Below are 288,358 nucleotides of genomic sequence, written 5' to 3'. Positions count from 1 at the left end.
CTAAACCCACTCCAGCACCTCAATGTCTTTCTTGTAGTGAGGGGCCCAAAACTAGACACAGTATTGGAGGTGCAGCCTCTGTTATTATGTTGTATATGTTGATTGTGCACTCATACAGACACATTTATGTATGTGTATAAATATTAGATGAAAGACCACTGCACTTATAAAATATTTTTAAAAATAATTTTTGTGAACAGATTTAGATATTCATTCTCAGCCAGAATGATAAAAAAATAGACTCAATATATTTGAAAATGTAGTGAACCATGTTCTGTTCTTGCTAACAATGATGCATTTTCATTTAGATAAATCTGAAGAGAATTTCATCCCACTAATATGTCTTTAAAGGCTAATCAAGTAAATCTCTTTAATAGCATTAAGACTCATTTGGAAAGTTTACAATCCATAATTAGCTGTTTCTTTGAAACCGGTTGATAAAAATTTATTTTCAGAATAGATTATAGTTCAAATCATACATGTGCATGGCAAATTGATTTGTCCAAATATGCCAATTTTAAGCATTACTCACAAATGAACCTTAAAATCCACATGATTTAAGCACTAACTATTAAATAGTAGCCTGACACAAAAATTAAAGAACAGGTTTTAAGATTCAGTCACTAATCTTTATAAAAGGGCAGAAAGAAAGCAAAACAAAACAAAATCCCTTGCAGTCACATTCTGTCATTCTCTTTCAACTACTCTTCTGGGTTTCTTTTCCTTACATTTAATTTTATTTCATTATATGTAGCAAGCCTAATTTTTCAAAAAAACATTTTGATCCTGCTCATTTATTTTGGCACACTTTGACCATTAGCTTTTTTCTACCCTGAAGTGTTTTGTAACAGAATTCATTTTAACTTAATTTGTTTTATTAAGCTAAGGTTTTGGATGTTTTAAATCTAAGAGATTAGATGAATCTAAGAGATTCATCTTGTGAGGTCCAGAGATACTGCAGAATACCTAGATTTTACTAGTGATTTGTGAATTTTATTTTTTTTCCCCCATGGAACAATATGAATTGATTTTTTGCATTAAGTTTTCTTTTTTCTAACAATATTTATTTTTAAGAAATTTTACAATTAATGTAATTTTTGCCTTCTCTCCATAGGAGGGTAATCATAACAATTTTCAGGGAAAAAACCCCACTTCTTTCACCCAAATATTCTCATAATGAAAATATCAGACTAGAGCAAAGTTCTGAATCAAAAGATAGGGGTGGTAGTTTGCGATTTTGTTTATTTGTTTGTTTTGGTTTGAGTGTTTTTTTAGTTGGTAAATTATGCAAACAATGATATAGAGGCAAACGGAGAATGTATTAGTCCTAGACTCCTATATTACTTGGATTATGTGTCCCCAGTTTTGTTTGCTTTGTTTTGTGGGTTTTTTTAATGTTGCCTGTTATATGATACGTGTCAATTTATCACCATCTTCATTTTTCTAGGAAGAGCAGAGGAAGGGAATAGGAGAGCTCTCATGTCTCTTCACCACATTCTCTGCAGATTCACTCAGTATTCTAGTAAAGAGGAGTTTATCTTTGCATCTGGTGACTGCTGGCAAAAGGCCCTAGGGAAGCATGTACAACAGTCACCCAAATTCAAAAATAACCAAACAATTTGGGCAATAAGATCATAGAAAGAACAAAAAGGAAGATTAGGATTAGCGACAGCTCTGGCTATCTGCCTACTATGTATATTGGTGCCTTGTATGTCTAATAAAAAGAAAGTGTCAAAAATTTCAATACAGAATAAGAGTATGATTTAATAAGCATAACAGATGCTTAGAAAAATTATTCAAATGAAAGTGATTTCATATTAAATGCTGTGAACTATTTGGGAAGGATACTGTTAAAAAAGATAACCTCTTCCTTTGTATATCCTGGATGTGACTGCTCTGAAGTCCAATATGCAGAGGAAGTTTGAAGTGAAGAAAGTCTGGCTAATACCAGACAGGAGGCTTTAATACAGCTGGCAATATGCTGGGGATCTACTATAAACCTTCCAACCGGAATGAGCTGAACAAGGCTTACCAGTGATTCCCAGCACAGGATAAGAGTGTTAATTAAGAGGCAGAATCTACAGGATTTGTAACTACAGAACAACCTTAAAAGAAATAAATACCTTATTTATTCTGCTCCCTATATTATTACATCATTTGTGTTAGATGAATATGGAGTAAGATATATTTTATGCTTCTTGTGACTTCATAAATATGTTGTATATTAAGTAATTCATCTGAAGTATTGCTTCCTTCAGGTCAGCAGATCCCTGTATTGAGATGTCTGACTTGCTTTTATTTACCAAATTTACCAGACAGGGATTTGCCTAGCCTGCATACTAAAGCACACAACTCATATTTCCCTAACAAGCAGTCTCAGTTCAAAAAGCTTAAAACTACCTAACTTATTCTCCTCTTGTTAAGGAGATTTAGCTATGGAGGCATCTGCTGAAAACCAAAATGCAGGAGGACAAATTATATCTATCAAGTTCAGTAAACCTTTTGATATAAAAACCAGAGAACCCAATCTAGGTTTGATAGTCACCAATCAGTTGGCAGGAGGTAGTTAGGAAGTCGAAGATGAGGGACAATATGGACAGGGGTAAAAGCATAACAGTAAACCAAAAGCAGACACCTTCAATGAATGCTCAGAGAACACAGGTAGAAACAATAATCTGCAAATATTCAGGAGGTGGGACAGCTGGTCATACTGTTGAAGAGGAACTGGATGTTACGGTATGTCACAAAGCTGAGCATGCATCAAGAAGGTGATGCTATTACAAAAAAGGCAGATTTTGGATTGACAGATGTTCCAAATGGAAAAAAACCTCTTATATACAGCAAATATTAACGGATACGAGATAAGTAAAAAATGCCCACAAATACCACTGAACAAAATTCTGTAGTGTCATTTTCCAAATGATTGCATCACCATTACAGATCTACATGCTGCATGTATAGAGCCCACATAGTTTACCTGAATCAAAAGTAAACCAAGAAATAATAGAAATTTAGAGATATGCAAGCAATTAATGTTTAGATCATAGACTTACCTAATGGACTACTGAGCCAGAGTCTCATCCAGGATAATGCAAGCCATACCTGCACACAAAGGAAAACATGCTACCGATGTTACTGAGTTACACACAGGCCTCTGCAGTTTGCTGAAACAAGTTTCAAGACACAAATGCTCTTTGGAAGCTTTTCTAACATCTATATGTCCCACCCTGGACCAACTTGTTTGTTGTGACTGAATCTACATTTTGCTTCAGGGGAAAGTATAATTTGCTATCACTATGTGCAGTCACTGGTTCCTTGCATCAGTGAACAAGAGAGCAGACAGGGAAGAAAATGTGACTTCAAAAACACTAAGGTGTTTGAAGTGCCCTGACTTCCTCTACTGTTTGTTCTGATGATGTGTTGCCTTGGGAAAGCACAAAAGCAATATTTCTCTCCTACACCTGTGATCTGCTTGACACAAGGAGCACTGATTAGCTATCAGGGAACTATGAATCATTTCCCAGTTCTGTTGACCAGTTAATATTCACCTCAGGGGGAGGTAACATAGCACTGAAGTGCTAATGTGCACCAGCATCCTCTGACCTGCTCATTCAGACTGCAGTACCCCATCCCTCTCCCATATCCTGCTTTTGAAATATTCTCGGTGCAGGAGCCAGGGAGTTGGTTCCATCAGCTGTAGAAGTGATGACTTTTCCACTGGGAGGATGCTTTGGTTTTGCTCGTTTCTGACCCAATTACGCTGCCTGAAGGCAGCCGATACGGCTCTGTGTGTCTAAAAGGTACTCACTGAGCTTCTAACAGACCGTCAAGGGCTCTGAGCAGTCAAGGTCTACTGCTAATGGTTACAATAGGTAACAGGTCCTCTCTTTGGCCTGCCACTTAAAGAAGGGAAAAGAAAAGCAGGTGACATTGAAAAGGGATGCTTGCTGGTGCAGAAAAAAAAGTAGAACCACTGCTCTTAAATGGGAAGACACAGACTGCTGCTACAGGGGAAATCTGTAAAGGGGTCCTGAACCTGGATCCAGCTGCTGCAACTGGCAATATGGGACCACCATGGTCCAGAGGCAGCTTTGCTGAAAAATAAAGGAAAATGATTGTTTAGGGATAGGACCTCATGGCTACATAGTATAGTTAGCTGCCTAGCAGCTAACAGTGTTAAAAGTGTTAATAACAGGGTTACCTGTTACCACTGTTTCTTACGTTATATGTCTCTGAAAATCTAACCCTTATTCAGTATTGGTACACGGTTGAGTAACACCAAATGTATGAAATAAAGCAGCTGGAGCACTATAGTTGTTATCTTTAAATTCACAAGTATTCTAATAATTTACTAATTAAGTCTTATTAAATTGAGGAATAATTAAGAAGAGCAGGGGCTCAATGACATTTTGCATATAATGCTCAAGTCCTTTGTACTTAATACTTTGGTTTGTTCTAACTTTTCCTTTATCCCTGCTGTCACCAACATGCATTTTAAAAGCCTGCATGGGATTTATTCTTTTTGTTTCCATGGCAGCAATAAGACTGATCCCTCAGATATGGAAATCTCCATTTATTCTGAAAATTGTTTCCTGGCAAAATTGCCTTGGATCAGAATCCTGCAACTGAATATACAGGAATTTTATCTTTACATATATTATGTATAGATTTCTTTTTATATGCAGTCAAGGACAAATTGGTTCGGCCTGCTTCATGAACTATCACTTGTACGAGCTGATGCTTTTCTTGTGCTTCAATTTCAATCCAGAATTAGGAGTAAACTATTTAGTTGACCTTTGGACTAGTATAACCACATTTTTGGCTGTGCAGCTTGTGGCATTTGTGTTTCTAGCAAAATGAATGCAAATTTTGTTACTTCAACAGAGGAAAGCAAGAGCACATCTGCTATTTAGTGGTTTTGATCGTTTTAGTTGAATGATGATAGACTTTGCAGAGAATTATTTATCTGTTTTTGTGGATTCATCTTCCAATCAGTTATTCAAAAAGTTACAGATGATATTTTTGTTGTATTTATGTTGGGCCCCATTTTATTTTACAAAGCTCTTAATTAATCCTGCAAATGAATAGGAAAAAAAAAATTACTTTGCCTTGCTTCTTAAGCCTTCTATTTTATTAATAATTCCTTCTTATCCTTGATTAAAATTGAGAATCTGATAGATCTGCCTGCAAGCATGAGGGAAATCAAGCTCAGACACCTTAGTAGAAGTGGAATTGGACCCGGGCTAAATGCTTCAAGGCTAGCGACTGCAGTGAGTTAAATGAGGTGGGGGTGAAGAAAGAGAAGTTCTGTGACGATGTCCTCCACGTTTCCCATGGTCAGCAGCACTGGCTTTTTGCCATTCACTCTGTACCCTTTCAACCTCTGACATAGTAATAGGTTAAGCTATGAAATGCCACTCATTTACATGGGGGTAATATATTCAAATGACCTGCTAAAGGAGCTTAAAGCACTATAATTAACCCATCACAAAATACAATATACCACAAATGCTTTTTAAAGTTTAATCTACTAATGATGCTCAGCATGCATTAACATTTTCCCCATTTTTTATGTGTCATCCATCAGTGGTTAGATAAACACTCTGATTATCATCAGTTTTATGTCACTTTGAGAGCCCAAGTTGATAACTGCCATTAATCACAATCTCAGCGGCACGGCACTTTGAACATATCTACCACAGAGCTCTGACAGCAGTGACCAATAAGGGATGTAACTTGTTCTGGGGAATACGAAAGGATGCGCTTCATTGCTTTATATCTTCATACCATTTCAGCCACAGAGAAGCTCCAAGAACCATGAATATTAGGGAGTCTGTTTCTACTCAAGATAAGTTTTTTTTCCTTTGGGAACTAAAATACAAACTTGTAGTGATTAAACTCAGAGTAGCTTTGTTCGTGTTCACTCATATTTTATCAACTACGATAAAAGACCTCTGGCCTGTGAAGCCATGTATTTTTCTAATGGAGATTCAGAGAGAGATAAGCTGTTGCAAGAAAAGCAAGCTATGCCCTAACAGATAGTTAGGAAAAATACTGGGAATATCACTATCAGGAATTTCTCCTAACAGAGTTTCAGTCTTGTTTCAGCAATTTTCTTATTTTCAGTTTAACAATGAATCAACAACTGAGCTTCTGAACAAAAGACAAAATTCAACATGAAATATTTCAAGATTCATGATTTTGATAGTTTGTCTGTGATTTTTTATTTTTTTGAAGGGGAAAGGGAGGAACTAGTTTATGCCTTTTTGAACATTGAGCTGATATTACTCACTCTACACACAACACATACAGATGTTCTGAGCTATCAGACCTGCCGTGAGAAAATGTGAGTTCATTCACATGCATTTTTGTGACTACCTGAATGTCTATATAATATTGCAGTACCCTTAACATATGTCAAATCCATTATCTATTTAAAAGATATTTTTTTCTTGTTCTCTAGACACTTCAACAGTTCAAATGGAATATTGCCCATTAATAGGTCACTGAAGAAGTTACAAACTGAAGTGGTTAGACTGATGTTTTCCTGTAAACCAGTTATACTAACATCAGTCAATAGAGTAAAGTCAATCATTATTAATGTAATGCCGTTATACATGCCACATTAAAGAGATTCCATAAGTAATATACGTAAAAATTATTCTTCCTAAAGTGGAAAATTTTTATTTTATAGACATAAACCGTGATTCCTTACTTTGAACATTACAGTTCATGTAAGATTAATGTTGCTGCATACACTGGGAGCGCTAATCACAAAAAGTATAAGACAAACTTGCAGATTTCAGAGCCTTATGGAATAAATTTATGGGATGTATAAAAAGGCTGAAGAAGTAAGTGAAATTGAAGTTCGTTGTCCTTGAAGTGGGATATATGTCACTATGAATAGAAGCTGACTTAGCCTATAGTCAGTCTTCTTATTTTTAGACAGGATGTTCATTTTTTAATTTTTAATATCTACAGCCATTCTTCTCCAATTTAAGTGACTGACCTTCTTCATAGTTCATTAATGCAGAACTTTTTATTGTCTTTTGAACTGACCACACTTTTGCCCTGACATAAAACAATAACAATTTGCATGGCCTATGATACTGAGGAGGTCAGACCAGATTAGCTAAAGGTCTCTCTTGGTCTTAAAAACCTCTTATGTAACAGGTTTTTGCTGGAAATGTCATAACAGTTTGACTACATGTTATTAAATTAAATTATATACTTATTGAAAGATAAGTTGCTTTTTAAAAAGTACAGCTAAATCAAAAATATTTTTCTTTAAGCATATACGGCAAATTCTGAGCCCTCTATCTTATTCTTTTCTGACTAGGTTTTTACCTGCTATCCACAGTGACTGTTTCTTGCAAGCATATGCTAAGGGATACATTTCATGCGTGAATCATCTCCCCAGGCAAAGATATGTGCTTTCTTTACTAAAGTAGTTTCTTGGTAAACATTTCTGCTCTTTTTCATTATTATTATTTGGAGCTTTTAGGGTTTTATAATGCAGTGTTTTGTTTCAAGTTCATTTATAGCTATCCATTTGTTTAGCTGGAGAGGTAAAGTTAGAGAAAAACCACAGCCATACCTCACATTTGAGTAGAAAGTGCTAAGATACTCGACAATCCTTAGCTCCTAGGAAAATTTGGCTATTGGTAAGTTTCATCTCCTTCATAAGATGGTTACTTCCTCCTTGAATAAAAGGAGGTCATGCTGGTCATGACTTCTGGAGGGAATGTTTTTCACTGTCCTGGGCTTCAGATGTGTCATTTTGGTGGTGATAAAGGCAAGGCCATAACTTCAATTCCAAAACCACTACAGAGTAGCAGTCACTTTTTAGAGCCCTGTCCTCCCCTTCTGTCTTACCTTGCACAGATTTCTTTTATTCATGAGCAGATCTCATGAAAACATTGGGTCAACCTTGAAGTTAATCATGTGGCTGCACATTGCAGTAGGCAGGCAGGCTTACATGGCACATCCCCAGGTGTCCTGAAGGTTACATGTAAATTTTAAAAATATATCAATATTTGATACCTGTGAGGAGCCTAGTAATAGGACATAGAGGATTCTGTTACAGCACAGAGGATAGACCTTTATGGGGTGATCAAAACCATTTTTAACTTATTTTTCCTCGGTGGAAAAGAGGTGTTATGATCTGCTAATCAGTCAGATCAAACAGGTAAAGAGGATCAGGAAACAAGAACAGATGTTTGCCTTTTTCTGCTCACTGGATGGATCACCCAACCATGCCATTCTGCTTCATTTCTTTGTCCTGGAACGAATCCCAGTTGTGCCAGATGCTGATAATTAGGTGAATACATGCAAAATATATATGACATCATATCTTATAACATATATAACTTTTATACAATATGAAAGGCAGACATTTGTTTAGCTTCTGTGTGGGTATGCTCATTCTGCAGCTGAAATCTGCTCTGTGTACATCAAACTTACTTTTCAAGGATCCTACAACTGAAGACAGTGACACGGTACAGGTTTAGAATTAGGAATGATTAGTGTCTTTTTTCGCTGTACCACAAAGTATGCTCTTGAAAAGTAAAGATATGTAAAATAGAAGGTATTTTAAATGCATTCACTCCTGTTTTCTCCTACATTCAAAACATTATTAAATTTTCAATTTTAGTTTTGCAGTATTCTGAATCATCAGGCAGAAAACATGATACAAAAAGCTAGATAAAAATAAAAGGGCATTGCTCTATTCATACTAGAGTGCCTATTCAGTCTAGAGTGCCTCCTGCTTATATTTTTCCAAAAAATTCCTTTTACAAATTAGAGTTGAAGAATTCTTATGTTCTTTTAAATTAAAGTTCAGACTCTCACAAATGAGTATTTAAAGTACTAAGTGGGGAAAAAAAATTCAACAAAAAAAATCCTCCAAAACAACAAAAACCCCTTAGATATTGACAGTTTGATTCAGTGTGAAAATATAGTAATTTTTTCTGGAAGTTCTCAACAAAATATAGGCTAAGGAACAATGAGATTGCCTCACACAAAATCATAAGAACTATACTATTTCAAAATTTTACCAAAACATAAAGATTTTTGGAAAGCTTTGTACTTACATTTATTTTGACAGTTTTTGAAATGTCATATTATTGTAACTGTGACAGTATTGCTATGTGGTTATTTTTTTGTCCTAACACAGATGTTTACTATAAGCACTAATAATTTTAATTTTATTTTTTCTGTATTCAAAACCTTTAGGTGCCTCAGGTAAGACTATTTATAACCTTACTAAAGATACGCAATCACACTTGAATCCATTCTGTTATGGTAATTAAGCACAAACATTTGACACCATTTTTATTTTAATCCAAATCACTTTTTGTGTCTGAATTATCAACCCCAAAAAGTTAAAAATATCCTCAGGTCATCATTCCCATTCTGCCTAACCTGAGTGCTGGAGGATTTACTGAAATCCCCAATTAGCAAATTCTTGAATTATATACCTGTGCCTCAGGTACTTCAGTGCTATTCAGTTTTCTGCATCTGTGGGCACTCTCTTAGGAAAAACATCCAAGTTCAAATTTGTGTCTTATGATGCTTTAGCTTGTGTTAGTTGTCTGGAACAGTTAAGTATTTTACAGAGATCGAATTAAAGGGTGATATTTTCTAGCTTTTTCACTAGCTGTGCTAATGATTGCTTGAATGCATCTTTGCCAAAGCAGAGTTATTTGGCTCATGGATTTTGAATGGTGTGAGCATTTTGGTTCAAGTTTTATTGATTGGAAAGATAAGTTTTCAACATGCGATAGTGTTTTCTAGGTGGATGTGATCACCAGCTCTGTGCCATTAAGCTTCATTTGACTTTATCTGTGCTGTGCATTCAGCTGGCTACTATTCCTTCATTGATAAGAGAAACCCTAAATTAAGATTTGTGTGGAATTTAAGACCACACACATGTACTGTTGGAAATGCTATCTATCAAGTGATACATACCTTACACTTCAGCTGCCTTCTCTCAACTACCGTTCTAAATACCTGAGATCTTCTGCAGCATAATTTATGGTTTTCCCGTCAAAGGACATTCCTTTATGGTCATTTTTCCCTAATCCCGGTAACTTGCTTCTCACACTTGGTAAAGCATTTTACCTTTGAAATAACACATGCTGCAAAGGAACCGAAAAGAACACGTTTTCGTGTTTCAGCTGCTGCCAACCAACTGCTCATTTTTGATTCTATAGACTATGTAGATAAAAAAGATCATATACCGTGTTTTCATGTCTTCCCCTTGGGGTAATCACCATCTGGTAAAAAGTGATAGAAAAACTGCTGTTTTAAGCTCAGTAGAATACTAGTTTTACCTGAGCTTATTTTAAGATCCAGTGTTTGTTAACACCTGATAGTGCTGTAGCAAGTTGTCAAAGATTAAAAAGAAAAATCACTAACTCTTCAATTTGCCATGTATAGTAGAAAATATTAAATGAATGAACCTCAATGGCCAGTTTACTTCTTGGGGCACACTCAAGTATTCCTATATTTTCCAGGTCTCCCTCATTTCTGGGTGTCTAAGGAGTAAATTGTAATCTCCCTTACTAATAACACAGCCAATAGAAAAGATAACATGCAAACAAAAGATTTGGTTATGTCTTTCGTAAGTCTTTTAGTATATCATAACAACATACATTAATACATACATTTTCTTTATATATGTATAGAAAAATAGACAATGGATTTCAGATGCCATGTTTTCATAAGATAAAAATAGAAAACAGTGAATTTATGCATTTGCAGCTCTTCACATTCACAAGTAATATAATTGCATGTACCTTGAGAGCTGAACAATACTATACATTATGTCTGAAAGACACTATGAGCTATTCCTCTACGTATACATTTCTCCACACAAGTTATCGGTGCAAAAAGAAATCAAATAGCTTTCCTCTTAACAATTGCAGAGGAGAAAGCCTATGGTATCAGCTTAGTCAAGTGATAATAAGTTAAAACACATTATTACTTTACTGAGAGATAAAGTTATCACTGTAGTGCTTTCAGTCAAAGTAAGACGATTCATCCTGGGTGTATCTGGGAGCATTAGTAGTGAACATCACACCAACACTTCTAGTGCTTGAACTTTTACAACTTATGTTCAAAACTGTTGGAAGTTTAGCAAAAAATATCAGCAATCTTTCTTGAACACCCTTCTATTCTGGGCAGTTATACCCTCAGATGAGGAGTGATTGACTCTAAGCAATATATAATTGCATTAAATACAAATACAAATGTAGAGATTAAAGTAGGCATATGTAAAGCCTCACTTTATAATGCATTGTCCCATCACATACTTTATAAAATGTCAATATAGCTTATCTTTGTTATCCTGATACTACCTGGTCTTGTAGTTCTTTATTGTGCAAAAACCCCCCTACTGAAGTCATTAAATTCACATGAGATTTCACCTCCAGAAATAAAGGCCAATAATTTTCTCTTGCATGGGTAATGAACATGTACTTACAACCCCTACAAACCAATATTAACACAATCACTTCACTGTATTCATTCTTCCAAAATGAGCCTACTGCAAAACTCCATTACTCTTTCCTTCTCTGAAGTACTGAGATCACACCGAGGCCGTGTTAAAGCAACTGTATGAAGCGAAGTCACTTCTCCTACCCAGAAACAAAGATAATTGAGCAAAGGTGCACTTATAGAAGACTGGCAGGAAAGATTGCAGTGTGAGAGACTCATTTCCTCTTTTAACCATTTTTTTCCCTGTCGTATCTTACTTTAGCTGACTAAAGAATGATTTGATTCAACTACATTTTCTAAGTTACTGTAATTATCTGTCTTTAAAGACTTTTGGAAAACACTGGGTTTGTGTTCATCCATAGCTGATGAAATGAAATGCCAGAAGCCAGAGAAAAGTAGTATTTCCCCCCCTCACACCCCTCCACCATGACTGTGTTCAGTGCAGTGCAGAGTAACAGCAAAAGCTGTCACCATGGGGCCAAGGCATAGCTTTACTACTCACTCCCTCTCCATTTAAAAAAAAACCCAAAAACCACACACCAGAAAAAAAATCAAAACAAAACCATTAAACCACAAAAACACTCAAAGAGAGCAAGGGATTAGAATGGACAAATGACTTCCCAGCAGTCTCAGAAGGGAAGGTCAAAACAGATATTTGAGTGCAGGTCTGCCAGGCCCTGGGGTTAGCAGCAACACTGCAGGAGAGACAGTGTAATGTTGATTGAACATCCACTCTGTGGAAGACCTATATTTTATAGTGTGCCATGACAGATTTTTTCACCTGGCTTTTATCAGGAAAGCTTGATTTTGAAGCCTTTGTTCCCTTCGTTATTTGCTTTTTGATTAAACACCACCCATTGTTATATATTCTGAGAAACGGTGGCCCTGCAGCAGTTGTAAATCAATAGCTAGATGTGGAGGAATAAGAATGGGAAGAAAAAAAAAGGAAGAAAGTTGCTTACAGTTAAGTGAGAATGAAAGTTAATAAAAATAGGTCAGGCAATCGCAGCCCTTTCTCACATGAAACAAATGGGCTAATCCTAAGTAGGAGTCACACATCAGGATCTTCAGCGTATCTGGGGCTCATCAGGAACTGGCATATAAGTAGCAATATCAAAATCCTTTTTCACCGGTACCAGGAAGAGTTTGCAGGGTAATAGATTATCCTGCAAAGGATTTGTATTACATCTGGCTTTTTACCTAGGATTGAATAAATGTTGCAGAAATTAAACTGATCTGTTATCCAGTTCATGTTCTTGGTAATTATTAAGCTGAAGAACTATATATGAAGATATCAGATTTTTTAAAAAAGATCTGTAAAACTGTAATCTAAATAGATGAAAAAAAGAAAACAGAAGGTGACAGGTTTTCTTCACCTCCAAGGACAAACACTTTAGTTGCATAGTTCCTGGAAACAGAACCTTCCATAGTATAATGAAACAATGTCCAGAGTAACTCACTTTAAAATTCTACAAATTGAAATCCTACTGAAACTCCTACTTAACTGCCTGCTGTAATTAAACTCATCATGCAATCGTTAAAAAAAGAAAGAAAGAAAAAAAAGAAAGTATTTAAAACACAGAACTTTCAGATTCAGGCAGATAAATAGAAGACAGTCAAGCAGAACAAAGTTATTATTCAGGAAAGATTTTGCTAGTTGTATTTGGATTGCAAGCTATAGCAACTGTTAGCATGTGTCACTGCCTCTAATGGTATATGGGTTCAATCAGAGCACATAGAATGCCAGATGGGACTGGAGGAAGCTGTCAGCAGAAAGAAACTATGCTTTCTGATTTTTGCATTCCTGTGCAAAAAGCCACTATTGTCAATTGTTTTTATCTGTAAAGCCAATGCTTTTGTTATAAATCTTGGCATGATCTGGGATTACAAAGCCAGCAAGCACCAGATGGCTGAAGAGATTCAGGCCAGGTCTACAGCCTCCTGCCAGCCTTGTTTCAGCAATCAGGAGTATGCAGAAATATGATGCCCGTTCAACACGTCTGGGTGAGCAGATGCTCCTCACGTGTAGACACAGTACATACACTGGCAAAACTGTAGCATGACTGGTAGTACAGGTGCTAAAGGAAGGTAAGGAAGAAGATTATTTAGACAAGTGCAAAGCACAGAATTGGAGAAACAAAGAATACCTGCAATCTACAATCACAAATTAGCCCTAGTGTAGGCATCGTTTTAGATGGTAATGAATATCAGCACCATGTCAAGATTACTTTGCCATTCATTAGGCAGCTGCTAATATGAAATTATGTCTTTGCTTAAGCAGAAAAAGGAATTATCTTGACCACTGAGAAATATGGCCTTTCCCCAAAACTTCGAAACCTAAATTTCTAAGAGCCAGAAAAAAGACTAAAAACACTCCATGGTGAGCACACCCACAATCTTGTGAGTTTCTTCAAGAACATGGAACTGAACTAAGGTTGCCTAAATCCTGTTTTAATGTCCCAACACAAGGCTGTTTTGCCTCATCTACTGACATGCATATAAGTTGAAATGAAATGTTTCCTTCACCCTTTTTGTGTTCATGTGGATCTTAAGTCCATGATCTCTGAAGATATCAGACCGTTTCTCTTTAATAGAAAACAAAAATAAAACCTCTTGCTTCTCCGAGAGACAAGGCAGGTTGTGCTATGAAACCACATACCTCTTGTCCAGCGATGAACGCCAGCAGAGTGAGCTTTCATTTGTCTGTGGTATCTCATGCAGTCCATGCTGTCACTGAAAACCTCTGATGAACTTTAGCTTTTCCTTGCTCTTCTCTGGTCTTCTTCGTAGAGCCTTACTCATGCCCTGTTGTAGATTGCTGTTAGGAGATATTGTGGCAAACATTATGAGGATGCAGAAGATGAAGGGGGTAAAGTATTGAATGCCTAATAAAAGCATCAGCTGTAAGGTTTGAAATTATTCTTTAGCTTTTGTTTTTGTTTACTAGAACCACAGAAATATATAAAACTTCAAGTTGGAAAGGAGCCATAAGGATTGTTGAGTTCAACTCCCTGTTCCTCACAGGACTACTTAAAACTAAACCATACGACTAAGAGCATCTTCTAGATGTCCCTTGAACTCTGACAGGCTTGGTGCCATGACCAGTTCCCTTGGGAGCCTGTTCCAGTCACCGACAACCCTCTCAGTGGAGAACCTTTTCCTTATGTCCAATCTGAACTTCCCCAGCTGCAACTTCGTTCCATTCCCTTATGTCCTATCACTGGTGACCAGAGAGAGATCAGTCCCTCCACCTCCAGTGCACCCCTTGAGCAAATTATAGACTGCAATGAGGTCATGCCTCAGCCTTCTCTTCTCCAAGCTGAACAAGCCAAGTTACCTAGGCCTGTCTTCGCAAGTCTTGCTCTTAGGACTTTTCTCCATCTTGGTTGCCCTCCTCTGGACACACTCTGATAATTTTATGTCCTTCTTATATTGAGGGACCCAAAACTACACACAGCACTCGGGATGGGGCTGGACCACTGCACTGTAGAATAGGACAGTCACCTCTCTAAATCAGCTGGCTATGCTCTATTTGAGGCACAGCAAAACATGGTTGGCTCTTTTGGCTGCCAGGGCACACTATTGACTCATATTCAATTTGCCATCAACCCAAACCCCTAGATCTCTTTTCACAGGGCTGCTCTCCAGCCTCTTGTCCCTGATTTGTATGTATAACCAGGATTACTCCATCAAAGGTGGAGAATCTGGCACTTGCTCTTGTTAAATATAATGGTGGGTGATTTCCCAGCTCTCTAGTGTATCCAGGTCCTTCTATAAAACCTCCTTACACTCAAGGGAGTCTACAGCTCTTCTTAATTTAGTACCATCAGCAAACTTAATTAATGTGCATTAGATTTCTGTGTCCAGATCATTTATAAAAACTTTAAGGAACACTGGCCCTAAAACTGAGCCCCGAAGAACCCCACCAGTGACGGGCTGCCAGCCTTGTGTAACCCCATTTACTGTAACTCTTTGAGCATGACCTGTCAGCTATTTGCTCACCCAACATATTACAGATATCAAATGCATTTAAATGACCCATCTAGCTAATGTCAAGCTATTTTTTTTGAGGAGTTTCTGATTCCAGTACACAGAAAGAGGTGAGGCCGCTGCAGCTCCGTGTCCCCAAGTCCAGTCAGTAGTGAGGCTGAACATGAATCCCAACAGGCACAGTCCCACTGTAGGCAATGTACACATATATACACAGCTGGCTACACAAACTAAGACAGATAAAACCCCTTATACAAACACAAGTGGCAAAAATGGACTAATCTTGTCACCCTGTACGGCAATTCAGGATGAAGGCCCGATAGTAAGAAACACATACACCTGTAATGTGGGAGTATCCACATTATGTATGTATATATGTCCTACTACTAAGGGCAGTAGCTGTCCCTAGGCACTCAGCCTGTCTAGCAGTTGTTCCCTCCAGCAGCTGACTCAAACTACATCAGTCTCCCTGTTATTCAGCCCAGATTTATGGCCACTCCAAAACTGGCTTCTAAGCCACTTATCCTACTCGCTGGGTATCCCAGCTTGATGCTGACTAGTGATCATGCCAGCATCCATACCCATATACCCACACAATCTGCACACACTCTGGTCTCTCCAGCCACTGGCATCACAGACACATAGACATTCTGACCCCTGATTCCCCACTAGTTCCCAGCACTCTACACACAGCTAGAGTTCCTCACCCGAAAAAAACAGCTAGAAATGGCATTTAATAAAAAACAAGACAGACTACATTGATCAGGCATAGAGCATGGCCAGACCAAGACATTGCCCAGCCACCTGTTTGGATGTGCCCCTTTTATCCCTTTATCCCTTTGTCCCATGCTTGTTCCTCCCCAAAACACCTTGACCTTTCCTGCCTGTGATTCTTCCCAGTGTGACATCTGGATACTGGCACTGAGGCTCTTCTGGGATGACCCTAACAAGAGCTGGGGCTTATGTTTCTGATGGGGTTATTGGGGATCCCCCACTTGTCACTGTGACTGTGGCAGGATGAGCCTTAAATATCATAAACACACTTATTAAACTTAAAAATATAGGTTTATGACTGTAATGATTGTTTGCCCCAGTCCAGACTAAGACACACACTAATTCTATAATTGTCTTACAGAACTTACCAGGATGCCTCTCTCTCCAAGCAGTATTTAACAAAACTGTTATCTTTTGTTACAACTAGCTCCAGCCACACTAGGTAGGAGTTGCAAATCACCTGGAAATAATCTTTACTGAAACCCAGCAGACTGTATCGAATTTCATATAGAAACACACTTGTGCATGCAGATGCTAATCTCATTCAATCAGTAGCTGGAATGTTTTAGACAGTGTTTCTCCTGTACATTACATATTAATAGATGGCATAGTACTATCTTAGTAACAGGTTCAGAAGGCAGAAAAGGCAGAAAATATTGAGTTGTCTTTGTAAATCAGAATTATGCTGTGGGGGTCTCCACCCATTCTTATCTTCTGTAAAAAAGTGGCGATGATGGACTATCCTAGCTATGTATTAATAACAGAGGTAGCAAGTATGCATATATTCCATTTAATTCATCATCTTCTTTCCAACAGAATATAATTCAGGAGGATGAATGTCCTGTCCTAGTCAAATGAAATATCATTTACAAAGCTTCTTATGTATCCTATCTCAAGGGACAGGGCTGTTGTAAGAAGAGGCCTACCATTGATTAAGCTTTAGAGTATTTCAGTAAAAAGACAAATGTATTTCATATATAATTTGCATTACCAAGACTCAAAGAAAATCCAGAGTCCTGTGTAGCTTAGCTAGTACCCAGTGCAGACAAATTTTTAAAAGTTCATTTAATTATGTGAAGATTCCTTAGTAGAAAAAATAAATTAAAATAAAATAAAACCAAAACAAAACCAAAACCAAACAAACCCCAAACATTTATATAAGTTCATATCAAACCAAAAGAGGTCATCAGTGTCTTGTTTTGATACAATCCGTGTATATTCCCACATGTCATACTATAAAATATCAAAACATATTTAAGGCAACAGCACTGCAAAATGTAGGTGACACATAAACCAGAGAATGAAATCCTGCCTCTGCTGACATGTGCAGGGAAACCCTTCTAGGTCCATACAAGGTGAGGCTTCACCCAAACCATTCAAGAGCAACAGAAGCTCTTCAGTGCAGTACTTTTCAAACTAACATATGCAAGTCATCAGTACACTACATATCCTCTGCTACTTTGTATTTTTTTTTAAACAGATCCCACTTATGAAGAGTACCAGAAGGAAACTGGGAGAAAGCGGTGCCCAAATGGTTTGTGAAATCTGTCTTCAATGGCTCTGGATCTCTCTAGCGACTCCACTGAGGCAGAAGAGGGCAACAGTACACTTCAGAGAATGTATGGACCCTGCTATGTTGAGCTAGCTCAACAGTAGTTAAGTTTTGCTACATAAACAAGTACCATCATTTTATAAAAAAAACAGATCTCCAAAGGATGGGCTCAATCAAAATTCTTTATGGCTTAAACATCACAGAAGCCAACATATATATACCTTAGCCAAAATTTGACACCTGGAAAAGACACATTCCATGTCCTGACAATCCCAGTGAATGAGACAAATTTCAGCTGAACTAATATTTGCTTATATATAAGGAAATGTTTCAAATGCAGAGCATCAACAACGTGAATTGGAGAAGACACTGACAATCACAGATTTCACTATGCAGTTTCACGCAGGAGGCACCACTAGCTCCATCATCAGCAAGCTGAGAAAATTAAAAAGACAGCATGAAGAACTGTGAACTTATATACATCCTACAAATTTTACAGTGGAATAAGTTGTATGAGACAGTAGGAGAGCTTTGTAGTAAGTAAAATTTTTCAAAGGAATTATTGCTTTAGATTTAGAAAAAGGTTGGACATGTGTATGAGGGAAACACTGTCTACATCTTCACTAACAAATGAAATTATGTCAAGGCTATTTCTATACACAGGAACTCAGTCATCTAAGTTGTTAAAATAGTTCCTGCCATTGCTTTGGCCTTCAGTCTCCCAAGCAACACTCACATATGTTAAGGGAATTATCACACATTTTCTGGCACTTGTGGATATATCTTACCTATGAGCACCTTCTTTTGGATAGTTTATTAGCATGGATGTGGGCCATTATGTGTCAGGTTCTCTCAGAAAATGGTCTTTGGCATATTTCATTTAATTATATAGCCATACACTCTATAATTCCTACTGTGTCCTTTATTGTCATGCCCAATTCATCAGGGAGCAATCATGTGATTAGGGTCTGTGTGTGTCTGCTTGTTACATCCTACAGATTTCAGCTAAATTCCAAAACTCTGAATGATAAGTAAATCCCTGCAAGTTTAATGAAAACAGATAAATGAGTAGAGAAGTCAGAGCTTGAAGTGCCCCCTTTTATGGAAAGGTTGCAATACAAGTGCACTGACACTGGAGAATCTGCATAACAGATCAACTTTGAGAAACAAACCCATAAGAAGTTTGGCTTCATTTATATTTCTGCTTACTGAAATGTTCATTGATTATTTGTTCAGTATCTTTGCCAGAAGTAGATTTAGACTCTCCGATTTTTAATTCCCTGTTTGATTCTATGCCTCTATCCTTACCACCTTCAGGCGTTTCCATCTCATTCTGTTTGGGATTATTTCCAAATCAAGACATTCTTTGAGATTCTGAGGGGATAGTATTTTAGGGAGCTATAGGCTAATAACTAAGCTCTTGGGTAGAGAGTCTTGTGGTAATTTAAGGGAAACTGTGACGATAGTTTGAGTGGTGATGTGTCTTAAAGATGAATGGCACTAATAATCCCTGTGCTGGTCCAAGCATAGGGACTCAAATCTGACAGTCTGGGACTCTATCTCTGTTCAACTATGATTCTTTGTGGATTTTTTTCTCCCCTCCATATCAAGGTCTATGAGTCATATAATGTTTAATCATGTATAGCATGGAAAAATAAGTTTAGAAAAGATAGCAAGACACAATCTACTTCTTTTTCCTGTCCTAACTTCACCTATGTTGATCCTGAGAGACATTTATCTGATCTATTCTTAGAGATCTTCAGCAGTAGAGATTGTACAACCTGCTGTTCACCTTTCTATCACCCGTGCTGAGTAACTTATGAAATGCTTTCTAAAGTGAATATACACATAGCACTGTGTATACTGGAAAGTCTTACTATTTCTGTCTTTTAATTATTGTCTCCTCAGAGCCGAGTTATTGATTTTGCTGAATATATTATGTCTGTTGGGGAAAAAGAAAACGTATCCCTTAATGCTAACAATAATGGGACAGCTATTGTAAGTCCTGGCTAACTCCTGTAAATTTACAATGGTAGAATTGATATAATGGTTTATAAAGATATATATGAGAAAATATTGTGGCCCAGAGATCTTGAATGCCTAATTTCTTTTGTATGCAGCTATTTGAATGCATGTTAAAAAAATCACATCAAGAAGTTGTTATAATTGCTATCAAAGTGCTGTTCTTCACTGATTTTACCTCACTTTTGCTATTTATTATATATGTCTTACATATGGGTCCTTAAATTTAGAAAAAGAAATTAGAAATGTGGATACAAAGCTGCACAGCACTCACATTTTGGGAAAAAGATACATTCAACCTGCATTTGCTTTAGCCTCTGTGGGACACTGAAACACTTGTCAAAGCCCAACAGGAGTACTGAGCTTCAAGGATTCATAGGATTTAAGTGACTTGCTCTGGGGGAAATCAAGTGTGCAGGATACCCCCCAGGGTCCCACCATCTAATTAAAGGGAGTTTTCTTTTTGATCATCCTCGTGTAAATATATAATAAGCCATCAGACTAAAATCATTCTGTTTACATATCATCTGTCAGTCAGGAAGATCAATGATGAGAACAAACACTTTATGTTTATCTGCAGAATATGTTGCAGATCATCTAACAGATTTCTTTATGAGGAGTTAGATCTCCATATACAGGCTGGGAAGCCTGGAACAATTCTGAATTCTCTTAACATGTCATTTTCAACAAGGAGATAGATGCTGAAGTTAAAAACCTCTAGGAAACTTAATTTTTGGACATAATAACCTATTTTATTCTGCACGTAGGATTCTTATTGTTGTAGTCATGCTTCTTTCCAGAATCGGAGATATCATAAAAAGTATTCATTTATGCACAGCCATACACATGATAAAGACTTTATTTTTAGCACTATATTTTTAAACATGATGCTATCAGCATCATCCATTGAGCTAAATGAAAGCAGACCACTCTCCAGTCTAATAAGATAAAGGAAAATTATTTTACTGTGTCAGGATAGTAGGATATTTTCTGAAACAGCACTGCAGTAAAAAAAACATAAACCAAACCCATTAATTTCATAAGTCACCAAAAGTGTATATGTTGGCACATTTGCCTATGTTTGGAAATAGTGCCTTCAAACCATTTAGAAAAGAGATAAAAAACTTTTGGGGTAGGTCAAGAAGACAATAAATCTAATGTAGAATTTTATAAATTGTCATATCATAGTTTTTTGGAGGATACCCTCTACAGAGAGCTACAAACAGCAAATATTCATTTACTTCTGATTGCTTCTCCAGCTGCCTTCCTATTTCACTTTATTAGTTCAACTTTATTTCTGATTTTATCATCATCATCAGACTTCAAGCTGGTTCATGATACTCTTCCTTGCTTTTTATATTCCCTTTTTCATATAAACAGGAGCTTTTTTTCTTTCCCAGAGCAGCCAGACTTTTCTCAAAGGCATGGAAATCCAACAAGTGAGGCATCTTTTGAAGAAGCTACAAAGGATTATATGAAGTATGAATGATACTAATTAGATCCTGTAACTTTAAAACAGTTTGAAAATTTGGGAACTTCTAAAGGCAAGATAATCTTCTTTCTTCCTTGTTTGCCTTTTAACCTTCAGTGATTACTCTTTATTCTCTTTCTGTAACCAAAGAAATAAGCCCAGATGAATATACACAGTATTTAGCATTTTTATTGGGGAGAACTGACAGTTCTTTGATGTACATTATTGTTAAATTCTTTGCTTTGGTATTAGAAAATGTGATTCTTACACCAAACCTCTACTCCTGCTCCATACATCTTGCTTTGTGTTAACAAGGAGGCTCAGCTTCATTAGTGAGGAAATTTGCTTAAAGGGTATGATCGCTTATATTAATATCATCCAATAAAACAGGAGGTATACTTGCACATTTTTCAATCTGAAACCAAAGGATGCGTCTTCTCATCTTCCACTGGAAAGTGGAATTCTCTAACCTACACTAGACAGACCATACTGGATGATCACAGTATTCCTTCCCCCTTTAAACACCTTTGCTTTTGAGAAGACAGCTTAGCCCAAGGCACAAAAAGAAGCAACCATGAAGAAACAATACTTACATTCAAAATAAGAGCACATTAAATCAATGCCAGTCTATTCTATTATGTCCCCTTATCCTCACCTCCATCTACATCTGCAGTCCTCTGTTATACTTACAAACTTAGCAGGCCTTCACTTGATAGGTAGATAACTAAGTAACTAAAGCTTCCTTATTACTGGTGATTTAGTATTTAACTTTTGATGCTGGCCTTCGTGCCTCTGCCACATAGTGTGAGGACATGTCCAACTTGAGCAGCCTGGTGTTGGAGAGATTGCTTATTCCTTCATGGCAGCTTCAATTTGCTCTAGGCCATTGGACCAGCTGCAACTTCTTTGTCCCATAAAGTGAAACTTCTGGGAGAAAACCATCCATTCTTTTCAATTTATTGCCACTTCCTTGAATGTCTCTACACAGTTCTGCAACTGCATCCTTTTCCTTTGTTTTCTTAATCCTTTTGTCCACAGTAATGCTCAATTGTAAATATTCACCAGCCCTCCATGTCCTTGTTATCTGTGTGAAGCAAATCAGTGCCATTACTTCAATTCCTTTTTTTTCTTTTTTTCTTTTTTTTAAATTTTTTTCCCCCCTCAGATCTCCTTACTCTGTATTTTCCCCCTTGCCATTAAGCTGGATTGGTCTCGCAAGACACACAGAGCGGCACCAAGAACCCTTGCTTCATGCTGACTGCTGACAATGATTGAATGTAATCACTTTGCTCCTTGATGTTAGGCTGCTGACATCTTCCTAACATTTTACTTAATTTCATACCACTTCAGAACAACCTGTAGCTCACAAACACACGAGTGCAAATACCTTCCAAAGTGTGTTCCTACTTCATGCTACAGGCAGAAGTGGGTGAACAACAAAAGAAAGAGCAGCATTACCACAGCACTTATCACATCATATCTGAGCTGATAAAATCTGGTGAAAAGATGTTACAGCCTTCACACACTATCACACCGGATTATTTTTTCCAACTCAGATATGACTAAGTGCATCTCCTACTTATATATATTGTAAATCATACTCTTGGAAGACAATGTGGAAAAGGTTCTTCGTAGATCTCTGGATTTCAGGCACAGAGTCTTCTACTATACCATTCACTTTCTGACTCTCTTACCTCTAGTGCCCCTCTCAATTGGTCCTCCTTTAGTGAATTCTGGCTGCTGTGACATGTTGAGGCGAATTTAACTCACTCTACACCCACCTCTTTTGATTTGGGATCTTCTTCTCATATCACCTACAGATTTGATTGATTGGGTCAAAGTACCATCTTTTTCATTTGCTGGTCTGAAGGAGTCTTCTGAAATTCCTATTTTCCTAGCAGCAGTACTTGTGCATGAACAGTACTGGAGAAAGCTTTACTTCTTCAAACGGTTCCTCAGAGCATTGACCTGTGCTGAGTCCGATGAACTTCTGATTAACCTTCCCTTCAGATTTCATTTTACTGTAGGCTTTTCTGTTACCTCCATATTGAATCTGGTCTTTCGCGCTTACAGATTTGATTCCAGCAAGCCTGATGTTACAACATGAGCCCCACAAAGGGCAACATTTAACAGCAGTATTGATTTATACCAAAGATTTTCATTCACTTTCTTGAATAACTTACACAAGCTAGCAAAAGTCACCACAAATATTTCTGTTTTTCTTTATTCACCACTTCCTTTGAGTACAGTAGCAATATATAGACCATCACGATCAGTCTGAAGTGAGCCACACGTTCCATTTCCTTGTACCTAGGCTAGCAACGACAAAAGAAACAGCGGCTTATCCCACCTCTTCATGTTCATGATAAAGATGAACACGATGAAGGGAAAGAAAGGGGGACCCTGCTTATGACACACAGACTAAGTTCAGCTTAGCAAGTATTCATGGGACGGCAGGCATTTGTCTCTCTTTCCTGAGCTGTGACTCAGATTTAAGGCCTAACAGGAGCCAGCCAGCAACACGATAAAAAAGCATGTCCTGAAGCAACCTTGAAATGGAGTTCAATAAATTGGAATGTTGCAAATGAAACAGTTAAAGCAATTGAAAACTGTCATCAAACCATAAAACAATTGACACTAGGCTTAGAACATCTTATTATGTGCGATCATATCCCAAATAACAAAATTAATTTTACATGTCATGCTACTGGGTTTAACTTACTGACTGCTAGGTATGAGGAACTGATTTAATGTGCACAGATTATTCCAAAGCTGTTTACTAAAGGGTGTTTTGCATACTCCTGTAACCAGATACTGTCAGACACAACACTGGCTGTGGGTCAGATCCAGTAGTGCAATTTTTATATGCCTAATTTAACAAAAATTAATTTATGCATGCGCCATATTTCTATTTACAGAACACAAGATTAAATATTTATTTTGAATTTTTACAATAACTTTTCCATGGAGAAAAGTGAGGAATAATGAGTAATGGTATAGAGCATGAAACTTTTAATTGATAGCTCCAATCTAACTTATTACTACTTTTTCTTCACCTACTTTCAGAAGTCTGTGATGATAAAAAATCAACTTTGAGCTAACACAGTTGATTACAGAAAGGGAAAATATATGTCTAGAGAACTCGCTGCAATGGCATCTCATTGAGTAGGCACTCTACAAGCACAGAGGACAGTCTCTGACCCAGAGAGAAATATGCACTACAGTTGCAGGAGAAAATATGACTGCAAGTTATTTAGTATTACTATTTAATTAAAAGGCCTGCCAACACACTGCTAATCTTCCTTCAATAAATTTGTCTAATACTCATATTACTAGAGGGAATTAATTATACACTATATGCCTCTATAAAATGATGTTGTAGACTTTCTTTATTCAGATAGCTTCCAGCTCCCTGTTACAGCACAAAGGCATGCATAAAAGGATCCCAATTACACAGGTGCCACAGCTATAGGAGTAATTGCCTCTTTGCCCTATGCTGATGCCCAACTAAGGAGATAGACATTGGAGAAATACTCTATGGTGTATCTTAGGGTCATCAAACTGGTCAGAGTTTGTCATGGTCACTTCCAGCTCCTGAGGGCAGGCTTCCTTCCCAAAGGAACTATACCTGTGCAACCCTGAGTATCTGTGAGACAAGATGCGATTGGGTTTGTACCTTTATATTCAGGAACCAGATGAGGTCTCACATTCACTGGTCCAGATATAGGATCCATCTGTAGGCTCTGGGAGGTCGCTTGGTCACCTGCATTTTCAAGTCTGTCATAACATTCCCAGAGATTGTGCTATAAGATATTGAGTTTCAGTAACCATTATCAGAATGGTTGTGATTCTTTGGGAAAGCAGAATCAAGAATCAGTGTACAAAAAGGGAGAGGAGAGAAATTCCAAGGTGATTCCTTACATTTGTATAGCTGAAGTTTCTCATTGTGATGTAACGTCAGCTATATAAATTAAAATATTTAAATACTAAATAAAACTAAATTATAATAGATTATCTACATTACAATAATAGGTACAGCCTTTTATTACCGATAGGGTTGTCACAATTCTTTATGTGTATTTTGAGTATGTACAAAGAGAATAAAATACAGTTCTTATCTGTATGTGTTTTCCTATCTAAGGTGAAGGATAATCTAAGTTTGCTTTCTATAGTACATAGAATTTTGCTTGGTGTGTGACTAAAGTTATGCATAATCACACAATCTCAGTTTTTAGACTATTTGAAGGTTCTGTTATACTATTTTGGTATTAATGAACTTTGATATTGAAGCACAAAAAGTTGATATAATTTGGTGTTACTGATCTGGTCATTTTATTACTGGTTTTAATCATTGTCACACCACCACTGCTTTTATCACTTTCAATGCAGGGAATAAACAGCTGTAATAGACCAGGAGTCAGAGTGCACATCTGCACACAGCTAGAAAATTGTCTCATATTTTGACCAGCAATACATAATTCTTAGTAAAAATGAACACTCAGAATTATTATCACTCTCTTAAGTGCTTACATATGTTTGGATATATAAAACACATAAACATATATTTGTATGTATGTCTACTTACATATGCAAAAAACATATATATGTGTTTATATTTATATATATATATCAAGTATGATGCTTTATTTGAAGATTTCATTTGGGAAATTACCAGCAAATATCCAGATGTCACCTTCAATAAGCATTCAGATGTTAGTGGCAATGCCTGGCAAGTTTACAAACTTCAGAGATACTGTGGTTTCAGCGGAAAAAAGAAGACACATCAAGCAACTTTGTCCTAGCATAATCTACTTTTTTGATTGTTTCTTTCATTTAGCCCAGCTGTTGCACTATATCTAACCCATAAAACCAAAAATAAATAAATCCTAACTTAAACTTTGCTGAATTTAGAAAGATTTTTCATCATTCTACCTGCCTGGTAAATGCTTTCTGTCATAAGAATTTGGATTGTGGAAATGCCTAGTTAAAGGCACATTAAAAACTTTAAGAAAAAAAATGTGTTTGCAGTGTGTATAGAGGATAAACATCATCTGAACCCTCTTATGCCAGCTGGAGGGAATCTCACATCTTTGCTCCATGTGGGAAATGGTGGTGAGACTAGCCATGCCTTTATCCGAAAATTCCTCTCTCACATCTCTCAAGGGAAAGGAGACTGACAGGACCTTAAGCTCCCCTTCCTACCCCCTCTAGCACCCACTGCTGCAGCATAAACATGTCTGCATCAAGGACTGTACTGGCACATAGGTGCTGTGCCAAAGCACCTCCAGGGCCATGGCGAGAAACGAGGTGTATGGCAAGGGATGCTAGCGTGCAATTTCGGGCCATTATACAGTTCCCAGGGCACACTACAGAAAAGTTGTCTTAACTATAACAGCTCATGAGCTTGCTCAAGGTTGGGAGGACACAAAAGTTATTTAGTTATTCTCATTTGGCAACCTGCAACACTCAGTGAGGACTTCAGTCTTTTACAGTTGTTTCATTTTGAAGTATCTGTGCCAACATACTCAATAAAACTTAAGAAGCACTGTACAAACATACTGCACTCTAAAAGAAAAAAAAAAAGAAAGTGGCCAGTTAAACAGAATGGGATTGAAAAGAAACAACATGGACATTATTGTACATTTTGTTTCAGATTTTTACAACACTAAACTTAGCAAAATTATTATCCACTTGAAAACCAGTAAGTATGCTTAGTAAAAATGCTACTTTACCTTAAACTTGTGACAATGGGCCCAGCCTGCAAAGTCTTGATTCAGAACCCTAAGATGCTCATGGAGTTGAAGCAGGAGCTGCCCCAAGAGTGAGTTATGGGTCATTAGTTGTTGCTGTTAAAAATAGTCTTTGTGAGGGTGCTTTCTTTTTTTTTTAAAAAAAAAAAACACAACTGATAAATGGTCATTTTAAAATTGCAATATGTCTCTTAGGAAATTCAGTTATATAGTTAGTATAGCTTGTTGATAGTTTTGGTTTTACACACTGAAACTGGTAGATGAGTGTAGAATTAACTCTTATGCAATCAAAACTCACCATCTTACAGAAACCTGAACATTTGTGTAAGTTTCCCAAGGCAAGTAGTATCAGCAACCTCAGTAGGAGTAATGAGAAGGTAAAAGTTATATGATATGGATATGAGAATGCTTGCTGCTCTGTGACCAAAAGTACTTCACAGGTTTGGGAATCTCATAATTGGCCTAATGCATGGATCTCAAAATCAATTTCAGACCAACATTTTTCATTCTTGTGTTCCAAATCTCACATTTGGAAGAGAAAAAAAATACTTAAAAGGTTTGATTGTCATACATTCTGCAAATCCTAAGGCTTTCTGCCTAGTGATGGATGTTCAGCCTTTCTGAAAATCAGAAAATAAGTGATCCCTGGTAAGTCCTTTTTTTATAGTGTGCTTTTGAAACAATACACAACATACTTTGAATTTTCAGAAGTCAGCTAAAAAAATCCACTGCCCTTTCTCTCGGTCTTTCCTCCCTCTCATTCTAATGCTTTAATAAATCAGACTCATTTACAGACCAGTGAGGAAAGTGGAATTCACGAGGGCTTCTCTGTATTTACAGTAGCACATCTTCATGCCCTGGCAGCTCAGTGCCATTCTTCAGAAATCAGACAGCAAAGCACAGATTGATTTTCTTTTTTTAATTGCATCCCTGCCAAGACCCTATTGGGAAGAAAACAGAGGTATGGAATCAGGTTTTTTTAGACGCACTGACACAAGCTTATTTGTCAGAGATCAAATCTCCAGTGAACAGCTTGCTGCAGCTTTTATTTCCAAGACTTTGATAATAACATCAGATTGATGTTGCATTGGTGTGCACTGAGACAGCAAAGAAAACTGCAAAGATATTTGGAAATGTACAGCAAAAGACAGAAAGGGAAGAGGAAAGAAAGCTGATGTTTTTTAACAGCTTAAAGACAAATGTGTAATACTTTTCAAGATATACTGCTGAGCAATATGCTTTATCAGACATAATGCAGCAAAACTAATTTGCGAACAGTTACACTGTTGATTTGTTTCTTCTAAAAGTTTAACTTTCTGTCTGTAGAACGGAATTTCAAGTTTTTAATGAAACTCTTGACACTTAGGAACGTGGTTAATAAAATCGCACATTTGCCTGGATTTCAGGCAAGATGTTATCATCTTTACACAGGCAAAAAAAACCCGTCAGCAAGAGTTGCTTTGGCAGGGATGAACGACTAAGGCCACAAATTCTTGATAGTGTCTTGAATCAGAGAGGTATATTTTTATATCTTGCCAAACTTGAGAGCACTAGAAAGCCAAATGCATGTCCGCTAGCTGCTAGCATTTATGAAATATATAATTCCTTTCAAATATCTTTTGCCTTCGTCCTCTCCCTAGCATCCTCTGCCCTTTTAGAAAATGGGGACTCCTACCTAGGAGAACGGAAACTCTCCTCTCTGCACTTTCAAAAGTATGCTATAACCACTAGACCACTAGACTTTTCCCTTTCCTCTGCTTTGAAATTGTGCTGCTGCTAGTTAGCAATACCAATCTCAATGAGTCAGAGAAAAGCAAGCCTGGGAAACTATCATTACTGATGCCAACTTCAACTAAAGACTGCAACTGCAATTATGACTCTCCAGCCACATTATTGCATCCAGTATCTGTGACAGGTTTCTATGCCTCACTAATCCCTATAGCATTTACTAATGAACAAAGGAGAAGCAGCGGGACTGAAGCCCAGATGTGGAAGAATCAAAAGCAATAAGGAGTCTCATACTTCACCCCTTTTTTCTGCCTACTCCTCACTCCTCCTTTTGTCCAGCTTTCATTCTCTGAGTACCCAGACAATGCTTATTTCAGTATCTGTAGTTTCAGTCAACAATAATGTGCCCATCCTCTAACTGAGGGACTCACTGTTTCTATGAAGAAAATATTTTTATATTGCAAAAGTAAAATTTCCTACTGATTGTATGCACTAATTCCAACCAAGTGTGTACACACGCATACAAATGCACACAAACAACACACTCTCGTAACTGGTGGCTTAATTGAGGCAGATATATTTTCTCAGCCCCCTTGTATAGACATGAAAACTACTGAAACAAAGAGAAGGAAAGGGACAAGCTCACACAAATAAATATTCAGGAACTGTCATTTAGCACCTTGAGAGTTTTCACATGCTTACACAAGCAATTCAAACATGCAACAGTATTGCAGATATGATCCCTTCCACCTTTAAAAATAAATCAGACGGCAGATGAGTAGTTGACCTCAAATACTTCAAAGATCCATTAAAAAAAAATCAAATTAATGATAAATACTTAAAAACCATAACAAATGCCATTAGAAAGGGGATTGTGTGACCTCAAGATTTTTGAAGATGCCTCTAATTAATTTTGTTCAAAAGTCTCTCAAATTTTGTTTCCACTTCTTTTTTTTGGTGAAAGTGTAATGGGTCCTTGCCATTTTTTTTACAACAGTGTCATTAAAATTCATGAAAATGCAGACAGCATCTGTCAAATGTGATCCACATTTTTTCCCAATCTCTTTACTTCAATGTGATACAAAGTCAAAATCATAGTATACATGATCCAGTTAATAGAGGTCCTGCATAACAAAGCTGACAACTTACCAGTAGATCACCAGTCCTGGGGTGGAAACACAATCCTCCATGAGTTTTCTGGCTACAGTAAAAGAGCACTTGAAAAATCTCAGTGTGTGCTTTAGTATTTGCCCACTTACTTGCTTCTTTTTGTTCTGGAACCAGTTTTTTGTGGTTGCATAAACTTTTTTCTTTTTTTTTTTAATGTAGTTCTTCCTCTCCCTGATTTAGGGAATCAGATCTAAATATAAGTATCTACAATAACCCAAATTGGTTAAATCTGATTAAATAAAGATTTTATTTGACTCTGCTTACTTATCTATTTTGATGGGCAATTAAGTAGAGACACCCCAATGAAGAGAAACAAGGACAAGAATATGGTTACCTAATGATTAAGAACATAGATTTCCATATATTGGAAAGTCAGCTTGATTTTGACATGAAACTAGATTTTCTGAAATGAGAACTACACTCATATTTCAATCCTTATTAAAAACTTGGCTTCCAGAAGTGTTTGCATTAAATTCAGTCACAGTGCATCAAGGAGATCTATGAAAAAAAAGATGCTTTGTTAAAGTAACCAAAAAAGATTCTTACCATCTTTAGCCTTATCTCATTTGGTGGAATACCTTAAGACTCTCCTTAAAAATGGTATCTGGAAACTACTTTACCTTCAAACTAAAAGTAATGTTAAATTCCACAGAGAACAGGAAGTAATACTTTCTTCTACCTGTCTACTTAGCTTTTCAGCACAAATAAAAAGGAAAACAAAACTCAATCTCAGCTGGAGCATCTCCAAATACTACATTGCTTAGTTCAGATGAGAAATTGTTTTGATTTCATTATATTCTCTGACAGATTTTGAGTAGGCCAGAGCAATGTTCTACAAATCAGTAGAACATAAAAGAGATCCAGAAACTTTTTAAAGTAGAGAATAGAGAAAAATATAATCTTATCTTCATAATCCGGATTTGTTTCCTTAGATTTCAAGAGATTTCATGAAGTGGAACCTCTTGAGCCACATTCAGAGACATCTATGAGCTGGACAGCCATGGAGGTTCTCTTTTTCTCTTATTTCTAACAAATGATCACCTAGTTACCACATATTGTTGCTTTATAGCAACACAAAGTGTGCTTTGTAGACAAGCACTCTTCACTGCAGGATCTTAGTGTTTGTGAAAATTGTTTCTTGTCACCTGGGCATATTGCAGTATCTTTCTCTTTCAAAGGATGCTCATCCAGTACCATTAATCCATGACCCCAAACCAAATTTGAGTTGAAAAAACCATCCTTGCCTACAACCATTTTCTCTGTCAGTCCACAGAGCCAACCTGAGGCAAACTGTGATTAATTGGCACAAAAAGCGATAAATAATTGGCATTCAAAGTTTGGTGTTCATCATATTTGTTCCTGTGAAGTATAAATGTTCTATTTAAACTATTACTTTCTATCATTGTAAGCCTGCCTAGGGATTTCTGAAACTATTTAAGTGTCCCAGCTGTTGCCGCAGGACTCTGGCACCCATCTTCACAGACATTAACTGACAGTCTCGTCTCCAACATCATTAGCAAAACCTTATTGTTTCAGCTCTGTAGACCTCATCATTCAACAAAGGAAATTATAAGCTAACAGATACATTTCATATTGATTTTGATGAGAATTGGATCAGACCTTGATTGTCTGGTAGTTAAACTCTCATTCTCATTACATACTTTGTACCGGGAGCTCAGTCAGTTTCCTTCCTTTATTGACTTACAGGGGCTGTTGCAGACTATCAAAACATGAGTCAGCAAAGATGTCACGGTAAGGTACATTTCACAATGCATCTTGCATATTTTTTTTAAGATATAAGCCACCCTAATGTTCCATAACTTTTTTTTTTTTTTTTAATTGCATATCACAATTACATTAGGGAACAATGCAAAGTCTGCTGTGGTCACTAAGATGCTTTTCATTGACTTCATTAGGGTCTGAAATAGGTTTATAATCTCATTCAGGCTCCGTGTCATCTCCTTTTTGGTGACCCGGCTTTTGACATCTTGCTTACAGGAACTTTTAAGAATATGAGGTAAATGCATAAAAAAGTAGATGGTAGTACACTGATACAAACTAGACATAAAATTATGTCTAAAGACCATGGATCCATCTCATCTGTTGCTGGGGAAAAAACACAAACTGCAATCTGCATCTGTTTGGAAATATATTAATCTACTTTTTTTTTTTTTTTGAAAGCATAGTAATTCTTATCTTTATTTTAGAAAAGGGATTTAATCAGTTAAAAGGTCTAAGTAGCATAATTATTAGAGTGGAAAGTGTGTTTAATCACTTTTTGAAGAGTGAAGTGGGCTTGATGGATTTCCTTTAATTAAGCTTTCCAGATGACTCAGACAATATAAATATTTTTGAAACTTTCCTCTATTACGTTCTGCAGCAGGTAAGTTAGGTCAGTAAACATTTCCAGAGTTTGAATTAAGAGGGCAATATATCACTCTATACACCATAAAAGGGAAAGATTTATTACACAGGGAAACAGATTTGTGCAGCCAGTTTATTATCTCTTTATATTAGATTATATTTCCACCTCCACCAAGACAAGCTAACCTCAAGGATCCTTCTTATTAACAAAAAAACACAAAGATAATGAGAAATGTTATAACGATGACATAACCTGAAAAAAGAAAAAGAAAAAAATCCAAATATAGTTCTAAAAGTGGAATAGCCAACCTAACAATCATTTTAAAAAATTCAAAATTATTTTGTATTTTTTGAACAACGCTTATTTTTATCAGTGAAAATGAGAATGGGCATTATTTTGCAAGAATCCAATCTATCTGGTCTGGTGGAATTTCATGACAGGAGGTGTACAGATACTGTTATGTGAATATTTTGTACCAGCTGTCTACTCAATAAGTGGCCAACACAAAATTTTACACTCTGATTTATCATTTGCTCTGAAAGATCTGTGACTACAGCCAAAGTTCTTTCCCTGATTTTTTATCCTTTGTTTTAATGTGAGGTATTTTATTTTTAGACTGTAACACTGGTATTGTACTCCACTAACTGGCTCAGGGTTAAAATGTATTACCACAACTGAGGTTTTGGAAAAAAAAAGGAACACACAACACAAGTACATACAGTAAGTACTAAAACTGATCATTAAATGATAAATGCATATATTTGAATAGAATATATTCACAACAAAGAAACATAGCATCAACTTATTTATTTAGATGGAAAATATTTTAATAATAAACTGTATACATGCAAAGTATATGTCACAACTAAATTTTAAAACCACTTACAAAATCAGTATAGTGTGTACCATCATGGGACTAGTAATTATGTGGGAATGAGTTAACAAAAATAATTTTAAAAAAAATCTTAGATTGTAATATACAAGAAGGAATAATTTCTTGTAAATTATTTATTAGATAATTAAATCTCTTTTTCTGCTTTGTAGAATTTGTGAGTTGACCATAGTTTTACCTAATGGTTTATTTAAATATATTCAACAAATGTCTTTCAAAAAATTTTGCTTTATAGATTTTACATCTTCAAGATGCATCCCTTGATTGTGATTGACTCAATAAGTCAAAGTAAATTGCTTCTTTTCCCTGATTGAATGTCCACACAAGACATTTTCTCTGAGAGAATAAAATTCTGGGAAAATCTTCAAATAAATATAAGCTCTTAGAGTTGCATTTCAATGAATAGCACCAGAATGGTTTATGTGTGTGTATATATATATATTTATATGTATATAAAGCATCTGGCATTTGACTTTCGAAGGCACTTGTATGATTTTGGAAACCTTACTTGCTGATATGTTCCTGGAAATTAAACACAAAGATAAAACTAAGCATGGTAAAATTACTTCATTATAATATTTAATTAATATTTGATTTTTTTTTTTCCTGCTTTTTAATGAGTATTGCAGAATTTTCTCTTTTTCAAGATCATCTTTACAATTTTATCTTGAACATCAGTAGGAAGAAAATAATGTCAAGAACTCATCACATTTAATGTGTGACTTACCTTTTATTAATGGCACCGGAACAGCAAAAACACTGGGAAAAGAGAATGAAGGAAGGATCGCACCTATACTCCTGTGATCCAGCCGTCACAGATAACCTGTAGTTTAATAAACAATTCAGTTATATTTTTATAAAATGTTTTAGAAAAACGAGAAAAAATTTTTAAAGATAGTTAAAATGGACATATGGTTGTTCACGAGGAGGTATTGTCATCTTGCAAAAGTTGGCTCAAAAGTTCTTTAGTCAATCAACAAATGACACATATAAAATGGAGTAGCAGCCTGTACAAAGGTATCTACTGTCATGCAGATAAATGCATTACAAATAACCATTTTGTTAGATTCTTCTCATGTACTGTTGCATTTAGAGTAACTCACTGATCTTAGTTTTGATAGAGGCTGTGTCCTGATTTATTTAATTTGTTAAAGACTGCCGTTTGATGTGCAATCTACATCTACTGAACATGGCTTAAAAGTACAAGCCCATGTCTTGGAGTATGTGTAGAGCAAATGTTTCTTAAAGCAGAAAAGGGTTGTAAGGGACAGATGAAGAAATTACAGGTAAACATTATGAATTTAGCCTTTAATAACTTTTCCTCTTTATACATTTTCAGTTCTTTTTTATCAAGATCAATACAGTTATATAAGAATATGGAAAACCATGCAGAACAGCATTTGTGTCAAATACATTTCCCCCTAATATTTTAAGGTAATCTTCAGTTGGTTTTAATCAAATTTGTAGGCGTATCTTCAACCGACTTCATTTTCTGTATTGTTTTCAATAGAAAAAGCTTTATTATGACTTTTTCTCAAGCAATTACTACAAAAGAAGCTGTGCTTTTCTTTATGAAGAAGCTGCTATCCATCCACCCTGGGAGTCCTAGATTGGTTGGTCAGTTTTTCTAACTAGTTATATACTTTGTAATAAATTGAACATCTGACAGACATCTCATAGAACTAAACCCACAACATAGGTAAGTTTTTAACCAATATCTAACTGACACAAAAGAAGACTCTCACTATTTTCATGTAGATATAGAACCTATATGAAGTGATCTTCTAATGGCAAAGGAATTTTTACTAGTCTCTAGGAAAAGAGACGGAATGAAGAAGCACAGAATTTCATCCATGAATTTGTGCCTTCCAAAACTAAGAGCAAGAAAGCCTAACTGCTTTTATACATTTATCCTTTAGTTCCCTAAAACAATATTGCACTTGTCTGATGTAAAGAATTTTGCTTTTAATATCTAAGAGAAATTGCAAATTGTTCATATAAAAAGCTTCTATTTGACAAATTCAAACAGAAACTGCCTTTTTTATTTTGGTTTGGTCTTACACATCTATTCATATAAGAGTTTGTTGTTTGCTTTAACATTCAAACAGTGATTTGTCATTTAAAACCTTATACTATTAATTCATAAATTCAGTAAATTTCCCTTAAGATCTGTGCTGTTTAGTCATTCTATGAATAGTGCAGTAACAAACTTATTGATTCAAGTTTAGCAGTTAGCTAAAAGGTTTGTTATAGTGCCGACAATATTTCAATAGGTCAATAAAATAAGGAAATACTGGGTAAGTCAGTCAATAACTTTAACAATGTCAATTTGTTTGCATGCCAAACCTCCAAATCAATCAAATGTGCATGCAAATAGCTCTATTAAATTTAATCGGGATTGAGAAGAGAAGATACTTAAGCGTATAATGAAAATTGTAGCTCTTCTTTAATTATCTGCATAAAGTGCATCGCCATCAGCATAACAAATACAGTTAATGCTTGTTGGGTAACAATCAACTGCTTAACCAATGACAATGATACAAACTTTCTTTTAAGATTTATGGTCCTCACTCATCCAAGCACCTAATTTCTTGTCCAACTTCAAGTAAAAGCATAGCCCGTTTAAAGATAATGGAGCAAGCTATGTAGCTGTTACAAAAGATGAATGCTTAAGAAGTTCACTGAAAAGCACCTCATATCATGGAGGAATATGCATTGTTTCCTTTTGATTTTGTATCTTGTCAATAAGTGAACTTTAGAAGTCAACATTGGTAAGCATTGCACCACTACCTAAACATAACCCTCAGTCCTTCAGGTGAACCCATTAATGTCAAAAACTGCATCTTTGGAAATCTAGCAGAGAAGATCATTGAAACAGGCATTTGGGTGTGGGTGAGCAGGGAAGGTGAAAGAGAGAAAGATAAAGGAAGATAAAGGAAGATTTTATGTTTATACTCTTTATTAAGTTGTGTGAAGGCATCCTGACAGGCTTTTGAGTTTAATACCTCTTTAATTCACATTTATGAAGTACAGTTCCCTGTGTTTCTACCAACAAACAAGCTGATTATGTAAATCTGGAGTGGCTACATACTTCATACCTCACTGACAACTATTAATTAACTCTTGTAGTTAGATGGACTTCATGGTACTTTGCTTGGCATATACACTGTAGCAATACAGGATCAGAATGAAAAAAACTGAGCAAGAAGATCTATTGAGCTATAGCTTAATCCAGGATTTCAGTCCCCAGGAGGTGTGGAAACCAGCTCAAATATTTTATCTGCATGACTCACCTGAAGCTCTAATGTATACGTGCTCACCAACAAACTATAGAGTATTTCAAAGATGGGAAATGGGCTTTCTAATTTTGCCTTATTGAAATTTTTCAGTATGCATATATAATTAAATATTTATTGGATCGGAAATGGACTGATGTAATGAGAATTATTCTAGCCTTATAATGAAAGGAGAGACATGAGCCACAGTTCCTTTTCCAATGAATGCTTATGGGTTTCATATTAAAGAATTTCATATTAAGGTATTATTGAAGCAAAGGACTAGAGCGCAATTCTTATTATTCCTCCCTAACCAGTAGGCAATAAATTCATTCTTATTCTCTTTCCGATTAAATGAATATTTGATTATTTCATGCAAAGCTGAATACTTCAACAAGAATATGCCTTCTCCCATTGTATTCCAAAACTATAAGTATATGACTTTTCAAGTCAACCATTACGTAGGAGGAAAAGAAGTCCATGGAAGACATGACTTGTGCTTCAGTCTAGTGTCCCTGGAGAAGGTGGAAGGGATATTGTTTCCTCTAGGCACCATGAGATCCAAACTTTGCAGAAAAGTGTTTCATTACCTGACTTTAGCCATCCATGTTCTCTTCCTTCTACCACATAAAACATTTCTTTAAATAACATTAATATGGAACACTTACTGTCCTCATAAGTTCCACATACGACTTCTCAGTAGCCGAGCTTACACTGCAGGAGTGCACTCTGCAATGTACCTCAAGACCCTGCATCCCTGGTGCATATACATGCATCTACCTACATATGGCCCTGCTTCTCCTGTTCCTGTGGAGGGATGTCTAGATTCAGAGAAGAGAGAGTGCTGATATGTAGTTCTGACTTGTATCTGTAATAATGCCCAGTGACTACTAATGAAGTTACCTAAGTAAAAAGGGACCTAGAAATGGAAAGAAAGAAAAAAAAAGGGATAAGTAAAAGAAGCACAAATGCTAAGAATTATGGAACAGATTAAATTCTTCAGAGGTGCAGCAGGTGACTGGAAAAGATTCACAACAAAAATTACATCTATCCTTAGGATGAACAGCACTATTCAAAAAGGCAGTGAACAGAAGGGATCTCTTTGACCTATGTACTTTTGGGCAGCAGCAGTAGATTTATCATTATACAACTGAGAAAAATATGCGAAGTAGTTTTAAGACTGCAGTACATGAAAAATGTGCTTCATGAAGTTACACTAAATGTGCTTAAAGATAATCATGTTCACATTACTGTTTCTATGAAGTAAAATGGAGGGAAGCTACTACCCCAGGCAGTCTCAATGAAAAGAGCAAAGCTAAACAACGCATGTAATGCTTCAGAAACTACAAAGCAATGGGCTTCAGCTAGAATGATGTTCATAACAATTGACATAATGGGTTGGACTATCAGCACAGTGCATGTCTTCCTAGAAATTGAGAGACATATGGGTAACTGGCCTTTAAGACACTTGTGTTGAACCATAATACTCCCTATTGAATTGTGTAGAACATTCTAACTGGTCTCAGCTTTAGCAGTGTGATGGATTAATAAAAAAGAAATTTCATTGTGCGAAGATCACCATTTCATGAGGATAAAAGCTGTGACCTTACCAATTTTTACATAAAAACAGTGCCTACACTTACAACTCCACAATTTTTCCTTCTCGTTATGAAAATATGGAGAAATATTGCCCAGAATCAAGTCCCAAGTACATGTCAACAGCATCACCAGCAAATCTCTCTAATTTGGAAAAAAAAAGGTGGAGCATTTCATGTGTTTCCTGTTCAAGTTTTATTTGATTATTTTTTTTATTCTGGATACCAATGTTCTATAGTTAGAATAAACAGCACTACACTTTAATAGAAAAGCAAAAGGAACTTAAGTCTTTGAATTAGACCTCAGAAAACATTAAATGGTTTGTAAGTCAGAGAGATAATTGCATTTATTACAACTTCATCACATTTTTTATTCATACAAATTGGAAAACCTATTATAATTTGTGAGATGTTAGGTTAGCTGTACTCAGTTCTCTTGCTGCTAAAATGATATAGTGTGAAATGAAATGTCTCCTAAAGCTTTTTTTCAGTACACAGACTAAATGAAGTGTAATTTTCTGATAATTACCTTCAGCAATACGAGCTACGTAAATTTTCAATATCAGTACACTGTACTTTGGTATCTGAGCCTTTGATGACAAATTACATTTACTCTTAATATGTTTTATTCTGTCAGATCATAAAAGAGCTATCTGGTATATCTGAAAGTTCAGGCTTCTATGCTTAACTTATGTATGAACATCTTCAAGACTGATTGCAGCAGTAGAAAAAAATCAGACATAATGACAGCGCATCTGGTGAATTAAATTTAATCTTTACATCAAGATATGCCCTACCTGATTATTCCTAAACTACATCTAATAGCTAGTGTCTGTCTTCCATCCCACAATAATGTCAACATTTAACATTGCCTAGATGTTCTTACATGGGCAAGATTTCATCAAATGTTTACTTAAATTGTTTTCCTCTGCATTTTAAATTTTTGTTGATGTTGCATTTTTGGCTCAGAATCTATCTCCTAATAGAAATAAAAGGTCTTCAAACTCATGTGTCTTCACAGTTCAACAATTGTCCACCACTGAACAACTCCTGCTTAGAGAGAAGTATTTTTAATGACATGTTGGTAAAACTTATTTATGTTAATGGACTAAAAAACTAGGAGACTTAGCAAATACTATTACAGAAGAGAACTAACTAGTGGCTCAGGTGAAAGAAATGTGATGCGCATGTATAAGGGACCACTTGTAATTTCTCCTAAACAAGGTAGCCTGAAGAGACTTAACATCTCAGGTACACTCAGTACCAGACCTTCTGCCCAAGGAACTGATAAGACTAACAGCTGCTTGTCTCCTGTGGGAAAGAGAAGTAGTGCCTGGCTTAAAGAAAAAGAACAACCCTGTTTTGATTCCCATGAAGGACGAGCTGTTTCTCTGAAGAAGACCAGTGTTGACCCTTGACTCATTATCCATGAAATACATATTAAATTTAACATTCTTGCATATGCTAATGAAGATTATCAAAATAACGCTAAACATATATGACTGTTTCCCCACACATATATGTTTCCCCACCCAAAATCATGCTGCACACCAGGTCGAGGAGGGGGGAGAAACTTGAAATGAAACTTCTATACCTGTTGCTAATTAACACAATGCATACCCTACTACTTGCCATAATTTGTTATATACCTAACTACTGTGGACTTAGTTAAGACTTGGTTACTAACCTAAGAAATGTTTGCATATGGACCTTGAGATTTGTTTCACACATTAGTCCACACTGCTGGGGATTTACGAATCTGAGTCACTTACCTCCTCTCCTTTCTGAGTGGGACATGACAGCACATTCATTGCTCAGTGGTTCATCTTTCTAGGTTCACCCTTCACAGGTATAGGGGCTGAGGATTGTTTTTGTTCTCTCTTGTTTATATCAGAAGCTAGTCCTCATTCACCTTCAGGGAAGTAACATTAAACATATGTCAGCCTAGGAGACTTTCCAGAATACAGACCATAATCTCATGGCTAGTTGATAAGAATATATATTGAAAACTTCTGTATTGTAAGGAGACTGAGCAGTGCCATTAGCAAAAGCTTAAACAATGATGCTTTCTTTTACATTTACTCACTTACTAGAATATCTGATTTTTAGACACGGCCACCTTTCCGGGGACATTTGCACATTTAACATTTAAAAAAACAATTTCATTTTGAACATATAATCTCTATTAAATTAAAACCAAGATTATATTATAGTTTTCTTTATGAGTGTCAGAAAAAGCCAAATTATCTAAGGTGTAGTTTAGCTCCATCTCAAATAAACCTGTTGGATGCCTGATTTGCATGAAGTTTCCTAGTGATGGCAAAAAAGGCCAACTGACTAGTTAACTGACATTAAAGAAAAAGCAGATAATTCAAGTTACAATTTAACAGGTGTGACCTAGAAACCACAGTAAGTGGAAGGCAATAAACTTAGAGCTATTAAGGCAATTCTTTTTTTCCAAATGAAATTGATTTTCATAAAATGGGAATTTTGGATAGTATTTTAAACACACCTCAGGGACGTAGGGATCTAGATCCCAGTGAAATTCTTCAACCTGAATATAATGAGATTAAACCCCTTAGGCTGTTTTGAAGAGCTTAATCTTGATGTTTTAGTTTAAACTACAGTCATTGAATATATAATACAAGTTGCCTGAAGACATGATGGTGTTCTGTTCAGCTAATAAAGGGCTCCAGTCTGAAAAGAAATGTACATGGATTATTTAAGAACCTGAGGAATATTACCTTTCCTTACCATATGTTAGAAATAGGCATTAAACCTCAAATAGTTCTGTGCTTAAAGTATAAAATTTTAAGAGCTTTAGCCTATGTTTCCTCCAAATATTGACAAAGCACTTAAATATAAACTGAAATGAACTGCAGGATGGGTGCAGACTATTCACAAACACAGGGAAAGTAACATGCAAAAGAACATAGCAGGATATGGGCACAGTAAGATTCAGAGAATAGTTATTCTGTCCATATTAACTTGGTCCATTAGTACAAGAAGCTTTATTGTCCTGTTCTGTATGAACTATGCTGTCTTTTTTGTTATTCTTTTACCTAGACAAGCATGTTGAAAAAGACTAGCCAATAATAAAGTTGCTAGGTTGCTTTCCCCCTCCTAGAGTGGTGTTGCATAATAGATACCTTGGGGACTGATTCCCCTTTATGTGGCTTTTGATACAATCCCACACTGACAACAGGAGTTTCATGGATAGCGAACTCCGATCTGGTTTTTTAATCTGATAGCGAAACATGGTCATTACAGTGTTTTGATTTTGTTTTTTACTTTTGCCAAGTGGCTGCATCTAAATTAGTGTTTTAGTCAGGGTTTGAAGTGTGCTTTTGAAATGAATCCATTAATAATACCTACTGTGCTTTATATCATTTTAGGGAGAAGTCTCTGACCACAAAAACTCTTGGATGTATCATTCATTCATCTTTCTGGATTAAAAAAACCCAACACAACAAGGTTCAGGAGGTACCGTAATGCAATTCATCTATTAATGAGCATTTATCCAGTGGTGCCAGACCAGAGCTAGAAGAAAGAAAAAACCCCATGAAACCTAGAGACAGTCAGTCTCAGCAGCAGCTGGGTTGCTCTATAGACTTTTTGTGTCATACTCCTCAACCACTGCTTCACTTAGATCTATTGCTTCCATAAATGATCTATCACATTGAGTTATGTTCACATAACATGCTACAGAAAAGGAAGCAAACAAACAAAATACCTATTCTAGAAAAATTGTTAAGTTCACGATTAGAAAAAGTCAGAATCATTGCTGCAAAAGAAAAGCATCAAATATGAAGAAATAATTAAGATAGATGTGAAATTACTCTCTCATGTATACTTTATATAAGTATCTTAACAGAAGAAAAAGTCTCCTTATAATAGCAGTCTCTGTCATTCCTCGGTGTATAGAAAATTCTGGCTTGGAACTAAAGGTAATTCTGTAGATCAAAATCCCCTAACTTTGGTTCACTCTTTTATCCATTTTCCTGCCTACTCAAAGACCTAAAAACTTTCTTTGCAAATTGCTCTTATTTCAATTTTCTGTATTCAAATAACAATTATGGCAAGTTGGGGTGTGACAAGAGACTAGAAATATTACAGAACAGCAGCAAATCTTAAAGAGTCTGAGCATAGCAGAGACTGGTCTTGAAAACTGCATTTACCTGTATGGAACCTGGATGAGGAGGACATGCGATCAGATCAGTCTGCATGCACATGCATATACCATCTGCATGTGCATGGTCAAAGTTCTGTCATATTTAGCAATAAATTTGTGAATATTGTGCCCTCTAAGAGCAAGGCCAGGCCAAGGAATGTACAGGCTTCCCAAGGATTTCCAAGAACTGTGTATTCTCTTTTCAGCTTTGCTCCTACCCTGTTGAGGTCTGTGAGTCTTTGATAGAATGTGTGCACACCGAAGCAGCATGGAAAATGATCAAAAACCCACAAGAAGGCATTTGTCAGAGTGAAGAGAACTGTTAACCAAAGCTGTACTACAGGAAAACTGCTTTAATAAGAATGTGAGAATGCTTCAGTAGAGTACTGAAGCGCAGCTAGAAGCCCAAGCTGCTTAGACCCTTGACAGCTAAAGAGGAGAAAACACTCAGCTGTTAGAGGAGTTCTGGCTGTGGATTTTTTGGAATGGAATGATTCCACAATTAAAGGGGACGGATAAGCACTCTGATAATGAGGCATTAGAAAACCTCTAATGACACTTCTTAAAAAGTGCTGCTGATGACTGTACACTTCTGCTATGACTCGTGGCACTGCAAGGTGAGAATAAGACAACTAAACACTCAGAAAGGATGCTACGTACAACAAGCAAGACGCAGCCTGCCAAGTAGCATACACATGCTTACCAACGTGTATAAAAGTCTTTGCATCAAAGTCTCCAGACAATTCGACAGTATTCAGAAGTGGAATAGTGTGGGCTGGGAAAAAAAAAAAATTCAAAATTGCATTTCAGGATTTATTGGATCACAAGAAGGAAGTGACACAAGCGATCATTTTCCTATTAATGTGTGATGGGAAGAAATATTGTTTAAATGAACATTGAACTGAATTTTGTTTAAATGAACATTGAACAGCAATCCCAGAAGATTTTAAGGCTAGTCTCACAAGCTGGATAAAGTCTATATCCCTGGGGACAGAAGGTCAGCTGAAACCTAAATATGGAGTATGCAACTACTGGTGAGGTTTGGCAGCTGAGTTACAATATATATGGACTATAATAAGGAGCACAAAATGGAAAGCGACTGGTGAAAGAGCAAGGCTCTACAACCCACTGAAATTCCAGACCTGATACTGACAAAAGGCAACATCGTACTGAGTGACAACTATTGCGTAGCTATGGTAGATTACTGCTGCATTTCTTGAGCTGGTGAGCATTTGGAAATGAAAGGAAATGAGGAATGAAGGAAATGAGGAAATGAAAGGCACATTTTCCAAGTATCCAGCATAACAGAAAAGAGGCACACAGCACACCACAGCAGAAGGTGAGAGTATTGAGTACCAAGTGCTTTCTACTGGTCACTCAGAGTGAAACAGGAAGGGCAGTCAGCAGAAAAGGTGCCTGATACTGATGGCAAAAGCAAAATGAGAGACAGTAATAACAAGCTGGTGATATTTAATCACTGTACATCATTCCAGAGTCCAGATAGTGGATAAGAAGGAAAGAAATAGGATGAAAACACTGTTTCCTGATTAGAAGAAATTCTGTCAGGCTAAAAGAATTTTATAGGTTTCTAATTTTACAGTTCTTGTACCGCATTGACAATTTTTAAGGCTCTTTAAAAGGTGAACCTTTGCACATCACATTGTCAGGCAGTTATTGATGTCATTTGTGCAGTCCCATTTACAAGCACTTTCCTTCCTCCAGTTTTTGCATTTTTATCCTGTTCAATAGGTCTGTCAGTCATCAAATGTGTTAAGGCTGAAACTATCTTTTGAATGGTATGGTCGCTCTATCATTGGAGCACCTGGCAGAGTGCTTGCTTGTACTTAAGCGAAGCTCAGAACTTCCCTGCTATGCATCACAAGTACAACTTACCCTTCATTTTACTTATATCAATTTGAGTAATAAATCATAGTTCCTTTACTGAGACAGAACTCAAGACCATTTTCTCATTTAATAGCTTTCATCTTTATGATGTTCCATATAATGGATATCACAGTACATTAATGAGTTTGCCAGCATTATCAGAAGATGTATCACCATCTACATAGTTCCTTTTTATCTCTGGAAAGGCTGCATGAATTTATCAGTTCTATAATTTCTCTTCACTTATATGGATTATATAGATAAAAATATCATGGTGGTTAAGAAATACTTTGAAACATCCTTCTTAGTTAGCAATGTTCTTAGTGTACAGTTACCGTTATGTTTTCTCATTAGCAATGATATACTATGCCTCAGTCAATAGTCAGAATTTGTCTAAGGAGAGTGTGACTACACAGAAAATGATTTAATTTTAAAAACAGAATTAAGAACTGATCTACAGAATATGGGATTTCATTTATTTCATTAACAGGATAATAATGCCCATGAATGAAATACAGTATTAAAAATAATAGATTGAATTTCTAGTATCCCTGTTTGGGAATCATCCAATGTTTCTGTAAGGATACAGGATAAGCTTCTTTTTAATGAAAAGGTGTGAAATACATCACATTTGAAATACAGAGTAACAAAGAAAGAAGATGGCTTTTCTACAACAGACCTTTAAACAAGAATTTTTGGTTTTTTGAAGTAAAAAAAATGCTCAAAAGATTATGTGGATTTCCAACTTTTTTCCTTTTCTTATTGTAAATCTTGTGATTAAAATTGTTATCAAAACTAGCATTCAATATTTTCTATTGTGGCATAACCTGAGGGAAGACTACAACTACATGAACAGGAGCCAAAAGTTGTCCAATATTTGCTGACATCTTGTAAGAGCTCCAAGACAAATAGTTTCTAGCACTGGTGCTCTTGGGAGGTACCTTGATAATGTTTTGAGTTTTTGCATAAAACTTTGATTTCCACATCAGAGACAGAGACAGGAGAAAAAAGAACAAAGTATGATGCCTCTGAAAAAAATAAAATAAGCCACAAACCATATAGGACACAAAAAGTTTTGGAAAATATTTTCAAGTTTGTTTACTAACTTTGTTTTCTACCAGTCACAGAGGTTGATGTACTTTCAGCACAGCAGTTCACTCAGGCCTCCATTCTGCACAGACTTCATGTATTGTCAACTTTATGCACTGTGAATGACTCTGTTGCTGTGTTCCCTTATGTAAAGTTTTGTACAAACACCTTTGAACAATTGTGGCTTTAGGAAATACTGTTGCATAAGGGGTAATCTACAGCTATGAGGATTCAACTATTATTTCTCACTTCCTGCAGCTATCAGCCAGGAAGTTCCTATCTGGGCAAGTAGATTTGGTAAGCTTTTTTTCAAGTGTAGACTGTGAGATAAGAGACTGGGTCCCCTTACTCTGAGTCTCTCAGAGTCAAAAATGTGCTTAGGTGTTTATGTTAAACCTAAGCTGGAATTTCAGTGGTTAATGCTAATAGAACAATTTCCTTAATTTACCTACCCACATTACTAGGTACCTGGTTATCCTCCAATAATGTACTTCAAGAAACTGAACTTCACACATGTCCACAGTGCATGGACCATTATGCAAAAAATAATTCATGGAGTAAGAGTTAACACGCAATAGAGGGAGTCCAACTCTGCAGCTTAGGGTACCCCAACACCTATACCCATTCAAAAGAGTACTTCTCTAAACTACAAAGCCATTTCCATTCCTTTCTCTTCCTTGTTCAGTTGAATCTGAGATACATGCTTCTCTTCAGCATTTCCTGATTACTGCCTTAAGCAGCGGAATTTGTCATATATCAGGTTTGTCAGGTTGATTTTTTGAGTCAGCAATCTACTTGCTAGCAACGGCATGGCTAAAACTCTATGTTTTCAATGTAGAATAGAACTTTGATTACTATTCTAGGGACTCTTACAGTAGAAATAAGGCAACAAAAGAAGACAAGGAAAAGGTTTCTCCTTTGCAATGAACTTTACAAAGAACACTAAAGGACAGGGCAATCAAATTTGGAAAAAGAACACACAGTCACAATGTACCTTACATGGACTACATCATGGTTTCCCAAGAGAACTCATATTAAGCAACAGCTGCCTTCTGGCTTTTCAAAGACAAGGGAGGTAGGTAACGCAATGATGACTCAAAGATAGTCTTTCCTCTCTATATTAACTAGCAGTATTCCACAAAGGTTTAGGAAGACACATTTACAATGACACAAAGGTAGTTACTGATTACTTTGCAATGCAAAATATATATGGAAAATAGTCCTCATGCCTGACTTTTCAAGAGTGTTCCAGGATAAGGATATCTTTGTATTGACACAACATTTCATTCTATTAATTAAGCAGTTGAATTACAGTTGAAAAGTCACCAAGAAATATCTAGAGAACCAAATTCTAAGACAACAAAACTGATACCAATCACAGTCAAATCCTACCAATAAGACCAAACGAAGGCTTACATCTCTGTCTTAATGACGGTTGCTCCCTGATGATTGAGAAAAAGTACTCAGGACACTTCAATTATAAAATGCAATAGTAGTTAGATTGATAAAAAAACCTCCACACTAGTTATGATGATGTTAGTCGGATAAAAGCACAGAAAATCGATCATAAACCTGTATTCTTACTCACAAAAATTCTTTCATAAAGATGTGGCCATTCCTCTGCTGAAATACATCTGTGCAGCGTGAGTAGAAAGAGTGAGTGGAGTGGATAAGGAATTCTGGATGTTTTCTCCTTGTGGTAGCAAAATTCTCTATTTTCTTTGAAATTTTGGAATTTTGGAGATAAAACTAGGATTGTCAATATTATAAATATATGGTTTTGAATTATTGTTTTTTAAGTTTTGTCTCATGTTAAAATATGGCTAATAACATTCAGATACTTATAATACAAATCTTTAAATGCAGCACCATTTCCTCCATATTTTTCCAGGCTATCCTGCTTATGTAACTCATGGGATTTTTTATAGCATAGTATCTTGGGATTCCAAGGGAAATGGCAGGCTTATAGATGACTGGAAATGAAAAAAATATATATGTAGAGTGATTAAAATGAACGTATCTAGAATTGGACATCTACCTTGTTGATTTCATTGCAAATACTCTTGTTTCAACCAGGTACCTCTCAGCTTAACTGCATCCTTCTTCCTTTCCAGTCTCTCCATTTGCATCTTTTTCAAGGCTGGAACAGCACATGAGGTTGAGTAAATATACCGGCTATTTCTTCGTACATTATAATTTCACCTTCCTTCAGAGACTTCGAGTGTATAACCCCGCTTTAGTGTCACTGAAAATTAACTAATTTGAAGAAAACAAGAGCAAAAATTTTCTTTAAAACCACTCAGTTTCCTCATTCACTCATTCTGCTGTCAGTGGAGGGAGCAGTCAGAGAAAAAAGGGCCTAGTTTCACCAAGCACTTATGAATCTGGGGAAATGCAATTATTTGCAGTCAGGATCTTAATTTTCCTTTTTATGCCCAAAGACACTCCCTGAGCTGAGTGCTTATTGAAGGCACTTTCCACATCACAGTTAAATAAATAAATGCTCTAGCAAAGGTCTTACAATCTAGGTAGAGAAAACAAAAAAATGGTGGGAGGACAAATTGGCACAGAGCAATGAAATTATTTTTTCAAGATTCTCTGGCTAATTAGATTTACAGTAGTGCACAGAAACTAGTACTCTGAAATTGGTGAGCGAGTTACTAGATATCTTCTCTCAGGATACTCTTACATATATCATAAGACAAGCTCACTCACAGCAATTCAAGATATGGAGAACAATGCTAAGATAAATTTTATGTTACCTCTGAAAAAGCTAACTATTCCTCCACTATCACTTAAGATCTATTCACAAAACCCCACATCTGAAATACAGTTCTTTGTTGTCATTTGCATAACATTTATCTAGCTATTTATCTCCTGCATGAGTTTTCCCTTACCAAGAGCAGACAGCTTGAAAGAAAGTATTTTAAATGAAAGTGATATACATTTAACTAAAACAATTTTCTGAGAAGTAATTTACACTTCCTGCTTTACTAGCCATAGAATTCAGTAGTTCTGAAGTGCTGTGCATAATGAATGTTAACCCCACAGGGCTAAGCAATAATTGTCATTTTTCTGTCTTAAAGGTTGCAGCTATTATTTATTTATAGTATAATACACTCAAGTTGTCATTCAGCCTATGACCGTGCCACTAACCACCTTTATTCTAGAGTATAAAAGAAAAACTGCTCAAGGGATAAATTTCTATATGCAAATTACATAAAAGCTATTAAAGCAACAATTGCTCATAATGCCAAAATATTGAGGATGGTGAGGCAAAGGCCATGGAGGACGATGACAGAACCTCAGCTCACTTCAGTGGGCTCCGTCTCAGATTTTATAGTGTCTCAAATTCACACTGTAAAAAAGCAATGATACTCTTCATTTAAATGTGCTGGTTAACTTTCAGCATCTTACTTATAGTGTCTTTTCACCAGCTTCATTTATCTCTGGTTTATTTGATGAACTGAAAAAAACAGCTTAAACTCATCTCTGCAGGAGGCAACAGCCTTAACTCCTGATACTGCAGTGGATTTCCAGGACACACAGAAGTGGGGCAGGAGCTCTTGTTCCTCTGGGAGATAATAAAATCAACAAGTTAGATTCTGATGTTTAAAGCCTTCCCCCCATCCATAAAACACACAAACATACACATGCACAGAACTGCATGTGATAACTGAGTTTTGTTTTATATTATATCAGAGTCCTCACACGGGGAACTCGTGAAGTGATTGCTTTCATCTTTTTCTGTAAATAGGAGGAGCATCTTCATCTGTATTTTAGTATTTCCATAAATAATAAAAATAGTTACTTGCTATATTTAGCATAGATGGAGAAGCTATCAGTGTGCCATTTTGATGAAGAACTGAAAGAAAAAAATGAAAAAGGAAAAAAGCAACAACTATCTCAGATTCTTCACAGGGACTGCACAGCCAATTCAAAAGCATCCTGAGGGGTTTTAGTACATTTTCTGAACTTCAGGGCTGTATTTAATTTGACTATTTCTATTTTTCAAATGAAGATAATTGAAAGAAGCAGGCCAATTGTAAATTCTTAATGCTAATAGACCTTTAATTCCTATCCAACATAATTTGTACAAGTTTATATGAATATATGCATTTTACATCTATTGTTGCTTAGAACATAATAATTTAATATTAAAAATATTACCTTTGGATGTTAAAATTTAACTGCATTGATCCTGACTTTGCAAGTTATCTAAATACTGACCTCATAATTAGATAATGAGATACCTAAATAATCTTCAAAGCCTGCAACTTCTAGACAGATTTTCATCAGCACTGAGCATTCCCAGCTGGATCCAATAATATCCAATCCCTTATAAGATCATGTCTTTATATCTGAGATTTAGGTACTCAGGAAAATTTCATTAAGAAAAATATGTATTAATTTACATTAATGAAATAATCTTGCTTAGGAAATCATTAATTCATCACACAGAGCATAAGACCTTTACTTAGTATTTTCTTAGTCACGTGTCAGGAAACTCACTCATCTACTGAAGTAAGCATATGATTCGTGTAGGCCAATTCCAAACAGAAGGACAATGAGTCCCTTTCTCCTCTGGGTGGAAGAAGGCTTCCCAATGGGAAAAAAGCAAGGATCAATGAGATCCACTGCTGAATGAATGGTAGATTTCTCTGAATCTGCTCTCCCAAGCTGAAAGTAAATCCCCGCATCCGTGCATGGCGCACTCAGCCCTCCCGGTTCCATCATCTACCTATGCTCTAGCTTCAGATTGGTTTTAGATCTCCTGGCTGTGCACACACACTGAAGACCAGCTCCCAAGAAGGTTAGTTCTCGTTATAGTATCTTACTCAAAGAGCCTTTGAGAAGATCAAAGAAGAGGCCATTCTTAGGCTTTAATGTCCTCAATACCGTAAACTCCAAGACAGATAAGCAGTAGTGCATGGTTCTTTGCTTCCTACTTACTATTCCTGCTTTGAAGATGTGGGTCCCTACAGGGAGCTCTTGCAGGAAGAAAGAAATGAAGACATTTGTCTCATGGCTAAATGACACAGACCTTTTTTCAAAGACTTACAGATTTTGCTGCCGTGTTGCATTTTAACTGCAGATGTATTGTTCTTACAGACACATACAGATCATTAGCAACACTAAGGTCACAGACCAAATTCCATTATTAAATTACAAATCCAAAGCATTTTAGCCCTCTATAGCAATGTGACCTTCCAGTATCTGAGACTATGAGAAAAGTTCACTCCCTAGCATTCACACTTTCAATCACAACGAGCAGCCTACACATGATGATTATCCAGGTACTGACAAATGATAAAAAGACTGATTATTTCTCTTCCTTTTTCTTCTTTTCTTACTGATTTGGTAATGATGACTGCTCAAATGTCTTTGCATGTTTCATTGTCATCATTTTTAGCTTTTCCTTATCCTCTTTTTTGGATAAGACTGGCCTAATTATCTAGTGATGATGATACATGTTCTGAGACTGAAGAGAGCGAGATCTGAGAGCTAAATAAATCAAGCCTCCTTTAACAGTGACTAGTACTGATACGGGCTGTGAATCTCTTATTTTGCTTCAACAACCAGCACTGTGTTTCACCTCAGTCTCTGTTTAAGGTAATCCTCTTACAGTTTGAGCGAACCATGCAGTGGTCAGCAGCATGCACAGACATTTCAATATCACAATATATTAAGAATTTAAAATGATCTTGCCCAGATTTAGTCTTTTATTAAAAAAAGTTCACAAACTATTCTGTTCTTTAACTTCTTGGCAATCTTAAATTATTTTATTATTTGACTTTTCCTAGCGACTGGCTCTGTGAAAGTTACTTGAAGCATCCTAGCTGTATATTAAGGACAGATGTTTTGGTTTTGCACCCCCTTGGGCAGGGGGAAAAAAATTAAAATAAAAATTAAAAAAAATAATGTCTTCCTAATTTAGAAAATGAGCTTTAGTCCACTAATATGTATTTAGTTATCAGTAAGTTTAAAATTCAGAAACGTGGGGAGTGCTCACCTGGTCCATCCTTGGCAAATGGCCTGGATAAAAACACTTGTTAAAATACAAATGTGAGTGTAAGTGGTACAGGTGAATCAAACACAAAGCCATCCGAGCAGGCATTTACCTAGACCTAATCCTGTGAAAGAGAAATACTAGACAGATCAAACAGTAACCTGAGAATTAGGAAGAGACTTCTGAAACAAAGATGGAGTTAGATTGAAAAGACACGTGTGTGTGTATATATATATATATATTTACAAGCAGCATGGAAATTGTAACATGGGGGGGAGACTTTTGACTGAAAACAGCAGCAGTCAGCTCCTGTTTTGAAAGTGCTAGCAGTCACCCCACAAGGATCACAGTCTCTGCTTGGGGCTGATGGAGCAGCTTCCCTATGGGGTGCTGGGAGCAGCCTGCACCCAGCTAGGGCAGTGTGTGCAGGACACAGCAAGCAGGTGTTCCCTCTCCAGGATGTGCATCACCAGGTGGCAGGAAGCAGCAGGGATTTACACAGAGCTGGAGCATCCACATTTCCCACAGGAGAGGTGTGCAGCTGGGGAATCTGCTCGATCCTCTCAAAAAGAGGGTGTGATGGTAACACCTGCCTGGAGGCAGGCAGAGAACATGCATTCAATTGTGTGCATGTGTACGATTACAATGTTTTGAGATTATTTATAATTTATCTTAATGTTCAGAAAGATGCTTAAAAATCTGTAGGTGTTCATTAACATTTTGTTAGTTTCTAGTATCATGGTTTATCTGTTGTGTTACTGATACCGGCCCTGAATGCAGTTCACTGATTGCCAGTTAATTACATTTTGTTAATACGTCAGCAAACTGCCTCAATCCTAATTTTGTTTTAATTACATGAGCAGAGCTGTTTTTCCATGAAACACCCGTGAATTAGCTAAGATAGTAAAATGGGGGTTAAGTGATGCATAAGTTTCATGCTGTCTGCTAGCACTGAGGTGAATTTCATTCATTTTCAGAGCTTAATCCTGCAGGTATACTTTACATTATTGATAACTACCAAAATATTTCTTTTATGGTTGTGAAGGTAAGCATTTAAAGTCAGGCACAGCCCAAATTAAGTTGGTTTGTACAATTTCTCCCCTTTGATCAAGTGAAGATTAAGTGAGGAAAGGCCAAAGAGAAAAGCAAGCTGATGAGAGATCAAAAGAAACCCACAAGACAAGCCTACAAGAAAAGATTGAATAAACCAGGCTATGTAAACTAAGGAAGAGAAGAATAACAGAGGAGATGATACTATTTCCAAATATATAAAGGCAGCTATTAAGATGTAGACAGAATTATATTGCTGGTGGTGTGGGCAAATAGGGCAGTAAGCAAACTGCAGACTGTACCAGATTAGGCATGAGAGAAAACACTCCTCTTAACTTCTAAATAATAACGTACTGGAATGGGTTCCTGCAGAGTTTGTAGTTTCTCTGTCTTTGAATGCCTGCAAGAACAGCCCTCTCCTTGGAGCAGGAGGATGATTAGGTATCGTTCCAAGGTCCCATCATCCTCCATAATTTTATGCTACTATGTAATAACAGGTTGCCTCATAAAACACATACTCTGAACGTGGACCCATAATCAGGTAGAATGAGACTATGTCCTGAAGGATGCTTGCCCAGAGCATTTCACCTCCCGAGCTGAAGCTAAAGTATATGCAGTGGAGAAGGTGGAAGACTGCAAGGTGGTCTTACATCAACGAAGCCCTGAACAGCTGGCTTCTTCCTCTTTCTGTGGCACAGAGACCTTCTCTAACAACAGGCAAAATGCAAGGCTTGCTGAACTGTCGTCACCGAGTAAAGCACTACGGCTTCTGCCTGCCTTCCTGCCCTACTGAGCTGCTTGTTGTTTTGACTTTCTGTAAGTTACCTTCCTCAAAACAGAGTTGGCAGAACTGAGCGTCTGGCAGTATCTCAGCAGCCCGGGCACACTGATGACAATGGTAACACAAGCCCACCTTCCTGAACGATTTGATTGAAATCACTGCACTGTGAATGGCAATGGCTGAGGCAGTAGCAGATGTTTTATTCTGCTGACTCTTCTCTGAGGGAGGGACATTTTGGGTGGACAGCTTGGTGCAGTAACATTTTACTGCTCATCTCCCACAGTGAGCAAAAATCAGCTCAGTTTATCCTTCAAGAATCCTGACACTACAGTTTCCACTTGCTAGTAACTGTATAGTCTTTATCTTCCATGTACTTAATCTGAGGTTCAGTTTTGAAACCAGTGGACACTCTATATAAATCAATTGGTGACTTTTCTTATGCCCTGTGAAGTGGGGCTAATACCAGTTCCTTTCCTGTGATCAGACTGTATACCATGCTCTAAATGAGGCAGAAACAAATAGTGTGTTATCATGCACTGACACTTGCATAGAAGCAGGTAATGTGAAACTGTGTTTAATATGGCATTTTTAAATATTGAGTGCAAGACATCCCCTCTGAGCATTAGGAGAAAACAGGTCATTTATGTATTTATTTGCTACAGGGCTTCACAATTATATTTTTTGTGAGGGCAGGGGATCTCTCTAAAAACAGATGAGACCAGGAGGAGGCAAATAATTTTTTCTTTTCCTAACTGAAGAACAATACTTTTTAGTTGGTGGTTAAATGGAGATTCACTCATTTCAATGCAGATGTTCCAAACTAGGACCAGACAGACAAGCCACAGATCTGTACAGTTATAGTTTCAATGGAAATCTTTTTGACTACTAGGCTTAAACACATGCACATTAAGCACAACCTTTAAAGTCAGGTTAGATTTTCATGGGACAAAAACATGCTCATTTCTGATTTAACACCACTTCTCTAGCTCAGATGATTTGATCCTTAAAACATTTCAAAGAAAAGGGCAGGATTTGTGCTTTAAATGACCAATATATAAAAATACAAGAAAGTATTTCTTATAATGTTGCTTCCCTGTCAAGCCTATTTTCTAAAAGGTTGAAACATTTCAATGAATATTTACCCAAAGTTCAGCCAAACCCATACCAAGGAAGGCCAATTGCATGTGAAATGCTTACAAGAACTCTAGCTTGTCCAGTCTATATGAAACACCATTTTCTATGGGACTATTTGTGTCCCTGATATGGGACTATTTATCTAAGTAAGGATATCAAGATCAGGTAGTAGCAGTCCATGACTCTCATATTCCAGAATTAAGATGGGCAAAGGAAACTTCAGATTTTCCATGATATTACAAAGGACCTGACTCATTTTAAGAGGTCCATGCAATGACCACTCATCTGCTATGTCTGCCAGTAGCATTATCCTTCTGAGATCAGTAGTACTGGTGACAATCAGTGGCTAATAATTCATTTTTCTCATCTCACTAGACGTAGTTTGTATTTTATAGCTGTTCTCTATCACCTACAATAAATTATTTCCTATCTTGACTACTGACTTAGGATTGTTGGATGTGTTCAGGTCTAATTTCATTAAAACGAATCTCATGCTGGCATGTAGGAGGGAAGCAATCTAATTATATTAGCTAAAGAACTTACATCTGGTTCTTTTTGCTAATGCTGTCTGGCATCTGCAAAGGCAAACCAGCTGACATCCACGATGTTAATCTTATTAATTTTTTTCAAAAGATCTCCAAAGAGGAAATACACTTTGCATAGTTATTGCGCTTTTTTGTATACAATAGCAACAATAATTTTGATGCCTGTTTGATTAGATAACAAATCTAATTTTCAACTCTGCTTTTCACTGTACAAGAAATTTTTAGCATTTACACTCTCATACTGAGAATCAGTTTATTGAGAGAAGTACAGATAGTAAGTAAAGCCCCCAAGCTTAGGTTCACAAAGGATTTCTTTGGTGGGGCCAAGGAGAAAAGAGAAAAACTAGCTGCCATCCTTAGCATCTATTGCAAACTATAGATGCTGAGAGCCTCCACTAGAATGCTGACTTAATGACAAAATCAAGTAAAGTCCACAAACAATTCAATGTACAGCATTATCAGCTCTCTAATTCCAGATCTCTATTACTTCTGTCAGCTGTGCCTGAATATAGCCTTAAGTCTGCTATGCCATCTGATACAAATCAATTCTCTCTCTCTCTGCGCCCACCACGCTCCTATGACTCAGTCTCCCCTTCCTAGTACCTGGTTAGATGGTTCCAAATTCAGCTTGCAATCTATGTGGACAGAGAGTCCACATATTATCTTATGCATAAGCTAATATAACAGCCAGATGTAGCCTCAGTGTTAGAATTCTGCAAGCATTTGGAAGTTCAGAGCAGCTTGCTGCCTGTTGGCTACCTCTGTCCTGTCCAGCATTGCAAGCAAGGAGTTCTTCTCTGTATTGGTTCCAGACTGCCTGGTCTGGAAGGCTTTGACAGAATGCATCCAATCAAACAAACTGTACTCAAAATATAGCCAGTGAATATAACAATGGTCTTTCCACCTCTTTCCTGCTCAACAGGTCAATGTTTAAAGTGTTCTGAACATAAAGTCTATTACAAATGTTCCCTGTCATACCTGAGAAAAGTAATAAAAAGGCTCTTTTCCTACAATGCAGTCTCCAGAAAGTTTTGGCCTGTAAGGATTTTGATCCATGGTCCGTGACTGTTTAACAAGTCTGCTTCCACTTGTTTGCAAGCTGCTCTTTCTTTCTCTGAAACTTCTTCAGTTCCCTTTGCAGCTAAAACCCCTTCTACCTACCCAGAATTGTCAACAGTTATGGAAATTAAAAATGCTGTCAGATTCCGCAGGTTACCAGTGATTTTGATTTTTTGACACAATTCCCAGAGCTCTCATGCAGTTTAGTTTCACATTACTCACAATACAATACTGTAAGAAAAATCCTATTAGTAGGAGTCAATGTTCAGAGTTCAGAGTCAGTCAGGTTTTTTTTGAGAAGAACCTGTTTTGCTGCTTGGATCTGAACATCTCTATGTTAGCATGCCATCCATAAACCAGAAGGAATTTGGTAGTCTCAGGGTCAATGGACGGGATAAGCCAGCTGTCATCTTGTATTTGCCCTTTGAGAACCTTCCCTGTTTCCTTAGGGGTGTGTACATAGGGAAAGATGACTTTTTGCAATGCAGAACTCACAAGACCTATTTCTCCTTGTAGAAGATTGCTGAAATAAAAGTAGAGGTATCTAATTATATTTTAAACAGTCTGTGAAGTATTTTTCTGTACTCTGTACTTCAACCATGTGCACTTTCATTCTTTAAATATGAAAAAAAATAAATTGAATCACCTTGAATATGTACAGCTATTCAGGTACATTCTATAATGGATTTTCAGTTTTATTATTAGCGAAGGTCATACAAGAGTTTTGCTTTACCCAGTTGGCTTCTAAAATATTGAAGGTTAGAATTTTCCCATCTAAGAAGTTCAAGAACAGCACATAAGGACCAAAGAATACTCCAGTCTCATTAATTAATCAAGTCATGTCACAGCAGATCTTGTTAATCCATCCTCAGAGGAAACTCGAATGATGTTTCAATTCTCTATGCAAGAATAGACAGAATAGTGAATAGTGATAATGTTATACAATTACAGAGAGATGGGCAGCATTTGGAGACACCAGAAATTAAACTAATTTTTTTCCCCACCAGTGACTAAAAGACATTTTTTAGGTGTTATCTTTGTGAACTAATCTATTTAGAGAAGACCAGCAGGATTATATTTTGATGCTAAATATTGTAAGGTGACTGCATTAAAGGCTCCACTGGAAAGAACAAGAGTTAATGAATTTTAAAAGTCACTTTGTTGCGTAAAACCCAAGCAGCTTATTTTGGTGTCTTTTATCTGTTTGAAGTCACAGCAGAAAAATGAAGGTGTTCACAATGTACTAAGAGAGTGACAATGACTGGGTATGTAATAATAGCTGCTGCATTACTTTTTCTTGGCCAGTAGCAGCATTTGCTTTCTAGTCCTAAAAAGAATCAAATTGCTAAATCCAGCAATCAGGCTCACAGATTAGTAGTTAATTTTTTTTCCAGGATGAACAAATATTTTAAGTCTGAGATTTACTAGTAATACTCTCCGTTTAGTCAAACTGAGTATCTTGCCTCTGTCTTGAGAGTTAATGAACACCCTTCCCTAATCCCACCAAATATCTGAGCTCTATGTAACTGTTTACAGGTGAAAAGCCTCTCAGAGGGTAAGGGATCATTCTCATACTTCATGTTCAATATGTTTAAGTAAACAGCTGAGCTTAGCTCAGTGACTTACAAAACTGATGCTTGCATGTAGATAACACATGTTCCCTATATGAAAGGAAAGTAGGAATACCCCACATTTCGCCTAATAGGATTTATGAAGGGTAGAGCTGATGTAAAAGTTCTTGAGCTGGACCAACGGACAGGAAAAAGTTTTTCTTTTTCTAGCCAAGTTGGCTGTTACAAGTTTGCAATAATGGAATATTTATTCAAATTGTAAAACCAAGAAAAATCATAGTGGTGGTTTTTAAAATTGTTTTACTGCTCACATCTCAAGGTCTCTGTCCAGATGTAGATGTTCTTTCCAAACCTTGCCTAAGGCTTTTCTGATACTTCTGACAAATACGTGTGAAATTATCTCTTAGACAGAAGAGTGATGCATCTGCAGCATGGGTCTGATCCAAAGATCAGTGAAAGCAATGGAAAAACTCCAAGTCATGCAATCACTTGTGGATCAGATCCCTGAATTGTTAGTGATGAAGCACTGTATAAAATGTCAGCCCCAATTAAGCTATGGCAAAATTCCCATTCTGTAGGGTCAGGACTTCAACTCTAAAATTTTCTCAGTTATCTATACTCCATCGATTCCAATTACTTTCCAGTTTAACACATCTACAAAAGTGAAGCTTATTTGTAAAATCAGCTGTAAAATCATCCTTTTTTCACTAATCCCAACACTTCTAACACTACTGTTGTATAAAATGAGTTCCTGTTTCTTATGTATTTTAGTTATTTTTGCCTCTTCTTCAGGAACAACGGTCAGTAAAAATGTGTGCTCATATTTGCAATTATGTGCTCTTTCATTATGTTTGTATTCCTTTTTGATTTAAGTTTCACCACTGTCCATGCAACTGAGTTTTCTGTTCATAATTAGAACTCCGAAATTTCAACACACAGATTTTTAATATAATGTGAATATTTACATCAGAAGCACATGCAAACTACTTTAATTAAAGATCAGAAAAAACCACTGTAGGATTTATAACCAGTGTCTTACGCCAGTTCAGATGAAGGACCTTGTGGGCCAGAGCCTCAGATAATGTCCAGAGACATGGCCTCATTGATTTCAGTCAGCTCACCAAATAAGGATCTCTTTCTATCTGTCCTTACAAAATTCTTTAAGACCATTTTATGGAATTAAAACACGGAGACAAATAAAAATCAATAACTATCAAACTGAATAAATATGAGAAGACTTTGATCTGCTGCCAGATGCTTTGTGTTTAGTGAAGCAAGATACATTTACTGCAGAAGTTCCTACTTCTGATCTATGTTTTGTACATTCTTTAGACCTAAAAGAAGTCCCCTACCTGCTCCTGTTAAGAATAAAATCTCTGTCATGACTAGTCAATTAACTTACTCAAGCACTCCACTTTGTCATAATTAAGTTTTTCATCCAGGTAGTTACCTTATTCCTAAGTCTCCATTAACAGGTTCAGAACATAAATGTAGGGTCCCTCTGCAGGTTCACTGACTACCTATTCTTACTGTGCCAGGTTATGATCCTTCCAGGCTTCACCAGAGCTTTGCTCTGGAGGTTTTTCACAAAAATCTTAAGAGATCTGCACACTGCAAAGATCTGTGCTGTAACTGTGGCTGAAACATTTCCCCATGTGGTTTGAAATAAGCAAACCAGGATGAGCTGTTGCCAGCCTGGAGCACGTTCTCCCTGCAACAACCCTACTGACTACACTTTAATATCACACACATATTTTATTCCTGCAGATAGCCATGTCCCCACTCTCCATCATCCTCACTGTTAATCACAGCTCAGTAAAGAAGCCTGGCATTACTGCTTGTCTTCTCCTCAACAACTTTTCTGTGTCAGTCCATTAACATTAATTATTTTGCACTGCTCTTGCATGCCTGCTCCCAAAGACTTCCTATGAACCTGTCCTCAGATTTGGATAGATTTCCTCCTAACAAGGGGCTGGAAGGAAGCTGCGAAACATCTAGACCATTCCACCACAATTAACAATTGAAGAAGCTGAATTCTGGATTCGTTTTTCATCCAACTCCCACATACCCAACCAAACCCTTTCCTTCCTCTTCACTTCTTTCTCAGAGCTCTGTGTGCACATATGATATACATAGCAATTCTCTTGTATACAGATGAAAATCCAGAAAACTATGGATGAAAGGAGACATTGATAGCCCTGCACCTAGTGATACATACTTATCTTACTTGCTCATTTCCCAATCACCCTTTTTCACTCTGAAATTGTGAGGAAGGGGCCAACTTTCCTGACCATAACATAGCTTTTCACAGACATCTATCAGCAGCCATACACTGGAACGGTCTCTGAAATTCTCTTAAGCATCACTCTCCCATGGCATTTCATTGTACAGACACTCAATGCAGGTTTATATAGGTTTATGTAGTCATGAATAAAAATGAATCCCTAATCAGTTAGTGCCTTTAAGATAGACCTGAATTTCACTATGAAGGTTGCAGAATGACTGTTTAAAGCATGTTCTAGAACATAAAAATTCGAGGCACCATGAAGTCCCTATAAGAAACCTGAACAATCTGACAGTTTTGAATGATTTTCAGTACATATTCCTAAATATCTCTCATCCCTATCAACAGAAATATTGGATGGAAATTAATGAGGATCAGTGAACTCTATTTTAGGAAAATTGGTGGTAATGAAATATGAAATATACAGATAATGTAGAAAACATGAAAATAAACAATTAATAAAACCCCCAAACACTTTCTAAACAACCTTCAGATAGTAGTATCTAAAAAAAATCCATAATATTTCATAGAAGAAATGAGAAGTCATTGAGGAGAAGGTAGCTTACCACAACACTCTAGGTTTGGATTTTTTTTTTCTTCCCTTGCACAAAGCTGTTATGTTTATTTACTGGTGCTAACTATAAACTACAAAAACAGGAAAACATAAAGAAGCTATTTCCCCATCATTTACGGTTTGCTGTTTTATTGATTTTCTCTCCCCTCCCCATGTCTCACATTTCATTTGAGCCATTTGTTTTACATTTTAGAGGAACAGCCTTCCAAACACAGTTAATTTTACTAAGGCTTTAACATGTCATTGGCTAGTCAGTATTATATTAATCTCTGTGATGCTGATGGTTACATAATAGGTATGGGGCCAAAATTTGATTTCCCTATTCACACAATCAGCTACACTGATTTTAATAACATTATTAAGGTTAGTAAAGCCAGCAAGATTTGGCTTCTTACAGCTGTCAGTGTACCTTTCCCAAGAAAATCTTGTAATTCTTCCCCATTTCTAGAAGCAGAGATTTTTAAAAACTGCAGTCACATTGTTTTCCTCAGTCCCTGCTTTCACTGAGTCAGTCATTTTGGGGGAATCATCATGTTCTTAATATGTGCATTTTTACTGCTAACAATAGAATCAGAGTATTCTAGAAAACCAGCAGGGTTTTTTTTTTCCCTTGTCTGAGCAAGCTCACATCTCAGAGTTGTATGCTTCTAATCCAATTTTACCGTTGCTTATGTCAAATTGGCTACTTCATCAACAGTTACAGAGCAGATCACTGGCAGGTATGCATGCCAGGAAATCATTCAATGCTTCTCACTTGGTGCCTCCTCTTGCAGGCTAACTATGTTCACTGCTGTATCCTTCCTCGTGCTGTGCAGTGAAGTACATATACAACTCGGGATTTAATTTAATGTTCACCATTTACTCCATAGCAGCATGCAGAACTAACTACTGTGAGTGACCCTGAAACAGAAGAGAGCAGTCACTGCCCCAGAACAGGAAAAAAATTAATGGGATGAAGCACTGACTACCTAGCATGTCTCCTCAATCAGAATGTGTTGTTTTGTCCACTGCAGGACCCAGAGACTCGGCCCTGTCTCCCACTTTCTTGTCTTTGCCTGATAGGGGGAGAAAAAGAGAATTTCATGACTCAAGCCATGTATGTGTGAAACAATTATTTGCTATGTTCCAGTTTCTAATGGTGGGATGAAACAGCAGCTTCAGCACCAGGCTCTAAAACCTCGGAGACATAAGTTTCCATCAACTGGCAATATTAATCATCCTGTTCTGAGAGGCAGAATTACAGTATTCTCTGACTAATTTCCTCTTGTCAAACACCACGATCAGGTACCACCTTGTGCCTTATGACAGAAGTTTTAAAAGAAGCACAATTAAAACTTCTTTTGCTTGGTTTGAATGTTAGCTCCCTTTTGTATTTTATATGACTGCACCCAGGTTTGTCTCTGCTTGTAAGTATTTGGTATTTCTGAAAAAAAAATTGACATTATTTTAAAATGTTTTTCTTGGCAAGTACAACTGGAATAAAAATATCCCTGTAACACAATTAGAAGTACCGTTGTGAAGCAAATCTTCACAAAAAGAGATTTGTGCAGTCTGTAATAAATACAAGACCAAAAGCAATTACCCACATACACAGTGAAAATTTTTAGAAAAATATTTTCAGCATTTATCACCTACATTGATGTTATAGTATAATTATTTACACGGAGGCCAGCCACTCTGAATATGCGCTTACAGCTACTCACATATATTGAAGAAAAATGGCTTTTAAAAAATACCTTAAAATTTAGAGAAAATGAGAATTGCCACAAGGCAAGATTCCCAGATGCCAGTACTCACTGCGGCGAGCTTTGCTAAACTTAATTACCTACAATGCAGCGCTGATTTGCTGAAAGATGCGTAGTATTGGATCACAGTTAATTAGCACAGAAAAGCTCAAGGGGCTTCACACCAATTTATATCACCTGGGTAATGAGGAACAAAGGAATAAAAGACTTCTTGGGTCACTGACTACACTCCTGTGCAATCACAATCAAATCATATAATCTTAACTCAAACTGCACTGGATACCTCTTCCCAATATGTTGGTTAATCATTGGTAGTTTATCTTCAGATCTGATTTTTCAGGAATATTTGCACTCTTTCAACTCTCTGAGGAGTCTTTAAATTTACAGAGTAACTTTACACATGGTCTGTTTATATTAATTTACTTTTAAGTTACTTCTGCCCTTTAAGCTTCAAAAGCACTCTCCTTTCTAGTATTTATCCCTTCCTCAGTGCACAGAAATAAATCATATCCACTTCCAGTTTTTGTTTTTCTATGACAAACAAACCAAGTTCTTTTAGTGTTTTCCCAAGGGATGGGTTTTCCGCTATTTTTTTTTCTAGTGGACATTTTATTCATCAATTCTAGTTTGAAATTGATATCTCATGAAAGGAGGTGGCCAGAATCTTAAACAATCTTCCAGAGGTTTGATCAGTGCTTTGCACACCAGCATCAAAACTCTCTCTACAGAAATGCCTCTCCAATACGTCTAGAACTGTATTCACCATTTCCATGTCACATCACAATGGTAACTTAAAGACATCCAAAAATTGACTACCAAGCATTGCAATTCCCTCTCCCCTTCATTTCTGCCTTGTGAAGTGCTACGGTGTAACAGATGTTCTTCTCATTAGTCCCTAAATGCCCGACTCTGCACTTCGTATTATTACATCTTTTCCATTTTTATGATGTCATTGCTCAAGGTCCTACACCTCTCTACAATATTCCAGTTCTATCTTTATGTTTGCAGTGCTTCTTAGGTTCTGCCATCAGCAAACTTTGTTAGCACACATCTACCCTTTTTTCCTGCCAATATGATAAATTTAAATACTTAATTCAACAAAAATTTTTTAGATATCTCTTAAAAAAATGAAAAAAATCCCTTTCTACATGCAGCCACATTGTAGCTTATGACTTCTTCTGTAACTAGAGTCATTACTCCAATCAATTATTTCTTTGCTTGCTTCAAAATTTTTTTATATCAACTCCTTAATTCTTTATGTTTGCTGGTAACTTTCCAGGAGGCCCCAAAACACAATACAGCAGTCCCAAAAGGTTAGGTATTCTGTCTAAGTCTAGAACGCTGATTATCAGTAATAGCTCAGGTTACACTGGATTTGTTTAGGTAAACTTATGTTGCTTTCCAGCTCATTTAATTCCAGTCCATTAATTATTCTTTCTTTCAAGCGTCATTCTAAATTCCTGTATACTACTAAAGGCATATATGAAATATTTATTTCCTTAAACAAAATATCTAGTTTTGTCTTTCTGTAGTCTGGGAGTATTATCCCCAGCTTGTGTGAGATTTTAAGATTTTAATTCTTTATTATATATACAGTTTCACATGCCATTTATTTATCTTCCTGGGGAATCATTTATACCATTTCAGTTTAAGCACTGCAATTGCACTAAGTTTTACCTTAGCTTGTCCATGTACGTGGTTTTTAACTATCACTTTTTTGATCCTCTGTCATACATAACATAACTGGGACAACTGAAGCAAAGCATTAATTTAGCTCCGAGTCATAACACTGTTTCCCTGACTGCAACTTTGCTGCATGGTGGCCTTCTTCCACTTCTGTTTTTACTTTAATTTTATAAATAACCTTTTCATATTTGTTTAACTTTCCTTGTCAAAGGTGACCCTATCTTCTCTGATTTTGAAAATTAACAAATGGGATCAGCAATTTAATGAGGGTCAGTACATGCACTCATTCATGCAGTAATAGTTCTGAAGAATCAATTAGTCCTTGAGTTCACAGTAATGCAGACCCTGCAAGAAGGAAATTTTGCAACCCCAATAAACCAAGGACAAAAAGGCTCTGCGACACAAGGAACTGGTGATCAAAATGGTAATTGTCTAGATAAACATGCTATCATAGTTTCATGGCCTGTTATGATGACAGGCTGCAGTCAGGCCCCCTTTGAAGCTGAAAGCATCAGAAGATAGAACTCCTAATTGACATTTGCCAAGGGTTTTGCAGGAGCAAACATGCCAAGCAAAGAAACTAAAGCTTTCTCTCAATTTAAAGGACTACTTACCATTACCTGGAGCCCACCTATTTTTGAAAATTTTGAAAATTCTTGGTATTAGCAGCAAGAAATAAAGGCATAAAACTAAAGTAAGTGGAAGTAGCACGTGCACGTGCAGCCAGGCACTGCGGTCATACCACGGCTTGAGGAGCTGACCGGGGTCAGGCTGCTGCAACTTTACTCAAACACAGAAGTTTTGATCAAAACATGAACACAACAGTGCAAATCATACAACCCAGCAAGGATCACAACACTGTACACCAGTATCTTACTCTGACAGATATCACTGATACGTGCTTAAACTTGTCTGGAACCAAAAGATTAGGTTTGGGAAACTCTGAAGCCTCCTTTGACTTAAAGAGCTCTATCCTGTTTATTAGGCTACAGCAACACATTTTACTATTTCTGCAAAAGGCATGTACATCATTTGTACAGGTCCTTCCTAATATATTTTCCACCTCAGGCTGACACTTTGTTTCTTCTGCACAGATGAAAGCATTGCTTCATGAGCAAGTTCAGCACTTTTTTTTTTTTTTCCCCAGAGGTTAGTTTCTACCTTCTTCAAGAGCTGTGAAAGATAACCAGGGACTCTGGGCCCATCAACAAGGAAGGTTTACTCAGCGATGTGGTCTGTCTAGTACAGGGGATCTACTAACAGTGAGATTCCTACTCCAGCCCAGGGTTAAAACTTATCTGCCATGTTGAGAACATAGCTTTCCAGTCAATTTATATTAACCTGTATGTGGTACCGATCTCTCTCAAATGGCTTATCCTGCCTCTGTTTCTTTTCTGGAAATTCATGCTATTTTCTCTCCTTCTGGTAGATCTTCAGGATGACCTCTCCTTTCATTCTACTTTCTTCTTCCCTAAAACTTTCAGGGGCATCAAGAAGAAAGGCTGTAATTTATAACTGGCATTCAGACTGCTTCAGCAAACAGGGCTGCAGAGCCTGGGATGGTTCAGCGTGGGCCAGACCCTGGTGGGATGGTGGGTCAGTATGTGAGTATGGGCGTGCTCTCAGGAAGCAGGTGGGTGGGATGACATCTGGGAGACTGGGGAAAGGCCTTTGGGGAGAAACTCTTCTCCGATAGCTAGACCACCTTCAGAGATTAAATAAATCTCTCTGTCGGGCAGAGGGGATTCCTGCGCGTCTCCACCACTGCCTCTTTGCACACCTGCCAGTGGAGCAGGCCAGTGACCGCAGCATTGCTTCAGTAACCATGGAATTCACAGTCTGACAAACTAGATCTCTCCCTCACAGCACACAGGTCTGCCCTTCACACTCCCTCCTACCCCGGCTCTGCTCCTGTGATTTTATTTTTTTTTGTGAAGAATCTTACTGCGTCCTGCACATCACTGAGATAACAAAAGACTCTGGTTCCCACTTCACATGTCAGTTTTTCATACTCTTTATTTCAAACACTAATTTCCTCCCAGTGTATCAGTAGTAATTATTACTCATCTTGGCAATGACTATTTCAACTTGAAAATATGGTCTTGAAAAGAGCAGAATGATACTCTGATTTAAGGACCCTGCCAGCAACATTAGCATTACTAGTTTACATGAGTAATATGAACATCATCTTTTTTAAAGGGCTATATGTCTTCTGTCCTCCTCTGGCAAGGCTATCCATTAAAGGAAAAAACTGTGTCAGAATGGATAAAAGACCTTTTTTTGAGATTTATTGTGCTATATATGTTAGTGGAAAATATCAAACATTGCTTTGTTATATCCAGCATCTTATGAAACTGGAATGAGGACTAAAAATATCAAGCAAACAACAACTAATTTAATTCTTAACATTTCTACAGATAGTGTCTTCACTTCCTGCAGTTTTCTGCCACTTGCCTTAACCAGAAGCAAAATACCTAGCTTGCACATGTTATTTGGTATCAATTTCAGTGTACTCCAAATGAAAGTGACCCAAAGCCTAATAAGGAGAAACAAGCTTTGCTACTGATGAAGAAGAGAAAATGTTTAATTTGGCTCATTGTTCACTGCCTGTATTTGTCTTTTTTTACTCATACTACAGGAGTCTTGTAATACTTAAAGATAATCAATCATAGGATGAAATACCCACTCTGCTGAAGCAATCATACCACAGCTGCTGTTTCTACCTCTTCTCTCCCTACTGTTGCCATTCTTTTTGGCTCACATAGCTGTCTGTCTGTCTTTAGTTTCTTCATTAGTTCCCTCCTTCCCCTGCCTGTCTTTGAGGACAGAGCCTGGGGGCAGAGGAGAAATTGGTCAGACTGGGAATACCTGGCCCTTGTGCTCGCAGCTTGCTGTGCCAGAGACAGTGAGATGTTTGCTCACACACTTCATTCACTTCCTTGCCATTTCATTCACTCACCTGTTGTTCCAGCATCCTGTTGTCAAGTCCTGCAAGCATAAATCCTCCTCTTGTCCTTTCTCACTATCCTCCCCCCACTTGTCAATTTATTCCCCCCCCATCTGCCAATTTACTCCTTCCACTGCGAGCAGACAGACGTGCACCCAAAAGCCAGTTCTGATGAACGCTGATTCAACTTTTTTTTTCACCAGAAAACTGTAATTACAAATTCCCTGTTTTCAGAGAAAGATGCATGCAAATCTTTGCACAATATCACACATGATGGATTAATGAGGCAGCTCTGAAGTTTTTAAAATGCTATATAAAAGCCTCCATAAAACCCAAGGTAAACGATGTGTTTGATTCTCTCTTTGCTTTCAGTAAGACTTCTCCTCAGGTCAACACTAACAACTGTATCTATTATTTACAGGTCACCACAGTCTTTTCTTTAGAGATCCACAGCACAGAAGCAATGGCTGTGGGTGAGGTAGCAGTGAAGATACTGCACAGCTAGTGCCCTAAGGCATTTCATAATGAAGGTAAAATTAGAGAAGCAGTTCTTTTGACATCTATAGGACTGAAATCTTCCATGTAAGGCAGCACATTCTGTGATTTATTTTTTTTCTCCTATTCAAATAAGCTGAAATCTTCTGCAAATACAGCAGAAGCAACACTTTCTTTTCAGGATGAAGGCAGTCTCCCTCCTGAGTTTATAAGTTTATAGCCAGCAGTGCGGCTTTTTTTTTTTTTTTTTTAATTTACTGGAACGTGCAAGCTGTGAGCCCCAGGCAGGTGATTGGAATCAGGAGACACCAGAAAATGATAAGAGGAATCACCTGGAAACCAGCAAAGTTTTACTGAAGGGGGCCCGCCAGGGGTTTTTTTTTTTTTTTTTTTAATTTACTGGAAGAACTAGTGTATGATTGAAATGGGAGGAACGGGTGAAAACTGCAATACCTTTTCCTATGAATATAAGTGTTATCAGATGGCTGCAGTACTCACATCAGTCTTTTGCAGTAAGAGGGAATAAGCAAAAACTTTCTTCTGTGCACAAAATTCAGGATGAACAGAATTACTTCTTCACACCATCACTCTCCCATATTGTCCATATCTGTAGAGTGTCTGCAGCAGACATCCACACTGAAAGAAAGACAGGACTGATTTTTAGCACAATTTAGAGATACTTCTGCTGTTTTGTCCTAATCTCTTAACAGTAACCTCTAGATCAGTAATTTTTAGAAAGCAAAGATCTAGGCGTAATTCAGACTAAGCATGTCCTAGGAACACACACTGAGGATGCCTCACTCCCCACCCCGACCTGCCTCATTTCTTCCCAAGCTCCCTGGAAGTCAATTCTGACTAGGCAAAACCTAGTTAATACCAAATATTTTGATTCTTACATCACGGTCATTGAAACTCCATCCTTTCATGTTTTATAGCAGAGTCTTGTACACAGTAGAATTACTTTAAATTTCATAACGAAATTTTTAGCTACCTTTCTGAAAGCTTGCTTGGAGACAGCTGGCTTTCTGTATTGTTTTGGTTTTCCTTGACCTGTTATTTCGCTCTGGCATTGTGTAACTCTGATCTCTTCTCTGCCTTCTCAAACATTATTCCCTTCAGCTTTCTTGTACACTTATAATGTGGAGTTCAGACCATGACAATATCACCAACAATACACCAGCTGTGTATTATTTGCTCTTCTTTAAGGTATGACTGACCCACAGTGCTGATTCATGCAGGAGTGCCATGCTAGTCCTGGTATTCAAACAACCAGAGACAATATTATTTATGGCCATGCTCTTTAAGAGAGTTTTCAGTCCACTGAACAGTGTACTTATTCATGCCAATTTGAACTTATCTCTCAATTAAGAATTCTCACTTAAGGGATAAAATTCTACCTTGATTGTATTTTCTCAGTTAAATTATCAAATGTGTTAGAAAGTAGTATACCCTTCTGTAATCCACACAATCATTTTTTCTTGACAAATTAATAATTTTTCACACTTCTCATCTCCCAGGAAAAGTTAGCATTTTCTAGCCAGCTAAATGCTTAAAATTGTTATGATTTCACCTCTATGTATGACATAATTTAGTAAATCAACTATATCCTTGCCAATGATAAATGACCTGGTGTAGACCTCAAAATTTTGTCCTCAAAACAATTCCTAATGCATTATGTATTTTGTATAATATCCACTGAAACAAATGGCCTGACTGTTCCTTACTTCAATGAGAAGATTTTCAGATTTCTTTTTTTATGGGTTCTTCTTAAGTTTTTTCAGAGGAGCTAGAAACAGTATATAAATCTATTACCATCTGGGCACCTTATATATAATCCATCAATGCATGATTTTAGAAGGGCTGTTTCTAAGCAATTACATTGTTTTTACCAGTGGGGGGGTGGGGAGAGACAAAATTATTTTTAAACAACATAAGCACTGGACTAGGGACTGATTTATCAAGGTAAATCTCTATAAAATAGGAAAAGAAAGTTCATTTAACATGCTGACTTGAACATCAGGGAATCAAGGTTCAAGCTTGTTCTTTTCCACTGACTTCTGTGCAAAGCTCAGAGGTCATCTACCTTTCTGTAGTGTTGTGAGGATGAATAACTCAAAGATTGTGAGGTACTCAGATACTACACAGAGAAAGATATGTAAGAGAGTTGAGAAACATTCTATACAGAAAAAAAAAAAAAAGAAGCACAAAACACTACCATGCATAGATCATAAGTAACATACCTTTTTTCTCAACTCAAAATTATTTGAGCAGAGAGTTTCAAAAGCAGAAGGGATAACTAAGAAAGGAATGTAAACTGGGTGAGCAACCACATGGTGCCTTTGAACGCTACTCCTTGTCCTCAAGTTTGGATTCTGTATCTGCATGCAGATGTTTCCAAAGGCTCAGTCTTTCATTCTTGGTTAGTGTTAATGGCCTAGAAAGGCAATTAAACCATTTGTTAAAAGACAGACTTTGCATTTCCATATTATTATATGTCTTTACTCCATAAATTGAGCATTATTTCTTACTAAAAACTAGCTACCAACCACATCTTCAAGATTACTAATAAGACTAGCTTATTTCTGTACTAGTTATACATAAAATGTCATCTATTATTAGTATCCAAACTCCAGATCTTAGATTGCATAATAAAAATATTCTCATTATATATACATACAGCTACATATACTCTGCATACCAAATGAAATATATACATTCTTTAGCAAACAGCTTCCATGCTGAAATTCTTGTATCAGTTTGGAGCAGATGTCACCATCTGGCTGCCTTCACTAGTACCTCTACGAGACCATTTAAGTCTCCTGACTGGCTTATACACAGAAAGTAATTAGAGTGAAACACAAGAGATAGAATCCGACAATGTTAAAATTAGGGTGTTTTCCTCATTAAACTAAGCAAAGATGATTAAAAAAAGGATGAACAAATGAACAGACAATTTCAGTTTGATGAACACCTTATTTTTGTCCTCTTCCTTAAATAGCAAAAAACCTGGGGGTTTTGTTAATTTGGCAAGTATCTATGTTTTCTTTCATTTTAAGTGCAGTTTTAATGTTTTTCATCTGATACTTGTTTTTTTTCTCTACTACATGGTCAGTTGATGTCATAGAAGTCTCCTTTTATTTAATTATTTATTTTAAAGCCAGCATTTTCTAGGATTTATGTCACCTTCTTTTTCACTTCCTAGTTTGAGAAGCAGAAGTGTCATGACCTATTATTTTGGATATGGTGCTGGGTGATTAGAATTGTAAAACAGCAATGTAAAATAATGAATAAGCTGACTTGAAGAAAGCAATAAATCTAAAAATAAAATAGGAAAACTAAAGCTACAGTTTTTAATATAATTTCTTGCAGATCCAAAGTGCACTCTTCAATTATTCAGTGAAGCAGGGAAAGTGAAAAGGAAGTTTAAAGTTTAAAAAGAAACAAACAAAAGGTTTTGAGCATAAACAACACCACTATGACCATGTACTTCATGTAAAAGTTCTCCACTGGACTTTAGACTGCATTCTCCTCAGAATATAGGTCATGGGTATCAGATGAAATTACATACAGACATATCTAGAGATACATCACACATATATACACACAAACATCTATTACCTTAACTATGCGGCTTCGGCTCTTTATTTGCTTGTTTGGTTTTAATTTAGAATTTCCGAGTGTCCTTCCATACCACTGATTCTACTTAAAATCCATTAGAGGAAGGAAGCATCACCAATTGTCTTGGCTCACATTTCTTTCTCAGCAAGTTGTTCTCTTATTTGCTCTACTTTTCTCTAGGAAATGAGGTGTGAATTTTCACAGTATCTTGCTTGAGGGTCCAGTATTTTAAATTATGTAAGATGGATTGCCTAAGTTGTACATTTCACAGAACAGCTCTAACAGCTGTGATGGTGTTTCTGTGTTGTTTTTTTTTTGTTTTTTTTTTTTTTTTTTTTTTTTGATTGGTACTGGGATAAAATGTTCTCAGTTCTTTCTTCACTAGAGTACAAATGGAGCTGCAACGCATTTCTAACCTGTTACATTTCATTTTTAATTCTTAAAACACTTGATACAGTTCTATAAAATTGTTGTGATTTGCAGTCAATAATGCTAAACTAAAACTAGAAGAAATAGTAATTATAAACTTATGGAACTTCATTAAAAAGATAGGAACAATACAGTATTTTCGTCTGGGAGGACACACAATACCTGGAAAAAGTTTTGTAAGGTTCCCCAAACCAAATGTTATTTTTCCTTCCACCTCATTCTGAGCTTGCAGGAGGCTGTGTAAATCACCTATAACATGCTGGCTACACTAATCAAAAAAAAGAAAGTATCATTTTCTGGTATTCACTACAAATCTCTCTCAAGCTAGCCAGTCTGACAGGCATACTTCTTAATAGTGCAGTACGCAATGATTTGAGTCATGAAAATATTTAGCTCTTTCTGCTAAAGATCTTATCACAACTTGCTGGTAAATCATACTATTCTTTAAGTAAGTGTCTTTCAAATCTCCACAAATCTTAGTAGACAACTTACACCTTATTATCTATCACACACTGATGATCAGTGATGTGTCATTCAGTTAAAAATTGTCAATATCTTATAGTACTAGCAAAACATTTCTTTCCACTATCCAGATAACTACAAAAGTATGGATATACATTAGTTTAACTTTCCATGGCTGAAAGGTGAATTGCACACTGGATATCATATCAATGCAACTGCCAGGTGTGGACAATTGCAGTACAGCAGCTGTATGATTTTATATGTGCATATATACAAGACCAATGGCTTACAGATGCTGTAAAAGAAACACATTTCAGTATGTGTTCATAATGTGTGAATGTGACACATTCAAACATATTTGAGCCATATTTTTTCTGGCCTACTGTTGCAATATCTTTCATTTTGTGTGAGAAGGCTGGAGCAGAAACATGCAGACTGCTTTTTAAAATTCCATTTTGACTTCACCCCTTTATGCGGTATTTCATAACACTCTATTGCTGCTCAGGCCTTTGATCATTGATCTGAGGACAATCAACAGTCACAAACTCAAAGTCAGAAGACAGGGACAGTATAAACAAATAGTTAATACCACTGATGCAGAAACTTTAGTGAAAAAGCAGTCTAGGACAGAATACTCACGACATTTGGAAGCTTGTGTCAGAAGCATTGTAAACCACTGGAGAAACACAACCAACTTGCTGAAGGCAGTGCAAACCCTAATACACAGCAAAGATGTTAAAGTTATCATGAAGTCACTAGCAGTACTAATAATGGTATGCCAATGGCTATCTTGCTTACCTGGTGCAGATTTGATTACATTTAATTGGCATGAATTCTTGATTTCAAATTAAAAGTAGAGATGGAACACAAGGCAGAAGATAAATTTTTTAGCTATAAATACAATAGAAGGGACAGTAATTAAAGAAACATTGTCAACCTTTTTTTTTTTTAACATATTATGAAAACAACATTAAGACTGTATATGCTTTAACACACTTGGGAATTACCATATGTAGAACAGAGCTGATGCCTCTGGTACAACAAAAATAAATAGGAAAACCTCCCAGTTATTGTTATAGCTATAGATTAATCAGCCTTTTTAAGATGAGATAATGATGCTGGCAACACATTAGCCATGCAAACTGTCTATGGGCCATTATCCTGCTATGGTGTTAGGTGTCTTAAGCGCTAACCATTATATCTGAGTTACAGTAATGCCAGTAACATTTTTGGTTTTAAAAGTTTCAGCAAAACTATGCCTTTTTGTCCACCCCATTCTTATTGTGATCACAATATGACATTATTAAGACTTGAACAAAGAGAATTCAAATCAATATTCTGACATAATTACTCTGGTTTACATTTATTTTCAAACAGCTGGCCTTAGAATATCTCGTTCAGGTCAGGTTAGTATTATTTTTTAATCAACACATAATACATTGCTTTGAAATACAAAAATTCTGCCAGTGATATAGTATTATTTTCAGCTGCTTGAAACACAAACAGTGTTACTGATTTATTGCAATCATTTTCCATAATCCTCAAAGTAGTGGAGGCAGATACACTCATTATTTTTGCTATCACAATCAATAATAGGAGTACATCTATCCCCTCTGAAAGAAACAAGGTTCCTCCTGTTTGGAGATGAAGACATTTTCAAATTAGATCAATTTTTTCTTATTATCTCAATCTGTTCCTATTCTGCTTTCTAATGACAGCTACTGCAACCAGACAGGAAAAAAAAGTATCACATCCTCCACATTTATTTACACATACGATAGAAGCAACAAAAACAGCCAAAGCAAAACGAAGCAACATATTTTAAACAGTATGGTCGAAATGAACTACTTACTCTGCTGTACTATGAAAGACAAAATGGCAAATTTTGTTACAATTTCAACATGTGCTCATTTTCCATTTGATCTTTTCTTTGATGAGAAAGAGGGATTGTCTCGCTGGAAACTGTAAAGTGTCCATACCATTTATTCTCTAAATTATTTTTTCTCAGTGTTAATTTCACGATACAGTGTTAAATACACGATACAGCCTACTAGATTTTATAAATGCATATTCATAAGAATAACTTTATTTCTCTCTTCTACTCTTTTAATGCCTGGGTTTGCTGGGGTTTTTATGGTTTTTCTTGCAATTCTACCTACATGGATGTGCCCCAGTTACCCAAGCATTCCCTGATTCCCCTTGTGGTGTTAATGTGGGAGTGCAGCAGAAAGTGGATGATACAGTTGAAAAAGAGACATTAACTGAACAACTTTTACTTGTTAAGTTCTGCTTAAAAAATTAATGTACCAAAAATACAAATGGGAAGATTATCTACCAACCACATTGAATGATCTCAGTAACCTGCTAAATTTTATGTAGTTACTAGTGCTAGCACTTTTATTTTGCTAGACAGCACAGAAGTTCAGTACCTCTATATAAAAGTTTTATACATATTATTTCAAACTGTATAGGCATTTGCTTCTTACACAGGAAAACTAATGTTTAGAGAAATACAACTTGTTCAGGAAGGAAACAGCCCAGCTCTGAATTACAAACACAATCTTAGCCCTTTATTTTCCCCCTTTTAAATGCCCATAGAACCTTGTATATGACACACGAGGTCACAGAAGCCCAACAGTTTTTAGTTCCCAATCTGTGAAATCCAAACCACTTGAAGGAGAGTATACCAAAATAGATATAAAGCTTTACTAATATGTCACACTAACCCTCAATCATATTTTGCCCTGTGTACACTTCTTGTGTGCATTTTGTTACTTAGAACTTCATTTCAGGACATGAGTATGCTCTTCATTTAATAGTAAACATCTTTGATCAATATAATCATGTGTGCAAAAGTTCCAACTATAATTTATTCTTGCAGAATGATCTACAATGTATTTTACAAGACAACATTTAAAATCAGGTCAACATGTGTAGGCATGTAGCAACACATGCTCATAGGCACACATACATAGAGTTTTATCCTAATCTGCATTTTCAATTCCTCTTGTTATTCAGGGTTAAATGGACTTTGAACTGGGATGGCAATCTTCAAATCTTGATGTTGGGCCAATAGTTGACACACATATATGAACTAAAGATGCATTTCGTCAGCATCTCTAACAAAAGATTGGAGCTGCATCTCATCCAATAATAAAACAGAATACATTCATAATCTAAGACAGGCAGGCTGACCTTGCACAGTAAAGCTACTTTATGAGACAAAATTGAACTAAAATCTGGAAACTGTTTATGGTAGAGAAGGACTGGTGTTCAAGGTACCAAAAATAAACATCAGTATCTGGAGAGTTTAGCACAAACACTGTGAGTAAATCCATGCCAAACAACTAACAACTACCGTCCTGAAAGTTTAAACCTGTTATGCAAAATATGTATTCCCAACCCATCAAACAGCACTCAATGAACTGCCCATCTTTTGATGTTTTTCCTATTAATTTTTTTAATAGGCTTCTTAGCTGCTTGATATACTTTTGTATTAAGGATCAGTGAGCAAAACTGAGAGACAGAAGACTGATCTAATACTTTATCTCAGACAAGAACCACTTACATGACCCAAAGCCCACTGAAGCTGTCAACAGAAATGATCCCATTCATCTCCACAAGTGCTGAATCCAGCTTTCTTGAAAATTCTTCAGTTCTGTATTTATGGTTGTAAAAGAGAAAAATTACCAGCTCAAGACAGAGGGAAAGGATACATTAGCTTCTTTTCAGAAGAGAGCAAAAAGCAGCAGCTTGCTTCATTGCACTTTTCTACTTATCACAGAGTGCTAGACAGTACACAGCAATATACAATGGTCACCTTTCTGCTTTTACAACAGCAGATTATCTAAAGTGCTTTGTGGTTTACCTAAGTGTGAAACAGATTTTTGTGGTCACTGTTATGCAAAATGCCAAAGCAGCTGAAAACCTGTCGGACAGCTTTTGTCTGTGATAGCCTTTGCCCCTACCCCAATATTCCTCCTCTAGAAGAATGACAGGTCTCAGCTGAGGATGTACTTCTGAAAGTTGATACTCCAGTGGCCAGGCCAGCCTTCTGCTAAGTGAAATACAAGTACAAATGAAGTGCAGAAAGCCTACATGGGAAATACACGTTTGGCAAAGACGAAAAGCAAACTCATTTACTAAGTGTCAATCAAATAGAAAGTTGGTGAAACCCATTTCCACAATATTACATAGTTGCTATTACTGACAACAGGTCTGTAAGTGTTACAAATCTCAGTCACTAATGCGTTTCTTTAAAAGGTGCACTTTGATGATCTGTGTACCATCACTGGCAGTCCACAGGTCTCATTGAATCGTGCCCCTGTGTCTTTCACTTAAACAAATGGCTTTGTGCTTTGGTACCTGCTGTTCATTGCTACTGACTGCTGCTTTGCAGTCTTAGAGCTGGTAACAAGTGATTCATCAACTCCCTCAGCAGAAGAGCTCTAGTGATTAAAACTTTGCTACTCCTGTGTGAGGGGATGAGCCAGGAGTTCCCATACAAGGCTAATCCAATGTGAAGGACCTCAGGCTTTTCTATGTGGTACTTGCTTCCTATCATATTCCTGTGACTTCATGCATTTAAATAAATCATCCATATTTAGTGACAGAAATGCACTGATGATCCTGCTCCATTCTGATCTGGAAGCTGAGCCATGACAATTTATGCTAGCTGAGATACTGCCTCACACTCCAGAAGTTCCCAAAAATGTTGTGCAAAGTTTGTTTGCCTTTGATACACAGAGATCATACTCAACTCTAACAACAGCATCCCTGTCCACATTCTGAGTTTTCAAGACTGTACATCCGCAATCTGTACTTACGTTAATATATGTTTTAATGGGAAGTTACGGTATGCCAGCATCCAAACTTGCTCTTAAGGTTGATGACTGAAAACTTTGAACAATCAGACAAAAATAAATTGTAGACTGAGTGAATTGTTGCTAATTTCTGTTTTGTAAAGCAAAGCAAAACATGATAGGCACCACAGAAATGTTAACATTTCAAATAAAGGTACTAGGAGCTTGGACTAAAACGTCTGGCTACATAGCCTTTTGAACCTGGCTACTGAAGTAATTTGTGCATTATACTGATCTTAATTTTCTTTGGAAGCAAAGTGTCATAGTTTAACCCCAGCATCTAGGACAACACAGCCCCTCATGGAATTCTCCCACTTCTCCCAGAAGGGCAGAGAGAAGAGGGAGAAAAGGAAGGGAAAAGGAAAGGAAAGGTTAAAAAAAAACCCAAACAAACCACCTTCATGGGTTGAGTCAAAGACATTTTAATAGGATAATAACAGAAAATAATTACAACAACAACAATAATAATAACAACATCAACACAAGTTGCTTTCACCACTTGGTGAATTGGTACTTTCCTGAGCGTCAATCGCGAGTACCTGCCTCCCAGTTAACCCCATTTATATACCAAGCACGATGTCTATGATACACAATATTCCATTGGCCATTCCACCGTTCTGTCTAGGCTCCTTCTAAGCTTCTGTGGGAAACCGAAAAAAGTTCTTGAAAATATAAAAACACCTGGCAACAACTAAAACAATATGCATTATTGACATTCCTTTCATACCACATCTGAAACACACCAACCACTAAGAAGGAAATTCACTCTGTCCTAGATGAATCCAGGCCACAAAGGAAGATGAGAAACCATCAGGAATATTAGATACCTCTTTTTATTTCCTGCTGTTATAAAGATGCTAATTTTAGGGAGTTTCTGAATTTATAAAATAATAAAGATATGAAGTGGAGGGGGGACTATTTTTTTTTTTTTTTAGTAAAAGGAAACAAGTGGCTTTAGATGCACTGCATCAGTCCTGTAGTATAATTAAAGGTCAGCAATACCCAGTTTTGCCTTCTGAAGTTTGGATAAGTTACATCAGGGTCCGTTTACACTTTGTTTTACATCTGTTTATGTAGACACATATTTATATGTAATTTGAGTGAGTGTCTTAGAATGTTTTTAGAATAAATTTAAATCTTAATATTACATTACTGTTTTAATGAACAAAAAAAGCAACAGGAAGTCGATATGAAAATAACAAATAAGTCAAACTTGAGTTTTTGTTTTAATTATGTATTCTTAACATCCACTTCAGCACATTTTATAAATATTGACCCAAATCTTCAAGTTATGGAACAAAGACCATAGGTAAACAATCATCTCTTTCAGATATCTCAGCTTCCAGCAAAATGCCTTGTTTCCATTAGCAAGTCTGTCGCAGGCATCAGCTTCAGCCAGAAATTAAAGTCTTTCATTACTCTCCTTCTCACAGAACTTCACATTTTCTAGACAATGAAAGCTAAAAATTGCACTGTCTTTGGAACTGAAAATATCTTTGTACTTGTGAGAAAATGATAGAAACAGCCCGTGCAGTCCTGTCATATGCTGATATTGCCCCAAACCCATAATTATTACCAAATTAAGCTAGAAAACTTACATCAGCAAGACTGTCTCATCACATGTATTCAGCCTTCTGCTTACTCTCTTAACTGTCAGGTATCCTCCTCCTCTTCAGAAAGGACAATTTCCTCTTCAGAAATCGTCCAAACCCCAGTTAAGCTTATAGTTTAACCACTGGTAAGAAGCAGCACAGCCTTTAAAATTTACATCCTAAATTTAAGGCACTCATTTCAATGTTCATCTGTTACCCTATCACAGCAAGATCAGATGTGGCCAAGAAGTCTGGGCACAAAATTGGAACCTACCATTAAATAATCAGAAATACCTTCCCCCAAATTCTCTTCTTCTTCACTTTAAGCCAGCCTCCTCGACAGCTCCCTCATGTTTGTGGCAATACAACCATAAAACAACTCAGAAGATTGCAATTTTAGCTGTGTCTACATTACAAAGTAGTGTAGTGCAACAGAGCTAGGGGTGTTGGAGAAACTATCAGTGCTGAGGATCTAAAATCAGTACTACATAGATATGGGGATGGGAGGATGAAGAAGAGCGGGAAGGGTAGTTCAGACTAGATCCAGACTGGCTGCAGGGAAGGAATGCTCACCAGCACTTGAAGGTCACCAAGCTCACTCCAGCAGTGCCACTTTTGCTTTAGATCCACACAAAAAGCAAGCACAGTTTCAGCACTCCCAGATGGTTCCGTGATGCAAACTAAAGTCCAGCAAGTGGAAACTGACTTCAGCAGAATGCTCCCTGGCAAAGCTGAATTGCTAATGTAGGTCTATATCTAGGCACAGTTTACCAAACTCTGGACCACTCAGCAACTCGAAGCTGGGTGTCATCAAAACTCTCCAGCCTGGAAGCATCTGGAAGAGCTCCACTACTGGCTCAGAAGCTCAGAACACATGAACTCTGCCGTAAGAACAACCTAATGAGTCCACAAGAGAGATGCAGTGGTTCAGGGCAGAGCTATACTAACAGTTAAAGTGCTTACAGACCGAAGATTCTTTCTGACTGACTGAATTAGGTATGTAACTGTCAGTATTCACCCATGTTGAGGCATCCCAAGAGATGCATGTAGGAAAAGATCAACCACTGCAAAAATGATAAAACAGTATAGATACATATATACTGACAGGCTCCCTACACAGTAACTCAGAGGCCTTTACCATTTAGTGTTCTTTTGTTCATAATTATTACTTCTTAGCACTGCTCAGGTGGATACTGTATTGCCCCTGAAAATAAATAACTGAAAAGCTATAGCTAAGGTTTTAAAATAAAATATGCAATCTGAAAATTCAAGATGCTAACAGCATTGCCCAGGCAATCATTTACTTCTTTTTCAATCTATTCCAAAGTCTTTAAGCATTGGATACTCTGAATTTCCTGAAAATTAAAGAGGTGTCTCTCTGGCCTTCTTCTACTCTTAACCAAATTACTTCACACACTGAAGGCTCGCAGCAGTGCACTGTTTCTGTAACAGTAGTAGACCAAAATCTATGAAGTCTGTTTCTCAGGATCTTGGGATATAAAAAGTCTTTCTGCTTGTGACAGGAACTATCCTCTCTTCTTGAGGATGTGGTGCTTGTTCTTCATCTACTTTGGTTTCCCAAGAATATATTTATCTTAGAACTGAAAATCCTTAGGAAAATAATCTGCCTTTTTTAGCCTTTAAATGTGAGCCATTCCCATAACAGGAGTACAAACAGAAGGGTGACTATGTTGAGGATCTGTATGAATGTGACCTTTCAAAAGAGGTGAGGAAGTCAGTAGTTCTTGACCCGTCATTACATTGAAACAAGCTCTACTAATGAAAATTCAAAAGGAAATAATTGCAGAGACACCACAACCTCTTACACTGTGAAGGAACTCCCATGGGAGGCCATCACTGCCTCTGGAGGCCTCAGCTGCATCTCTGCAGGTGGGACAGGAAATTATTTTTCTAAAAACAGGGCTGAAGCATTAACACAGCTTCAAAAGTACAATAAAAGGAACATCTATAAGCTACCATTTGTACCAATACCCATAATGGTCAAAAGCATAGAAAGATAAATGTTGACCTTTATGTAGGTGCATTTGCTGTCTTTCATCACCATTTTACAGAAAATGTAGACATTTTGATGTATTTGAGAATGCTATTAATATCAGCTGAGCTAATCACAACAAGAGGGAAAAGCCAGTGTTACTGTGCAAATACTAATCATGATGAATTAGCTAATGCCTCAGGCCAGTGGGACAAATCATCAATTATATTTCAACTAGAAGCACCACAGAAAACCCAAACTTTAGAATTAAGTCTCCTGACATTTTCTTATTTGTTTATTTTTTCAGTTAGCAAAAGAAAAAGAAAAAAAGAACAGACATATGGGAAAAGCATTTCTTCTGTTGCAGATTTGCAAGAGAGTACTCTGTCATTTGGAGTTGTATTGTCTCTATGGACAGAACTTTCCAAACTGATTTAGCCAGTAGAATTAGGAATTTTCTGTTCCACTAGGCCTAAGTGACCTAAAAGTTAAACTGATCTTGAAAACTATCTTAATTTTTAATAAAAATAAATATCACAGCTGTCAAAATATATTTTAGAATAATGAAGTGAGAGTCTGATCAAAGTAAATATGCAATTACAATGAGTAAGAAAACCTGTTTTAAAGTAGATTCCTCCACATGAGATTGCTTTCAGCTTCACAATACATTTTGCCAAACACATGAATTTCACAGTGTACATGAGACAACAATACTGGCTTCAGTGATTACACCGATTTACTTCTGTTTATTCTGGATCTGTAGCTGCAATGATTGTAATGCCAACAACACAACTGTGGTTTGCGTGTTGCTTCTGAAAACGCTCCTTGGATTTATTCATCTTTTTAATGTTATTTCACTAAGGCATAGACTGAAGCCACTGAAATCATTACTGCATAACATCGATGAAATGAAAAAAAACCCAGTTATTTTCTAAAATAGCAAAGCAACTTTACAAAAAGCACTCAGAAAGCTGTGTTACTACCTGGATTTTATCCATTATGTCCTGACCTCTTCAGAAGTAAAAAAATAACAGGGTCCTCTCTCCTGCTCCAGTGATTCACTAAGGTTAAAAAAGACTAAAGGACATAAGAATTCCTTAGTGCAGTTAGAAGAAGCCACCTGTCAGAGGCCTTGATTAGTCTTATCTAACTTTGAACGGAGGTAACTAAGTTAATCAGTGAGTCATCCTAACCTCCTCATATAATCTGAGGAAAAAGAAATATTCCTCCCCCAGTCAGCTGGAGTGCGAATGAGGTGAATCAGCTTGTGAGTAAACCTGGCTCTGTAAAATTCTCAGAGAAACTTTCAACCTCACCTTGGTGTTTCATGCTATGTGAAATGAATTCTTGCCTGACCATAGCTGAAATTCTTTCTGACATCTCCTCATGGACATCTAGATGTTAGCCAAAAGACGTTTTCCAAATGTTTCCACAACCCCCCTCTACTTCTACAACCAACAAACACCACCAAATTATCACCCCAATCCTTAGAACATTTTTAGTGTTTCCTATTCTCTCATTTTTTAAAATCCAAGAAGCATTAGACTACAGAATGACTTGTTTTCACAGACAAGAGCCAAGAGAATTCTGGAATTCTGGCTGACCTAAAGGATGCCACTGACAATCACGAAATTTCTAATTCCAAGTATATTCCTAGTATTCTGTCCTTTCCTGCCCTAAGAGCCCATTTAACAAAAATGAACAATTTGTTGCTGCATAATACATCATAGTATACATACTGTATGTAAAAGAAGTCTATACCTGGAGCTGATAATTGCATTTAAAACAAAGCTAATAACTCTACACAACACAAACCAAAGCATTACAAATAGCCTCTGCTTTCCAAATATTTTTCTCAAGTTTTCTAAAAATAGTCTGGTTATCTCTTTAAAAAAAAAAATCCACTGTCATGGAAGCACTCTGACAGTGTCATAATTAGTTATCTGCTTATTTCAAGCCAGAGGTATCAACTTACTTTTGTTTCGCTACAGTTTTTTCCCAGTTTCAGATTCAATAAACTATCCATATTATGATGACTTCTAAAGAAGTTAATCATTATCATGTACTTCAGAATGTCACGTCAATTGTGTAATACATAAAAAATATGGGGCAAAGACTTCATAAATTTGCAGTGCTTATTGCTTGGAGAATACTCAAAAGTCACCTAAGAAAGCAGACAATCAAGTAAACAGTATTACAGCTTGTGGAAATATAAAGCCTTACTCTACATTCCAGCAGAACAGTGAAACTAAAGGCATTGCACCTGATGTAGCCACTGCATTAAAAATGTTACTTCAAGAGGAAAATTTACAGCTATTACACTCATCAAAGCAAAGACAAGAATTGTCTTGCGAAGCTAACACAGGAAACCTCATTTGAAAAGCCAACTACTGTTGGAAAGTTTTACATGAAAACTGAGCATTCTGCCCATACTATATATTCTTGACTTAAAAAGCTCACTACAGCTGACACTTTTAAACCATTATAGGGCTACACATTTGTACATTCTACAATGAGAGTTCTGAAAAGGCTGTAACATAAGACAGGCCATTTAGGCCATTTTAATGTCTGTAAAAGCGCAAATGATTTTATGCAATGTTCTTCTGCTGCCAACTGATATTTTAAAGATAGTCTGTTAAATTTCAGCAAGCACATATTTTAATGATACATGTTGAATATACCAAAGATATATCCTCAGTTCTCTTTATGCAACTCATTACATTGTGAGCATAATGCCTCAGAACAAGCCCAAGCCCTCATTTGAATAAAAGGGAACTTCAGTAAGGAAGGATCCATTTGCACATCCAACTACGCACTGTGTTTCTGATTTTAAGCATGTGACTTAGTGGAACTGACACGCTCGAAGACAAGCACCAGTTGAAATACCATACTGGACCAAAGATGAAAGCCATAAGGGTGAAGACGTCACCCTAAGTAGCAGAATTTGCTCCGCAAAGTACAGACAAGCAGTAGCATACTGCAAGTTATTATTCATCATCAGTTATTTTGCTCAGGCCAATGGTGTATCATTTCAATTGTGCTCATACTTCGTTGATTAGAATTTATACTACACCAGCTAATAGCATGTTAGTCAAATATATACATATATACATTTCCTTTCTCACTGCCCGTAGAACATAAGACACCTATTCATCAGCACTTACAGGTGGACCATGTAAATATGAGTACTGCTACAAACTGTTCCTAGGTGCTAAAAGCAAAATCAGTCATAAGAAAATTGTGTCAGTGCAAGAGCCAGACAAACCAGGGCAAACAGAAGCAGTGCAAATTACGAATGAGTCATCACAAATCAATAGAGGACCAAAAAAGGAAGCTTTAGGGATGGTTAGGAAAGGAATTCAAGGGGTGAGCAGACTGTTTAAAGAATAAAAAGTGAAAATAGTACTTATTATAACTGTATCAAACAGAATTCAAATTGCATGAAGTATCTTAGCTCTGTAAAACAAACAGTTCATGCTCTAATAAGAACTTTATGACACTCCCAGCGCACCTCCATTCCACAGAAATAAATAGCTAGCCCAGGTTATTCATGAATCCTGTTAAGACCACTGAAGAACTGAAGGATCTTGCTCTGAAAAGGTTAACTAATGTGACTTTAATAAGATTTTGACCACAATGCTTGTACTCCCCATGCATTTCAGACCAAAACTATTCTTGGTTGTGTACAGGATGTGGTATCTTTGCATTTCTTACTTTTGAAAATCATCTGTATTGTGAGGAAGTAATCATGAAACTGGGGATAAAACCGCAATCATTTATTTAAAGGAATGAACCTCACAGCAACTTGCTTCTTGCATGAATGCTTTTTCCTGTGTCTCTAATCTGAAGTCTTTATTACACACTGTGCCCTACATCTGGGCCTCAGCAGGTTTAGAGGTACAAGATAACTACAACTGGTATTTGACCTGAATAAGCCCTACAGAAATCTAATCCCAAATGAATACTAAACCTGCACTAAAACAAAACTCATAAGATTCCCTTGTCTGGTAGTTTTGTTGCTGATTACGAGGGCAGGATTGTTTCCATTGTATTCCCCTTTATGAACTCACATATTTTCTCTTTTCAAGTATTTTATAAGTCTATTATATTTATTTCATGTTATTACATAGCATAACATCTGAGCTGCTTTCCTGAGTTAAGACATTGACTGCATGCATGCAAAAAAATAGTCTTTCACTTGGACAAAATTACGGGGTGCACTAAAATTTGTCAAGTGTTCCACTGAAACAACTAATGAATAGTCCTATACTATTACAGAGATAAATGCAACACTATGATTTTGTCTTTTGCAAAATTTACTGAAAGGAATAAAAGGAAAGAATGAGAAAGAATGATAAATCAATAATAATTTTAATAGAAATACTGCATTGTTATAAAAGTATTACTCTTCTAATAAAATTTAACTGGGGGTTTAAATGACAGCCTATATACAATGCTGGTGTTATGTAAACAGCTAAACATTGAAAAATATTTAACACATTGAAAAATGTTTAACACATTGAAAGATCCACATTGCTAAAGCTTCAACAGTTGTTAGTTTATATTTACATAGTTACCCAGAATGTGTCAAATCTTATTGTAATAATTAACCTCATAAAAGTGATTAAATATCATTGTAAGATGAATACATAAGCCATTTATTTTGAACTGTCACAATGAAAAAACCAAATTTCCAAAGCCTTTTTTCTTTCACTCACTTCTATCAGTTAATACTTCTCCCTTATTTCACCTGCATCTGGTCTCACTTGCATTCACCAGTGCTACAATCACACTTCTATTGCTAAGATAGAACCTTCAGCCAGGTTGACTGTCCTCATGGGCCAACACAAATGGTTGTGTCCTCATATGATCAGATTTAGAATTTGTCTGAGATGCTGGAACAACTGATGTCCAGGATATTTGCAGTGAGGAGAAAAACATTACATACGTAAGGTAAAACACACAATGGAATAATATAACCCTAAGTTTATGAATGTCTTCACACTTCCCATCTGATTTGCAAGATCAGTATTATTCATATTTAACCTCAAATATATTTCTGGTATTCTCTGGATAGTCAACTGTTATCATTTGCACTGAAAAGAAATGCTAAAAAAAAACAACCTCAGCGACAGACAGTGTTTCTTAGAAATTATTTACTTTTTTTTCTTGAACTTAAGTGATTGCAAGACAAGAAACCTTCAATAACTAGATAGAGAGCTGCCTCATTACAGCTATTATCTACCTCATCTTTACAGAACTCATCACATTCCTAGGAAGTAAACGAGAGGGACAAAGTCACTCTCGATTTTAAGGAGTATCACTAAACATCTTAGCATGCAAAGGTTAATTATTCCTATCCTGTGCATGGAAAAAATTAGGTAAAAATTAATTAAAAGAAGAGACATAAATACATTGATTTTGATGAAAAGTTCACGGAAATTGTGTGGCTTTTTGCACACAGAAATCTGATTAAGAAGTTAAACAATAGACTCTCTTCTGCAGTGCTGTAAACTTGAGAAAAACAATGCTGTGTTTTCTAAACAATTAATCAACCTTACGCATATTTAACAAATACTTCTGAAATCTGACTTACATACGTAGAGCAAAAGCCTAATCCTTTAAGTACTTCCATGCAAGAATTATTTTTTCAGATAGGCTGTCCTATTGAAACAAACTGGGCACATCTGTAAAGTTATCCATGTGCATAACTGCTTATTGGATCAGATACCCAGCAAGACCAAGCAGGTATCCACATGCTATCTGAAATTATCCCGGATAATATTATTTCCAGCTGAGGTCAGTGAATTTCTAGTTGGCTCACTGATGCTTTTAAAAGCTGCCACACTGATGACTGCAACAGATTCCTAATCAAAAAAGGGCAAGAGCCTGTCATTTGCAATGGCAAGGTAGCAGCTCTCTATCAGAGCATTACACACACATATAATGTCCATCATCACCATAAAACTGAAAGTACAAGGATAAGCATTAGCAAAAGCAACACCACCAAAGAGACCTGCTGCTAGAAAAGGATGATGTCAGGCAGATAAATGAATGAACCCTGCAAGTGGCAATCAGTAAAGCCAAATGGCAGGTCCAATAGAGAGTACACACACACCCCCTATTTTATTAATTACAGTAGTACAACTGGGAGGGTGACTTGTTTAGTATAAAGTGGAATGCATTACTACTCCCATGCTCCAGACCTTTTTTAGTTTTGTTAGTCCATAAAGTAAATAGGATAAAAACATCATGGAGGTAAGCATGCCTCGAAAAGTCCTCCTCCTTTTCCAGCCTTTTTTTTTTGTTTGTGTGCAATAATGTACCTCCAAGCTAACAAAGGAACTATCTCAGACTGAATTTTAATTTGGACACTTCAAATGTAGCAACAAAAAATTTTACACTGAGACAGGAATTTTAATATATTCCAACTCTCATTCAATGAAAGCAGGTTTGAGAACTGTGTTCCCTTAGGCTCATCTTAAAATCCTAACCTGCAACCTTATCCACAGGTCAAAATTATTCTGAGCACAGAATAAACTGATATAATTGCTGTTATTTGAAGAGAAGAGGATTTTTTTTTTTCTTTCCATATACAGTGCTGTTAACCTTGAACATATGACTGCAATTCTGTGATTTACAGTTCTTGGTAAATGTGATAAGAAGTCATGCCTCACTTCTAGCGTTGTCTTAATGAAACTTAAGTGCATCAAATACACTCTTATATAATTTATGATAAAGTTATACATTTTTTCCTATGAAATTATGTTCCCATGAAATACACTATTTCAATGAAAGCAAAACATCCCCCAGAAAAGCATCATCCTCTAAATATACTAGCAGATTCTCTCTTTTTACAGGGTACTGTAAAATTCTATATCCATATATTCTAGGTCTAGGAACCTCCATTCTTTCAGGAAGCCCTGAAGTGAGCCTTCCTAATAAAAAGTTTAATTCTCAGCTTTTCCATTTAAATTTTATATATATATAAATATATAATTCATACAATTATAATAAAAATAGAAATGAAAGATCGAAAGCTAAAAAAGAAGTTGACTGATCCTAAGTTTTTTTCAGTATTTTCATTTCACAGAAATTTTGGGAAGTGTTGTTTCTGTTCCAAATTATAAACCATTTCTAATTCAGTATTTGCTACAGATTGGGAATTAAATGCCAACTATGAGTAAAAGATAATTGCACATCATCTTAAGTTCTTACACCACACCAAAGAAGAAAAGGAAAAGAGCCCCCTGGCTTTGAAATAACATCTATTCTGTATGAAGGAGCACATTATAAAATTTAAAGGAACTGTACATAAAGACATCTTTGGCTATACTTGTTCACCAGTGAATGATACCAGAACAGACTATGCTATCTCAAAGCCATGTTTCCATTTCTAGGGCTTCCCCAAATACTAATTATTTTCACTCAGGATTTAACTAGGATGGAGCACCTACCTGTTTCTGAACACTTGCTGACTTGTTCTGCAAGCTATGTGGAGACCATAGAAAAAAGATAAAAGGATGTCCCTTTTTATGCACCTAAGATATAGTAGGCCTGAAATTTCTATGAATTATACTGGAAAACACTGTGTAAGTTTTACATAGCCCTTAGCACTGTGAAAGTACTGTAAATTGGCTTTAAGTGTAAAAGAACTAACCATTTTCAGTGAAATTTTCAAACCAACTGGCTTGATCTATGGAAACAGTTTACCTCCTTCTCAGACTCTCATTTAAAACTTAAACCCTTGATGTCTGATTCTCTGGGACTATGAGGCTAGAATGCTGGACAAAGTCCCTGGCACTCCATAGAGTTGTATGGATATAGCTATAGATGACCTGAAATCAGATTAGGAGCATATTCCAGCCTTGCAGTGTTCATGGGAAAGCAGGTGAACCACTGCTGTACCTACTATTTTGTTAGAAACTGTGAATTCTGAAACTTGCAAAATAGTCCCCTATCATGCAGGGTACCTGCCTGCATATACTGTAAAATGCATATTTTCCAAAGTACATCTGGAAACACACTTTTGATGCAAGCTGGCTGCATGAGTCCAGTTTTGCTACCAAACTTGAGCAAACAGGTTGTTCTGACCAGGCTGCCTATTATATAGCTGGAACAATGTCAGGTTAACTTGATCTGAAATATGTCTGCAAGAAGGAAAGAAACACAGACAGCCTAGTTATCCACTGAAGCTTACTATATTAGACCAGAGAAGTAAGTAGCAAATACTTGCTCACGATACCCTGTTAACTAGAAACTTGTTTATGCCATTCAATTAGGAGAAAAATAGCATTAGCACAGAGAATGTTTAGTACTAATTATGCTGTGATCTTTATTTTAAGATTTTGAACACGAAAACCATTCTGTTTCAAATACATTACTAGCCTTGTCTAATGTAACTGAATCTTGGACAAGCTGCAAAAATACAAAATCGTGTTGAAGACAATCAAAACAAAGTTACTCTGCTTACAATAATTTAACCCTGAAGCTAGAAGTTGTTTTCTATTTTTCCATTCAAATTAGCCCTGAAAGGATTCACAGGCATATGTTACAGCGTGAGCACCAAGTCATAAAAGAAAAACATCAATAGAAAGTAAAATCTACTAAAGAAGAATCCATGAAAACAGTTAATCTTTCTTTAATTAAACTTGTTTGGTTGAAAAACAAGGAGACAAAAAACAGTCTTTATTAAAAACAGTTTTTTATACAAGCAGATGGATAAGAAAAAAGATCTCTAAAATAAAACGGCAGAAGTGCAAGAAAAACAATAGTTTTCATAGTGAAACTTGATTTTTTTTTCTTTTTTTCTTTTTTTGTAATATCATGGCCCATTTAGAGAGTAAATCCTCTTAAACTGCAGAATCCACATGTTTTCTTTTTCCTTTCACTTTACTATATATTTTCTCCAGTATTTGCATTAAACAAATAATATTAAAGGTGAGAGTACTGGAATGGATTGTCCTATGAGAAATGGCAAGAGTCATGTTGATTTATTGTCTCAGAAAATGAACTTATCTTTTAAATATGTCTTTTACTTTTTATTATTTCAGTCCTTGAAATATGATCTTGATTGAGTTCCTGTATACATCTCCTTCCTAATGTCATTTTATAATTCTTATTTATGCAATCCGCAATTCAATAGGAAGCTTTCTCATGTGTTTTAACACTGTTGAACAAAAAGAAGCCTCTGCTGCTCAAATTGGGTGCTCTAGGTGCTAACACGACAATAACTTATTCGTAGCATAGCTCAATGCTACCAATGCTTCTGTATATAAAAATCTCCTAGCAATGGCACAGCATAGCCATGCTTTGTGAGAAGAAATCACCTTTTACAGATCTTTTTTCCTGTGACTTCTATAATTATCATGACTTTTTATTAAACCTATTGTAATATGTGAAGAAGTTGTTGCTGTCTTGGTTTGGCTTTTTTTTTCAGAAAGTTCAGTGGGTAGAGAAAAGGAAAAACGAGAGAACAACTGTATCTGGATAGCATCTTGGAAGGTCTTAGATTTGAGAAAACTGGTGGCAGGTAGTGGTGGAGCTAATAGTACAGGGAAGTGCAAAGGAAGAGAGCTGTTTCATTAGTTTTTCCAAACATACTAAAGGGGAGTATGTCGTCTGAATTTTCCATACAATATACAACCAGGTCTTTAGCAATGGTGTTTGCTGGATGTTTAGATGATCCAGGATAGTTACAGCATTCTCAGAAGAGTGACTACAGAATACAATTATATTTTCAACCAAATACTTAGAAGTGGTATATTTAGCTGCTTTGTACAAGAATGTAACACAGGACACCACAAGTAAAACAAAATTAGAAAGGAAAAGCATGTTGATGTAAACAGGTCAGCTGATGTTTGGGAAGTTACTGAATGCAAAGATCAATCATCATACTCTTCAGTTCATGACGGTGAAAAAATAGGAAGAGCAAAATGTGAACAGGGAACTAAACCATTCCTCATCTTTTTCAAGGACACATAAAAAACATTAGAAGGAAAACATTAAGCGTATACTAGAGATAGAAATCTGTCATTTTTATCTGATCATTTCCTATACAAAACTACACAAACATTCTCATCCAGTAATAAATCATCTGATCTACATAACAGGATTACAATTTTTCTTGTTACCACATGAACTGAAATATGAAAAAGAAAAAAATATGTTAATATACACAAAATCTTGTGGGGTTTTACATTTTATTTTTAAAAAGCATTCCAGTTATTGTATCTCATCATCCTAAATCTCTGTTTTTTTTCCATCATGAAACAACTGATGAACTCAGCAGAATCCAAAAGAAAAATCTGGCCCCCTATATTATAATCATATCACAAAAAAGATGCAGTTCCAGACTAAAAAAAAAAAAAGGAAAAAGGGGAAAAAAATAATTAAATCATCTTAATTAACTTTAACTAAGAAATTCAAGAAATTTCTGAAAAAAGGGAGCTTGTTTTTACCTTGAAAATCAAGCTCAATGAATGACACTATCAAACCACACTATCATGATAAACAAAATGGAGATGGTGACAATTATACTTTTCAATAATTAGATAACCAGGTCCCTCAAAAAAATGGGGAAAAACTGTTACATTGACAGCATAGCAATTACTAATAATGGTACAATAATGGATTATATAATCCTAATAATGGTGCAAATATAATGCAAATTATGTTAATATACTGTATTTGAAAACGGCCAACAGAGTATTTTTAGACTTCTTAAACAATCAAATAGTATGAATCAGTACCTCTATGCTAACGAATGCAACAAATGCAGTGTAACTCTTTTTGATTTACAGAATCACAGAATCACAGAATTGTGGTGGTTGGAAGGGACCTCAGAGATCATCGAGTCCAACCACAAAAAAACAAAAAACAAAAAAACCACACCATCCACCACCTAAACACACAACAACAACCAAACCAAAAAACCATCACCCACCCACTCAGCAACCCACGACAAACCAATAATCTTGGGCACTAGAGCATGCCCTGAAGAAACATGTCTAAGGGTAACTTATATACCTCCAGGGATGGTGACTCCACCACCTCCCTGGGCAGCCCATTCCAATGCCTGACAACCCTTTCAGTAAAGAAATGTTTCCTAATATCTAACCTGAACTTCCCCTGGCGTAACTTGAAGCCATTGCCCCTTGTCCTGACATCCGTAACTTGGGAGAAGAGACACTTTTTTGTGTCACACTTTTTTTTTGTCACACTTTTTCCTATAAAGCCTTCCTCAGCTCCACTGCCAATGTGTAAAAAATGCTTAAACTATGCTCCACATTTCTTCAAATAAAAAATATATTTTTATTTATTACTGTGTTAATGTTTCTTTCCTACCTCTATATCCTTACCTCTTTCTCAACATTTTGTAGAAGTATAAAATGCAAGTGGAAAATAAAGAAACAGAAACCTCTTCTAATACACCCAGTATGCCACGAAAGGATACTCCACTCACTGTCAGTAAATGTTTTCCTACACCTCAATAGCCCAATAGTTGTCAGGAAGTTAACTCTGCTCATCATTTAGGCCTTCACAGAGCCGTGTGACAGCCACATGTTCCACATGAGATTTTTTCAGTTCTTCTCAGATTAGCCCACTCAAGTACTACATGGAATTCTAGGTAGGCAGTACAAAAAAATGCAGGTTATCCTAAGCAAATGCCAATCAATTTGTGAAGGCAGCTCCCATGGAACATAGTCACCTACTACACCAGTAGATGTTTCAGGCCTTTAATGGTTGCTCCTAAGGAGGTCTGAGAAGAACTACTATCTTACTGTAGCATATTATAAGACTTGATTTTGACTAAATGCAGGAAGAGCATCCATGAAATAATCTGATGAACTACAGAAGGATGTTATAAAAGTTAATTTTCCACATGAGATGATAACATTTGCCGCCATGTAAACATGCTTAAAACAATCTATTTTTATATCTGAGGAGCAAGCTGTGAGAACCTGGTTTCTTCTAGAGTTGCCTTTATTTCAGATCATGCCTTTTCTAAACAGATGTAAAGACTACGTCACTGTCCAATTGATTTTGTACCTTGGACAACACAGCATTATTAAGATACCTTCTATCCAAGAACATCTTCTGAATCTTCAGCAAACGAAATTAGAGCTTAGCTACATAATCACCTACTGAAACCACTGCAGGGTTAAGCTTGTTTTTAAATCAGGGCTTGTAATTGCCCTCAGTGTTTACAGAAGAGCTATGTGTTCAGTGATTTAGGGCATAAGTGAACCTGCTTTGTGAACATACACAGCTGCTCCTTTCACTTCAAATAGTATTAGAACTATTTTCTAGTAATTAACCTTACTTTTGCTGTTTCTTATGAAGCAGAGGTTGCTGGAAGCTCCCACAGACAGAAAAGAAGCAGATCACGTATTTCATGTCTTCCCCACTGCCACTTCTTTGGCCTTGTACCAAGCTATTCATTTAAATATTGATATATCTCCACAAACTATGCCTATCCCCAGCTTGATGCTCCTACATGACCTTAAAAGACTACACCTGTCCTTTAGTGAGTGGTTATTGAGCTTTTTTCTGAATGTGCCAGCTCTAGCTGAGTCAAGAATCAAGAGAGATTCAAATCCTCTGAGCAGACAAGGTTTTTTTGGGGTTTGCTTCTCTTGTCATCAGTCATTTAAAAGATTATCGACAAATAAAAGAGTACAATACGATTCTCTAACATTAAGTTAGCAAAGAAATAGTTACTGTGTTTGTTAAGAGAATTTTTCAATGACAAACCTATTCTTGTCTAGAGGAGCAAAAGTTATGTATGAGGAACTTCTGTAAAGATTCAGTCAACACCTTCCCCTCAGAGAGAGTCAAATCTTTGTAGCCTTCCTGATACCAATCTGCAGTTTCAAGAATTGCTAGAATTAAGAGTTGGTTGTGCCCTGGTCCTAGTAAGATCTGTTTTTCTGTGGAAGAAACAGGTAGAAAGGCTTCTAGTTCCAGCAGGAAAGGGAGAAAGCATCAGAAAAGCTATTGCATGGTTAAACAAATATTTTAAATGGAATGACAACATCAAACGTACTGAATCCTTACTCTGTGATTACACACACTTCACTTGTTCTGTCATGTAAGGTTTCTGAATTTGCATACCTATATCACACCATTTGCAATCAGGAACAAAATCAGTATGTTTAGACTTGGATTCTTCCACCTCAGAGAATTACAGTGAATAGGACTAACTCTGACAAAGTACCATGTACCATATTCACAGAATCGAGACCTTGGTGCGAACTATCAAATGTTTCTCAGCAGTACAGACATAAAATCATCACCCTCAACAAAACCTCCAGCAGCCCCGCTGTCCAAAAATAGAAGCTTTGGTGTGTTGAGGTGAAAGACAACACGTTCCATGGCATAAGGGACAGCAATTAAAATATGTATTGATACAAGTCACTAATATTCAATCTAATTACAACAGTTCATTGCTCTAGCATAACAAAAAAAGTTACTCTGAGAGGTTTGGCAATGTAATCATCCACACAGTATAAAGAGCAAATAATGCATCTGAGATTCACTACTTAGCTATCTTCCTGACATTATTTGTCCTTGAATCAGACTAAACATGCTGTGTAGTTCACTACAGTTTTGCAAATCAACCTTTAAAAAAATGTAACCCAACTAGTCATATAAAGCTTTGAGTCCTAAAGCCAAAAATAACACTAAAATTTTATGTTACATTTTTTATATGTAGCAATGATGATCAATATTGTGTAAGAGCTGCCATAAGCAGGAGTGTGTCGTTCATGACAGAAGTTAGTAAAGTTCAGTTTTAAAGCTTAAAACTGGCCTGATTTGTGAGCCTGCAAATGTTCCCATCCCAGAGATCTCAAATTCCCAAAGTGATAAATACGTATATTCACTTGTAACACATTATTCACCTCATTGTTACTCAAATTACTCAGTTCATCATACAATACCATAAACTTATGGCAGATTAGCTCAATTTGAAAAATTCTCCAAAATGTACCATTTGTAGAGTTACAGATTGTTGGGCTTTTTCATCTCCTACCTGGCCCACCTGGCCTGTCTTTTTAGTTTAAATAAAATCAATTCTACGTATATTCATGCTTTCTATAGCAAAGCAATATGTAAACAACAAGACAAGTCGCCTCAAAAATTTTTCCAAAAGTTCCATCACTTACTTGTCGGACACCTTCAAAAAGCATTGCTCCAGAATACAGTAGAGGTCTAGCCACAGCTTCTTCTGTATTAAGCTTGCTAAGTGATAGGCTCTGCCAGCAAAAGCAAACTAGGTAGTCACAGAAATTAAATAGAAGACAAAAGCTTTTCAAATAGAAGAGACAGAAGCCTGTTTATCAAAACGATAAAACAGGGACAAACGGATCACTCACCATTTGCAGTGGGCTAGCCCTTTCTTTCCCTCCCTCTCCATAGCAGGTCAATCTCTGAGGAGGCCAGTGTTCCGCTTTCAAGACTAGCAGATTGTGGTAGCTTCCCTATATGCTTGGGATGGGGGTTCTCTTTTACCATTCATCTTTTGTAACAATTTACATTTAGCTTTTTTGATTTGGTCGTTCATTACACTGTCTTCACCATCACCCTGCAAAAATGGAGACGATTTCAACAAAACGAAAGGCAGTCAAAAAAGCAGGTCAATTTTATGTCTCAGACTGCTTTTCTGCACAGAATTACTTTGGTATTGTTGCCTTTAAATACTTCATGTCACAGGGCTGCTGTTGTCTGAAGTATTTTCTCATATGATTAATTTTACATCCTCAACAGAAAGCCTCTTTAGCCTCAAGAAGAGAAGACTGAGGGGACACCTCATCTATGTTTACAAGTATCTAAAGGGTGGGTTGAAGGATGATGGACCCGGAATCTTTTCAGTGGTTTCCAGCAATAGGATGAGGGGCAATGGGCACAAGCTGGAACATAGGAAGCTCCACTCAAATATGAGGAAGAACTCCCTTACGGTGAGGGTGACAGAGCCCTGGAACAGGCTGCTGAGAGAGGTCGTGGAGTCCCCTTCTCTGGCGATTTTCAAGACCTGCCTTGATGCACTCCTGACTGATGTGCTCTAGGCAATCCTGCTTAGCAGGGGAGTTGGACTAGATGATCTCTAGAGGTCCCTTCCAACTCTCTCAAATCTGTGAATCTGTGAAAATTAATATATACCGAACTCTGATGAGATACATACCTTTCTGCTGAATTCAAAGGATCTTAGAATCTTAGAACTCAGCAGGAAGCATGCCAGTAATTTCAAAAGAAACCTGTGTGTTGCATAAACTGTAAAGTTAAGTACATGGCAAATATGAATCTACATCCTTTCTCTAGAGGCTGAGGTTCAGGCAGTATCCTCATGTGACATTAATGTTTCTGTCCTTCAAAGACCTCACCACTATCTTCAGGCAAGAAGGAGGAAATAAAGATCTAATAGTAAGAATTATTCTTTTATAATGGCAAATACATTTGTGTTGTGGGTAAAAAATAAACCTTACTATACATCATAAAGAAAAAGGAAACTTTCTCTAATTCATCTTAAAGGCAATAACTAGGTAACTGTATATTGAAATGTGGTTATTCCTTCACATGTTAATAAACTTAAATGAAAATCCATGGTTTTTTTTTTCTCCTCCAGGCCCCTAAGTAGGTTTTTTTTCTTAGTATCTACACACCCTGTTAGCTGCCTGTTACAATGCTTTACCATATGTTAGATGTTTTAAATATTCGCTAAACAAAGAGCTCCTGCAGTTTGTTAACCTTTCCAACCAAGATATTAAGGTCTGTTAACAGGCTTTTAATATTTGGAACATGTAAAAGGTTTTCTTAAGAAAGATAGCAAAGGTAAGTGAAATGAATACCTCATAGTTAAAACATGGACCAACTTCTTCAGTTGCAGTGTTTTTAAACTGTAGTGACTTCAAATTAAATAGTTGGATTGGAGTCTTAAAAAACGTAAGAATATGATTGTCACTGTAGGAGGTCACCAGATAAGAGTTTTGCACAACCCATTGTACAACTCATTTATCAGATGTGAATGTTAATCCCCTTAACATAAAATGTGGAGCCTTTACGCTTTAGCTGAAACTATTCTCTGAAAACAGCACTCTTGCTCAATATTGAATTAAGCTTTTCCTGAAAAAGCATGTTATATCAGGAAGGGAATAAAAAATAATAATCTGCTTTTTATTGACACGCAACACACCTGCCTCTCAATAGGACCTTCACCAAAGTCTCAAAGCACCTGCAGTATGAGCAATTAAAGAAAGATTTATCTTCGATTCAATTTTGCCCATTCTTAAGAAGTTTGTATAGGAAAGTGTGCCTTTAACACAGAACATACTTGACCTTTCCAAAGTACCAAAAGGGAAGATATTACTTGCTGCAAATGTGCGAAGGGCTCACAGGTTGAATATCCATAGAACTTTGTGTTGTCCTCTCTAACTTATGTAAATCCTTTTATAATACCAATAAATTTAACCTCTAGGCTAGGCCTAGCAGCTGCATAATCAACACATGGACCATGAGTTCAAAGAGTCCTCACTGGTAGCATCACCATCTCTTTGGACATCACTGAGATCTATGAAAAGATTACATTTCGTAATCTTACCAAGTCCAATAGGCTACAACTGCATTAATCTATTCTGGAAGAAACAATCAACAGTCAAAAGCAGGCAGACTGCAGAGTTGTCAGGTGTTTAGGTAAAAGATGCCTGACAGATACATTGGGGTAGAGTAACTGTCAAAATGAATTTAACTCAGAATCTTCCTTAAAAAAGATCAAGGCAGTTCAAGCTAAAGAGAATATAATTAGTTCAACAGTACAAACAGACTGCATTGTTGATCAGTCATATAGTTGGCAAAAAATTATATACAGGATCCAGGTATTATCTGGCCACAACGGCTGTCCAATTATCTCATTTGGCTCAGACAGTACAAAAAGTCAGAGTTTTCTTCAGGTTAAAGGAAGATCCTTCAGAAATGGCTGAAAGGCGTTTATAAAATCATAGAATGGTTTGGGTTGGAAGGGACCTTAAAGATTATCAAGTTCGAACCTCTCTGCCATGGGCAGGGACACTTCCACTTCCACCACTCATGAAGAACACCAGTAACGTGTGACTCACCTCTAGATGGACTTCACAACACTGGTCACAACCTTCGGTCAGTTTTCATTTTACCTCACTGTCTATTTATCTATCCTGTACTTCATCAGTTTGTCCATGAGGATGTTATGTGAGACAGCTTTAATAACGCCAAGGAAAATGACATCCACTCTTCTGTCCTTGTCCACCAAACAAGTCATTTTGTCACAGAAGGCCATTAGGTTGGTCAGGCATGATTTCTGCTTTGTAAATCCAAGATGACTATTCCTAATCACCCTCTTAATATGTCTGGAGTACCTTGGCCTTTTCCATGTCCTTTGTCATCAACTCCCCTGCCTCATTTACCAGTGTGCCCACATTTATCCTAGTCTTTGGTTTTGCCACTGATACACTTGTAAAAACTTTTCTTGTTGTCCTTCATAGCCCTTGCCATACGGCAAAGGCATGGCACATGGGCTTTGTCTTTCTTAGCCTCATCCCTGCACATTCACACAGTGTCTGAGTTATTTCACCTTTGTGCCCAGATCTTTCTTTCATCTCTGCTATGCTTTTCATCTGATTTTTGAGTTTTGTCATAAGCTCTTTGTTTGCCCATGTGGGCCTCCTGCTACCTTTTCTTGACTATATATTATTACCTCATAACATACTAAATGCAAACGGCAAGAAGAAAAAAGAAAATGCAAAATGAAATCCATACTATAGATTCTGCTACTTCATGCAGTCACAGCAAACTTGCATGTCAGCTAGAGTGCATGAAGATGAATTACATGTGAAAAGGAAGCTTTGTCTTGCTTTTGTTCTCTTTGTAAAACAGAATCTGCCTCAGATAAATTACTGTTCTTGGCCTAAATTCTCAGCTGGTACTTATTCACTCACACAGCTCCACTGAAGCCAAGACAACTACTCTCATTTGTACTCGCTGAAAATATAGGTCATTAGAATCTTCTTTACTATACTTTTCATTAAGTGTGAATGTCAATGATTTCTTTCCTAATAAGAAATTAAGCTTATCTTAATATCCTAAATTCTTACCTGGTATACTTGGAAGCTCAGAGGTCATGTTTGTTTAGTAGTTACTGTCTCTGAAAAGTAATTTTCTGAAAAATTCTCTCATGTTTCAAAGTAAACAGGTGAAGAACTAGTGAAAATAGGAGAATTACAGCTATATCACCACTGTCTCCATACAATAGGCAACTGAAAATGAAAAGTTTATATGCTACAGTAAATGCTTGCTGGATAAATCCCATACTGTCACTGAAATGTTGAACAGAGAAAGGCAATCCAATGAACAATCAGTACTCGATATTTCTTACACTATTGAAAACAAAAAATGAGTTTTTAACACAAAAGAGATGTAAGACAATTTCATTGTGTCAACACAGAGTAAACAAGTGCAAATAAACTAACCATTTAAGTCTCCATTTCTTACAGTTATTTGTCACAGTAATAAAATATGAGGTGTCTTTTCTGAATCAAGTTTGTTAAGACAATATTACTATCTCCATTTTCAAGAAAAAAGCCTCTATTTTTACATGGATACTCATTACAACCCTCAAAATGCTAACTTAGTTTTTTTTTTGGTCAAACACTGAAATAAAAAATATTCATTCCAACAATCAAATTCAGTCAGACAATCAAATAAAAAAAAATATTTTTACTGAGATTCAAAAAGCACAAAACAAGATGAAAACTCCCAACAAAAGATAACTAGAAGTAGTTAAACCAATCGGAAAAGTATGAGTGACAGCAAGGGAAAAAAGTATTGCCTCTCCAGGATGAACAAGATTAACATAAAGACCAAGTGACAGACAGATCCCATCAAGGACAATCTGGAAAGCCTTCCAAATACCAAGAATATGGTGATCGTAGGAGCTCAAGAAGCTCTAAGGAAATCTTTGCAAACATGTGCTATACAGGTTCCAAAGGATGAAGCTTTATTAATTACAGATAGATGATATTACTGACTGACTGACTTCCGAAATAAAGATTTCCAGTTTCTTCAAAATTACTATTAAGTGAAAAACTAAAATTGCAAGAATGTGAGTTAATTACACTGGTTCAATGCATTTATTAAAACGAAAACACTGACCCAATCTTAAAATACAAGTTAGAAAATTCAGAATTTTTTCATACTTCTCCTGTTTAATGGGAGTAAGATTATAGAAGATTGGAAAAGGGAAATTATAATGCCTATATTTGAAAAGGTAAAAGAAGAAACACAAAATTATAGAAAAGGCATCTTATTTTTAAATTTAGCAAAGCTTACAGGACAAATATTAGATCATCAGTAAATGTCTGAAATGTAAGAAACAACTAAAACCAAATATGGATGCATTAAAGCCAAATGGTATTCAATCTTTTGTGTGATAGGGCAAAAGATCTATCTAAAAATAATAACTCAGAGACTGCATATATCTTGATCTTAAGTAAGAATTTTGACAACACCTCACATGACATTCTCATATGCAAATTAATGAAATGTAATATAGATAGAACAATTATGTTTTATGGCCTGTAGCTCCCTCTTGTAGTGTAGAGTTTGAGTGTAATTCATCAAGGGATCTATCTTGAGTATGGTTATGTGTAGTGTTTCAGTTAATGACTTGGCTGGTGAAATAAGCACAATACACATTAAATTTGCAGTTGACGAAAAAGTTGTGATGGTTTGCAAGTGTGCTGAAGATCAAGATCAGAATTCATAATCACCTTACCCTGTTTTTTTCCCCCAACAAATGGTCTGAGAGAAAAACAAAGAGTATGAATCGATAAAGACAAGGCAAGGTACTACACCCGAGCAGAAATAATCCTCTGCTCAAATAAAGAGTGAAACCAGCAGTTCTTCAGAAAAGATCTTTGGGTTTATAGTGGATCATAAACCTAAATGTTACTTAACTATGTGATGACGCTACAAGAAAGGCAAATTTCATTCTAAGGTATATATAAACAGAAATCCTGCCTGTAAGACACGCAAGTACTCTCTTTACTTTCCTCAGTGCTGATAAGGCACCAGCTGGAATTCAGTGTTTAGCTTTGTGCACTGATTGTCAAGATGGATGTGGATTGACTAGAAAGAATTCAGTGGAGATCAATATGCACTTTAGAAAAGAAGAATGAATAAGGCTTGTTTAGCCAAAAGAAAGAAAGATCAGAGTGGCTTTTACTACAGCTTTCAGATACACAAAAGACTGTTGCATTGAAGAAAGAGGAACCAATCTTCCCTCCATATCTGATGGAGAGAAAGTTATGAACTGAAACTAGTAACTAAGAATCAAGCAAGACATTAATGCAAAATTTGCAACCAATATGACAGATTGCCTAGGAATATGGTGGATCCCCATATTTGAATGTTTTAAGAAATGAATTGTATAGAGGGTTGACCCAAATTCTCTTCAGGTTCCTTCTAGCCCTATTTTCAATACATTCTGTGGAGGTTATAAAGCATCATCAATTGAGGGGAACACTGGAATGTAAAGCAGGAAGAATAAGTTGATTATGATAACTGGAAGAATGAAATGGGACTTAATATCAGTGGCAGAGTCTTGGATTTAGGGACAATAGGAGAACCTTGAATTACAAGCTAGAATCTCACAATCTGGAAATTAGAAGATTAAAAAGCATGCTTGGTAATCTTACAAGTATCTTCCATCACCTTTGTTTGCTTTGAAAAAAATGCTGTCCTGTGATATATATTAAAAGTTATTTCCAGCAGAGAGAAAGCACTATAAATTCCATTGTGAGAGGCGCTTGTGATAAGCTCCTCATCTAGAAAACTGCATGCGATATCTCTTGATCATCCTTAATATAAGTCATTTAACTTTCACTTTGACACAAGCATAGAATGACTATGAAGACAATCAGATGAAAGGAAAGCTTTTGTTACCAAATTGTCTGAAAGTAGTCGTTGTGTCCAGACCAATGCACCACACTTAATTGCTGAGAACAATAATAATTGGGTTTAAGGATCATAGAATCATAAAATGGTTAGGTTGGAAGGGACCTTAAACATCATCTAATTCCAACCCCCCTGTGATGGACCAGGACACCTCCCACTAGATCAGGTTGCTCAAAGGAAATAAAGAAAGAATTAAAATATTTATGTAGTACTCAGGAACAAAGATTAGATCATCAACAGCTTTATGTAATAAGTTTTATAAATAAATGGATTTGCAATAGTGATAAAAAACCCTCCTGCCAATAGGAGAGGCAAAAATCCCCTCTGAATAACTTTCAAATCCAATTTGATGTGCTTCTGACAGAAAATGGTTCAGAATCATAATTTTTTACTAAAATCACAAGATATTTTGAGGCAAATATAGGTATTTTTAATTCATACTTCCTGTATAAAAGTTCTACTCAAGGATTTACATGCATAAAAATATAAAGCAATAGACCTTCTTTATTGTAAAGGGCTTTTAAAATTCTTTTTTATATCTTTATGGACACATACACTTTCCTGGTTTAACACACCGTGAATATTGACAGCTTTCATTTGATTCCTACAGCTTTGACCACAACCTTGTTAATCAAGCAGTGATGTTAACCAAGCGGTCTCCCTTTTTCCAGCTCCCCCATTCTTGTTGGCTCTGTCCTAATGCTGTTTGGGTAGTTACTCATTAATATAATACTCACAAATTCCATCAGTTTCCTCCCTAATTCCTCCTTCAATCACAAGGATGCTTCAAATTCATTTTTGACACTTTCTGCTAAAAATGTCAATTAAAATGGTACAGAAATAACATAGTTTATTTAGAGAAAAAGTTGATTACTGATCTTCAATGTGACAGCAATGGCTTACAAATTCCTATTCCTTCTCCACTTTTCACAAATGGGAAGGACTACAGGATACTTTTTTTTTTCCACACAGACTGATTTTTAATCTAATCAAGAGAAAGAAAACTTGGGATCTTTTTCTTTATTATTATTATCACTAATTCACGTTGCTATAGTTTCAGAAACAAGTTAGAACTGTTCTTCCAAATCAGTTCAAACCATGTGTCAGTCAAAATAGGACTATTAGATTTTTTAATATTTTTTTAAAATAAGCATATTATATAGCTAGTCTTCATTATTTCTGAATATTTCCTCTAAAGCTTTGAAGAATATCTGCAAGTTGAGCTCTGCATTATAAATGTGCTTAATCTGAACCAATATGAAAATAATATTTTAAAATTTCACTCTGTATCTCATAAGTCACTCAGAGAAAACATTTTTGTACTTTCACACCCTCATTATGAATAATGCAAAGAGCCAATTAATAGAAAATGTTCTGAATTATGAATTAGGATCAAATTAAAAATGCAAAATTACAGAAAAACAATGAATGCTTGTTTTAAATTCCCCTTCCAGACAGGTAACCATTTTAAACTACCTCTGCTATCCACATTTGATCTATATCTTTATCTATTCTTATGGCTAATGAGGAACAAATTACTTATTACTCATGAATGACACTAACTACCCACTCTTGCACAAAAGAAGAATATTACAATTTACATTTAAATGAGATTTGAAATGTTAATGAACAGAGCCAGTATTCTAATTATCTATACAAATACATTAAATTAAGATGAACTTTAGTAGATTAATTACTTCAAAATCATACTCTGTGTTTGCCCAGCAGCATTAGTGAGGAATAGTTCAGTATTTGTAGGATAATTCCCAATAATTGGGGGTCAAGAATGGGCAAACAATGCCACTATGTATTTAGTATCATTTGATAGGAGAGAGATGGTTAATCTTTATCTTACACATGAAAAAAAATCTTAAGAAAACACTTCAAAGACATCTGATATTTTCTTCACATTTATGTAGAACTTCATATTTGGAGTGTGCTTCTTCATGTAGTCAGTTAGGCCCAGATGGACGTGGAATCTTGGCCTCTATGTCCAGTTGCAATACTTAATTTTCCTTCGCTTTTTTTGTTTGTTTGTTTTTCACATAATGATCATTTAAATAATTTGAGAACAGGATGGTAAAGAAATTCACAGAAATGCTTTGTGCACACGAGATGAAGATATTTTTTTTCAGTTACAGAGGCCAAATGAGCACTTTTTTTATTTTCTGACCAGTCATACTGTTTTTACTGCAGTCCTAGCCCTGTGTCAGGAGAAATAAAGATAATTAAATTTTTCTGACCAAAGCAAACATTTTCTTTCCTTATATTTTCAAACCCAGAAAAGTAAGGTGGTATCGTATTCAGAAATATCATTCAGCCAAAACACTCACCCCTCGAGTTTTTCTTTTTTGGCCTCATTTATTGTAACAGTTCTACTAATCAAGAAATCAACAGCAACAATATAACCCTCAAAACAAGACCCCTAAGACAACAATCTGTGCTGTGATAAAATTTCCTTTTGTTTTTTTAAATAATCAGTGCCTTATTTACTCATATTATGTGAAAAGAAGGATAGTTCTCCAGAGAGACCTAACTGAAATAATTCAGAAAACAATGTAGAGGGTTTGTAGTAGAATGACATCTCAAACTTCAAAAATTCTAAAGGCACTTAGCAATACCTTAATTTTCAGTAGTGTGGCCACACAAAGGTAGTGAAAAAAATAGCAAAGTCCAAATAGATTTAATATTTAGATTATGACAGCATTCCTGAAAGAACTCATTGTATCATTAAACTATATTATTTGATATCTTTTAAATTATAGGAAATGTCCATACATTAGTTTGAATCGCTTTCTGTTCTGATACTGAAGTGCTTTTCACAACTTTGACACTTCCTTCTGGCGATAACCATGTGTGTTTTCATACTGTTCTTCCACTAACTTAACAGTCAGCTCAGAAATTCTGGTTCCATTGTTTGTTGCACCTCTTCTTCATTTGCAGCATGCTCTTTGTTTCAAACTCAAGAGCAATTGCTGATGCCTGGAAATGTTTGATTCTTTTGATTTTTTCTTACACTGAGAAAGCTCTTAAAGAACATTGAAATGAATCACTGATAGTGAATTATGGAGAGATTTAAACTCCCATCTGAATCTACTTTTTTAATCATTATTGCTATTACTATCTTCTGCTTCTTTAATAATAAGTTAAGAAATAAGATAAGAAGATAAGAAGCTCTCAAGATTTATTTTTAAGAAGGTTAAAAGTTCATCGGTCTGCAGGTAGACTAGGTCAATACCAATTCCACCCACAGCATCCAGCAAATGAGCTTTATGAGAGGGTAGCAGAGCTGCTCATGATTAAAAATTAGAATAACACTTGCAGGTTAACTGTTAATTACTCACAGCATTTGGCTCACATGTTTTGCATTGGATACAGACAGATGGGATTTATCTGCCCCTGCAAAAATTAAAGGGTGTACTGGCAAAAAGATTTCAAAGCTCACAGTAAAAGTCAAGATTTTTGGGCGACTGCTTAGTTGACTTTCTATTCTAAGCAGGAATTCCCCATCAGCTCACAAAATTAACATAAAAATGGAAAATCCCTTCCTCTCTTTAGTCTTTGAGTAGCTAACACCTCCTTTGAAAAAAAATGTTAACACTCTCTATTACTCTAGACTATAATAGGAACTAGGCAGCTACATGTAACAGAGCAGGTAAAGGGCCATACCTCTTGCACCATAGCCAGCCTGGCTAACAATAATATTAATTTCTCTTAAATTTTGCAAGACTGGACAAAAAGCTTTTGCAAAAATCTGGAAATCTTGAAAAAACGACCAATTTGGGATTAAAAGTTAAACTGTTACAGTGATCAGGAATATCTTTAAAATGATTCCTCAAAATCAGTTTTTTTAAAAATCAGAAATCAACAAGTTAGGCATTTGTGTTCATATTGGACTAATAAACAACTACCATACAACCAAATGGGAAAAAGCTGGAATGTTTTTTGTGTAATATTATAGTATGTAGTTTTAAAATTAAATGCCCAAGAAGCAGACTAGCTAAAGGCCAACTCCCGTTTTCAATGCAAATCTAATGCAAAATACTTTTTGGGAGGAAGATTTCTTTGTTGCTGAAGTTTAGACACAAACCCTGTACAGCAGCTGCTCCCAACTGTATACACATAACCTTTCTGCTTAACTAGAGTAAAACCCATTATCTCCCTTGTTGTATGTAGTTTTTAAGTCCGTTTTTCAGTTTCACTGTTAGCCCTTCTTTGTACTTCCAGGACAATACTTTTGATGTTTTAGTCAGGACCACTTTGGTCTTAGACAGGAAAAAAGTGAGCCAAGTTGTATCTGTCTCTACTTTATCCTGTCTCTGAAAATGCACTTCCAGTGAAATACCATTTTCTGGTTCGACTGTATTCTGTTCTTATAGTATGTCCATATCTAGCTTTCCATATATAATTTCTGAGCATTTCATTATTATTTCTATTATTATTAGAAACTCTTCAAGGTTGTCTCCTTTTCCTGAACTTATCTGAATTGTGTACACAGGTGGCACTGTTTATGTTTATGACAGATTTATTTTCTTGAACTGTCTGAGGCTATGAAGTGTATTTGGAAACATTCAACACATTTCTTGAGTTCTAGGATTTTATTTAGACACAGTAGGTGCTATTATCTCCAAAATGCACAACACTTGTAATCATGATTTATGCAAAAACTAGAATTTGACATACAGAGGGGATCTATATGTTATGTTTCCACCAAATTACACTTTATATATAATCACAATAATCACGATATACATATTTCATATTGAAGATCACATTTTTAAATGCTGCTGGAGTCAAGGTATCACCTTTACATCAGAAACCTGTTTCAGGAAATTTGGAAAAATAGCCCAACTTTTTAACTTCCTTCATTATGCATACTTACAATTACATTATAAGTGTTTGGGCTTTTTAAGGAGCAAAAAAATGTACCTCTCTGAGCTCTAGACTCTCCATATAAACCCGGAACTACTCAGCTGAAACAAGCCACTAAAATATCTTTCCAGCCAACAAGATGAAATGAAACTTTTAAGTCTCTCTCAGTGTCAAGAAAAATTCTACAAGCTTCAAAATGGCAATGTTTCACATGAGTAACCGTATGACAGAAAGTAAATTCACACTATAGTCATTCATTGTTGTCATCTCTCTGTAGGTCAAGAATGGTCCCATTTTTGTGGTTTTCCCAAGACTAATTGCAAAATTGGATATAGGAAGCTTCATTTCATTTGTATGAAAGAAAGTTTCTGAGTTAACCTAACCCAAATATTGCCCAAAGGAAAAGTTAGAGTTGGGGTTGAACTTCCATATACAACAGAAAAATCTCCACAAAATATTAATGCCAGTGCATGTTCTGTATGGTAAGCATATTTTAACTGTTGTTTGCATCTTACCTTTGTTACTCCTGTAACTCAATGAAGGAAGCCAGAACATAGTTTAACATCTTATTTATCACAGCTACAGGCTTTACAAAGTATGAGCTGCTGAATGACACATACAGCTCCTACATATACTCGTACAGCATAAAATACCTTGCATACCTGCCGTTAAGAAATCTCTTAAAATTGTGTGTGATGACTAATAAATGTCAGCATTATCCAATGCTTTTCTGATCTTAGTTCCGTGGGAAATGTGTTTTTTTTATAACAAGGGCCTTTTCTTATCCAAATACTACACACCTGATGATACTCCCAAGACACGGGAGACAGTTTATCAGCCGTACCTACCTGGCAGAACCATTTGTATTTCAAAGACCCTTCATAAAGTACAATGGCTTAGCACAAAGGGGCAGCAGACTAATGATACAAATCTGATCATCGAAGTTGTGCTGGGTCTGACTGGGATGGAGTTAGCTTTCTTCATAGCAGCCCATATCGTGCTGTGCTTTAGACCTGTGACCAAACCAGCCTTGCCAACACACCAGTGTTTTGGTTGTTGCTGAGCTGTGCTTGTACGTGGTCAAGGGTTTTTCTGTTTGCCACTCTGCCCCCCCCAGCAAGTAGGCTGGGAGTGTGCAAGAGGGTGGGAAGGGACACAGCTGACCAATGTCATATTCCACGTCATACGACACCATGCTCAGCAATAAAAGTTGAAGGAAAAGAGGAGGAAGGGGCGAAGGTGGCGGTTATGGCAGTTGTCTTCTCAGGCAAGCTTTATGAATGCTGAGGCCCTGCCTCCCAAGCAGTGGCTGGGCATTTACCTGCTGATGGGAAGCCGTGAGTGAATTCCTCCTTTGCTTTGCTTGTGTGTGCAGCTTTTGCTTCACCCATTAAACTGCCTTTGCCTCGATCAATGAACTTCTTGCTATTTTTCTGCTTTCTCCTCATTCCACAGAGAGGGGAGGCAGCAAGAGTCTCTGGGGGTTTGGCTGCTGGCTGCAGTAAACCCACTACAAGGCAAATAAAATAACCTTGAAAGTGTATTTCAGTAACACTAATTTCACAGACTGACAAAGTTGTGTACTATCTTGTCCAGAGATACCTGGATAGATACTCACATACATTCATCTCAGAAGCCTTTCGCAAAGAGAAAGTTGCTCTAACTTACAGGAGCCTGTGGGCTTTATACAAAATGCCCGTGGGCCCCATAAGAAGCTTGGAGCAGTCTGGAAGCACCAGACTGTGGAGCTACACGCATATTCCCCCATAGGCTCTTAAAACCAGCGTTTATTCAATTTCTACCCCTGTACTAGACACTAGGGACTTCTGAAGGAAACAGCTGTAAATAGACCTGATGCAGCCCTTCGGTGCTCTGAGCTGCAAAACATTTTTTTGCCTGGAAATATTCTTTTGGAAAAAATGTGAAATGCATTTAATGTAAATAATTCACACTGCAGCTATGCGATAATGGGAGGAGCGAACTGGGTTAAACCAGCACGTCTCAACAAGCAGCAAACAGCAGAAAAAACTGGGGCATGAGAAAGAAAAAAAACCAAGCAGCAGCAGCAACAACAACAAAAAACCCTCCAAAGCACTCACAAATACTCATTTAATCTGAAAGGTTATTTTTCACCTGACCGTGGCTCATGACCCTAAGGTTTACTTCCTGTGAACATCTGAATGTTAGAAACCCCCTGAAATGAACACTGAGATTGATGAAATTTAAGCTTAAGCCTCCAAACAGTTATGCAAACCTAGTTTTGAGTCATATATTCACTCAAAAACTACAGTAAGTTTCATACCGGCCAGTTAAATCAGTCACTCAACTCAGGCAACTGGAATAAAATAGATCAAATCTGTAGCTGAAAAACACTTAATGATTTTCAAATACCCAAACCAAATTCAGCAGCTATGCACAAAGAACTATTAGCTAAAATCACATGTACGGGTGTGGACACAGAGGTAGATGTGCACCCATGCAAGAAATTTAGAACTCTTGAACATGCACAAAAGCTGGTATCATTGAATAGCTACATCAAATATCTGCACTATTGATAATTATCCATTGTCAGAGGCTGATGTAGTACAGTACATTTCCTTTCATATTACAGAACCTAATGTCATGAATTTAACTTATCAGATGTTTAGGCCACATCTCCAAGGTATTAATTAACTGAGTATCAACAGCTTGTAGATTTATATAATCCCTCAGAAATATACAATTCTTTCTCTCAAAACTTGGAAGCTGTTCAAAATGATTAAATAAACACTCAGCTGTAAGTTAAATTACATGAGTACTATTCTTCTATTCAACACTGTACGCAAAACCTCTACTATAAACACTAAAGCACTAAAATAAATTTAAAATATCTTGAATTTTGGGAGCATCTGGTTATTCCTTATCTTGCATGCATTAGATGTAGCAGAGCTGCTGCTTATTTTATCAAATGTGTCAATCATCAACTTAAATCAGATAATTTTGTCTTTTCCACAGAAATTTCAATGTAACTATGTTTTACTGTATCTCATTATCTTTTACATTTTTCATTTCACTCATCAAATGCATTTCCGCTTTCCTGCCATTATAATACAACATCATCCACAGGAATGTAAATATTTTTGATTGAGCTGTAAATGGTGACAGGAACTTGAATTACAATTGCACTAGTGAGTGACCTGGTGCAGAATTTACCAGTGGGTTCAAGGATGTGGTATGGGCTCTTCCTCCAGCAGACTCCAGGACCCAGGGACCCAAAACTCTTGCCTGGCCACCAGAACCTGGCCAGGTTCACTCAGAGATCTCTCTTTCCCAGGCCAAACAACGCAACTGATGCTTTCTGCTTTGCAACGTTCAACCTGGAGCAAGGCTGTGTGTGTACCCTGGACATGCACACACAGAGGACAGTAGCTCAGACAGCTGCACAGGGTGCTGTCTTTTAACACTACCCACATGTAACACCACCAGAATTCACAAAAAAGCTAAGTACGGACAGCCAAGTCCTCTTCCTCCTCCCTGGCTATCAAGACTGAAACTCACTAGAGAGAAGACATGCCCTCAGTCTCTACATTCACAGTCATACCCACATTCATGGATCCCTCAAATACCAGTGTGGGTCCCTGCCCCTCTTAACAGCCCTGATGTTGGGTTTCTTACCCACTAGCAATATTTCTTACCCACTAGCCATATAATTTACCATTTACAAAGGCCAGGCTGGGACCCTCCAAGGCTACAGCATGAACTTCCTATTGACTTATCCGTTAATGACTGGACACTGTTTATCTTAGACAGAGAAAATGTCAACCAGGCTTGCATCTCTGCATTTTGCTTATATTCTTTCCAGTTCCTTATAACTCTCTGGGCACTAGAAAGGTCCTTGATCTGATCACCTTAGTGAAACAAATGTTTATAATGCCATATAGACAACCACTTAACACTGCTATTACCAACTGGAAACAAGTTGCTTTTGGCTACATCAGCTATACAACATGCCCAACCTGCTAATGAAAGAAACTAGGAAAAGGCAACAGTAAACTAGAGTATCTGGAAGATTCTTATTTCATTTTATACTCAAGTATGTTAGAGAAGAAGGAAAGCTGGAGATGTCAACAATGCAAACTGATACCTAGAAGGATTTTTGTGATCTCAACATGGAAGAACAGGACTATTGCTCCCAAGAGGCTCAGATTCCTTCAGACTGTGCCATAGTCAAGATTGTCGACATTCCTCTACATGGAACTACAATAGCTCTCCTGTACAAATTCCAGACTCTGAACAGCAAAGTATGAAACCTGTGTGTTAAGACAGCAGCAGGAACATAGCAAATCCTAGTGGTTTAACCGCAGAAGAAAGCAGAAACGCTTGACAAATCAGACACCACAAAGGGGCAGTAAATGTCAGACCATCTCCCTGAGTGAAAAACGGCAAACAAATATCTTGAGAACTTATGATTGGGTGAATTAATGGCAATAAAAGTGGAGAATGGTCATAGGAGGAAGACTGGGTTTCCTGCTTGTATCAAAAGAGCTTCTCCATAACTGCTTTACCAATGCAGAGTAAATAGCCAAAAGTCACCAAGTTTGAAGGCATTTTACATAAGCACTTCTTTCAAACGTCTTTGTGGTTTTTCTCTTACGTCCTTATTCCTGCTGAAGACAATTCAGAGTCAAAAACAGGAAAGGTAATCAAGACTAGCTTTAAATTAGACTCACTCTTTATTTGCATAGAATACGGGTACGTAAATTATGCTCCCAGAGTGATCAAAGCTGTACCTTCTATACAAAGAAGAACTACCTAGAGCCCCGGCTCTGCAGCATATGCTATACTTGTGCAATATAGCAAGGCTACATGGCTACTTGTGCAATATAGCATAGGCTACAGGTACAGAACATGTGGGAGAATGAGGGGGCATTCAGGACAGTGGAATTACATCATTTGTCTTCTCACAACAGAAGAAAGGTCTAAAAGCTCAGTACAAGCATCTTGATGCTACCTGCTCCTATACTGACTGGGACTGACTCTGCTTTCAAACAAATTTTAATTTGGTATGATTACGTTGACTACAGTGGAAATACAGCTAAATACCATAAAGATAATAAGAGCACAATCAGTTCCTATATTTGTGAAAGTAAAATTCAGTAGATCTAATAATGTAGAACTGACTCCTCTGGAAAGGTCATGAGTGTTTAATCTATATGCAACACACATTGTACTACATTTGTTATCTAATTGTAGATAAAAGTTCATTTTATGCATGACAATTCATGATCTCATAAAAAGAGTACATAAAAAATATCCATATGCTTTTGTTACACCTGCCAACGCTTAAATGTGTATCCTTTTAATAATTTTATACATTATGTCTTATTGAGCCAGAATGGGTAACTTGAATTCACAGGCAGCCTTAAGTCAATAGTGGAACATGAGAGAGATGCAGCAGCCCTTAGCCTTCTGACTTACTCCTCAGCTGAAGAGGCATGGAATTATTTTGTTATGATTACCAATTCAGAACGTATTCATAACTAGCAGATGTTTTCCTCTTGGTTGCTTGGCAATTAAAGGATGTTACTGCAGCTGAATTTTGCACCTGACAGCAAAATGACCAACCCAGTTCTGTAAAACCTTTGACTTACAAAAATTATCTTAGTGCAAATGATCATTTTGAAACTAACACTAGATCTGTGTGTCAAAGATAATGAATTAATCTTGAATCACTGGTTAATGAAAACAGATAGCATTTAATTTCCAACTACTGTGTGAATATAAAAAGAATACAGCTAGAAGAAAACAGGATAGCATTCTCCACTGCTGCAGATAATATTAGAGAGCTCTATAATATGCTCAGTTTCAGGTATATTATTCATTTTTCTCTTGAACAATGAAGTAACCAAGTAAGTTTGTATCCATTGTGAAAAATAATGGCATGCAACTTGCAAGCTGAAAGTTATTTCTGGTCATGTACCTTCAAAAAATAGCAAACAAGCTTGACAGCTCTTGATTTATAGTGATTGTGAAAATACAACAGAAAACTACAAGTGAGGAATAAGCCTTGGAAAGCTAAACAAAATGAACTATTTGCAAAAAGAATTTAAAAAGCATCAACATTTCAAACCGGTATACTAACCAACTTGCATATACACCTAGCAAAGTCTTTAAGCAAGGATTTGTACGTGCAAATCTGTCAGCAAGCACATGCACTGCTTAGCCAAGTCATTCCATTTGGCAAAAAGGAGAGAAGAAAAAAATTAATGCCACAGTTTCTGATGATAATCACAACAAAGCAATCACAGACTTCTGTGCTGCACCAAAATACCTGACTGCCAGATTCTAGGACCTTCAGACACTGCTCTGAGATATGTTTCTGCTATATTAGTGAAGCAGTTTGAGAATAAAATTATGCCTCTCTACCTTTCTCAGTCTTCTGAAAACTAAAACAAGCAGTCTCATTTTTGTTTTATTCAAGGGGTTGATAGTAAGAGAATTACTTCCTAGTATTTCAAAACAAAAGGTCTGAATGTATAATTTAAGAACTAATAAGGCTTGATGGAATTGAGTCCTTTGGAAAGTAGTTTAATGCATGCATATTTAATGTATATTGAAAATATATATTGCAAATACAGCTTAATGCCTTGGTATCACATAAAAAACATTAGTGAGAGAATAGCTTTGAAAAAATGGTTGTTTCTTTATAAAATAACGTGAAGTGCAGTTAAAGAAAAGGCAACAGCTGAATAGTCAGTACTGAGGCAACTAAACACAGCCTGCCACGTACCGTCACTTTAAGATGATTCCTTTATTATGCCAGGAAGAAAAGACCACATCACTAACACTTTCTGTGTCCAATCACTGTGAACTCATTTGTTATTCATTGAAACATCCATCAAGGATCAAAATAGATTCATTTGCTATTCATGATGCTCCCATATGCACTTTTGCAGGTCTTGCACTGTATTTCAGCATTTAAATGACAGATTGTACAGTTGGAAGTAGCATTATATATTAACACTTTGAATACTACCTTGTACCCTAGTCTAGAAACACACACGAGTATATGCTTAACGCTGAACATAAGCTTAACTGAGTTGAATGGAATTAGACATCCATTTAAAGATAACTACATAATTAAGTATGGATACAGGGGCTAAAAAAAAATATATCCAGAACACACACAGCCACACCCCCAGTGCACTTTGATGATTTAGGGCTTCAGAAACCATCTAGTATCCTAGGAGAGAAAGCACATAAAAGGCCACAGGAAGCAACAAGCTAGTCATAAGCATGTAGCACATACCCAGAGATGTTATTTTTTTCCCAGAAATTAGTAGTAGATATTTGTAAGATAAAAACATTATAACAACAATCTTGCATACTATACTCTGTGGGAAAGATAGCATGTTTTGAAGAACTTCTGGGAATATTTTTAAAAGGTATAACTTAAAATGCCTTAGAGACCTGGAAGCAGATTTTTAAAGAAATGGAATCATGGGACTATCTTTGTGGCATAGTAAATAATTAATATAAAATAAAGAAAGCAGGGAAGCAGGGACAACAAAACAAGTACATAGCATAACCTGGGAGTGCTTTTTTGGGTGTTGTCTGAGTTGTTCTACACTGCAGCATAACCTTTTATAGGACATACAGATCAATCCTTTTTTTTCTATGATGCTAGGTAGACAGACAGAACTCTTCATCTTGTCCAGATAAAAAGGATGCTAAACTGTGCTCCCAGTTTTCTAGGCCTGTATACTAACCATCTCTGTAAAATCCCACATTTCAATCTGAGCCCAAGGGCTTAACACAGGAATCTGGATTCTACCTCAAAGAACAGGTATCTCAAATTATATCCCACAGTACCTAAGCACTCATGGGCGTGCTCCTTTCTTTGCATACTACAAGAACAAAACAGACATAAAATACCACTAATCAGAATTGCAGAATTCCTAACTCATTTGACACTGCAGGAAATCATTGTAAAAGTCACAAAATTAACAGAGAGGATCAAAGAACTTTACAAAATTTTACATTTTCTATAAAGCCTGATGTCTGTGATAAAATCTTAAAAATAAAGATAAAAGCAATTTTTTCTTTTTCTTAGCAATTGCTATGAGAACACTGGTAGAAAGTTTAAATAAGAAGCACTTTGTAACATTTTTAGACCTTATTTAAAAGCAAACCTCTAGTGTGTCATTTACATCAGAATTCTTATACTAAATATTAAAAGCATAAACATTATTCATATTTAAAAATACTCCAAAGTTTGTGTGTCACAGACTATTTTTTCAATAGTTTGCTGTTAACTTGCATATCTGAATCTTTCATGTCCTTTGCACAATGCCAAGTTGACTTAATTTAACAGTTTTAAATGACAGGAACTTAAAATCTTAAAATATATATACCTACACAGACACTGAATTTTCAACTTATTTAAATTTGAAAAAAAATGAGATACTAAATCTTTTGTTAAAATATTTATTTATATTAGAAACAGACAAAAGAGAACAGCTCATGCATAACTCAGGACAAGGCAACCATATTATGCAAAGAAAAAAGGTTTTTTAGTTCTTTACTTTTCCTCATATGTTATAGCTGATTATTATTCATAAAATAGAAAGGACAAACAAACAAACAAAAACATTACATTTTTTCCTAGGGTGTTCTGACTTTTGTTTATGCTTCACCATAGTCTGTTTAAAACAACTCTTATCTAAGAAAAATTGCTAGGCTATAGAAGTCTAAAAGTAAAGTTAAAATAAGTTTTATTCTATAAATTGAGTGAAGCATTTGGTGTAGTAAATACTATTTACACTTTGAATAAATTAAAAATAATTCACAGTATCAACCTTTATTCTAAACAATTCTGGTTGTAACCATTGGCAAGACCTACTGAGTTGCCCATCTTCTCCTAGGAGATATTAGTAATTTAAATTCAAAACCAGACAGTTAAAATGCAAAATAACAAGTATATGAATACCTTTAGGCCTGAATTTAGGAAACAACCTTTATTATGCCAACCCGCACCACTCCGCATACTAGGTTTGCAGTGGCTCACTGCCCAGCAAGGGCAGAGCAGAACCAATTCTTATGAAAGTATCAGAATTTAATATAATTCAAAGATACAGATTACTGCAACAATATACCTATACAGCTATCAACAGCCAAAATATCCAGTTCAAATCTGAATGAGGCTTGAAAATGAGATCCTGAAACACACTTTAAAGTTTTACGTGGTTTGATAAATTCTGAACATGCACCCTGAGGTTTTGACTGTTCTCTGTTTATGCCATACACTCCACAATTGCATTTGCAAAACACCAGCAGGAGCTCCAGCTGGAACGTTCATTGCTGAGTCTCTACTCTGTTGCTGAACCCACCAGTTCTGCTTCTCCTTGTAAGCATGTTGAAATTTATCCTTGTCTCATCTTTGCCCATCATGTTAGAGCATCCTACCATTAACTGGTTTGTTAAACAGAAATTTTAAATAACAGAAGTTACTTTGCATACAACTGCAAGAACCAGACGTTGGTTCATATCACCTGTTATAAATAAATATCTTTCATCTTTGTATTAGTGGCATGCAACTGACTTGCTTTTTTGACCTACACAACAGTATTCAATTACTGAAAACAGCAGCATGTTTCTATGACCTTTTACTTACTTTTCAGGCATTTTGGCCAAGTTTGTCTTGAAGGTTCAGTCCACTGGAATTTTGACACATTAATTGAAATGTTTTATTTGAATCTCAAATAAGGCATTGAATAGATAGTGAAAAAGCAATGGTAATTTATAAACAATGACTAAATGTGTGGTTATGGGATCCTAGCAACAAACATGCTTTTTCAAATAAAAAATATGTATCCATTTCTACTCAATTATACTGAAGCTTAAAAAAGTGCCTTTGGAAATACAAATTTGTATTGTCATAGAATTTCTAATTTAAATAATTATTTTACTAGCTAACTAGCATCTCCAACACTGCAAAACCAGTTTAGATCTTTATAGTTTCTGATACTTACATATTTTCCTAAGAAAGGAAATACTACACCATGTAACAGCAGTCAAAAACCCATGGTAGCACAGCAAGTAACAGGTGTCTTAAAATTTGATTTAGTCTGAAACTCTGAAACAAATGGAAAACTTGGGACAACTTGATAATAAATTTGGTTGCAATTCAAGCATACAGTAGTTGGATATCGTTGGAGCTGTATCAGCTACTGGTTTGTTCCTTAATTTTTTATTTTTTTTGTAAAGTACTATTTAGCAGCCACTATTTAAGCAGCAGCTTTTCGAGCACTTCCCTTTCTCATACTTACTCTGCCTTGCTCCATTTCTATTTTTGGAAATCATTATGGTATTTAAAATTGAAAACATAAGCACAGAACAGGGGTATGTTTTACTTTCTTTATCACAGCAGTGAAATTTTACTTGGTTCAAGAATAGGATATAATAGAAAAAAATCTGGGGAAATAGAGGAGAAAAAAATGTGTCACCTAAAAGAGCTTTCCTTTTGGCAAACCATCATGAGGCCTCCATGTCTTCCTCTCTTGCTCCATCTGGACAATAAATTTCCCACAATATCACTAAAAAATACATATTATGAAACTCAAGACTGACCAAAATGTCAGAATGAAGAATCCAGTTTCATTAGGAAACTGTCCCAGTGCTGCCACTGAGTAATCCAACACGCTATAGATGCTCAGAACATGTTAACCAATGACTAAGCTACCTTGTTACTAGTATCGTCTTAGGACAATGAAGTAGGTCCCTGCTGTCACTCCACACCTATCAAAGTCAATACATCTGTGAAGGTCCTGTCTGTGGCACAAAGACCTTGAAGGAAACTTCTTGGTATACTTATACTTTCTACAATGCCTCTCAACTTTGGCCTATCATGTGCTGTCTATAAAGATGGGCAAAGGGAATAGGAAAATAACTATACAGAAGCAAGAAGCAGCAAAAATGACAGACACAGGGCAAGTAGTGTGGAGCACAGCAGTATGAGCTGGAGGGAAGAAAGCCCGCCCAGTGAGAGATAAAAAGACCAATAATGATAATGGAAGGAAAGGGTCAATAAAGTCACTGGGAGGAGTCTCACAAGTGGCTTTGGAAGCTTCATTTCTATGTTTAGATGGTTCCTTGAGTCCCTCAGGAGGAAAGTGCCAACAAAATATACAACCAACACTTATTTCCATCCATTTCAATATCCAGGCACATACAACCTCTGTCCTGTGACTTCAAACAAACTTTGGGACTGACTTCAAAGCTGTGCCTGACATTCACTATTGTTTCTCCTTTCAACCAACAGCAACACACTCTCCTCCTTTGATGAAAAATCCATGTGATCAAGAACTTACTCAGTGAGGTTCAAAGTACCAGTGCTGCATACCTTATGAACTCCAGCTACAACATTGCCTGGAACCACTTTCTCAATGCTGCACAGGATCCTAAAATCCTAGTAACTGTCCCCAAGGACTCTGTAAGAAAGCGGTAACTCAATGCATAGTGACACAAAGTCTGATACGCCCAAGGTATGGTGAACAGAAACAACAGCTGTTATTCTGAAAGCACAATACTGTCTGCGAGGGATAAGTAGCTCGCAGTACACACACAATTAGAGAACACATATACAATTGTTAGCAATGAAGCTTCAAATTTGAATACGTTTTAACTTTTTGTAGTTTACAACTCAAAGGATACAGTTGGCCCCCACAAACCACTGCTGCAGTACAGAGCAAGAATGTCATGATGAAAACATTTTCAAAAGCAGTGGAAGTAATTGAAGTTGCTATACCCTCTTTGCATAATTGACCTGTGTATTTTTGAAACTGTCAATCTATATGCATAGGAATTTATTTCATAAATTGTATTGTTATTGTCAAATGCTGTCCCCACGTATTTGAAACACTTAAACATTCCAATTAATATCCCTTCTACATTCTGTCTAAAACTTCCTAAACAGCTGTTCTTTGGTCTCCTCACACTACAGAAACTAACAGCAAGACAATCATCATAAGATCACCAAGTTAGAACAGACCTCTGAGGCTGTTCTAGCAGAGTCACTTGCTATGGAACACACTATCATGATCTAAGAGACTGTCAACTTTAAAAAACCCAAACCAACCAAACAACAACAAAAACCAAATCCAAGAAAAAATGTCATGGCTTCCTTCCTAACAATTGTATTATTGTATTTGGTGGAGGGCTATTCCAGAATTTCTTTGCTCAAAGAACTCGGAATCTTCCAGTTTCTGACATACTTATTCAGGGTAAACTAATACTCACTTATTTGGTGTCAATATGGCCCTTTAGCTAAGTAGTTCTTTTCTTCCCAGATACATTTCCAAATTTCAGTAACATCTCTTCTTAGCCTTTAGTTTGTTAGAGTAAACAAACTGAGCATTTTCAATTCCAAGGTTATCTCTGGCTCATCATTCTTGTGACAGTGTTCTTCTGCACTTGTAGCTGCTCCAGCTTTAGTTTGTCTTTCTTCTTCTCTTTCTTCTGGAGCAGAATGCTTCAGAACTTGTTTCATCAAGATCTTAATAGCACCACTTGTTCCTTTTATTAAAAAAAAAAAAAAAAAAAAGGAAAAAGTTCTTCTAATAAATGAAAGGGATTGCATTTTGCCCTTTTTGCAGAGGGAGCACAATGGCAGTTTATAGCTGCACCAGTGTACTAAGATCTTCCTTTAGTCACTCATATCCAGATTAGGAATTCTCAATGGAAAAAACCTGAATAACAGGAATAAGAGCAATGAAAACAAAAAAACTATGCCACACATCCAGAATCTAATAGCAAAACAGTCTCTCTGGAATATATCAGTCTGCCTTTGTGTCCTCCAAGTTCATTTTGTCAGCAGATTATGCTGAAAATGTTTCTCTGCTGTTAATGTAAGGGTCATTAATGGAAACATTTAAGAAAATTATTCCCAATGCTAACCTTTGAGAAACACTAATGATTTCCCTTCATTTGATATTTCTTTTTCAGCATGAATAGCTGCATTAACCAATTTTTTATCCTCCTTCTTAATAACTCTTATTGCTTCCTGTAACTTCTAATTTAAGATGCAATCATGAAAAATGATCTACTGAAGGCTAAATATAGGAGGTCTACCTTATTTTCACCTGGGGAAAAAAACAACTATGGAGACAGGAGCCCTGCTGGAGCAGGTTTGCTGGCAAGACTTATAACCCTATGGGGGACCCATGCTGGTGTAGTCTGTTCCTGAAGGACTGCACCCTGTGGAAAGGACCTGTGCTGGAGCAGTTTATGAAGAACTGCAGCCTTTTGGAAGGATGCAAGTTGGAGAAGTTCATGGATGAGTGTTTCCTGTGGGAGGGACCCCACACTGGGAGAAGAGTGTGAGGAGTCCTCCTGCTGAGGAGGAAGGAGCAGCAGAAACAACATGTGATGAACTGACCACAACCCCCTGTCTTCTTGTGCCACTCAGAGGTAGGAGGTAGAGAAATCAAGAGGGAAATTGAGCCCCTGGAAGAAGGGAGGGGTGTGGGGAAGGTGTTTTAAGATTTGGGTTTTATTTCTAATCACTCTACTCTGATTTCTAATTGGCAATAAATTAATTTAACTTCCCCAGGTTGAGTCTGTTGCTCCCGTGACTGTAACTGGTGAGTGATCTCTCCCTGTCCTTAGCTTTTGTGATATTTTTTTCTCCCCCTGTCCAGCTAAAGAGGTTGAGTGACATCATCTGCGGTGATCACCTGGCATCCAGCCAGGGTCAACCCACCACACTGGGGAAGCCATAGAGCATACTCAGCTCATGGTATAGAAACAACAGCTAATCAAGGGGGAGAGGTCTATGTTTGGGATCTAGCAGTCCCAAAACTGACCTTACTGGTGCCACATTTTTTCCTGCCAATATGTTTATTTAGCCTAGATTTGTCAGGAAATGCTGCACTTGCAGCATGTGCACATGGCAGGTGCACAATTGTCAGGCAAAGAATAAGTAGCACATTTAACTTCTGAAACAGATGACCAAATTGGTTAGAATTATTACAAAATTTGACAGAGGCTGCCACACAGATGTGTGATGCACAGTGACAGATGCTGCTACACAGTGAACAAAAGAGCACAGGTTTAATCTTTAGCAAAATCAGAAAATCTAGTCAGTAATGAGGTAATTCCAATGGCCCAATCGAAAAGAAGCTTAACCCTGTTTTGACTTTATTTATCTTTTTAAGTTACCATAGGCTGAAGTGTCCACAGCATAAACCTATTCATTTTGCTTACAGACATTAAAAGAAGAAATAACATCCAAGTAGTTATATTAAAGCACTATTATCATTACAGTAATCCACTCCAGAATCAAGAACACTCCTAATACTGAGAAGAGGGATTGGAAGAAGTCTACTGCAAGGGAAGTGTGCATGCGTGTGTGTGTACATTCATACAGACACACGCACACATAATCTCTCTCTTGCACATAATTAATTAATGATTAAATAAATCTATAAATTAAAGAATGTGCAGCCATTCTTACACTGATGTTCCCTAGCATAAAGCTTTGATTTGGAGCCTTAAACATTCTTTAGACATACAAGACATTAATTTTTATATTGCTTATATAAAAAGCCCTCATAAACCCAATCACCTATCAGAGTAAACAATCTAAATAAAGTTGCACAAATTGAACAACGCAGTGAAACCTCCTTTATACTACAGCCATCCAAAAAATGGTAATAACTCATTTGTAGTACAGTTGGAATGCTTATTTCCCTTGGCCTAAGTTTTCATACATTGCTATTTCCCACATTCCATTAAACTCTGAGGTATTCCAATCTTCTTAAAGTAATATTCTTACTTTTAAAACAGAATTTGTTTTTCCTAAGTAATATACAGGTTTGCTTTCAAATTTCCATTTCAAGCGTTCAATTAATTCAAGTGCAAGCTATAAAAACTACTCATCATCCAATCTGACTATCAAAATGTGGAGGAAAAAAGTAAATTAATATTATCCTATTCATGCTGTAACAGAAGAAACAGAAGTTTACATCAGATGAAAGCTTGAATTCTTTGCAACTTTTCCTTCTAGCTGTCCCTGGCATAAAAATGGAACTATGGCAAAAAAGTGTAATAGGCTTAACATCAAACAAAAAAAGAACAATCAAAATTACTTTCACTTAACTGAATTTGGACTTTGATGAATGACTCAGGGAAAAAAATCCAGAAAACAAAGCTTCTATTTTATATCAAATACTTCTGGATAAATGATAGAAAATCTTCAAAGGTAGTAGATTTTTCATTAGGCTTCCTCTGGATTATCCTAAGCTTTTTTGATTTACCTGAATTTTTGAAGGTCCAGTGGCTCACACTCCCTTGACTATTCTTATTTGGCATGCTTTGCTGTAGAGGGCAGACATTATAGGTCTGCAGAATTGTGTCAGTCCCCCTTGTGGACTGGCTATCAGGAGAAACAGCAGTCTTGTTGCTTGTCTTAGTTTGGCAGATCTAACAGGAACTTCAGTTCTCAGCATATTCTAATTTCCCCTTATGGAAGGAAAAAAAAAAAAAAAAGACAATTCAATGTACTGCAAGAGGAACTAAGTAGTTTCAGTCCTATCTTTGCTATCTGTCTCTCCTCTTACAGACTTTTAGTATGAAGAATATGCCAGTCACAATAAATGTTTCTCGAAGAAATGAACAAAAATTTAAAACCATCAGTGTTGAGCAAACAGATGAAGGAGCAGCCAGGTGTTTGTTTACCACCATCAGAGCATTAACAGTGGAGAGCAACCAGCAACTGAAAGTCTGTCAAAAAGTGACAACAGTTATCAGAGGTCAGAAGATACACCAAGTAAAGGTATTTTCTTAGATCAGTAATTTAACAAAGAGGGGGAAGAGATATGTGGACTAGAATCCTGCTAGCACAAAAATATGGATATCTCTCTTTCCTCTCAATGTTACTTGGAGCTTCGCCACTCCATTCTCTACTTCTTCCTCATCACAGAAAGTCAGGGACATACGCCGGACCACAACACTATTTCTGAGCTTCACACAATCTGAGCAACTCCAAGACATGATTTATATCAACATGTAAGATACAAGAGTCAATCACTTAAATTACCTCACATTTTAGAATTCTCAAGCACATTTCCATTTGTGGAACAGAAACTGGTGAAATTTAAACTAGACCATGCAGAAAATAACTGCTGAAGTTTCATCACAGCTTGTTCTGCTTTGTTATTGTCTCTGCAAGTCCATTAGCTTAAGCTATGGCTCAGTCTAACTTAGCTGTGCAAGTGAGTAAGGATAATACTTAGTACTTGATGGCAAATTCACTGAGAAGCTCTAATATTAAACAATACAGAATATAATACAATCACAGCAGCCAATGAACTTCATTATATATTTTTCAAGATGTGGTGGCTGTATTTCTTTTTTAATTATAAACGGGTCTAGCGATATTCTGAGTAAATTGTTCTGGTTAAGAACTAGACAGATGTCTTACATTCTGTAAATACTTAAAACAGAGAACCCAAATTTTTACAGAGGGACTGGTCTGGTAAGATTACAGCACAGATTCAGAGATTTCTGAAACTTGACACTTTGCACTTGAAGAAGTTTCCAGATGATCCTATCATCAAAAGTATAGTCATCAAAAGTATTACAAACTATAATATAAATAGCTGAAACTAAGTGATGGTTTCAGATTCTTTCAAACTGAATTAAGCTCTACTTTAAATGTAAACTGTTACACTTAATCGCAATTCTTTTTGAGTGGAACTTGAATAAGATTTTCCCAAATCTTTAGGACTAGCCAAGCCCTTACCAATGTTTCAAATCCTAATATATGCTATTGGAAAAAACACATGCTGTTAGTCATGCTGATATCCTTCATAAAGAGTTTGAAATGTGAATGTAATTATCACAAGAGAGCAGGCTATCCTTCCCCAAGGGCAATGTAAAGAATAAAGAGCAGAATTAAAACCAGCTCATATTAGGGTACATAAAGAACATATTAACAAAAGGATATAAACAAGCTGGATCTAAATCCAGCTGCACATCTAGCACAAGACTAAGAATGCCCAAGACAGTGATCTTTCCCCAGGTTTTGTATCACTGTTATCATGTCACAAAATCTGCAATTTCATCAGCACCTGAGCCAATGATATTATGGGGCTTCAAGGCCTGTGACACTTTTCTCCATGCTATTTCTGTGAGAGCTCTTATCCTTTCAGTCCAATTTAGTAGCTATCTGCTGGGAAGGGGGTAGAAGAAGAGGGGACAGAGAAGCCATAGAGAAGGAGAGGGAGATCTATATTAAACAGGTTCCTCTTTTTATCTTCTCTATTCCTTGTGTTTTTTTCCCCTCCTTTTTTCTACCGAAAGCGCAAGTTTGACAGTTGACAACGCTAGAATAGGAATATATCTTCAGGACAGTTGACAGATAGCATCTTAGATAGAACTGTCATTAATTTGTTTCCTGAAGATCATATCTATTACATAGTCACAATAAAAGGGAAAAAAAAATCCCTTTGGCCCAAAGCTATGGAATCAGATTTTCTGTAAACTACTTTCTATGGCAAGAAAAATTGTCTAAAACAGACATTTAAGAGAGGACTCATGATCCCCTGCTACATTCAGAAGGCTAAAAGCTTAGATTAAAGGGCAGCAAAATCCCAGATGATAGCCACAGGAACTCCTCATGGAGCCAGCAAGGCTATTAGCAGACACTAATATCACATTAGGTCAATGGACACGTAAGAATTAAACACTACTTTTAAATAAATGGAACTCAATTTTTCATCTGTATGGGCTATTTAAGACTCATTAGTGACTTTTTTTCATATATATTATATACATAAAGAAATGTAATGGAAAAAAGTTCATTCTTTGCTGTTTACCAAAGGAAAAATAAAGTAATAGAAACTTTGCAATTCAATGTCATGTAATTAATTCCCTCATAGAAATGCAATTAGCTATCTGTTGATCCACTAACATTATTTCATGTCCATCAATAAATACAGACACTGGATTAAAAATTTGAGATTCTAATGGAATATATATTTTCTGTCAAGAGTTATAACCTCTGAGCAGCAACTGGCAAACCAATAATCTTTTTCACCAGCACTGAAAATAAATTCAGCCAAGGACGGTAACTGGCCAACCATGAAATTGTGCACTTAAGTGGACTTCACACTGACAACAGAAATGCCAGATGAAATTTATATAGGCCTGCTAGTATCACATCTGTTGAGTCTTATTCTCCAGAATCTTCTTACCCAAAATCCATTTGTAATGAAAGCAGCAGTCTAACCATTTGCTGTGTCAATGTCAGTTTTCAGCGACATATTGATCAAATTCTTGTTCCCTGAAGTTTAAACAGCAGAAATTATTCCCTTCATTCCAAAGTTTTAAAAGAAAGGTGGCAGCTTATACTATGTGTGAACGTCAGGAGCAAAATAACTACCTCAGGAACCTTGTCAGTATTTTGGGGATTTGTGAAAAAAAGAGAATATACTGTAAAGCAACATGGTGTGCAAGGCTATACCATGGCAGAAAATTTATGTTATAAAACCAAAATTGTATTCATATGTACTGTATATTAATACATTCATTTAATTAGTAAATACTACTTAGAATATCAGAAAGTATATTGGTTTTAGAAAAAGGTTTGATTCTTTTTCCTTTAAGAAAGATGGTGACTGATAACATTTCATTTATTTTCTAAGTTTTTAATGTCCATTTTAGCATTTTCTTGGAAAGCAGGAAGCCTTCAAATGACTACTGGAAAAAATGCTGAAGTTGTATCTCCTTCATTAATCTGAAACAACACCAAGAAAATTCTCAATGTTCTGAAAATTACTGTTACTTCAATCCATTTATAATAGTGGGTTTAAACAAGATATGGAATGGTATATCCTAAATTACATAGAAGCCTAAGATAAAATTTTGCAATATAAATACAATACAGGTGATGTGAGAACCATTTGAGATAAAAAAGCCACAAACAGATCTATTACAGGAAGTAAATACATATTGAACAAGGCCTTCTCCCTTCATTCCCCCCACCCCAACATTTAATGCTTGTAAAAGTAGTCAGTTTCACTTACATGTAATTATAATATTTATCAAGAACAACCTTTTCCCACCTAAATTCAGTAGTCACAAATCTAACTACCTGTATTCCATGCACAACTTTGACATTCTGCAAAATAAACATTGAAGGCAGCAAAGCACAGACTTATGTACTTCTAAATTTGTAACTTGAAGCATCTCATCCGGGCAACTGCTGTGACAGCAGTCTCACACAACTCGAAGAGACTCCATTCACAGACAGCAATCCACCATTTCCCCCAGTCACCTACTAGGAAATATGTACATAAATTTATGCACAAGCACATGCACACTTTATCAACTGCCAGAGCAAGGTCACAAAAAAGAAAACACCCTTCTGAACACTTGACCCACTGGACCAGATCAAGTACAAATGACCAACAAGTTCTATTCATTTAAATTGATTTTATGCTGATCTATATCACTAGGGACCCACTCTATTTTAAAATTACTTTTTATAAAGAAAGTCTGGTGGGAAAACAGTTCCAACAAACAGAGCATAGCTTCCTTCTCAGTGGAAGTCATCCCAGCAAGTTGCCACCTATGTACATAACTGTGTAAGGTAAAGTCTGAGCTCTAGACAAAAAAAAAATAAGTAAAGGAACTAGGAAGTAAGTTCTTAAATTTTCATCACAGTCAAAAGCGGATTGGATCACAGTCCAGGATTAAATATTCCTGCCAGAAAAAACCAAAATCTTTCTGCATGCTGGGCAGGTAGAAAAGCAGGCAAAATTGCCCTTGGTGCTCTTCCCAGTTGAGTAAAACAAACTTTTTATTTAGCTTTTCAGTTTGATAAATAGAAACCATGATAATGAGAACTTAATTTTTTTTTGCTCTTGCACACGATTAGGAAAGTTCAGCCTACTGGCTGAAATACCGTTACCCCTGCAGAGTCTCTATACAGCCTGTACTTCTCCTGTAATCCCTTGCTGTTGACTACAGGTAGCTATCTCATTAGAGTGTGACAGCTCGGTTCCCTGATCCAACAGCTGTTAAATCTAGTTCATTTCCCCAGCAGATTTTGCTATGCTGCCAGGGAGTAATGTGAAGCTTTCTCTCTCTAGGTCCTAGTTGGTTTGCAGAGAAGATGGGATCAAGACTGGACTGCACAGTAATCCATCCTGTGCATAGCCTGGGTACCCCTTGCAGCACTCTTGCCCCCTTAATAGCCCAAGGCAGGGGGAGTCACCATGACCACACTCCAAGGATGCTACTAAGCAACAATCTCTGCTAGTCTTAAAAATGGCTTTCTGTATACAAATCTTCATAGTAAATTTCAATAAACCTATTAACCATATGTACACACCAGAAGAAAAGTACACAAACTGTGTTAAATTGGCTCCTAGCACATTCTTAGTAATGTAGACAGGAGCTAGCTGGCACAGCAAGAGCTAGATGGCAAATAGAAAGTTATTTTCAAGAAGGGATGTCATTACAGTTGCATTATCCTCTGCAGCTGATCACAATACTGATTTTTTTTTTATGGCCTCTTTCAAACATCTGTAACAGCAAAAACAATTTTCAGTGACATCCTATACCAATCTAAGAGGAGGAAAATATTAATAACCTATCTATATCAGGCCTCCCAATTATACTGTAATTTTTAAGAGTTTCCATTTACACATTCACGTAAATGGGACACTGCAGCCAGTAAAGGGATACTGATGCAAATGAGGTGGCAGTCCAGGCAGTAAGTAGCCATTATAATTTCTGTTATTACTACTAGAATTCACAATCTAAAAATACAACTATCTTAAATTCTTCTTTCACCTCCCCAGAACCTTCAGTAGAGGGCGTATTTGTCATCTTTCTTGATACAGTCTAGTGCAGTCCACCTCTGGCTGTCGGAACAGCTCTCTAATTTTATTAAGTAAGAGAATGAGCTGTCATATTCCCAAGGGACCAATAGCTCACATCACAGTTTCCTTCTAGTGTGCATTCACACCATCAAAATGTTATTAATGAAATTTGTGGGGCTACTTGGAAAAGAAACAAACAAGAAAAACAATCAACAAAACTGCATAGCCCAAGTTACCCATAATTTCAAGTAAAACGTCAGAAGTTCTGTTGTTTTCAAACTGTAAATTAAGCCAGACAGTTGTATCTCCATAGCTTTAGAGATTCCCTTCTTTCTCACATTCACAGTAATCTTTTCATCTATAAAAAAGCAAATAAAAATCCCCCAAGCACTCCCCATTAATTTAGCATGTTTACCAAGATATGTAGTTTGAATAATTATAATTTTTACATCTAAAGTATGACTATTTAAAAAAGAACTGGAACACTAAATATACAAAAAAATAACTAGATATGGTAATTTACATTAAATACTCTTTTATGTTTGGATTTTATAGATTTGACCAACACAGCTATTGACTTGTGGGAACTACATACCCGTGACAGCGCTGTCACTGTTTCACAAGAGAATTCCTGAAATTTCATTATATGTAACACTTACTATAGGAAGACAATACTTTCAAAATAACTGGCTTCCTATAACATCATACCTTTATTTACTTTATAGCACAACCATTACTGATTAGACACCATTGGCATTCTTAATGTTCTCTGTCCCTCGATAAGTTCAGTGTCCAATGTTTTTAAAGTTCAAAATTAGAATTTTCCAATTGGAGCTCTGCTTCAAAAATATTAAGTTCTATATATGGTTAAGTACTCAGAGAAAAAAAAAGTATTCCACCTGATGACTATATTTAAAGGATAATTGCTATCCTTGTTTTAAAAAGGATGAACAAAGAAACAAGAACCACCTCAATTCACAAGAGTGTTGTGAAAACTAAAATAAATCTTCAGTCTCAGATTAACAGGAGAAATGGGGTAAAAATAGGCGTGAAAGGGAATTAATAACTGTTCCTATATCAGAACTGAGTTGTGTGAAGATCATCTGTGGCCATTCCTTGAGCAACGAGGATACTCCATAATCACTAATTTAAAATTGCCCAACCTGTATGCTGAATAAAGAAGAGACTCTATTCCAAAACTAGTATGTGATCAGACAGTTAAAAGCTGCTTCTAGTTTTAAGAAAAGTTAAAGATACAGAAGTTACAGTTATTAAACATTTCTGTGTATCTTCTTTGAAATTGTGTACAAATCTCCAATTCTAGAAAACGAAGATTTCTGTGTATTTTTGAAAACACAGCATCCTGCTGTATACCAAATATCACAACGGTCAACAGGAAATTTTTCATCACAAATCCTTAACATGAATGAACTTACAAAGCAGCCTGCAAAGCTAAGGTGGAAAAACGTGCCAATTCTTGGATACATTAGGAACAGGGTGTGGAATCCTGAACACTGTGGTTCCATAATCTCTATTTAAGGATTGCCAAATATCTTCAGAACGCCTTTAACTCTAACCAGTTAAACTAGTACAAAATTTAAATATTTGAAAAAAAAATCTAAAACAGAGAAGAGTCAAGGTTTAAAAAGAGATAAAAAAAAAGATAAAAAAATCAGATTTATTATACTTTTTCCAATACTGCAGTCACTTTACACTGACATTTTCATCACTTCCTACAGACACATAACTGATCAACAATGCCATGGATTTAATTTCTGTACATATATTTAGGCCTTGGATTGCACACTCCTAACTATGAGATCTTTTTCATTTATTTATTGTTATATTCTGTGTGTTAGAAGGCCTCAGAAATCTCATACAGATTCATAACTCTTGAAAGATTATCCATTTTTTACTTAATGTGGAAGTCAGTTTTGACATTTCCTGCATTGTATTCTTTACCCTTATGATGTCTCCAGAAATGCAAATGTCTTACTGGCTTTTCAAACACCATGTCCTGCATTTGAGTAGAGGATTAGTAAATTACCCTCTCATTGCAGGGGGAAGAAAGCAGAAGACAACTGTTTTTCTCTGATGTGATCAGGAAGTGGTTAGATTTTAGTTTGAAACCTTCTGAATGTGTCTGATTGCTGCCAATTTAACCGGTATCCTATTTCCATCGACAGCAGGGACTGTGGCTTCAGAAAAAAAGACAAGGCATCTTCAAGATTCATTTGGCGTACGTCCTTGTTTGCAGTTGGGGAGTCTTTCTGACCCCCATGCAGGCCAGTGCCTGAATCCCTGAGGCATGTGATTTGATTTTCTTTACCATCTTCCCTACACAGAGCTACGTGTTAACATTGTAGAATTAAAATGGAGGTTAATGTTCCGCTACTGACGTACGTGTAAGCATAAAGGGGAGGCATGAAGTGAAAGCAGAATGAGTTTATACATCATACTGAGAAGGGTTATACATCCTTAATCACCTTGAAGAGCACTTCAGTGAAAAAACATGAAATTCAAATTTGATACAGAGTAGAGCCATAATTTGCTCTATAAGAGCACAAGAGTATTCTTTATACTGCACCACAAACATCCTTTTATATTATGTTGGGTAAAGTAAGTCTATTTTGGTTCTCTAAATATTTTTGGGAGAAGGCAGTTTTTCTAGAAACTCTAAGGTAACTACACAGTATTTTGCTCTAATGCTTTTTCCCTGAACCACTGTGCAGAAAGAATCTGGGATGCTGCATTCTGTAAAATTTGCAGAAAGAAATTCTATTAACTTTGTCAGATTGAACCTTGCTGTTGATATAACTAAGTTTCTACCCTATTCAGCCTGACTTTAATAGCAGGTCAATTTCATTAGCAGAAATAGCAATGGCAATAATAAATAGCTGACACTATCTCCACTGGGACACACCAGTTACCTCACACCTTGCAGTGACAACCTTTCTGAATTCTACCTAAGGAACAAAGATAAGACATTAGTATCTATGCCAGTATAATACTTGGGCCTATATAATCCACCCAAATTTCATCACTTGTTTTCAAATTTAGAATGTCTGATGCAGTTTTATTGTTAAATTTGCTGACATATGTTACAAGCTGTATTAAAAGAATTATGATATGGAAGGCAAAAGTATAAAAAAGGTAAAAGCAGAAATGTTCCATTTTGAGTTCTATGAAATTATCATGGCTTCAATATATTTTAAAAACTAAAAAAAAACACCAGTAAAAGTTATCTCTGTGACTACCAAGTCAAGCTACTTCAAATAAAACCAAAATGAAAACGTCTGATGTCAGTTCATCATAATGACAAGGTTATCTATAAAAAAAAAAGATGACTCTCTTGAAGTAGCCAAAGGGATATTTTGAAAAAATACCTAGTCAGATCCTCTCATTTAAGAAAGCAACTGGAGTGAAATGCTTGCACCAGACAATAATAATGGCATAAGAAGAAGCAGAGTTGAGATTAAAACGTTCAGAATTTACACCCAGAGGGAATGCGTGATGTTCATTTTTCTAGCCAGTACGCTTGAAACTTGCAGTTGCCTACAGTTTCAGATTCTCACAGCACTTGCCTAAAAAGTGTGTGAAAGTGTTTTCAGATTACAAGCTTCTGAACTGTTTGTTTAGATCCTCAAGTACACTTTGAAGATGCACATACCTCTGTTTCAACTGCACTGTCTCACATTCTTAAAAACAAAAGATATTAAATTTACCAGATGGAGACGGATTACATGAGGGATTTCTGTCAGTGAACGAGTCTACAGGTCTGGGAACTACAGACTGCAACATATTGGAAGGGGTCTTAAGTAGATTTTTCCATTCAGCAATATGATTATTCCAATATGAGAGAGATTTTCCTGTCTTCACTCCTGATCTCTAGTTCTGAACCAAACTGGTACATTTTTCTGCTTGCTCTTATACTTCTAATCCTGATTCTTATCACATCCTGTTTTCTTCAACACCAGGAGCAGAGTTCAGCATGGAGGTCCTTTTATGAAATAAAATTGCAGTGCAAACTCTAGAACAGAAGTGAGTCTAACCTCTGGCTGTAAGAAGTTACAACATATAATAAACTATCCTCTTCCCAGGTATGAGCACTCGTCTGTGATGTGGGAACATGAAAGAATATATCTAACTGTAGAGAAAGAAAATCTTGCATCATGCAAACACTCTATAATTACCCAGCAACACCGAACAGACCTAATCAAGATCAGGAAAGTAAAGCTCAGTGGGAGCAAAACAGGTGTGGAATGCGACAGGAAACAAGAAAGTCTCCTTATAAGAACACTGGCAATAAAGCAAGACCAAGGAAAAACCATAAGCTGCTAATCAAGGTTGGAGACCTAGTGATGAAGGAAGAACACAAATAGGCTTTGGAACTGAATATCCTCCTGCCTTAGCCTTTTCAGTTGAGGTGTGCTCTTGGAGCATAAACTTGTATGTACTTCTGTGTACTCTTGTCACCACACTTGCGTCAGTCTCAGAGGCTGAGGGAGGCAAGTATTATCCACAAGAGAAAATCAAGGTGGAGAGAAGGACAATTACTTGATCAGACTGTAAATACCAAGTCTATAGGACTGCATGGGACTCAAGAGCATTGAGAACCGACATTGCTTTGAGGCTGCTGTCACCTTTGAATCATTGTACCTTTCTGGCACTACTACTATTGCTGTTACAAAAGGCAGTTTCCACAGGGAGAGGGAAAAGAAATGAGCACTAAGAGTAAAAGCCAAGTCCAAAGGTTTCCTGTGTGAGGCCACATTTAGGATTTAGGATCTCTTGAATGCATTTTCCACTGCCTACTGGTAGTACACCAACACAATTCTAGATGAGTGTCAGAAAGATTGACATAATATAAAAACAAAGCATTGCGGAAATCAGTGCTCACCAGCAACAAAGGGTAGCCTTTGTTCTGTAAAACAACCTTAGTATAATCACAAAGTGTTTCCTCAACACTCCACTGTTTCCAGGGCATTGAGAGAGCAGCAGCACTGAAAGCTGTGAAACAAGAAAACAAGCTATGCACGTACATGACGTTAACTGAAAGCCAAAGATTTCCGAATAAGTGGATTAAACTTCACAGGGATAGAACACCTATTACTTACGACCCAAATATGAAATTTCTAGAAATTTTGGAACTATGAGAGCCTGAGCAAATAGGCAGACTTCCAATCATTTACACATCCAAAACCTCTTTTATCTTTTAGACAAGCTCCCACATCTGGAGTTCTGACAAAAACTGGAACATCCACAATACTGACTTGCTTACTGAAACTAGATTCATTTACTTCTTTGCAGATGAGAAATGTAATATACATAATTCAGTTAATACACAAAGTACTGTATTAAAGATGGAACTGTGCTACACATTAAAGTACTTTTGAGCTGCACCAGCAGTGCAGGGCGGTGGCGGGGGGAGGTTACAGCACTCAAGTGAGATGGGGTGGTGACCAGGAGAGCAAAATGCCAAAAATAGAAAGTATCAATACTTTTAAACTATAAACAAACAGAAAGGGCCCAGAAATAATATGCAAATAGAGACCTGCTGGTTTAATGCAGACACAAGGAAAAAAAAACCTTTTTAGAGAAAAAATGAATTTGACACCCATCCATATTTTATGCATGTCACCACACAGTATTAAAGTTCACATTAATGTGATATATACGTACTCAATTACTATAAAGATCAGATTCTTGACTACTGCATTGTCACCATAAAGTGTCATTATATTGGCTAGTTATTCCTACAAATACTGAAACATTTCTCAAAAGTTTATATATCTTTGATTGCTATGACAGTAAATGGTAAATACCACGTAAAATAGTTGTGTTTGAAAAGAATCCCTAAAGGGATTTTACAGGTCACCAGTGTTTGGCATTGAGACATGCTTCATACAAAGGGTTATTTCCTGTAGTTTAAAAAAAAATACTGTCTTGGATGCCTGAGAAGTAAAAGAAAAAAGAAGAAAGAAAAAAAATATGTATATTTTCATATGCCAAATATATTTTTTATTTGCCAGACCGCACACACAAGTATTTCTGAGATAATATATTAGGCCTAGTCATGTATTAGCTTGCAGTGAAGTATTTAGGACCTTGATTCCATTTTATTTGTTTCAGACAACTACAGAAGTTTCATTTAACTATTATGATAAAAAGTATATATATTTTATGTATCATAATCCATTCATTTTTTTTAATCCAATGATTATGTCAGTTAGCAATTTCACATTTTTAATAATTCCACTTGATTAACTAGGAATCAGACACAACTTAGGTTGCCTAAGTATAACTGTGAACAACTTGAATAAAGTTACAAAAATTAATAATTGCACAAAACAGGTAATCAACAAGAAGATACAAAGACACTTTTTCTTAATAACTCTAGTAGAGTAGAAGAGAGCAGTGAATGTTCCTTAACTTCAGCAAGGCTTCCAAAGCAGTGTTCCATAGCAGCTTCATAGCCAAATCATGGAAATACAGACTGGATGGATGGGCTGGAAAGCAAAGGAAATTCTTGCTGGACCAACAGACAGTGATTCGGTCAAACTGGAAATCAGGTTTTCATCAGGGTCAATACTGGAGCATATACAGTTTAATTCCTGTGTCAGTGCCCTGGCCAAAGGGATGATATAAGCCCCCATTAGGTTTGTAGATGGTATTAAATTACGGGAGCAGTTGGCAGACTGCAGGGGAGAGCTGCTTTTCAGAAATGCCACTATTTAAGTTACATCCAAGTTCACAGTTGATCCAGTTTAGAGGAGGAAGGGGCTGGACCACCAAACAACTCTTCAAACCTAATTTATTCTTGGATTCTAGGATTACATTCTACCTTGCATAGTTTATCAGCACATTATTCAAAATACCAGTATCAGATCACAGAAACATTCCTAAGATTTTTGCTTTAGTTCTACTTTTATTCCAACCTCAGTCTGTACAGATCAGGGGAATTTTTGACTCATTTCTGACTTAAGTTCAATTCCATCACACACTTATCTTGGAAATAATTAAGTTATTTTAAAAATTAATTTTATTGATTTTGGTCAATCAGGATGAACAAACTGAAATAAAATCACAAGCTAAATGTTACAGAGAATATTAAAAGTCATATGAATTATGAACCTGTACAAAGCAAATATGAAAACCTTTAGACCAGCTGTTAACTACCATTAGAAAGCCAAGTGAAGTGAGTTTAGAAAATAATGCACCAGATGGAGGAAATATGCATACCCAGGGAATAACTGTTTCTTTATCTGCCATTCTTACTTACTTTCAGGCATGCACATATCACCACTGAAGAAAACTGCTTTACTCTATGTAACATCTTGAAATAACGTACTATTCTTTGTGTCCTGGTAATTTTTTTCCTTCATTGTAGAAAGGAGAAAAGTAGAAATAGAAGAAATAGAAATAGAATAGAATAGAAAAGAAGAAATAGAAATAGAAGAAAACATTAGAAGCATCTTCATTTAGAATGTGAAGTGTCTGCTTATGACCAATAATTTTATATGTATAACATAGTCATATATTTATGTAGGGGTCCTTATAAATGAAACTAAGTTTATATATATAGCTTCTGTTTAACATTAATCATTTCCTACATTTAGGATATTTTTCAATGTGCAGAACTATACAGAAATTGATTTAATTGGCAAGTATTTAGGATACGTCAAGCAGTTTTGCCAGCACATGCTTAAATACAAAATGCATGTGTGGAAAACAGTGCTGTCAAACAACATATTTAACTGCAACCTGATAGAGAAAGTTGTACCAGTATGAAATGTGCTAATAGAATAATAGGAAATAAAGATGTTTCAAATTAGTTTTTTAACACCATAAACAGGAGGATATTTTGGTTTTGGTTTTCTCAGAATGCTTAGGAAATTGACAAAGACATACTACCCAACACACAGAAATTAATTTTCTACATAAGAAAGCTATGCGTGGTTCTCAGTTGCTGCAAATCCATCTAGCTTGTGAAGTGATTTATAACATCTTTGGATACTGGCTGATTTTTGCATGCATTAAGGGCTTTAGACCGAAGTTGTTCAGCTGGCATGTAGTAAAAAATGTTACTCACGTGCATACATTGCTTAATCCTAGGTAAACTTCAAGGCCCAGTCAAATTATTCATTATTTGGCTTCTGTTGCTGTAAGGCAAAAAAATGTTTTCAGAGATATAAACTTAATGATAAAAACAATAGAAAACAGAATGGGATGCAGACATCAAACACTATTGTACTTTCTTTCAGGATTTTGTTAAACTGAGAATGAATTCCTTTGTTTTCAGTATAGATTTTAATGTTGCAGTGAGATTAAATCAGTATCCAATGTATAGAGATAAAAAAGGATGCTTTTTCTTTTTTGTGTTATGCCTGTAATGATTCTGCATAATCACTGCAGCAAGTTGTCTTTTTCTTTTTTGTGTTATGCCTGTAATGACTCTGCATAATCACTGCAGCAAGAAAGAGGCAGAAAATATATAAAACCTGCCGACTGCACAGAGGATAAAATCATTGCTGTGAATTTTCAACTGTGCCGCACTTAGCTATTTACTGCACACTACACAAACAGATGATGGTCAGTTCAGATGCAGGCAGAAAATAAAAGCCTTCCAAGTCCAGATGTATTAACACCGAGGAAAAGATAAAAGATTAATTTTAAAGTGTTAGTATTTTATTTCTAAAATATTTTTATTTTAATTTCTCACCCCCTAAGGCACTTTCCTATTTTCTTTAAAGCAACCAGATGGTTGAAACTTGTGGAAAAAGAGCTATTTTCACAGTTCAGTTCTCAGTCCCTACCGTTTTTGGTTGAAAACTCAACATTTTTACTTAAGAATAAAATAGTCAATTACTCATATGAAAATACTATTAGGGAAATAAAGGTAGCCAAAAACCAGACAGTTAAATCCGTTTCTCCTCTCCTCAATGACTGGAGTGCAAATCCTTCTTAAAGAGATAACAAAGGAAGGTTTGCTTGCCCGAGCTACCAGTAACACACACTTCAACAAAAGCTAGTAGAGCATTAACAGGAAGCTGTAAGAAGCAGAGCTTTCTGAACTACTCTAAAATCCATAGCAACTCTGTCAGTAGTGCCAAAGTCACATACAACTGGCATAATAATCAGATCAGTATGCGGCCCTCTGCGTAGCCGTAGCTGCAGTGCGTAGGGAGCTAAGTGATTTACACCATCTTCAAAAAACCTGTAAGCAAGTACCAGCTTCAACTGAGCCCTGCTTCATTCCCAGATTCAGAACTATCTGTGATTTGGAAACAAGCAACCCTGCTAGGAATTGTCAGAGCTATATTTGTTCCTTACTTTAGCCAATAGGTAAAGTCCAACTTCATTGTTTTCTTAGTTAGGGAGACAGTCTTTAGAGAAGCATAGGCTTTACCTTGCTCTGACAATTTTGATGAAAAATGCATACCGATTGTGCAACAACTATACAAAGTTAGCCTTAGACAGGCAGAAAGGGTAAAAAAAAATAACGTAGCTATGACCACATCACATTTTGGACACTAGCTCTGTCTACCTAGAACTGTTCTCCATTTTAAACTTGCTTCAAAGTCACGCAGATACAGGTGAAATCTATCCTCAGCTACACACACTTAATGCAAGCTTCCAGGCACTACAGAGAGGAAGACTTGGGTCTGTGCTATCCTTTCACATGAAAACAAGTGCTCACTTATTGCACTGTACATGACTGATGTGCATCCCCGACCACATTTTCCATCACACAATGCTTGTTTTAATATCACTCAGCAAATACAAGACAACAAACCAGCTATGCTCTTTCCTGAACAGTCTGATATTATGTTTTGCAGAGTACTGTGGAAGTTGCAAAATCAGCCAGACAGGGGCATCTGGCCTTCTACAACATGGGGAGATAGTTTAAAGTTCATTGTACTGCTTTACTTCCAGTCTCAGGCTGCAGAAGTCAGTACAAATCAAGCCTGTACTACCAGCTGCTATTAAGTCCTTTGCGAGCCCTAAGCTCTCTCTGCACTGGGGAAGGGAACTGGAAGAAGGTAGAAGGTGCACATATACAGAAACACAGACACTATTCCATACACATGCTTGTTAAAAACAGGTTTTTCTCCTCTTCGTTCTCTCAGATTTAGCAGTATTCCTATGAAAAGTTTCTGACCCCCTGTGCCCCTTGACTGTCTTCTTCTCGTGAAGCAATGATCAGAAGTCTCCCTACAGACTTCCATCACAACAAAGAACAATGCTTGTGTAAATCTAATTATAAAGCAGTACAAAGGTAAGCCTCAAGGGGCCTGTGATATTACCTTTAGAAACATCAGAGGATATGGGCCAAAAAGGTCACTATAATGTTAACTGTGCCCTATTGAAAGACCATCTTCCTTCTGGCAAGGTAGTTTAGGAAAAAAAACAAAAACAAAAAACCAACAAAAAAAATCCCCCCCAAAACACCCTTCCCTCTCAAATTCTTCACATCCCACCTATTCCAAAGCAAAAAAGACTAAACAATAAAGAACATAATGCTATAAAATTTAAAGGATCACACATTCAGACTGGAAGACCTCAGGAGGTCTCCTTTCCAACCTCCCCCCCAAAGTGGGGGTCAGCTCTGAGTTCAGACTGAATTGCTCAGGGCTTAATCCAGTCTGGTCTTGTTAACTGAAGGATGGAGATTGAACAGCCTCTCCCACTCCTTGACTGTGCTCAGAGTGAAAATGCCTTTACAGACAACCTGAATCTCTTGTATTAACTTGTGCCCACTGTAATTTTTTTTTTGTCCTACCATACATCACTGCAAAAAGCTTGGCTTGTGATATATTTTACATGAAATTCACGTACAAACACAGTCATTGTATAAAATACAGTAGAGTCTTTGAAATACAGACTGTAACTTTGAAATTTTTAGCTTGTGAAAGGAGAGTAAAGAAGTATCCCACCTTCTCTGCCCGATAAGTTATAAGAGAGACTGCTACCGGGTTTTGTACCAGCCCAAGAAGCATAGTTTGAAAATATCAGCTAAAGCCCTTCAGGAAAGGTGACGAAGTGCCAAATTCCTAAAGACAAATTTGTGTAGCTTAAATAATTCAACTTCTCTGAAATAAAAGCATTTACAAGCACTTGGAACTGTAGCAGTTCCACAGTATAGGAATCTTTGAAGCTACATGGTGATGCACAGGTTCTCAAGAGTATGCTTTTTGGTTTAAACATTGAGTTCCATTCCAAGGGAAACAAAAAACAACAAAAACAAACCCTACACGCATTTGCTGCTGTCGTTTGTTAGAACTGCTTCTTCACATACCACCCTTTCCCAACATAGCCCTTTAGGCACTTCATAAATATTAATATACAGAGTATGCAAAAGCCACAGAACTTTTTTTGGTTTTTTAATAGATAGAGAAGACAGACAGAACACCTATTCCCAACTTCACACAGAAAATCTTCAGCAAAACCATAAACTGAACCTACATGCCTCACTTTTACAGGCAGACTCAAGTGCAACATCTTCTTTTCTCTCCGGGTAACAATACTACTCAGCAGGCGTGATCTTTAGGGAATCTGAGATTAAATGTTGATAAAGAGACAGGGTTAGGAAAAAGGTGTTCTACCATCAAGCCCATAGGGAGACCAGAGGCCATGCTCCCCAACAAATGATTGGTTACAATGCAACATGGACTCCAATTACCCTCTCTAAGTGACAGAAATTTCTGCTAAAAAAACTATATTGAATATTAAGAATGAAACACTCACAAACGAGGCTTAAAGCAAGTTCATCTGATAACTGCAAGATATGCATGTCAACTGTTGTTTTTTGTTGTTGTTGTTTGTTCAGGATTTCTGGTACTATCCTACGTGCCTTCCAGATACACAAGGTAATTCTGTGAGGAAGCCTTGCAGGCTGAGAAGAGAAGTACATATGCAGTCTCCTATTACTTACCCATTTTTTATAATTTGGTCTGGATTCTTCTTCTCACATCCCCAGTAGAAAGAAAAATAAAACAAAACCCAAAACCAGATGCAGAGATCTCAGTCTGTCAAATAAACCACATAGCTTGCTCAAAGTTAAAGATGACATCAATAAAGCATTCATCTGCTATAAAACTATGCCAGCTCCAGATCAAAAAAGTGAAGTTGAAAAAAAAAAAAATAGTTATTTCATCCCAAATGTGGACCAAAGGTGAAACTTTGACAGAAAAACTGTTGACATATCATTAATGTTAACATTTCAACATACCTAAGCATTCCGTTCCTGACCACCTAACTTCTGATTACCCTAATTAAAACTGATACATGAGACAAACTACTAAGATTTTGCATAGGTGAAAGTTCAGAAGGAACAGCCTGACTGCAAAGCAGTCAACAAAGATCATACCTATAACATGGTACAGTCATATGCAATTACATTGAGACATTTTGTTAGGAAGAAAAGCGTTTACCTGTTCCCATCTGTATAAAAGGAGCCTCCAAACTTCTCATGAGAATAGATTTAGGGATCAGAAAAAATAAGCGATCTAATCCAGCATGTTAATTCTCCACTAACCTCTTAATGTTTTTTCCCCACTTAAAGTATCTGGTTTTTCCCCTTACATTTATTTTTTCATTCAGCAGTCTCATAATCAATTGCACACATTTCACACCATTTCCACACTAATTTCCTACATGATTTTCATATCACATCTTTTACCCACTGTATCAAGTGATTAGATTAAGAAGTTCTTCTCAACCTTTTTTGAAAAACGCCTGGTCTTTTATGCAGTGAATTCTTCCACTGTTGTTGTTCTTAGCTAATATCTGAGGGTCGACGAAATTCAGTTCAGAAATGACACGTTATTATGTACCAGAAAAGTGTTTTTAAAATTCTGAGCCCTCCAAAAGCCCTGGGATTCTTCATTCTAGAGAATAATATCAGTGTAACTCCAGAAAGCACAGACTGCAAAGCTGTAGAACACCAGAAGCAGCTTTTCAGCAGGCTTCAGATTTTCTTAACATTGCTCTAAAAGTATCTGTTAGGTATTGTATATATTGGGGGCTTTGTTCTTTCTCAAAGAATTTAACTACCAATAAAATAGCTTTTCCTTGAACCGAAGTCCTCCATTAAGTACCAGCTTTGAGTATCCATTAGCACAGAAAAGGATTAAAAAAACTTCATATAAGGCAAAGTTTTCACTTGATTATTTCAATTAGGAAAGTAGAGTGGCACCCGCTTTCAGTATTACAGTTTAATTTTCTCCCTCCCTAAACAGTTTTGTTATGCAGAGGAGTATTTTTTATGGGAGGATGAAGATTCAGTCTAAATATATATACACATATATACAGATATATCTTTTTATACACAGATTTTTTTTATTGAAACAGCGTCTCTGCACATTACTTGGACAATCTAGTGTAACAATGAGCTACAGTTATTCACACTGGTGTATTTTACAGATACACAGACAGTCTCTTGTGTCAGCATTCTCATTCTGTACCTCTTTACAAATAGTATATTTTAAACAGTCAAATAAGTGGAAGATTAAGTTGCATTACTAAAAGACAGATAATGTCAGAGTTTATTGAAGGAACATTTCTGAAGGTGCATATCCCCATCGGCAACAGCTGGTGACAGAAAAGAAGAAGCTGGTGGTTGTCAGTGGCTGTCAATAACAATCACTGATGAGAGAAGGACTACTAAGGACTACTACTAAGTTTTTGATAAAGAAAAATACCATCACTGCTTCTGAACACTGAAAACAAGACACTGGCAAGGGGGCTAAAAGTGTTTGATTGCCTTATTATAAACTGAGGGCATGCTTATCACTGGTCACAGAGCAAGAGCTGTCCAAAAAACCCAAAGGAACTAATTTGAGTCCAACACATACACTAGTTTTGGCCTAAAGACAGAATAGTTGTTTTAACACAGCACTGCGGCAGACGGACCACAGTAGTAAATGCACAGTTACATAGTTTATGGAGCCTTCCATACCTTGCACTATTACACAAGTAAACACATATTTTAAAGCATTTTCATGCATTTGCTCAAGTCCTGTTAAATCTGCAGGATAACCTTTCCAGTTTTGGGAATACTGTTCACAAGTAGAACTGTTAGTCTACAGAACTCCCTTAAAGTGCACAATCACAGTGGCTAAGTCTCTATGAATAGGTAGTTTTCTCAGTAATACAAAGACCCTAACCTTTAATTACTTTATCCAAACCTGAATATCATTGAATGAATAAACTACTAAAATCCTTAATCTATTTAGTCTCTCTAATGACAACTGCTGATGTGAACAATATCTTTTTTACAGCATGGATACTAGCCTTCATTTTAACCATTACTTCTGCAAAGCCTGAAAAAGCACATGCTATATACATGAATGTCTAGAAATGCAACAGATTTGAGCTTCAGACTGGTGTACGGGTCCCTCAGACAAATGATATTCAAACAACTCCATCAACAGCATAGAAAGGATTTCACAAAGCACAAATCATGTATGGTTTAGAAGATAGTTTTAAGTGTTATAGAACTAAGTTTAGTCTGTAAATCAACAACTTGTTCTTTGCCAGGAGTGAGCAGAGCTAATCATGACTACCCATAAGGAAAGCATTATTCATAGTTACCTTGAGGAAAATAAGCTCTAAAAACCTCTTCAAAGACATGCCAAAGAAAGGGGGGAGGTGGAGGAAGCTCTAAGAAAGAGACCTCCAATTAGGGAGCTGTAATAATGCTGCCACCTGCTTTTTCTAGGGAAAAAAAAAAAAAAAAAGTGGTAAATGCACACATCACTAGCAAAAGTTAATACAAAAATAAATAGTTTTACTGTCCCATCCACTTTATCTAGAGACCTGTTAAGTTCTTCATTGACATTCAGGAAGCATTACCAACCCGAAAGTTTCCGGATTCTCTCCTCTGGCATTAATTCCATAGTCATTTATACTAATTTGTACACCGCCAACTCATCTGACTGTTCACAGAGAAGAGTTTAGAAATGAGCACGCTGTCACATGCCAAATGGGCACTGCCAAAGCTGTTTGGTTGTTTTTTTGTTTGCTTGTTTTCACTGCCAGTGGTAATATTAAGTGTATTGCTTGTTGTAATGTGCTGCGGTATCCTACACTATTTCATGGTAGGTGGCTCATTTGGATCTATATCCAAAGTCAGTCACAAAGCACCAAAAAAAAAAAAAGTAAAAAACCAAAGAAGCAACTACTCTTAAATTCAGATCTGTCACCCCAAACATCTGCCATACTGCAAATCACACCCTAGTCAATTATCCAAAGACTGAGAATTTTACTTCCCTTTACTGAAAAAATCATCATCTCCCACAAAATATTGTGTGCTTGAAAACCTTAGTAAAAGGACTTTGGGGGATGCAGGAGTAGAACTCATTTCCAAACAAAACTCAATTGCTGTATCAAAAAGAAAAAGAAACAAGATCTAAATATAAAGGTTAAATGTTTTAACATTATTAATTAAGTTTACACAAAGCTCTGACTTTTTTTTTATATTCATAATAATCGGGGGAAAAAAAATGTTTGAGAAACCATCTCCTGATCTCAGTGCTTCCTTTTTTTTTTCTCTCCTTTTCCCCTAAAGACTCAATTTATACAGGTAATGTATCATCCTAACCCCGATAATTCAAAGTGGCTTGGAATTGATCATTTAATTAAATTCCTAGAAGCTTTGCAAAGTAATACATAAGACATTTAACACAATATTTGGCAGTTATGTATAAAGTAATTTTCCATAATTTTACATGATTAAGTGTTCTCGTCCTGCAAGTAATACCACGAAAAACAAACATTCAAGATCTTCTTGAACTAGATCCTGAAACAAGAACAGAACCAACAGGAAAATACTCTGCCTGAATTCAGAGTCCTATGAAAGGAGCAGAACAAGGATGTAATATTATTTAAACAAAATGGTAGAAACCGTATTTATTAACGAGTTAGTTTCTCTATAGCAATCTGTGATGAACACTAAGTTACAATCAAAAGCTACAGAAACAAATTATGGAGTCAACTCATTGTCTTTGCACTGCTTTCCTGGTTTCCTGTGCTCGTTTTCATGTTACTGAGAGGCAAATAACAATCAAATCCCATTTACCCAAATTCTGAACACCACAATGAGCAGCATGAGAGCAAAAGTATATTTTCACAATGTTTCCATTGCCTTTATAACATGCTTTTAATGCACAGAAAATAATTTAATCTATCATGCTGAAACAACCAATTTTGTAGTATTTTGGCAAATGTGTCACTTTTAAAAATCTAACCTGCCAACTAAACCTTTTTGAAAAACAAACAAAAAAAATTACACCAACTTTTAATGGGATAAAACAAACAAAAGAAGTAAAGATTAATCAACAATGCATAAAGAAGCAATCTATTACTAATGATAAAATTTCACTTGCTTCCCTTCCCTGTTTCAACTGCAGTCCAGTTCTTTCAGAAATACTTCCAGATGTCTTTCAGACCAGAACACAATCATACACCTGGGCCCCTCTAAATCATCTGGGAATAAACCATCAGACCAAACACAGACAAAATCAGAACACTCAGAACTCATTTAGCTGTGGTTGAAGAGCACAAGCTCATTTTGCAGAAAACCTTCAACATTTGAAAATTTGTCTGCCCCAAATCAACCCCAAAAAGCAGTTGAATGGTTTTCTCTGTATGATTCCACAAAAAGTTCTACTACAAAGTCTCAAAATTAATATATTCTGTTGTCATATTTTGATAGCTTTTCAGAGCTTTGCCATCATGTAATACGGAATTCACAGCTTTATGTGTAATTATATTAAATAGTTACCATTGTGCAGTATGCACAGATAAAATATCAATATTGCCTTGAAAATGTTAAAAAAGATATATAAAAACATTTAATTGGTCTGGATGTTTATATATGCGTTAAGTATGTACATATGTCTATAAATATATCTCCATATTTATCTGTATAACTCCATTAAAATACATTAATTTTGGCTACATGGCACTTTCTTATGAGAAGTTATTTCAATTATATTTTTTTTAAGAAATCCTTTTTTATAAGACTATGATTCAGATATTCATCCCTCATCCAAGTGCCTCCCCACTATCCACTCTGCCTACATCAATATTCATTTCTCTCTCTACTCTAATGATTAGTTCCCTACAGGCCTATAGCAGTTAGGGTCTCTTTATATCACCATTAAAACAGATAACTGATTCTGCCATTAAGAGTCGCTTAGCCTTCTGTGCTGTTATCCAGAAGAGCTTACGGTCCAGTTCCTAACAGGGAATCCACTCTGACAGAGCCCTAGAGAAGCATTTGGGGTGCTGCACAGGCAATCTTACCAACAATACTTTGAAGTAGAAAGTTAGGTGAACGAAGTCCTTCAAGAGAAGTTAATTTAGCTATAACCTTGAGTTAAAGCCTTACTGAAGAAGTACATTAAGAAGAAATCTTAGCTTAAATTAATTCAACCTGAAAGCTCAATAGAGACATATTCACATTTGTAGGTAGATAAATCAAAGCAGGGAGGCTTTTGGTAGAAAGCAGTTCTAATTAAGTAAGAAAGAAGAACTCCAGAAATTTCTCTAACCTAAAAATCTTTCAAAACCAGTGGTTGAGCAAACCAAAGCACATTTTATATCAACAAATATCAACCAATAAAAGGTCACTGTTTAACAGAATTGGTTTCCTAAAAGCAATTCTCTATCATTTCTTCATTCTATTCCTCTGTTTCTTCTTCTGCTTCTCCCTTTCCAAGCAGTTTTTCATCTTGCTTACTTTTCCCTTCTTTCTCATTTCTTTTCTACCCCCTCTGCAATTCTCCTGCATCAAGCCTTTCTTACTTTAATCAGCTCAATGATACTAGCTTTCTTGCTCAAACTACACAGATATAGGATATCCATTTAAGGGCTACAATAACGCTACAAATAAATTATTACATAGATGTTTAGACAGATTTTCTGAAGCAGCGAGGGACAGCAAAGAGTGATACAGTTATTACCACCTCTGGATATTAATATGACATTTTAACTAATAATAGTTATTTCAAGTCTACCTTGAAAATAGAAATGAAGGATTCTTTCTCTTTAAAATCTGAAGTCCATTTCATACACTCAGATCTTTTGGATTATATGGCTAATACACTAATTCTCATTAATTTAACATTTATCTATTTAACCCACCTCCAAAAAGCCATGTCTTAATTTCCAGAGACAACAGTTCTTTAACGTACTGCAGTTGTAAGCTGAAAAGATAAGGAAAAAAAACGTTAGTCCAGAACACACAGTAAAAAAAATAGCGTAATTCCACGACATGAGCAGATAAAGATCACACTTTGTAGAAAGGGCAGAGAGTCACAAGAAAAATAGAAGATTCTCAAGATCTGAGCCAAACACTGTTTGCTAACTTGAATTAACTCATTTCTGAAAGCATATTACATCTTTTACTATGAAACATCACCTTTACCATAAGCCCTCAAGGCGTGTCAACATATGAAGGGAAAGAAACCTCAAGAGCTCAGTTTGTAAGGTGTCTAGAAGAGTGGCTGGAACCATACAAACTGCAAAGAATAACCAAGGCAAACCCCTTCAGTTATTTGGAACTGCTATTTCCTTAGAAGATTTATTTCTTTCCTCTAATAAGAACCCTTTCATATCAGAAATCATACCCTCTTCACTCATAGAGAAGTTTTGTTTTCTACTTACCTAACTTGGTTTATTACCAGTTACCTTTCTAATGGAGCTTTCTGAGACATTAATTCTAAGATGGGAATGGTTACATTATTTATATGACATTGACATGACCGTTACTGCAGTTCGAATAGATATTGCCAACCCAAACATAAATTTGCAACTCAAGTACCATCACCTTGTTGTACCTGTAACAGAAAGGGGTGATTGTTTGCAGGCTTAAAAAAAGAGCAAGAACAAAATTTTAATATGTGAAAAGGTTTTGCTCCGGGCTAACCTAATGGACTTTTCCCAGAAGTGAGAGCCACCAACAGTCTGGAGTGGTAAACCGACACATTTTTTTATTCCTGCAATGATTTTAAGTACTGATAGCACCTTATTCAAAGCTCATGGAAAAGCTTCAAACCTGCTTTTTACTGTTCTGGATTCAACAGGTCCAAATTTAACTTTTACACTTGCTTATTTGGTACAGCAAGTTTTGTTTGGAAAAGCTGAATTTGTTTTTTACACAATTACTAAGTCTGGTAGGGCAAGCAATGGTTTCCTTTTATAACATGCAACAAAACTTCCAGTTTTTCAGTAGCTGGTATCAAAGTGACAGCAGAAAGTTTCTCTGAAAGATAGTAAATACTTAAGGAAGACTGGATCACCAGTTCACTGGATCAACAAAAAAAGGCTTCTCTAATCAAAGCTCTACTGGAATTAGGTAAGCAGTAAATACAAGTTCGAAAGAGGTTCCTTCCTTCTCTGGTAACCATTGATGCTAACATTGCTTTAGCACACTGAGCAGAACAGATGAAACAATGTGTTCCCCTAGGCCATGATATCCCATCCCTCAACAGAATTAGTAGTATTGTTTCCCCTAAATACTAACTTCTGATGCCAGAGTATTGAATGTAAAGCCTATAAGTGAGGGGCGGGGCGGGGAAGAGAAAAAAAAAGGAGTAATGAGCCACATGTTAAGGGTGTTGCAAAAAAAATAATTGGACTCTAGGACCCAGACGATTTCTCCACCCCAGCTGGTGAAGCTCAGTGTGACACAGTCCCAGGCCTGGGAGGTCCCTCCTGTTCCTGTCCTGTGGGTGGGACTGTTCTTGTCCACCTCGCAGCCAGCAGCAGAACTGGACACCCATTCCAAAAAGACATATTCAAACATACTCAAAATGCTGATAGAGACAGCCACATGGAAAGTACCTTAACAACACCCACTTAAATACCAGCAATATGTAAAAATACACCCCCTCACTCTGCTGAGTCACAAATGTACCTACATTCATGATATCTCTGTACTGGTTTTGGCTGGGGGAGAGTTAATTTTTTTCCTTAGTAACTTGTATGGTGTAACTTGTATGTTTTGGATTTGTGACCAAACCAATGTTGATAACAGGGAAGTTTTAGTTACCACTGAACAGTCCTTACACAGCATCCAGGCCTTTTCTGTTTTTCACTTTGTCCTACCAGCAAGTAGGCTGGGGGGGCACAAGCAGTTGGGAGGGGACACAGCTGGGACACCTGATGCCAGCCAACTAAAGAGATACTCCATACCATCTGATGTCACACTGCAATAAAAGCTGCAGGAAAGGAGGAGGGGGGACAACATGCAGCGTTATGGCATTTGTCTTCCCATAACTGCTACTTATGGTGGAACCCTGTTTTCACGGAGATGGCCAAACATCTACCTGGTAATAAGAAGTAAATTAATTCCTTATTTTACTCTCATTATTAAATTGTCTTTATCTCAGCCTGTGAGTTTTCTCATTTTTACCCTTTCAATTCTCTATCCCATCCCACTGCAGGGGAGTGAGCAAGCAGCTCTGTGGGGCTCAGTTGCCTACCAGCATTAATACATGCTGTGGATTAACCCCAGCCAGCAAATAGGACCATACAGCTGCTCGCTCACTTCCCTTTCTCCCCCCCTCTGGAGAAGGATAGGGAGAAGAAGGTGAAAAGGGATAACCGTATTTATTAACGAGTTAGTTTCTCTATAGCAATCTGTGATGAACACTAAGTTACAATCAAAAGCTACAGAAACAAATTATGGAGTCAACTCATTGTCTTTGCACTGCTTTCCTGGTTTCCTGTGCTCGTTTTCATGTTACTGAGAGGCAAATAACAATCAAATCCCATTTACCCAAATTCTGAACACCACAATGAGCAGCATGAGAGCAAAAGTATATTTTCACAATGTTTCCATTGCCTTTATAACATGCTTTTAATGCACAGAAAATAATTTAATCTATCATGCTGAAACAACCAATTTTGTAGTATTTTGGCAAATGTGTCACTTTTAAAAATCTAACCTGCCAACTAAACCTTTTTGAAAAACAAACAAAAAAAATTACACCAACTTTTAATGGGATAAAACAAACAAAAGAAGTAAAGATTAATCAACAATGCATAAAGAAGCAATCTATTACTAATGATAAAATTTCACTTGCTTCCCTTCCCTGTTTCAACTGCAGTCCAGTTCTTTCAGAAATACTTCCAGATGTCTTTCAGACCAGAACACAATCATACACCTGGGCCCCTCTAAATCATCTGGGAATAAACCATCAGACCAAACACAGACAAAATCAGAACACTCAGAACTCATTTAGCTGTGGTTGAAGAGCACAAGCTCATTTTGCAGAAAACCTTCAACATTTGAAAATTTGTCTGCCCCAAATCAACCCCAAAAAGCAGTTGAATGGTTTTCTCTGTATGATTCCACAAAAAGTTCTACTACAAAGTCTCAAAATTAATATATTCTGTTGTCATATTTTGATAGCTTTTCAGAGCTTTGCCATCATGTAATACGGAATTCACAGCTTTATGTGTAATTATATTAAATAGTTACCATTGTGCAGTATGCACAGATAAAATATCAATATTGCCTTGAAAATGTTAAAAAAGATATATAAAAACATTTAATTGGTCTGGATGTTTATATATGCGTTAAGTATGTACATATGTCTATAAATATATCTCCATATTTATCTGTATAACTCCATTAAAATACATTAATTTTGGCTACATGGCACTTTCTTATGAGAAGTTATTTCAATTATATTTTTTTTAAGAAATCCTTTTTTATAAGACTATGATTCAGATATTCATCCCTCATCCAAGTGCCTCCCCACTATCCACTCTGCCTACATCAATATTCATTTCTCTCTCTACTCTAATGATTAGTTCCCTACAGGCCTATAGCAGTTAGGGTCTCTTTATATCACCATTAAAACAGATAACTGATTCTGCCATTAAGAGTCGCTTAGCCTTCTGTGCTGTTATCCAGAAGAGCTTACGGTCCAGTTCCTAACAGGGAATCCACTCTGACAGAGCCCTAGAGAAGCATTTGGGGTGCTGCACAGGCAATCTTACCAACAATACTTTGAAGTAGAAAGTTAGGTGAACGAAGTCCTTCAAGAGAAGTTAATTTAGCTATAACCTTGAGTTAAAGCCTTACTGAAGAAGTACATTAAGAAGAAATCTTAGCTTAAATTAATTCAACCTGAAAGCTCAATAGAGACATATTCACATTTGTAGGTAGATAAATCAAAGCAGGGAGGCTTTTGGTAGAAAGCAGTTCTAATTAAGTAAGAAAGAAGAACTCCAGAAATTTCTCTAACCTAAAAATCTTTCAAAACCAGTGGTTGAGCAAACCAAAGCACATTTTATATCAACAAATATCAACCAATAAAAGGTCACTGTTTAACAGAATTGGTTTCCTAAAAGCAATTCTCTATCATTTCTTCATTCTATTCCTCTGTTTCTTCTTCTGCTTCTCCCTTTCCAAGCAGTTTTTCATCTTGCTTACTTTTCCCTTCTTTCTCATTTCTTTTCTACCCCCTCTGCAATTCTCCTGCATCAAGCCTTTCTTACTTTAATCAGCTCAATGATACTAGCTTTCTTGCTCAAACTACACAGATATAGGATATCCATTTAAGGGCTACAATAACGCTACAAATAAATTATTACATAGATGTTTAGACAGATTTTCTGAAGCAGCGAGGGACAGCAAAGAGTGATACAGTTATTACCACCTCTGGATATTAATATGACATTTTAACTAATAATAGTTATTTCAAGTCTACCTTGAAAATAGAAATGAAGGATTCTTTCTCTTTAAAATCTGAAGTCCATTTCATACACTCAGATCTTTTGGATTATATGGCTAATACACTAATTCTCATTAATTTAACATTTATCTATTTAACCCACCTCCAAAAAGCCATGTCTTAATTTCCAGAGACAACAGTTCTTTAACGTACTGCAGTTGTAAGCTGAAAAGATAAGGAAAAAAAACGTTAGTCCAGAACACACAGTAAAAAAAATAGCGTAATTCCACGACATGAGCAGATAAAGATCACACTTTGTAGAAAGGGCAGAGAGTCACAAGAAAAATAGAAGATTCTCAAGATCTGAGCCAAACACTGTTTGCTAACTTGAATTAACTCATTTCTGAAAGCATATTACATCTTTTACTATGAAACATCACCTTTACCATAAGCCCTCAAGGCGTGTCAACATATGAAGGGAAAGAAACCTCAAGAGCTCAGTTTGTAAGGTGTCTAGAAGAGTGGCTGGAACCATACAAACTGCAAAGAATAACCAAGGCAAACCCCTTCAGTTATTTGGAACTGCTATTTCCTTAGAAGATTTATTTCTTTCCTCTAATAAGAACCCTTTCATATCAGAAATCATACCCTCTTCACTCATAGAGAAGTTTTGTTTTCTACTTACCTAACTTGGTTTATTACCAGTTACCTTTCTAATGGAGCTTTCTGAGACATTAATTCTAAGATGGGAATGGTTACATTATTTATATGACATTGACATGACCGTTACTGCAGTTCGAATAGATATTGCCAACCCAAACATAAATTTGCAACTCAAGTACCATCACCTTGTTGTACCTGTAACAGAAAGGGGTGATTGTTTGCAGGCTTAAAAAAAGAGCAAGAACAAAATTTTAATATGTGAAAAGGTTTTGCTCCGGGCTAACCTAATGGACTTTTCCCAGAAGTGAGAGCCACCAACAGTCTGGAGTGGTAAACCGACACATTTTTTTATTCCTGCAATGATTTTAAGTACTGATAGCACCTTATTCAAAGCTCATGGAAAAGCTTCAAACCTGCTTTTTACTGTTCTGGATTCAACAGGTCCAAATTTAACTTTTACACTTGCTTATTTGGTACAGCAAGTTTTGTTTGGAAAAGCTGAATTTGTTTTTTACACAATTACTAAGTCTGGTAGGGCAAGCAATGGTTTCCTTTTATAACATGCAACAAAACTTCCAGTTTTTCAGTAGCTGGTATCAAAGTGACAGCAGAAAGTTTCTCTGAAAGATAGTAAATACTTAAGGAAGACTGGATCACCAGTTCACTGGATCAACAAAAAAAGGCTTCTCTAATCAAAGCTCTACTGGAATTAGGTAAGCAGTAAATACAAGTTCGAAAGAGGTTCCTTCCTTCTCTGGTAACCATTGATGCTAACATTGCTTTAGCACACTGAGCAGAACAGATGAAACAATGTGTTCCCCTAGGCCATGATATCCCATCCCTCAACAGAATTAGTAGTATTGTTTCCCCTAAATACTAACTTCTGATGCCAGAGTATTGAATGTAAAGCCTATAAGTGAGGGGCGGGGCGGGGAAGAGAAAAAAAAAGGAGTAATGAGCCACATGTTAAGGGTGTTGCAAAAAAAATAATTGGACTCTAGGACCCAGACGATTTCTCCACCCCAGCTGGTGAAGCTCAGTGTGACACAGTCCCAGGCCTGGGAGGTCCCTCCTGTTCCTGTCCTGTGGGTGGGACTGTTCTTGTCCACCTCGCAGCCAGCAGCAGAACTGGACACCCATTCCAAAAAGACATATTCAAACATACTCAAAATGCTGATAGAGACAGCCACATGGAAAGTACCTTAACAACACCCACTTAAATACCAGCAATATGTAAAAATACACCCCCTCACTCTGCTGAGTCACAAATGTACCTACATTCATGATATCTCTGTACTGGTTTTGGCTGGGGGAGAGTTAATTTTTTTCCTTAGTAACTTGTATGGTGTAACTTGTATGTTTTGGATTTGTGACCAAACCAATGTTGATAACAGGGAAGTTTTAGTTACCACTGAACAGTCCTTACACAGCATCCAGGCCTTTTCTGTTTTTCACTTTGTCCTACCAGCAAGTAGGCTGGGGGGGCACAAGCAGTTGGGAGGGGACACAGCTGGGACACCTGATGCCAGCCAACTAAAGAGATACTCCATACCATCTGATGTCACACTGCAATAAAAGCTGCAGGAAAGGAGGAGGGGGGACAACATGCAGCGTTATGGCATTTGTCTTCCCATAACTGCTACTTATGGTGGAACCCTGTTTTCACGGAGATGGCCAAACATCTACCTGGTAATAAGAAGTAAATTAATTCCTTATTTTACTCTCATTATTAAATTGTCTTTATCTCAGCCTGTGAGTTTTCTCATTTTTACCCTTTCAATTCTCTATCCCATCCCACTGCAGGGGAGTGAGCAAGCAGCTCTGTGGGGCTCAGTTGCCTACCAGCATTAATACATGCTGTGGATTAACCCCAGCCAGCAAATAGGACCATACAGCTGCTCGCTCACTTCCCTTTCTCCCCCCCTCTGGAGAAGGATAGGGAGAAGAAGGTGAAAAGGGATAAAAAAATCATGGGTTGAGATAAAGACAGTTTAATAGAACAGTATTAGAAAAGGAAAATAAAAATAATGGCATAAGTCACTCTCACTGCCTGGTGAATTGGCACTATCCCCAGTAGTGATCATGAGTGCCCACCCCCAGACTAACCCCATTTACATACTGAGCCTGACTAAGAAGTAAATTAATTCCTTATTTTACTCTCATTATTAAATTGTCTTTATCTCAGCCTGTGAGTTTTCTCATTTTTACCCTTTCAATTCTCTATCCCATCCCACTGCAGGGGAGTGAGCAAGCAGCTCTGTGGGGCTCAGTTGCCTACCAGCATTAATACATGCTGTGGATTAACCCCAGCCAGCAAATAGGACCATACAGCTGCTCGCTCACTTCCCTTTCTCCCCCCCTCTGGAGAAGGATAGGGAGAAGAAGGTGAAAAGGGATAAAAAAATCATGGGTTGAGATAAAGACAGTTTAATAGAACAGTATTAGAAAAGGAAAATAAAAATAATGGCATAAGTCACTCTCACTGCCTGGTGAATTGGCACTATCCCCAGTAGTGATCATGAGTGCCCACCCCCAGACTAACCCCATTTACATACTGAGCCTGACTTCTATGGTATGGAATATTCCATTGGCCATTCCGTTGCTCTGTCTATATTTCACCTCTGTAAGCTGTTTTTAATCAACCTCCAAGGGAGGAGCTTTGAACACAGCCACCGGGTGAATTAGCAAGCAGGCTTTCTTTCACTCCTACAAGGTCCTTCACCGCTGCTAAATATCTAGGACGGTGCTAACAATTTTTTCATAGTCATGATGGACAAGAGGTTGGAAAAGCTTTGTTAGTTTAGCTCAGAGAAACATAAAAATGAAATACATGTTGCCTGCAAAGAGGACCAGTTGCTAGGGTACTGCTCTTCTGGCCTTGAGAGTTCTCCTACAAGTTGCTGCTTTGTTATAGAATTAGAGATCTGATCCCAGCAACAAGCCACAGCGGAAAAGCTTTGTGGTTTTGGTAAGGTCATGCTCCAGTAGGCTAACAATAGGCTGAAGCCTCAAGACAATGAATATGTTTGAAGATCCTTTTATATTGCCAAAACAGCATATGGAGACTTTAATGCAAGTGAAAGTCACATTACTTTTTGATTAATATTGCTGCCAAAACCACAAGTCTCTCATCTGGCACAGAAATACAGCAATCAGTGTATTTGTCTCCTAAAATTAAATTAAGTTTAGTAGACAGGAAAAACCACAACTAGAAGCAGTTTAATTAGGAAAAGTAGAATGAGACTTAGGACTCAAAAAGACAACAAAGTCTATCATGCAAGGGCTTGCAAAGAGCTACTGTTGCTGAGCATGGCCTACATTATGTTCTATAAAACATGACATCTGTTGTCTTATCTGAAAGGAAATATCCAATAATAGATTAGTAAACTTTGTCTCCATTAAAGCTTGCTGAGGTCACCTTATGCAGTATATAGAATTTATTAGTTAGGCCTAGAGTCCAGCTACATAAAGTGCAAGACAGCCAAAATGACTGAATATCTATTGACTATGCCTCTGGAATCTTAACATGAAACTGAAACTCACAAGAGGAACTCAATTTCAATCTATCCAAATGAAATCATAACTAACTTACTTAAACCACGGACTCTTGAGGAATTAATCCACCAGCAAGCAGCACAAATTGGGGTAGATCATGCCTGGTTGCAGATATGCTCATTATCCTAATATCTACTGAGAATGTTAATCCATTCCCAGGTGGATAAAGTCTGAGAATTTGTCCACTAAAATCTAAGGACAGAGAGGACCAATGGATTCCTTGTAAGGCTTTATTAAAACCAAGCTACTAGCAGTCCAGAACAGTTTCAGAGTGTCAAAAATATTGTGCAGATCTTCATCAGGAGAAATAGCTTCCCATGAATCATGTATGATTTTACAGATACAGAGAAAAAAAAATACCCACAGAAGTCTACAACTAGATGTTCTTACAGAGCTACTCTTGTAAAAGCTTTTCTAAAAGCCATTAAGTGTGAAATAGGGATGAGATATGGATACACATGATGCTGATACACCCATTTAGAACATTAATGAGGAAAAAAATAGTTAATAACAAAATTCTTTTGGGGCTTTGAATCTAACCTTGTATGTCAAACTGAAAGAAGCTTTAAAATAACCAAAGTTACAAACCCCAGAACCCGAAAGTTATAATGAAAATGCCAAGCAACCTCTACTACAACAGCAGCAAATGCTGCTATAATCTAATTTTCCCTGTAATTCAGAAATAATTCTAATTTATTTTTCTGAATTAAATTCTACTCTGACCACTTAAAGCTTACTTACTAGATACAATGTAGACAGATACATTTTAAAATTAACCAAGTAAATAAAATCATCTTATCAGTTTAACCCTTTTAACTCTAACTACACTTTCACAAACTGACAAAGCTTTCACTTTCCCAATGAAGCTTTTTATATTTTCTTAAGCAGGTGTTACCTCTTCTTAAAGCCAGTCAGATTTCTTGAGGTCAAGAAAAGGAAGATGAATGCACTTTCAAATACTGAGAATATAAATCAATTGGAGAAGTGGGGTGAATTGGACTCTAATTTTTTTTTTTTCCAGAATTAAAACAGAAGGTAAGAAATCAGTGAAGGTTAGCCATTATTAGAATCGGTAATTAAGTCACAGTGGTAGACATGATTTGAATACTATTTTTGTTATGAAAACATATCCTTGCAGTATATCTTGCTAGCACTGTAACAAGAACACCAAGGCAGATCCAACTGAGACTGTGAATTCCTGCAGAATGGTGCCCTGCCAAATCCTTGGTCATTTTATACCAGAATCACTTGGGTTGCACATGACCATTTTTCAGATTTGGAGTCCACCTTCAGATGGCCTGGAATCCCAAATCTCGCTGGGTGATTTACTGCTGATGCAGTAGTTCACACAATATTCCTTCCCCCATACAATAAGTCTGCCTTTCTTACACTATTCCCCTTCATTGGCCCTACATAGAGGTTTTCATATCACAATAAGAAATAATAACTTTTATTTAATTTTCACTATGTATCAAATAGATTTTAAAACCAGCTCTAGGCCTCAGCCTTGCAGTCACTGAAACAAATGTTTCATGAATTTTGTGTTCTCTTGACTTTTACACATGCAAAAACTTTAGGTAATGGTGCTAACCGTATCTGCCAATTTATTAAACAGCTTCCTCTGACACTAGATCAAATGTCAATTTACATGGGCCATTTTTCTTCCTGAGAATTCTTATACTAATCTGCAATGTTTAACATTTTGTTTTCTACTACATGAGAAATGAAAAACTTTGTTTCCTACAGATCAGTACTGCAAATTTTGGCTTGATTTTTTTTGTTTGATTGTTTTTTCCCCTGGAGATGATGCCCCCCACCCACCCACCCCCAAACAAAAAACACTGAAACAGCCTAAGTTTTGGCAGGGTATTAAATTTGTGACAATCGTTGTAACTAGCCTCAACTCCTCCAGATGTTCTGGTACCCCCAACAAAACAGGGGAACATGTTACTATACAGAATAGATGTAGCTAATGTCTCTTTTTAAACATTCTGCTTTTGTAGGGAAAAGGAGATTAATCCTGAATGGTGCTGTACTATCTTCATCTCTAAAAGGACAGCTAAATACACGAAGCCAAAGAGATGAGTACTATTCTAATCTATAATGTGTCTTTCCTGTGACCAACCTAAAGAGCTTCAAACCTGGCCACTTTGTTCAAACAGAAAGTGGAACTTGCTGGATATTCTTCCCCAATTGCTGTTCTTATGGGCCTAGATACATTTGACTTTTGACCAAAAGTTCTAGTCAAAATATTATAAAATGACTGTTTATAACAATTCAGCAATTAATTTATATTTTCCACCAAAAGCATGACATTCCAAATGCATAAGCTGCTGGTGCAAGATGCACTGCTCCCTGCGGCCAAGTGCTGGTATAACTTCTGCTGAAGATTGACATCAAGGAGCTGGGAGACTAAGTCCACTCAGACTGTGGGACTGCAGTAAGGTGCACACTACAGACTGCAAAGACTCAGATGAAGAAGGTAACTTTACAGAATGAAAGGGGAGCTAAACAAAGTACCTGCATATATAGTAGCAGGAACAGGCTTGCATTTTAAAAAAAACTTGGTTTTAAAGTTTGTGTTCCCCCCTTTGAGTTTTCTCTAGCAAACAAAGAAAGAAAAAGAAATATTACAGTTTCTACTTGAATAAAAACTGGCTGAGTTTAAAAATTTTTCAGTCTTCTTTGGGACCCCACTGCAGATCTGCTTCAAAGGGGTGTTTAAATCAGAATCCTTTTCAGCCACTGGGTAGGGGAGGGAGATCCATGCTAGCTAGATGGATATCTGGTCTGTCCAGTAGGACTGCTCTTCAGAGTTGTCAAATAAAATGGTGAGCTCAGATTCTAAATGTAATTAAGTTCCTGACACTCTGCCTGGTACTAAGGTCACTCGTTTGTGCCTCAAGTCATTGGCTGCAGGAAGAGGACAGCATCTTCCTCTTCCCCAGAGGCACAGTAGAGTTACAAGGCACCATGAGAATGGGCAATGAAAGGAAACAGGCAACATTAGCTCTTCACAGCAACAATGGTGTTGCAAGGGTGATGCTGTACAGAACCATAACAGTTACTTATTATACAGTCAGAGTATTCTCATTTGTACCTGACAGCCCATAGCTGGTAACACAGTAACAAGAAATAGCAAGGTTTGAGACTGACACTAGCTAGAAATGTGTCCTAATTTACAACCCTGTCCACAGTCAGTGGTGATGACACTACAACAGTGTCACCAGAGCATGTTTGTTGTCACCAATCTGATCTCTCTCATGTGCCACAAAGTTCCCTTCTCATAAAGAAACCACATGTTTATACTCCATTTTCAGAAAACGTGAAGACCCTATCGATCTCTCACAGCCTGCTTTAAAAATAAATAATAATACAGAAATTACCAAGAAAAAAAATTACAATCTTGGTATCAGAAAAGTAATGGTGTACTTCATATTTTTCCAGTGGTTTAATATATACACAATGGCTAACGCAAGAACAAGCAGGAAGCAGTCTGAAAGTACTAAAAGATTAGAATACCTTAGACAGACTATATTAGAGGTTGTATCATCAAAAATATGTCTTAACTGAATTGTATCACTAAGACATAGCATAAGCCAGTTTCATGTTATTTTTAGTGTGAGTTTCTATTTTGCTAAATATGTTCAACATTTATTTTTTATAGCTCCAGGGTGTCTCTCAATGAACAGCATAGCTACGAAACAAGATTTTAGCTTTGTCTAGGTCCTGTTTTCTCTCTTTGTAAGAGCACTAGCAATTTTTGTCTGAGAACACTATCAAATATTAGGCAAAACACCTGGAGGGATGGCACACGTAATCCCTCTACATAAACTACATCAGTTATACTTATCTGACACTGTTAAGGTCTGTTCTTCCCTTAGCCAGATAACTGAATCTTCTTACCATTCCTAGTTTTATGATTTTTATTTTCCCTCACGGCAAAGACATTCTCTTTCATTTAAGCTTAAAAACAAAACAAATGAGAAAAAAAAAAAAAACAACACCAAAAAACCCCACAAACCAACACCAAACCAAACCCCACACCTACTCTAACTCCTTATACAAAAAAACAATTTTAGGAAAACTGATTTTATAAAAAAATGTGTAAGACTATCAAAGATGAACACAAAAAATAGAGTCCAAAACTGCAGAAATTTTCTGAAAGTTTGATACTCGGGTACAGTTGAAACTGTCAAGACATGTGAAAGAAACAAGATTTCTCTCCCCCATCCATGTGTATTTTAACTACAGTGCCACAGTCACCTTGCCCAGAAGATACTGGGAATGTTAGCATCCACAACTGAAGAGGGGGAAAAAAATAAAAGAAATAAATCTCATCATTACCCTGCTAGGCACATAACAGTCAAACAAGCAAAAGTAATTCATGTTACTTCTTTGTCTGAAATACAGAAGTGTTATAACTTCTACACATACACAGTTTCTGTTGTTGTATGTTTTTACAGTCAATGACACCCTGGGCCATTTACAAAGTAACATACTAGCCAATAAATAAAAAACATCAAATGACTGATCTTTATGGTTACAGAACTTTTTGACTGGAGTCAATCACAACACGGCTCCAGTTAGCCACTGCTACCCATTGTGCTACCCACATGCTCTGTTCTGCACCCTCTTGGCAGACAGGAAGTGCCCCACAGCCAGGAGCTACTCACCACCTGGCTGCAGGGACCAGGAGTTGGTACAGGTTAAGATCCAGAAAGGAGCAAGAAGGGCAGTAGCAGAAGACAGACTCTGGGCTTCAAGAAAGCATGCTTCAGCTTGCTCGGGGACTGGAAGGCTGGATTCTGTGCAGGGCAGTCTCAAAGGACAAAGAGGCCCTGAGGAGCTGGTCAATCTTCAAGAGCAACCTCTTCAAAGCACACCAACTGACCTACCCCAGGGTGCAAGAAAACAAGAAACCACAGCATGAATTAACAGGCCATACAGAAATTAGCAACAGTGTTCAAGCACAAAACAGAAGCCCTGGAGGTGGTCTCCAAGGAAGAAGCACAGAACCACTGCTCTGACTCACAAAGGTGAAATCAAGGCCACAGCCCATCTCAACTTGAAGACGGCCAAAAACGGAGCTGGCAACAAAAGGGGCTTCCTCAGACATGTGAACCACCAAGGAGAATAGAGAAAACACAGGCCTATGGCAGAAAGGGGTGGGTAGTTCAATGGTGAAGGACACAAAGGCGGAGGTGGGTACTCAGAGCCTTCCTTGCCTCAGTCGTCATGGTCCAACTCTGCTCTGTCACCTCCACACATAGCAGAGTGAAGACCTTTAGGGAGGGAGGTTAATCCCACAGCAGAGGAGAACTCTGACATGTACGTACCATCCAGGATACACCTGAGAATGCCAACACAGCTGCCCGATGTCTTGTCTGAAAGGCTGCTTCATTCACAACAGCAACATTCTCAATGAGCAGAAACAAGTGCCTTGCCCATCTTCAGAAAGGAGAAGGAAGAATCACCAGCAGACTATGGGTCAGTGAGATGTATCTCAGTCCCCAGGAGGAAAATGAAGCAAAGCCTTCCAGCAGGCCAGTTTCAGGCACACAAAGGATAAGGAGGAGATGTGCAACAGCCAGCATACACTGACCAAACACAAGCCTTGTGCCTGCCTACCTTTTGCTGTCTTCAACAAAGAATTCTTCCAAATTGTAGAAAAGATGAGGTTGCAGAAGGCAGGAGAAAACAACAAAGGTCGCAAGCAGCGACAAGCAGCATTCCAATTAGACACAAAGTACAGCATTGACTCAAAACTACTGAGTCTGTTAACTTAAGAGAGCTGCTGAGTCTACGGAGTTGTCCATGCTGTAAGTTTGACATGAAGCCCTCTGGCAAGGAACCAACTTTTGAACTCCCATTTATCATAACACATTAGATGATGTACATGAGGATTTAAATCCTACGTGTTTTGAATGAAGCATCAGACAAATTTCTCTGCCCTCCGTCTCAACAGAACAGCAGGGCAGGGAGTGTTGTGGAAGGTGTGAAGGAAAGGAATAAGATGAAGAAGCTCATAGTCAAGATAAAGACAGGGAGATCACTTGCCAGTCACCATCACTGGCAAAATAGACTTGACCTGGGGAAAGTTAATTTAACGTATTGCTAATTGAAATAGGTTTCGATGGTGAGAAACAAAGAGAAGAGCTAAAACACCAGCCCCACCTCCCCCTTCTTCCCAAACTCAACTTCAGTCCTTCATTCCCAACTTCTATACCTCCTCTCCGAGTGGCACAGGGGGATGGGCGGCTGCAGTCTGTCCATAATAGCCCCTCTCTGTCTCTCCCGTTGTCTTTCCCCTGCTCCAGTGTGGGGCCTTCCTAAGGGCTGCAGTCTTTCAGGATAAACCAACTCCAGCAGGAGCTCTCCACAGGCCACAGTTCCCTCAGGGAACATCCACAGGCTCCAGCGTGGGGTCCTCCACAGGCTGCAGTGTGGATACACTTATAAAAGTATCTTATACATGTATAACAATATCTTCTTTAAATCTTAGTTTCTGTGTGGAGATTAAGTTAATGGGACAGGTGCTGTCAGGAAACTTATGACTATTTGATTTGTTTCCCTTTAATGAGATTTAGAAATCTGAAATGCATTTTTGTGTATTCAGGCTGTCTGTGGAAGTTCAAAATAAGACTAAAGAACTGATGATTTACTTGCATCAGATTCAATACACTTGCATCAGTGGAACATAATATGGGAAGAATTGCCCGTGTCAAATCCTTTTTTCCAAAATCTGTAGTAAAAACCTGCTAAAATACCAATTAATAGTTCAGTAAAAAAAAAAGTGCTACTTCAAATGGAATATGAGTATTTTCTCGATGGCTCAATAGCATGTAAGAGCATAACAGAACTCCCCTAAATACACTGATTTATGCAACAGCACGGTGCACCTACAGGAAGAGTATATTATTGAGTCCAGTGAATGAGAACACTTTTCCTGCTTATCAAATGTGAAAACGTGGATTCAAAACAGTTATTGCACATACAAAGCATCAGTAATACAAAGTTAACAAAGGAAGTAAACAGGCAGGAAATTCATCTTGACACCAAATATTGATGTCAATGACATATCAGAGAAGACCCTACCTCTCAGATGCTACTGAACTTTGCAGAATCTGAGTGAAGTTTCTCTCCCTCTGCATTAATTGATCAAGAAATAATGAATGAATTAGCAGCGGTAGTGCATTCTGATCTCAGGTCAGTGTACTGGGTCTAGCTGGGATGGAGATAGCTTTCTTCATAGCAGCCTATAGTGTGTTTTGGATTTATGACATCATGCTCAACAATCAAATCTCAGGGAACAGAAGAATGGTAGGGGTTTGAAGGGACCTCTGGAGATCATCTAGCCCAATCCCTCTGCTAAAGCATGTTCATATAGAGCAAGTTGGACAGAAACAAATCCAGGAGGGTTTTGAATCTCTCCAGAGGAGGAGACCCCACAATCTCTCTGGGCAGCCTGTTCTAGTGCTCTGACACCCTCAAAGGAAAGAAGGCTTTCCTCATGTTGAGATGGAATTTCCTGTGTCCCAGTTTATGCCTGTTGCCACTTATCATGTTCCTAGGTATACCACTGAAGAATCTTGTCCCATGCTCTTGACACCCACCCATTAGATATTTATAAGTATTGATGAGATCACCTCTCAGTCTTCTCTTCTCTGAGCTAAACAGACTCAGGTCTCAGCCTTTTCTCATAAGAGAGATCCTTATGAGGATCCTGTCCCCTGATCATCTGCGTAGCACTTTGCTGGACTCTCTCCAGTAGTTCCTTGTCTTCCTTGAACTGGGGAGCCCAAAACCACACACAGTACTCCAGATGGGGCCTCATCAGGGCTGAGCAGAGGGGGAGAATAGCCTCCCTTGACCTGCTGACCGTGCTCTTTTCAATGCATGCCAGGATGCCATTGGCCTTCTTGGCCACAAGAGCACATTGCTGGCTCATAGTCAACCTGTTGTCCACAAGGACTTCCAGGTCCAGGACTATTCCAGCAGGTCAGCCCCTGACCTGTACTGGTGTATGGGGTTATTCCTTCCTAGGTGAAGGACCCTACACTTGACCTTATTGAACTCCATTAGGTTGCTTGCCACCCAGCCCTTTAGCCCACCTAGGTCTCGCTGAACAGCAGCACAGCCTTTTGGTCTGTCAGCTACTCCTCCCAGTTTTGTGTAATCAGCAAACTTGCTGAGGATACACTCTGTCCCCTCATCCAGGTCATTGATGAATATGTTGAACAAGACCGGACCCAGTACTGACCTCTGGGGAACAACCCTAGTTTCAGGCCTCCAGTTAGACTCTATGCCGCTGATCAAAACCCTCTGAGCTCTGCAATTCATCCAGCTCTCAATTCACCTGACTGTCCACTCATTATTAAGCTTCCTAAGGTTACCTTTGAGGATATTATGAGACAAAAGCCTTGCTGAAGTCAAGGTAGACAACATGTGCTGCTCTCCCCTCATATACTGAGCCAGTCATGCCATCATAGAAGGCTATCAGATTGGTCAAACATGATTTCCCCATGGTGAATCCAGGCTGACCACTCCCGATGACCTTTTTTCTTCTATGTGCTTAGAGATGACATCTAGAATGAGCTGTTGCATCACCTTTTTAGGGATGGAGATGAGGCTGACTGACCTGTAGTTTCCCAGGTCCTCCTTGTCTATTTTGAAGACTGGAGTGACATTGGCAGGAATGTATATGGTTACGACATCTGTTTTCCCATATAACCATTATTCATGCTGAGTGGCTGGACATCTGTCTGCTAATGGGAAGTATTGAATAAACTCTCTGTTTTGCTTTGTTTGTACACATAACTTTACTTTGCTTATTAAACTGTCATTATCTCAACTCCTGAGCTTTCTTGCTTTTGCCTTTCCAATTCCCTCCCCCATCCCACTGACAGGTATTAAATTTGTGACAATCGTTGTAACTAGCCTCAACTCCTCCAGATGTTCTGGTACCCCCAACAAAACAGGGGAACATGTTACTATACAGAATAGATGTAGCTAATGTCTCTTTTTAAACATTCTGCTTTTGTAGGGAAAAGGAGATTAATCCTGAATGGTGCTGTACTATCTTCATCTCTAAAAGGACAGCTAAATACACGAAGCCAAAGAGATGAGTACTATTCTAATCTATAATGTGTCTTTCCTGTGACCAACCTAAAGAGCTTCAAACCTGGCCACTTTGTTCAAACAGAAAGTGGAACTTGCTGGATATTCTTCCCCAATTGCTGTTCTTATGGGCCTAGATACATTTGACTTTTGACCAAAAGTTCTAGTCAAAATATTATAAAATGACTGTTTATAACAATTCAGCAATTAATTTATATTTTCCACCAAAAGCATGACATTCCAAATGCATAAGCTGCTGGTGCAAGATGCACTGCTCCCTGCGGCCAAGTGCTGGTATAACTTCTGCTGAAGATTGACATCAAGGAGCTGGGAGACTAAGTCCACTCAGACTGTGGGACTGCAGTAAGGTGCACACTACAGACTGCAAAGACTCAGATGAAGAAGGTAACTTTACAGAATGAAAGGGGAGCTAAACAAAGTACCTGCATATATAGTAGCAGGAACAGGCTTGCATTTTAAAAAAAACTTGGTTTTAAAGTTTGTGTTCCCCCCTTTGAGTTTTCTCTAGCAAACAAAGAAAGAAAAAGAAATATTACAGTTTCTACTTGAATAAAAACTGGCTGAGTTTAAAAATTTTTCAGTCTTCTTTGGGACCCCACTGCAGATCTGCTTCAAAGGGGTGTTTAAATCAGAATCCTTTTCAGCCACTGGGTAGGGGAGGGAGATCCATGCTAGCTAGATGGATATCTGGTCTGTCCAGTAGGACTGCTCTTCAGAGTTGTCAAATAAAATGGTGAGCTCAGATTCTAAATGTAATTAAGTTCCTGACACTCTGCCTGGTACTAAGGTCACTCGTTTGTGCCTCAAGTCATTGGCTGCAGGAAGAGGACAGCATCTTCCTCTTCCCCAGAGGCACAGTAGAGTTACAAGGCACCATGAGAATGGGCAATGAAAGGAAACAGGCAACATTAGCTCTTCACAGCAACAATGGTGTTGCAAGGGTGATGCTGTACAGAACCATAACAGTTACTTATTATACAGTCAGAGTATTCTCATTTGTACCTGACAGCCCATAGCTGGTAACACAGTAACAAGAAATAGCAAGGTTTGAGACTGACACTAGCTAGAAATGTGTCCTAATTTACAACCCTGTCCACAGTCAGTGGTGATGACACTACAACAGTGTCACCAGAGCATGTTTGTTGTCACCAATCTGATCTCTCTCATGTGCCACAAAGTTCCCTTCTCATAAAGAAACCACATGTTTATACTCCATTTTCAGAAAACGTGAAGACCCTATCGATCTCTCACAGCCTGCTTTAAAAATAAATAATAATACAGAAATTACCAAGAAAAAAAATTACAATCTTGGTATCAGAAAAGTAATGGTGTACTTCATATTTTTCCAGTGGTTTAATATATACACAATGGCTAACGCAAGAACAAGCAGGAAGCAGTCTGAAAGTACTAAAAGATTAGAATACCTTAGACAGACTATATTAGAGGTTGTATCATCAAAAATATGTCTTAACTGAATTGTATCACTAAGACATAGCATAAGCCAGTTTCATGTTATTTTTAGTGTGAGTTTCTATTTTGCTAAATATGTTCAACATTTATTTTTTATAGCTCCAGGGTGTCTCTCAATGAACAGCATAGCTACGAAACAAGATTTTAGCTTTGTCTAGGTCCTGTTTTCTCTCTTTGTAAGAGCACTAGCAATTTTTGTCTGAGAACACTATCAAATATTAGGCAAAACACCTGGAGGGATGGCACACGTAATCCCTCTACATAAACTACATCAGTTATACTTATCTGACACTGTTAAGGTCTGTTCTTCCCTTAGCCAGATAACTGAATCTTCTTACCATTCCTAGTTTTATGATTTTTATTTTCCCTCACGGCAAAGACATTCTCTTTCATTTAAGCTTAAAAACAAAACAAATGAGAAAAAAAAAAAAAACAACACCAAAAAACCCCACAAACCAACACCAAACCAAACCCCACACCTACTCTAACTCCTTATACAAAAAAACAATTTTAGGAAAACTGATTTTATAAAAAAATGTGTAAGACTATCAAAGATGAACACAAAAAATAGAGTCCAAAACTGCAGAAATTTTCTGAAAGTTTGATACTCGGGTACAGTTGAAACTGTCAAGACATGTGAAAGAAACAAGATTTCTCTCCCCCATCCATGTGTATTTTAACTACAGTGCCACAGTCACCTTGCCCAGAAGATACTGGGAATGTTAGCATCCACAACTGAAGAGGGGGAAAAAAATAAAAGAAATAAATCTCATCATTACCCTGCTAGGCACATAACAGTCAAACAAGCAAAAGTAATTCATGTTACTTCTTTGTCTGAAATACAGAAGTGTTATAACTTCTACACATACACAGTTTCTGTTGTTGTATGTTTTTACAGTCAATGACACCCTGGGCCATTTACAAAGTAACATACTAGCCAATAAATAAAAAACATCAAATGACTGATCTTTATGGTTACAGAACTTTTTGACTGGAGTCAATCACAACACGGCTCCAGTTAGCCACTGCTACCCATTGTGCTACCCACATGCTCTGTTCTGCACCCTCTTGGCAGACAGGAAGTGCCCCACAGCCAGGAGCTACTCACCACCTGGCTGCAGGGACCAGGAGTTGGTACAGGTTAAGATCCAGAAAGGAGCAAGAAGGGCAGTAGCAGAAGACAGACTCTGGGCTTCAAGAAAGCATGCTTCAGCTTGCTCGGGGACTGGAAGGCTGGATTCTGTGCAGGGCAGTCTCAAAGGACAAAGAGGCCCTGAGGAGCTGGTCAATCTTCAAGAGCAACCTCTTCAAAGCACACCAACTGACCTACCCCAGGGTGCAAGAAAACAAGAAACCACAGCATGAATTAACAGGCCATACAGAAATTAGCAACAGTGTTCAAGCACAAAACAGAAGCCCTGGAGGTGGTCTCCAAGGAAGAAGCACAGAACCACTGCTCTGACTCACAAAGGTGAAATCAAGGCCACAGCCCATCTCAACTTGAAGACGGCCAAAAACGGAGCTGGCAACAAAAGGGGCTTCCTCAGACATGTGAACCACCAAGGAGAATAGAGAAAACACAGGCCTATGGCAGAAAGGGGTGGGTAGTTCAATGGTGAAGGACACAAAGGCGGAGGTGGGTACTCAGAGCCTTCCTTGCCTCAGTCGTCATGGTCCAACTCTGCTCTGTCACCTCCACACATAGCAGAGTGAAGACCTTTAGGGAGGGAGGTTAATCCCACAGCAGAGGAGAACTCTGACATGTACGTACCATCCAGGATACACCTGAGAATGCCAACACAGCTGCCCGATGTCTTGTCTGAAAGGCTGCTTCATTCACAACAGCAACATTCTCAATGAGCAGAAACAAGTGCCTTGCCCATCTTCAGAAAGGAGAAGGAAGAATCACCAGCAGACTATGGGTCAGTGAGATGTATCTCAGTCCCCAGGAGGAAAATGAAGCAAAGCCTTCCAGCAGGCCAGTTTCAGGCACACAAAGGATAAGGAGGAGATGTGCAACAGCCAGCATACACTGACCAAACACAAGCCTTGTGCCTGCCTACCTTTTGCTGTCTTCAACAAAGAATTCTTCCAAATTGTAGAAAAGATGAGGTTGCAGAAGGCAGGAGAAAACAACAAAGGTCGCAAGCAGCGACAAGCAGCATTCCAATTAGACACAAAGTACAGCATTGACTCAAAACTACTGAGTCTGTTAACTTAAGAGAGCTGCTGAGTCTACGGAGTTGTCCATGCTGTAAGTTTGACATGAAGCCCTCTGGCAAGGAACCAACTTTTGAACTCCCATTTATCATAACACATTAGATGATGTACATGAGGATTTAAATCCTACGTGTTTTGAATGAAGCATCAGACAAATTTCTCTGCCCTCCGTCTCAACAGAACAGCAGGGCAGGGAGTGTTGTGGAAGGTGTGAAGGAAAGGAATAAGATGAAGAAGCTCATAGTCAAGATAAAGACAGGGAGATCACTTGCCAGTCACCATCACTGGCAAAATAGACTTGACCTGGGGAAAGTTAATTTAACGTATTGCTAATTGAAATAGGTTTCGATGGTGAGAAACAAAGAGAAGAGCTAAAACACCAGCCCCACCTCCCCCTTCTTCCCAAACTCAACTTCAGTCCTTCATTCCCAACTTCTATACCTCCTCTCCGAGTGGCACAGGGGGATGGGCGGCTGCAGTCTGTCCATAATAGCCCCTCTCTGTCTCTCCCGTTGTCTTTCCCCTGCTCCAGTGTGGGGCCTTCCTAAGGGCTGCAGTCTTTCAGGATAAACCAACTCCAGCAGGAGCTCTCCACAGGCCACAGTTCCCTCAGGGAACATCCACAGGCTCCAGCGTGGGGTCCTCCACAGGCTGCAGTGTGGATACACTTATAAAAGTATCTTATACATGTATAACAATATCTTCTTTAAATCTTAGTTTCTGTGTGGAGATTAAGTTAATGGGACAGGTGCTGTCAGGAAACTTATGACTATTTGATTTGTTTCCCTTTAATGAGATTTAGAAATCTGAAATGCATTTTTGTGTATTCAGGCTGTCTGTGGAAGTTCAAAATAAGACTAAAGAACTGATGATTTACTTGCATCAGATTCAATACACTTGCATCAGTGGAACATAATATGGGAAGAATTGCCCGTGTCAAATCCTTTTTTCCAAAATCTGTAGTAAAAACCTGCTAAAATACCAATTAATAGTTCAGTAAAAAAAAAAGTGCTACTTCAAATGGAATATGAGTATTTTCTCGATGGCTCAATAGCATGTAAGAGCATAACAGAACTCCCCTAAATACACTGATTTATGCAACAGCACGGTGCACCTACAGGAAGAGTATATTATTGAGTCCAGTGAATGAGAACACTTTTCCTGCTTATCAAATGTGAAAACGTGGATTCAAAACAGTTATTGCACATACAAAGCATCAGTAATACAAAGTTAACAAAGGAAGTAAACAGGCAGGAAATTCATCTTGACACCAAATATTGATGTCAATGACATATCAGAGAAGACCCTACCTCTCAGATGCTACTGAACTTTGCAGAATCTGAGTGAAGTTTCTCTCCCTCTGCATTAATTGATCAAGAAATAATGAATGAATTAGCAGCGGTAGTGCATTCTGATCTCAGGTCAGTGTACTGGGTCTAGCTGGGATGGAGATAGCTTTCTTCATAGCAGCCTATAGTGTGTTTTGGATTTATGACATCATGCTCAACAATCAAATCTCAGGGAACAGAAGAATGGTAGGGGTTTGAAGGGACCTCTGGAGATCATCTAGCCCAATCCCTCTGCTAAAGCATGTTCATATAGAGCAAGTTGGACAGAAACAAATCCAGGAGGGTTTTGAATCTCTCCAGAGGAGGAGACCCCACAATCTCTCTGGGCAGCCTGTTCTAGTGCTCTGACACCCTCAAAGGAAAGAAGGCTTTCCTCATGTTGAGATGGAATTTCCTGTGTCCCAGTTTATGCCTGTTGCCACTTATCATGTTCCTAGGTATACCACTGAAGAATCTTGTCCCATGCTCTTGACACCCACCCATTAGATATTTATAAGTATTGATGAGATCACCTCTCAGTCTTCTCTTCTCTGAGCTAAACAGACTCAGGTCTCAGCCTTTTCTCATAAGAGAGATCCTTATGAGGATCCTGTCCCCTGATCATCTGCGTAGCACTTTGCTGGACTCTCTCCAGTAGTTCCTTGTCTTCCTTGAACTGGGGAGCCCAAAACCACACACAGTACTCCAGATGGGGCCTCATCAGGGCTGAGCAGAGGGGGAGAATAGCCTCCCTTGACCTGCTGACCGTGCTCTTTTCAATGCATGCCAGGATGCCATTGGCCTTCTTGGCCACAAGAGCACATTGCTGGCTCATAGTCAACCTGTTGTCCACAAGGACTTCCAGGTCCAGGACTATTCCAGCAGGTCAGCCCCTGACCTGTACTGGTGTATGGGGTTATTCCTTCCTAGGTGAAGGACCCTACACTTGACCTTATTGAACTCCATTAGGTTGCTTGCCACCCAGCCCTTTAGCCCACCTAGGTCTCGCTGAACAGCAGCACAGCCTTTTGGTCTGTCAGCTACTCCTCCCAGTTTTGTGTAATCAGCAAACTTGCTGAGGATACACTCTGTCCCCTCATCCAGGTCATTGATGAATATGTTGAACAAGACCGGACCCAGTACTGACCTCTGGGGAACAACCCTAGTTTCAGGCCTCCAGTTAGACTCTATGCCGCTGATCAAAACCCTCTGAGCTCTGCAATTCATCCAGCTCTCAATTCACCTGACTGTCCACTCATTATTAAGCTTCCTAAGGTTACCTTTGAGGATATTATGAGACAAAAGCCTTGCTGAAGTCAAGGTAGACAACATGTGCTGCTCTCCCCTCATATACTGAGCCAGTCATGCCATCATAGAAGGCTATCAGATTGGTCAAACATGATTTCCCCATGGTGAATCCAGGCTGACCACTCCCGATGACCTTTTTTCTTCTATGTGCTTAGAGATGACATCTAGAATGAGCTGTTGCATCACCTTTTTAGGGATGGAGATGAGGCTGACTGACCTGTAGTTTCCCAGGTCCTCCTTGTCTATTTTGAAGACTGGAGTGACATTGGCAGGAATGTATATGGTTACGACATCTGTTTTCCCATATAACCATTATTCATGCTGAGTGGCTGGACATCTGTCTGCTAATGGGAAGTATTGAATAAACTCTCTGTTTTGCTTTGTTTGTACACATAACTTTACTTTGCTTATTAAACTGTCATTATCTCAACTCCTGAGCTTTCTTGCTTTTGCCTTTCCAATTCCCTCCCCCATCCCACTGACAGGGAGGAAGCAAGTGACTGGACTGAGTGGGGTCTTAGTGCTGCCCGGGTCAACCCACCACAGCCAGGCAAACCATCCTCTGCAGGATCCCCTCTCTACTGGGGCATCTAATTCAGGAGCTCAGTGGGACAAATCTCCAATCACCACATGTAGTGAGGGCAAATCCCAAAACTTCAAATTACTGTCAGCTACTTTCTCTTTTTGTAAGAATACTTCAGTCATCCAAATCTAGAGCTTAAAAAACTCAACATTGCATTTCTGGAGAGCTACAACACAGGCATGTTTTTATTTCTCTAGAAAACATTAAAAGCAAGGAAATAGAGTAAATGAAGGCAGGCTAAAATGAAAATTCCAAGACAGGCCTTGAGGAGCATGAATAAAGTTTGCATTATTCTAACTAGTCAGTATCTCACAGGTTCCTACATAGTCGAAACTGGCCATATCAAAGCCTTTCTAAAGGCATGACTTTACCACAATTGTGAGTAAAGGCTCTAAAAGTCATTTTTCCTCTCTATGTTGACTGAATAATGTATGTGCTCTATTAAGTAATAGGACACTGCACATTTTCTTGCTCTCTCAGATATGTCCACATAAGTAATTTTTTTTTATTCACACTTTCCTTGAATACACAGTATTTTCTTAATGCTTAAAAAAAAACCACTAAATGATTAAGGCATAGGAGTTTTTCCAACCATTTTACATATTTCACTAGCACTTTGGAAGTTTTGATCTTAATCAAAAATGACAGCAACATACTTTGATTAGATGAAGATTTCTATGCTTTTATTATTTCCACTTTATTTTACCAATATCTATGCAGATGAAATGTAAAATATTAAATGAAAGACAGAAACTTTCTCTCTTCTTTGCAGTTATTGATCAAGAAGTTATGACTGAATCATTGCTGGTATCTTATTTAGAAGCTTGAATAATTTAAATAGCTCTGTACATCCTCCCTACTCCATCCACAAAAAGAATTTTGCACCTCAGCCCTGGCTTCCTCAAATAAATTTTAATCAATAAAATATAGAAAAGTGACTCAGACTATTTCAAAAAGAAGTTAAAAATCAGTGTTTTTAATACTCTATATTCCCTTTTACATAAGCATAAGCTTCATTGCCATTTTCTAAAAAAACCCAACGCACAAAAAAAAACCTACCACATTTGAGGGTCCCGCTGTTTGATTTTGCTCCCACTGAGTCAAATTCTAATCTCTTTCATTAAAGAAGAGCCAATGGAAGTCAATGGAGTTTATTGAAAATACCAAATCCTGGCTCTTAAATCTGGAAAAGGAAAACAAAGTGTATAGAACTCTATGAAACTGTGAGGGAAGACACTCAAGGGAGCAACACATCCTGCCTGTCCACTACCTAAAACAGAATCTTGCACTGAAAAATTATAGGAGGCTTCAGTTAAAGGGACAGTCTAAGATGTGGCTTCTCTAGGCAGAGAGATGTGATTTTAACCTTCAAGAGCATTATAATTTAGTCCAGAATTAAAAAGATATGTTTTGTCATACAGCTCACAAGACAGTACATTTGAATGCACACACCATAGCAAGAAGTATAAAAACCCCCATAGAATAAGAACATTAAGATAATTTCACTTCAAGAATTTTGAAAAACTGATAATGCATCACACGCCGTGATACAGCTTTCCGATTCTTGTGGGAGAATGACTGCTCTTTTAAGAATGGGCAGTTCCTTTTCACTAATCACATCCTGCACTTATTCTCTGTACAATCTGCAGGCCAGAACTGTAAAAAGCTTTTCACACCTTCTGCTTCTGTAGCTTTTTGGAATGTATGCGGTACTATCTACAGCAACCAGCTGTGCTCACATTGGATATCCTCAGCTAAGCAGGATCAGATTTTGGCAGTGCTATTATTAGCTGTAAGTATTTGTTTATTTCCTTAGTGCCAATTATGCCCTGTGGGGACTGCCAATGACACAGAATGATTCACAAGGTAGATTTAATAAACAAGCTTATATCAGTGACAAATATTCCATCAAGATGTGAGAAAGCACTGTATTTAAGATTTTCTTATTTTCCAAAACATTACGGTTAACTTCTAGACAAGAGAAATGTTAATTTTTAGACAGTTGAGGCTCCAACTGACTTCAGATTAGCTGTGGATGTAGAATAATTATTAAAGAGCAGTCCCCAAATGTCACCAAACAATTCCTCATTTAAAAATCAAAGGAGTATTCCTGCTTCTTGTCCAGTGTGATTAAGTCTTTCAGTTTACTGACTCGGAACTTGACACAAAGATACTGTTTCTTTTTGTATCTATGAGATTAAAGTGCTAGCTGCAACATTAGGAGTTTTGCCTTCACAAAGCTCGGCCATATAGACAGATGGACCTAAAGCTGAATTTAGCCAAGAAACAAGCACAAAAGTACACCATTCTGTAATATACTGGAATAAGCCTCGTGATCTGGATAGGAGTAAGAACAGGTGATTCAGACAAATCACTGCAACCTGGTAATAGCAGCAAGTATTAAATTCAGTCTCAAAGACTTGGAATCTTCACTTCAGAGAAGAGTAGAAGTACTAAGACAGTACTGAAAGAGCCATCCTTTGGCTTCAGATAATTCCATGCCAGGAAACTTGTGGGGAAAAAAAGGAGAAAGTAAAACTTGTTAATCTTAAAGATAACTGAGTGCTTAAATAGTACTGAAACTTTTTTTTTCCCCACAATAAAACCGTAGTTTTCTAAATGAGCATAAAAGAGTTGGTAAAGAGCATTTTAGTTGTCAAATATTAAAGATTTGTTACCACTGTATTCAGCACTCACTCTGGTCACAGACTCCAGTTAGAAAACATCTCAAGATCTGAGTTTTATTTCCTGAGACCAGCAGTACAGAGTCTGGAATTCTCTTCATCCCTATCTTTTAATATTAAATAAAAAAAAAATAAAAAATCCTGATACTAAGTTTGTAAACTTGAAGAAAGTCCATCTACCAAGTTTGTTTGTTTGTTTTTTTCAAACAAACAAACAGAAAACCAACAAAAAACCCAGAAAACCATAAGCTGGAAGTTTTGTTTTTACTATTTGTGGAACCTCCTAACTATCATTCAAGAGACAGATATGGTGGAAGCAATGGAGGGTGATACACCAGATAACTACTAAGAGTTCAGGCTCTCTTTCAAAGAAAGAGTTTTCCAGGAGTATGTAGGTCTATAATTCTCACCACAGTATATATTGCTCACAGCAATCAGAATGACAATTCTGAACCAATAAAACAAAAAAGAATTAGATGACTAACTACTGTTAACAATCTGTACCAAAATTACTCTCTTTCTATTTGGAAAAAAAAAAACCCAAACCCCCCCAAAAACATCCCAAACACTAAACAAAACAAAACAAACAAAAAAACAACAAAAGAAACCAGTCTAAAACCAACTTAAGTCTGAACAAATGCTATATGCTATGAACCACGGCAGAGTGAAAATCTTTTTTCTTAGTTTGTTTACATTTACATACTTACAGTAAAGGCAAAGCTCTAAAAAGAAAAAAATAAATCTATTTTAGGGAGATTATCTGTTTCATAAAATATCATCTGCACTGGATATTTATTCAATCCTTTTATAAGAAGAGATTTGGCAGCTGAATATTATGTATGACAGACTTCTTTCACACCATCTGTTATCTGTAGCAAATCACAAATCATTTCTGCATTGCTTTTTGTGCAGGACTGTGGGTACAGTTCTGAACACTTCAAAACAGTATTTGCTATTTGTTTGAGGAGAAATAGTGACAGTGGCCATTCAGTTCTGGGGCTTCAACACCTTGTTCTTCAAAGTTCCTGCTCAACAGAACACTAGCTCACAGCAAGTCAGAAACTTTAAAGGTTATAGAACAGGGAAATAACCTTGTTTTCTCTTTCTAAGCTACTCGCTGTTGATACAACCCGATTGTCTTTAATGTGAACTTCATTCACTCAGAAAGAAAACTAAGTTCAAGTGAGACATCGCTTTAAATTCAGTTGGCCACATTAAACAGTTTCTTCAGCTACTAACTTCTGTTATCATCTGTTCATATGAAATTTCACCGAACTCAAGTTTTACTTCACAGTACAGGTACCCTCTCTGGACTGCAGTTCACTTGATACAGACTTTGAATGAAGATATAACTAAAACTATGAAAACAAAAAAAATGCAAAAAAAATTAGGTTAATGTTATATTAGTTTTTTGGATATCTGGAGATAACACATATCTACTTGCTCAGTTTCATGGTCCAGGAATTTCAATGTCTGTTTCTTTCACTAACCACAAACACAAGTTTGAGATGTAGAAATTATTTGGAAACAGATTTACCATTCCACTTGTGTCCTTGCCATAGCACAAAACTACTATGCATCCAGAGGTTTCCTAGCACTTGAAAGGAGCTAGAACATAGGAATGATTCTGTTCTCGTGTAAGTCAAGATGAGCACGTAATCTTTCCTGAAGGAGAAGCTGAAACAAGCAAGGAAATAAAAAAAAAATTAAAATCACTGACCTCACATACAATCCACCTGGCCAAATTCACCTGGAGAATAAAGTTTTACACTGGCAAATTCCCTTTTCTAAATGGACTGAAATAATTGAGAATTTTCTAGAAGCATGAGAAATAAGAAAGCACTAGTAGAAAAAAAGAGCTTCCTGTCTTTTTGTGAACATGAAAATTGAACTGAAGCCCTTCTACAGTGGATAGTTTTGTATCACTGTCTCTGAAAACAAGTAAATACCAGAAGGTTTACTGTCATTCAACACCATATATTCACTATCTATTTAATCACCTACATTTAATAAATGTATTAATCTATGGATTCTTCTTGTAGTTTTTTCCCCCTCTATATTTACAGTTACTCTTTACTACTAATATTTGCCATTACTGTCAGTTTTATGAGTGGAGAGATCATAGCAATAACAACAATTTGTGCAGCTGAACATATATCCCCCCAAGGAGGCATGCACATGCACGCGATCAGCCACAGATCAACATGAACTGAAAACACACAGCACTCAAAAACAAATGGCAGAGATGCTTGACCATGCTCTTCCTCTACAGACAAGGCCAACTACCAATATTCATCCTAATAAGTGATTTTTATTCTGCAAGTCAAAGTTCATAGGTTGCTTTTATGTCTTATTGTCCTGCTAAGTGAGATTTTGAAGGCATAGTGCCAGCTGGATTGACCCCTAGAGCTTGACAATAAAGACATGGCAAAATTAGCATGAAATCCTCACTAACTTCCTTGAATTTTGAGGTTTTTTTGAAGCCACAAAATGAAAACATTTTCATAGCAATTCAGAGAACTTTCAAAAACACTACACTGAACAGAAGTAGAGTTTCTGATCTGCAGTTTGAGAAGTTCATCCTTTGAAAGCAATGCAAATACTATCAACAAATTTCTGCAATACTCGTACAAAACAGATATATGAATGACAGCTTAAGAACATAATTAAAAAAACTATTTTCTCAGGAAATACATAATCCTTCTCATATAGGATTTCATATCCTCAAGTAGTATGTTTGGGTTTTGTGCTTATTTCATTGCTCAGCTCCCTATTTTTGTGCACAGATCTAAATTATTTCTCTGGCCTTGAGTAGCTTGCAAATTAAACTAAGGACTGCCTTTTTATTAGCTGTATATAAAGCCAAGATTACAATGCAACTGGACTTCATTTTGACCAAATATGTTTCACTCCATTATGCTGTAAGAATGAGAAAACTTCTTATTCCATCTGCATCTAAGTTCTCATACTCATTTTCACACCTCCTTCATACCTGCTTCTGCTGATGTTCCTATGATGGTCTCTTCTCATTAACAATTTCAATTTCAAATAGGTTTCCTCAGTGATTCTTCAGTTCTGTTATTTAAAACAAAGTGCTACTTAAAAACAAACAAAACCCAAACCATATACACACCCAGGCAAGTACTATAACATGAGAATTCCTCCTCTGCCTAGAGCAAATAAGAAAGATGAGGGGGCAGATTAGGGAAGATGAAATCATGGATGTGGTTTTGGAAACATTCTTAGTTTCTTTTTGTCCCTCAGAAGGAGGAAAGGACATTTATCATACCTACTTTAATATCAATGAAGACAAGCTGCCCTTTTGAGACATACTTTGGACTTTGCTTTCATAGTTCAATATAGTCTCATATTGTTGTTTGTGTAAATTCCATGAAAACTATCATCCAGATATCAGCATAATTTAGAGTACCACAGGATGTGTCTGCATCAAATATAAACTGAAAATTCCTAAGGCTTTTCATCTGTTTAGAGCATTAGAAGAAATTAGTATTTGCATCAGATAATTTACCTTAACTTCCCAACATAATCCCTGAAGAAACATATTTTTTGTCTAACATTCAAGCTGAAAATTTTTTTCTTTGACTCCTAAGAAATGCAAAGATTTTGCAGTAGACCTAGCAGAGCTTTTCCCCCTATCAGTTGTGATTGGCATTGTGGGATCTAATGGCTTCTCCTCTTTGTCTGCTTCCCTGCTGGTTGTTCCAATCAGCCATCCTGTCTCCAGCTATAACATGTCTAGACAATTTAGCCCTTCATTAAGTCACATCACCTACCTGGCATAACCACAGTTTTCAACAGAAAAATACAAGTTTCATTATAAGCTTTTACTCTGTAATGTGATGACTGTAATGCTTTCCAGCTTTCCAGACAGCATGCAAGCTAGAAAACACTTGCCAGAAAACAAGACAGTTCTCTCCTTCCTGTTCACTCCCCTGCTGCTGTTCTTGGTTCCTGGATCTCCAGTCTCTATATTACAGCTGGCGTTCTATTCAAGAAAAAAACAAAACAAAAAAAAACCCACAGACAAAAATAACCCCCAACAAACGAAAACCAAATTAACTGAAGCCTCTATTTCAAAAAAAAAAAAAACCCACAGACAAAAATAACCCCCAACAAACCAAAACCAAACTAACTGAAGCCTCTATTTCAAAAAAATAAAGCCAATTTTTTAAAAATTAGGTAGCTATTCTGTCCACTTTAATCTCTGATTTTCGTGAAGTTTATAACACGAAAAATCATGTTTGGATCTTAAACTCACCACTCAGAACTAAAGATGAAAAAGCGTATCTCGTAGGAAGGACTGAATTCTAAAATCTAGTAGTATATTTAACCCAAACAGTAAAACCTTAGCACCCAATTGGTTCACGTATTAGATCAGCCAATGACTTCACTGTATCCAGGATTCTGCAAATGCCACAATAAATAAATCCTATATACAAGTGTGTGGGCATAAAGTATGATATTCTAAGAGAACTGATGTGTTCAGAATTCCAATGTTTTGACTGCCATTCTTCCCCTACAATGGGGGACCCGTATTAGATAAGGCTGAACTATTTAATTACTCTTACTTTCAGTGAGCGTGATACCTATCAATCAAATTATTAACAATGAATGTCAAATCACAGACTAAGAGATATTATAAGACAGTATTCTCTGTAACAAACCTTGCACACAACTCCTTACAATAGCAGAAAAAAAGTGGAAGATTATCATTCTGGGGTAAAAAGTCCAAAAACCCATTTCTTAAATCTACCTCTTATAAGCAATATTATCTAACTTACATATTCATAAACTTTACAACACACTAAGTGCTTTTCAACACTGAATTATCAATTCACTCATATACAAATAATTTCTACTTGTAGCATTATGATCACATAATCCTAGACACATTAAAATTCCATAGGTTGACAATAACTTCATATCAAAATAACCAAAACTCATGAAGGAGGTATCAAAACTTTACCATTATAGAGAAGTAAGATACCATCATAGAATCATAGAATTGTCTAGGTTGGAAGGGACCTTAAAGATCATCTAGTCCAACTATCGAAAAAAAAAAAAAAGAAATAAAAATCACTAAACCATATTCCTGAGGACCACATCAACCCGTCTTTTGAACACCTCCAGGGATGGTGCCTCAATCACTTCCCTGGGCAGCCTATTCCAATGCTTGATAACCCTTTTGGTGAAGAAATGTTTCCTAATATCCAATCTAAACCTCCCCTGGCACGACATGAGGTTGTTTCCCCTTTTCCTATCTCCTGTGACTTGGGAGACAAGACCGACCTCTGCTTCTCTACACCCCCACTTCAGGTAGTTATAAAGCAAAATAAGGTCTCCCCTCAGCCTCCTCTTCTTCAGACTGAACAACCCCAGCTCCCTCAGCCTCTCCTCATAAGACCTACTCTGCAAAGCCTCTCTACCATCCAGCAGGTCGACACTGCCACCCAGCTTGGTAGTGCCTGCAAATTTGCTGAGGGTGCACTCAATCCCCTCGTCCAGGTCATTGACAAAGATGTTGAAGAGAACGGGTCCCAGTACCGAGCCCTGTGGGACACCACTCATGACCGGCTGCCAACTGGATTTAACTCCATTCACCACCACTCTCTGGGCCAGCCCTCCAGCCAGTTTTTAACCCATTGGAGAGTATACCTATCTAAGCCATGAGCAGCCAGTTTCTCCAGGAGGATACTGTGGGAGACTGTATCAAAGGCCTTGCTAAAGTCCAGGTAAACAACATCCACAGCCTTTCCTTCATCCAGCAAGTGGGTCACTTTGTCATAGAAGGAGATCAGGTTTGTCAAGCAGGACCTGCCCCTTGTGAACCCGTGATGGCTGGGCCTGATCACCTGGTTGTCCTTCATGCGCTGCATAATGGCACTCAGGATGATCTGTTCCATGGCCTTCCCAGGCACCCAGGTCAGACTGACAGGTCTGTAGTTCCCCGGATCATCCTTCCGACCCTTCTTGTGGATGGGCATCACATTTGCTAGACGCCGGTCAGCTGGGACCTCCCCAGTTTGCCAGGACTGCTGGTAAATGATGGAAAGTGGCTCCGCTAACATGAGCTTCTGGAAACACTCCAATCCAATAAAACTAGCATATAAAGGCTTTTTTCAGTACTAAAGGCACATTTTTTCCCCACTTCCTGGATACCTGAAAATTACTTCCAACCATACACCGAACACAGAAGTCTGCCTCCTTCCCACTTTCGCTATAATGATTACTTGAAAAGAGCAATTTTTTTAAAGTATTTTGCTGTCACAGAACTGACCTATAGCATCTTAAGACTACCTTGTGAAATGTACAGTCCCGCTAGCTATACTGTATGTAACGGACTTCTTAACAGTGAGGTTTTCTATAAACCCCAATCTCCAATCAAGGTTTAACTTTGCATACATAACATGAAAACTTCACAAGCAAGCAAAACTCTGATGTTATACCCCAAAATAAACAGCAGAATTATATATGAAGTAGTTCCTCAGGGCAAAGAACAAACTCTACAAACTACCTAGCCCATAAAAACAAATGCAGATTTTAGCAATTAGTTAGTTTGAAACCTATTTGCTAAAGACCATTTATTATTTTCACACTAATGGATATCAGGTATTACAGATCTCACTTTTGTGACTGACTGCAAGGATGTTCTGTGGCTTCTAGGACAGAGTTTGTAACAGACCAATCCTCTAAAAAGCAGCATCAACCTTCCCATATTTCAGGGAAAAGCTAAGTCATCTAGGAAGAAAAACATTACAGATACTAAGTAAGCAACTTGCTAGTCTGCAGTCCTTAATCATCTAGAATTAAAACGAAAATACAGCCATTGCACACTGTAAGAAAATGCCAATGACTGATATTTTGGGTAGACAGAACAAATTTCTGGCAGTCTCCTGAGCAGTAGGCTCATGCCTCAACTCCTACAGCTAACAGGACTCATAAGACAGTTACTTTTTCCACATACATCAGTCCTGGCACTCACTTCCCATTTGTAAAACTGTGGATTTCAGGTTCCTTTTTATAGATTAGTCTTCCTCACAGTATTTGTAAATGAACAACAGGGAAACCTGGCTGGTTATTGTAGTATTATTGCAGAAATGATCTGGCTTTTTTACAGGGCATCTGTTTCAGCTCACAGAGGTAGCTGAATGTCAGAACAGGAAAAAAAGTTCTTACACCAGTAGTTTTCTTTCAAAGCTTGTAGAGGGGATTTTGTGTAGGTGGAATATAAACCAATGTTTGGAGACTATCAGAATGGTCCTGTACAGCTGGTTAAATGAAGAAGTGGACATTTTCTGCTTAAAGACAGTGAGACAAATCCCAGTCCCAGACACAGAACTACAATTTCAGAGCACAGCATAGTTATTCCTCATTTTCCCTAATGAAAAAAACAAGCTAATAATAAACAGTTCTTGAAATAATTATTCTGATATCTTATTTTCTGATTTTTTAATCAATTTCCAGAAGCATTCCCTTTTCTAAGTCAGCCTGAACAAGATTCAGTGACTGCAGAATGAGGACAGAGTGCTTGAATATACTACCCTTTCCCATTAAAAATTTAGTTTTAAAGACTTCCTACTTTCTTTCCTTTTATCGCCTTTTAAGCCATCCACTTAGGATGAAGAGCTAAAACTCTGAAGCTGATTCCTAATTATAGGAAACCAAGTCTTTACTTCAGCTGCTAAAGAACCAGACATTTTCCTAAATGCAGAGAATTCAAAGCTCCATAGGCAGAGAATTTCAGTCCAGCTATTCTGCTACCTAAACAGATTGAAAGGCCTCTTATTTAAAGGAAAATATTCAAATGCAGATGGCTAAGCAGCACCAGGTCTAAAATTTCAGTCCTTTATCTCCCTAAGCTTCCACCAACATCAAACAGAAGTCTGGGCCAATATGAATCACAGAAACTGGCCCTTCACATTCATTAGGCCTGAAACTCAGTTACCTTTTAATCCAAACTTCTAGGCCAAGCTGCACATTTACTGAAGTGTCAGGAAATAAGCTATGCCTTTTATACTGCTATACAAGCTGCAATAATGAAAAAGACTCCAAGGAAGAATAGTCATTACATTTTAGGAGCCTTGAATTGAAGCAACAATCTCTGAAATATCAAAGATGTTATTTTGTCTGCAAGACTGGCATATAAACAATGTACATTAAGAACTAACTCATCTTTCCTCAAAATTACCTTTCATAAAAGTATTTCCAATCAGAGTCGTCTCCAGTCATGTGAAAGGGGGCATTCAAGTTCCTTAAGGGGAATGGTTGGAGAAAATAAAGTTTCTACTTGGGGGTGGGGTGGCACGGGGAAATTAGATTTTGTAAATGGGTTTATTTTCACTGAGAGCAGGGAAGTAATTGGTTTAGTTTGATTAGAATATGCACATATTTTAAAAAATGGCTGTAAGTATTTGTCAGTATGCAGAAAGTGGTACAGACTCACACACAATCCCATCTTCCAGTGAAACTTGCTGCTTCAAGGAGGTTTAAGTGCTTCTTCAAGGCCTAGATCCTCAACCTTGCAGATACTGCTGGAACTCAACTAGCTCTCAGATTGCTGCTCCTTGTTGCCCATTGTCACAACCACATTGGCATGAAAAACACTGCTCAGGGAGACTGAGATCAAGGGTGATTATATGGCTCTGAAGACTCAGGTGAAGAGGACAGGGGCTTCAGCATTTTTCAGACAGTTTGAAGACGTTCCAGTCACATGTCTTGGTTCTCATAGAGAACTTTAACAACTCTGATATCTAGTAAGAAATCAGTTCTGCGTAGCACAAGCAATCTAAAAGGTTTTAATAGTACATTGGAGACTTGGTTTTGTTCCTTTTTTCCCAAGAAAGTATGGGATAGGGCAACTAGGAAGGTGTTCTACTACATACAAAAAACTGGTTAGGGATATGATAGTCACTGTGGTAATGGGCAGATGGAAGTAGTTAAGATCTTGGGGAAAACCAGGGATGCAAGCTGCAGAACAAAGACCCTGGACTTCAGAAGAACAGATTTCAGTCTATCCAGGGAGCTTCTGGTGGGATTTCATAGAATATTGCCCAGAGGAGCTCATGAGGTCTGATTGAATTTCAAGGTTAGCCTCCTTGAAGCACAAAGATGATCAAAGAGAGTCAAGTTTTGGATTAAATGATCCAAGAGCAAGAAAGTGAGCAGACATACCAACAAGTGTCCAGGCTGGATAAAGAACTCAACTAAGCACAAATACAAGAAGACAGGATACAAGAAGTGGAGGTAGTGATATATTTATTACAAAGAGGAACTCTAGCAACATTTGAAAGTCCAGTGCTTTACTGGAGTTAAAACTGGAAAGATAACTGAGGGGCGATGGGAAAGTACCAGTGTATGTTACAGCATAAGGAAAACCAAGAAATGCTTTGGCTTGGTACTCAGTGGGATGGGTAATCAACTAATGAAGGAAAGACTGATGCACTTGGTCCCTCCTTGCTTCTGTGGCAAGCTCTGCTACCAAGTAGCCTAAGTCCATATGCTTGGTAGCAGAGTTTGGAAAGGAAAGGTGTGATGAGAAGAAAAATGAGTCTGTAAACATATACAGGTCCAAAGCAGCTAACCAAACATCCAGTGGTGCAGAGTAACCTGGCTAAAGCAATCATGTGGCTGTTCCACCAAATTGAAAAGACTGTGGTGATCTAGAAAAGGCAACTTGAAAAAAACTAATCTTATGTCCCCAAAAGGGGCATGGAGAAGGAGATGGGAAACTACAGCCAGTTTGCCACACTTCCATGTTCAAGATCACAGAAGGCCTCAAAGCCATTTCTGGGCACATGAAGGACATGAAAGCAGCAAGCACAGATTTACCAAGTCACGTACCTGACTAACCTCATCACTATCTGTTATAAGATAACTAACTGGGTGAGGGGAAAGCACCTAGTTAGTTTGTATTACTTACTTTGACTTTAAAAATTGATTTCAAAATTATCTCTTACAGTGTCCTTGTAGCCAAACTGAGGAGATATGCATTTGAGGCAGACTACAAGGTGGGGAGGAAACAAATCGTCATGTTCAGAGAGTGGCAGTCAAAATTTCAATGGCTGTCTAGCAGTCAACTTTGAGTGGTGCTTCTCAAGCTTCAATGCTTGCCCCAACAAGGAACCAGTGCTCTTCATCACCACCATCTACAACCCAGACAACAGGATGAATTATCTCATTACACCCTGATGAAGTTTGCAGATGACAGCAAAATGCGGTGAACAACTGCTATGCTGTAGGGCAAAGCTGCAATTCACAGGAAACTCGTGCTGTAAAAGTGGGGGAACAGGAACCTCATGAAGAAAGACAAAGTCCTCTGCCTGGGAACAGTCTATCCCTATGCATGGGTATAAACCAGCAAGCCAGCAACTCTGAAGGAACAGTCAGGCTGACAGCCAAATGCAACTCAAACTCATCCTACCAGCAGTGAACACTATCCATGTAGAGAGAAGCAAGAGCACAGTCATCAATCTCCTTTGTTCGGCTCTTACAAAGTTGTATCTAGAAAAGTGTTCAATAATTTGCCCAAAGTACAAAGAAAATGTTGACTATTTGGAAAGAGTCCAGAGAAGGGAAAAGACGGTCAGGGAATTCAGCTAACTTGATGGAAAGCTACAGAGTTCTTTTCAAAACCAATATTTAACTAACTACACAGTAAAGCAATGTTTAAAGGCAGAGTAAAAACGATGTAAAATTATTGAGACTTTGTTCAGAAAAATTAAATATGTGTAAGAGCTAGGGGTTTTTTTCTTATTTTTTCTTCTTTTTTTAAAAAAACAAAACCCAAACCCTCCTTCAGCAAATAACAGACCAGCAGATGCAGAGTCTTATACAATTGCTAATCACAAAAATAGTTCAGTTATCAGCTCTATTTCTCTTTCACCTGTTTCCCTGTTCATTTTAACAGTCCTGAAGCTTGCCCAAAACAAAGCAGGAGAATTTTTTCTCAGAAATCATATCTGTCTATGCAGCTAATGAATTTAGTCCATTTTTGAATTCTACTTCAGCAATTGTGTCCACTTAAAAAAATTCACAAAAACAGGGAGCACCTCAGAGGAAAACAATTCTGGTTTATTTCTACTGAATACCATTAAATTCTTGGTACAGTATTCATTGTATCCAAAATTGTATAGTTCTGAATTCTGTTATAGAGAGTTACATGTATGTTACGAAATGAAAAGCATTCAGAAAATGTGGACTGATTCGTTTGAATAAATATAATTACATTGCTGTTTGAGTTTTTTTATAATCTACCTACATTTTGGAATAGTAAGGATGCACCGAATTATACTCTAATGATGTCTGTTTCTCACACCTCAATCAAATAAATGGCAACAATGGCATTCATTATCTTTATTCTATATGGAATTTTACTTGGTAATAAAATCTGCATGTTTTGCATATATTTAATGAACAAATGCAAGACAGCATTAACCATGCAAGTTTATACACCCAAACTTCATTTCCTTATCTTGTTCATTCAGCTCTTTATAATGTGAGCATTTTTTTTAAGAAACAACCTAAATTGACAAATCAAGTCTCATATTTTGGTGATCAGTACAAATTTTCCCCCTCATAGTGAATATACCAGTAGAGTGATTGTCACTGGTGACCTTAGAGAACAGAACAAGAATAGGAAAAGCAACATAAAGAAAATAGGAGGAAAACCAACAAGTTTCAGGTATATATAATCTATCTCCAGATTTTGTTAAATTCTACTTATTTCTAGTGGACCCTTTTAGCTTAAACTAGTCATTTCAAACTATCAAAAGGTGATCAGATTGCAAAATTAATACATCAAGAAGAAGCAGGAGTCTTTTTCTAACGTAACCAACTTTTCTTCCCAGTTTTACTGAAACAGCATCCTGTACTTGGGGGAAAAAACAGCACGATACTGTGATCTGCCTTCAGATCACATAATTCTAGTACGTATAGAACTGAATTCATCAATATTAGCATAAAGTAATTATAAATATATAAATAAGTTCTCAAAGTGAGTAGAACCAAAATAAGCACTTCCATAATTATGATCTGGAATCTCCAAATTATCCTTAAAAACCTCAAAAAGTTCTTCAAATTCCTGATTTCCAACTCAAACACCACCTTTCTGTTTAAATACCTCAATAATGTTTTAGGTTGCTGTAATCTACATCAGTTATTACAACAGCAGAATCAGGACAGGTGTCTAACAGCAATGAAAATGCTAATGTTAACATACAAACCATTCATACATTGGAGCTTTTCTCAAGCACCTTTTTTCCCCAAAAAAATAAATGTCAGAATAACCTTAGCTATCACTAGCAAACCTATTTAACATTTAGGATCCATTTTCTGTTTGCTCAATACTTTCAGGCAGGTGTTCTACAGTTTTGCTTATTTTGGAAGACTAGTCAATTTGTAAGCAATATTCTTTCAAAACTCACTCAATTTCTATCCTTGTATGAAGTATCAAATTACAGGTATTACTAAGTCTCCACAATCAAGCTAGATGTACATCAGGTTCATAGCATTCTAAACGGGAAATTACCCAGTCTGTCGCCCACGTGATTTTCAGCACTTTATATTTTCATTTTTTTCCTTCCACTTCAGCTGCTGTCAATTCCACTTCCATAGCCTCTTCCATTAGCCAGTCTCCTTGCTTTAAGTTCAATGTCAATACTAGCCTTAAAAACAAGATAATAATTTTAAAAGTCAATCAAGTTTATCTCAACACAAAGCAACAGACAATTCTTGACACACTTTTTTCTTCCTCACTTTGCTTTGACCGCATGGCTAAGGATACTTAAAAGCAAGTCAAGTTCAGTAATAAAGAAGCCTTGCAAAGGAGTTCTTATACCAATTTTTCATCATTATGTTTTTGGACATTGAGAACACAGGTTTTGATACACCAAAATTCAAACAGCATGAAAAAAAAAAAAAAAAAATCCAGAAGTCTCTTTTTTGGATTTCTTAAAGATTTCCACAGCATGGACTTTTTCTACAAGCGGTCTCTCATTTCTCTGTGCTTCAACAGAGCACAGGTACAGGCAAGCGTTACTAGCAGGACACTCAAATTTTACTTTGGTTAATTTACTGCCAACCCACACAAACCTTTGTCCAGAAGTCAGGCACAGAAGCAGATGCTCCATGACTCCCCAGCACACCATTACACGAGCAGCTAATCTCCACCATCCCTACTCCCACCTTCCCCTGTTTTCAACTCAGTGTGCACACACAAGCCATTAAACTTGCTCTGGTGAGGATACAAAGAGGGCAAGAGGGGGAATGAGACACAGTGACTGCTGAGGGCTGGGGCACAGGGCCAGGGCATGTGCATGTACTTTGATGAGCTGGGTATAGTTTTGGTGCCTGGTGGGGTTTCTCCCCCACTTCCCAGCATTCCATTATCACCAGTCAACCAGAAGTGGTTTCTACCAGCAAAGGGCAGTTTGTGTCCTCACTAGGCACCACAGCAGTCCACTGCTACACACAGCTTGTACTATGCTAGGATTTGGTGGTGCCAGGTATATCCAGACACCAAGAAGGTAGAGAACTGTCTAGCTGAAGAGTTTCTCTCAAAACACAGGTCAAAAACCTCTGATTTCATAGTTTTCAGTGATAGGGGGTCAACAGGCTCCAAGTAGTGTGCTTAATATGTGTTTAATTATACGTGCAAAGCTGCCCTAAAAATTTTCCAACATACTTTAACTCACTATATACGCTGGTTATTCCGCCCGTTCTTAGCTTTAAAGTAACTTCAGGTAAACTGTAAGAGCTTTTCTTCCTATACTAAAATAATAGCTTCTTGTACCACAAATAAGAGTGCCCACTTTCACTGACCAAACAAATATGTGCCAATTGATAAGAGATTTAGAGTTACTAATGCCTCTGACTTTTAGGGCTGGCTTCCACTAGGATCAGCATAGGGAAGGAGAATTAAGGCACAGACAAACAGCAGTGATGCTGTGTGGTGGTTGACCTTTGCTGGATGGCAGGTACCCAACAAGCTGCTCTATCACTCTACCTCTTCAATTGGACAGGGGGAGAAAATAAGACGGAAAAGCTTGTGGGTCGAGATAAGGACAGGGAGCTCACTCAGCAATTATCATCAGGAAAAAACAGACTCAATTCAGGGAAGTTAATTTGAATTATTGCTGATCAAAAAAACAGAGTAAGGCAATGAGATAAAAAAACAGATCTTAAAAAACACACAAACAAACAAAACAAACAAACAAAACCTCCACACATTTCTCCCATCCTTCCTGGGCTAAACTTCACTACTGATTTCATAGAATCATTTAGGTTGGAAAAGGCCCTTAAGATCATTGAGTCCAACCATAAACCTAACACTGCCAACTCCATCACCAAACCATGCCCCCAAGTGCAATAATTACTTTTCTGAAGGACAGACTATAGGGGACAAAATATTGGAAGTACAGAGATATGGTATAATTTTAAATAGTATTTTCTGTCATGTTAAAGTGTTTTCAAGGAGAGTCTTGCTGTAACTACTTATTTTGAAGAATTCAGCGCTTGCCCTAAATCTTCAAGCTTAGGGGATCTAGATCAAGTTCTATCATGTATTTGAGAGCACGTTTTTTTTCAGTTTTAATAGCAGTGTAATTACAATGAGTTCAGTTTTCTTCTTTTACATCAGTGACAGGGTGGGAAGGGAGAGGAATCATACTGGGACATGTGAATCCAGAGTAAAATAGCCTAAAGGCCATCCATCCATTTTGAGTGCTTTCCCAGGTGATGGAATAATTAGAAGGAAAGTACTCTGATCAGCAAGAGAGACAGATTTGTTAATAGTTTTCCATGTAACAGCAGCATATGATTTCATTATTTTCCAGCTCAGAAAGAAGTATTTGACTGAAAAGAGACATTGGCTCAGGTGCAAAAATCTTCCTGAAGTTCATTTGAAAAAACATTAAACCTACTTTGAAGTGTTATTAATACACATAGTTGTGATGCAATTATGGTGGCTATGCAAAATAAAGTGAAAAATAACAGGGACAGCAAAAACATCTGTTGGAGTAAATATTCCATAAGTGTAGGATTTCTAAGCTGTCAATTATGTAAAAGAGACTTTTCCAGATCTCCACCACTGGTCAGGATTGAGCTTCTGTTTCTGAGAAAGCAGAAGTTCAAGAAACATTGAAGTATGGTAACTGAAAAATATACATGGACCAACTCCGTGGTATTGATTTCATATTTTTCACTTATGACTAAGTATTTTCTTTACGTTCCCTTCTTCCATTTTTGTCAATTCTCATTTGAGTACACAGAGGTTTTCATTTCATAGCTCGCTAATTGAAGAGTATTGATCTGGTAAAACTGTGACAGTGACCTAGTCCTCTATTACATTTTTAAAACTTTTCACTCCACCAGTTTAAGTGTGTTGCCTTCTCCTACTGCGGTTAAATGAAGATCTGATTAAAAATTTGTCTAAACCTTTGGTCAATGAAAGTCTCTTTTTTTTTTTTTGTGGGATTGCCTTAATTCTTGTGCCCTTACATGCCCTCTGATACCCTAATTACAACACTGATGAATTGTTTCACTTTGATCATTATATGACCACAGCAGAACTGTTAAGGGACAGAAGAAGTAGGAAGAAACACAGGCGTATGAGAAACTTCCACAATCTACCTGAAGATCAGAACCAATTCTAGCATCCTTATTTTGGCTTAAAATCTCCTAGCAGAAGTGGAAACGCATGCCATTGTGTATATAAATATTTTCAACTACCAGTTAATTTTTGTCATTACAGAGTCAGGCTAGAAGATGAGCAGTCAATAAAGCAAGAAAAGAAAACCTTGGAATGAAGTCTGAAAGGGAACAAGTTTAGATAGGGAGCAAGGAAGTGAACCCAGAATACAACTTTTATACTTCAGTGCACAAGAACTAATTTATTCTTGAAAGAAGAAAGTATTGCAGTAGATCAAACAGATTACCTGCAAAATAGATCAAGTAACTTAATCAACTCAATCAACTTCTGTTCCCACAGACAAAAAGCAAGTCATTAAGGCTACCCAGCTCTGAAACTGATCTCAGTGACTGGGATCAAAGGGCAGCAAAACTAGCCTGTTTTGTGGGTTCCTTCTTGGTGTGAGATCTGATCTTCAGCACTTTTATACATTAGGCTACAAACAGTCCCTGTTTCAGCCAAATTTGAGGGAAATCTGTGTTCTGAACCTATGTAATCACCAAAACACTAAAAAAAACCCCATGACTGAATCAAGATGCCTACAATTATGGGGTATTTCTAACCAAAGCTTCCTCTTGTATCCCAACCTATGCCATAGGTATAGCAAGACTTTCCTTTTGGAATGGTATTCCAAACAAGTTAATTTGGAACCAGACAATGCAATCACAAAAAGCTATTACAAAAAATTAACTCAATTTTCAAACAGGGTGCAAGTGGCATACAGAAAGCAGTTTCGGGTCATACTTAACATAGACCGGTTTGAGAAAGGACTCTGTTCTGCAGACCAAACAGAAACGCACAAGTTAAATAAAATCCCATGGTCACAACACTGAACTGTATTACAATGAATAACCAAAGAAGGAAAATTAAGTTTATTATTAATTTTGTTGTCTGTACTGGTGTTGCAAAGCCTTGGCAATCTTGGATATTTTTAAGTCAAATGATTTGCAAGTGTTCCTTGTGTTATTTTTAGAGAACATGTTACATTCATAAATACTAACACAAGTAGAAATTATTTCTTCTATTTTGAAGTATGTGTTAATGTTCTTTCTCCAACCCAGCATAATGTAATATAATATGTCCCAATATATTTTCACAGTGCACTGTGGTCTAAGTCTCACTCAGAAGGGATGATACATACAAAGCAAGTGTTTAATCTCTCCTGGGTGAGAGGTCACTCTCATGGGAAATTCATTTCATAGCAATTTCATATCTGTGATTCTTAAGAATGATCTTCCAGGATCACAGAATGAAACAGAAATCTTCATGGGAAATGATACTACATTTCTCCTTAAGATTTAGGTCATCTATGTTTTGAAGAACTATGTTTCTGCCAGAATGTACAGGTGTTCTCACCGAATTGCAAAGGACACAATAATAAAACTATCTGAATTGGGGAATGTGTCAATAGAAAATAATTTCTGTAGGACACAATGGAACATGAATTGAAGGTTAGAAAAGGAAGCATTATAACTTCTCAAGAAAAGATAAAGGTACCAGATGCATATCACAAATTATCCTATCATAAGAGGGGAAAAGCTGGACAAAAAAGTAAAAGGAAAAAAGATTATATTGCAATGTAAGAGAATCATTTCTGCAAATACCCTTCCTGTGAACTTGGAAAAATTTTCAGACTGCTTTGCTTTTTCTGCCATTTCATACCAATGAGAAGGCAGTGAGCCTCTGCAATGGATATTTTGAGATTCAGGATCACAAAACCACTGATAATTTACAAGGATTTCCGTTAGGAAATCTCATACAGTTAATGTTTTTCTAATTGCTCTTATTTTAACGGGGCTGCTAATGAATTTCATACAGAAGCAGCAATTTAGAGGAACATGAAAGAACAGTTTACAGGAGGTTTTAAACACGTTATACATGTAAGAGATGGATACATTAAGGGACTTCAAGCTATATTCTTCTGATCTTATCATCCTGTTATTTTTCACCATAAGTCACTAAACTCCAAGACTTAAACAAGAGAAATCAAACAACAAAAAACAATGATCAATATCATGTTCTGTTCTTGATCTGAATGTTCTAGATTAGCTTTAATTGCAAATATTAACTTATAAGCCAAAGGTCACACTGTTATTGCCCAGCTGAGAGGTAAAGGGCATAAACTTGAATGTAGGAAGTTCCAGCTAAACATGAGGAGGAACTTCTTTCTGTGAGTGGCAGAGCACTGGAAAAGGCTGCCCAGAAGAGGGGATGGAGTCTCCATCTCTGGAGACATTCAAAACAAGTTCCTGTGCAACCTGCTCTAGGTGGACCTGTGTTGGCAGGGGGGTTGGACTGCATGATCTCCAGAGGTTCCTTACAACCCCATATCATTCTGTGATTCTCCATATGAAACATCCACAAAAACGTTAAACGTAAAACCCTTGAAAAAGTAAAATCATCTGCATTTCAACATTAGATAATTGCAACATTTACCTTTGGTAAGATTCTTGTTTAAAAAGACCTGATATTTTATTGTTGAAGACTGTTGAGTAGTCAAGTAAACAGAGTATTTTCCTTTGAATAGAGCCAAACTTTCATAATCAGACTTTTAGCTTCAAACTACCTTGGGGGTCATCATCTGCTCCAACAGACCTACTCTAACTTAAATGGGTTACTTTGTAAACAATGGGGCCTAAGTCCAAGAGCATAAGATGTAACTGCATCCAGAGTGGTGTATCATAACTTATTATTATAAAATGCAAGATGTTTTATCTTACTGTGACAGTGAGAGCCATAAAAGGTCAATAACAATAAAAAAAACCCTGTTCAAAAAGGACTTTTTTAAAAAATAAAACACATAATCATGAAACAGATTTATCCTCACATCACCTGGTCACATTAATATTGCATACAGTAAGTTCCATCAGGTATGCGTGTATCTTTTTTAATGAGAAACCACTTTGCATGTATGAATAGCAGTATCAGAGTCTACCAAGTAGACTGCTTTTTGCTAGCATGACATTTCCAGTTTATGTTGAATTATGAATTAGTTTCTGAGACGAATATACACACTTGAATACAACAGAATCATTTAGGATGGAAAAGACCCTTAAGATCATTGAGTCCAACCATAAACCTGCCAACTCCACCACTAAACCGTATGCCCAAAGAACACATCTACATGTCTCCAGGCATGGTGAGTCAACCACCTCCCTTGGCAGCATATTCCAATATTTGATAACCTTTTCAGTGAAGAAATTTTTACTAATATCCAATGTAAACCTCCCCTGGTGCAATTTGAGAACATCTCCTCTTGTCCTATCACTTGTTACTTCAGAAAAGAGACCAATGCCCACCTTGCTACAACCTCCTTTCAGATAGTTGAAGAGACCAGTAAGGTCTCCTCTCAGCCTCCTTTTCTCCAAACTAAACAACTCCAGTTCCCTCAGCTGCTCCTCATAAGACCTTTCATCAGCTTCATAGCCCTTCTCTGGACACGCTCCAGCACCTCAATGTCCTTCCTGTAGTAAGGGTCCTAGAACTGGACATAGTACTCAAGGTGGGGCCACACCAGTGCCAAGTACAGGGGAACAACTACTTCCTTAGTCCTACTCACCATACTGTTCCCGATACAAGCCAGGATGCTGTTGGCCTTCTTGGCCACCTGGGCACACTGCTGGCTCATATTCAGCCATCTGTCTACCAACACCCCCAGGTCCTTTTTCTGCTGGGCAGCTTTTCAGGCCCTCTTCCCCAAGCCTGTAGCACTGCACAGTGTTGTTGTGACCTAAGTGCAGGAAGAAGTACTTCATCTTAGCATTTTCCTTGCATTACAGTTCTATCAACCAACTTTTCTACTAACATGAAACCACAAATTTTGAATCAAATGCATAGGACTGAGTTTATATTTAGCTTAATACATGTTTAAACCCGTAATAATAGACAACACAAAATAAATCAATTTTTACAAGACTTGAACTGAAGACCAACTTGGATCCTGTAATAGTCCAGTACTTTATTTGAAGTAATATTTAATCATTGCAGATGTCCAGCAAAAATAGGATTCTGCAAGTAGCAAATAGAGGGCAAAAGGACAACAGTCACTTAATTATTCCCATTCCTATTTTGACACTAAATCAACATAGCATTAGTAATAGAGCCTCCTGAGTCCTTATTGAAGTAAGTTAGCTTAAGTCAAACACTCCACTTTTTTCCCCTCCAACACTGGGAATGCAATTTGCATTTCCCATATTTTCACTACTCTTAGTTTCTAAATTGAAGCAGAAGAGATTGCAGTTCTATGAAGATTTGCAGTTTAATGGTTTAGCACTCTTCTAAAAGTGACATAAGTAACAGAAATAAGGAATCCTAAAACCAGGAAAAATTCTTCCAAATGAGTTGGTGTTACCATAAGCAGCCAAGCAAATATTTTGAGCGCTCTAGCAGAATATTCTTTCATTCTGATGTTACATACTCCAAGACAGTTAAATATATTATTTTATCTCAGAAGCCTGCTCCTGGTTTATTTTACTGAAAAGAACTGTTCTCATCAATACAACCATGGACTCAGGCAAAATACTTATGCAGCCGGTTACTCAAACTCTCAGAACATATTTTCAAGTATCAAATTCTATTTAGAACTACTAAAGGTCATAAATATTTTGGTAGGACCTTTATACTTATGCTCTTGAGAATGTCTAGTGTCAGAACAGAGCATACTCTAATATACTCGACTTTGTGCCTCATACAGCCCTACCTTGTCCTGTGGCTCGTGTCTTCCTTTCTCCATCAGTAACCTCTTTATGGAGAGCATTCCCCATTGCAATCCAGTAAGCCGTGTTACTTTTCTCACTTCCATTTAAAAATGTTAACTTGGTAAGCATACTATAGGATTGATAGCATGAATGAGGGCTGTAAAAGTTACTGCAAAACACTGAGGAACTCTAACTTGATACTCACAAGACAAACATGTTTCTTGTTGTTTAAAGCTTTACAGGAAAAAAAACAAGGACTATTTTACTCCGATGTTGCAGTCCTTACTTACAGAACCAACCTTTACCTCTGCAAGAAGTCTCAATTTAGTTGTGTTTCTAAGATTTACCAGTTGTCACACGAAAAAGTTCTATGACAATTGACATTATGCAACTCCACTAAAACATAATATGAAAGCTTAAATTTTACTCAGCAATTCTAGAATTCTGTTTTTAGGTACTCTTTCAGTAGAAAAGCAATCAATATCATTGCCAAAAATTTCTTACTGAAGAACAGACCCAGGGATTGTCAAGTCAAACATGGTCACCTACACTTCAAGGAAAACAATTTGAAGCTCCCGCTGGTGCTGGAAAATGTTAAGTGCACTGACTATGTAACTTTAGTATTATAGTCCTTGTGTCCTGTAAAACTAATTAATAGAGGTTGAAAGCAGTTTATAGAGAGATCATATACAATGCAATTCAATCTAATAAATTGTTCTATATAATAATTTATATATTTTTTTCACTTTAGAGATCAATGGCCTGTTTTCCTTCCACTGCTCAAGTGTACAAAATAATCAGCTGTGAACAACATTTTCTTACAAGTCATGCAGTATTAACACAGTTTGATAAAAGGTAACTTTATTCTAAAAGTTAACAATTTAGCTTAAATCAAGCTTCATTTTTCTGTAAGCAACGAGAAGTGCTAACCAGACTCAGCCTTCATGATCACAGATTCTAACAATCATTCACATCACTTGCCTGGATGACTGCAACTGTACGTAATAAGAATTGCAGTTTACATCTTAATGCTTGTATACCTGCCATATTAACTGATTCCTCTCCTTCCATTCTGTTCAACGCTAGAGCAGTTTTTATGGTGAATGGCAAGTATTTGACATTAAGAACAGCCTTTTGTAAAATGTTCAGTAAATACCTGTAGTTCTCTTCAGCACACTAAGGACAATAGGAAGTGTAATGTATTTGTCTGATGCTGTAAATAGATGCCTTCAACAATAAATCTATTCACTTGTAACATTCAGGTTGGTGCTATGGGTATTGCCTGTTTTATTTTACCTTGATTTCTGTTGCATTCCTTTAAGGAGGTACATGAGTCCCAAAGGAGCCCTTGTAAAGTGGGAAGGGCTGTTCCTGGGGAACTTATGAGTATACACAGGGAGACATATTTAGACGGCAGGATGTGTTACCCACAAGGACCTGGAGAGACAGAAAAATTTAGAAAATCTACACTCATGTCTCAGAGGAAACTGATAATTTTCTGGGGACTAAAAGGAAATTCTTCGTCTCACTGCAGATCAAGGAGTGAATGCATAGCCTGAAACCAAGCCTGAAAATAGCAACTCACCTGTAAAAGCACAATAAGCAGGTGAAAATGATTATTCGACTTCTGAATTTCTGTTCTGTCTGACTCAATCGCTGATTTGCCTCCATTTAAGAACCATTATAGTTCTTTTAAGCTTAATTATATTAGTCTTGAAAACCTTTCAGTATCCTTTGGGGAGTTTATAGTAAAGAGGTCTATACAGGTATTGTGTAAAGCTCTGACCAAGCTATGGTCCCACACTACTTTGTTAGCATTTCATGACAGAAAAAACAAACTCATTTAGACTTTCTTCATTGAATTATATGTTATCATCAAATTGGGAATAAAGACTTTTTTTCAGAAGTCAAAAAGAATTGGTAGAGAAGTGAAGAATGAATAAAGGGACACTGAGAAGTGTTAGAAAATCCAGAGCCGATATTGCAATTAAAGTACACATTTTCACTTGAATAGTCCTCAGTCAACAACCTATATGGCTACAAAACTCTGCCAGGGCAATGCCCTAGCAGAGGCCATTAGCAGGGTGGTAAGGATCCTGACAGTTTCAAATTTGCCCAATGATTAAGAAGTATCTTAATACAAATGTGAATAATAATTAAAAAAAAAAAAACAACACACCACAAAACGCCTCACAGACCAAAAACCCCTTCAGAACTGCATTTCTATCCTATGAGAAAGCTCTCACACAGGTACCATTCTCTTTAGGGTCCCAGTAAGGCCATAGTCCCTGGGTAATTTCTGTAACACTCTAAGGACTGCTTTAGCTAAAAAAACCAACCTTCCTGTTAAGTCTATTATTCAACTACTGCTTCTACCTTCAAAAGGGCTTTTACAGTCAGTTGCTTATTTACAGCAGCCCCACCCTCTGAAGGAAAGAGCCTGCCAAGGTGCCACAGGACCACAGCTCAAGCCCATTAAAGAGAGAAAAAGAAAAAGAAAAAGAGCAACCACGTAACACCACTGCAAAAAGTCAGGTCACCAAAGTTACAAAGCATTAAGTTGTGGGGGAACAGACAGAGCATACAAAGGGTATGTGCAAAATCTGAGGGACAGAAAGGCAGTAGGCTACTGCCATTTTCATCTGACCACCTCCAGCCCAGATTTTTATGTTGTTAACCATAATAGATTCCCAGCTGCTTGGATCTTGAATTCAAAGCCATCACCACTTTTAATAAAATAAAAACCTTGTAAAACACAAGAAAAATGACACTGACCTTTAGAGACCTGTTTCAAGTTTTTTATTTTTCTTTCAAAGCAGGAAAAAACCCCCAGAATATATCCTTTTTAGGATATAACAGGTGCCACTTATTACAGTAGGGAAGTTTAAAAAGGAGACAGATCACCTTCTGAGTGAGGAGAAGCCTATATTTGGGAGCAATCACTTAGTCTCCTCAGGCTTGTTTGGCATTTAGATACCTGTAACTGAAAACACTTGCTAGTTAGGAAGTTATCCAAATGAGTTAATTTTCAAATACTTAGAGACCTGATCACATAAAACTTCCATTAGAAACATTGTTAGAATGTGTGGAAAGAAGCATTACCTTGAGTAATGCAATTAGGTTCTTTACAGGAGTCATTGTGTCAGACATAGAACCACTGGTGAATGAGGACCTTATTTTGCAACAGCTCACTTCACCATGTTTCTCACACATGAGCTACACCCTGAGAGAACATGAGAGGAATTTCAAGGAAAGAGTTTAAATTTAAAGTAGTTGAAGGACGAAACACTTGGCCTGATCTTTTGCTATCCTGCATATGTTCTTCATAAAGTATTCTTATTCACTCAGCTGGCATTAAGTAGCATTTTCTACTGAACTTGTGTGGAACACGGTTGCTGAGTGAATGGTTATGCTAATCATACATCAACATTCCCAACTGATATTACACGCATAAATCCCAGGCTCCTTCCTGTTGAGAAAGCACTAGTGCAAAAATGAATCGCAGTCAACTACTGTTTCAAACATTACTTGTATTCTGCATTTGAACTCTGCATAAACTGCCTTGAACTTGCATTAGAAAAAGTATTTTCAAAATACTATTATGACTATTTACTACATTGATACTTCTTTACTTAGCATATACTGTGCTTGTATATTAAACCTTGCTTTAACAGAGCTATACAAATTATGATAATACATTTCTGGCCTACAAGCAGTTATCAGACTTCAGTACTTCAGTGTGACACTGCAGGAGTGACTGTTTTGGTGACTGCTTGGCTGTCACAATAGAATTCCACACCCCACACCCCCAAGCATTTGAAATTACGGAAACAGAATCTAAGGTCAGAATACAAATGATGTAGAAGATGTTAATAGATTATTATTTTTTTTTTGGGAGCAGGATTGAATGAGCAAGGTTAGGTTTTTTTTATAACAAAGATTACAAGTGTTTAGAGTTCCAGCCCATAGCGTGGTATCCAACAGAATCATGCTACATGAACTCTAATAAGAAAAACTAAATATCATAATGAACATCCATTTAGTCCATCCAACAGTCCTACTACCTCATAAGAACCATCTGACACCATGTCATGAAAGACTATTAATGAAGGGTAAGAGAATAACTTGTTACCTTAAGCCCTCAAAGTTTAAGAACTGTTATTTTTTTCCTTTGTATACTAGGCTTGAAGCTGTCTTTAGCCAATTATGATCTAAGATTATGGGTAGCATTAAATCTGTTCAGGGTACTCTCTGAGCAATTTAATTCACTTACATTTAGACTAACTTGTAGTTGCAGAAGATTACCTTTCAGCAAGCTTAAACAGCAGATAAAATTTGGTCATGGTACAGACAAAAGCCTGCTAAAATAATGCACTATGTCTTCATATTTGTATTTTTCATAACACAACATGACCTTATGAATTCCCCTATGAGGTACACTTTCCGGTGTCTGCAACAAAAACATAGTGTAAGTATCAAGGAACACAGCAAGATAGATTGGTTTGGACTGAGCTACTATGCAATGTGGGAGGAAGGCATGTGTGAAGACCCAGTTGTCTACTCAGAAAAAAAACCCAAGAGGTTCAGCACAGAGGAGACACAAGTAGAAACTTCCACACTAAGAGAGAGCTCTGGCTATGTCAGATATGGTAGTATTTAGATACACTCACCTGTACAGCTCTTAATGCTTGTTGTGTTTGCATTAAAGTTATGTGTCTTAAGGGACATGTCTGCTCGCACTGCAGCCATAGCAAAGTTCCTGTTGTTTCAAAGATGAAACGATGAACAACAGCACAAACACACCTAGCAAGTTTCAAACAAGTTATTGGACTAATGATTGATACATTAAAAGTATCGACAATTTTGTCCACTTCTTTTCTAAGGAGGAAGTACCAGATACTTAAACCATTTTCTTACGGCTAAAAAAAAAAATATCTCAAAGAGAGCACTACATGAGCACCATTTTCACCAGTAGATGCTGTTTCCCCGAGAGGAGTCGTCTTCAAAAAAACCACCCTGTATATCAGGAGTTTTCATGTAACAAACTGTTATAAGTTATACTTATATACAAAATGCTTGAGTGAAATGAGTTACTAGCCATTAGCTCCCTAGTACACTTTAAGAATACTTAAATGTAAAATCATTTTCTGTAAATATAAATCACCTTTTTAAAAATTGTACATGGATACTAAGAGCTTGGTAAAGTACAAATATCACTTCAAGTAATCTAATAACATTATAGCTATCTAATGGAGTTTGAAATGAAGCTGTCTGGATTGCTAACTCACTTTGTGCTAAAGAATAGTTTTATTTTTTTCCTTGTGTTTACTCCTTCTTTTTCCTTGTATCTTGATCTGATTTGAATAGATTTTTTAGATTAGCTAAGATATTACTGCATGAGTATTCACTAATCTCTAATTAGCATTTTCAAATCCTTACATTTTGAATTAAACATGTATGCAGTCTAATCTCTGTAGCTGCAATTAGAATCACTTATTTAATACATTTTGTGCTAATGAGTGTATTGTTCTGAAATTGTTTATAGTCAGATATTTCACAGAAGAATGATTGAGATGATAAAAAGTATATGGCAATACATATTTGGAAGACTTTTTTAGCAGCAAGGTTTTTCCATTTTATTTTTTTTTTCCTGTTTTGATATAAACCCAACATTAGCCCTGGTTTTGGCAACCTAGCAGTTTATCCAAATAGCTCAGTATGATAAGGACTGATAAACCTCTATCTGCAATGGAGGGTGTTCTGCCATGGAGTTGTGGCTATGACATTTCAACCATGATTTCTATACCTTCTCTCAACTAATATAAGCTTTTAAAACAATGAGGAGTGTGCACTAATGTAAGCCTCATGGTACAGACTCTGGAGAGTTCTGGTCACTTCCTGCTTTTAAAAATAATGAAAATTTGGCCAAGTAACAGCACGTTTCTCTATTAATGTCCTTTTACATGAAGCAAACCACCAACCTTAAAACTTTACAAACCTGTATTTAAGATCCACTTAAGATAATGCAGATGCATTGAATCCAGAGAGAGCTAAATCAGAGACAGATCTGGTGTCCCTGTTTCCCAAAGGCAGGTCTGATCAGTGTATTCTCCTATGCCTTACCATGGTTGCCATTTAAATTTTAGACTTCAGCTAAGCTGAGGACTAAGAAAAATTGAAGCAACTGTTTCCGAGCTATTTGCTAGGAAAGCTCAAGAAAGATAAATAAGTTTAAAATAGTGGTCTCCCTGGTTGTTACCTTGTCTTTTGACCAGTGGAGGTATATAAAAAGGAGGCCATGCCTGCAGCTTGAACAGTTGTGCCAGAGAGGGTACAACATTAGGTCATTTCTTTGTCACTGGGAATAGTCCAGCTTCTCAGCTGCATGTTTCTGTAGCATAATGAAGGTGATAAGGGTAGGATGTTTACTCAGCTGTTAGATCTCACAATTGCGTAGCCCCGTAATAAAGTATTGCCATTGCCAGCAACTGGCCACATACTGTGTACTGAGTTTGCAAGGCCTCAAAGGTCTTGAGCTTCGTCAAAATTGCTGTTTTACGTTTTCTTGATGTGCCTGCACCATTCTTTCACTTGGCTTAGTTGTGACTTTTTCTTTTTTTCCAATTAATCAGGTGTCTATTGCTAATTTTTTTGCTTCTATTTTTCCTTATATTGTACAATCACAGCTTTATATTGGTAGTAGCAACAAACATTTATTCTCTGCAGATATCTCAATCTACAACAAACATAAGAATATGGCATAGAGAAAAGAGGCCTGGTATGGCAGCAGAGGCATTGATCAGTGGGGACAGGATGAAGTGTAGTCAAACCTCTTGTACAGGCATTGGATGATGAGGAACAAGACACATTCTTGGAACTGGAAAACCCACAGCTATCAACAAGTCAGTTAAGGAAATGCAGCCTAGATTTGAACAAAACTGGGGTCTCTTGTAAGATAGAGAAGGCAGAAATTAGCTTCAAGCCAACCTGTATTCAAATCTTCAGACTAATGTGTGTATTCAAGTGGAAACAAAATGTCTCAGCATCTCTACATCAGTCTTCTTGTTCACCCATTTCTACTCTAGAAAAAGGAATATTCTTACTTTTTCTCTAAAATATGAATTTTTTCCTCTTCCAGAGGACCTGAGGAAGAATGAATGATTAGTTAAAACCAGCTCTAATAGCAAGTCTTGAGAAAATGTCATGAAAACAAGTATATCATCATGCAGTAACTTTCATCAACTTGCAAAGCAGGTATTTGTTTTAAAGAGACTTTACATTCAAATACTAGTCATCACGGTAATATGGAAGATAGAGTTTTGATAGCAGAAAATAGTTAAGGCGTTCTTGCTTTTTTATTAACTAGGTTTGAGGACAGCAGTGAATAATTTTTTCACCATTTTAAACCTAACCACCAACCTGAAGTGCTAAGCAAAGAGCATCCAAAGTTTCTGGTCCTGAAAACAGTATTTTGAAGTTTTCTTATGATAACTGCCCACCTTCATAGTGCACATTGTAGATCTCTCTAAAACAATGTCCCGACCATCCTACTAAATGATCGCAGCTCCACAAATTTGACCTCAAGTTCTGCGTGCACTCACTGCCTCATCCTCTCAAGCCTGTCTTACCAAATATGCCCTACTTCACACAGAACATGCAAAGTGGGCTCAAACATCCCATTTTCTGGGTTTCCTACATGCCTATTAAATATGAACAATGCTCACCATTAATTCTTGCACTGCCTCTCCTTCCGAATATCTTGCAGTTTTTATTGGGCTTCTGCCTAATGGGCAGCAGGTTGTGATTCCATCTAAACTACCCCATACACAGCTCAGGAAATCTACAGGCATACACATGCCGCCTAGGACCAAGCCCATCCTCTAACAGGTATGTGTCTTTACCTATCTTTGCTGTTGAGCAGTTTATAACACCTAAGCTTGTGTAAAACAGCCAAAGAAAATAAAGAGAAATTCTGTTGGTGAATGAGGTTAAGCACTGGCTTAGATAGGAGGAAGAAAGCTGAAATGATTTTTTTTTTGGTACAATGTCATTATATTGCTTGCATTAGGGAGTTTTGAAAGTCTTCAAAAGACCGATTCTTAAGGGAACAGTGACCGAAGGAAAAACCTTTTTTTGTAATTTTACGGTGCAAAACAGTTATGATTTATCTTTCTTTTACTAAAAGCATTATTTTTATGCATTTATTTTAAGGTGTAGGATATTCCCTCCCTCCAACCCCAAGAAAATGTTATAGCTTTTATAGTTCAATGTTTTCTAGAATTAAAAAATGACAACTAGAAGTAGATTCAGTGAACGTGTTTCCATTAATATTTCAGCTAAGTTTCACAGCAAGACATACCTCTTCATAAATACACAAAAAGGTCATTAAAAATGCTTGTGATGTAATGATTTGCTGATAGCAGTAAAATATGAACATTATTTTGGAATTCACTTTATGCATTCTTTGCAAGCATATATGGAACAAAGGGGGGACACCTTTCCCTCTTACATCAAGAGTTAAAAAGCCAGCCCTTCTACTACATCATACATATTCAGTTGCCTTTCTAGTTCCATACAAGTTGGAATTAAGATTGGATAACACCCCAAGATAGCCTCTTGTATGTTAAGTTCTCAGAAGCGCAAGAGATGTTCCATTTTTTCCTGCTGCTACAGAATGTGGCTACCATTGGAGACTGCAACATGCAAACATCAGTACATAAGAACTTGTTGAATCTCTATGTTGAACAATTCAATCTAAGAAGATCTTATAAAATTAACATAGCCTAAGCAGTTCCAAAATCAAGTGACAATTGTGACAAGTGACTAATTGCAATATAAACCAGACACGAGCATACAATATCTTGTCTTACCTATTTTCAGATGAACTCATCAGCATTTATTCAAATACATGGTATGTTGCTGAAGGTATATCTAAGTCAAACTAGACAAAAACATGGAAATTAATATTTCAGTGGGCTTAACATCAGTTTCATAAGGATTTTCACATTAAAAAGTCATAAAGCTCATCCAAAGGCTTGTTAGAAAAGTGCAAACCCTCCCTCCATCTGCAGTGAATTTAGAGAATAAAGGGGCTTTTGTTGGCTGTATTCTGCATGTGAGATCAGCATATTTTGGAAGATTTTATGCAACTCTTTAAAAATCAAGTCCTAATCTGTATATTCAGACTCTACTGAAATCAATATCAGAAGTATATTTCTGCCAATACTGATTTATGCAATATAATTTAAGTTCAATTTTTGTACAAATTCCAGGTAAGCTTAGCTAGTTTAGAACATTATCTGTTTCAAGAATTATTATCAGAGACTGCTTCTTTTCTTTAGATAGGAAAAGAAAGAAGCATTTGTGAAAACAATGTCAAGAAAGATCATAATTATGAAAGCCTATAGTATATTATTAGAAGAACATAAAATGGATTTAAAATGAAGCCCTAAGACACGAAGTTACATTAAATCTACTGTGCTCTAAGGAATCCTGCGCCTCTTTCAATTTAATTAATTGGAATTAAGCATACTATTATGAAAGCAGTTTACTTTGAAGTGGGATTATTTAAGTGTCATAGGCCATCAGCACCTCTAAAAGGGTCTATCAAATTATTAAGAATCCACTAGAGATTAGGCCTCATGGCATAACTTTGCAGCATTTCTTAATTCTAAAAAGTAGAAGCTAGGGATTTCCATTTTCAGTTTTGGAGACAGACAACATTAAGTTTTCTTGTATTCAGAATGACATCTTAATTTAGGAAGCAATGAAAAAAAAATAGGATGAGACAAGAATCAGAAAACTTTCATTGATCTTTGGCCATAACGCTGAGTAAGACTTAATTCTGTCTGAGGGTAGACTCAGTCTCATCATTTTTCACATTGAACAGGAGCGAATCTAGTATTTACCCCTTGGGATTCAAGTTACTTTCAACTTTTCCTCCCTTTGGTATGGTTGCTATCCAGAAAGTTACTTGGGGTAGGCTTCTCTGACTAGAGATCATTATCCTTTATTATGCCAATTGTCCAGATTCAAAGCTGAAAGTCTGGAACCCATATGTTTAGCTGAAGTCAGATAATTTATTTCTACCCATACCCAATCCTATTTGTTTCAAAGTTAAATACTTCTGGATTTCTTTAAAAGCTCACTGAAGTTTAAAACAAAACAAAAAAACAACACATAAGCCACATGTACTACACACCACCACCCTCCTTCAACATCTTCTATTAACTTTACTGAACTTTGGATAAGACCCCATCTTTATACACTTAAAGCAGTGGGGGGAGGGGGTGGAGGAAGGAGGTTGTGGCTAAGAAATAGCTATAACATTCTTTCTCATAAAAAGTAACTGCCTCCCCTTTCCTATTTAACTGCTTAGCATCACCTAGTCCTCAGATAAGTTATCCTTTCCTATCCTAATTCTTCCTAAGCAGTTTTTGCTAGCTGTTGGGAATGAATCTGAGAAAAGCAGCAGCGGCTCTCATCAGATGCTCCCTACCACCTCCCAACACTCCATTAGTCTGTAGAACCTGAGGAGAAAACCAAAACAGAACAACACTGCCTTCTACCACAATTTAAGCCTTCTGGGAAAGCAAAGCGAATACATCAGATGGCCTGTCTCCTAACAATTATCTCATCAATTGTTAAAAGCATATACTCTACAAACACTTATAAGAGTACAAGCAGTACTGATTCTTAAACTCTTTTACACATCTAGAGCCCTCCTAAAGAATCATGTTTTGCAAAAAGGTGTTTGGCCCCATCCCTTACTGTTCATGACAGATCAGGACCTTTTTACTCACATTTCTATTAACAGAAGCACTTTTGGTGGCACCAGTCAGCAAAGCCATGCACGTGGATACCATATTAGAAGTAGAATGTGAATTTCAGAACTCTGTAAGCTTTCCTTTTTACTGTGACCACTATTAAGTAACAGGATCATAGCAGACAGACATAGAAGGCATCATGCAAACACTGGATGAAATGAAAATACACTTATGAGCAAGACACTATTCAAAGTGAGGTGAAAAAAATGTAACTATTAATATGTATCTGAGAACCCTCACAGTATTTTCCAAAATTTGACACAAAGATCAAATGTACAAGGTAGATGTGTCCTATTAAAACTGCTTATACTAAACATTTTATTAGAAAAGACTCATATTTTCCTTATTCATAGACTCAAAGGGGGGTAGGGGAAATTGCTTGAATAAGGGTAGCTGAAGAACATATTTTCAATGAAAGAGAAAACTGTACTGTTATCCTCAAACGGTGTGATATTAGCAGATCCTGGATTTTCTTACTTAACTGTAGTATGGAACTGTAGATAGAGAAGTCATCTCAACTGCCTCATTACCTCTAAGATTCAAATCTCATATCCTCAATTCCCCTACAGTCCTCACAACAATATCTTGGTGCCCCAGATGGATTTATTCACTTTGTGTAATGCATTTATTCCCTTTACAACATGTCTCACACCAAGATTATCATTGCCGTCATCATCATCTCTATTTAAAGATAGGAAACAGAAGCACAAGAGTGTTAAAAACCAGAGCAACAAAAGAAGTTCCATATCACTAGGTTGGCCACTATGCTATATTTTCCAGGAATTCTTATGGTTTTTCTACTCATTTGTTCAAAAATACTGCTATGGTTAAGGCCCCATCAGATCCAGCTCTTCAGGTAATGTATTCCTAATTTTTACACACTAAAGTGACTCCAGTAATCTGTTGCTAAAGAGAGAGAGCACTTTTAGACAGGCTAAAAATATATTTGGGAACTTAGCAAGCAATGCTCTAAACTCTGTGCCCAACAACACAAGACTTATGAAGATGAATTTTGCACTCTATGTATATTTCTGTGTTATAGTATTGTAATATGCACAAAATAATTTAAAGCTAGGATGGAAGTAGAAGCCACCCTCTTTCCTTAACTACATTAACAATATAATAGAACTTCAATGAATAAGGATTTTCAAGTCAGTAAAAGATGATTAAAGAAACTTTAGGAGAGATTGTCTTTTCATAACAGCTTATACAGTGCAGTCAAAGAGTGCCAGTCACAAGGCTCCATCTGCTTTTGCTGATTATTTGAAAGATAGGGTTAAAGCCTTCAGACAGCAACAGATATTCAGTATGAATGAGACAGGGCTCCTGGACACATGTGCCATGCAGAATCTTTGTCACTGAGAAATGTAAATTTCAAAACTAAAGCTGGATGTTCTTTACAGCCTTGAATGTTGTGCAGCAATACTACTGGTAGCTTTGAGTATAGTCCTGTATTAATTTACCATTTATAAAACCGAGGAGCAGATACTGGTTTAAGCTTACACACTTGCCTGTTCACTAGGAATCAAACACAAAGGCCTGGCTTAATTTCCAAGTTACAAGACCATGTAATGGACTGCTTTAGCTACAATACTACGCAGTGTTGCTATGTGAATAGCCTGATGTTTAAAGCCTTGCTGATTCTAGTTAATGCACAAAGGCATCAATCTCATCTTCGTGATTTGCATCCAAATGTTCCACTTGTTTTTTTGCCAAACACTACCTCACTTTTGCAACTGCTAGACCAAGGAGTAATTGCTAATTTCAGGATGATTTATTTACAACAAACATTGATGTGTTTACTTAAAGTGATTGACAAATCACACAAATCATCAATGCAGGGATTTTGCAATGTGCCCTTGAATACATTCTTGTGGCACGAGACTTGAGAACTAATAATACAACAAAATGGTGTTTGGAATGAATGAATTCATGACTTTTAAAGCTTTGATAAACAAAGCTCAGGCAGTAGCTCTTTGACAAGATGTTGTGTTTGATGAATTAGAGAGAGATACTCTAGAACTTGGATTTACCTAGAGTTAAAGGAAGGTGAATTAAACCAACTTGCTGAAGAACAGCAAAGGGAAAGCGAGTTTGTAGAAAATAAGAATGGGTAACAAGAATGGTTGAAATTTCTTCTTACTAAAGAGGGTAGATCAGTTTGCAATGGATATGTATCACAACATGCACCAAAGTTAAATTTGTGATTAAAGAAAGAGATGGGACTGTAAAACAGCCATTTTGAGGGGGCTGCTGTTGTTATCTCCCACACAGCTTAATCCTCCCACACAGCTGGTATTTATTTTTTTCAAGAGGAAGTATGCTGTTTCACATATAGAAACAGCAGTGGAGTAGGCTAGAAAGAGAAAAAACATCAGCTGTGGCTAGTGGTAACCCAGAGAGCTACTCATCTACCTCTACAAACCCCACCAGCTCTGCAGTAGGGCTGCTTGTATTTTTATGGTCAAGAACATATTCACACATTTTTTTTAAAAAGTGTATTAATACATTTATTATTTGTAGCCTAGTTGAAATTAGTCATTACCTTCTTTGATTTAAATAATTTTTCATCAAGTACGTATGGATACAGCAGGAAGTTTAGTCAAGGGGGTGTGAGAAACTGACGGGGGGTTAAGAAATTCCTTTATTTTACAACAAATAATCTATCAACGCATATTTCCCTAAAAACACATTTCTTTAGGGAATCTATCAGCATCTGCAACAGACTGCTATATTTTGGGCTGAGCACAGAGCTCTGGGAGCTATCCTGATGTGGCAGGACATAAGGGATTCAGCACAGCAGCTCTATGATTGCCAGATGTAAAAAGTTACCTCACAACCAACAGGTTCCAAGCACTAGTAAATACATCCAAACTCATCCAGTTAAGCACCATGTCTTTAGCCTCTATGAGAGCAACAAGGGAGCACACAGTTGCACAAGTCTTTTTCTAGATCTAGATCAAAGCTCTTTATTCTGAGCCGTGGAGCCATTTAAGAGAGATCAATTCTTAGATTACTGTTTAAAATCACAGCAGATATCAAGCTACATGAATATACAAAAAAGGAGCAGACAAAACACAGCATGCGCTGGGCAGAACTTCTCTATGAAGACCTACAAGTAGTCAGTTAGCAACACTGAATGCTTTCACCAGTGTTTTACACTCACAGACATCAACAAATGTAGCTCTTCATGCAAGTATACAACTAAAAGCACAAACCCGTGAAACTTGCTTGCATTCTATCTTAGGAATACAACAGCAATTAAAAGTTTACAACCAATGACTTCAGATTTCTTCCTCGAATTCAAAGATACTGAGAAAGATGATTTTTTTTCCTCAGCCTAGAATCATTCAAACAGAAAAAAAATAATTAAAAATTCAGTTAACAGCCTAGCAGAACACTAGCCAAAACTAAACTAGTATTAGAAGACATATCTACAAATCAAAACCTATTTTACTGCATACTTTCTTAAGTACTGCTACCTTCAAGAAAGCCTTTTTGATTCACTCCTGAAATTTCTCAGTCCTTCTTCAGAACCTCAGCCACCACTCACTCACCTCATAAATACCAGCTCCACCACACTATACAGCACACTACACAGATACAGCACAGATACAACACACTATACTCCAAATAAAAAATTAAATCCCAGTGCAGCCTGAACTAACCCTTTCCCCATATCCTTTGCAGGAAACTTCTCGTGGTTTTTTTTGCTTCCCGACTACAGTTCACTCACCTCCTGAAGGCCAGGCCTTCCTCTCATACTGCATTTCAAACAGAAAGCAGAGTTTTCACAACAACAACAAAACCAACAACCTCCTCCTTTGAATTTTTATGTGGAGTGAACAGAATCTTGAACCATCCCTTTTTAAACTTACAGAATAAGGAGTGTACCAACCTACACTTTCCCTTTTAATTAGCTCAGGACACCTGGTGGCCATTTGTTAATTGAACTTAATCAACCAATTTATAATTTGTCACCTGCTCTGTTTTTAAATGCTAAGAGAGTTGACTTATTGAATGTATTGTAGCTTAGTTGTATAGAGAAAAAACAAGGCAGCTCTTACTGAAAAGGTATTTAGAGTCTTTTAGGCTTTCTCCCTTTTATATGAAATGCAGCATAACCTGATTTCAGCTGTTGAGTAAATGTTTGAATATTGCAGCATTATCTACTGTATCTATCTTAATCTCAGATAGTAACTCTCTGCTATAAACTAGAAGGTGTATATGATACCTGACTGAATTATTTCCAAGCCCTAACACTTCCTATAAGGAAATAGTTTCAAACAAAATAACTTATTCTTACCGTATACAGGAACCAAACTTGCCTTTATTCTGAACTGAAAAGTGTTATGATAAAAGATCTAAAAGTTCATTAAACATATAAGATAACACTAGTAAACAAAACAACCTTGATAGCAACAAATGGTTCTATATTCCTTTTGTCTATTGACTTCTCCAGAAGGACTGTGGATTAAAAAAAGGACACTGTTTTAACAATTTTTTGTGGAACATGGCACATCCAAAAGCAATAAACTAAGAGTGGTGTGGGGAGGCGAGTGAAGAGGAACAGACTAGTTTGCCAACATATTTATTAGATTGCTTAGGTGATGTACAGTGTATTCTACTTTCTGAAGAGTTACTTAAATTTTCATTTTATCTTATTTTCTATTGCTAAAATTTATTAGAAGTTCTGGATAACCGACTATCAATTGTTGACTTCTGCCTTTTGAAAATTGAGTCCTTCCAACAGGAAAAATGTACAATATTTAAAATCTGTGCTAAATTTTGCACATCTAACAGGATCATCACTACTAGAAATTATATAAAAAATTATGGATTCAAAATATATTTGTGTGAACATGGTTTTATAGCAGAGTGGTGACTTAAAGCAACAACTAATTTCATTTTTTAATTTATGACGATGCTGAACACATAACAGAAGTCCCTTTCCTGAAGAAGTCTATGGCCAAAGCAGAATTCATCTAAAGTTTCTAACCTGTCTGCAACCAGCAGCATGAAAACCAACCTAGTTGTGTGATGTTGCCAGTATGACTCAGAAACACAGATCTTCCACAAATAGATTTATTAAAACTTTCTGGAGCCTAATCAGACCAAAAGTGAGTGGGCAGGTACTGGAACTACACATAGCTACTTTTTAGGAAACGTGTGGGAAGGAAATAGGAGCAGATGAAAGCATGAGATCAGAGTTGGAGGCTAGGGACTAGAAATGTGCACTATGCATCAGTACGCATTAAGAATGATAGATAGCTCATCCCTTCTGAAGTCAGCAGTTATCTGCACAGCTGGTAGTATTCATCGCTGCCGAGGATGGAATTCACTACATTAAGTTAGTAAATCCCTATGCAAGATAAAAAGGCAGAAGAAAGGGTTTACTACAGTAAGTCAACCATTCCTTCCAGAAAGAACATAAGTTGCCTAAGCTTGTCTATACAGTGTATTTTGTTTTGTTAACTACTTCACATTAGCATAAAACTGTGGTAGAGCTGACAACTGTCTTAGAGTTCCTTGATCTGCAACCCTGCTGTTTAAATATAAGGCTATTAACTCTCTGCAGAGGTTTGGGATTTTTTTTAATAAACTAGCTAATAACCACCTCTGATAATTAATCTTAGAAAACTGATTAAAGTGAAAATATAGTGAAGAAGTTAATAATCCTTGACCTACATTACAATCAGCCACTCACTGCTTAACTACATTAACTATCAAAGTCAGTTGTGAAGTTCAGCTTGCACAAACAACAGAAAGAAGAAATGGTGGGAGTGCTGTTGAAGCAAAAACTTTTAAATGGAAAGAAGACCCATAATAAAATATGTAAGTTGTCTTTTTTTATGATTCCTTTGCTTCACATGTAAGCTGAAGGCAGCACACCTTGGAGCATGATGGCAAGTTATAATTATTAACTGCAAATTTCACTGGGTGTAATGATATATACAGATTTTTGTGTGCATTTTCAGATATGGATATGTGACCACATGCCACAAAACAGGAAGTCTGATTGCTTTGTGAATGTGCTAAAGGCTGAATTACTGGTAGTCTGTTGTAGTTCCCCTTATCCAGTAGGAGGGTGGGATGTGGAATATCTTTATTTTTAGATCTTCACATTTTGGAACAGATATGTCTCTTCCTTAAGAAAATGTACTGCATTTAGTCTAGAAATCAATGCACATAAACATTTCAAAACACTGAGGCTTGATTTTAAATATTTTGGGCTTCATTCATTTTAAATGATTAATAATTAGTATAATTGCAAAATGTTAGCCAGAATTAGTGTTATAGGAGGAAAAGATTAATTTTTCTGCCTAAATTTTGGAAGAGCTGTTAACAGTGGCTATCGACCCCAAAAGAGTCACAGTCCCTAGGAACATTTCAGAAGCAAAAAAAAACAGGGTAAGAAGATACAGGTGTTAGGATCTACATTTCTCATAATAGGAAGTTCAGTTAGTAGAGAAGAATTCACAGTATCAGCTTGGGGTTGCTTGATAAAACTGCAGAAAAGAGACATCAACTTTCCATACAGTATATGTTAAATACGGGTGCCAATTATGTTTTATTTAGGAAATCACAGTCATGATATGAACAGCTAGTTCATTATAGGCCAATGCACTGGTTGCAGTTGTGTAACCAACTTAACTTAGAGTATGTGTTAAATAACACTATTACTGAACTAGCTGTTCATATCATCCCTGTGTTTTCCTAAGGGATGATATCCTTAGGAAAAGTTCATTTCGAGTCAACCTCCAAACCTAATTCCCTTAAATCCCTAACTATTCAAACTGTCTTGTATCCCATGTATTATTGGCAAGATTCCTACAGGACAGTGGTGTCAACTCTTGCTCCTCATTAGCACCATCCAAACATTATCATAATCACTTTCAAAGTATTTGAGTTTTCAGGCTAGCACCAGGAAAGAATTTGTGTTTTTTTCCAGCTTTGTTTTAAAATACCAATTGCAGGAACTGAGCTTGCCATCTGGTACACAGAATTTCTCCATGCTATTTGGTTCATAATGTCACCAGTCAGTACAGCTGAACAGAGAGGAGAAATACCAGTGTATCACTCAAGCAACATTCAGTCCTCATTAGGCCACTTCCACAGATGGTAAAGCAGAACACCGGCTTTCCTGTCCCCCTCATCTCCCATGAAATGCTATTTATGTCTTTCTGGTGATGCTTGTAATCACCTCTATTACTCATCATGGTCTTTCAGCACAATGACCTTAACTACAGTTAATGATTTTTCCATATGCTTTCAAAAGACAGGATGACTTGGAAATCTGTAAATTGTACATTTTTGGTTTTCAGTGTTAGAAGAAAGAACCTTGAGTTAATACAATGTGCTCATGTCTAAGCCTAGGGGGGGAATAAGAGTTGGCTCTACAATCAGACTTTCAGAACTGTAAATTAACAACAGATTCCCAAAAGCTGTAAGTTATAAAGCATGACATGGTTATGTAAGATCAGCTTTCCAGCTCCAGTGTTGCCCAAAAGCTAGAGGCACTTTCCACCCGCTTTTCCTTCCACACTCTGAATCAGGTTATTTTAATTTTAGAAGCATTTATTTTTAAATTTAGAAAGACATTTAAGCAAGTGGTCAAGTAAGTCCCTCTCTGAAAGCACTGCTTACTCCTTCACAAGCCAGTGACAGCCATTTACAAGCTTAAGGTCTTTGTTGACTCAAGATCAACAAATAAGACTAGAAGACAAGCAAGAAAAAATGATCACTTAAGAGAAAACTTCCTAGAACAACAGGGATGGTAGAACCTAACTGACCGCCTCTAATGCCCTGTACATCTTGGAATAAATTAAGGCATCCAGAAAATGGATACAAACTTTCACTTCTGCTTTTAGAACCTCCAAAATTTCAGTTACCCCTTCCACAAGGAACAGGCTGTACAGGAGCCTGTAAGACCCTCTCTTCTTTTTATGGTGGTAAAGTGTTGCCAGCTCATAAATAAAAAAAATCACTTAATCTCAGATCTCATCTACCACAGTAAAAATCACAGATCTGCTGGAAACTGAAGGTTAAGACCCTAAATAACACTTCCTATTTCCCTATGATTTCCACAGCTCCCTCTTACCCCAGTAAATAAAATAACACAGAGCACAGGTGGCTTTTTATAATTTGGGCTAATGAATGGGAACAGATAGAGCAAGAAAAGGAAATATAAAGCATGTATAAAATAGCTAAAATATTTCAGGCTTACATTTGAAAAGCCTGACCATACTGGTGGCACTCTGCTGAGCCCACTCAATTTTTTTTCTTTTACTACATATGCAAAGCTAGAAACAATACTCTAAGTGTAGCTTCATGATTGTTAAATGAAGGAAAGAAACGTGGCTATTTACTTACTACAGCCCAGTATGTGATTAAGCTTCACTGCTGCAAGGAAACATTGTTTTTCAGGGTTTCATTCATCCCCCAAAACTCTCAGATTAACTTTTGCACAGCTGCTACCTACTGTCTGGGTCCTCAGACTTCACAGAGACGTTCTGTCTAAGGTACAGGTCTTTGCATTTGTGTTTGTTGAAGTTCATGAAATCCCTTTGGTCCACTTCCTTCGGCTTGTTGATGTCCTGACAAACAAATCTCTGAACCCATCTGTGAACACTATTTCAGAGTAGAATCTGAGGTAACAGGAATCCACAGAAATGTGGAGTTAGTTAAATATGACCATTATTCATGCTTATCTTATTTGTGGGTATGCCTCAGACATAGACGATCCCCAATGCAGAAGTTAAAAACTGGAAGACAGTCCTTGTCTGAATCTCTTCTAATTTATGTAGAGAGAGACATCATAGCAGTGTGGATATAGACTGATGAGCATGTAAAAGAAATAATGAATTTACAATGGTTTGCATAACAGGCAGTTGTGAAATTGTAACAGGACCAGAAATTTCTTTCTAGATATTTCATGCACCTGCTTTCAAGCTCCCTTTTCCTCTTTGTGGAGGGGCTGTGTGGATAAATATGCTAGATTTGGAGGTGCCTAAACACTATAAAATGAGAAAGAATAAATTATCTGGGACAGATATTCTTTCAAATGAACTTTTAAAGGAAGAAAGATGGAAGGAAATGCAGGGAAGTTATGGAAAGGTTTATATAGCTTTTCCAGAGGAAAACATAAATCTTTGTAGTATTATATAGTTTTTCCAGAGGAAAACATATATCTTTGGAATATTAAACAATTTTTTATTCTAGTGAAGTATTATGGGCTGGATCTGGCTGGAGAATGACACAATTTAATTCTGTGAGAAAATTTGAGGTGGCAAAATATGTCATTCTTCCACATTGAAATTTTCAGATACATTTTTGTTTCGAAGTGATGAAATTTTCTGGACCTTTAAATCATTCTCCTTATGCCTGAAAGTGACCAGAAAGCCCAGCTAGGTTTCAAACATTTTCTTGTTGGGAACTTCATAAAAATCCATGTTTCCACAAATTGTGTTTAGCCTTTGCAGAAAAATCTGCAACTGTTTTGTGACTAATGAAATTATCAGGAGGTAAATTTGAGTAGCATCATGAAATATATCGTAAACACAAGTAACCTTGTTGTGTAACGAATACATGCCAACATAAGGATTCAACTGAAGAAAACCCACAATCTAAACCAATATGGGATGGCACAAAATGCTACAGGAAAAAACAGTAGTATAAGACAACTCCACAACTCTGAAACTCCATGTCAGGGAGCAGCAGATGCCAGCTCTCTCCTATCAGATTAACTACTGCCTGCTAGCAAAGACATTGGATGTCTATGGTGACAAGTACGTCAGTACTTAGCCTAGTGGCTTGTTAATGCTATCATTTGTGTGTGATACCTGATAAATGACAGCTTTATACTTTGAAGTTTTATATGGCAATTTTCAGACTCTTTCATTACAGAGTAAAAAGGGGTCCAAAAAAAGTGACCCTGAGATAGACAGATGGTTACATCAGTTGCTACTGCTGATGTCCCAGTTCAGTACTGAGAATAAATTTAAGGTTTTTTTTTAAGAACTGCAGTAGCATTCTCAGAGACAAGTGGCGGCATAAATAAAGTTTAGTGACCTTGGGAGTAAATCTCTTCTGAGGTAATTCTGGACTCATTAGTAAGATATATTTGTGTTGTGGGAAAGCACTTTGAATCTTGTATGACAAGGAGGGAAAACTGACCCTCAGAGTTCTCGCAGTCTGTTTAGGCAAGTCAGTTAAAACTTTTAAGTTCAGCACAGAATGTACTATGATGAAGAGATGCATACAGCTCAATTACAAGCTACACACAGTATAAAAAGCATACATGATTTCAGTAAATATATATGCAAATAGTGGTGATAGGATACAATACTTACCTGTATGGACTTACTGGTGTGCTATACCCACTATTCAGAATTCAGCCATCAGCAAAACTGTTAATGATCTCCTGTATCTGTGGGGAAATGAATCCACAGTACTATGAAAATTTACTGAAAATTGGTATAGAGCAATTAAAAGATTAGTTGTAGGCAAGAAAATGGAATCAGCATGAGAATCCATGGAACCATGCAACAGAGGAAGAGTAAGTTACATAAATATGATGTCAGGTTACAAGAGACAAATAATGAGTGTTGTAAATAGACCACCCTTAAGCACAATAATGGGCTGTACTATTAAACTGTCATAACCTAAGGGCCATACCTAATTTCCATGTGCATTTAGATTTATCCCAGGAAGGGAAGCTTTAATTGCTGCTAAGTTGCCCCAGGCTTGGTTACCACTTTTATTATAAAAGGAACATCACAATATATATTTAAGCAGCTCCCAGAAGACCTCACTAGTATTACAAAATGGAATATAAATTATTTAAACACTTATGTGTAGAAAACATAACATATTGCACCTGTTCAGAATCTGGTTTGGACTCAAGAAGTGGAAAAGAGAAATTACTTTTCGTGTTTAATGAAATCTGTGATATATATCCATATATTCTTTTCCATATAATTACCAAGGCATGAAACATTTGCTTGGTATGTGCTCATACATCCTCTGATAATAGTAAACCACTTCTAGGACTAATTCTGTGTTACCTGTGCTAAACCACAGCCAGTGAACATCCATTTGAATTGCCACTTCAGTCATTGGGAGAGAGAATTGGATAGGATGAAAAAATGAAGCAACTAAGTGACTGACTCTGAAGGATCACACTGAAGACGTGTAATCCTCTAATGTTAGCTTGTAGAAAAGGTGTTCCAGTTCTATACCTATAGGGCTTCTTAAGCCACTTAACAGTACCTTATAGCCACTGATATCCAGAGATAACTGTTAAGATCAGTATAGACTTGTCAGCCCCCTGATTGTCAGCTGTCATTGTCAACGCAGACTCCCCCTCCCATTTTCCCAATATGGAGGAGAGGAAGTTGAATGGACATGACTGCAAACCTTTGTTGGTCTCTCTCCAGCTGTGGGAAAAATGTTCTATTAATTAATGCTCAACTCAAATAATTTTTGAGTTGAGAGTAAATATTGGAGTTACATATATAAAATTTGAACATTACTTTGGGATCTAAGAGAGCGTAACGTATGGTATGTGCAGTAGGAAAGATCAAATGACACATTTTAGGTGTCTATTTCTTAATAATGTTTCAATCAAAAGCATATAAAGCCCAATTCTATATACTAAATAGTTACTAATAAATCATTCTGATACAATGCAGAAAGTTCATTCTTCCAAGTGACTTTTTATGATGCTGTTACTACCTGTATTACAAATTAGTGGTGTTTCTTGCACTACAGACACACATTTATACTACGCTACTAAGATAGATACAATTTTCAAGAAAGTATGAGAAGGAAAGGTAGGGTTCTAATAACTCCAAAGTCATGATAAATGAAAGCAGAGAGGAAAGAGGTATAGGCACAGAGTAACAGATAAAGATATTCTGCAAGGTAGGGAAATCACATCCAAAAACTTAAAAGAATTATACTCTTTACCCCATAGAATACAAAGCTTTTCAAAGAAAAAGTGTTTTTGCAAGACACTAAGAATACTGAAAAATTCTTTGCTTCTGAGTGATGACATTCCAGCAATCATTTTGAAGGGAAAAATAGTATAAAAGAAACAGAAGAGAGAAGTGATGGCTTAACACCTAAGGTAAAATATTATACACATTAGATCTGTAACTGTCACTCATTTGCAGACTGTTAGTATATATGAATTAATTACAAAGTATGTTTATCTCAAGTATTCTAAGCTTGAAAAAAGTTTCTTGCTTTGCTAACAAAGAACATGAAATAAAATACACCATGAAGAAGGTCTAAGATACCCAGCTACTAAAGCTAATGAGCTATCTGCAGTGAGCAAGGACAGCACTGTATGAAGACAACTTTACTTCTTAGAAAAGCCAAGGACATTGAAAATTGCAGTTTCCTTTTCTTTTGTTCACTCTTTCTTGTTTCTTATTTGTGCTCAAGAGTTTCAGTTCTTTTGAGCGTGTTACTTTTTCTTATTGGAGAAAGCACAAAGCCCTTCAGAAGAACACTTTTTTCACTTCAAGTAACACCAAAACACAAAATAACACTGGTGTAATCTTGGCCTAGTTGAAGTTCATAGAAGAATCCCTGTTGACTTCAAGGAGAGGAGACCAGCAGTGGACCTGTGTTTTTATAACACCATGCTATTTGCTATCCAAAGGTTTATAAAATAAACCATGGGTCAAACTTCCTGCTGTGTGCCAGACCCATCCATCTGTGTTCTGCCTGCTCTGTATTGAAAAAGGGACCAAACTTTCCTAAGTCTCTTCTAAAACAGTGTTGGGAAGAACTCCCTTACACTCATGTAACTCTAGCAGCTCTCTAACATACATCTCAGTTCTGCCTTCAGATGGACATAAGGGGGTTGAGATTTCGTCCTTTCTAAGACTAAGCAGGGTTAAAACACAACTGAGTCATTAGTGAATAAAGCTCACATTACTGCGATCATCTCAAGCAGTAAATCACTTTGCAAACTGTGCCACGAAGATGCTTATTAAATACAGAGCACCCAGTACAACCCATATTTCAGCTGAAGAACTGCCACTGAGGAGAATATTACACAAGGAAGGATCTTGACCTAAAGTCCTTGTAAAGATCATTTCTGTAAAGAGAAATGGCATAAATACAGCAGAGAGACACAGAGGAAAGAAGAGGCTGCTAGTTCAGACCTTTCCATATGAACAAAATTCACTGATTATGTCCTGGAGATTTCTGCCTATTTTAAAATTTAAATTAACCACAGAACTCAGCCCTTGCTACTCATATTGACATTTGGTTTCCTTTAAAAACATTCCATAGCTAAGCTGACTAGAAAAAATAAAAACTTTTTTTCTCACCACATCTCACTAAAATTCATTTTTGTTGAAGCAGAGAGAATAGTGTGGCCTTCCATCTAATCTTTACAATAGAATTGGAGGTTTGTCTTGCCAGCCAGATTCGAAAAATTCTGTGAATTTCTGAGAAAAATACGTATCTTCTGGTAAAATATTAAGAGAGGTGGACAAAAAAACCCCAACATTAATATCAGAGTGGCAGCTGAGGAAAGATACTTCGCTTAAATGAGCAACCTACCTTGAAGCTAGAATTTATCTATGCTATATAAAATTTGAATAGCCACCCAGATTGAGTTTCTGAGAGAATTTCCCCTCCTCCAGATTTTTTTCTGATTTTTTTTTTCAGGCGGTTGAGTGGTGGAGTGGAAAGAGAAATACAGTGTTTAAACAGTGCTGTTTTAAAACTCTATCACAACTGAAACCAATGTAATAGAATATCTCAGAATATCCACTAGACAAGGAACCATAGCCAGATGGATTTTATGGAATGACCAGTAGAGGCAGGCAGCCCCTATGAATTCATTTCTATTTTTATAGGTCAAATAAATTTCTAGTATGTTGTGCTTATAAACTGGAATTCAGTCAAGACTTTGAACACCCAGAATTATTACATTTTCCCTCATAATGGAAAGTGATAATTGCAGAGTTCTAAAAAATCTGGGGAAAACATCAAAATGTTGAAGGCATGACGTCAAGAGACTGATGGAAAGGCTTATAGAAACCATGAACCTTTTCCCTGCCTTACCTCCACTTGCCAAAACAAACAAATAAAAAACCAAATAAAAACCCAAACAGTTCACTCCACTCTTCCTTTTAGTTTTGAAAAACCACAATTAGATGTCCTATCCTCTCGTGTTCCAACAATTTTTCAGTGTCTCTTGCAGTCTCTTGACTCTAACACAAACAAATCTGATGAACCTGCTTTCTGTGATTTGCCCCCAGATTTCTGCATCTTCTATCTGTGTCTCATACACTTTCCAAGCTCCCTTATTCTGCTAATGTCCAATCTCTTGACTTGCATTCATTTGGATTTTTGTTTCTCCAAAACACCTGAGAAGATTCATTGGGCTAGGAAAATTGAAGTCTGCTATCAAGTGGGTATTTTTGCTTAACTTACAGCCAAACTGCACAAAGATATTAACAGAATTCTGCCAACAAAGTCTGCTGGTTCCTTTTAGTATTTTTAAAAGCACCCCACCATCAAGGTAACTGAACATCCAAACACATTCATCATTTTAAATATTTATCTGAAATGAAGTAAATGCATATGCCTTTTAAAGTTACTTCACTTTTAAAAATTAAAAAACTTCAAAGCAAAGTAAAATAGGTCAAAAAAGGTTCCAACTGAACAGAGAGGCTGTATTTTGTGAAGAAAGCCTTTCCTCTATTTACTGAATCCTTTTGTCTTAAGTACAGCTGTAGCTAGCTCCGAAATGCATTTGTAAGTGTACAGCATGTGGTACGCAGGGCTGATGATAGACAAATTAGCATACTGTCCTAGGAAGACTGAAGATGAGAGATTTTCTTTTGCAGAAGTGACAGGAGAAGGATTAGCATACAGTAGGGAATTAATGTCCCCTAATGAACATAAAAGCTTCGCAAGAAATGACTTAAACCTTAAGCTGTGTGACTCATTGAAATCTCAGTTTACTAACAATTGTAACAGGGAAAAAAGAGAAAGTATTGAAAATCTTTGGGTTTTTTGTTTTTTTTCAAATTGAGAAAACAGATTTATTTTAGTGATAGGAAAAGAATGTTTTGTTTAAATTTTTCTGTTTAATTTGATTTGATTTTTTCTTGAAGAAGTAAAGAAATCAGAAAAACAATGGGAATAGGAAAAAACATTTAAACAAAAATTTTAGCTCTTTCAATCTGGAGGTTAAAAGAGGATGAAAGGCATAAAATCTGTTGAAAGTGAAATTGCAAAAGATTTCTGTGATACTCAACAAGTTTTTGTTATAGTCTGGGATTTTATGGCAAAGTAAGCTGAACCTTAGAATTTCATTCAGTTATACCCAGAATACTCACTAGACAGAGAAAATACTCTGAAAAGCAAATTGTGTGGCAGTTCTTTTATCAAAATTCCACTGTCATTAATGGAAAGCTAACTGAGTTTGAGAGGGTTTTGGCTTGCAATCCTGATAGCAGGTGTATAGGAAACTGTGCTAAGAGACTACGTGAGCTCACACCTACCAGATGTGCCAAAAGGCATGATGGGGGTTAGCAGATGATGTCTCAGAGGTTCAGATACTGGAAGGCAGTATAGGGTGGAGTCAATCACTGTCAGGTGAGAATCTACTACTAGAAAGGGAAAGGTACACGACACAGTCGAGTGACTTAGAAGTGCACTTAGAAGAGTGTGAAACAAAGAATTTAAAAGATTTTTATAAACGTGTGGGACAGGGTCGTCTAGTCCTGAGAGAGGATCCTTTTAATTTAATCTAATTCAATTAAAACAGTATAAGCACACCAAAATGATCTTGTGTTGTTTAACCAGGACAGATGCATTCTCTCTTGGGCTGAGATCTCTCTCTTCCACTGAAACTCACAGCTAAATCAGATTCAAAATTTTGGCAATTAACACTTTCTTGTTGTCTTTTGATGTTTAAATTTAGAAAGATTATTCTGAACTTTATAAGTGCAAGAGTTTGGATTTTTACTTTCTAGAGTTGAGCATCATGACTGTAAGGTGTCCAGAGGCCACTTACCTTTTCTTAAGCAAAGGTAATGCTACAGCAGCAGCTGCTATCTAAGCTGTCCCCTGGTACTTGAGAAAGAAGTCAGGCCTTTTGTGAAATTTACATTTACCCACGCTTGTTACGTCCAGAGTCTCTCACAGAATTGAGCCTGCTTTCTCCAAAGCCAGACTGATTTTAACTCAGTTCCTACCCCCTCAGATGATTCTCTTCATCATTTGAATGAGTAAAGAAAAGCCCAGGCAAAAACGTTAAGAGAAATACCTGGGTTACTAAGTAACTACCAGCTATCTGTGCTTAGCACATCCTAAGGGAACATGCAAATCTGTATCTCAACAAGCAGCAAGTATTTCTTACTCGGATATCAGGAAAGTGTATGGAGTTCTGCAGCTTCTTTGACTGTATTATATCACATACCTGTCCATTCTAGTAGCACATAATCCTGAAATGAAAAAGTGGCACAAGAAATATTCAAGGTTGAACATTTTTTTGTGGAAATTATACTGGAAGAGCATAACCATGTTTTCTTTATTGAGAGCGTGCTATTTAGATTGTATATTTTTCAATGCAAAGGCACCTGTGTTTTGTCTGCATGCAACCATCTGCAACACCTCAATTTCAGATAGTCAATATCAGCAACTCACAGGTCTGCAAGTAAGCTGGCAAGAAATACAGTTCATTCATTGTCAAATCCTTATACTATAGGAATGCATGTTGCATATTGCAGATTTCATGACAGAGAGAAACTTTAATTTTAACTGCTAATACTGATTTTGTTTTTAAAGTGATATTTTCTTTTCAGAAATTCCCTTTCATTGTACCCGTTTCCTCTTTTGTAGGCACTGTGCTCTATTACTGATTCTTGCTGGCACAGCATCCCATTTATCAGATCTTTTCACTCAGTGCCCTCCTAGTTTTTTCTTCCTCAATCCATCCGTCTGATTAGCATATTCTAGCTCATAAAAGAATCCACTTAAACCTCAAAGCAAAACGTGGGCAACACAAGGTTTATGCACAGGTTCCTTGTTGCCCTTTGAGATGTCTGCCTTATGCTGTCAATAAAGAAGCAGAAATTGCAAACATATCTTATTAATGAAATCTGCATTTTGTTCATTAGCCAAGTAGATATTACATGACAGACTGTTTTGCATTTTCTTACCATGTAAAGACTAGTACCAGTAATTAGGAAAGATGCTACAATGGAGTGTGTGCAGAAAGGGGGGGGGCTAATTACATTGCAGCTTCCCAGTTAACACTGCCAAGCATAGCATATTCTGTCTCTCATCTCATATCGTAACACTAGTTGCATGGCTGTGAGACACTTCAAATGAGACATGAGTCAATTCCTATGTCAGAATATCTATCAGAACAAACAAGAAAGTCCAAAGTCTACTGATTTGGAACTAGGAGCAATGTAAAACGAGTTTCAAAAGCTGTGCTTTGTATAGAAGCATTACCTAAGAAGTATTTCTTTCCCTTGAAATGAAAGATTTCAAAATTTTGTAACATTTCTTAACTTCTTCCCAAGCCTAAAATTCACATGAGAAATATATATTTAAAAAAAAATTAAAAAAAAGGAGTTGTATTAGAATAGAATAGAATCCCTTTTCAGATACAGGAATAATAAAGGAGCACTGTTTCTGAACAGTATCTACCTTTCCTGCTGTGAGTATATGTTTATTTACCCATCTAATCAACTGTATAACAAAACTGATTTTCTGATAGCCAATTCTGAAATTCTCATAAACTAAATAAATACACAGGATGTCTCTGAATTCAGTGTTCCAATTTGGATCTTTTCTGATTTGGGGAAGAATCTCGTTTCCTGGTTTAGATGGTTCAGTGGAGTACTCTAGTAAGAGAAACGGTAATTTTTCTCACGCAGAGTAATGAATATATTGCAGAGAGTTGGAGGCAACAAAACCTCCTGATTTTTCCATATTATCTAGCCTTTCTTCCCAATAAGTGCAACTTACTGTTATTTCACAATTCTGTTTAATTATGTTTACCGTGTCTCATGGAATAAGTAGCAGTAACAACAACAATTGAAGTCAGATATTTTGGTTATTACTTGCAAACTCTGTCACATTAACTGGATAGGATGTTGGAAAATGTGGAACTTAATAATCTGAATTTGCTTAAATTTGACACAGGTGAGATAAATTCAGTGAGAAAATTATTCTGCAGTTCCCACTGAAGTGGAAAGGAAAACATTAACAACCAAAATCAGTTTATCTCTGAATTTTTTCCCCCTATGTATCACTATCAAAAGTGACAGAAAGTTTACTCTATTTTCATTATTTCCTGTACAAGTTGTTTAAACTGTGTGTTTGTCAGCATCCTATGTGCAGTCAGGCAATGTTGCCTGCACACTCTCCTGTTAGGAAATTACATGTTTACCCAACAAAAATTATTCCACTTAAAAATGGCTTATTTCAGTACAATGGTTTAATTCTCATTTCAAGCCAAATAAGAACATGACTATTTTTCAGACCTTTTTACAAAAACTTCTTATTCTCACTTGCTTTATATATTTGATAGATTGTAATAAGTTGTCGTGAAGTATATATTTTTGATCCAGTTACTTGTCTTCTTCACTGAAACAAACTTTTTTATTCCATTCAACTTTTGTATGCCAGTTTTTTACCATCACTGCCACTAGAAATAAGAAAAAAACCGAAGCTCCACATTGTGAATTCTGTTTTGTGAATTTGGCTTTCTCGTATTAATAAGCATTGAATAGTATTTAATGTACTGCATCAAATAGTCTCAAACTCAGAACTGGAATCTATATACAAATGTTTCTAGCATGTGACTGCCTTAGAACTAGTCTCTGTGTTCCCAGTGAGTTAAAATCTCAAACCTAGAGTCTTCAGTTATTGATCATATGTATGGGGGAGCAGAGACGAACACTTTCAGTTTTCCCACTCAGATGAGTAGTGCTCATCAGCATTTCAGAGAACTCTTCCTGGATACGAGCCAATATAATTTACAAATCAACAAAGTAATGTCAGAGTTTGCAAGCGCTGTCCTTTAGAAAAGCCAGGCATAATATGGTGTGATTAGGATAGTTTCCCAGCTGGGACAAAATTTCACTAAGGTATGGATACTTCTCTCCACTGAAAATGAGAATCACAGTGTATTGAAAACCACAGGTGAAGTCTTTCACTGGTGAAATTTGCAGAATATTTGCCACAGCTTTTTGTGAAACTAAGTTTTTATCCTCGTTTGTGCCAAACTCACTGCTGTCCCTAACGTAACTGAGTACTGGAGCATTATTATTTAAGATAGAGATGGAAATCCAGCACTACAGTTTCCTCACCCTCATAGATGTGCCTGAGTTTAGCAATATATGTAAATAGCATTCCATATGTAGGTCTACTGCAAAATTTCTTCACAGTTGGGGATAATAAAAACATTGGTGGGGGTGACCTTTAAAATTACTGACGCATTCAGTTTGTAGATATGGAGAAAGTACATATATTTTTAACCATAACTTGATTTGTTATTGATGTTCCTCTGTGCTGCTTTCAGAGAAACCTGAAGTAGAAGTAAATCTAAAATAAAGAATTTATTTTATTTCAGTCAAAATTATAGCTGCGTAACCAAGCGACAGATTTTAGATGTTATTGCAAATTATGAAATATTCATAACTTCTTCAAAGGTTGCACTTGGCTTAAAAAATATTATTAAATAAATTATACATCCTCTTCCTAACTGCATATTTGATACATCTTTACCAGATGCATTTCTACCTTTCTAGCATTGTCATTATTAATATTCCCTTAGTTTTAGCTGAGAACGCAAAATTTTGTATTATAGAGATGGTAGTGAGAATTCTATAGCCATTTACCAATGTAAATGGCTGTTCCATACAGTCCATGCTATTGTTTTCTATTCTATGTTTCCCTTCTTAAAATATTGGTTAAAAAATAACTGAAAATACCACATTTCTCAAGTTTTTTTAAAAAGGGTCAATATTCATTTTTATTAATGAAATACTAGGGGGGTGGAGCAAAACAAAAAACCAAACCAAAACCAACCAAAAGCCAACCAACCTATTGATTTCAATTGTATCTCCCAGGGTAGGATGAAGTTCATTTAACTTTATCATTTAGAAGTTAGATAGTGTCTAAGATGGTCACATACTCTTCCTAGGTAGTCAATGAAGGAAAAATTGATGCAACCAAAGAGTCATTCTTTCTATTCTCAACTAGATGTTAGGAGTTCTCCTCTGGAGGCACCCATCTCTGTTTCTAGGATTCTAAACAACCAGCTTCAATTTAGACATCTAGCATAAACCAACGAATTCAGGTGAACTGAACTCCATATCCTGTATTTGCTTCATCTCTGTAGGCATTTCGGCAAGTTTTGGTAATGTCAGATTTAAACAGTGTGCTGGTCTTGGCTGGGATAGAGTTAAACTTCTTCATAGTAGCTACTATGGAGGTACGTTTTGGATTTGTGCTGGAAACAGTGTTGATAATAGAGAGATATTATAGTTATTGCTGAGCAGTACTTACACAGAGTCAAAGGCTTTTCTGCTTCTCACACTGCCCCACCAGCGAGTAGGTTGGGGGTGCACAAGAAGTTAGGAAGGGACACGGCCAGGACAGCTGACTCCAACTGATCAAAAGGATGTTCCATGCCATATGATGTCACGCTCAACATATAAAGCTGGGGGAAGAAAAAGGAAGGGAGAGCCATTTGCAGTGATGGCGTTTGTCTTCCCAAGTAACTGTCACGCCTGATGGAGCTGTATTTTCTTGGAGATGGCTGAACATTTGCCTGCCAATGGGAAATAGTGAATTAATTCCTTGTTTTGCTTTTCTTGTCCACATGGTTTTTACCTATTAGACTGCCTTTTTTTCAACCCATGAGTTTTCTCACTTTTCCAATTCTCTCCCCTTACTCCTTCTCACTGGGAGTAGGGGAGAAGGGGGGAAGAGAGTGAGCAGCTTAATTGCTGGTGAGGGTTAAAGAGAAAGGACAGCTGCAGCACTATTTTGTTCTCCCTACATCCACCAATTGCAGTCAATATTAGCGGTTACAGGTACCAATACGTATTCTCAATGGGCAAAACTTCAAGCTTTCAGCTACTAAACCTGCAGCAAGAAATTATTGAATAAAGTGAATTTTCATGGACACTGACGAAGTTCTTAAAACAAAGTATAAGAAGTATCTTCAGACGAGATATTTACAGCTGGAGGAACCGTGGCACCAGCCGCCGTAATCAACGGAGCAGCCAGGCATTCAGGCCTCTGTTCATCGAGGCCTCATTTCACACTCAGTGATGTGAAGAATCCCAATACAAACCCAGATCACGGAGGTCTAGAAATCAACAACTGCTTCAAAACAGGTAAACAACATTTAATAAAGAAAGACTAACAGTTTTCCAAAGCTTGCAGTGAACTTAAATTTGAAGATTATTCTTTGCAGCTTTTCTACACAGATTCTTATGTCTGACTGTATGACTGAAAGCTTTTTGATAGTTCATGCACTTGTAATAACAGCACAAATCTCTGCAGTTTTTGTTGAATCACTGAAGAGCTCAACCAGACAAAATATGTCTTGTCTTCAGAAGACACAGCAATGAGCCAAACCAAGAAAATATGAACTGAATGAAAAAAAATTAAGAAAAATTGTGATCAATTTTTTTTTTTCAGCAAAATGAAATCCATTAGTCAGAAGTATTGCCTTAATGTCAAGCTTAGTTAAAGTTTTGAACTAGGTTAAGAGAGAATGGGCAATCCAGTATTCTTTTTTTCATTATAAATGGAAGATCTTCAATTTATGGTAACAAAGTGATTCATAATTTTAGTAATATTTTGTCATTCCTAGTGAAAGACTGATATTTCCCTGCTTACATTTCAAAGCAATATATGCATTTTTAAAAACATTTCTCTTTTTTGTTATCACTAAAACTCAAGGATTGCTTTCCTAGTAAGACAGAAAATCTCCCCAGCTTTCTAAAGAAATCTTGTCTTTAATATTCTATGTCCCAATTGCCTACAGTGAAATGACTTGCTTTTGATGCAGTTTCAAGGCTACTGTTAGTTTAAATAGAAGTGGATTAAATAAGTATGTACTGTTAAAGAAAACTGAAAATCTCCACTGTAGTAAAATCTCCACTGTTTGCCACAAGGATGAGCTGGCTTAAAGAGATTCCCACCCCCTCCCTCTGCCTCTGGCTTTCTCTATTATAATTTTACAGTAACAATACTATAGTTTAGCATACTTGTAGATAACAGTATTTTAGACAAGTGCAGTTTGAACATGAATGACATATTAGGTGCAGAGCCTGACATCTGAAATATGTGTGGATTTGAACCCTGAAGCTTTACCTTTCTAGAAAAATAGTAAAGAATTTCTATAGTGCCCTTCCTTTAAGGATATCAAGTATGATGTGATCCTCCTGTAAGCACTTACCTAAACCTTTTGCTCTTATGAAGCAGAGAAGAAAACTGGGAATTTGAAAGATCTGTGGGAGACCAGAATTTCACTGGGATGCTCACTGTTGGCCAGAGGGGTGCCACATTGCAGTTGTCTTTCAATCTCTTGCTGGAAGAGTCTTTTGACAAAGATCAGCTTCATAATGCCTTTTTTGGATACCAAGATTTGTCCAACAGAGAAATATTTGCTTTTATAGTGTGCATTTTCTCAACTGGCATACAGACAAGATAGTCAAAGCATGTCACAGCTGTGAATAGCCTGCCTGCCTTCACACTCATAGCTGTCACTATGAATTCAGCAACTGAAAAAGGAGACAGAGAATCTACACAAACTCCGGGTAACAGAGACTCCGGGTAACAGAAACAGAAAATACTTTCTGAGGGTCAGCTGGAGACCCAAGGAGTGATCAGCAATCGTCCCCGGCTGCAGTGTAGAGCACATTTTTAATGTCCCATCCTATTCGGACTGGTCCAAGGGCTACTGCATGCACAATCTCGTTTAATTTTCTCAAAGGCTAATCATTGCTTAGGACCCCATGTAAAATAATTTTTTTTCAAGTCACTTCATAGAGAGGTTTCACAATCTAACTATAACCTGGAATATGCATTCTCCAGAAACACACAAGACCTAAAAAGGTTTGTGTTTCCATTTTGTTAGTGGGTGGTGACATAGCTGTTATTTTGTTGATCACATCCACTGGGATGTGGTGACGCTCATAATTCACAAGAACTGGATGTCTCATGCAGATCCCTTGACCTTACCTCTTTTTACAGCAAAAGCCACTTTCAAAAGAATCGTGATTATTTTCTTACCTTTCTTGAATACCAGTTAAACTAGTAGAATGGGTCAGGGCAACTTCAGACGCACATGTAAAAGCAGAATTTACCCTGTGTTAAAACCAAAACAATTATTTTCTCCCTAAAATGTTAATGAGAAAAAAATAACAAGAAGATGATTCATTTTCAGCTATATCTAAAATGAGATTGTGAAATATGATTCAAAAGCATTCAAACTTTTTTTGTTCATCCATAATGTCTATCTTCTATAATTAAAAAAAATAAATTTTAGATTTGCAATGATTTAGACATAAGTACTAATATTTTAGTTCTTATCATGTAGTTTAGGGACAAAAATCTAGCATATCAAACCTAGAACCTCAGTTTTTACAGTCCTGAGGAGCAGAGTGGAGGGGAGAAGAGCAGAGAAGAGGTGAAGAGAAAAAAAAATAAAGAATATTTCACAGGTTTAGTGCTCAGAATATTTTGCAAGTCAGGTCCCTTCAAGGTCTCTTCAGCAATCAAACCCTGCTCCAGTGGGATTCTGAAAGTGTCTGAGTACCTGCTGCTTCGCATATAAAAGAAACATTTACTGTGCTACTAAAGTTATCGATATCATTACAGAAAAATGCTTCAACTATTGAGAAGAAACTTCTAGAACAGATTTAAGGTTGAGGTTTACAAACTGGCAACTCAGAGGAGAGTCTTGAAATAGCCATCAAACAAATGCTCACAAAACTGAACACATCATTAACTACCCACTGACAGAGCCACTGATAGTCTTGGAAGCTGCTGTTGCAAAAGCAAATCAAAGTTAGCTATCAGATTTAAAGAACCTATGTGAGCTGTCATCTCCGACTTGCAGGTAAATCTTCATTTTTTTCTCTCCATTAACGTAGAGAGAAACTTTCTATTAATACGAAGGCCCAAATTCCAGTCAATTCTGACAAAACACAATATTATCTAACAATACTGCAGTAGAAAGATAAAGGTTTGGAGAATGCTTTATTGAAGGAAATAGGAAAAATTACTGTCCTTCTTTTAATATTCTTTTCTTTTAATTTTGACTCAATTTATTTCAATTTATTAAATGGTATTTTTAGCAGTAGATTAATTTTATTTGCAGACATATTTAACAGATAACTGACTACCAAAATTGATTTCAGTGTTTCCACTGAGTGACTTAGAATTCAGGTTTTTTATTTCTGGACTCATGAGTTTGACTTGGAAGATGCTGGATGCCAGAGCACTTTCAGTTTTCCTACAGAATGTGAAGCCTTTGATACACTGCAGAGCACTTAAAAGCTCAGGATCTGGAAGACATCCAAAATTATCTGAATTATGCATTTCAGGATTTTTATTAGAGTCAGAGGGACAGATAGCAGAGTAGGAAAACCAAGGATGACAGAGTCTCATGGAGATTACTGAGAGTTGCCAACATGAACCCTGGCTTGAATCCAGATCATTTACTAAGAAAGGCAAGAGATCACAAAAGGACAAGGTCCATAGAATCACAGGATTGTTTAGGCTGGAAAAGACCTTTAAGATCATCAAGTCCAACTGTTAATCTAGCACTGCCGAGTCCACCACTAGACAATGTCCATAAGCACGACTTTTATATACCTCCAGGGATGGTGATTCTACCATTTCCCTGGCCAGCCTGTTTCAATGCTTGATAACCCTTTCGGTGAGGAATTTTTTCCTAATATCCAATCTAAACCTCCTCTGGCAAAACTTGAGGCCATTTCCTCTTGTCCTATCACTTGTTACTCGGGAGAAGACACCAACACCCACCTTGCTACAATGTCCTTTCAGGGAGTTGTAGAGAGTGATAAGGTTCCCCCTCAGCCTCCTTTTCTCCAAACTACACAACCCTACTTTCCTCAGCTGTTCCTCTTAAGACTTGTGCTCTAGACCCCTCAACAGTTCTGTTGCTCTTCTTCGGACACACTCCAGCACCTCAATGTCTTTCTTGTAGTGAGGGGATCAAGACTGAACACAGTATTCCAGGTGTAACGTCACCAATGCCAAGTACAGGGGGATGATCTCTTTCCTAGTCCTGCTCTCCACATTATGTCTGATACACGCCAGGATGCTGTTGGCCTGCCTTCTTGGCCACCCGGGCACACTGCTGGATCATATTCAGCCAGCTGTCGATCAATAATGCCAAATCCCTTTCTGCCAGGCAGCTTTTCAGCCACATTTCCCCAAGCCTGTAGCACTGCATAGGGTTGTTGTGACTCAAGTGCAGGACCCAGAACTTGGCCTTGTTGAACTTCATACAGTTGGCCTCAGCCCATCAATCCTACCCTCAAGCAGATAAACACTCCCATCCAACTTGGTGTCGTCTACATATTTACTGAGGGAGCACTCAATCCTCTCATCCAGGTCATTGATAAAGATTAAAGGGAACTGGCCCCAGTACTGAGCCCTGAGGAACACAACTTGTGACTGGCCACCAACTGGATTTAACTCCATTCACCACAACTCTCTGGACCTGGCCCTCCAGCCAGCATTTTACCAGGAAAGAGTACTCAAGAGTACTGCCATGAGCAGCCAGGTTCTCCAGGAGAATGGTGCAGGAAAGGGTCTTAAAGGCTTTACTAAAGTCTAGGTAGACAATGTCCACAGCCTTTCTCTTATCTACTAAGCAGGTCACCTTGTCATAGAAGGAGATCACGTTAGTCCTTTAACCATTTTGAAATTTTAGGAAAAAAGTAATTTAGATATAAAATAAAATACTATACTATGAGTGCATTCACGTGCTTTGACCAGGACTCTGTCCAGTGATTTTCCTGATAAGGAACGACTGCCCCTTTATCCAAGTCACATCCCCCAGATTGCATCCCAGACTTGCAGCACCTTCCCACTCAAACACATCCCTGCAGATGGGCCACCCTGGATTAGTAGGCACTGACAGCGATCACGGTCATTTTCCCTTCATCCTGTTTCTGTTCTGCACTCTCTTTGGGTGTCCTTCTACAGGTCAGAGGGTGGGGACACAAAGCTCCAACCTCACCTGTCTCATTCCGCTCTCACCTTTGGATGGCTGCAGTCCGTACCCTGTCCATGGCGCTCTGCACAGTAGAGGTTCTCTTTTGTTGAACACTGTTCTCTGCTATTCCCATCCATCTGTCCCCCAGAGCTCCCTTGTGATGACCTATGATTACCTGGATTACCCTCTCCTGAGGGAGGGCAGAAAATAGACCCAGGACCAAGATGCATCACACTGGAATAGACAATGTCTCTCTAGGGAGACACATCACAGTGAGCTTACTGCAAAACCGCATTGCCCCCCTACTTTCTGCTGCACCTTGACAGCAGGGCTCAACTCCTAAAACACTCTGAAGACCAACCATATGTTTGAGTCCTACCTCCAGCACTGTGCAAGCCACATGCTTGACCACTTCATCTTGCAGAGTGAGCTTGTTTATTGAGCCTGTCTCTGATTCATTGAAAGATTGAATGAGACATCACCTCTTGCTATAAGTTATCCCATTTACTCTCTGAAGTTACTTTTAATATACATTACAGACCTAGCAGCTACAGACACCTAGCATCTGACAAGAACAACACAATTGGTTTAGCTGTCTCCTCAAAACATTTAAATGAACCAAACTCACCACTGCAGAGTTCACAGAAGCCTTCTTTACCACCTACAGATGGAAAATAGGGTGGAAAGAGGGAGAGAGACCAATGCTGTCTGCTGCTCTTCCAGTGGAAGATGCTTAAGATAAGTCCAGATATTTGTTTCATTTGCTTTATGTTTCAGAAGAAAGCTAAAAAAAATAGCAAACATAAATGTGTGTCCCCTTCAGGTATCCCCTAGTTCTACAGGTGACCAAAATTTAATGTGTTAGAGAAAAAAAAATTATCTCGACAGGTGTAAATTAAAGTGGGGAGGGGAAAAAAAAACCAAGAAACATACAAATAAAAACCTCTTCCTGACTTTTTTACAGAAAAGGAATCCTCCAACAGGTGGGATTTAATGGTACATATGTTACCAATAAAGACTGCCTTGGATCCTTAGCAAAGAGCTTCATTCTCTCTGTCACTGTGAGCCAAGGACTGAAGAAAATTATTTATTCTTCCCCTCCTCTCTCTCTCCGAATCTCATTCTCTCTGTGAATGGACTGTGAGTACTTTATTCACTGCTAGAGCCTCTGAAAAGAAATTCTATTATGAAAGTTAAATCAATTACCTCTAGTTAAATAAGCCTCTCTGCTAATGTCAGAGAGTCATCTTATTTTAAGTCAATCACAGATTTGGAAGATGGGGGAGGAAGCCTGGTTGAGAAGGAACATTTACAAACATTCACAAAAGATGTTATCTTCTCCATTGTGATATTCACGCAAACCACTCGGTGGCTAAAATTGTCACTGAATTGCCTTTAAATTCTCTGTTTGGACCTGTTTCCCCATAATGCTGTCATCCATATTTTCCTTAGAATTTATTCAGTGGGGAAGTATTCAATTCCATTTCAGACTGACTTTACTAAGAATCCAATACATGTCTAAAAGGACACTGCTTCTCAGAGGAAGAAATGAGAGTATAAGGAAGCAACACAACCACAACACATAATAGGGCTGATGACGTTTCCAAATTGGAAAAAAATCAGAAAATTATTTGGATAAAGTGAGGGAGGAGGAAGGGGGATAAGTGGTATGAAAATTCACAAGCTTATGACATAAAATCAGGGCTACTGTGACAGGAGTGCAGAGATCAACATCACACCCTGATCCCTGAATAAGACACATATGTATTCCGGAGTTTTTCAGATCCTTGTTACAAATTTGTTGCTCATTCACCATCAGAAAGATGAATGAAAAACTGCCTCCTAGAAGCTTCGAAACTCCCTGGGGCTTTTCATTCATTTTCATTCTCCCACTCTCAGAAACACTTCCATCAATATCATCCAACTTACCTTAGCAGAAGTGGGATGGGCTTCTGCATTGAAGTACTCTTGGGTACCGTTACAGTGTCATAGCTATTAGAATGGGCTACAGACCAGCTCTGTGGAGAAAATAGCTTCGAGAAAAGGAGTCAACTGAGATCCAATATCCTTGCTTGATGCCTCTTTCTGTGTGTGGTGGAAAGGATGACATCTGTATGAAAAAAAATTTTGTGAAGGTGTGAGCACTCTGAGACTTTCTGATTTGCCCCTCTGCCCCCCACGGAGTTGTGCATGCACACACATACACACTTCTGCGTTGCTCCTGGCCACTTCAATTGCTGTGGCTGTGAATTGCTATGTGGCTGTGAAGTTAATAAAAGTTTCTTCAGTATTTCTTGGTTCTTATCAGGACTTGCTTTTCTTTGAATACATTATGTTTGGCGTTACCTGTGGGGCATTCTGCTTTTTCTTTTTTCCACTTAAGTCTACGTAAGGTGATACTGGAGTGAATGTGCTCAAGCCTACATAATTTGGGAGAGAAAAAGCCTTCTCAAGTTTTCAAAGCATTTTTTTTTCCCCTATATTTTTCCTCATTCTTGAGTTCTCTTTTATTTGCCCATTTTGTATCCTCCTTTTCAATTTTCTTCTGCCCTTCTCATAATTTTCTTTCTAATTATTTCTAAAATGTCATCTAGATTATGCCTTCTAAAATTAATTGATCTCCCACTGTTTTCCTGTTCTACATTTACAAGATTCTTATTTCCACTTTCTCACTGTTGCTTTGTCCTGTGGGACAAGTAGCTTATTTGTTATGGTACTTTTCCTCCAAGGCTTGGGGCTCTGTGGCTCAACTTGTGTTATGACATCCCAGAACTCAACTGGCTCAATTTCTGTTATCACTTTCTGAAGAGCAGAGCATGCCGAATGTGCCTCCTGTTGTTGGTTTCAAAGCATAACAACAGTGCCAGGAGCCTGGACTTCACAAGTCCAGAGAACTCCTGTTTGACAGAAGTCAGGAGTCAGACTTTTTTTTCTGAAAAGTTCAGAATCTGTATAGGTTAATTTTAATTTAAATGTGCATGCTTGTATATGAAGACTCCTTAAGAAAATCTGATAACTTATTTTTCTGAATATGCAGGCGTTGAACTCTTCAGAAAGTTTTGCCCGTTAACACCAGAAATGAAATTTCATTCTTTCCACCACACTTCTCTGTAAGTCCACATGCCTGGAAGTCTTCAGGAAGGGGCATATTGAAACAGTGAAACAGTGAAATTGTAAAAGCAAACCACACACAACACCGTCCACAAAAAAAATACTGAACCAGTAATCAGGGGACTGTGTCTTTACAGTTGTAATATAGGTGAGATGGAAAGGTGACAATCAAACAATAGTACTATAAAAGGCATTGCCAGGATGTTGGTTTTGCCTTTTTTCCTTAAAACTGCTTTATTATTCATTTTACACACATGTTTATTTTCTATGTTTACCATACTTGGATACTTATTTTTGTATAGATGCTATAGACTGAAACTGTTGTATAGATGGTTACAGGTGAAGCTGAGAAGTCTAAAAACGCTACAAACCACACAGAATCTAATCTTCCATTTCCGTGGAGTTATCTGTCTGTATATCACACACCTGAACATCTGTAACAGTCTTCTTACAACCAAGGTCTGAACATTTTCTAGTTTAGGCTGTGTTGAACCTGCCAAGACACGGAGTTTACCAAGTCTCAGTTCAGCTGTGTGCATTTCAAAACAAGAAGTGGACACACCACTTTCCAGTTACAGGCTGTAACACTGGAAGCGCTGGCCACACGGGGTCTGCAGAGCGTGCTAACCCCATCTCATGTTGAAGTGGCCACGGTTGCAGTGTGTGCTACGGAGTGCACCTTCTCTGCTGCTGAGAGCTGGTGTGGAACATCCTATGACTGCAGGACCCCCTGGTGCAGTGCGTGTGGGTGGTGTGACACGCACATCCCACAGGGTGGTGTGGGCTGGTCAACACGTCCCAGCTTGGCACATCTGCAGATGATTCCAAACGGATTTCTCCGTCATGTAAATGGATAAACACTGCATTGTAATTTGCATATAAACAGGACATCAGCTTTCTAAAGGAACTGGACTGATCCTATTACTGTTACAGGAATTGCACTTACTAAACTTTGTTTCTTGATATTTTGATGAATGTTAAATATAACTATAATTACTGACTGCAAAATCTAATTTTATGCTTGAATTAAGCTACTGCACAACTTTTCTTTTTTTTTTTTTTCCATTCACAAGGCAGAGTCATGTTAATTTGGCAAACTTACACACTGACATTCTGGCAATGATGTCAGAAAGGTAACTTGTAACAGTGTGTTACCAGATAAAAGCCATTTTATATTTAGTAACATCTTTCACATTTTTCACATCCTTTTACAATAAGAATCTCATTTTAAATTATTGATTATCCTGCCCAAAGAAAATTCCAGGATGGATTTGTGTATTACTGCTGTTACCTTTTCTGAATGGCCTGATACATGATCATCTGAAGTCACATTTTTGGAGGAGTCTTCTTCAGAGATCTCTACCTAATAAATCAATACAGTACTCTCAGCCTCCAAATTGCAAATCTTTGCAAACGTGAAATTTCACCTGCTTAAAACTATACAATCACATTTAGAAGGAAAATTGATAATTTTGTGCCTTGGACATGTCAGATTAATTACTAAGAATAACATTTCCTTTTCTTTCTTTGCTAATAAACAATCAAATGGAGAACTACAATAATGCTCAATTAGATGTAGAATGGAACAATTTATGTATGTATGTGCAGATATACATGCTTCCCTCATCTACCTTGTTTCAGTCTATCCAGCATATAACACATTTTATATACAGACAACATATTTAACAATTATATTTTACAAGATATTCTTCTGAATTAGTCATTTATCTAGAGAAATAAGGATGCCTCCTGGGCTGATGTTATTATAGAATGCTAATGAGATTTACTGTTAATAAGGATGGGAGCTCAGTGTCCAGAAAAGAGTAGGCATCCTTGGAATAGAAGAAAGGTGTTTCTTAACCTATAAGGCTGTTTGAAACTGACTGTAAAAGAAAACACGATATTCAACTTAAAAAATTAAGATCATGACTTTCAAATTAGGAACTTAAATATATATTTAGACACAGAGCCAAGCCCCAGAATTATTGGGAGTTCCAATTGTTGACTGATAAAGAACCTTAGATGCCCTTGTAAATTTGCTGACTTTCATGGAATCACGGAATTGTCGGAGTTGGAAGGGACCTCTAGAGATCAGATGCTGAGAGAAGAATGCAAATTTTGCAGGATTGTTTATCAGTCAGACTGTGGAAAATCTCTTTTCATGGTCTAACAATTTTAAGAGATATGCTTTATGATTCTAGCTGAGCTATGAAAGTCCCAAATTATAGGTGAATGTGTAAGAGCCCATGCCTACTAAAGACCATAAGGATTCATCATAGAACAATTACAGGGAAACGTTGAGTTCTACTTCAAATCAGAAAAATATTTTGGCCTGCAGTGCAACTCAATGAAATGGAAAAATCACTTGCTGACAAAAGGTCAACACATCCAAACCACCAATGCTCATGCAGTATAGAGTTCTAGGTCCATAATATGTGGAGACATTGACTCTGTCTTCAAGGAAGCTATCCAAATTCACAGAATTAGTGGAAAATTTTAAGGTGTTGGAGAACTACAGCCTGTAATGGGAAAGAACTGAAAGGACAAAGAAAAGATTTGTTCAGGTTAATCCACAACAGGAGCAACTGCATTTCCTTGGACAAAATGCCTTAGCAGTTTATATAAACAGAAGAGGGATTATTACTAGAGCCAAGATTTCAGACAGGCTCTATTACTGAAAAGAAATTCTCAACAACTCAAAGTAGAAAAACTGATAGATTTCTGAAGCAATAAAATGTGGAAAAGCGGAATAAGTTAACTGTTTGATGGCACCACCTTTCATTGCACACATTACAGTAATACAAGTGTTTAAAACCTGAACTGGGTAATATCAGAATGTTAATCTTTTCAAATAGGTATTTCAAAATCTTTTCAGTAACACTTGACCCAAGTATCATTTCCTAAGCTTGTACCATTACTTAAAAATTTAACATTGAATTTTTTTTTTTTAAATACAGGGTGGAGTACGAAACATTTAGGTTCTCTCATTTACTATGTATGCACATATATTAATTATTGGAGCAATGGGCAGCAGACTCTAAGTACACAGTTTGGGGGGCTCCCATAATATTGTAGGAACAGGAGCATTATTGCTCACCAACAACAAATACAGCAATAAATGATGAGTACAGCATCTGTTGTTATATTTTCATATGTACTTGATAAGTATTTGGAGCCTAAAACTGACAGACATTTATCAGTGATTGAAGGAAAAGAAAAGACCATTGTGTTTTATCCACTTTGATATCCTGCATAACAAAGGTCACAGATCTTCACTGTGAGAAAAATACATATTGGAGATATAAGTACTAAAGAATATGAATTTATTATAATGTGACATAGAAGACATTGGAAGGACAGAAATGTTAAAGAATATTATATTAGCATGCGATGTGTATTATGGACACATAGATTTTTCAAAGTTATGAATGCACAGTTGCTCTGTCATGGTCATAGTTGGTGGTAATGAATGCAAATCTTATTAGCCAGAAGAAGTCTTGTGATAATTTTGTCCTTAGGAAAAAAGAACTACTTATACCCAAAGGCCTGACCTATAGCGAAGGTAAAGGACATAGAGAGGCAGCTATAATCTTAGGTCACAGGATAAATTAATACCATTCCAGAACTGACATGAAGAAAGGAGATAGTGAAACATGCTGACTAACTGGCATCTACATTAAGGATCTGATTGAGATGATGAAATAAACCATACCTACTTTATCCTAGCAGGCTTTATGAGACAAAAGAAGCCTGAAGGAGTAGAACTGTAATATAGTTCAATACACCTGCTGAGCATAATCACAGTGAGTTACAAATGGAATAAGGACCAAATCAGTGGTCTGAAGGAAAATGAACATAATGTCTCACTTGAATACCAACAGCTTGACATTCAGTATTTGGTCTGAGAAAGCCTGAATGATCGGTGGTATCATTAATCTGATAGCTATGGCACAAATATATTATGGCATTGTGTAAAACAAAAAATATACACCAGATAATATGAGAATTATTGAAAGGTTATTCAGGTACTACAAAAGTATTTTTCCCACAATTTTAATTTGAGTGTACTTCCTTTAACATTATCATAATTATGGTCAGATATTTTGCTACAAAATTCAAATTAGATCTCCTTTATATAATTTGCAAAGTCAGATTCTCGGCATTAGTTTTCACCAACTGCCAGGCAGAATTAATGCATTATGACAAATGAAGCAAACAAATGCTGTACTTTGAAACTCTGAGTTGTACCCTAAACTATGCTGTACTCTAACTATGGAGAAAAAACAGGCTTTGCTGCATCAACTATTGGTGCGTTTGTATTCTGGTGGTGGTTTTGTTGTGTTGTGTTTTTTCTTAATTTACCTCCTCCTCCACACCCCATTTTGAATGAGGCAAGCAAATGAACACTCCTTGCAGGAGGACTGAGTTCATGACTGTCACAAAACACTGGAAGTCAGCATGATAATGAGCCAATTTGTGTGGAAATGAACTCATTAATGCTAATGTTTTGCTGACTCCCAACTGATTCACGAACTTCTTAACAAAATTCAAAACAGAAAAGGGAGGGGAAGTTCATGAATTTTGGAAGCGCTGAGTGAAGAAACAAAGGTGTCTCTTCCTCATTCATATTCCAAATTCAGTGATCTACCCTGTGCTCTGATAATCCAGTCCCAGAATATTCACTGGTGTATGTTAGTTTGTACAGGAGATCTCATATCTGAATTGCAGAAATTCCCATTAGGTGGAAAAGAAAGTATTGTTTCTAATTTTTAATTCTTTCCTTAACAAAACACTTCTTTACTTTCAAATGAATAGTCTTTCCAAAATGAAGAAAATTTTATGTAAGAAATCTCAAGAAAAATTCTGCAAGATATTAATTCTCATATAATACTTCAGATATATGCACAAATCTGTCATTCATGCAAATGAGATTTTTATCAAGGCCATTTCCTGGCAGGGTTTATCAATACCACATTTAATTTCTACACCCAACCTACATATTTCAAATTCAAACTTTTTTCTTTAAAATAAACCCACAAAAAAACAGGGAACAGCTGAACTCTGCAACAAAGGTAATACATGAAGTTTTGTTATCTCAAAGGAGTATTGAGAGTTTTATCACTGAGCTGCAAAAAGTTTAGAAAACTTCTGCTGCAAAGCATATTGGAAGAGCAGGAGTTCACAAGTTATGTGGAGTTCAGATAAACATCTCAGCTCTTAACTCAGAAAGATTAGGCTACAAATCTTGTTCTTGTGTGCTTGAATAAGGAAGCACAGAAGTGCATCACATGAAGTTACAACTATGTGACAAAGATTAGAATTTATTTTTTTAAGAATTATGGAGAGAAATTTGCCTTGAATTTATTTTTAAAGACTGGTATTATTAGATTAAGATAATACAGGACACAATTTACAGTTAAGAATTTATAATTATCTACCTTGACACATACTTAAAATGTCTAATTACCTTAATTAAAATTTTAGGAAAACATATGATATCAACTACTTCAGTCAAAATTGCATTAACATTTATTGTTATATTACCACGGTTTTTACATCTGTATTTCTTTGTATCAGGCTACCTGTCTAGCAAGAAAGAGAGAAAAACTAATTTAACAATAATATGCATGTCTTATTTCATAACCAACAATCAAGATTTATAATGACCACTTTCTCAAAGTGACAGCTGTTCAGTGGTACTACTCTTTTCACAATTACTCAAATTAATATTTTTTGCTGCTTCTTTTCCTTTTTTTTTAAATTTTATTAAATTGAAACACCTTGAGTGGATCAAAAGACTTTGGTTTCATATCTGAAGTAGGATATGTAGGAACATGATCACCTCCTAGCCTAATACCAAGCATTACCTCACAGTCCTTTACCTTTTTGCTAGCGTAAAATGTCACAACTTATTTTCCTTTTCAGTTCAGCTTAGACATTCCAAAATTCTCAACTTGCTGATGGTTTGTTTGAAGGAAGGTCAAACAGTGTAGTTAAGGAAAGTAAATGGCAGTGATACAATTATGCACAGTTTCACATATTTTGTCTGATTTCTGCAAGCTAGTTTTTAAGGACTGGTACAACACTGAGCTGTTGTGCTGCTGAAAAGTCACCCCAGAAAACATTTTGGCTTTGCAGCATAGCTCAGAGATAACTGAGCTGATTTTAATTGGATAAAACAGCATGTCCAGGGCTCCATAAAAGACGTTTTCATTACCAAAACAAATTAATTTTAATCCAGTGGAGATTTCTCTACTCTACTACACTTTACTTATATACCTGAGAGGTATTTGAATCATACTTATCCCTCTTCTTCCTTTGCACTCTAGAAATGTAATCAAATGGCAACTACATTTGCGTCAATCAACATTACCCATTGAGCCCATGGCCTGCTCCCAAGATCCCTGTTTTTAAGTGACAGCAGACCCAACAACAAGCAGGTTGCAAATCATGTTAATTGTACTGATGACTTATAGAAAGTCCTTGCCTCTGGACCTCCAAAGATTTTTTACTGACGCTTGGGTTTTCCAATCCATCGCACCCCATGACAGAAGATGAGCAGAAGGAAAAGATCCAGTTAGAAGTGTGCTGCTGCAGACACAACAGTGAGCACAGTTTGCATCCTGTTCTCTGCCCACCTCCTTTTTTAAGGTTTTTGGAAACAGCAACAGTATGATCATTTTGGCAGCAAAAATGTCTCCCAGAGCAGAGAGTGACAGAGGGTCATTTGCATGCAGAAAAAAGTTTATCTGCGAGCAAATTACCATCAAGAAATACTACTTTCCCTGAAGAGCTCTCATTCTAATTCTACCTGTCAATATCAGATGAGTATCTGACCACACACTGTATTCACTCGGCAACAGTCAGGTAATGATCAGTAGCTTTAAGTTATTTCCTCAAGTACTATTTATATTCTGTCTGCCATTCAGCCTTTGCAGCACGGAGTGGGTGAAAAAAGGTTAGACTTCATTTCTGGGAGCCTCTGAAGACTACTGCACTTCAATAGAGACTCACCTGCACATAGAACAGTTGATCTACAGAAGCATATTTTTCACAGATGGAACACATTAGAATATAAAATGTTATTTCAGTGAACAGTTTCATCCTTGTGCAGAGAAATATGTTATAGATAAGCTTCAAAAACACATACTTTAGCACCAGAGCAGATATAGAAGTTTATGCTGGTGGATAAAAGAACTATAATCTTGTTAGGAGGAGTTATATCATAGATGGGATTTCTTTGAGTATTTAGGCCTTTATTTATAATCTTCATAAATCACCTGAGCAGACAATTCAACTTTGAAAAGCTTAAACTTGCTGAGGACACAAAACTGCATATGTGAAAAAGTAGAACCAAGAGTTACATAAGCAGCTCCCACTACAGAAGGTGAACAAATTGGTTATGGACACCAGCTGACTAATGTCATATTAAAATGGTATCGAGACATCTACAGAAAGGAAAAGAATATAATTGATTGTTTAAAACAGAAAAAATAATTGGGGTAAGGTTAAAGCAGAACCACTATGTGCTATGCATGACCATTCTGTTCTGTAATGTCATTATGAAAGGCTGAAGTATTTATGCAACTTAAGCTTTCATTCAGAGGACACTAATAAAGATTTTCAGTGTCTAAAAGCGTCAGAATGCTTTGAATGAAAACTTTTTCTAAAGTTAAAACTAAGTTTATAATAATTCTAAGTTCATAATAATTGTTAATGCTTAATTACATTAAAAACTCAAAACAATATGTAGACCAAATGATTGTTATTTTGCCTTTTTTTCCCCCTTTTCCCCACATCACACACTCCCCAGAGGTGGTGGTGAATCAAATTCTGTGTTACAGGAAAGTTTCCCAAGTATGTGTGCTTATAACTCTGCCTCAGGCTCCAGCCTCCTAATGACACTGCACAGAGAAGTATTCAGTGAAGCCAATAAAGCTTTAGTTAGCTTCATCTGTCTACCTGGAGACATTGTCAGGACATATTCAAAAGCCTGTTGTGTGACAAAAGGAGAATGCAATGCATAGCAGTATGATGCAGGTGTTCCACAACCTTGTGACTCAAATTGTGTTGGGAAAGAGGTCAAAAATAATTTTTGTAACTACCACTAACACGCAAAAGTTAGAACAAACAGAGCAGCTGGAACAGTTCTGTCTCTGTCCCTTTCACCTGCCAGCAAAGGACAAACACCTGTCTGTCTGGCACAAAGTAAAGCATTGTTAAAGAAAAATCCAAGAAACTCCTCAGATTCACCAAGCAAATAACTCTTTTTATCTTGAACCATGTCTCTACATATAGTTAAAATCATTCAGATACTGTTTCTTTTTAAAATACTTTGTATCCTTCTGAATCAAATGTAAAATTATGTAAACAAGTTACAGAAAGAAAGGAAGAAAGGAAGACCATTAAATAAATAAATCACACACACACCACCAACCTGTTAGATTTTTTAAATATCAGGAAATTACATACCATCCACATACCATGTAGCTTTCTGAAACTGCTCTGTAATTCCAGTGATTTGGCTGGGAAAAAACTCCGCCACCCTCTACTGAAACATTTAATTAAACAATTTTGTATCCACTCAGAAAGGTCACTCACATGGTCTCTTTGTCAAAGCAGTCATTTTCTTTGCATTGTATCTAATTAATTTAAATTTGGTATACATAATTCTTGAATGACAGCCCTTAACACATTTTGAAACTACAGATAATGGACAATCATCCTGCCTCTCTAAGGATTTTCCCACATAGAGAGGATCATTTGCAGCAATCTAACGTGTAAATTTATAGCACAGTCATCACTTCTTATTAACTTCACCTGCAAACACTCAGTGTTCCGTACCCATGGGGTATTATGTGATACTTTGCAGGTGGAGTAAATGGCCTCACGAAAAAGATACTTGTAGCAGATAGCAGAATTTTTCAGTCAGTCAGTACTGATTATTGAGAGCACTGTAAATTTATGCTCTAATTTATATTCATTAATTTTCATTAACTGGTCTGCATAGGCAAACTTTAATGTTTCAAGTCAAAGGAATATACAAAACATTTTATGGTGATCACTGTTTTCACATTGATTACATTATGTAAACACACTGAGGTTGATTTTCCTTCTCCCAAAATCAAAGCTGAATAGAGACTTTTTCAGAGTTTCTTTGAAAGTGTGGTATTTCTCTTTCTTATGAAGGCACAAACATTTCAATTTACTTTGAAATGTAGTCAGGGAGCAGGCAAAAAGGAGGTATAAATCACAGGCACAGAGGAGCCAGTCCAAAATGGGAGGTGAACAGTTTATCAAGATGTGGCTCTTTTCAAAATCTACTTTTAATTCCCAAATACTTCTGGGGTACTGCTGGATGAAAAGCTGGACGTGAGCCAGCAATATGTGCTTGCAGCCCAGAAATCCAAACATGTCCTGGGCTGCATCAAAAGAAGCATGGCCAGCAAGTCAAAGGAACTGATTCTGCCCCTCTATTTTGCTTTGGTGAGACCCCACCTGGAGTACTGTGTCCAGCTCTGGAGCCCTCAGCACAGGAAAGACACAGACCTGTTGGAACAGGTCCAGAGACGGACCAGAAAATTATCAGAGGGCTGAAACACTTCTTTGAGGAAAGGCGGAGAGAGTTGGGGTTGTTCAGCCTGGAGAAGAGACTCCAGGGAGACCTTATTGCATCCTTTCAGTAGTTAAAGGGGTACTTATGAGAAAGATGAGGACAAACTTTTTAGCAGGGCCTGTTGTGATAGGACAAGGAGTAATGATTTTAAACTAAAAGAAGTTAGATTTAGACTAGATGTAAGGAAGAAATTTTTTACAATAGGGGTGGTGAAACACTGGAACAAGTTGCCCAGAGAGGTGGCAGATGCCCCGTCCCTGGAAATGTTCAAGGTCAGGTTGGACAGGGTCTGCGCAACCTGATCTAGTTGAAGATGTCCCTGCTTATTGCAGTGGGGTTGGACTAGATGACCTTTGAAGGTCCCTTCCAAACCAAAGTATTCTCTGATTCTATGATTTACAGATTACCAAGGCATTTCATTCACCTCTGGGCCCACTCCTGGCTCTTCTCAAACACAGCTGGATGCCCAGCAGCCTACCAGCTGTAGGTAGGCACAGCACAGCTGATCTAGTGGCACGTGCTGACACTCCAAGGAAGCACCAGATCTACTGTGCACGTACAAATCAATGGCAATGTATGCATAGTCCTAACAGAAAGGTCAGACTGGAGGCCATGACAGCTCCTTCCCACAGTGAGAAGTTCAGTGATGTGACAGCCTGAAAGACTGGGGACTACCAGGACACACAATCAAGTATATCATAATGGGTTCAGCTGCCTTTTTTATTGGAATCTTACAACTGTAATTGTTGGGTTGTTTCTTCTTTCTTCTGGTTCATCTTACTGGACTCTGGACACTAGGTAATAGTTGAACTACTCTCCTTGTCTTTGAGTATCAAGTGATGTATTTCTATATATTTTATTTTAAATTAAAATAATATCTTTGTCTTGCTACATTTTTCCAACATTAGCTTATCTGTCCAATTCCAGGTAAAGCCAGTAAAAAGGCTGCCACTGCATTCTTGTTGGTAGAGCTTAAGAGAATTTACATGTATTTCCCATTACTGTCTACTTCTGTTATATACAGAAGAAACAGTAATCTTGGAGGCATAAAAAATAGCAGAAAATTGCTGCAGTAATATGTGTAATGTGAAAGAGACCCAGTAAGAGAAAGGGAGCTTTCTTATAATTCTTCTTCCTTGCCTAAGGAACTATTTGTGTACTGGTATAAAAAGCAGTTGATTGTCTTTGCAGATCAATTCCTTTACGATCTTTTAAAACCTTCCAGTATATGATTTTGGGATTGGGAAGCTGACAAACTACATTTTTTCCTGAGTTTATAAATCGGAGGTAACTTTTACTTAAAAACCAAACCTTCTTCCTCTTTAAATAAATATTATTCCCATTCCTCAGGCTTGTTGTGCCATTTGAGCACTAATTAGCTGTTAAATGCAGTAGCAGAAAATATGTTCCATTGAGAGAAATGATGTTAACATAAATCGTAACCATTAATGACATTACAGGAAGTTTATTTTCTCTTTTATGCTGAAGTCCATATATGGTAATGTTAATACAAAGATTTAGTAGAAATACTTTTTGTAGTAGCCACAGAGATATTATTTCTTTTAGAAGGGTTATAGATATTTAATAAAATTTATATATTTACCTTTATAGAGTATGATAAATATTGAACTTTGCTTAAAAAAGACTCTACTAATAAAACAAACAAAAAAATCCCCCAAAAGATATTGACAAACACGGTGTCAAGAATCCGGATCTCTGAATCTGGCTGTTGACTGAGCCTTTTGATTTTCTTTCATCCATATCTGGTGATTCTTATACCACAATTAGAAGTAATATTTTCTGTAAAAATTTCCCTTTTTTGCCTGTATGCACTTGTTCAGGATAAGAGTTAGGGGAGCCTTCTACTGTGTGGCTAAGCTATTTATAAATGGATTTCATTTTAATGCTTTAAAGGAAACATGGCTAATGTTTTCCTTCTACTTATTTCATATTCTTAAAAGGGTTGGCTAAAGAATAACATTTATTTCCTCAAGATAATTCTTAAATTTTATTTTATAAAATGGCCCTGAATTTTTACCAAGTGTTGAATGAAGATGTCTTTAAAATAAGGATTTAAACCAAGATCTCATTAGATATTTGTTTCAATACTCTTAAAAGCATAAACAAAATACTGAAATTAGAAAAATGTAAGAGAGAAGCTCTATTCTGATGTTTGTTTCAAATTTTGGCTTTTCTTCATAGGATGTTTCCAATTATTTGATGATCTTCTTTTTGGAAGAGTGAGTGAGCTTATCTCTTGTTATCCAGAATGTTTTTATTCATTATCTTCTTTCTTTTTACCCTCTTTTCTCCACATTCATTTCCTTAGCTGTGGGATGAGCCCTGTGATCCTGGGATTGGACTTACACTCCTGCCTCAAGACTTACCCGAGTTATTTTCATGCTAGGGTATGCAAGAGCACGCAAGAGAGCAAATTTATTCATCAAGAATCACTTCCGTGGGCTGCTTCAATGACAACTAAAATTCCCTGCTGATACAGTTCAATCAACTCCTCTCTGTACAGTATCCAGTTACATCCCAAATTCCAAACCAGGTATTTTTTTTTCCCCCAAATTTGTATAAGAACCCTCACCTTGAGCACAGGGCAGTGTCAGTCCTGGATTTCACCAGCGCTACCAGTGCCATCACCATTCTTCCAGCCTCTGGGCTGTGACAGGGAAGTACCTTTGAGATACCTTTCTTATGATGTGAAAGCAGTGGCAGCTGATAGCAACAATGAAAGAGGTCATTGCCCAGCAGGCTGGTGTTCCACAACAACCCCCTTTCAAATGCAGCAAGATATAGCTTGAACTCTCTGTTTGGTCCATACTGCAAGCAGTATTAGACCAAAAAGGGTAGAAGCAAGAGTCTTCACGAATAATGGAGGTTGCAGAAATGTTAGAATCTCCTCAGGGAGTGCTCCAGGCCATCTATTTCACATATAGCTGGTCACTGGTCGACTGCATATTTCAGACAAGGTCTGTTATAGTTACTGGTGGGAAATCTTGAGACTTTTCTGACTAACCTTTTCTTAACTTCTTTATATCCCTATAAGTATCCAGGACTGCTAACTGAAAAAAACCAACCAAACCTGTAAACCAAATAAACAAAAAACCCAAACCCATTCCTTTTACTATGTCTTCCCCCTGTCTATAAATTAGGGCCCATATTAGAGAATGATGCCTGCCATTTTCCCCAGATTTATTTCTGTATAGAAGGATGAGAAAAAGGTGGAGGGGAGGAGGGAAATAAACAACTAATTATACCTGAATCTATAGACCTTCTTCCTTCCTTCAGGAGTGCTCAGCTGTCTGAAGTATATCACAGTGGCCACTGATCAAACATCAGCAGGCTTCTTAGGTAATAGTTAAGGATTAAACAGAAAATATAATTCCCAACCTTCTTACAGATTTTGATACCTAAGACTGATACTATTCTTCATCAAGATCCCTTCTAAAGAGCTATAATCCTCAGAGATCATACTTCCATTTGAGCTCAGTTTTCCCTTTGAAATATTTTGCTTAGCTCTGGCACACCCGTTGTTATATTTTCATATGTACTTGATAAGTATTTGGAGCCTAAAACTGACAGACATATTTATCAGTGATTGAAGGAAAAGAAAAGACCATTGTGTTTTATCCACTTTGATATCCTGCATAACAAAGGTCACAGATCTTCACTGTGAGAAAAATACATATTGGAGATATAAGTACTAAAGAATATGAATTTATTATAATGTGACATAGAAGACATTGGAAGGACAGAAATGTTAAAGAATATTATATTAGCATGCGATGTGTATTATGGACACATAGATTTTTCAAAGTTATGAATGCACAGTTGCTCTGTCATGGTCATAGTTGGTGGTAATGAATGCAAATCTTATTAGCCAGAAGAAGTCTTGTGATAATTTTGTCCTTAGGAAAAAAGAACTACTTATACCCAAAGGCCTGACCTATAGCGAAGGTAAAGGACATAGAGAGGCAGCTATAATCTTAGGTCACAGGATAAATTAATACCATTCCAGAACTGACATGAAGAAAGGAGATAGTGAAACATGCTGACTAACTGGCATCTACATTAAGGATCTGATTGAGATGATGAAATAAACCATACCTACTTTATCCTAGCAGGCTTTATGAGACAAAAGAAGCCTGAAGGAGTAGAACTGTAATATAGTTCAATACACCTGCTGAGCATAATCACAGTGAGTTACAAATGGAATAAGGACCAAATCAGTGGTCTGAAGGAAAATGAACATAATGTCTCACTTGAATACCAACAGCTTGACATTCAGTATTTGGTCTGAGAAAGCCTGAATGATCGGTGGTATCATTAATCTGATAGCTATGGCACAAATATATTATGGCATTGTGTAAAACAAAAAATATACACCAGATAATATGAGAATTATTGAAAGGTTATTCAGGTACTACAAAAGTATTTTTCCCACAATTTTAATTTGAGTGTACTTCCTTTAACATTATCATAATTATGGTCAGATATTTTGCTACAAAATTCAAATTAGATCTCCTTTATATAATTTGCAAAGTCAGATTCTCGGCATTAGTTTTCACCAACTGCCAGGCAGAATTAATGCATTATGACAAATGAAGCAAACAAATGCTGTACTTTGAAACTCTGAGTTGTACCCTAAACTATGCTGTACTCTAACTATGGAGAAAAAACAGGCTTTGCTGCATCAACTATTGGTGCGTTTGTATTCTGGTGGTGGTTTTGTTGTGTTGTGTTTTTTCTTAATTTACCTCCTCCTCCACACCCCATTTTGAATGAGGCAAGCAAATGAACACTCCTTGCAGGAGGACTGAGTTCATGACTGTCACAAAACACTGGAAGTCAGCATGATAATGAGCCAATTTGTGTGGAAATGAACTCATTAATGCTAATGTTTTGCTGACTCCCAACTGATTCACGAACTTCTTAACAAAATTCAAAACAGAAAAGGGAGGGGAAGTTCATGAATTTTGGAAGCGCTGAGTGAAGAAACAAAGGTGTCTCTTCCTCATTCATATTCCAAATTCAGTGATCTACCCTGTGCTCTGATAATCCAGTCCCAGAATATTCACTGGTGTATGTTAGTTTGTACAGGAGATCTCATATCTGAATTGCAGAAATTCCCATTAGGTGGAAAAGAAAGTATTGTTTCTAATTTTTAATTCTTTCCTTAACAAAACACTTCTTTACTTTCAAATGAATAGTCTTTCCAAAATGAAGAAAATTTTATGTAAGAAATCTCAAGAAAAATTCTGCAAGATATTAATTCTCATATAATACTTCAGATATATGCACAAATCTGTCATTCATGCAAATGAGATTTTTATCAAGGCCATTTCCTGGCAGGGTTTATCAATACCACATTTAATTTCTACACCCAACCTACATATTTCAAATTCAAACTTTTTTCTTTAAAATAAACCCACAAAAAAACAGGGAACAGCTGAACTCTGCAACAAAGGTAATACATGAAGTTTTGTTATCTCAAAGGAGTATTGAGAGTTTTATCACTGAGCTGCAAAAAGTTTAGAAAACTTCTGCTGCAAAGCATATTGGAAGAGCAGGAGTTCACAAGTTATGTGGAGTTCAGATAAACATCTCAGCTCTTAACTCAGAAAGATTAGGCTACAAATCTTGTTCTTGTGTGCTTGAATAAGGAAGCACAGAAGTGCATCACATGAAGTTACAACTATGTGACAAAGATTAGAATTTATTTTTTTAAGAATTATGGAGAGAAATTTGCCTTGAATTTATTTTTAAAGACTGGTATTATTAGATTAAGATAATACAGGACACAATTTACAGTTAAGAATTTATAATTATCTACCTTGACACATACTTAAAATGTCTAATTACCTTAATTAAAATTTTAGGAAAACATATGATATCAACTACTTCAGTCAAAATTGCATTAACATTTATTGTTATATTACCATGGTTTTTACATCTGTATTTCTTTGTATCAGGCTACCTGTCTAGCAAGAAAGAGAGAAAAACTAATTTAACAATAATATGCATGTCTTATTTCATAACCAACAATCAAGATTTATAATGACCACTTTCTCAAAGTGACAGCTGTTCAGTGGTACTACTCTTTTCACAATTACTCAAATTAATATTTTTTGCTGCTTCTTTTCCTTTTTTTTTAAATTTTATTAAATTGAAACACCTTGAGTGGATCAAAAGACTTTGGTTTCATATCTGAAGTAGGATATGTAGGAACATGATCACCTCCTAGCCTAATACCAAGCATTACCTCACAGTCCTTTACCTTTTTGCTAGCGTAAAATGTCACAACTTATTTTCCTTTTCAGTTCAGCTTAGACATTCCAAAATTCTCAACTTGCTGATGGTTTGTTTGAAGGAAGGTCAAACAGTGTAGTTAAGGAAAGTAAATGGCAGTGATACAATTATGCACAGTTTCACATATTTTGTCTGATTTCTGCAAGCTAGTTTTTAAGGACTGGTACAACACTGAGCTGTTGTGCTGCTGAAAAGTCACCCCAGAAAACATTTTGGCTTTGCAGCATAGCTCAGAGATAACTGAGCTGATTTTAATTGGATAAAACAGCATGTCCAGGGCTCCATAAAAGACGTTTTCATTACCAAAACAAATTAATTTTAATCCAGTGGAGATTTCTCTACTCTACTACACTTTACTTATATACCTGAGAGGTATTTGAATCATACTTATCCCTCTTCTTCCTTTGCACTCTAGAAATGTAATCAAATGGCAACTACATTTGCGTCAATCAACATTACCCATTGAGCCCATGGCCTGCTCCCAAGATCCCTGTTTTTAAGTGACAGCAGACCCAACAACAAGCAGGTTGCAAATCATGTTAATTGTACTGATGACTTATAGAAAGTCCTTGCCTCTGGACCTCCAAAGATTTTTTACTGACGCTTGGGTTTTCCAATCCATCGCACCCCATGACAGAAGATGAGCAGAAGGAAAAGATCCAGTTAGAAGTGTGCTGCTGCAGACACAACAGTGAGCACAGTTTGCATCCTGTTCTCTGCCCACCTCCTTTTTTAAGGTTTTTGGAAACAGCAACAGTATGATCATTTTGGCAGCAAAAATGTCTCCCAGAGCAGAGAGTGACAGAGGGTCATTTGCATGCAGAAAAAAGTTTATCTGCGAGCAAATTACCATCAAGAAATACTACTTTCCCTGAAGAGCTCTCATTCTAATTCTACCTGTCAATATCAGATGAGTATCTGACCACACACTGTATTCACTCGGCAACAGTCAGGTAATGATCAGTAGCTTTAAGTTATTTCCTCAAGTACTATTTATATTCTGTCTGCCATTCAGCCTTTGCAGCACGGAGTGGGTGAAAAAAGGTTAGACTTCATTTCTGGGAGCCTCTGAAGACTACTGCACTTCAATAGAGACTCACCTGCACATAGAACAGTTGATCTACAGAAGCATATTTTTCACAGATGGAACACATTAGAATATAAAATGTTATTTCAGTGAACAGTTTCATCCTTGTGCAGAGAAATATGTTATAGATAAGCTTCAAAAACACATACTTTAGCACCAGAGCAGATATAGAAGTTTATGCTGGTGGATAAAAGAACTATAATCTTGTTAGGAGGAGTTATATCATAGATGGGATTTCTTTGAGTATTTAGGCCTTTATTTATAATCTTCATAAATCACCTGAGCAGACAATTCAACTTTGAAAAGCTTAAACTTGCTGAGGACACAAAACTGCATATGTGAAAAAGTAGAACCAAGAGTTACATAAGCAGCTCCCACTACAGAAGGTGAACAAATTGGTTATGGACACCAGCTGACTAATGTCATATTAAAATGGTATCGAGACATCTACAGAAAGGAAAAGAATATAATTGATTGTTTAAAACAGAAAAAATAATTGGGGTAAGGTTAAAGCAGAACCACTATGTGCTATGCATGACCATTCTGTTCTGTAATGTCATTATGAAAGGCTGAAGTATTTATGCAACTTAAGCTTTCATTCAGAGGACACTAATAAAGATTTTCAGTGTCTAAAAGCGTCAGAATGCTTTGAATGAAAACTTTTTCTAAAGTTAAAACTAAGTTTATAATAATTCTAAGTTCATAATAATTGTTAATGCTTAATTACATTAAAAACTCAAAACAATATGTAGACCAAATGATTGTTATTTTGCCTTTTTTTCCCCCTTTTCCCCACATCACACACTCCCCAGAGGTGGTGGTGAATCAAATTCTGTGTTACAGGAAAGTTTCCCAAGTATGTGTGCTTATAACTCTGCCTCAGGCTCCAGCCTCCTAATGACACTGCACAGAGAAGTATTCAGTGAAGCCAATAAAGCTTTAGTTAGCTTCATCTGTCTACCTGGAGACATTGTCAGGACATATTCAAAAGCCTGTTGTGTGACAAAAGGAGAATGCAATGCATAGCAGTATGATGCAGGTGTTCCACAACCTTGTGACTCAAATTGTGTTGGGAAAGAGGTCAAAAATAATTTTTGTAACTACCACTAACACGCAAAAGTTAGAACAAACAGAGCAGCTGGAACAGTTCTGTCTCTGTCCCTTTCACCTGCCAGCAAAGGACAAACACCTGTCTGTCTGGCACAAAGTAAAGCATTGTTAAAGAAAAATCCAAGAAACTCCTCAGATTCACCAAGCAAATAACTCTTTTTATCTTGAACCATGTCTCTACATATAGTTAAAATCATTCAGATACTGTTTCTTTTTAAAATACTTTGTATCCTTCTGAATCAAATGTAAAATTATGTAAACAAGTTACAGAAAGAAAGGAAGAAAGGAAGACCATTAAATAAATAAATCACACACACACCACCAACCTGTTAGATTTTTTAAATATCAGGAAATTACATACCATCCACATACCATGTAGCTTTCTGAAACTGCTCTGTAATTCCAGTGATTTGGCTGGGAAAAAACTCCGCCACCCTCTACTGAAACATTTAATTAAACAATTTTGTATCCACTCAGAAAGGTCACTCACATGGTCTCTTTGTCAAAGCAGTCATTTTCTTTGCATTGTATCTAATTAATTTAAATTTGGTATACATAATTCTTGAATGACAGCCCTTAACACATTTTGAAACTACAGATAATGGACAATCATCCTGCCTCTCTAAGGATTTTCCCACATAGAGAGGATCATTTGCAGCAATCTAACGTGTAAATTTATAGCACAGTCATCACTTCTTATTAACTTCACCTGCAAACACTCAGTGTTCCGTACCCATGGGGTATTATGTGATACTTTGCAGGTGGAGTAAATGGCCTCACGAAAAAGATACTTGTAGCAGATAGCAGAATTTTTCAGTCAGTCAGTACTGATTATTGAGAGCACTGTAAATTTATGCTCTAATTTATATTCATTAATTTTCATTAACTGGTCTGCATAGGCAAACTTTAATGTTTCAAGTCAAAGGAATATACAAAACATTTTATGGTGATCACTGTTTTCACATTGATTACATTATGTAAACACACTGAGGTTGATTTTCCTTCTCCCAAAATCAAAGCTGAATAGAGACTTTTTCAGAGTTTCTTTGAAAGTGTGGTATTTCTCTTTCTTATGAAGGCACAAACATTTCAATTTACTTTGAAATGTAGTCAGGGAGCAGGCAAAAAGGAGGTATAAATCACAGGCACAGAGGAGCCAGTCCAAAATGGGAGGTGAACAGTTTATCAAGATGTGGCTCTTTTCAAAATCTACTTTTAATTCCCAAATACTTCTGGGGTACTGCTGGATGAAAAGCTGGACGTGAGCCAGCAATATGTGCTTGCAGCCCAGAAATCCAAACATGTCCTGGGCTGCATCAAAAGAAGCATGGCCAGCAAGTCAAAGGAACTGATTCTGCCCCTCTATTTTGCTTTGGTGAGACCCCACCTGGAGTACTGTGTCCAGCTCTGGAGCCCTCAGCACAGGAAAGACACAGACCTGTTGGAACAGGTCCAGAGACGGACCAGAAAATTATCAGAGGGCTGAAACACTTCTTTGAGGAAAGGCGGAGAGAGTTGGGGTTGTTCAGCCTGGAGAAGAGACTCCAGGGAGACCTTATTGCATCCTTTCAGTAGTTAAAGGGGTACTTATGAGAAAGATGAGGACAAACTTTTTAGCAGGGCCTGTTGTGATAGGACAAGGAGTAATGATTTTAAACTAAAAGAAGTTAGATTTAGACTAGATGTAAGGAAGAAATTTTTTACAATAGGGGTGGTGAAACACTGGAACAAGTTGCCCAGAGAGGTGGCAGATGCCCCGTCCCTGGAAATGTTCAAGGTCAGGTTGGACAGGGTCTGCGCAACCTGATCTAGTTGAAGATGTCCCTGCTTATTGCAGTGGGGTTGGACTAGATGACCTTTGAAGGTCCCTTCCAAACCAAAGTATTCTCTGATTCTATGATTTACAGATTACCAAGGCATTTCATTCACCTCTGGGCCCACTCCTGGCTCTTCTCAAACACAGCTGGATGCCCAGCAGCCTACCAGCTGTAGGTAGGCACAGCACAGCTGATCTAGTGGCACGTGCTGACACTCCAAGGAAGCACCAGATCTACTGTGCACGTACAAATCAATGGCAATGTATGCATAGTCCTAACAGAAAGGTCAGACTGGAGGCCATGACAGCTCCTTCCCACAGTGAGAAGTTCAGTGATGTGACAGCCTGAAAGACTGGGGACTACCAGGACACACAATCAAGTATATCATAATGGGTTCAGCTGCCTTTTTTATTGGAATCTTACAACTGTAATTGTTGGGTTGTTTCTTCTTTCTTCTGGTTCATCTTACTGGACTCTGGACACTAGGTAATAGTTGAACTACTCTCCTTGTCTTTGAGTATCAAGTGATGTATTTCTATATATTTTATTTTAAATTAAAATAATATCTTTGTCTTGCTACATTTTTCCAACATTAGCTTATCTGTCCAATTCCAGGTAAAGCCAGTAAAAAGGCTGCCACTGCATTCTTGTTGGTAGAGCTTAAGAGAATTTACATGTATTTCCCATTACTGTCTACTTCTGTTATATACAGAAGAAACAGTAATCTTGGAGGCATAAAAAATAGCAGAAAATTGCTGCAGTAATATGTGTAATGTGAAAGAGACCCAGTAAGAGAAAGGGAGCTTTCTTATAATTCTTCTTCCTTGCCTAAGGAACTATTTGTGTACTGGTATAAAAAGCAGTTGATTGTCTTTGCAGATCAATTCCTTTACGATCTTTTAAAACCTTCCAGTATATGATTTTGGGATTGGGAAGCTGACAAACTACATTTTTTCCTGAGTTTATAAATCGGAGGTAACTTTTACTTAAAAACCAAACCTTCTTCCTCTTTAAATAAATATTATTCCCATTCCTCAGGCTTGTTGTGCCATTTGAGCACTAATTAGCTGTTAAATGCAGTAGCAGAAAATATGTTCCATTGAGAGAAATGATGTTAACATAAATCGTAACCATTAATGACATTACAGGAAGTTTATTTTCTCTTTTATGCTGAAGTCCATATATGGTAATGTTAATACAAAGATTTAGTAGAAATACTTTTTGTAGTAGCCACAGAGATATTATTTCTTTTAGAAGGGTTATAGATATTTAATAAAATTTATATATTTACCTTTATAGAGTATGATAAATATTGAACTTTGCTTAAAAAAGACTCTACTAATAAAACAAACAAAAAAATCCCCCAAAAGATATTGACAAACACGGTGTCAAGAATCCGGATCTCTGAATCTGGCTGTTGACTGAGCCTTTTGATTTTCTTTCATCCATATCTGGTGATTCTTATACCACAATTAGAAGTAATATTTTCTGTAAAAATTTCCCTTTTTTGCCTGTATGCACTTGTTCAGGATAAGAGTTAGGGGAGCCTTCTACTGTGTGGCTAAGCTATTTATAAATGGATTTCATTTTAATGCTTTAAAGGAAACATGGCTAATGTTTTCCTTCTACTTATTTCATATTCTTAAAAGGGTTGGCTAAAGAATAACATTTATTTCCTCAAGATAATTCTTAAATTTTATTTTATAAAATGGCCCTGAATTTTTACCAAGTGTTGAATGAAGATGTCTTTAAAATAAGGATTTAAACCAAGATCTCATTAGATATTTGTTTCAATACTCTTAAAAGCATAAACAAAATACTGAAATTAGAAAAATGTAAGAGAGAAGCTCTATTCTGATGTTTGTTTCAAATTTTGGCTTTTCTTCATAGGATGTTTCCAATTATTTGATGATCTTCTTTTTGGAAGAGTGAGTGAGCTTATCTCTTGTTATCCAGAATGTTTTTATTCATTATCTTCTTTCTTTTTACCCTCTTTTCTCCACATTCATTTCCTTAGCTGTGGGATGAGCCCTGTGATCCTGGGATTGGACTTACACTCCTGCCTCAAGACTTACCCGAGTTATTTTCATGCTAGGGTATGCAAGAGCACGCAAGAGAGCAAATTTATTCATCAAGAATCACTTCCGTGGGCTGCTTCAATGACAACTAAAATTCCCTGCTGATACAGTTCAATCAACTCCTCTCTGTACAGTATCCAGTTACATCCCAAATTCCAAACCAGGTATTTTTTTTTCCCCCAAATTTGTATAAGAACCCTCACCTTGAGCACAGGGCAGTGTCAGTCCTGGATTTCACCAGCGCTACCAGTGCCATCACCATTCTTCCAGCCTCTGGGCTGTGACAGGGAAGTACCTTTGAGATACCTTTCTTATGATGTGAAAGCAGTGGCAGCTGATAGCAACAATGAAAGAGGTCATTGCCCAGCAGGCTGGTGTTCCACAACAACCCCCTTTCAAATGCAGCAAGATATAGCTTGAACTCTCTGTTTGGTCCATACTGCAAGCAGTATTAGACCAAAAAGGGTAGAAGCAAGAGTCTTCACGAATAATGGAGGTTGCAGAAATGTTAGAATCTCCTCAGGGAGTGCTCCAGGCCATCTATTTCACATATAGCTGGTCACTGGTCGACTGCATATTTCAGACAAGGTCTGTTATAGTTACTGGTGGGAAATCTTGAGACTTTTCTGACTAACCTTTTCTTAACTTCTTTATATCCCTATAAGTATCCAGGACTGCTAACTGAAAAAAACCAACCAAACCTGTAAACCAAATAAACAAAAAACCCAAACCCATTCCTTTTACTATGTCTTCCCCCTGTCTATAAATTAGGGCCCATATTAGAGAATGATGCCTGCCATTTTCCCCAGATTTATTTCTGTATAGAAGGATGAGAAAAAGGTGGAGGGGAGGAGGGAAATAAACAACTAATTATACCTGAATCTATAGACCTTCTTCCTTCCTTCAGGAGTGCTCAGCTGTCTGAAGTATATCACAGTGGCCACTGATCAAACATCAGCAGGCTTCTTAGGTAATAGTTAAGGATTAAACAGAAAATATAATTCCCAACCTTCTTACAGATTTTGATACCTAAGACTGATACTATTCTTCATCAAGATCCCTTCTAAAGAGCTATAATCCTCAGAGATCATACTTCCATTTGAGCTCAGTTTTCCCTTTGAAATATTTTGCTTAGCTCTGGCACACCCGGGCTTCCTTTAATTATTCAATCCTCCCTAGTAAACTTCTCACAGTAAAATTGTATTTCAAAGGACAAACCTATACAAACAGAAAGGCTCATTTTTGAGCCTAATATATTGATTTTCCATCTGTGTAACCTGTGCCTTTCACAGATACAATAAGATCCTTATTCCTTATTTCCAAAACTGCCAGCAGGATAATCATTTTGATGGAAGTTATGATGTTAAAATTCCACACATTGAGAAAACACTTCGGCTTTCATACTATGATTAGTTGCACTTCTGTGAGACACCAAGAATCACTTTCCCTCTAGTTAAATGAACCATGAAGATGCTAGGTCCTTCAGAGACTTTGATCTCGTCATATTTCATATTTCTGAGTCATTATTTCCTTCTTGAAATAATTTGCTGCTATTATGAAATCAGTTTAGATTTTGCTCTGAAATGATGTCACTATCAAAAACAAAATATAGGCTGTTTTTTCTTTTAATTTACAAGAAGCAAATATCCTTTCTTCTCTCTCTACTACATGCTCAACTAAAGTAAATAACATAAACAAGACCAAAAGAAAGAAGTATTTCAAAAACATTGTGGTTTGATTTTTTTAAAGTAATCCTATAAAGAAAGTAAATTTTAACTGTGGCAAAAAAATCTAACTTTTTCTTGTACAAAGCTAATCAAAGTTTGCTTTTAAATTGCTTTAGCAAAAATGCAACTGATAATATGTAATTTCCACAAAAAACCTCAAAACCTAACCATGACTAATTTGTTCTGTGAAACATTACAGTCAGACTCCAGACTGAATCATGACCATTTTGTGTTCCTTCATTTTTTATGGAACAGTAGGGTAAAGAGAAAAAAACACCCTCTTGGTAATGAAAATTTTTGTATATTGGTTATGGCATAGCTCAGTTAAAACCATGTGCAAGTTTACCACAGGAAGAAGGGGTCAGAAGGTGATAGCCTCCAGACACTCTTGTGTGGCCACACAGGGAGATGACATGAACATTAATGTAATCAGGATTTTTCCCTTAACTACTTACATTTTCCTAAACTACCTACATTTAAAAGTTAAGATGAAGTAATTTATAAATTATGTGACTTATAAGTCATTTAACATCTGGAGAATTTAAGGAGAGATGAAATTCAATTGTCAGTGTCTATTCTAGAGACCAATGTATCAATGGGAGTTAGTTTCTTAGTTCTAGTAGATTTTGCATCAATCCCTAAACCACTCTAAAAAATCCGAAATTCGGATTATGATTCCTTATGGTTCTTTTAATACTTTTCTTATGAACAATATTTACTTTAAATTTCACAAATTGCTTTTAACTGAATAAATGCCATAGAACTGAAACTTGACTATGAATTTGCTACAGTGTTTCCACAAAACAGAATAGTAACAACAAAATTCTTCATCATTACTTCTGCAGTCACTATGATTGAGTCACAACATGAAGTCGATTGCTTTGCATCAGTACGTCACCTAACAAACAGAAATGTGCAGTTATTCAATATACTTTCTTCCTACATCATGAGATTTACAGAAACACTTTCTGAAGTAATTTTATGCCCATTGACTTGGGAAAACAAAAGCACAGATTAAAGACTAACAGGCTTTCAAATATATTTTTCCTTCAACATTTGCTGTCTTTTATGGCTCTGGAAAACAACATGTGAAATTAGTAAATGTGAATTCATTATTCTGGCTAAACAATGGCCAAGCTGATTTCTAAGTTTGACATAATTAATTAAATAAATAAATATTCTCAAGCAGAGGATTAGAATGACAAGATTTGGCCTCAAGCACACTTTACCCTTTTGTTTTAAATCCTTGACGTACCTGTACATAACATTACTATTGACATGTTAGCTACAGCTTGGGGAATAATGAAAATTTCAGATTAATCAATTACAGCTTCCCATTCAGAGGCTGGTAAGAAAGAGTTAATTAGTACTTTTTATCTCAAGATAGGAATTTTTAAGAGTGCCTATGAACTTAATGCAAAATTGATTGAATTGTGGTACGCTACATACAAGATCTGCTTTATTGAAATGGAGTTCATTTTGGCATTAAGATGGAAAGAAGGATAACTTTGAGTTGACAGCTGCAGTTGTACATATTTTCCATCAAAACTCATTTTTTGATGGAAAGCAGTCAGGAAAGCTGCTTTCTATAAAAATTTAAGGTAGGTTTTTAATAAAAAAGGCCTGTTTTATAAAGTCTGAAAACCTAAAAGGAGGTTTGTAGCTACGTAGTACAAGAGGTGAAAGCTGTCTGGAGATCTTTGGCTACAGAACTGAACGACAGTCTGAAACTGTCCATGGGGTACTGTGTTAACCAGTTATGTGTCATTTGTTTCTACACATAGAATAGAATAGAATAGAATAGAATAGGTCTCATTCAGTTGGAATGGACTTACAATTATCATCTAGTCCAACTGCTTGACTAATTCAGGGCTGACCAAAAGCTAAAGGGTGCTGTTAAGGGCATTGTCCAAATGCCTCAAACACTGACAGGCTTGGGACATCAACCACCTCTCTAGATGGAACAGGAGGCCTGTTCCAGTCCTTGACCACTCTCTCAGTAAAGAAATGCTTCCAAATGTCCAGTCTAACCCTCCCCTGGTACAGCTTTGAACCATTCCCACATACCCCATCACTGGATACCAGGGAGAAAGGATAAGCACCTCCCTCTCCACTTCACCTCCTCAGGAAGCTGTAGAGAAAATGGAAAGAACTTGTTTCTTTAGCTTAGCCAAATGAAAGTTGACAGGACATTATTGAGGTAAAAGTTAAAGAATAGCACAAGAACACAATTAAATAGATCCTGTAGTAAGATTCAGAAACACACACTGATAATAAAAAAATTTAATTTCTAACCACTCTGAGGTAAAATTCATGATACATTTTTACACTCTGTGGCACAGGACTTTTTTCACTTTCTAAGATCATCTAGGAGTTTTATTTGGCAAATGTTCTATCATTGCAGGAACTCAGGATATTGGCAACATTCATGGTATTCTGTCTTTCCTTCCTACAGTGCATTAGAGTTACAAATTTTGATCTTCTACTACATAGCGTAGGTTGATTGCAAAAGATGAATTTAGTCTATATTCTGCAAACCCTTCTAATCCAGACTTATACGCAGTTACAAAATTTTGGATGGTATTGTACTATACAGTTCTGTCTTCCTGTTCATGGAAAACTAGCCTAATAATTTCCTTGAAAGATTTCCCAACTTGCTCCAAATTGTAGCTGTCTGTAAGTGTGTCACCCTGGAAACAGAATCACACTGCTTTCTCCCATCTGACATTTGATACTAATTCTAGTAAACAAAAAGCACCATGTCTTTCAGTGCATTTATTTATTTATTTTTAATTTAAAAAGGTTAAAATGGGAACAAATACAACCAACTGAATTACTGTAGTTACTCAGCTGAGTTACTACAGTTACTAGCAATTTTGCTTCATCTTTTAGCTGGGTGTTTTATAGTGACAAAGTTAAAATTGCCTTTCTTCACAAAGACAACAAAACCAGCTTTTTCTCCTCTGAGCAAGTAATGAGATTGAACTCACATCTTATATAAATGTATTTCAGATGTTTAATTATTTCTGAAATGCATAATGGGAGAAGTTAGAGAAAACAGCATTTTGGAAATGGAGGATCTGTATGATATGAGGTACCTGATAGAACCCTTGAAGACTCCCACAGGCCAAGCTGTTTTGCATAGCACTGCTGTTGTCTTCAGAGGCAGATGATCCATCACCTCCTTAGCAGGAGGTATGGGAAATAAGAAACTATATGAGGGGAAAAAAACAGTAGTAACAATAATGACAGAAATAACAACAGCAAAAAAACAATAATAGTGAGTATTTGCAAGCCAGGGATAATGTGTTCTATCTCAATCTTGCTGAGTTTGCAAGCCTTGCAAGGCTGTATTTTGGCACATGCTGAGATTCAAACCGTTCAGCAGACAAAGGAAAACAATAGAATAGAATAGAATAGAATAGAATAGGTCTCATTCAGTTGGAATGGACTTACAATTATCATCTAGTCCAACTGCTTGACTAATTCAGGGCTGACCAAAAGCTAAAGGGTGCTGTTAAGGGCATTGTCCAAATGCCTCAAACACTGACAGGCTTGGGACATCAACCACCTCTCTAGATGGAACAGGAGGCCTGTTCCAGTCCTTGACCACTCTCTCAGTAAAGAAATGCTTCCAAATGTCCAGTCTAACCCTCCCCTGGTACAGCTTTGAACCATTCCCACATACCCCATCACTGGATACCAGGGAGAAAGGATAAGCACCTCCCTCTCCACTTCACCTCCTCAGGAAGCTGTAGAGAAAATGGAAAGAACTTGTTTCTTTAGCTTAGCCAAATGAAAGTTGACAGGACATTATTGAGGTAAAAGTTAAAGAATAGCACAAGAACACAATTAAATAGATCCTGTAGTAAGATTCAGAAACACACACTGATAATAAAAAAATTTAATTTCTAACCACTCTGAGGTAAAATTCATGATACATTTTTACACTCTGTGGCACAGGACTTTTTTCACTTTCTAAGATCATCTAGGAGTTTTATTTGGCAAATGTTCTATCATTGCAGGAACTCAGGATATTGGCAACATTCATGGTATTCTGTCTTTCCTTCCTACAGTGCATTAGAGTTACAAATTTTGATCTTCTACTACATAGCGTAGGTTGATTGCAAAAGATGAATTTAGTCTATATTCTGCAAACCCTTCTAATCCAGACTTATACGCAGTTACAAAATTTTGGATGGTATTGTACTATACAGTTCTGTCTTCCTGTTCATGGAAAACTAGCCTAATAATTTCCTTGAAAGATTTCCCAACTTGCTCCAAATTGTAGCTGTCTGTAAGTGTGTCACCCTGGAAACAGAATCACACTGCTTTCTCCCATCTGACATTTGATACTAATTCTAGTAAACAAAAAGCACCATGTCTTTCAGTGCATTTATTTATTTATTTTTAATTTAAAAAGGTTAAAATGGGAACAAATACAACCAACTGAATTACTGTAGTTACTCAGCTGAGTTACTACAGTTACTAGCAATTTTGCTTCATCTTTTAGCTGGGTGTTTTATAGTGACAAAGTTAAAATTGCCTTTCTTCACAAAGACAACAAAACCAGCTTTTTCTCCTCTGAGCAAGTAATGAGATTGAACTCACATCTTATATAAATGTATTTCAGATGTTTAATTATTTCTGAAATGCATAATGGGAGAAGTTAGAGAAAACAGCATTTTGGAAATGGAGGATCTGTATGATATGAGGTACCTGATAGAACCCTTGAAGACTCCCACAGGCCAAGCTGTTTTGCATAGCACTGCTGTTGTCTTCAGAGGCAGATGATCCATCACCTCCTTAGCAGGAGGTATGGGAAATAAGAAACTATATGAGGGGAAAAAAACAGTAGTAACAATAATGACAGAAATAACAACAGCAAAAAAACAATAATAGTGAGTATTTGCAAGCCAGGGATAATGTGTTCTATCTCAATCTTGCTGAGTTTGCAAGCCTTGCAAGGCTGTATTTTGGCACATGCTGAGATTCAAACCGTTCAGCAGACAAAGGAAAACAGCACCTGATATGACTTTCTATAAGTCTTTTTCACAGATTGCAGTAGAAAATTGAATTTATATGCTGATTTAAAAAAGAACTAAACAAAAAAAAAAAAAAAAAACCACAACACCCACACCCAAAAAAGCATCCATTAAGAATAAGGTATGTCAGAAAACACAGTGATTGATAATGTAATTAGAACCTGAAAAATGGGTTTAATATTTTTCCTAGAACTTTTTTTTTTTTTTTTTTTTTTTTTTTTTTTTTAATTTTTTTGCTAATTTAAAAAAAAAAAAAAAAAAAAAAAAAAAAAAATCCGAACACCAACACCTAAAATGGAACCCAAAACTTAAAAACCAGTATTAATGCTAGAGATGAATGTGAATCATTTTTTATCCGTCTCTGACAGTTTCTATTCCCAGTTTCTTCAAGATGCTGCAGTCTCCCCAGTACACTTTTGCAGAGGGAACAGACTTGCATTCTATTTTATGCCCTGAATTTGGCAGATTATGATTAGCTCTAAAGAATCCACTCTGCCCTTATCTTCTATGTTAATATATCATAAAGCAGTAGCACAGCAACCTGACAAGAGTTACACATTCCCATCTGCCTGAGAATATAAAAAAGTGGAATTCAGGTCAAAGTAGGAAGACTGAATTCTGTCTTTCCTGAATGTTTTCAAGGATACCTTCAGGAAATATGTTGCCTAATGTTTCTCAGTTCATTTGCTTCTGTTCTCTGACTACTTGTGGATAATAAAAAGCCCTAAGGAAGGAGACGTAAAATTAGTATTTGGAGTTATATTTCCCTTGCTTAGTTGATGAAATTGTTCAGCATCTCATCCAGAGTGCTATGAAGTTTTGAATCCCACAGGCATTTCAGCAATTTTACTCTCACCGAACTGCTCCTTCCAGTGGCGTGACAATGAACTGAAGTTCACAGATTATTGTTCCAAGGTTTACAGCTTGAGCTGGGGACCCACAACATGGACAAATGATACTTTGCAGATGTACAGTCATGTGACAGCTTGCTTTGCTATTTGAAGATGTTTAATTTCATGCTAATTAGAAACCAAAGGCAAAAGAAAACCAAAAGCACTAACAGACAGTAATGGTGTCAAGGAGGATTTGCGTTTGGTATTAAAATTTGCTTGTGTATGTGTCATAGGATTAGAAGAAACTTCATACATTCTCTAGCCCATCCTCCAGATCAACATATACATAAATTATTTCATGTAACCTGGCTGTAAAAGTTTTAGATGATGAAGATCCCAAAACATCAAGGAAAACTCACTCAGAATTTACCCAAAGCTGTTACAAAATATTTGCAGAAGAGGTCTTGGATTAATTGCTGTAATCCAGTATCATTTTACTAAACTGAGAAAAATATCTTGGAATCATTTTTCTGCTAACATTAAATGTGAAAAAATTGCAAGAGTATTTATTCATGAGATACTGTTACAGCTTCACCCCAGTATAAAAGTTACAGAGAGTTTAGACTCTTAAGAACAGCTTAATCCTATCCTTAAAATGGATTTGGCATAGCTGATGAAACAACCTTGTTATGATCCTACACAAAGACATATTGAAACTGGGACAAACACTGGCAATACACAAACTCTTGAAGCGCAACCCAGCAAGCAGTGGGTAGAAAACACAGGACAGAAGTACATAAACTGCAAAAGTGACCCAAAGAACCTCATGTACTCACAACACTATTCGAAAGGCAGTGGTAAAGAATAGTCTTTGACTTTCATAAAGAAAAAAACACATACCTTGCTGGTTACCTCAGAATACTCTGTAGTTCTCTAGAATTTTTAATTATCTTTGGAACCACAAGTTAAGAGATCATTAAAAATTAAAAAGTTAGAAGATGTCTTCTTTTTCATTGAGCATTTTAGAAGAAATATTCAGTAACAGCAAGTCACAGTTGGCTGCTTTGTCTGTTTTTGTGATGGGGTATGATTTCAAACATATTACTTCCAACTCACAATGAAAAGGAGTAGCTGAGAGACCAGAAGAAATTACTAAGAAATACTGATGATGAAAGGACTCTATGTATGAGGCATGCTAGTGACACATGGACAGTTTAAGCTCAGTTCAGAAGACTAGGTGAACTGCTGGAAGAATATCACTGCCCAGCTGTTGAAAGGACATCTAGTCAGGTGAAATCCTCAACTTTCTTCTTTAACTGTCTGAATAATGCCTGACAATTCCCCACATTCAATCTCTGAGAAAATCCTAATAAAACTGAATGAGAGAAATACGAGAGAACAGACATTGCTACTGAGCCTTTTTCTGCACATACAGCCTACGTACTTGATACCAGCAAAAGTTTGCTTGTACAAAAGAAACAGCAAGTTATTTGATTTAGCTCTGAGGCTAGCTAAATTTCATGTTTCATTAGACCAACGTTGCTTCAAGAACCGTCTGCATAACTGTAACTAATTTTTTGAGAGGACAGCCCAAAGACTAATAAAAACTTCATAAATGCAATGGATAAATAACTCATAAAAGCAAAAGACAAATAGCCTGGGCAAGAAACAAAGTTGCTAAATTGTCCAGGATGATTATATATTTTGGTTTTAATTCACAATGGAGAAGTAATTTACAGTAAGCAGCTGGAAGATGCGAGAATATGGAAGAAAGCATAACAGGGTGGCACTAGGAAAAATACTTAATTTTCTTCCCTACAGCAGTAAAATTCTATAGTCAGCACTGAAGAAAATGACTTTTCTATGGTTATGTGTCATTGTTATGAGAAGGAAAATAAATCAGCTTACACCAGGTGTCATTCAGCAGCAGCTGGGCTGCTTTAGGTATCTGTACTACCTACCCTTATGCTTACCTGAGGTATAGCTGTGCTCCACTGCAGACAGTGGAAACCCACCTGAAAAAAAATGCAAGTAATTGTCTTTAGAATAACTCCAGACATTTTCAAAATTTTAAAATAAACTTATGTCCTTAATTAAATTACTCCTGATGTTAACATGTGTTCAGAAGTCAAAATTTCTGTTACCCATATCCATCTCCCCCAAATTCATTTATTTTGACCATTTCTGGGGGATGAGACTTTTGTACAGGCGTAATCAGTTCTATTTTTGCTTGATATCCCTTCTAAAGAAAAAATCCTGTGATTTATTCATAGCAAAGTAAGCCTATTAAAGTGTCAAAGGTTGAGAAATGAGAAATACTGGTACACTCATCAAAATGTTTTTAGTTGGGACATGTTGTGTTACAGTTTAAAAAGAGATTAATTGAAAGGGATTATTTATAGTGACTGTTTTCAGATAGCCTGATTGTAATTTAACTTGCTTATGTGGGGTGTTTTTGGGGTGGGTTTATGGGAAGCTGATTAATACACACAGCTGTCCTGGTGGTAGCATGCAGTTTCCATTAAAAGTCATTACTGTATTTATAGTTGGTACCATCACTATTGACAGTGATTAGGAAAAGAATCTAATGCATCTATGATTAAAATAAAATTGATAAGACACTTTTATGTAGTGCACATGGACATTATTTTTAGCTTAGTGATTTATGGAATTGTATCAGTGTTTGTTGATATTACAAAATGAAAAGTAGCTCTGAACATTCAACAATGGAATAGTTCTCTGTTACAGAACTGTCTATCTATTCTTCTTTATAGACCAGACTAGAAAACCACTTATATTTACTATGTTTGTATCTCTCTGATAATAATACTTGCCATAAGCAATTTTTTAAAATTTTCTTCAGGAATTTAATTTGTGAGTGATAAGTATAGAACATGAAGTGTAAGATCAGCCTTAACCTTTCTTGCAGAGAAAGTACTTACTGCTATGAAAAACTTCGTAAAATCGACTGCTGAATTTATATATTTATATGGAAAGGGTTTACATATTCAGCCTTCCTTTCATTAGCACTTGTTGTCCAAAGCTGTACAGTGCTTTGGCATTACAGGGAAATTGAACCATTTTTCTTTCTTTTCCTTCTTTTTTTTTTTTTTTTTTTTTTTTTTTCAGTGCTATATTTGCATGAAGATTGATCTCACAGTAAGTCACTGCTCAGTCTAAGAATGGGTGGGATCATTTACTTGCACATGTTTAGCTCCAGGAGCATGGCTTATTTATGCTTTTGTGTATTAAGGGAAATTTAACCCTTTTTTTTTTTTTTTCTTTTTTTTTTTTTTTTTTTTTTGTTTTGTTTTGGTTTGGTTTTGGTTTGTTTTGTTTTTTTAAATCAACAGTATGCTTAGTCAGAAAGTTCAGATACTCAGACAGGTAACCAATATTCTTCAAGTAAAAATATTCATTTATTTATGTTTCTTTTTAATTACGAACTCTCATGGGTTTGTTATTTCTAATTGCTGTATTTTCCTCAGCTTTATAAAATCATCCAATTAAATTTACATCTTCTCCCCACTGCAACTCGATAACCTCAAAACAGTTCGTATGAATCAAAAGAAATGCAGTGTTGGATAAAACATCAAAACAAAATTTAGAGGAGATAATGAATTAGATTCAATATATTGTTTGCTTCACTGCCTTAATCCTGTGAAAACTGGATGTTAAGAAAAAAAGTTCTTTTTAAACATCATGCTGTTTTTTCAGATATTGTGTCCTAGCATGCCAGGAACAATTGCAGCCTTGTATTGTGATCATACACAAAACTTGATTAATTTATGCTATTTTTTGCTGGTCCAGCTCCAGTTGAAATCAATAGCAAAACTGGTTTTGGCTTCCAGAAGAGCCAAGAGATTGTTCTTGGATCTGGTACAAGGAACACTGGGACCATATTTCCTCTGAACTATTGTTATACTCCAACATGGTCTCAAGCAGCCCAGACCTGTTTCAGAAACTACCTTTCGTACTAGATGTCTATCCAAGATCTTAACTATTAAATAGGTTCTGGCAGGTTCATCACGATTGTGTATTATCACTATGGGCAGATTAAACAAGAACTCAGGCAGTTGCATTCTTGTATCTCACACGCCTCAGCAGTGCTGTACATCCTGTTCTGAGCCGCTGTTTGGTGTCTGTTTAAAAGCTTTGCTGCCAACACCAGCAACTGAAACTGCCCTTATTTTAGTCAACTTCAGTGTATGCAGTCTATTTCACAAATGCATAGGCAAGAATGATTCTACTTTGTAGACTAAGAATAGTAACTTGACTGCAATTAAAGTATAGTTTCAGAGCTACTGGCTGCATGAGGTAAATGTTGGCCCTTCAGAATCAAGCTTCTATTTCTACATCTAACCTTTAAGAAACAGATATTTTCCTTTATTAAACCCAGACTGTCAGATATCAGAAAGGAATTGTGTGACACAAATATTATACTGTCAAAGCACATAATGGAGACCATAACACTCGTGTTGTTTTGCTCTTCCCTGAATTCTTAAAGTCGCTAATGATACCCCTTGGGAACAGAAACTACAGGTCCATCCTTTATCACTGACAAGAAACCATTCGTTAACTCTGATTTTATCTTTGTCTATGGAGAAGATTTGTTTTTGTAGTAGTCTTTCAGGAAACAATGCAGATTCTCAAATTTCATTAAGATTACAGGTCACTTTTTGTTTTCTTAAGCAAATGTCAGTATCTACACTACAAAAAAGAAAAGAAGTCGACAGAAATAAACACTGATGTTGACGCACAGCTCCTTATCCCAAGGATTTTCAGAAACATTCTGCAGTTATCTTGAAAGAGAATACACAGTAATAGTTCAGTCCTAGTCTTTATTATGCCATCTGTGATTCATTCACACAGCAGTCAAGATATGAATCAGTGAATGTAACTGATTGTCCCTCTTACCTTTGAGTTACCTTTGTGGGTTCCGTCAAATTACACTAATAACCCAAGAAATAGGTTCTGAAGCAGACACATAGAAATTAATCCTATTTTACAATCAAGAGAGCAAGTGAGAACTCAGCTGAAGTTAATAGTATCAGAACAGGAATGTCTGAAAAAATGAGCCTACGCTCTACTTTCCCCAAGAAAAAAAAAATGAATAAAATGTGAAATTGTTATCAGCAGTAGCTGTAATGCTTTATTTGAACAATTAAAAAAATATCTGTAAAATAAAAACTGTTCATACCTGTTATTCTGGGGTCAGCATGATAGCATAATTTGCTACCAGATTTAAAGTTTATGTTTGGTTATTGGGATTCAGAGCTACTATTTGATGATTCTTACTGTCAGTGAATAAAGTACAGTTCCACTTAGAAATATATATACATTACGAATATCCCCAGACATTCATGTGAATGTTTGTTGCTGAAGCTGAGAAAATCTCTAAGAATCACTGACTTAAAAGCCCCAAATTAGACAGAATAGAGAATGGAAACCAAGTTCTGTAATACAAAGAAGCAACAATTTGACAAGATTGTAACACAGTTCACCCAAACTGAGTGGTAAAATGGCAATAGTAATTAAAAGTAAATTTTAGAGACACAGAAAGTAAAAAATATGTCACCAACCATAGATATCAAGTATGACATACAGAGTTGATAAAGCTGGTAAGGATCGCTAGAATGTCAAGTTGTTGTCCATTTTAAATGTATTTCTGGAATTACCTCACAGACTATACAAATCTTAGGAAATCCATTGGACTAGATGAAGATGATAAGTTACAAAAATGTATTAAAATAAAAGAATATTCATGTAATACATTTATTCTAAGTATTTCTGTACCATAATTGCAATAAATCAATGATATTAAAAAAAAAGAAAAAATAATTCAACAATTCAACTTGAAATTAGTCAATATTTAAGAAAGGTGAGCAATTTGGTACACAAGGCCTGAATAATCAGCTCACAAATGTCTATAGGATAAGAGAAGATATTTCAAAGCCCACTTACACTATTTTTTTAAAACTTAAATTAGGCAAAAAGATTTAGAAAGCAGCGCAGAGTAGCCTTAGAAAAGATGAGATAAAAAGTTTAGTGGGTTCACTGGTCTGTCTAGATGTAAGAGACTTATAGGGATTTGGTGTTGTATGAAGTTCTGATTAAGATATAATATAATACATGCAATCTTTTATACACCGACTAAGAGGTTACTGAAAATGAATCCTATAAGATAGCCATCGTTAAGGAACCATCAAGAGAACCAAGTATTAATCATGAGGCTGACAATGGTAGTAATATACCTTTTGTTATTCAGAATTTACACCAAAAAATAAATTCAACAAAAACATATTGCTGAGACACAAAAAATGATGGAGCAGAAAACAGGGAGGGATCCATAACCAGTGATTTGGGTTAACTTGGGCCAAGTCTTTGTCATCAAACAGAAAGTATTCATCTAGCAATGAAGCCACACAAGCCACAGTTACAGAAGTGATGAGTGCTGATGGAAGAGCTTTGGGAGAAGTTACTTTTATGCTTTGTCCCAGAAATCTTTCTCAAAGTTGTTACTACAGCAGCCAAGTAACTGTTACACATGGCTCCTTATGTGATGAGGCAGAAAACAGAATTAACAGCTGTACTGAATGTGTAAACAATGGAGAACTTTGATTTCTAAGTCATTGACTAATTTAGAGAAAGACTAAGCCTTTTACTTCTAAGAAATTTTCACAGATTAGCTCACCACACCCCAAAAAACCTCTTAAATTGAGGATTATTAAATTCCTTAATTTTGCAGGCAAATTAATATTAATTTCTAAATAGCAATCTCAAAGTCACTCAAAACTCTTGCCTATAAACATATTTTCTTTACAGATTTATCTATAGAAATCCACCGTAGAATTTTCCCTCTAGACAGACTCCTGTATGGAGAAGAATTCAATTTATGAGAAGCTTCATTTTTGAAGACAAAAATTCGATAAAGCAGCCATCCCCACTAAGCTGTCCTACTTAGCAGTCTTCAAATAGTTGGTTTGCTCTGCTTTCTACTACTGTGTGAGCTTTGGGCATCAAAAAAAGTATATATCAAAATAATAATGTTCTAATGGCTGATGTGGTCTGCATGTGATGTCTTGCCCATTCTGGGGTAAAGTTTCCTGGCTGAATTTTTAATTCAAAATTTGAGAACAATACTTTCTTCTATCTAGCAGAGCCTGTCTTCAAGATATTAGGAAAAATAGTAACTTGGAAAATCTATTTTGGATTTATGCTACATGAATTCCTTGAAATATGTCATAGATATCTGGCATCTGTTTCAGAAAATAAACCCACCATGTATTTTTGAAAAAAGCTGGAGAGCTCTTATGTGGATGAAAAGGTTAATTTTCTTATGTTCTTCTTATGTTCTGAAAGGATACTGCATTATATGTTTATAAAAAATTAAATGAAATCTATAAATGAATGCAAGTAAAAAAAACCCAACCCACAAATCAACAAAAACTCCTAGCAATGACTAGTCATTCATCATGTATCTTAGGCTAAAGAGAAAAAAAGTGTGTTAATACAAATTTAGAGAAGGAAAAATAGGTAATGGGACATGATTTTGAATAAGTTCTGTGTTGAAACTAGATAAACATCTGAATTACCATTTTCTGGAATCTTTCATCCAGATAGAAATACATTACTCTAAAATCCTCAGATGGATCCTACTGGCAATGCATAATTTTAAATCATGTTTATTCTCAAGGAAGTAATCCCTATCACATCACAACATTGTGAAAATTGATCAGGAAATGAAAGTTGACCAGGAAAAACAATGAAAAAGAAACATGCATTTTAAAACAATTGCAATTACAAGCTACAAAAAAAAAAAAAAAGGATCCATCCCTCATTGCATATATATTCTAGTTAAAGCTGTTGATGTGAACACAGCAAGGGTAAACCGAATTTCAATTTTGCATCTGGACAGTAAATCCTTCAATAGCCTTATATTTTAGGAATGATGCCTTGCTGTAGATATAGCACTGAAAGGAAGCAGTTTGCAGTGTTACCTGTTGTGAGGGATGCTTTATGAGTACATTTACCTTGCATTTTGGGCTGGTTATAGCCTTTAATTCCTGTCCTAAACTGAAGTGTTGCTGCACAGCTAATAAACATAGATGGATGAAATTATCCTTGTATGCAGAATATAAATCAATTTGTAGCACTCTTCGAGATGCTTACGGGTGAAATATGTCATGGAAAATTATCACAGTATTGTGTGAGCATCAGTCCTTCTTTCTGTTATTCCCATAAGTTATCCATAATAGCATCATCTTATGATCAGACAATGACAATATATACTAGACTGAAGCATCAGGATGTTTTTTTACCTCAGAAGAGGGTGAGATCAAACCTCATTTCAAAAGTATTGATTGATTTCAAGCTGCAGTTTGGATTAATGGCAAAATAAGAGCATGATGGTTTGGGTTATGATGAAAAAAAATTGAAAAAAAACCCCTAACATAGTGTACAGGTATAGGAAGAAAATACAAAATAAGACATTGTAGTATGATGAATAGTTTAGGTGCCCACTCAAATAATCATCATACTAATAGATATCAGTAGGGCCACAGACAGAAGATGGAGTGGAAGGATTATCCCCCTCTGTTCAACACTCCAGAGTACATCTAAATACTGCATCCAATTTTGAGCCTCCCTCACGGGAAAAACATTGAAAAACTGGAACAAGTTCAGCAGAAGGCCTCAAGCTGGTTGAGTATGGAGCACTTTGTTTTATGAGGAGATGCTGAGGGACTGGGCCTTGCTCAGCCTGGAGATGAGATGACTTTGAGGGGACCCAACAGCAGCCTGCCCATGCCCAAGACTAGGTTACCAAAAGCACCGAGCCAGGCTGCCCCTGCTGTGCACAGTGGGAGTACAAGGTGCACCAGGCTCAAGTTGAACGAGGAGAGGTACTGATTAGGTGTAAGGAAGTTACCGCCATAGTGAAAATACTCGAGCGTTGGAGGTTTCCCAGGAAGGCTCTGCAGTTTTATCCTCAGAGTTTTTCAGTCTGACTAGGTAAAGCCCTGAGAAACCTGGTGTGAATTCAGTCTTGATCAAACTTTGAAAAGGAGACTGGACAAGAGACCTCCTGAGATCCCTTCTCACTGCAAGAATTCAGTGATAATGGCACTGCAGGGATCGCAGCATATCACAATGATCTGCCTAGAGGCCCATGTAACCCCACTGATTCCTTCAAGCTCTTGACACCTGCCAATCTGACCACAAAGTAAAGTCTATTAGGGGTGAGAGGTGGTCTACTGCAGTCTGAGAGTACCTGATGGAGATCAGTGAAGGATCTTAAAAAAAATCCTTAGGTTTCAAAATAAGCAGAAGAGACAGAGTGCATTTTTCTCCATGGAAAAAACAAAACAAAACAAAAAAACCACACCCCCCCCCAAAACCCAAACAAACAAAAAAACAACCCACAGATACAACAGTAAAAACAAGAGCAAAACATGAAAGCAATTTCATTGAGACTGGAAAAATATTCAGGTATACAAAAGTATTTTTAAACAGCCAAAGATGACATAAATGAGTGACAGTTCTCTCACATTAACTCTGCACAGCTGAAAGTTGGATGTTTAAAGCACTCTCTCAAAAAAGTCCTATCTATATCTCTATCTACCTATCTGTTTATATTGATATCTATATAATCTGTTATCAATCTATATACACACATTGAAACACTTTCAGAGACAGAGGATGTGTCTCAAATCTCTTACTAAGTGCTCAAAATACTGTATTATTTTGAGCCCTGGGCATCCTGGCTTTGTGAGAACTGGCAGGACATCTTTTTCTTCTGTCAAAATTAATTCTTAAAGAAGTATTTCAGCAAATTAATTATTTTTTTTCTTTTGTGGTATTTTTTTCCCCCTTAAATAGCTGCTAAAATCCTATTCCATGCTCAAAGATATAACACAATGATCTGGTTGTCATTAGTATCTGAACAAACCAAATGGTTTGATGAAATTTGAAAAAAAATACCCCTGTTTCTCACATCTTCCTACCATTGTTTCCTGACAGCCAGAATGGCCAGGACCCATGTTTCCATGTGGAAAATATTTCCAGTTCTGCTTAATCCCACACCACACAGTTCTGCCATCTCCTTTGCAACACCTCTGGTGTATAAAAGACTCTGTACTTAATCCTGTCAGTATGAAAAAAATAAATAAAAAAAAAGAATAATAATCAAATAATAATAAAAGAAAAAAATAAACACTTTTCTTTGCTGGGTTAATTTTTTGCTGGTTTAATGAACAGACTAGCTTGACTTTAGGTTATGCGTACCAGAGCCCATCAGGAGCGTAGAGAGGAAGAAAGCAAGCGAGGGCAGAATGGGGCGTTTCCTCCACTTTCATTGGGAGTGTGGTGTCAGATCCACTTGGCCATTTCAACTGACTCCACCTAAACTGATTTAAAATGCAGGTTTAAGGACAGCTAACCCTGCTGTGAGAGGTATCAGTCTATCCACATCCACCCAGCCTAGCCTGTTGTAGCCATCAAACTTGTGTCTTTTGATACAATGTTCAGTTAAATGCATGCTTTTTACATGTTACATCACTTCAATAAACACTCATGCATGTTCCTCTCTGTATAATACCATGTTCATCATATTGTATCACTGACAGAATTGGCGCAAATTAGTCTGGATGGAAATGAAACACTACCTTGGTTCCTTGTGACCATTTGCCTCACAATCTTCTTCTTACTGCTCCACTCCAAGTAAATACACTTGTATCTACTGACCCAGCTAGTAAGGTCAATATGCTATATGCATACTCTTTTTGGAATTCCTGCTTGGAAGACAGGCAAAGGTTCTTTGCAAATGTACCTGTTAATTTAAATATTTTTTGTTGTGTCAAGACTGCCTTTTTATTACAGTCTGAAATCACCCCACAACTTGATCCGATTCTTTATGGACTTTTCTCCTTTTCTGTCACACAGAGAAATTCAGATTTATGTTTTTTGGGGGGTGTATTTAATAACTTCTGGTGTAGAAAATGTAGTCTCAGTATCTAAGGCAGCCAGGGAAAAGATTCTTCACACAGACCAATCTAACTTGTCAAGTTAACTGAATTTTGCAGATTATTTTACTTTTTTTTTGTTATGAAACAGGTCTCTTAAGAATAAGCAGGTTATGTTTTGGACACATGGTCCAAGCAGGCTTTTCTTACTCAACCATATTATGCCACTCTAACAATGGTGTTCAGTTGTCGCTTCCCTTACAATAAATGCTTGATATTATACTATAATTTATTTCTAAAATAGGAAAGATGACAGATTACAAGATTATTTTAACCCTACTAAGGTTTTAAATGTATTACTGAAAATATTTTTTGGTCTTCTGTTGTTGTCATTATTGTTATTAGTCTGGGTTTGATTTTGGCTGATTAGTTTTATAAAGGCATAAAATGCATTTGATGATATCAAGCAGTGTGTTGCTTTTGAAAGATGGGTTTATATAGTCTGCCTTTCTTGCAAGCAGTATATAGACTTTAAAATAACAGTTCTTAATAATAATCGTTTTCCTTTACAATAATAACACACACATTATTTAGCCTAAACAACTAATCTTGCACATTGTTATATAGTTGAAGATTTGTAAACTTACCTACTCCCCAACCTAGAAAGGTATTTAAGCACAAATCTTAAATGGAACTGCTAGTACTTAAATTCATTGCTGAATTTGGCCTAAAAGTAAGACACTAATTTCATTTAAACGAGTAATGCTCTGGAGATTGACATCAGCTGGACCTGGATTTTTATGAGTCTCTCACTTATTTCTTCCACCAATGTCAAGTAAAGCAGATTATTGCTTCCTTTATTAATTAATAAAAGCTTTTCATGTGCTTAATGATGCAAAAATTGGCTCATACTAAAAAATATCCTGTCACTTGAAAAGATACCAGTGATGTTACCCACTTGGTAACAAGCCCTGACAATTTTCTGTTGCAGGAATAATTGAAGGTATTGAAACCTATTTAAACTGTTCCTTGATTCAAACATTCCAAAAAACCTGACTATAATTTTTAGTTGGCAAGCTACTGATTTTACAGAGAACCTAGACAACGTGATTTTTCTGCAGGGCTCTGACTTAAGCTGCTGTTGAACAGGATAGTAGCAAAGAAACTATCATAAGCTCCACGTCTGGCTGTGAGGGTATGATGGCATTGCAATTCTGCTGATCTGTGTGAGGAGATACCGAGAGCAGGTCAGAAGACAGTTTGGAGGCAGGAACCTTTTGTTACGGTTTAGTTTCCAAGTCGGTTTGTTTGTTTGTTTTAGATAATTTTTTGTAGGAATCTGATTATTACTGAAGACCAGATAATGCACCTGCATAAATGGAGCTAACAGTTATATCCCCATGGTTCTAAATTGTTTTCCTTGGCCTTTTAAACACAGCCAGAGCTAAGTACTTTGGTCCCAGTCCAACAAAGCACCTAAACATTTGTTTAACTTTCCTCAGTGCTTACAGGACTTCACAGATGATGCAGGTTGACTTGCTGCATCAAGACAAAATTGTTCAACAACCTGGAAGGAGTAACCTGATGAACTGCCTCCACAGGCCCTTCTATTCATCAAGTTCACATAGTAGTCATACCTTCTAGATTTATAATAGTTAATATAATTAATCCCATGATAATTACTGCAGGATATTAGTAGATTTAATAAACCACATTCCCAAATCAAGAGCTAGGGTTTTTTAGACTTCATTCCAACACATTTTAAAATAAACTGCTTAGGTAAAAAAATGCCAATAACAAATTAAATTAAACTCATAGTTACTATTAACAGAACACATTTATGTTTGTACCAAAGCTACTTTCTCACAACACTCTATTAATGCAGCTTCCTGTTCCAGAAAGCCAGGAAACATGGAAATGTGTAACATAAAACTTACTAATTTTTCAAATTTAGCCACATATTTCATGTGCTCAGTAATAGTAACCCTTTAGTTTTAAGTGAAGCTGAGGAGAATATTTCCCCTTTAACCAAACTTTTTTTACTGTTCCAAAAGCTTTAGTCATAGATTCTTTAACTGTACATCTCTAAAGTTAAATCATAATTTAAAAAAAACAGAGTTACTGAAGTGCAGATACTGCTTGGATTACTGGAGATATGTAAAGGAAAGAAAAACTGTAAAAATATATTTATAAACAGTAATACAAGAGAGTTAATGATTTGGAATGCATAAATACAATAGCTTTATTTCATTGTAATATAACTGCACACTTTTACAGGATAAAATATGTTTAAGAGCAAAACCTAAACAATTTACCATGAAGAATAATGCCCATGCATACCATTAATTTTTCCAAAACAGCAGGGGCAAAAAAAATAATGCAATACATATTTCAGGTTTTACATTAGATTCTCACACACAGGGAAAAAAAGGGCCATCTATTTTCCAAAAACAATGAGAAATAAGTATTACTGATTTTTACCTAAGCATGCCTGCAAAACAATACTTCTAAAAATGCCTTTGGACTAATAAAATATACAACAGACATTTGTATAGATGTTTTGCTCACCTAAATTCTTAATTAAAATCTTGGCTTTTGTCACTGCTCTCTGATGAGAGAACATGCATGGAGGGATACAGCGCCTTCCCTCTGGGGAATTCAGTTTAAAACTGCCTTAGTATTTTCATGGAAACCATTGAGCTTTAGCCACCAGTCGAGAATTACCACCTTATAATGTTAGGTTATAATTGTCTAAACTGGCTACTTGTGTCTGGTCTGTCTGAATCACGGGCAGATGGGAACAAATGAGGAGGAAAAGAAGCGTTTGGTCACTGCTGCAATCCCTCCAGGCCTTTTCTATAAGGCGGAAGGTGAATTTCCCTAACAATTAGAGGCAGACGCTGTGTAAGGTTCAGGCATTTGTCTGTGATGTCATAACAGTGTTTAAGCTCCTCTCCCACTGCAGACAAACTGAATGTCATTCATTTTGTGGATCGTGAAATTTGGATTGTGTAAACATGATATACACAATTATATGGACAGAATGGACATAGCTGAACAGGTATACAAAGGTTAACATTAAATTTGCCTGCCCAGGTATAAGCATTGAAAGATCCATGATCATGAAGCTCAGAGATTATTCTATTTTACTGAAGTATTTGCAATGGGATGTTAATACAGCAAAACACACTTTTCTTAATGAAAGCAATGCACATCATCTGTTTAAATATTTTGTTAACTCAAGACGTTAATTACTTAATCTTGTGCCAAACCCCTGTAATTGGACCTACCTATAATATGAGCTAAACAAATTTAGTTCCACCTTCATAACTAGCTGTTAATACAAACTTGTCAGTTTTACCTTTTCCCTTGAAAATCTTACTTCAGTAAATTCACACCACAACAACAGGTTCTTCAGAACTGTGTGCTGAGGGGAACCTGAGGGGAGTGATATACTAAGAAATCAGCCGTTATGGTTTTTTTTGTCTGGTAGATTTTCTGTTGATTGAGGTAAGAACAGTTTTTACCCATCGCTGCTTTGCTGATATTGGGCAATAACACAGTCATACCACAGCTGTGCATGTCATCCAAACAATATCAGATCTACAGATAATTATCTAAAATCTACAGATAATTATCTAAAATCTATTATCTACAGATAATTGATTTAATAAGGACAAGTGTCTTAGAGGAACCTAGCTATTCCCTGACACCTCCCAAAAAGCTGTTAATGTTCATAGTGATCTTTCATTAATATAGTTTCCAAGCTAAATCTAAATGTTAAGCCATAATTCCATCTGTATCATTCTTATCTAGTTGGTAAGTGCGGTCTTGCTCCTGCAGTATCTACTTTCCTTCCTACTTCAAAGCCTTGACTTCAACGTGGCTAGGACTGTTGAATTTTTCTTTAGCATAAAGCCTGGAATAAAAATTGAGTGGAAAGTCAAGAGCTCCAGACTTTTGCTAAGATGGGATGACAGGCCAATAAATACATGAGAAGCTTGGACATATATTATTTTAGGGAAATCTCTAAATAGGCTTTCAACTCAAAGACTTCACTTCTGGTCTTATGTTTATCTCTAGAATCCATTATTAATGTATGGCTTTTGGAGGTAATTAAATTATGTTGTTCCTTGAGGTCTATATATTTCACATGCAACTCTGCTTTTTTTTTTAGAAGCTTTGTGTTACAGCTCTTAAAATTCTGAGAATGGAATTCTGCACAATTAAAATAAAACTCCAGCTCTTGTAAGGAGAAATGAAACTAAAAAGAAAAATATAAACACACTTTCACATACATGGATACTGTTGGAAGTTTAATTTAAGTAAATTTACTTTTAATTTTGTGTATTTCGATTCTACCCGCATGTAGCAGTATCCCAAGTCAGTTAATAATTGTTATCCTGTTTGGCAAATTGTTATTCAAAGACAAAAAATGAAAAGCTGTTCATGCTAAAGACGGTATTTCTGATTATGACATATAGAAAGGGCTCTACATCCTTTTCGTGGTTCATTGCATGTCAAGGAACACACTATTCTGGTTAATGACAACCAGCATATGCTATCCATCTAGAGAAGTACATTATGCATTTTTGTCAGTTTCTGCACTCTCTGCTATATACTTTCTGCATCTGAATGTGATTATCAATAAAGATTCTAAGAATCTGCAAAAACCAATGATGACAAGATAGGATGGGTATATCTGATGCATGAAAGAAAGAGTATGTACGAACAGGAAACTCTGCCATGGCTTTAGAGCATGAAAATTGTATAAATCTGTAATCAAATATTTAAAATCTCCTCTAAACCTATTTAAACTTATACTGCAGATATATTTCAAGCCTTATCAGATGTTTTCTTCATTGCTAATGATGAAATGCTAGTCTAGAGAACAGTGGGTTTGTAAGTCTGATGGACAATTTAAATAAACTGCAGGAAAAAAATTGGTTTGGACCAAATCAAAACACTGTTTTTATTTTCATATATTTTATTCAATATGAAATGTGTTACTAAATGCTCTTTATCATTTAAAAAAATGCCAATCTTAAGTAAGAATAATTATTTTTCAAAATGAAAAATTATTTGTTTTAAAAATGAAAGGCAAAAAAAAAAAATCTAAAATAAAGCATTCTGTTACAATAATTCCAAATAGAAAGCTTTGAAATTTTCAAAATTTTCTGTTTTTTTTTAAAGACCAAACCAAGGACATGTATGACCAATTTAAATCCTTCTGCAATTATTTTTTAATTAATAAAAAAGTCATCAAGTTCTATTTCTGTCTTCCAAATACTGTAATAATCTATTTATAGAAAAAAACCACTCATCTTCCCATATACTATCTGTATTTTGGAAATTATCCTCATGAAATCTCTAAATTCTTCTAAATAGCTAAATTTTATCTAGATACCAGTATATTAATAAATTCTCTTATCATATTCTCATTTATTTTTATTTTTTTTATTCAAGAAGGGGAGTGTCATTTCAGTCAGATCTATTTTCTTGCCATGAAACTTTGACCAAAGGCATGGTTACATAGGAGTGTCCAGCCCTGATTTTCTTTTAAAAGATGGGATTTATGAAAGAACCTTATTTCCCAGAACTAACCAAGAATCTCCTGTGGGGTTCTATGCAGCTCAGTCAGATGGAAGATAAGATATTGGTATCAGAAGAAGTGTTTTTCTGTGTTGCTCTGTATAATGGAAAGAATGAGTGGAAGGTGAAATAGTTTAATGTTTTGTGCTAATTTTGGTTGGGAGAGAGTTCAGTTTCTTCCTAGTAGCTTGCATGGGGCTATGTTTTAGATTTGTACTGAAAGCATTTTCATAATACAGGGATGTTTTTGTTATTTCTGAGCAGTGTTTACACAGTGTCAAGGCCTTTTTTACTTCTCACACCACTCCACCAGCAAGTAGACTGGGGGTGCACAAGGATTTGAGAGGGGACACAGCCAAAACAGCTGGCCCCAACTGACCAGGGGGATATTCCATACCACATGGTGTGATATTCAGCAATAAAACTACAGGGAGGAGGTTGGCAGGGGAGGCCGCTGCTCACGGACTGGCTGGGCACTGGTCATTGGTGGTGACCAACTATTTTCATTTGCATCACTTGTCTTTTCTTGGGTTTTATTTTTCTCTCTCTTTGTTTTGTGTTTTTTGTTTGTGGGTTGTTTTTTCCCCCCCCCTGTATTAGTATTACTATTGGTATTAGCATTAGTGTTTCTTTTTTAAAAATTATTAAATTGTTTTTATCTCTAACCATGAGTTTTCTGACTTGTACACTTCTGATGGATTGTCTCCCACATCACATTGCATTACAGAGGGGAGTGAGCTGAGTGGTGCTTAGTTGCCGGCTGGGGTTAAACCATGACACTTTATTAAACACATTCAAAATGAATGCATTTGGATAATGAAAAATAATAATTTATTTATAAGAATATAAAATGCAGTTCTTTGTTTTGACTGCTATTGCTAATAAAATTAAAAGCTGTTCCACATAAATTTTTAATTTTGGGTAAAACACCTTTTTCTTATGAAAATTCTTTAGTCAGAGATCTCTAGATCAGTTTTATTGCTACATTGAAACATTGACTTTTGCTGTTTATTTACATTAGTGAGTGATTGCACATGCAGTTTTTTTCAGCTCTTCTGATATCCTGATCAATGTAAGGGAGAGCATTAATCAGAATTACACTTTTCTAGGGACCATAATTTGCAAGGACTCCGAATGCATTGTGCAGTAGTAGCTTCTTGCAAAGTGTGACATCTTCATTAGATACTATAATAAAGTCTAGATTTATAAAAAAATTGAGATATTTCTGCCAGCCCACTGCTAAGGATAACAAAGACTTGAATTCTCTTACTTTTAATCAAAGCAAACAAGTGACATGCATTGCACTAAAGGTAAAAGACACTACCGTGATGCTTAATAATAAAGAAAACAAAACGCTTCTGGGCACTGTACTTCTAGCATGGTTTCAAAAATCACCATTTCTTTCACTCTATTTTAAGTATTCATGCTGTTTTCATAACAGCGAATCACTTTTGTCAAAATAAAAATGATGGCAGTAAAAGACAGTTCTGTTTCCTGAAGGATAATAAGAGTTGGTAGAAGTTACACAGTTGTCATATCTGATTGCAGCAATCCAATCAGTCTTTTTTAAGAGTGTGTATAATTGCCACATGTTCAGAGAAATCCTTGAAGTTCAGGCCCTTTCCCCATTTATCTGTTGCTTTGCATCAGCTATCACTAATGCTCCCCAAGACAGGCATCTTTCCACACTTCCAGCCACCTCCTGCAGCTTGGACGTGCTTTGCTGCCCCATGCCCCTGCAAATGCCTAAACCTCTGTCATTCAGTCACCTGTACTTCCCAGTATGCTCCCACTCCACGCTATTAGAAAAAGAGGTACCAACAACGCTGTGAAGTCTTGGGGACTTTCCCCTAACACTTAGTTGTGAAAAGAGGTTTAATAAGGGTGTCATCTTATGACTTAGCTGTTCATTAAAAGCTGTCCTCTGATATGTAATGATGCTTTTGAAACACAGTTTGCTCACTAGGCAACTGTAGGCAACATAATTAACTATCTATCCAATAAACGACCTGTTCATACACTATAAATGCAGTTCTTCCAGCACCTTTGAGTTGTGTAAAGTTGAAGTACATAAACATAAACTCTCTGGTAACACATAGTTCAAGGTGGTCCGGCTGCAGGTAATGACTAGTTTAAGAGAGGTTCAGCTAACTGACAAGGACATGGAAGACTGTAAGACATGGCATGAGAAAGTGCTGGACTTGTCAGAAACAGTGTGAAAAGCTGACAAAAGTTTTGTTGTTTTTCCACCAAAAGGTGGTGTCGTGAGGCTGGATGTCAGGTTGTTAAGTGGGAGTTATGGGACAAATGACTGAACCTCATAGGTAGTTGGAAGGGAGCACCAGCAGCACTTTTGGGAGCAGAGTCTTGCAAGGCCTGTTTCTAATAGGGTTTACATTACCTGTACACAGTACCAAACTTGTGTACAGTTGCACTAAAACTGGGAAAAATGGAAAAAAAATTAATAGAGCAGGTTGCTTATCTAGACAGAGACTGGGGTGGAGAAAGAGAAGTACAAGGGTGGTGAAAATAAAGGTCAGAAAATGAGAAAAAGAATAACAAGGTATGCAAGTCACGTGCCAGTCCTGCCTGTGGGTACCTGTTGGATGCCTTCGGCACAAGCACTGTCATGGCAGCAGGAAAGAGAAATAGAATTGCTTTTCTACACCACACCATAAGTGCCAGACCTGCTCCCATGGTCACCAGGTCCCCAGAGGACAGAGCAGGTGCTTTCTCAGGCAAGCAAGGGAAACACATGGATTGATGACTCAAGCATGTTGGTATCATCATATTAGTGACTGCAGCAAGTCTGGTGGCATTGGTAACAGCCCACCAAGCACATAAGCAGCGATCCTTGCACAAATGTATCAATGGTATTAAGGCATAAAACTTTCTATGAGCTCCTGACAGAGAACAAATGAGGGGGGAAACAAAATGTATTTGAGAGTAGCAATGGATATAAGCTAGTCAGTTCATCAGTCTGCTGACATGAGCAAAACCCATCACAAAAGTCAGATGCTAAGATGAATAATGTGGGCCAGGACACTACTAATTCATATGTCAGTGCCACTAGTAGAGTAACATCAAAGCTCCACAAATATTTCAGGAAAGGGTAGCTTGAAACTGCTGCCACATGGAACAGTCCAGTGCTCTTTCTGACCCCACCAGCCCAGAATTAGGGAGACCAGACCTTTTTCCTTCGTATGTGTAATTCTGGCATAAAATAGCTTAAAATGCTCCCAGAACCATCACATGTGTCTGCCTCATCTCTAGAGCACAGACCAGGCAAAGGCTAAAACAAAAGTTTCACATTACCTGATGCACAATGCCTATATATTTCAGGTAAGGTATTACCACTCCCTTTTGAAAGCAATGGGAGATTTGGGGGAGGAACTTGTGGTTTTGGTGGGTTTTTTTGAGCAACAAACTTGAAATCTCCTCTGATTTACTTTACAGCCCCTCAAACAATTGCAATCTCCAAAATAGATATAAAGGTCCAGATCTGTACATTTTCAACACATAGGAAACATAATGAAATATGTATACAGATTTTTTGGGGGGGGCATAGCGGGGAGTGGCCTCCTTGCTATGTGGATGTAAGTCCAAGTATAACTGAAAGAATTACAACATCTGAAGGTGTAACATTCATATTTGTGCCCTTCACCAGTAGTTTAGCAACATTGTATATGTTTAAACTATTAAATATTTATCTCCAAGATTTTGGTACATCTCCTTGAGGAAGACTGTTATGGTTAGTTGCAATTTTTCAGCATTATGGTTACAGAAGTTGGGCCATATTGTCTTGCTATTTTGAACAGACTATATAGGTCTGTTAATTTTATAGTTTTTCCTCTGAAAGGTCTGTTTTTATTTCTGTTATCTATTTTTTTTTCAATCTTACAAACAACACCAGGAGATAAAACTCATAAAAATTGCTTACAGGCAGTGTATCCATAAAGATATGCCAAGACATTTAGAAAAATAGAGTTTCTGTCTGCTGACCCTGAAAGAAAACTTGATTAAGATGTAAGGCATTCAAGCACACATCCTATACTGTTTTTGTTAAAGAGTCAGAGAGCCTCGTATTGATCTATTTGCACGCTGTTACACTGCTCTTGAAGTATACACTACAATAAGAGCCAAATGTCATTTTGTATAGCAAATCACGTGTGTAGGAGTCTGTGTGTGTACACATTTTCAAGAACACAAAGAAATAGGGAGATTAACTATAGAAATCTTAGCTGAATAATAATTTTTTTTTTCCTGAAACTTCATGAATTTAAAGCAATACTAGTGAGTGTCATTAAACAGAACTAACTAGACAAATCTGCAGGTGTGAGTAACCATGACAAAACAGCATGTGAAACTCAAACACTTTTCTGCTTCTCATGGAATAGTGTAGTGTCGGAGCTGCTGGGAGAATAAGGAAAACGCAAGGGAGGACTACAGACACGGAATAATTAAACAAAAAAAGTAGATAGGATATAATCTTGATCATTTGCAAGCATTTTGTTTTATATAGTTTTAGAGATGGGGCTTTTACCCTTTTTGTAATTTGTTAATTTGCAAACAAAATTGAAAGCCCACATCACAGAATGGTCTGCTCCAAATTAAAAGGCTGTTATATATTGCATAAGTGGATGTAAAAAAGAGACGTACACATTTGTCTTGTCTTCTGGTGTCCCCTCTGCACCTGGTTATTTGTAGCTACAGTCCCTGTGGTTTCTCTTTGCTATCCAAATACTTATTTATGCTTGTGAGAAATTGCCACTGCTTGTTGGGGATAGCAATTGGTTCAGAAAGACAAAGCATAATTGCTCCAGGTTTGCCAGCTGGAGAGGCCAAGAACCAAGGGAGCCAACAGTTTGTCAAGAGCAGACAGCAAAACAAAGAAGTGTCCAAAAGAAGTTGAAAGAGAAGGAAGTGGAAGGGCAAAAGCTGCTCCTGCAGAGCCTGACAAGCCTTGTGGTTTATATTTGTTGTTGAAATTCTGTTCTGTAAGAAAATGTATTGTCACATCTCTGAAAAGTACTGCAATTTATAAGCTAACCTTCCTGCACAAGCCAGTCCTGTGACAGCCTAATAGACATCACTGTCAGGGGAATTATTTAGTCAAGTAATATATGGCATATCTAGGAATAATGGAACTTAGATTGGAACATATCATATGCTGTTATTCCATTTAACATCCTAAATAATCTTCATCTTCCAATGTTTTCTTACCCTTCACATAGTAGTGGACCTTTGTCAGCCATCCAACCTATGCATATTTAACTCTTCTAATCTTTCCTCCTAAATGATCCCTCCACCTCCCTAATTGTTTTTAATCCTCTTCTCTGAGATCCCTTCAATATTTTTCTGGCAATGAGGTGCCCTTCATTTAATGCAGCATCCTAAATATAAATACTGCAGCTGTACAGAAAATAATATTCTCTGTGGCAAGACACCTGTGAGAATTTACCCCCAAATTGTGTTAGCTATTTTTGCTCCAATATCACATTGTGTAATCAATGTCAGCTTGCTGCAAATGTGACCATGACATTTCTTTATTCATTCTTGCTTCCTAGATTTCTGAGGTGTTAATCCTGCAAAGACCCCCCCAGCACTCAGCATGGAGTACGGAAGAGCTGCACTCTGTTACTACGGGCAGAGAACCTCTGCAGAGTGGGCAAGATGTCAAGGTAGTGGTTCACTGAGGCTGGAACTTTGATTCTTTGTCCTATTTGGGAACTATCCAGGAATGATAGAGCAAGTTGTTCTGTTTTCACCATTTCAGGCTGTTACTGGGTCACCAGCCATTTGTTGCTGCAGTGCATATCTGACCACTTTGAGCATTTTGTGGCTGTTGTACCTGTTATCAGGAAACTTGACCTCCCCTGCCGTACCTTCCTTTGCAAATACCTCTCTGAAAACTCCTTTAGCCTGCCAGGGAACTGAACATCCTACAAAAAGAAACCACTTGTCCTGGATACTTGCCACCAGAAAGCACCAGGAAAACACTTCCTCCCGAGCCTTTCCATTGTTTGCTATAGGTATCAATTCCTTAACAGTTCATTCCAGAGCATCAGACATAATATAGAACTGCTCCTTTTTGGGAGAATTTCACACCACAGGTAATGCTTACACATCAGTGCCATTTTTGGTAGCTATCGGTATTGAGGATTCAAAATTTTTTGTTTCCCATGAGCAATAGAGTTGATAGCTACCTTCAATATCCTCTGTTGGACATGCACCACCAAACCAAAAGCATAGCACTTTGTTCACAGATTTACCTATCAGTTTCTACAACTCATCCATGTGATTCTGAAAAAAAAGACAAGCCATAATATTCAAGCACATAGAGAACACTGAATTCTCTTCCCATTATTCTAATGAAACCTTAATGATAAATACTCTTGGACATCATAACAAACATTTTTCTGAAGTAACTTCTAGTCATATGAGTAAATAGCCAGATTAGAATGTCTATAAATTTATAGTTTCTTCCTTTAATTATCCTTAAATTGACACTCAGAAAGAGAATAAACTTTGCATATGTAAACTCTCAAGTCCTACCGGAGCCTTTCCTTGATAAATCCTTTCCTAGTCCTGAAAGATGTCATCACTAGGTAGCCAAAGCCTCACAAAAATCAGTTTCGTAGTGAAGTTCCCCTGCCCTCACCTGCAGGTAAGTAAATTTTTCCACATTTTAAGAATTTAAATGAATATTCAAGGTATTGATGTCTTGTCCTGAGGCAAAACTCGTATAGAAATAGATGTTCATAGGCTTAGCTTTGTTCAGGTGAGCTCCTTGCCAGTTTCCAACAGCATTTTAATATTTTATTTTACAGTCTCAGTAATCTGATGAATGAACAAGTGTTATTATTGCTCACTGAACTTTACTGATTGATGCTATAAAAGGACTTCTCTCCCTGTCGACATTGTGAATTTATCAGTGAAGAGGATGAATAAATTAGATACTATGAGGGCTTTAGTTTGTCCTCCCCGCTTTCATTATCCTCTGCTTCTGCACTTCTCTGCCTCACTTTGGTACTGGAAATTGTACAGCTCTGACTGGTGTGGAATGCCTTAACTTTTCCCTAAAGCTTCTAAAACCAGGAAGAAATTGCTGAAGGATATGTGTATTTTCTCTGTCCTTTATGAACCTCTGTTTAGTTACATCACTGTTCCCCTAAGATTCAATTAGCACCATTAACACAAATCTTCTGCTGGGAATCCAAGGCAAGTATCTCAGCATTGCCTTCACACCATTTTTCAAGACTGATTCTGACCATGCAATATTCTCTTTGCAAAAACAGCATAACATTAGTTAAAGGATTGTTCCGTTCTCAATAAAATCTCTGTCCTTTCATTTGCCTTTAGCAATAAATTAGGTCTGGCCATGGTTGAGGAGGCAGTCAATTGTCAGATGCTAAATACCTATCCCAAGGACATTGCATGTGTGAAACTGAAGCTGGCTGGGCATGCTGCTTACACAAAGTCTAGCTCTGTACTTGCTCAGCTCTTTTGGCTAATATTCACATTCCTGCTGATTTATGTTCTCAGTGATGATATTTACCTCCATTTTTCATTTGGACTCCAAGTGCACCCCAGCCTACTTAGGTAACAAGCTGGAATTATTTTTAAAACTTAGTTTGTTGGAAGCATTCCTGCCTTTCCAGCCACAAAATAATTAATTCACAAGTTTGTATTCTCCCTTGTATCCAGCTATGCTGCAAATAAAAAATTAATCTAGAGGCATCCCTCCTGCAAAACTGATTTTAATCAAGAAGTGATTTGTGGCATATAAGCCATGTCAGATAGGGAAGGGATTCACAGTTTTCACCCTGTTCCACTGTTATGGTTTGAGAAAACCCATAACAATCTATTGTCGTTTAGACAATTATTCTATCATCCGATGATCCCTCGCCACCCTGAAAGGGGAATCAGGGAACAGAAAGAAACACAAAGGTTGAAATATAAATAGATTTAATAGACTAAGGCTAAATAATTAACAATAATAGTAACGGACCAGTATTCATACCGATACAGGAATTATGCTCAGACAAGTCCATCAGCAGGAAGCTGTGCACTCCCAGCAGGGACAGCAAATGGCGGACACTGTGAGCGCAATGGCTTCAGGAGGAAGGGGAGGCCTCAGGGGTCCGGCGCCGGGGCAAGGAGCTGTCTGGGCCACCGCCATCAAGGGAGGAAAAGCTACGCAGCAAACTTTTCTAATTTATATTGAATGTGATGTTCATGGTATGAAATAGTCCTGTTGGCCAGCCTGGGTCAAATGCCCAGGCCTTGCTCCTCCTTGTCCCTGCACCTGGCAAGGCTCGAAAACACGAGCCTTGAATCCCACAGAGCCCGGCTGGCCCTGAAGTAAATATTTTCACAAATTCAGACACTAGAGTCTTCTAGAAGTGCAGTTTTCCCCAGTTTTAGAAGAAAAGTTAGTCCTGTGTCTCTCAACCCAGGACATTCACATACAAGAGCACAACATGAACATATGCTGATCCACAGTGGGCAGGCACCGATGGACACAGCCGTTCTTTTGTGAATCATTTGTGCTTCAAATGTGCTCACTGATTGTCTTTGTTCTGGTTCTAGGCAGACACCATTCAGTCCTTGCTGGGACCCTTCTGGGTGGAAGCTGGAGAAAAAAGCTACACTGCCACTAGCATCGTCTTGGCAGGCTTCCCCACTGTTTGGTTTTTTCTGGTGGTTTTCTTTTTTTACTTTGTTAATTCAGATACTTTGAAGGTAGAGGCATACTTTAGAAGCATTCAAAGTCTCTCAAATGATTTTTACCTTTTCTTGACTCCACGCCCCATCTCCAACATATTAGGGGAAGTTCTTCTAGGTCATGTAATTTCTTTTCATGATCGACCCAAATGAAACTCCTATACTATCTTGCTTGTGAGGTGGCAATGGTTACAGTGTGAGGATGAGGTCTGCACAGGAGCACGTTCTGGTAAAATTCTTATCCTCTTTACATTGTGGGAGTTTTACCATTCATTTCAACTGTGTATGATTTCTTCTTAAACTCCATCCCTTGCACCAACAAATTCACTTTCTCAATCAATTATTTAATATCGCTTAGCATGCTCTTTTTTTTTCTTTTTTTTTTTTTTAAGAAAAATGAGGAAGAGGAGAGA

This window comes from Calidris pugnax, unplaced genomic scaffold (assembly GCF_001431845.1).
Source record: "Calidris pugnax isolate Ruff unplaced genomic scaffold, ASM143184v1 scaffold8, whole genome shotgun sequence".
Classification (NCBI taxonomy): domain Eukaryota; kingdom Metazoa; phylum Chordata; class Aves; order Charadriiformes; family Scolopacidae; genus Calidris; species Calidris pugnax.
Note: the sequence above shows the minus strand (reverse complement) of the source record.